The sequence below is a fragment of the Bombina bombina genome, chromosome 3, assembly GCF_027579735.1.
Source record: "Bombina bombina isolate aBomBom1 chromosome 3, aBomBom1.pri, whole genome shotgun sequence".
NCBI classification, from domain to species: domain Eukaryota; kingdom Metazoa; phylum Chordata; class Amphibia; order Anura; family Bombinatoridae; genus Bombina; species Bombina bombina.
In genome coordinates, this window is record NC_069501.1 from 279,760,709 (window position 1) to 280,049,066 (window position 288,358).

Sequence of the window (288,358 nt, forward strand, 5' to 3'; positions counted from 1 at the left end):
AGGGGGAGGGAGAGAGAGCAAAAGAGAGGGGGTATAGAGAGCACAATAAAGGGTGAGAGAGAGCAAAAGAGAGGGGGGAGGGAGAGAGCAAAAGAGAGGGTGGAGAGAGAGCAAAATAGGGGAGAGAGAGCAAAAGAGGGGAAGAGAGAGCAAAGAGAGGGGGGAGAGAGAGCAAAATAGATGAAGAGAGAGAGCAAAAGAGAGGGGGGAGAGAGAGCAAAAGAGGGGGAGAGAGAGCAAAAAAGAAGGGGGATAGAGAGCAAAAGAGGGGGCGAGAGAGAGCAAAAGAGAGGGGGGAGAGAGAGCAAAAGAGAGGGAGGAGAGAGAGCAAAATTGGGAGAGAGAGAGCAAAAGAGGGGGAAGAGAGAGCAAAGAGAGGGGGGAGAGAGAGCAAAAGAGAGAGGGAGAGAGAGCAAAAGAGGGGGGAGAGAGAGCAAAAGAGAGAGGGAGAGAAAGCAAAAGAGGGGGGAGTGAGAGCAAAATAGAGGTGGGAGAGAGAGCAAAAGAGAGGGGGGAGACAGAGCAAAAGAGAGTAAAAGAGAGGGGGAGGGAGAGAGAGCAAAAGAGAGGGGGAGAGAGAGCAAAAGAGAGGGGAGAGAGAGAGTAAAAGAGAGGAGGAGAGAGAGAGAGCAAAAGAGAGGGGGGAGAAAGAGCAAAAGAAGGTGAGAGAGAGCAAAAGAGAGGGGGGAGAGAGAGCAAAAGAGAGGGGGAAGAGATAGCAAAAGAGAGATGGAGAGAGCAAAAGAGAGGGGGAGGGAGAGAGAGCAAAAGAGAGGGGGAGGGAGAGAGAGCAAAAGAGAGGGGGAGAGAGAGCAAAAGAGAGGTGGGAGAGGGAGAGTAAAAGAGAAGGGGAGAGAGCAAAAGAGAGGGGGAGAGAGAGCAAAAGAGAGGGGAGAGAGAGCAAAAGAGAGGGGGGAGAGAGCAAAAGAGAGGAGAGAGAGAGCAAACAGAGGAGGAGAGAAAGCAAAAGAGAGGGGTAGAGAGAGAGCAAAAGAGAGGGGGAGAGAGAGCGCAAAATAGAGGGGGAGAGAGCAAAAGAGAGGGGGGAGAGAGAGAGCAAAAGAGAGGGGGGATAGAGAGCAAAAGAGAGGGGGAGTAAGAGTTAAAGAGAGGGGGAGAGAAAGCAAAACGGGGTAGAGAGCAAAAGAGAGTGGGGGAGAGAGAGAGCAAAAGAGAGGTGAGAGAGAGAGCAAAAGAGAGGGGGGAGAGAGAGCAAAAGAGAGGGGTGAGAGAGCAAACAAGATGGGGGTTGTGGGGAAGAGTGAAAGAGAGGAGGGAGAGAGAGCAAAAGAGAGGGGGAGAGAGAACAAAAGAGGGGGAAGAGAGAGCAAAAGAGAGGGGGAGAGAGAGAAAAAAAGGGTGAGAGAGAGCAAAAGAGAGGGGGGAGAGAGAGCAAAAAGAGAGCGGGAGAGAGCAAAAGACAGGAGAGAGAGGGGAGAGAGAGCAAAAGAGAGGGGAGAGAGAGAGTAAAAGAGAGGGGGAGGGAGAGAGAGCAAAAGAGAGGGTGAGGCAGAGAGAGCAAAAGAGAGGGGATAGAGAGCAAAAGAGAGGGCAAGAGAGAGCAAAAGAGAGGGGGAATAGAGAGAGAGTGGAAAAGAGAGGGAGAGAGAGAGAGCAAAAGAGAGGGGGAGAGAGAGAGCAAAAGAGAGGGGGAGAGAGAGCAAAAGAGAGGGGGAGAGAGCAAAAGAGAGGGGAGAGAGAGCAAAAAAGAGGGGGGAAAGAAAGCAAAAGAAGGGGGGGGAGAGAGCAAAAGAGAGGTGGGAGAAATTTATGTATTTCCTTTCATTTTTATCTTTTAACTGCACCGCCGATAAGCGCAGCTCTCCCCTCCGCCATACTGTCTAATTGATTGACAGATGACGATGCTTCAAACAACTAATCATGGTTTCCCCCAGGCCGTGACGTTTATGCAAAGGGGCTGAACGCCCAGGGGGGGAAACCATGATTAGTTGTTTGAAGAATCGTCATCTGTCAATCAATTAGACAGTATGGTGAAGGGGAGAGCTGCGCTTATCGGCGGTGCAGTTAAAAGATAAAAATAAAAGGAAAAAAACATAAATTTAAACAATTTCATGAATTAAGCTTATGCTAATTTTGAAAAGTCTATAGAATTCCATTTTCACGGATTGTTAAGTTTACATTCACTTTCATTTAAGAGCCTCCTTAAAAAACATCTAGGTTTCATAATGTTATAATGATGTCAGTGCTGCAACATGGCATTTAGCGGCAGAGAGTGGCAGGACAAACACAATACAGACAGAACTGACAGACAGAGGCCCTGATAATCAAAGATTCTCCAGCTTGTAGAAAAATTATATTGCAAACTTTGCAGGGGCTAAACTCACTGAATTCTCTAAAAAAATGGGCAGTACCTGTAATTCTCAGAGAATTTAGAGATGCCTACCATAAAGCTCTCCGCTTAGATGAGACGATCTAAAGTGATCCTCGAGCACGGTGAGATCTCTCACAAGATTCTAGACAGGCACATTTTGCTATACTCTAAGGGGTATTCCCTGCATTTCTAAATGTGAAGGAGAGACAAGCCCAGTGACATGAGAATTTTGTTATATTTACAATTTGGGCTAGATTACGAGAAGAGGGGTAGTTTGCGCTCCCTTTCTCGTGTTAACTCTGCTAGACTTTGACTTTTTGCATGCACCAGGTTGCATAAGTATTACAAGTTAAAAGTAAAAAGAGTTTGCTCATGCGCTAACCCAAAGAGGGCAAAAAGCCGAACTTCGAATATTGTGACCATTTTAACGTATTCCCCCATCAGACTTTAATGGAGAGCAAAAAGTGGAATAAAAACTAACAACCTTGCTTGCGCACAAACCCGATCGCATTTTCTCAAGTTCCCTAACCCGACATGAAATATGAATATTTCACATTCCAATGTTCTTCACATAGCAAAATATTTTCTATTTATTCTTAAATACATCATTCTATTTATATCTGATATTTTTTTTTGGTAAACTTTATATATATATATATATATATATATATATATATATATATACACACACAATATATATATATATATATATATATATATATATATATATATATATATATATATATATATATATATATATATATATATGTGTGTGTGTGTGTGTGTCTTTAGTACCCTATGGCATTAACATTGTATAACAAAGCTACAAATAATGTTGCAAAACACTGCTGCCATACAGTACTAAAGACGTGCACACTTTTGAGCTCTTATGAGCCTACCAAGTTTTATTCTTCAATGAAAAGATACCAAGAGAATGAAGCAAATTTGATAACAGAAGTAAATTGTATTTGTTCTACTTTGACAATTTAATTTACTACTGCACTTCCATTTAAAAGTTATACCTTGTGCCAACAATCTAATATTTTGTACAGGACAATTATCTGAGTATGGCTGCATTGCCCCATATTTTTATGCCTTCTTTTTACTTTTCCCTGCCAGTGGGGTAATCTTTATGATAGTGAAAGAAGAAAGCTTATTTTCTCTTCAGACCGTATGTACGCACCTGTTTTCCTGATGCAGCTGGCACTCAGAAGAGGTATGTTCCACCGTGTCCCAACTCTGCTGTGCCCTTATCTGCCAGACATGTGATGTGGTGCTGCAATTTCACTAGAAGTCTTGGGGAGGGTGAATAAGGAAAGAACAATGTGAGAGGAGGGTATGAAATGCCTCAACACCATAACTACCTAAACTACAGGTATTTTATTTATTTTATACTTCTTCACTAGGAGTAAATTACGATACACTGATTTCTAAAGGGACAACAAACAATTTTTCTGCAGTCTTTAAATAAACTAACATACTGGGTGAGTTTAAAAATGTTTGGAATGCATTACCACCTTGTTTGCTACTAAATGCTATTTTTTTTTTTTTTTTTTTAAAGTATTTTTATTGAGGTTACTACAATACATAAAGGAAAGATAAAAAGCATGATTTTACAACATCAAAACCATAGCAACACAAAAATGTAATCGTTATGAACATAATTGGTGTTTTAGCATGTATGGGGTCATATGGTGCAATTAAATTCGGCTTCTTGTAAAGCGGAGTTCCAAAGCTATATGCTAAACACTTAGGGGCATATTTATCAAGCTCCGTATGGAGCTTGAAGCCCCAAAACACGTTATGAATCAGCGGTCCAAAGACCGCTGCTCCATAACCTGTCCGCCTGCTCTGAGGCGGCGGACAGACATCGCCGGAAATCAACACGATCCAATACGATTCGGTTGATTGACATCCCCTACTGGCGGCCGATTGGCAGCGAATCTGCAGGGGGCGGTGTTGCACAAGCAGTTCACCAGAACTGCTGGTGCAATGATAAATGCTGACAGCGTATGCTGTTGGCATTTATCGATGTGCGGCGGACATGATCCACAATACCGGATCATGTCAGCTTGCACATTAATAAATAGGCCCCTTGGTATCATCAATGTCTCATAAATTACCTTCTGACAACGTTTTGTATCATGGGATGACTCCTGGTGGCCCACAGCCCTTGGTCACCCCCCTACCCCAACCGACCACGCACAAAATCTAGGCTTCATCCTGGACTCATCACTCTCCATGAACTGACAAATCAATGCCATCACCTCAACATGCTTCCACATCCTCCACCTGCTACGAAAATTCTTCAAGTGGATCCCTACCGAAACCAGGAAAAGTCACCCACGCCCTTGTCAGCAGCCGGTTGGACTACGGCAATGCACTCTATGCCGGCTCCACCATCAAACTCCAAAAGAGACTCCAACGTATCCAGAACGCCTCAGCCAGACTCATCCTCGACATCCCTATCCAATACCACATCACCGAACACCTATGGAACCTTCACTGGCTCCCCATCAACAAGAGAATCACCTTCAAGCTCCTTACCCACGCGTTCAAGGCCCTACACAACATCGGACCCGAATACATCAGCCACCTCCTAAATTTCTACACCCCTGTCAGACAACTCCGATTAGTCGACCAAGCACTCGCAGTCATCCACCACATTAGCAAATCCACAGCCGGTGGAAGATCCTTCTCCCACATGGCAGCAAAGACATGGAACACCCTCCCGCTGCACCTCAGACAATCCACCTCCCTTACAAAGTTCAGAAAGGACCTCAAAACCTGGCTCTTTGACTGAATGCCCATCCCCTCCCCCCTCCTATCTGCTTTCCCTTAGCGCCTTGAGACCCTCACAGGTGATTAGTTTGCGCTCTATAAGTACCCAATAGATAGATAGATAGATAACATATACAGCTATCATATATGTAATTTCAGGTACACAAACTTAGACTATGTCCTAATTTATGATTTAACCTAGGTAGCATCCTCAGGGCCGGATTTGCCATTAGGCACAGTAGGCATGTGCCTACAGGCGCATTGCAGCAGGGGCGCCACTAGAGTCAGTATATTTTTTTAAAACTTTTTTTTTTTTTTATGATTTTGCTGTGAGTGTTACTGTTGCTGACTGTAGATATTTGAAACAGATTCGTAGTACTGACTGACTGTACAGACAGTTTCAGAGTCGGAGACCAGGACAGTACACACTGTTCTGTGTAGCAGTGTAGTGTTTGTTGTACAGTAGTTAGTTTACAGCCATATTACGAGTTTTGAGTGCTATAGGGAAATTAACGACCGCAACATTTTCGGCGTTATTTCACCTCCCTATAGCACTGCTATTACAGGTTTACAAAAAAGCAGGCTTGTGCGGGCAATATGGTTGTGTTGAGCTCCATACCGCACCGAAATCAAGCGCTGCTTTGACGTGCTTGTGCATGATTCCCCATAGACATCAATGGGGAGAGCTGGCAAAAAAAAAGCCTAACACCTGCGATCACGGAAACTCCGTAACCCAGCCCTATTGATGTCTATGGGGAAAAGAAAAAGTAAAGTTAAAACCTAACACCCTAACATAAACCCCACGTCTAAACCCCCCTAATCTGCCGCCCCTAACATTGCCGCCACCTACATTACAGTTATTAACCCCTAATCTGCTGCCCCTAACATCGCCGCCACCTACATTACAGTTATTAACCACTAATCTGCCGCCCTTAACATCGCCGCCACCTACATTACAGTTATTAACCCCTAATCTGCCACCCCTAACATCGCCGCCACCTACATTACAGTTATTAACCCCTAACCTGCCGCCCCTAACATCGCCGCCACCTACCTACACTTATAAACCCCTAATCTGCCGCCCCCAATGTCGCCGCCACTATACTAAATAGAATGAGAGCTCAATCCTATTGGCTGATTGAATCAGCTAATAGGATGAAAGCTCAATCTTATTGGCTGATTGCAACAGCCAATAGGATTTTTCCCCCTTCGATTCCTATTGGCTGATAGAAATCTTTCAGCCAATAGGAATGTAAGGGACGCCATCTTGGATGACATCACTTAAAGGGAACCTTCAGTTTACGGCGACGACCGCAAGAAGAGGTTGCTCCACGCTGGATGTCTTGAAGATGGACCCGCTCCGCGCCGGATGGATGAAGATAGAAGATGCCGTCTGGATGAAGATTTCTTGCTTGGATGAGGACTTCGCCGGCTGGATGAGGATGGATGTCGGGACGTCGATAACTGTAAGTGGATTGTCGGGGGTTACTGTTTGGTTTTTTAAGGGTTTTTTCGGTGTTTTTTTTTTTAGGTTAGGGTTTGGGGCAATTTGTAAAAGAGCTAAATGCCGTTTTAAGGGCAATGCCCATCCAAATGCCCCTTTCAGGGCAATGTTTATCTTAGGTTTATTTAGATAGGTTTTTATTTGGGGGTTTGGTTGGGTGGGTGGTGGGTTTTATTGTTGGGGGGTTGTTTGTATTTTTATTGCAATGTAAAAGAGCTGGTATCTTTTGAGGGCCATTGGCAGTTTAGTGTAGGCTAGGGTTTTTTTTTTATTTTGGGGGGGTATTTTGATAGGGCTATTAGATTAGGATTAATTTGTTATTTTTGATAATTTTGTTTTTTTATTTTTTGTAATTTAGTGTTTATTTATTTTTTGTAAATTAGTAAATTGTTTTTTATTAATTTAATTTATTTCATTTTATTGTAATGTTAGGTTATAGTGTAAGGCAGGTTAGGTTTTATTTTACAGGTAACTTTGTATTTATTTTAACTAGGTAGCTAGTAAATAGTTAATAACTATTTACTAACTAGTCTACATAGTTAAAATAAATACAAACTTACCTGTGAAATAAAAATAAAACCTAAAATAGCTACAATATAACTATTAGTTATTTTGTAGCTAGCTTACACCTAGATTTAGAGTTTTGCAGCCAGGGGTGCGTTAGCTACGCGTCTTTTTTTTCTAGCGCTGCTACTAAACAACGCTGGTATTTAGAGTTCTCTGAAGGGCTGCGTTAGGCTTCAAAAAGGGAGCATACAGGCATATTTACCGCCACTTCAACGCTCAATACCAGCGTTGCTTACGGTAGCGGCTAGCTGGAAAAACGTGCTCGTGCACGATTCCCCCATAGGAAAAAATGGGGCAGTTTGGGCTGAAAAAAAACCTAACACCTGCAAAAAAGCAGCGTTAAGCTCCTAACGCAGCCTCATTGTTTCCTATGGGGAAACAGTTTCTAAGTCTGCACCTAACACTCTAACATGTACCCCGAGTCTAAACACCCCTAACCTTACACTTATTAACCCCTAATCTGCCGCCCCCGCTATTGTTGACCCCTGCATTACTAATCTTCCGCTCCGGACACCGCCGCAACCTACATTATACCTATGTACCCCTAATTTGCTGCCCCTAACATCGCCGACACCTACATAATATTTATTAACCCCTAATCTGCCCCCACAATGTCGCCGCTACCTTACCTACACTTATTAACCCCTAATCTGCCGACCGGACCTCACCGCCACTCTAATAAATGTATTAACCCCCTAAATTAAATATAATTTTATTCTAACGAAATAAATTAACTCTTATTAAATAAAGTATTCCTATTTAAAGCTAAATACTTACCTGTAAAATAAACCCTAATATAGCTACAATATAACGAATAATTATATTGTAGCTATTTTAGGATTTATATTTATTTTACAGGCAACTTTGTATTTATTTTAACTAGGTACAATAGCTATTAAATAGTTATTTACTATTTAATAGCTACCTAGTTAAAATAATTACAAAATTACCTGTAAAATAAATCCTAACCTAAGTTACAATTAAACCTAAAACTACGCTATCAATAAATTAATTAAATAAATTAACTACAATTACATACAATTAAATAAACTAAACTAAATTACCAAAAAAAAAACCACTAAATTACAAAAAATAAAAAAAGATTACAAGAATTTTAAGCTAATTACACCTACTCTAAGCCCCCTAATAAAATAACAAAGCCCCCCAAAATAAAAAAAAATCCCTACCCTAATTTAAATTAAAAAAGTTAACAGCTCTATTACCTTACCAGCCCTTAAAAGGGCTTTTTGCGGGGCATGCCCCAAAGAGCATCCATCCGACGACCCGCTCCTCGTCGGATGGATGAAGATAGAAGATGCCGCTTGGATGAAGATGTCTGCCGGTCCGGATGTCCTCTTCTGCCCGGATAGGATGTCTTCTTTTGGTCCATCGGTGCCCGGCTGGGTGAACACGGCTCAAGGTAGGGAGATCTTCAGGGGGGTAGTGTTAGGTTTATTTAAGGGGGGTTTGGGTTAGAGTAGGGGTATGTGGGTGGTGGGTTGTAATGTTGGGGGGTGGCATTGTGTTTTTTTTACAGGCAAAAGAGCTGATTTCTTTGGGGCATGCCCCACAAAAAGCCCTTTTAAGGGCTGGTAAGGTAATAGAGCTGTTAACCTTTTTAATTTAGATTAGGGTAGGGAATTTCTTTTATTTTGGGGGGCTTTGTTATTTTATTAGGGGGCTTAGAGTAGGTGTAATTATCTTAAAATTCTTGTAATCTTTTTTATTTTTTGTAATTTAGTGTTTGTTTTTGGTAATTTAGTTTAGTTTATTTAATTGTATTTAATTGTAGTTAATTTATTTAATTAAATTATTGATAGTGTAGTGTTAGGTTTAATTGTAACTTAGGTTAGGATTTATTTTACAGGTAATTTTGTAATTATTTTAACTAGGTAGCTATTAAATAGTAAATAACTATTTAATAGCTATTGTACCTAGTTAAAATAAAAACAAAGTTGCCTGTAAAATAAATATAAATTCTAAAATAGCTGCAATATAATTATTCGTTATATTGTAGCTATATTAGGGTTTATTTTACAGGTAAGTATTTAGCTTTAAATAGGAATACTTTATTTAATAAGAGTTAATTTATTTAGTTAGAATAAAATTATATTTAAGTTAGGGGGGTGTTAGGGTTAGGGTTAGACTTAGCTTTAGGGGTTAATACATTTATTAGAGTAGTGGCGAGGTCCGGTCGGCAGTTTAGGGGTTAATACTTGAAGTTAGGTGTCTGCGATGTTAGGGAGGGCAGATTAGGGGTTAATACTATTTATTATAGGGTTTGCGAGGCGGGAGTGCGGCGGTTTAGGGGTTAATACATTTATTAGAGTGGCGGAGAGGTCCGGTCGGCAGATTAGGGGTTAATAAGTGTAGGTAAGGTAGCGGCGACATTGGGGGGGCAGATTAGGGGTTAATAAATATTATGTAGGTGTCGGCGATGTTAGGGGCAGCAGATTAGGGGTTCATAGGGATAATGTAGGTGGCGGCGATGTGCGGTCGGCAGATTAGGGGTTAAAATGTTTTATTAAAGTGGCGGCAATGTGGGGGGCCTCGGTTTAGGGGTTATAGGTAGTTTATGGGTGTTAGTGTACTTTAGATCACAGTAGTTAAGAGCCCTATGAACCGGCGTTAGCCCAGAAAGCTCTTAACTACTGACTTTTTTCTGCGGCTGGAGTCTTGTCGGTAGAGGGTCTAATGTTCACTTCAGCCAAGACTCTAAATACCGGCGTTAGGAAGATCCCATTGAAAAGATAGGATACGCAATTGGCGTAAGGGGATCTGCGGTATGGAAAAGTTGCAGCTTGAAAGTGAGCGTTAGACCCTTTCCTGGCTGACTCTAAATACCAGCGGGCGGTAAAAAGCAGCGTTAGGACCCCTTAACGCTGCTTTTGACGGCTGTTAGGAATTGTTAGCATAACTAGCGCTATCTTGTTCTTCGCCGCCATTTTGTCTTAGGCATCCATCTTGTCTAATGAATCTTTTATTATAGTGGTTTATTATGTAGTGAGAAATATGGCTATCGCAGAACTCTAAATCTAGGCGTTAGTTTTTTTTTACAGGTAAGTATGTATTTAGTTTTAAATAGGAATTATTTAAATTATATTTAAGTTAGGGGGTGTTTGGCTTAGGGTTAGGGTTACGTAGGGTTAGGATTAGGGGCTAATATACAGTATTTATGTAGTTAGTGATGTGGGAGATCAGAGATTTAGGGGTTAATAATCTATTTTAGTTTATTTCGTTGTGGGGGGTTTGCGGTTTAGTGGTTAATAGGTTTATTATAGCGGCGGTGTGGGCGGACGGCAGATTAGGGGTTAATAATATTTAAATAGTGTTTGCGATGCGGGAGGGCGGCGGTTTAGGGGTTAATAGGTTTATTATAGTGGCGACGATGTCGGGGAGTGGCAGATTAGGGGTTAATAAATGTATTATAGTGTTTGCGATGCAGAAGGGCCTCGGTTTAGGGGTTAATAGGTAGCTCATGGGTGTTAGTGTACTTTTTAACACTTTAGTTATGAGTTTTATGCTACAGATTTGTAACGTATGGATCTATGGGAGTCCCATTGAAAAAGGACTTTTTTAAAAGTGCGGTACTGATGTTGTGTGACAGGCTAAAAGGTGTGCGGTACACCGATACCGACAAGACTTGTAATACCGGCGTTAGGGAAAAAGCAGCGTTATGAGCCATAACAATGCTATTTGACTCATAACGCAAAACTCGTAATCTAACTGTTAGTTAGTAAATTACGTTGCTCTGGGCGGGCCAGCAGCTGCTGCTTAGCAACTTACTTTATCAAGCAGAAGTTGAACTAATAGCAGCAAGTAGTAAGAAGAGTCGTCTCGTCCTAGGCTGTCCCTCGCACCCTAACTCCACCCTCTCCAGTCAGTCCAGACTGTCCAGTCACTCTCTAGTCTCAACTCCGTCTGACTCTGAGGTCTCAGACTCCAGTCAGTGAGTGCCATCGCGACTGATTGTGGGTTGAAGTGAAGTCAAGTGATCTGACATAGTGCTCATTGCTGGCTAACTGGCTGGCTTGAAGTTGCTGTGCCTGCTGTGCTGTCGGAGCCTGTCGCCTTCCCCTGAGTTGCCTGTCTGCAGCCTGAGTGAGTAGTGACTCGTCGTGAGTGACCTGACCAAGCGCTGTGTCTGACAGTGACTCTGTTGTAGCTGCTTAGTGAGTTGTTAGTTCTGTACGTGCTGTAGACTACAGACAGTCAGTAACTAACAGTAAAAATCTGTAACGCAGCAAACCTAGTACCAACTACTAGTCTACAGCAAGCACAGTGACACACAGAACTAGTTTACTAAAATTACTAACTGTAACAAGTTACAGTTACAGTCGAGAGTGAATCAGATAGGCTGTGAAATGGATGATCATGTTTCCCGACCTGAGACCAGACAGACCCTAATTTTTTTTTATTTAATTACCCTCTGGATTGGGAACAGCCAGAGAAAGGGCCAGGCTGGCTGTTTGGTTTGCTGCATCACAGACAGTCAGATAGCTTTTACTGGTGTTAGTTACTGACTGTCTGTAGTACTAGTCTACAGCACAGAAATAGTTTACTAACTGTAAGTTACAGTTACAGAGAGAGTCAGACAGGCTGTGAAATGGGTGATCATGTTTGTTCCACACCTGAGACCAGACCCTATTTTTTATTTAATTACCCTCTGGATTGGGAACAGCCAGAGAAAGGGGCAGGCAGGCTGTTTGGCGCTGAGATGTAAATCTGGCCCTGAGCGTCCTTTATGAGATGTGTCACTATGAACTATAGCGCTAAGGGAAATCTAAAAAGTATGCTGTATGAAATGTAGTAACCTCATTTTTCTCTTTTATAAAGATGTAGTCAACTATAGTTACCCACTATTTCCAATTTACAAGGTTAATAATGAGGGAAACCCCATAAGAAAAACAGTGGTCACTCTTGAACCTTTATCATAAATAAGCGCTAGGAAGGGGTATGGAATGGGGTATATGTTAGGTATTGTTAGGACATGAGTAGGATATATTTTCCTGCGTTTACTATGTAAACTCAGTGGCGTAGCGTGGGTTGTCAGCGCCCGGGGCAAGGCAAGTATTGTGCCCCCTAACCCGTTAGCACTGACGGAGTCTCTTCCACCAGTATAGTGATGCATTTGTGAGTGCGCACAGTAGCGCATAGGGTTGCCACCTTTTGCCCAGAATATTCCTGGACACTTTTTAAAAGGGGGTGTAGAGGGTGTGTCTCAGGGTTTGGCTTGGGGCCGTGGCTTCTCGCAGCCTCAAATTCAATATGAAATCAAATTTTATATATATATATATATATATATATATATATATATATATATATTATAAATATATATATATTACTATATTATATATATATATTACTATATTATATATATATATATATATATATATATATATATATATTATAAACAATATGTATATATATATAAAATATGTATATACAGTATAATATATATATATATATATATATATATATATATATATATTTTATAGAGCAGGCAGGCAGGTGAGTAATTCTCAAAGCAGGTAACACAGAGGAAACTTTTTTTTATAAAACAAATTTAAAAAAAATATATTTTACCTAGAAAAAACTGCAGATCATATCATTAGGAAGAAGTTGAACAGTACCCAAACAGGAGGGTCACGACCTGGCCACCTCTGTCGGACTTGTCGTACTACCAGCTCGCAGCAAACACCGCACCCGCACACCAACGAGATCACATGACTGGCCGGGACTTGGGTCTGTGGGAGGCGAGCTGAGAGGAGGACTGGTTGGATATCGACCATGGTCCGTGACCTCATCATGATGCACTTCAGGCTGCAGTCAGGGCCTCTTCCTCACTTCCCTTGATGATAAGTGTGACTGACTCATGCACGGTCTTCAACCCCCCCCCCCCTAATTATTAATACCGGGGCAAGTGGCAATCCTAGTAGTGCACCTTATGAATTGGCAGACGGCTCCCTCACAAGCAACCCCCACGGCCCTGCCGCCTGCAATGTTTATAACGAATTAACAAATTAAATTCCTTAGGGGCACAAATTTCTTTTGAAATTTTGCGCCCCTAAGAATTTTGCGCCCGGGGCCAACCGCCCCTGTGGCCCCCCCCCACGCTACGCCACTGTGTAAACTGTTAGTGGGAGGAATAGAGCTAGCAGTAGTATAGGAGGATCTCTGTACCATATGAACAATTAGACATTTTGATGAGGAATGCAACATATATACAGGTAGCCCTCAGTTTACGCCAGGGTTAGGTTCCAGAAGGAATGGTTGTAAATCAAAACCGTTGTAAATTGAAACCCAGTTTTATAATGTAGTCAATGGGAAGTAAGGGAGATAGGTTCCAGGCCCCTCTCAAAATTGTCCTAAGTAACACCTAATACATTATTTTAAAAGCTTTTAAAATGAAGACTTTAAATGCTAGACAGCATTATAAACCTAATAAAATAATCACACAACAAAGAATATATAATTAAAGTAAGTTAAATGAACAAAAACATTTGCTAAACAGCATTATAAACCTAATAAAATAATCACACAACACAGACTTTACTTGCATTTTTCTGCAAACAGTTCGTTCTATGCATTCCAATCTGGACTGAGTTATAGACAGGAAAATCTTGTTCCTTTGAAATCTGCTCGATAGCTCAGGTCTGGTTAACTGATTAAATTCAGCTTGCTTGGCTTTGCTGCAACACAATGCGGACAGCTCCACCTACTGGCTATTTTAATAAATGCACTGCTTCTCAGTTGCTTTTCAATAGCAGTCACATGACTGGAAAAAAAGGTTGTTATTCTGAAACGGTGTAAATTGAACCGTTGTAAAACGAGGGCCACCTGTATAAGGTAATATCGCTAGATGGTCTCAAAGGGACACTTCACCCAAATTTTATCTTTCATGATTCAGATAGAGCAAGCAATTTTAAGCAACTTTCTAATTTACTCCTATTATCAATTTTTCTTCATTTTTTTGCTATCTTTATTTTAAAAGCAAGAATTTAAGTTTAGAAGCCGTACCATTTTTGGTTCTCAACCTGGGTTGTCCTTGCTGATTGGTGGATAAATGCGGTCCAGGGTCTGAACCAAAAATTGGCTGGCTCCTTAGCTTAGATGCCTTCTTTTTCAAATAAAGATAGCAAGAGAACAAAGAAAAAATTATAATCGGAGTTAATTAGAAAGTTGCTTAAAATTGCATGCTGTATCTGAATCATGAAAGATTTTTTTGGGGTTTAGTATCCCTTTAATGGACTGATAACTATCTCTTCTCCTGTTATGGGCATCTGGAGTCCAGTGTAGCAGCGCTGGCCTAGCCAAAGCCTAAGAGATTTTACTTTTCTTTCTATAAGATAGTTAGTACATATCTAACAAACTTCTATGTGAAGGCTTGAGGTGTAGTTACTAAGGAGGTTGGAATAAAAGGTATACAGGTACAGATTCTCTGTGGCTATTAAGAAGAGTATCAAAACAACTTTGCATTATAATCTAATATATAACTTAAAATACCCTTTAGTTTTAGATTATCATTGGAATCCACAGTGTAAGTTATATGTGGGAAATTTAACCTCGTAAATATAAATGCATAGACTCAGGTAACTATAAGTATATATAGCATTCCTAGCTAGAAGAGCTGTGAAAGTTATATATGTAAAAACAACTTAACCAATTCTGTACTATTAAACATTAAACTATATCCAAAAGAAGCAAAGGCTAAAACTGTAAATACTAACAACTGGACTATTACAATAGTCAAATCTATAGGGAACCCTATAGTATACTAGGTCTCACAAATCAAAACATGAAACATGAAAATACATACTAAACAGAAACTTAGGTTTGTGACCTTCATAGAGTTTAGTATCTTAGTGAACATATGATTAATATCTATAAAAATGTTGTGAAGCGAGAGGACTGTAGTGATCAGTTCTGGGCATAGAGGAAGGTCCATATAGCAGGGAACATATTGGCTTACATTGGTTTACCCCACCTTAGTTCCACACAAAACTTATTGGATAAGAAACTGTCCCAAATCTGAAGCTGAATCACTAACTTCACAGTAAGGCCTGCCATACCGCTAGTAGTTATATGCTGTGTAGTACTTATCCCACACCAGATGGCCAAGGTAGATGGCTTCTAAGAATAGCTTCATATAAACTCGCCAGATATTGTTCCAGGGTAATGCCTCTGTCACTGTCTTAAGATGTCTCTTGGTCATATGTTTTCCTGTGATCAGGCTTTTCCCTTGTGCGGTGTAGGTTACCCCATGTGGAGTTTGACAGGCATTGAACAAGATGGTTAGACTCTTTGCCTTACCCGTTGTTCCAGCATCAGTCCTGATAGTTTGACCTTACTGCTTCCGTGGGATCTGTTTTTTTGTCCTTTCATGAGTCGTGAGAGGTAGGTGGTAGACGCTGGGGCCCCAAAGCGTCACCACTTTTATACCTCATCTATGGAGGCAGAAATGTAAGTATCTTGCTCTACTGGGTCTGTTTCAGCTGATAGGAATGCCAATCTTCAGCGCATGTTCAAACTTATCTCTATAATCCTCTAGGAGGTTTGCTACAATTTTTTTTTGTTAATTAGCCAAACTTTACCCATCACTTGCCCTTGTTTGGAAAAGCCAATCTGAAGTAGGCACAGCTAGTTATGAACATTATGGGCTAGATTACAAGCGGAGCACAAACTTTTGCTTACTCAAGCGCAATATTAGCACTCCTCTCATTAATACTAGCGCACGCAAATGTGCACTTGGTTACTACAAGTAAATAGCAATGCGAATGCGATTGCATGGAATTGTTGCGCTCAGGAGACCGCACTTCCATAGGCTCCAATGGGAGCCTTGTTCTATACTGATAGTCATGGTAGAGAACCTAGCGCAGCGAAGGGGGGTAAGTCGCGCAGCAAAGTTTAAAATATATATGTATATGGTTATTAGAAATGTATTTATGTGTTTATAGGTGTAATATACACATATTAACACACATATATATATATATATATATATATATATACACAAAATACATAATTTTCGGATCGCTAATTGCTACCGTGAATTTGCCCATTTTATGGCGCACAATAAATTAGCGCTCCACTTGTAATCTAGCCCTATGTTAGCAGACTACCCCCTTGTTTTACAGTTCTTGTGAAATCATTGTTGCCAATTAGGAGCATATATGCAGCAGGGTTTAGACTTGTGGAGCTTGCCATGTGCTCTATCTGTTCTTACAATTGGAAAACTCTTATTATGTATTTAAAGCAAAAATTAGCCAATATAATAATATGCAGATGCATTTTATTTATATTTGTTTATTTAAAAAACTGAATAATAAGTGTAAAGCTTTGCATTTAGTTATATCTGAGTAAGAAGCTGGATTAGTTAAAAAAACTAATGTCATCTTTAAGAACTAATGAAGCATTTAATACAAATTAATTTGAATTCACCAAATTTTTGGAAGAAAACTTTAGCTTCTCTTTACTATTTATCTGGACAGCCCAGACTTAAAGGGACATTAAACACTAGCTATATGCTTCATGGAATGATGCATTTAAAGAAAATGTCAGTATGAGAATAACATGTAGATCTATTTTAATTGAAATATTTTTTATTGATTTTCAAGAAAAAAAAAAACCAAAGTAAAATACAAGTCATAAACATTGTGTAGAGGTAGGTTTACAATATACACATATCTCGTTCCTACATTGCCTATACAGTAGGCCAGTGAGGTGAGAAATGAACACATATCAGTTGTCTCATCCTGTGTAGCGACTTGCAATTACATTACATACATTATGAACTTACAGATTTAAATCCCTTCCCCCCCCCCCCCCCACCAGATGTTTCCAAGCTTCTCAATGTTTTACCAGTTTATAATAGAGTCTAATATCATATCCTTACTGAATATATTACGTGTGTCTGGGCAATTAAGTCAGGCCCTAGTGGATGTCTCTTTCCTCCTCCCCACTTTCTCACTGTCCTGATCTCTCTCTCTCGTCTCTCCCCTGGTTAGTGTGTGGTCTCGTGTGACCCTTCAAAATCCAAATAAAACCATATTTTCTGAAACTGAACAGTATTTCCTTGAAGCCCATGCCGTCAATTCTAACATTATGTAAGTGTTGTTTATTTTATCTCGGACTTCTGCCCACCCTGGTGCTCCTATCTTCCAGTGTCTGGCTATAACATATTACGTACACAGGTGCACAGTATCCTAACAAAAGTGTTGATTGCTGAGTTTAAACGGCCTAACCCTTTCATGTAGAAAGTGCCTGAGTTATTGTTAGATCAATCTCTTCTTCCAGTGTGTCACTAAGTAACTCGATAGTGCCTGCCACACCGGCTGTACTTTTGGGCAGTCCCACCACATGTGCCTATATGTCCCTCTCTCCCACATCCTCTATAACATGCTGCTTATTCAAGGAGGAGGTATGAGCTGTCCTTTCCGGCGTTAAGGTACCATCTGAAGGCCACCTTCAAACGTTCTCCCTCATGTCAGCACTTAGCATGCTCTTCCCTATTCTGAGAAAGTCTGTTCCATATAACCTTTTCTCTTACTTCTCCTGTATCCTTCTCCCATCGCTCCATGAGAGGATACTTATGTGTGGACTTCTTCCTTGCAATGCTAAGTATATCTGAGAGATCACATGTTTTCCCTCTGGTTGTGTGCTGCATAACCTTTCTACTAGGGTCAAGGGTTGACTTATTCTACTAGCTATATATGTAGAGATAGCAGATGATATCTGTAAGTAAAGAAACCAATTTAACGTATATGGGTGGATTTTGTCTCTAACCTGATTAAAGGTAAGTATCGCCGCTGTATCTAGGAAGTCTGCACTCTATATAAACCCTTGTTATCCCATTTCCCTACTAGTTTTCCTAAGTTCCGAAGGCAACAAGAACTTTCACGGGTAGTAATAGTGAGTAGGGAGTGAGTAGCCCCTTTTTTTTTTGTAACCGTATGCCAGTTGTGTAAAGTATCTGTGTTACATGTGATATATATGAGAACCGTTTTGTATTTCCTGAGGGATCCCACAAGATATCTGCCGGATTCTCTCTACCTGCAATATCTGCTTCTATTTTTGGCCAGATCACTCCCTGAAAAATTTTTCTCCATTATGACTGTTTGTGCTAGCCTGGATGCTTGGTAGTAGTCTACCATATTTGGGACTCGATCCCCCCCATCTGTCTGTGGTTGTTGCAAAGTTGATACTGCGATGCTATTCTCGCCTTCCATCTCCCCTCAAAAATTGCAGCAGGTCAGATTGCAGGGTATTTAAGTCTGCCAGGGGAACCCAATCGGCAAGGCTCTAAAAAGATATAGGATCCTAGGAAGAACGTTCATTTTAATAGCCGATAGGTGTCCATACCATGAAAATCTACCTCTTTTCCAGTTGTTTAAATCCTTCCTAATGGCTTTATAGATGGGTAAATAATTTAATCTATACAGTTCTGAAAAAGTGTTGGTAATCTTAATTCCCAAGTAAGTGATATGAGATTTAGCCCATGTAAGATCAAAGTTTAGTTCAATCGTCTTTTTAGTATGGAGTGGGAGACAGATCGATAGAGCCTCGCTTTTGTCCAAATTAACCTTAAAGCCCGAGATCCCTGAAAATTTCTCTAAAATGTCGTATAGGTTAGGTAAAGAGATCAGAGGTCTGGTCAGTGTCAAGAGCACATCGTCCGCAAATAGTGTCAATTTATATTCTTCATTAGCCACTTGCACCCCCGACACATCCTTCGATTGTCTGATGAGTGCTGCCAGTGGCTCAATGCTAATGGCAAATAGCAGCGGCGAGAGCGGGCACCCCTGGCGGGTCCCACCTAAAATATCTATGGGCCTCGACAGGTATCCCCGCCGCTCCCACCACCGCCGTCGGTCTTGAGTATATAGCTGTCAGCGCCTTTTAAAAGCTCCTTAAAGCCATTTTGTCTAATACTTTAAACATATAGGTCCAATCTACCCTATCAAACGCTTTTTCCGCGTCGAGTGATAGAAGTAGTGATGGTGTCTGGTTTGTGTTAAATAATCTACTAAAGTCAAGATTCTCCTTACATTGTCCGGGGCCTCCCTATCCATAATAAATCCACCTGGTCTTTGTGAATCAGTGATGCAGTATCAATTTAAGTCTGTTGGCTATTATTTTTGTAAAATTTTAAGATCCGTATTGATCAGTGAAATCTGGCCTATATTTTGACAGTACTTCGGGGTTTTTCCCTCCCTTTAGGTATCACCACTATTTTAGCTTGTAACAATATCCTGAGGCAATTCCTTCCCGCCAAAATACTGTTGCAGAAAGTAATAAGTGGGGCATCAACTCTTTCGTAAATTAAATTATAATATTCCCCTGTCAGGTCCCGTCTGGGCCCGGTGCCTTCCCCGACTTTAAGTCTTTAATTACTGTTAATATTTCCTTGGGTGAAATGTCTGCGTTTAATGCTGTAAGGTCTGAGTCCTGTATTAATTGTAAGTCGATCTGACCCAATAGGTCCCCTGTCTGTTCTAGTAAGGTCTCCCGGGGCCACCTTTTTCCCATCATAGAGATGCCTCATAAAACTGAGCAAAAGTCTCAGTATTTCCTGCGGGTTTGAGGTCAAAGCCCGCCCCCTGTCTGTGAATGGAGGGGGATTGCGAAAAGCTTTTGTTCTCTCCCCTCAATTTGTATGCCAAATACTTATCTGGCTTATTCGCATACACATAGTTAATGTGCTTTCAGCCTCAAAGCGCACGAACAGAGTTTTCATTCAAGATAGTGGATAGTTCCGTACGTTTGGATTGGAGGGACCTATAGACCCTCTGTGACATAGTACGTTTATGTTCCTTCTCAAGTGTCTCAACCTCCCTCTGAAGTGTGTTCGTTCTTTGTGTAGCTTGTTTTATCACTATGGCCTTTTCTTTAATAAGCAGACCTCTCAAAACTGGTTTGTGCGCTGCCCAAGTTATCAACGGGTTATCTGTTGTCCCCTCATTTAGTTGCCAATATTCTTTCATTGCTTTTGTTATCCTATCGTATATTTCTGGTTTCCTAAGTAATGTTGGGTTATATGTCCAAGATCTTGGCCGCAAGAAATTTAGTATGCCCGCTATTTCTAGGATTACTAATGAGTGATCTGACCAAACGCATGTTTGTGTGTAAGATGTAACTAAGTTAGTTGTCAGTATTTGACTCACAAAGATATAATCTAAGGTTGAGTATGAGTTGTGTGCCGGTGAATAGTAAGTATAATCATGTTTGGAGTTACCAACCGCTTCCCAGGAATCTATAAGATTGTGTGCTCCAAGGGAATCCCTGATTGACCTAACTATCGCGTTATGGCGATGTTGCTTGCTTGATTGACTTCTGGTTCCTTCCCCCGAAAATGAGGACATGGGAACATTAAAATCCCCCGCTAGAATTACCCTATCTTGTGACCACTGAGTAAGATGCTGTGAAATGATGTCAAAGAAGGAATTCTGCGTCTCATTGGGTGCTACACATTACAGAGAGTGACTTTGGTATTTTGTATTGTGCCTCTACTATCACAAACCTACCTTCCTTATCACTCAGTACATTATTCAATATAAAATCTAGCGATTTGTGTATTAGTATTGTCACCCCCTCTTTTCTTAGTATCTGTCGTTGAATGATAGTTATGGGGAAACTGTTGCGTCCAGTACTTTGGGATGTCTGGGATATAAAGTGCGTTCTTGGAGAAATATAATGTTAGCGTTTAATTTCAAATAGTGTGTCATTGCGTCCTCCTTTTAGTGTCTGAATTTAATCCCCTAACGTTATGGGAATTAGTTTTATATTATGTGTCATCTTTGACTTCCACCATCCCCCCTTTCTCCACGTTCTTTCCATTCCATCTTAGGAAAGCCTGAGTAGTCCCCACAAAACCCTCCTGCCAACATTTATCCATGATACCTGATTCTCTCTAGATCTTCGTGCCATCTCATCCCCTCACCTCTATTACTGGTAGGAAACATTGGTATAAAAAAACAAAATTTAAATAAAAGCAAAGTGAAACATAAAAACATAAACTTAGAAAAACCTACTAAGTTCCTACTCATTGGATATCTAAGTGCAGTTAGTTACGTCATTTGAATATTATGGCCTATCTTTTATCTTGAACTCAAGTGAGACATAGTAGATAAGAAAAAAGAAGAAAAAGAGAAAGAGAAGAGAACAAAAGGCTTCATAGTTGTCAACATTTCTGGTTAGTAAGATATGTTAAGCCTAAAAATACTTTTATAACAAGAAAAACTTTGTGGGAAAGCCCAATACTAGATGGTAAAACATTTGATAACATTATATACTTATCTGACCCCTGGGTTTAAGTTGCTACAGTTCAAAAGAGTTCAGCACTAAACTTTTAATTTTGTCCGTAGTGCTTTCACAAAAGGGAACATTTTCCCTTATTCAAGGATATCTTCTAATGTCTTGATCGTTGTCATGTCTTGCGCTTCTTTTCGGGTATCTTGGACCATTGTTTCTGACGGTGTCTGCCCTCCATGTTGGTTTGAGCTGTTGTAGCATCTTGTTGTAGCATAGGTGGGAGATCCATACCTCATCCTACGGCAAGTTTCTGGAATCTCCTGAGATCTTTTATAAGAAAATGTCTTGTTTTCCCACGTTATGTGGAGAGCGAAAGGGAAGCCACCCAACGGTATAGAATTTGACTTTTCCTCAGCATGGAAGTGAGTGGTCGTAATGAGCTTCTTCTTTGTAAAGTCCTCCAGGCAGAGATCCTGATAAAAACTGTATAATAGTCCCTTGGTACTTAAAAGTGGGGTCTTCCTCGCTGCAGCGAGAATCTCCTCCTTCTCTTGAAAGCGCAACATCTTAATAATCACATCTCTGGGAGGGTCTTCACCCTTAGGTTTAGGCCTCAGAGCTCTGTGTGCCCTTTCCATTTGAAACCTGTCTTCTCCCTTTGTGCCAGTAATACCCAGAAAAAGGTTAAGCAGATATGTATTCAACTCGCCTGGGCCCACTGACTCTGGGACTCCTTTCAGTCGTAGATTGGATCTGCGACTACGATTCTCCAGGTCTTCTAGTTTATCATAGACATCCTCTAATTCTGATTGTTGGGAGGTGACTTTGTCTTTTACTGCATATATATCTTCAACCATTGTATCTCCACTCTCCTCCAGAGAGTTCACTCTCATGCCCAGATCTACAATCTCTTGTTTAAGGTCTTTTATGCTATTGGTCACAGAGTTTTGTAGAGTTTCCATTTTTTCAAGCATTTTTTCAAAGTTTGCATTAATGTCCTGTTTGGAAACTAAGTGATCTAGATCTGCTCTTGTAATTGGCCTTAGGTCTTCCGTTGCACCTCTAGATCCTTCATCCCCCTCTCTCTCCTCATCTGATTGTTGCATTTGTAGGTCTGAGGATTTATCTCCTCTGATAGATTTAAAAAATAAGGTAGTTGAGGGCTGCTTGTTTAGTGATGATGTTTTAGAGTTTTTTTTGGCCGCCGCCATCTTTCTCTGTCTTTGTTGCAATGTTCGATGGAATTCCCAACTTTACTGCGCCTACAGGGCCAGATCAGTTAAAGATATCTACAGTGCCCCAATCTTGGTTTTTAGTGAGATGTGATCTAATTTTCTCTAGGCACTTTTCAGCAAATGTTAAACACCCCAAGACTAAGGTGTCTTTAAAGTCTCATCATGTATATAAAAGGTCTTGACTGCAGGTCAAGAAAGCATAATAAACCTTGAACATGTTAGTTATAACTTATATGCATATAAGACAATCTCCCAAAGTATCTTCAATTATTTTCAGTAGGCATATTGTTTGTGGAGCTGTTTCCGCGTGTATTTATAATAGCAGCATCACCTCCCAATTAAATCATTCTTCTAACTTTTAAGTGCTGCAATTTTCCCTGTTGGTCACAGCAAATACATTTTTGTACTTATCCCTCAGATCATTAAGGTTATGAGTAACCCTGCTGCTTAAATGTAATTTTTGAATGAAAAGAGAGCAAAGTGTGGTGTCTTTGACACTGAAAAAGTTAATTTCCTTGCATCTGTGGGGCCTGTGTTATAGCTGCGCCCTCTATCCAATAAAGAGCCTCTGGGTATATACTTCTTCCCACTTTACAAGTCCCTTCTCTTCAGTCACATCTTTGTCTTATGTTCATTCTCCCCCCCTCCTCATTATTGTCTGCCCGGTAACAGCCCCCTGTTTATTTAATAACCTTGTTCCGGTCGTCCCTGCGTACCTCCAGTTCCGTAGCTTAGGAGCTGCAAAAGCCGATCACTCCTTTTACCTCTTCTTCCTCCTGTTATTCTCTTGCTTCCCCGCCGGGTAATAGTTAGCTTGCTATTGTTTCCCAAGTCAGCCGGTCGGTTAAGCGCTCTCCTGGGGATTGAAAGTAACTCCACGTGTGTAGAAAAGATGGCGTCTGATGCGCCAGTGTGCAGGGTCTTGTCACACAGATCTTCTTAATAGTAGCGCCTTTCCCCTCTCAAGTCTCCTTAGCCCTCCGATGAGTGTTCTTATATTACTAATATCTGTTGGTACTTAAGTTTTAGCCTCTCTCATCAATTTCATGCCATTTTAGCAGCAAGTCTGCACGGAGCTTCTCCTCTAGGCTGCCATTCCTCAGCCCTTCCAGGCTCCGCCTCATGTAGATCTATTTTAAAAGGTTCATTAGCTGTTTAAATATTGACAAAATAAGTGTAACGTTTTAGTGTCTATAAAACAATGGGAGCTGTCATGTTGTAACTTAGGTTACCTTCTCTGCTGTGGCCAATTAGGGACAGTTATGAATAGGTCACTAGAATGTGCAGCCAATGGCTGTGTGGAATATAACAGTGTTCTGCACTTCCATTTCTAACAGGAACTGAAGAGCTTACAATTTCAGAATGGAATTACAGGAAAAGGGTACAAAATAAATAATGAAAGCATATTGCAAAGTTTTTTCTATATATATTTTATATTACTCAAAAAACTAACTATAAGAAAAGAAACCGGAAACATCATAATAAATGGTCCTTTGAAAGAATAAAGCACTCTTTTTAAAACTTTAAATGTCTGAATTTTAATACATGCCTGTAAATCTAGACACCAAACAGATAAAGCATCAACTCACATCATCCAATAAGTGATCTACATATAAAGTGCAAGTAGTGTTGAGCAAGAAAATACAAATACAAACATACAAAAATAAGCTTAGTCCCATGACTAGCAAGGGTCCATATATATTTGATATATATCATGCACTGGAGGAGCTAATTGAAAGCCTGAGATTCAGTCTGGCTACCACGGATAAGTGAAGAAAGATACGTTTTGCTGTTCCCACCTTGATGGGGATTTTGGGTCATGAATGTGGCACTTTAATTACAGACTGTGATTCTTTATTGGCTCTCGTATTCCGCATTGTGGAGGGTTACATATTGCTTGAATTGACCTTAATACGATGAGGACTGTATATACAGCTTGAATGCTCTGCCAGCAACTAACAGTATGTATGCTTAAGTATTAATGCTTGATGTTCTCTAAGCTTGCTTATGCTCTTGGCACTAACTGCATGATCACTCTGCCTCTATCCTGTATTAGCATCTGTGTATTTTAGTTAGGATAGCACATTCCACTTAGATCCCTATTTGAGTACCTGCCCAGGTCTTTCCTCCCTGGTCTTTACCAAGGGGGTTCTGTGTGCAGCTGAGGTATAGTGGCTTCATTGTATCCTTCTATATAACTTGATTCCGATGTACATGATATATATGAAACAACTTCTGCAACTCACTTCCTCTTTCGGTTTGTCACAATGGACTGATTCTCCCACTCACAAAGATGGTCACTACCTTGACCTGATCTTTAGCTATCGATGCACTCTCTCAAACTTCACAAACTCCCCCTTTCCTCTTTCTGACCACCATCTCCTTACTTGCAGCATATCATCCTCCCTACAACTCGCCCTCCTTCTGCTCCTCACACCAAAACTTCACAGAAGCATTATTCATTAGATCAACAACAGCTTTCTAATTCCCTCAAACCTCTCCTCTCATCCTTCTCTTCTTTTCTGCCCTGACCAATCTATCTGCCTTTATAATTCCACCCTTACAACCGTCCTTGACAATCTTGCCCCTCTTACCATAGCTCGGAAATCAAACACTCATCTCAGCCCTGGCATACTCCTCTGACACGATACCTACGCAGATGTTCCCGTACTGCTGAGCGGCACTGGAGAAAATCTAGGAGTTCAGCTGATTTTCAACATTACAAATTTATCTTGAACTCCTACTACTCTGCCCTTAATTTCCATAAGCAACACTACTTCTCTACTCTTATCTCTAATCTTTCTTCAAACCCAAAACGTTTGTTCTCTACTTTCAATACTCTTCTCCGCCCTCCCCACCTCCTAATACAACTTCTCTGTCAACTCAAGACTTTGCCAAACCACTTCACTAACAAAATCGACTCCATCAGAAATAAAAACAGCTCTCAACATAATTCCAATTCTCTCACCCCTCAAATGCTCTCAATCAACCACAACCCACATAACCTTAAACTTAGCTCATTCCTCCCCTGGTTACTGAGGAAGAAGTTTCAGCACTTATACTGTGCTCTCACTCACTACCTGTCCCTTGACTCTATCCCCTCACAGTTACTCCCCTCCATCTCTGCCACCCTTACCCCTATACTCACACACACTTTCACCTCTCCCTCAGCACCGGTTATATTTCCCTCATCGCTGAAACATGCACTGGTCACACCTATCCTCAAAAACCTTCCCTTGATCCTACCTCCCCATCCAACTACCGCCTATTTCCCTCCTCCTCTTGCATCAAAGCTTCTCAAAAACTAGCTATGCACCCCTATCCCATTTCCTTACAATAAACTCCCTCCTTGACCCATTGCAATCTGGATTTCGTCCCATCACTCCACAGAGACAGCAATTGTTAAGGTTACCAATGATCCTACTTACAGCAAAATCAAAAGGACACTTCTCTCTGCTTTTCCTCCTTGATCTGTCTGCAGCCTTTGACATTGTTGACCACCCTCTTTTGTTCCAAACCCTCCAATCCTTCGGCATCTGTGACACAGCCCTCTCGTGGCTCTCTTCTACCTGTCAAACCGTACCTTTAGTGTAGCCTTCTCTGGGGCCTCCTCTGCCTCGTCACCACTTTCTGTCAGAGTACCGCAAGGCTCTGTCCTCGGTCCCCTTCTCTTCTCAAATCTACACGTCATCACTAGGTTCCCTAATAAAGTCCCACAGTTTACAATATCATTTGTATGCCGACGACACCAAATCTACTTCTCTGCACCAGACCTATCTCCTTCCTTGCTAACCCGTGTCACTAACTGTCTCTCTCACATCTCTAACTGGATGTCCTCTCACTACCTCAAGCTAAATCTCTCCAAAACTGAGCTCCTTATTTCCCCCCCTTCTTCTAAACTCTCCCCCCCCAATCTCTCTATAACTGTCGACAACTCCATCATTACCCCTACCCCGCATGCCCGATGTTTCGGGGTCACATTTGACTCAGATCTTTCTTTCACTCCTTACATTCAGTCATTGCCTAAAGCCTGCCGCTCCCACCTTAAAAACATCTCTAAAATTAGACACTTCCTTACACAAGACACAACTAAGATTTTAATCCACTCTCTCATTCTTTCCAGCCTTGATTACTGCAACTCTGTCCTCTCTGGTCTCCCCACCTGCCGCCTAGCTCCTTTACAATCCATAATGAATGCCTCTGCCAGACTCATCTTCCTTACACGTCGCTCTTCATCTGCTGCACCTCTCTGCCAATCCCTTCACTGGCTTCCTCTTGCCTCTAGGATCAAACAACAAAATTCTCATTCTGACATACAAAGCCCTCAACTGCACTGCTCCCCCCTATATCTCAGACCTTGTCTCCAGATACTCTCCCTCCCGTTCCCTTCGCTCTGCTCACGACCTCCTCCTCTCCTCCTCTCTTGTCACCTCATCACACTCCCGTTTGCAGGACTTCTCCAGACTGGCTCCCATCTTGTGGAACTCTCTGCCTCGCTCCACAAGACTCTCTTCTAGTTTTAAAAGCTTCAAGTGCTCCCTAAAGACTCTACTGTTCAGGGATGCATACAACCTACGCTAACCTTTCTTTATACCAGTTCCTCTCCTCCATTGCTATCCCCTGAACCCCCTTAGCATGTAAGCCTAAGAGTCCAGCTGTTTGTAGATCACCTTCTTAAGAGCTGACTACAACAGTACAACTCTTGGCAGGGCCCTCTACCCATTTGATCCCTATAATTGTTTTGTTGTACTCTGCCTTTGTTTATAGCGCTGCAGAATCTGTTGGCGCTCTACAAATAACCGATAATAATAATGAACCCTTGCTACTCACGTGACTAAGCTTATTTTTGTATGTTTGTATTTGTATTTGCTTGCTCAACACTACTTGCACTTTATATGTAGATCACTTGTTTGATGATGTGAGTTCCAGACATCCCAACCTGCAAAAACTAATTTCAGGGAGGTGGGTTCACCCCCCCCCCCTCCCAGTTATATATTGGACACCTTGAAACCCTAAGTAAGATACAGACTTATCATTAAAGTAGCTTCCCACTAAAGTCACATTTAAAAAAGTAGCTTTATTGCACAACCACATACAACAAACCTATTTTCCAGTGATCGTACGCTTGTTGAATTCTTAAATATTTTAGAATACGAAGTTTAATTAGATGCAGTAAATAAGGTAGTATTTGTTTATTTATTTTATTAGAATAAGTGGGGGCTTTTTGGTTATTGGTGCATGCTTTGAGGGTTCTATATCGTCCCAGCAACTAAAGGCATTCTTTAAAGAAACACTTTTCCGGATTTGGGCCACATTGGATCATGGTACTTGGAGTTTCGCCGTGTTTCTGGCAAGCCTTCAGACTTGCTAGAAACACTAGTTATGAAGCAGCGGTCTAAAGACCGCTGCTCCATAACCTGTCCGCCTGCTCTGAGGAGGCGGACAGACGTCGCTGCAATTCAACCCAATTGAATACGATCGGGTTGATTGACACCCCCCAGGCGGCATTGCACCAGCAGTTCACAAGAGCTGCTGGTGCAATGCTGAATGCGGAGAGCGTATTGCTCTCCGCATTCAGCGATGTCTGTCGGACATGATCCGCTGAACAGATCATGTTGGACAGACACATAATAAATAGGCCCCATAATCTTGTTATCCATTTCTGAAGGAACAGCATTGCACTACTGGCAGCTAGCTGAACTCATCTAGTTAGCCAATCACAAGAGACAAATGTGTGCAGGCACCAATCAACAGCTAGCTCCCACTAGTGTAGGATATATGCATATTTGTTTTCAACAAGGGATACCAAGAGAACAAAGCAATTTTGAAAATAGAATTAAATTTAAAAGTGTCTTAAAATTACATGCTCTATCTAAATCATGCAAGTTTAATTTTGACTTTCCTATCCCTTTAATCCAGCTGTCTTATAAAGTAACATTTTAAAAAAAAAAATAAAAATGGATATTTAACCTCTTACTGCCAGCATCAAGTGTTTAACATTGTAACAAAGTTCCGATGTAAACAGTTGCTGGAAAAATTAAATTGCACGATCGTCGATGCGATCATGTGATTTCAAGGCTGGAATCGAATCATGGGGGACTGCCTACCCTGCTAAGCACACCCCCATCTGATTTTTTATTTCCTGAATGGAGGAGGCTGTAGGACGAGATATAAGGCAGGATGTTCTATGACATCCTAATGGTGTTAAAGCCCAGCGCTGTTAGGACGTCCTAATGGTGCAAAGTGGTTAAATGTCTTATTTTTATGTTTGGGGGTTCTCCAGATTTCCCTGTGGTACCTCTCATTAACCCAATTCACAGAAATTCTCTTTCTGCTGGCAGCATCAGGGGCCAGCATTCTAGCATGTCACATGATTCAGACATCCCAACCTGCAAAAAACTCATTTCAGGGAGATGGCTTCACCCGCTACTGCGCTGCCACCGCCCCTCTCAGTTATATATTAGACACCCTGAAACCCTAAATAAGATAGAGACTTATCATTAAAGTAGCTTCCCACTAAAGTCACATTCAAAAAAGTAGCTTTATTGCACAACCACATACAACAAACCTATTTTCCAATGATCGTACGCTTGTTGAATGCTTAAATATTTTAGAATACGAAGTTTAATTACGTGCAGTAAATAAGGTAGTATTTGTGTATTTATTTTATTAGAATAAGTGGGGGCTTTTTGGTTACTCATGCATGCTTTAAGGGTTCTATAACGCCCCAGCAACTAAAGGCTTTCCTTAAAGAAACACTTTTCCATATTTGGGCCACATTGGATCATGGTACTTGGAGTTTCAGGGAGATTTGGGATGTCTGCATGATTACTAGTGGATTCGCTTTCACATTGATGGCAGCTCACCGTGAGTGAGGCAATATACCCCTGTGTAAGGAGGACCAGTCCAGCGAGAGCAGCAGCCAGTAATGTCTGGAACTCGGAAAACAGAGAGAATTTAAAAGGTTTATTATCATTAAGAAAGTTTATACAATAAAAAAAAACTTCCAACGTTCTTCTCTTATCAGATGTACCATTTTCTCTTTATATTGTTTGTTAAAACTTTGCTTTTTTAGATATATAACACATATATATTTGTTAACAAAATGTGTATATATAGTTTTTCTCCATTATCTTCTATGGGGGTACACGCCGTTAACATGAGAGCGATATTCTAATTTAGGCTTTTTATGTGTGTTGTGTTAGCGACTTCTTACTTTCAACTTTTAATACGAGCACAACCCGACGTAAGCAAAAGGCTTACTTCTAGCGGAGTTAATGCTCAAGCGGATGTGTTAAATAGCACTCCACTTGTAATCTGGCCTATAATAAGTAAAACACCAGGCACTTGTTTTTATATATAAAACACTAGGATTTACCATTTCATGAATGTCCTGCAGATACACATCTGAACATAAAGACTGTACACAGTAAAAGCTATGACTGAAGCAGGGAAAACTTGAACAAGATGTAACTTTCCTAGAATTGTACTACAAAAATATGTTTACTTAAAATATAATTTCCCTCATATGCATTGCATGTTTTTTTTTTGTTTAACAATAATTGCTGCATTCAGTATTTTAGGCTTTTCATGTAACTTTCTCTTGTATATCTGAGTATTGCAATGGCTTATACTGAGATATTCTGCAGATTGTCCCCTTATTGTCATCTAAGAAAATGCACATTATTGTTAATCATTCAGTTCATAAAGTCTGGGTTAGCCTTGTAAAATCACCAATGTAACACCACTGCATAGACAGCAATAAAGGAGGTGATTAGATTACTTTTAAAAAGGTCCATATGGTATTCAATACATAAACTTTCAACCTCAGGCTTCCAGGAAGTTGCTAATCAAATCAATCAACTACTACAGCAAGTGTGCTTTGCTAACTGATTGGCTCTGGTAACTGTCAGTCATAGCAGGAAGCTACTGGTTTCTTAATACCTCCCAGTGCCCACTCAGTAAGTATGTGAGCAGACTCTCAGGTTTGTAGAATTAATATTACATATAGTTTTGGTAAGGTCATTTTCTGCTAAAAGCTCTTCAGCATGTTTGCTACTGTTTACATACTTGTCTGAAAAGCACTTTAAAGCTTTCTGCATGCTGTGTATATGCACTTAAAACTGAATTTGAGCATGCAGTACTGTATTCAAAATAATTTGAAGAATGTTTGCAAAAATGTCACATTTAGTATAAACTTTTTGTGCATGAGATGCCCTGAGTAATGCATATATATGTATGCTGCATGCAAAGACCAGTAGGTGCTAGTCATGTATGCAGGTGGCAGAAGCTAATCTATCACAAATGCTGTGATCATTTTTAAAGGTTGCTTTTTTGTAAAAATGAATCTTAACCTTTTGTCTCCTTAGAGTGCAATTTCCTATATTTAAACCTTTTCAAAAGAAATGATAGATTAAAACATTTTACTAACTAATGTATTAAAGGGATATTTCAGCCAAAATTAGAGACCACATGGATGCATTTCAGTTTTGAATAGAAGCATTTTTGTAATATACATGTATTAGCAAAAATTCTTCTAATAAAAGCTATGGCAGTTTCAAATGTGTATTTAAGTATGCACCGTGCATCAGCATTTTAAACACAGCACTTGCTCAGAGAGTCTAAGGTGCTTGTACCATCTGATAATGACTCAATTTGTTAATTGCTGACATGATACAAGCCCCACTGATGATATGCACAGCTGCATTATTTACATTGTGGGTGCAGTGACAATATCTATGCTTCACGTGCAGAGAATAATGTTAACACTAAAACAGTGATAACTTTTACTAGAAGGACTTTTGCCTATACATGTATATTGCAAATATGTCTATTCGAAGATGTAATAAATCTATGTACATTTCAATTTTGACTGGAATGCCTCTTTAAACACATAGCCAAAATCATGCACCTGCCACTCCCTCCTGCCCCTTCAGATGGGAACACAGCCAGTAATTGGAGGATACGATCATTCAGACATTAATCTATTGGAAAACGACAGAAAATATGTAATTATAAGATGTTTACTGTCGGTTTATCCTTTTAATGCCGTTATGCCGTTGTATTCTGTCACAACGGCACTGGGCTTTAAAGCCGTTATGACGGAATACGTCATCGCAAACGGCTGTCCTGAAGCCTGCTAGGCTTGCAGGATTTGATCGCGGTCTGGAGGGCGTTCCTAGCGTTTTAGGGACGCCCCCCCAGACCCAATCCCATAATTGAAATCTCACAATCTTTTGCACGATCGCGTGATTTCAATTTGTCTACATCGGTTTTAGCCCGGTCATAAAAGGGTTAACTGATGAAGTTTTTCTGCTAGAATTTCCCTTTATTTTGTTTCAATCTGTCCAAAAAAAATAAAAACTTTACTTCTTGCCCAGAGCTGTTATGTTTCATAAAAGACCGCAGTTTTGTTTTGTTGTCACTAAAATGCTAGTAATAAAAAATGAATTTCATGGACATGTAAGTCCTGACATTAGCACTTTTATATTGAAAATACAAGACATTTTGTGTTAAAAAGCAAAGTACTCCATTTAAAAGAATAAAATATCTATTATACATTTGTGTAGCGCTATTATGTACAGACTTTTGCCATTATCAATGCACAAATATATGAAAAACAGCACACTTTATAAAAATAGTTTCTGCAGTGTGTACGTTGCACAAGGGTTTTTGCATAATTAGAGCATGCCATTTTCAGACTAGTGACCCTGCAATGCTATGTGTTTAACCCCAAAAAAGGGGTTTAACACACAGTAGAAGCATCACCCTGGACAAGCAGAGCACTGCTGGTCCCAAGAGAAAACTGCTGCTGATCCAATTGACAATGGTAATTGCACAACTCAACTGTGTGACTAGCGCTGCTGATTGGATCAGCGTCAGTTTACACACCGTACCAGCAGTGCTCTGTGGGTGCTGGGCAGTACTTCTACCAGAGGCGTAACTAGAAACCAGAGGGCCCAGGTGCAAGAATCTAAGAAGGGGCCCCTCCCCCCTCCAAAAAAGGGTGAATTTAATAATTTTTTTTTTTTATTTTTTTTTACATTTTACACAGAAAAAAAAATGTGAATCAGATTACATGTCTGCAAAAGGAGGTACCCTGTGCCCACAGTCTGTGAGATGGTCTGACCTCCTATTACTGTGTATATGTGTATATATATATATATATATATATATATATATATAGTGTGTGTGTATATATATATATAGTGACACTATTTAACCCCCAGTACTGTATATAGTAAGTTAGTGACACAGTCTGTAATCTGCCGGGGAGATGGCTGGCCTGACCCTACCCGCCCAGTACTTTATAAAGTGACCACAGTAGTCAGTGACCTGGTCCACCCTCCCCCATACTGTATATAGTGGTACTGTATAGTGACACTGTTTACCCCCTGCCCCCCCCATGCTATAGTAACAAGGTCTGTAATTTGCTGGTTCTACAAACATACACACATACATACATGCATAAATACATACACAGTCACATACATACACACACATAAACACCAATGGGTAAAACAGAAACACTAACCCCGGTAGTCATGCATACTCACATGATATCAGTGCAGGCAGTGGTAGGTTAACGTTTTTTATGATGGAATTTATTTAATTTTACGTTGTGGAGTCAGAAAATACAAATGATTGGGAATTTTAGATATGATACTAATTACCGGACTATACCACAAATACATTAGCACTGCATAATCAACTAATGCATAATAAAAATACAATGCAATTACATGATTTAAAACTCGCCAGCATGTAGAGAAATCACTCAAATTCTTATTTATTTTTTTAGCATTATATTGCAATGTTTTTTTCTCTCCTTTAAATTCAGAACCTGCATAAGAAGATAAACAGATCTCAAGCTAAAATTGTTTGAGGGACGTTACAGTACTGATGCTACTTATTAGATAATCTAGCCAGAGAACTATAGATCATCAGGTCTTTAGTCTGAATTGTAATGCATTGTGTGCTACATGACATATTCCATCGCTTTCCTCTGTGATTACCTTGCATCTAAGCCTCTGCAGACTGTGCCCTTATTTCAGTTCTTTTTACAGACTTGCATTTTAGCCAATCAGTGCTTACTCATAAACAACTGCACAGGAGTGAGCACAATGTTATGTATATGGCACACATGAGCTAGCACTGTCTAGGTGGGAAAAACTGTCAATATGCACTGAGATAAGAGGCGGCCTTCAAGGGCTTATAAATTAGCATATGAGCCGACCTAGGTTAAGCTTTCAACAAAGAATACCAAGAGAACAAAGTTATTTAAATTTGCATGCCCTATCTGAATTATAAAAGTTAAATTTTGACTAGACTCTCCCTTTAAGGGCAGTGAAAATGCATGTAAGTGCACTTTATGATTTTTGTTTTTTAATTCACTGGTCTGTGAAAACAGTATCCAGAGATTACTATTTTATTTAAAGGAACATTAAACTCATATCCTTTATTCTGCATTGAACAATAAATGTTTTCCAATTGCTTAAAACACTGTCATTTTCTTTGCACAATTTACATGGTTTTGCAAATCAAGTGCAGTTCAAGGATATACCTCTTGAAAAGCTTAGTATAATTTTTTTGTTTCCTGTTTTCTTTGTTGTGGCCATTTACAGATATAAATGAGCTTGTGCTCTGCTTACCAATCACTGTGTAGAATGTTGCACCCTCTGGGAGTAGTGGAACTAAAGCAATATGTCATAAGGCAGAGGCAAGTGATTTGATTGGTTTGTTTCAGCAGGAGCGCTGTGAGACTGCAGTTTGTGATTAGTGGAGTTCTCTAACCAGTGGAAGAGAAACAGCAATGGAGATGCCCAAGTGTCAAGAAATGGGAAATGGTATCAGCAGCCATACATCTGTTCTGCCAGCCCCTCAGGTACTTGTTGGAGGGTTTGCTAAGGAGTCATGGATCTCCCATAGTCCTTCAGCTATCATCACATGACCTTATCATCTTCCTGTATTCAGGGCAGTAACGGTACATGTTGGTGGTTTATTTTACAAAATACAGTTCCCATTTCCAAAGCCAGTTTACATAATGCATCTACAAATATGTCTTTTATTCGAGTTTATATTTTCATTTAACCAGAAAACACATTTTTTTCCCATTGTTTGACAGCTTCCAACTGTCTGCATTTCAGAGGAAGGTGCATAATATTTAACCCATTACTTATAGTCCAGAGACTGTAAACTAAGTTTATCCAACCTAAGATTAAGGTAACACAATGCACCCACTCAAAGCATTTTATATGTCCCTTCAATTCTCCACACTAATTTATGTCTTTTTTACCCAGAGTGGAATTATCAGTTCTTTGCCCTTATGCTCCCAATATTTCTCTTTAGCATATTTTTAGACAGATATCTGCAGTAGTGCATGCAAATACACTATATTATATTCCTATTGGTAGTATTTCCTTACGTGAAAAGACTAGACTCCGCTATACACTATTCCAGAATGTTTTTTTTTTTTTTACGTGCTGTTAGAATTCTCTATGTTATGAGTACAGTTATTTAAAATGTGTCCTGCTGCAAACTGTTGTAAAAATAATGTGATGTTTGTATTTACTTATTTTGTATTTATAACAAGATAATTAACATAAATTTAAAGGGTGTTAAGGTTACACAAATAGTAGGGGAAGCAGAGTTATGTTAGGTAGGTAATTCTATTAACAAACATTTTTTTCCTCTGTGATAAGATGTAAATTATATAGTCAAAATATTTGTAGTGATAAGAATTGAACCTGTCGCAGATGCCCCAACTGAGAACAAATAACAACTAGAACCTAATTGTAAAAAAGTATACAATTTAGTGAAAAAGAGCTAGGCTCTACGAAAATAATTATTAGTAAACTCTGCAAAACTGATATAAATTAGAAAGGATATTATTCCATACCATTCATACTAATAATCTTTATTAAAATAACTAGGAATAATCATTCATACATCAGCATAAGCTGAATTAAAAACACTTCAACCAAGGGTTAATAAAGATGTTAAAGTAGTATACTAATATAGTCAGCCAGCAAATTATTATAAAAGGTAAACCAAGCCCTTACAATCCGAGGGCTTTTTTAGAATTACTCCTATATTTTGTAGCTGCTAGGCTGAGACTAACATAAATGAGTAACAGATCCTGATTTTACATGACCTCGGTAAGTAAGTTAAAAGAAACAAGGAGAGACAGAGCTACTCCTAGGACCCCTGACGCGCGTTTCACAAAACCCCCTCTGAGGAAGCGTTTAAAGGGTATCTTGATGAGGCGAAGAAAAATCTTTAGTACATTTTCATGTGTTATGGCTGTTAATTGTTAATTGAAAACAAATTATACTATTTACATATGCTATTTTTTATTAAAGTCATACAGGTTTACTCAGTTATTTTATCTGATATTTTATTTCAAATTAAAGGGACACTGAACCCACATTTTTTATTTCTTGATTCAGATAGAGCATGCAATTTGAAGCAACTTTCTAATTTACTTCTATTATCATTTTTTCTTTGTTCTCTTGCTGTCTTTATTTGAAAAAGAAGGCATCTAAGCTATCTTTGGTCCAGTATGCTGGACAGCAGTTGTTTATTTATCCACCAATCAGCAAGAACAACCCAGGTTGTTCACCAAAAAGGGGCCAGCATCTAAACTTACATTCTTGCTTTTCAAATAAATAAAGATACCAAGCAAATTAAGAAAATTTGATAATAGAAGTAAATTAGAAAGTTGTTTAAAATGACATGCTCTATCTGAATCATGAAATAAATGTTTTCGGGTTTATGTCCCTTTAATTCACTGTGAAGACGTAAAACTGGGCATATGGGCGTAACTACTATAAAGTATAATCATATTCTCTAAACAAGGCATGATACTAAACTTATACATCCTCACACACATTGTTCTTGCCGCTCTAACATTTGTCACATTCTTTTGTTTTCTAAAAATAAAGGACAGTTGCTATAAAGAAGTACAACAAATAAATACATGCTCTTTTTCTGCTTACATTTGCTGTCAATTGCAAAAATTATAATTCTCAAAACTTGCACCACCTATATTTTATCACTAGGTTATAGTAATTTATAGCCAGTACTAGATATGTATCCTAATAATCACAGACTGCACAGCTGCATGACAGTGACATGTGCCACCATAGGCAAAGAATGACACAGATCGGCCTAATCGAAATTCAACTTCCATAGGAAATGCCTTGCATTTTATTGGGAACATGATGTGAAGTTGCACCTCCCTGTTTAGCACCACTGCACGTTTAAATGTTGCACTACTGTTATATAAGTGAGGCCGTACAAAGACAGTGGCATGGAACAGAACAGCATGGTAGAGAGAGACCAGGGCCCTTGTTCCAAAGGAGGAGGTTAATTTGTGATACTGCCATAAATGACTGAAAGTGGCATTTAACAGGGGAGAGAAACTTAGGGCATAGTTAGGAGCAGTATTAAAAGTAGATTAGCTCTGAGGCTGCATAGTGCCAGGGATGTCTAATTATAAGGGCAGGAGACTGGGAAATATAGTTAATTATTGTGCTTAATATATATATGTTATGCTTTTAAATGAGATTTTCAGTATAATGTAAAAGCCCTCCAAAAAGGACCTGATTGTAATATTTTTTTTAATAGCTGTTCTGCCCAGTACACATTGTTTTTGGTGTCTAGTTAAATTGAGAACATCTGTTCCAAGTACATTGGGAACCCCGTTAAAGGGACATACAAAGTCACATCTGGGGGTCGATCCGATAAAAATCGTCGCCCGCAAAATCCGGCGACGCCAAGAATTGCGCGGATTTGGTATCCTATATACGGCGTAAGCTAGAAGTTACGCGCGTAGATTTCTGGCGTCGCCCGTAGTTTTTTGGCCCATAGACTGACATATAAAACACGCGCAATTTGCTATCCTATATACGGCGTAAGGACTTACGCGCGCAGATTTTTCTAAATCTACGCCATTCTCAGCTCGCCACAAATTGAAGGCGCAGGTACCCTTGCACTGACTTAGAAACCAACGTAACTCTCAGAAGGCCTAACAAGTGCATGCCTAACAATATACATAGCAGCAGCTTGTTCACAAATAGTTAACCTATTAAAAGCATTTATTATTCCTGCCCCTGCAAGTGTGTCAAACCAATCACAAACAGCACAACCCCTCACCTGCAACCTTAAAACACCTGCAAATGCACACCCTCATTAGCCACCATGTTTCCCTTGCAGTATATAGCATTTAGAGTGAGACAGCGTCGTGGGGCACAAGGGGTGCTGGAACCCCTACAAGCCCCAGTTTTGGATGGTATCCCTGCTGCTGAGGTCCCTGGTCATGGTGCTGTAGCTGTCCCTGCTCCAGCTGCTGCTGCTGCCCTCCCTGATCCTCCTGCTGTTGTCCCTGTTCCTGGTGCTCCCCATGCTGCTGTTGCTGCAGCTGCCCATAGGCCAGCAGGGCCTATAAGACGAAGGCATCAGCAGAGGGGAAGAGCACCAAGGGTACACAGGGTTAGGGTCACCCTGTTTGGGATGACAGAAGTGGAGGTCAGGGAAAAATATCGCTTGACATCTGCAAGCCTCATTAACCTATATGAGGTGTTGAAGGATGAAATTGACCCTCAAGCGTATAGGAACCGAGCTATGACTGGTATGCAGAAGCTGTTGTGTGTTGTACACTTCCTGGCAACTGGCTCATACCAGTCAACAGAGGGGCTTGTGTCTGGCCTAGCGCAGTCTACCTTCTCCAGGATTCTAGGGGAGGTTCTGACTGCTCTAGATAACCAGACACAACGATACATTCATTTCCCCCATACCCCCCAGGAATGGAACCGTCTTAAACAAGGCTTCTATCGACTGGGGGGTATTCCTAATGTCATGGGGGCAATTGATTGCACACATGTGCGTATTGTGGCCCCACATGAGGAGACAATCCTCTATATTAACAGGAAAGGGTTTCACTCATTGAATTGCCAGATGGTCTGCGATACCAATCTGAAATTCTTACATGTGTATGCAGGCTTCCCAGGGAGTGCACATGATTCCTACATCCTGCGCCAGACCTCCTTATTCAATATGTTTGAAAATGGAACACTTTCGGGAGGATGGCTGCTTGGTGAGTACCTTCATTCTGTCTGTATATTTCTAATAAAGGGACACTAAACACATATTGTCATCTCATGTGTCAGATAGAGAATACAATGTTAAACAGCATTATAATTCACTACTCTTATATCATTTTATTCATTCTTTAAATATATTTATTTTATAAATTATAATTCACATATATGAGCCAATCATATGAGGCTTCAATGTGCAGCCACCAATCAGCGGCAATTGAGCATATCTAATATGCTTGTCATCACGAGTTATCTATAGAATGGAGAAAATGATCTAATAAAAGTTAATTATCAAGCTGCTCACAATTGCAGGTTCTTAATAAATGGACAGTCTAGTATAAATCTCTCTTCCATTATTCAGATAGGCCTTTTAATTTTAATTAACTATCCTGATTACTTCCATTAATATTTTGCTGAAATGTATCTTTTATCTGTGATTCATGTTGTGACCCTTTTTAAAGCACATGATGTACCTGTAGTAATCCAAACACATATGTTACATGACAGGTGACGCAGGGTACGGCTGCAGACCATGGCTATTAACCCCCTTGGTGCACCCCATTACAGAGCCACAACTCAGGTACCAGGAGGCACACATAAGAACAAGGAATGTCATTGAAAGGAGCTTTGGCCTATTAAAAACCAGGTTCAGGTGTCTGGATGTTACAGGCGGAGCACTACAGTATAACCCCAACAAAGTGTGTTCCATTGTCAATGCTTGCTGTATTCTACACAACATTGCTGTGGACACACGTTTGTTGGGGGACATTGACCCAGAGCAGCAGCAGCAGCTGGTTCCTGTACTTGAGGATGTGGACAGGGGGACACTGAGGGGGAATGAAGTGAGGGATTATGTCATCCGGGAATACTTCACCTGTAAGTAACTTATTCATAATTACAGTAAACCGTAACATTCACATGTATTATGATGTTTGACAGTACCTCACCAACCATTGCATGTGTATATATCATGTCTTGCAGAATGTAAAGGTTTGGATTTCCACTGCATGTAAGTGAAAGTACTACATCCCAAACCCCTTCCCTTAAAGGGACACTATACCCAAACATATTGTTTCATGATTAAGGATAGAGAAGATAAATTATAACAAACCTTATAATTGACATCAATTACCTATTTTCATTATTAATTTAGATATACGTTAATGAAGACATAGAAATGCACACAGTGAAGAAATTGCAGGAGGCATCTATATACAGCTACTAATCATCAGCTACCAAACACATATTGATATTATTTACAGCAAACAATATCAATAGAATGAAGCTACAGAAATAATAGAATGAAAATATAGTATAATTTAGAAATTATCTTCACCTTCAAAATCATGAAGTCAGAAAATTTGCTTTAATGTCCCTTTAACAACCCTAATTACTGTATATTTATAATTTGGTTAATTCATGTTTAGTTCACTATCATTAAGAATGAGGATAATGGATATTTATACCTTATGTTCACACATTCTTTAAATATATTATTAGTTATATATACCAACATGTAAATTTATATTGGATGTGAGAAACCTTGATGTACATCTTAGAAGTTAATATTACTATATGTACCGTTGAGACACAACCATGTCATGTTGTTTATTGAGCATGAATATGTCATAAACATTATAATAATACCTTTTTGGTCCATTTCAACACAGGTATTATTATATGTTTTAACAATATTACTGTACTAAAACACAACTCACATGGATGTGGATGACAATTAGATATTAAATAACAGAGGACAAGATTTTCAAAGAAATTGAATATATTTTTTTTTTTTTAGGCCTCTTAGATGAGGGGCCTGGTGTGGGTCTTCTGCCTCTCCTGGGTTGTGTGGATACACTAGGAGTGCTGGTCACAGAGGAGATACTTGATGCCATGTCCTGCTGTTGGGTGAAATGCTCCACCAAAGACCCCAACAGTTGATTCTGTTCCCTCCATCTTTGGTCACTTTGGATTTGCATGTCCGAGATTACACGTAGCATTTGGTTCTGATTTTGGACCATAGCTGATAGCGATGCTGCCATGTCCCTCTGCAGCTCATTCGACCTCTGTTGCAAACGGTGTTGTTTTCTATGGAACCTGTGTTGTTCCCTCTGCATATTCTGACATGCTTCTGTTAGAGTCTCACAGGTCACAGTTTGCCTCCTCTGTAGTGAGATATATTCATCACCCATGGCAGATGTCAAATTATCCATGGGCTCTTCATCAGCAGGGACAATATGCTCTCTTTCAATGACGTGTTCCTCAGCTGGAGGTGCCGGAACATTAACCTCAGCTGGAGGTGCAGCAACTATAACCTCTGATGGAGGTGCAGCAACTATAACCTCTGATGGAGGTGCCGGAACTATAACCTCTGATGGAGGTGCAGCAACTATAACCTCTGATGGAGGTGCCGGAACTATAACCTCTGATGGAGGTGCAGCAACTATAACCTCTGATGGAGGTGCAGCAACTATAACCTCTGATGGAGGTGCCGGAACATAAACAGCAGCTGGACGTGCAGGAAGAGATATCTCAGCAGGAGGTGCAGCAACAGGGATATGAGGTGGAGGTGCAGGGCGATGTATTCCAGTTGGTGGAGCCCTTCCAGCTGAAGATGATGGTCCAGATGTGGGGATGGACCGATAGTCCCAATGTCCGCTGGTGTGCATCCACTCAGCCTGCTGGTATACTCCTGTGGTTCCCTGATATGCTTGGGGGGGGGAAAATACATCTACCCTTTGGGGCTGGTGGGGCTCCCCCTCCAAGCCATAGGAATATTCCTCCTGCCACGGGTCCTGCCAGGTATCCTCCTCTAATGCAGGTGGCATGATATGGGGATGTTCAATGGACGCAGTCCAAGACATCTCATGCCTGGCATACTCCTGCTGTTGTCTCTGTACCGGTGGTTGTGGTGGACATATATTTATAACCGGTGTTGGGGGATTCATGGGCATAGGCACCCTGGTGACTGGAGGTTCTGTGAAGGAGTCAAATGATGAGAGTGATTAGTACAGTCACATATCTATCCATGTGGGCAGACAATTTACATGCTAGGGCCTATCCACATTCTCATGTCTAACTCTATAACATGCTTGTGCACATTGAGATTTATGATATGAGGGTTTGTAATATGCTAATTATACATGTATGTGTTTCATACAATAGTTCTGTGTACATGTCAGTGATGGAGAAAATGTGTTCTTTAAGTGACACTATGGTTGTGATGACTATGGTGTCCATTTACTGAAAGGTCTACATGTGGCTTGTGGCCTGTGTTACTCTGAGACATGTTAGTATTTCACTATTCTACCTCAGATCATGAATTTCAATGTGTTAAGTCACATTAAATGGACATGCAAAACATATTGATTATTTAATGATTCAGCTAGACAAGCATGGAATTCAAAAAATATTGTAATTTACCTCCAGTAGCTAATATGCTTCATTATCTTGATATTCTTAGATGATATGCATTTATTGATAGGCTCAGAAGCTGCTGATTGGTGGTTGTACATCAATGCCTCGTGTGATTGCCTCACACAGGTGCATTGATATTTAATAAACTAAGATGTTCAAAATAATAATTAAATATAGATAATGGAAGTAAATATGGATGTTGTTTAAAAGTATATTCTCTATCTGAATAATGAAATAAGATCTTTGTGTTTCATGTCCCTTTAATGTTAAATATCATTGTATATTTAGTTGTTAGTAATCAAAATACCATGATCCTCATTGTGTACATGAATGTGTGACAATATAGGATGTTATAACACAAATACATATAATACTAGTGTGTGGGATGTTACTCACCAGCATGCTGTGCTGATGTTGCAGTCCCTGAGTCACGAGCCCCTGGAAGGCCACGGACTGCTGTGAGGCTCAGGGACCGACGAATGAGCTCCTGCCACTCATTGTATTCTGCCTCATAGTGAGGCCCACCTCCAGTTGCCCTCTGGGAGATTGCTTCCTGGCCCATCCTCTCCTTGACCCTCCTCTTGCAATCATTCCATCGCTTCTTAAGCCCGTCAACATTCCTCCTCTGTTGGGACACTCCGTTGACGGCATCCACCACCTTCTGCCAAGCATCCTTACGCCTCCGGGCAACTCCTTTGCCCTTCTCTTGTCCAAAGAGGGCATTATGGTTCTCCAGGACAGCCTGGACGAGAGCGAGGTTTTCTGCAAAACTGAAATTGGGACACCTCATACGCTCCTCGTCCTGGGCTGCCTGGCTCCCTCCCTGGGATGTCCCTGGTGTGGGTTCCTCCCTATCCTCTCCCTCCTCCCCCCTTCTATCCCCATGTGCACCCTCTATCCCTCTTCTCAGTGTGCCTGGCCTTTGGGCAACCCCACTCCCATCCTCCCTTCTGGCTCTCCCTCTCCCCACTCCGCTCACTCCCTGACGGGGACCCTGCTGCTCCTCCTGTACATAATCCTCTCCCTGCGACTCCCCTTCCCTCCTCCCCCCAGCCCTATCTCTCCCTGACATCCTCACACTACACACACTCACACACTCACACTCACTCCCACTTCAATCACACACAATCACAACCAGACACTCAGCCTTTCAAACTGTAAAAGATAAATAAAGAGTGTTGGGTGTTATCAAAAAAAAGTGTTGTGTATTTTGTATATGTGTGTATGCAAAATGTGTGCAATATGAAAAAAAGTGTAAGTAAATGTACTGGCTTAACAATCCAACCAACAATCCGACCTAACTAACTTTTGATGATGCTCCTTTCTCACTGCTCTTACCACTAATCTCTCTACTCGCTGTAGTGTGCTGTAGCTCCAAGAACCAACCAAACACACTAAAGAAATGGCGGCTGCGCAGGGGTTTAAGTATGATTTTTGAATCTCGTCATTACGTGGCGCATCTCTTAGAACTGGCGTAATTTTTTACGAGTCGTAGGGAAATTTGCATAAAACTACACTTTATTGAGACTTTACGTGAACAAAAAACAGGCGCAAGTACTTGCGACGACTAAAAGGTGTATTTGCGCACATTTTGGCTGCTCGTCGGTTTTCATGACTTACGCCAGTTTAGCATCTGACGGCGGTGAATATTGGATAGCTCGAGTTGCGAGCTGAAACTGCGGGCGACGCGGGTTACCTCGCTTGCGCCGAAAACTACGACCTATATTGGATCGCGCCCCTGAAATGCTTCTAGTCAAATGTGCCCTACAAAACACTTAAACCAATAACATTACAAAATACCTTGCACAGCATATTCCTGTTTATTAGCCAGCATTTCAGCCCACCTTATAGACCTTTGCTAACAACTTCAACCAAACCTTGCTTAAAGGGACTGGAAACTTATTTTTTGTTCTTTCATGATTCAGATAGACCATACCATTTTAAACAACTTTCCAATTTACTTTTATTATCTAATTTGGTTAATTATTTAGGCATCCTTTGTTGAAAAGCATAGCTAGGCATGCTTAGCACCTGTGTGCTATTTGCTAATTGGAGGCTGAACATATAAAATATGCAGCCGCCAACAATTAGCAGCTCCTGAGCCTACCTAGGTATCCTCTGTAACAAAGGATAGCAAGAGAACAAAGCAAATTAGATACTAGAAGTAAATTGGAAAGTTGTTTAAAATCATATGCTTTGTCTGAATCATGAAAGAAAGCAATTAGGTTTCATGTCCCTTTACACACTTCAATGATGTTTAATAATGCAACAGATAACCACTGCTATAATTCTCTGGGGGGGGGGGGGTACGCAGTTCAGGGGTTAAGACAGAGATTCTGTCTCTTACCTAGGCAGCAATGAGAGAACAATGCTGCATTTGAAACATTCACTGAGCACCTTACAATGAATGTGAACAATAACATCACTAGGTCCTCTGTTACTGCTAACAGTTATTGTTAAGTGGGATCTTACAGACTCTCCTGATGTAGCCAGCAGAGCTTTAATATAGAGCATGTGCTAATATTTCTATTGCATCAGCAGTAGGTTATGTGCACTTTAAAAATTATCACTGAAGCATGTTTTTAATGAAAATTAAATGAATTGAATTTGAAAAGCACTGCAATATAGTGCATTTATAATTCAACCTTTATATCCTTTTAAAGGTGTATGATGATATTAGTCTAGTAAAATGACTGCAATGTTATTTAATTAACCTACTGTATTACTTCTGATATAGTTGCACACCAACTAAATAATTTATTTAAATTAACCAACCAAACTTTATTTTTTGTAAGGTAGCTTTAATAGAAACTTGAAAAGTTCTCAAAGTTCTGTATATTGTTCAAATTTGCAGCTGCATGTCAAATTTCAGGGGATGCTGTGAATTGTAGTTCATGCAATACTTGTTGCTAGTTAAACTTCACTTTAGATAAAGGTGAAGGCGCTAATAATTTTCTTATTCATTACTCTCTCTCTCTCTCTAGTCAGCATATCAGCAATTAGCAAAGCATATGAAAGATGTGTCTGGTGATCGAGGGGTTCTGAAGGAAGTAATCCGATCTGGACATGGAGAGAACGTACCCTGCAATTCTACAGTCATTGGTATTTATGTATCCTTTCTTTTTTTTTTTTTTTAAATGTTTTTTAATATAATTATTTTTGTTTGTTATTATCACTGCTTTTACTGAATTAGATATAAATAGTCCCTTAAATAGGGTGTTCAATAACCCATTTACTTTTCTAGCTGTGAAAAAAACTCCCATAGATTATGGATGGGTGATTCAGTTTAGTTTTGTAGATTGTTGTTTTAGGGAATAATTCATTTGTACTAAAAATAAATTTTAAATTAAATTTAAAACACATTGGGCTAGATTACTTTTGCTGGAGCGTGATAAATGATCAGCCATTACAAGTGGCTGGTTATTGCTACCGCAAGCTTGCTCAGATCTCTGGTTAATTTTATAAATGTGCCCCCAAATGCCCCCAAAATACAGTGTAGTATATTTTATTAAAAAATAAAAATTGTGGGGGCGGAGCTTGGCCGCACAGGAATATGGCTGCGTGAAGACATAGCTCCGGAGACCTAAGTTCATTTGCCGATTATAATGGGCAACTAATATAACAGATCAATCCAAACTCAGCCGTAGCAGCCAGGGGAAACCCTCCACCACCCCTTGCAAAACATTTTGGGAAGTGTAAATAAGAGTAATCATGCTACGAGAGCAGCCATACAAACGCTATAACTGCGCCACTGGGCCTGACAGCACAAAGACGCCGGAACTAAACTAACTCGCCGGTCGCATCACAGGCTTAAGCAGCGATCACTAAAAAAAGGAGGTGGTAGGACGAAGGGGACAACAAGAGCTGCAACTTGTTATAGGAAGCACCTAGCACCTGATTGAGCCCTGAACCGCCACCAACACACGCCCGCAATCAGAGAGAGCTCCCGGTGCACACAGCAGACACGCAGGCAAAACCGGACTCAATGTCTTGAGGAGATATAAATTAAAGGTGAGCCTTTCTTAGTAAATAAAGGGGCACTCACTTAAAAAGAAAACATAGACAGTAGTAGATACTGTCCAAGTCAGGGCATAGTTATAAAACCGGAAATTACCCTTACTATCAAGCAGAGGAAGAACAGTTTCATAAGCGCATGTATGCTGGAGGGGTGAATAAGAAAGAGAGTCTTGTATGAAATTGGGGACACGTAGAACACTAAGCATAACAGTGTAAACACCAACACTGAAACTGACAGAATAGAGCTGAGCTATAAACATAGACAGGGAGTGGAAACCCAGGTATCTATGTGGAACTCAGACACAACACAGCATGTTACCAAGAGTGATCTTAAATATTTTGCCTCTAAAGAGGATATCAGAGAGGCTATGCAGGAAGTAAAAGATATGTTTAGTGAAATTAAGAAAGACATCACAGTACTAGAACACAGAGTCTCAAAAATTGAAGAAAAACAAGAATCCCAACAGTCAGAGATGCGTGTACAATCAGATAACACACAAATGCACGCTGACATGCTACAAAACCTAATGGAGAGAATAGAGGACTTAGAAAATAGGAGCTGCAGGAACAACCTGCGGATCCGGGGAATCCCTGAATCCATCTCTCCTGATGCCTTGCAAGGGCACCTGCAGAGCCTCTTCCGGATAGCAAAAGACACCCCATCAGCCCCAGAAATCCCTATTGAAAGGGCCCATCGTGCTCTACGCCCGAGACCACCAGCCAAAGCACCGCCAAGAGACGTGATAGTGAAACTACTATCCTTTAGGGATAAGGAAGAAATACTCAAGGGAGCAAGAAATAAAACACCCCTCACGCATGCAAGGATAGAGGTGCAGGTATACTCAGATATATGTCCAGCTACTCTACAAAAAAGAAAGGACCTGAAATTTATCACTGTGGTACTGAGAGAGAATAATATACCCTACAGATGGGGCTTTCCAACGAGCATCGTAGCCACGAAAAATAACACCACCACAGTGTTTCGCTCTTTAGATGACCTACCATCATTCAACAAGAATTTGGGCCTGTCAATCAAACTTCCTCCAATGCTGGAGCACTTACCAAACACTACAATTGTAGCAGAAGATTCAACAACACATGCCCCAATGTGATTGGAAAAATTTACACACTTAGAGGAATAGCGGCTCCATCATGATTGATAGATGGAGATGCCTTGGTCCCACAGACTTGCTTGATTCAGAGTTACACTAAACTCATCAGGGGTGACTATTATTGTTTGGACACGTTCCTTGGCTCCCAGGGGATCTGAGATGAACACCTCCCTCACTATCCAGATAAGTGGAGTGACTGTTGGTTAATTGTTTTATGTTGTACTGTTTATAACTTACTTACCTATAAAGTTACTGATGTTACTGAAAGCCATGACTCAACATTTCCACCACACTCAATACTGCAATCCACATCCCAACACCTAGGGAATCAGTGGAGGAGAGAGGTGCGTGCAAATATAGACCCCATTTCATCATACCAGGCTAGAACAACTGACACACCTCATACACTACACTTACCCATACTTACACTATACAAATTGCTACGGCTGCACTCCTACACATACACACCCACTAAATCTATATCCTTACACAAAGATAAAACCTCATAGGCAATGAACTAGGGTCACTACCCCTAGTGAACTTACTGTTTGTTGTTATATTATTTATTTTTGAATTGATATATTAGTTTGACGTCTTTGTTTTCCAGTCTTACAAGGATTTACCCCCCAATAGGTTTGGCTGCTGCGGGCGGAGATAAGACCCCCCCATTCCCTCACTGAACTAGTCAGTAGATACCACTTCATAGCATTACCGATATACTGCAAAATATAACCCTGCCAGACCCTATCCACCCTAACACCCAATACCAATTACACACTCTCTTCCTGTCAAGTGTCTGTATCTAACACAATGAAAGCACGCAAAAAATACTCCCAATCCTACGGGTTAAAACTGATCACATTTAATGTAAAGGGAATGAACAGCCCAAGTAAAAGATCAGTAGTACTCCATGACCTACAAAAAATGAGAGGAGACATTGTCTTCCTCCAAGACACACACTTCAGAAAGGGACATGAACCTAAATGGTTCCAAAAACACTACACTCAGGCTTACTTTGCGTCGGGCCCGGCTAAAAAAGGAGGAGTAGGAGTTATGTTTCACAGGAAGATCCCCTTCAATCTCACACAGATTGAAAAAGATCCTGAAGGCCGCTATATCATGGTATTAGGCCTCTTACATAACAGGCCAGTAACACTCGTCAACATATATGTCCCAAACACGGCACAAGCTGCCTTCCTCAAACGCATAACACAAAAAATCCTGGAATTCCAGAAAGGAATCCTCTTCCTTGGAGGGGACTTCAATGTTCCCATAGACCCTCACCTTGATACCTCAGACGGCTCCTCCAGCGTTGTACCCAAGACCTTTAAAATGGTATCACAATCTCTGAGAGATGTGGTGGTATATGATGTCTGGCGAATAACGCATCCAAACACTTCACTTTTATTCCCATCCACATAATAAATACACCAGGATAGATTACATATACTCAGACACAACGGGCCTTACTACTATTTCGGATTGCACTATACAAAATATCACATGCCCCAGTCTCCTGTACGATTCATTGGCCAGAATTCCCAATTCCCCCCTTTGTGTGGAAACTAGATGACACACTGTTGGACAACCCCACTATAGTTGCAGGGCTCACTGAAACACTCCTAGAATACGTCCAACTAAACCTGACGGACACACTCCCACTAACTACCACCTGGGAAGCGCATAAATGCATAATACGAGGGGAATTCATAAAGATAAGAGCTAGACAAAATAGAATCAAAAGAGAAAGACTCCACTCTTTGCTGACCTCGATCTCCTGCTTAGAACAACAGCATAATACCAGCCCCACAAACACAACCCTCCTAGCAGAACTAACACAAACTAGAATAGCACTGAAGACACACCTGGGTGAAGAATACCAAAAAAAGGCACTCCTTATGAAACAAGTATTTTACGAACAGGGAGATAGGGCAGGCAAATTGCTGGCTAGGGCTTTGGCACGCAGAAAACTTAAAACATATATCCATGAGATTAGGGACCCCAGAAATACCACACATTATGATGCGAAAAGCATAGCAGACACCTTTAGAAAATACTATAAGACCCTCTATAACATAGCCCTGACCCAAAGTGGATCGGCTAACCTGCAGAACTATGAGGATGACCTACCTCAAACACAAGCCTATTTCCCGAGGGTTGTGTTACCATCTCTTTCAGATGAAGAAAAGGACTCACTAGATGAACCCTTTAAACTTACCGAAATTCTACAAATTATGAAAGACCTTCCAACGGGTAAGAGCCCAGGCCCAGACTGCCTAAGTTCCAAATATTATAAAAAATTTGCTCACATACTTGCCCCCCATCTGCTTGGAATATTTAACGCTATTTTAGGCACAGCCTCCCTCCCAAGCTCCAAGGCTAGAGGCACACATAGTGGTACTGCCCAAACCCGGTAAACCCCCCTTAAAACCGGAAAATTTCCGCCCAATTTCCCTGTTAAACTCCGATATTAGAATCCTAGCTAAGTTAATCGCGAATAGAATTAATAAATTCCTCCCACAACTAATCTCAACCGACCAAACAGGCTTCATCCCGCACAGAGAAGCAAGGGATAATACAATTAAAGTCATACAACTGATTTCACATCCCACTCACCCTCCTTTCGACAGACGCGGAGAAGGCGTTTGACCGGGTCAACTGGTCATTCATGCTTTCTACCCTTAAGAGAATGAATTTTGGTCCGGGCCTTGTGAAGTGGATCTTGTCGCTATACTCCACACCAAATGCAAGAATATATGTGAATGGAGTCCTGTCAGATTCCTTTCCAATTACGAACGGAACGAGGCAGGGTTGTCCCCTCTCCCCTGTTCTTTTCGCTATATCAATAGAACCCCTAGCTGCTAGCAGAATAAGAGCGAACCCCTCTATCACAGGTCTTAAAGTACACAACACAGAATATAAACTTGCCATGTACGCAGACAACATTTTACTTACACTCACAAACACTTTGCACTCTTTACCAGAAGTACTGAAGGAAATGGAGTTGTACGGTACTGTATCCAATTTCCACTTGAATCTCAATAAATCTGAGCTCCTCAATATCAATGAATCAGATGAAAACTTCAACCTTATAGCCAGCACCTGTCCACTTAGAGTTGTACACAAAGAACTCCTATATTTGGGAATCATTATCAGACCGACCCTGTTGGAAACTATAGAATCCAACTATAAAACAATTAAAGTTGAAATAATCACAGACCTTTCTGGTTGGCGGAAAAAATCCTTCTCGTGGATAGGTAGGATTAGCATAATTAAAATTAACATTCTACCTCGCATCTTATACATCCTACAAACTATCCCAATGACATCAGCCACTCCACACATTCATAATATTCAAAAAGCGATGGAGGACTATGTATGGCAGGGAATTAAACCTAGAATAAACAAAAATACCTTATACAGATCCCGTTCAATTGGGGGCACAGGCCTCCCCAACCTACATACATATAGTCAGGCTATCTCATTACAGCGCATAATAGAGTGGAGCCAAAATCTAGCGCATAAGGCGTAGATAGGGCTGGACTTTGATATCCTCCAATGTTATAACGTTGGATCCTTAGCGTGGATTCCTCAGAAACATCGCCCTATACACTTACAATCATACCCACTTCTCAAGGAGACCATGTTGACATGGGACCATATAGCAGCTACCCAGGCCCATATCTCGTCACCTATCTCTCCTCTCACCCCGATTTAGAGGCAACCCAGCCCCACACATCCAAATACCCACAGAGCAACTTAAGCGCACCTTACCCTTAAGCAAATTATCGATATACAATGCTCTTTCTAACAATAAGCTCAAAACGCAACAAGAACTCAGAGAATGGGACCAGGACCTTTTCACATCCTGGTTCCGCTGTGCCCAACTCTCACACTATGTAACAACACACAGACACAAAACATCTATTCTTAGACCACTCACATCTTTCGAGAATCTCTGCACCATGGCCATCCCAGCAAAACACCTGATTTCACGACTTTACGAACTATTACATTGTCGCGGCCTCCACAATCTCCCTACATACGTGCAGGGATAGCACGGGGAGTTAGGACAGGAATATGACCCCAAATCATGGCACAAAGTCTTCGACATAGCAAAAAAAATGCTCAATTTCGGCTAGAACTCAAGAAACCTAATATAAATTTCTAAGCAGATGGTATATGACCCCCCACAGAATTAAAAGGATATACCCCAACGCGTCAGGGAGGTGCTGGAGGGGCTGCGGGGAGGAGGGCACTATGCTGCATGTATGGTGGAACTGTCACAAGATAAAAGACTTCTGGGGAGGGGTGTTTGCTGAGATTAACAAAAAGCTTCAACTTTCCATCCACCCGACCGCATCAATCTTACTCTGTTTAGACCTCCCGAAATTCAACAGCCAACACAACATGACCCTATTTATCATAATGCTAAATAGCGCTAAGGCCCTGATTACTAAAAACTGGAAAACAGAGACCGTACCTTCCCTACTAGATTGGGAAAATCTGGTAACCACACAACTACAACTCGAGAGATACCACTACACCAAGATAGGGAGACTAGACCTATACGAATATATGTCCCTAACATGGAGAGATACCCCTCCCTAACTATACCCTCCCGCACTCAGTATATTCCGCCCGCTACTGCTAATGAGATCATTAGCCTCTTACACTGACCTTCCCCCTCCCCTCCGCCTGCGGCAGCTCATGTCCTTTATCAGAGCCCTTTCCTTACACCGATCTCCCCTTCCCTTCTTACCACCCCCCCCTCCCTACCCCTTTCCAACAAGATGAAACCCTACCCCTCCCCCCCTGCTTCCACCCCCCCTCCACCCTTATCATAGAAATATAGACTGCGAAAGATGTGGATTGAATTTATTAAATTTGATAATCCAAAGTTTACTGTTCAAATATTGAAAGGAAAAGAAAAGTTAAAACTATTGCAAAATGGACATAAGCTACATTGGCCTTGATAATTGACTCAGAGACAGTTTCTGCCTTCGGGCAGATGAGGACACTATTTCACCACAAGAGGCTTCTGTGGTCCTCTGGCCTTATGGAACCTCACGAGATACCAAAGACTCTCATGTTTTTGGCCTATGTAATGTTATATTTTTTCTTCAAAAAAAGCTTTGCAAAAAAAAAAAAAAATTGTAGCATTTTTATTTTTTAATAAAATAACTGTACTAGGCAGTATTTTGGGGGTAAAGTTGCTGGGAGTGGGGTGATATTACTCAGTGGAGGGCAAATATCGCTTTCACAAAAGCTGTATTTAGCGCTCCACTTGTAATCTGGCCCATTAACTGTTGTTTCATAGGAAAGGGCTGCTCTCTTTATTGCAAACTGAGTCATATGATTGGTCCTAGCATTGATATGTTTAGGGAACTTACAATGTGTGCATGTCATCCGTTACAATCTATATCCGTTATCTATTTTGTCTGCTATTGCTTTATTTATCTTGGCAAATTGTGCTTTCTTTCCTATGGCATGGAGAGTCCACAAATTCATTCCAATTACTAGTGGGATATATTCAACTCAAACCAGCAGGAGGAGGCAAAGATCACCCCAGCAGAGCTGTTAAGTGTCACTTCCCTTACCCATAATCTCCAGTCATTCTCTTTGCCTCTAGCGCGGGAGGATGTGCAAAGATGGTGTCTGAAGATTTTTAATCCTTTAAAGCAGTGTTTTTCAACCAGTGTGCCGTGGCAGATCCTCAGGTGTGCCACGGCAGACTGACAACAGTGTGACATATTTTTTAAACTTTGCTTGTTTTTTTACTCCCAGTGCAGGGGTAGTTTGTAGGAGGTATGGCATAACAGCACAATACATACAGTATGTGTGTGTATGTGTATATATATATGCTGTATTAGGCTACAATGTGTGCCACAGGATTTTTTAATGTAAAAAAGTGTGCCACGGCAAAAAAAAGGTTAAAAATCACTGCTTTAAAGGGTACTTTTCCCTGCAATCAAGGATTGGGGCTATTCTGTGTCCATCAATCTCTTTAGTAAGAGTAATGGTGGCTTTTAGCAGTTAGAAGATGGCAAGTTGGTCCTTGTTTCAGGGGATAATTTGGGACAGTTACACGCAGGCTTTGGTCCTGTTGGGCACATAGGCTCTTTTTCTTTTAAAAGTCCGCCAAAGGCTGAATGTGTGCTTAAGCTGTGGTCTGCACACAATAATTTCTTTTTAAAGACATAATGAGTCCACGGATTTCATCCTTGTGGGACTACGCCTCCTGGTCAGCAGGAGGAGGCAAAGAGCACCACAGCAGAGCTGGATATATAGCTCCTCCCTTCCCTCCCACTCCAGTCATTCTCTTTGCCTGTGTTAGTGATAGGAAGAGGTAAAGTGTGATGTTAGTTTAGATTCTTCAATCAAGAGTTTATTATTTTTAAAATGGTACCAGTGAGTGCTATTTTACTATAGGGTGTAGCCATATTCCTTGTCAGCCTCTAGAGTAGAGCTACAGGTGGCTTTAAAGCAATGGGAACTGGTGGGACTTAATCCTCACTGCACCTCCCATATTAGTGCTGCCCTTCTGGTGATGATGGTCTTAGCAGATATTAACTAAGGCCTTTCTGTGTCCACAGAACTACAGGAGGGAGAAGACCTCTTGATCCTGTGAGACGTGTCATGCTGTCGCTCAGCATAGAGGTAAGTGCAGTCTTTATTTTCTGGGCCACTTGCTATCTCAGAAATGGCTGTACTTTTATCTGTTGGGGAAAACATAGGCTTTCTGGGAAGGGCTTTCCTGGTAACAGAGTGTGGGATTGTCATGTGGCATGTCAATAAACACTATAGTTTAATATTTTCACATGTACCGTCAAGTCTGAACTTTATATGATGGATTCTTACTGTGAGGGCTCCCTACAGGTCACTACCTAAGATGTACTGGGGACAGACGCTGGGGACATGTTACCGGAGTCTCCGGTTTCATGGCTGGGTGTTTTTTTGTGGCACTTTATCAGACTTTTTAGTTGCGACAAACACGTCTGTTACGGCTGGCTAAAACTATGCAGGGCTATGGCGTTCTTTCAAGGACGGCTTAGGTGACGCCCACGAAGGGCGGGGCTTCCTTTGGCACGCTGGGGCCTGGAAAATAGCCGTGCAGCGTACATTTACTTCCGGAAAGCCCGACTGTCTGTTAGAGCTATCGCTAGTGATGCCACGACTGCATGGTTGGAGGTAAGCAGGCGGTCTTGGGCGTTGTAGGATCGATCCGGACTTGTGCCTAAGAGTGGTCGGTGGACCGTGGGGGCGGGTAGGCGCCTCAGCAGAGCTGTTGAGGCGAGGTGCTGCTTGATTACATGTTAGAAATCGTCTAGCTTATTTGCACTAAAAACAAAACAGATTGTTTGACGGTTCATTTATTAAAGGCACAGTATTTTGTCAGGATCATATCTACTGACAAGTATTTAGTTTGTACTGTTCTGCACTGTACATTTTAGCCATAAATTGTGAAACTTTATAATTTAAAGGGACAAGACCTATTTTTTACTTGCTTTTCTGTTATGGATTCAGATGATATTCAGACTGTAACATGTTCCATGTGTTTGGATGTCACTGTGGAACCTCCTGTTCCTTTTTGCCCTTCATGCATTGAGAGGGCTTTACACTATAGAGACCAATTTTTTTTTTGACAAATCTTTGCCTAAGGCGGATGCTTCTCAAGAGTCTACAGACGAGATGCAGAGTATGCCGCAGCTTTCTCACCAAGCCTGCTCAAGCGGGACCATGTATTTTGCCAGTTTCTGCTGCATTTACGTTAAAGGACATAGCTGCAGTGATGTCCGCTACTCTTTCTGATGCGTTATCTACCCTTCCCATATCGCATGGCAAGCGTACAAGAAGGGACAATTATGTGGGCAATGCAGCCTCTGATACTAGTATGGCGATTGCGGAAGTTCCCGGGGTTCGGAGTTGGAGGGTACGGAGGTCCTATGCGAAGGTGAACTTTCTGACTCAGGAAGTGCTTTGCCCCTGACTGATTCTGAAGTGGTTTCTTTCAGGTTTAAGCTTGAACACCTCCGCTTATTACTGAGGGAGGTGTTGGTTACTCTGGATGATTGAGATTCAATAGTGGTTCCTCCAGAAATTGAGTAAATTGGATAGATACTTGGAAGTTCTGTCTTATTCAGATGTCTTTCCAGTTCCAAAAAGGACTTCGGAGATTATTGCAAAAGAGTGGGAGAGACAAGGCATTCCTTTCTCTCCTTCTCCCGTTTTTAAAAAGATGTATACTGTAGCTGACGCTATTAGGGATTCTTGGCAGATGGTCCCTAAAGTAGAGGGAGCTATCTCTACCCTGGCCAAAAGAACTACTATTCCTATCGAGCATAGTAGTGCTTTCAAGGACCCTATGGATAAGAAGTTAGAGGGTCTCCTTAAGAAGATTTACGTGCACCAGGGATTCCTATTGCAACCAGGGGCTTGCATTGTTACAGTCACCAGTGCGGCTGCTTATTGGTTTGATGCTCTGGAAGAGTCTCTTAAGACTGAGACTCCTTTGGAAGAGATACAGGATAGGATTAAAGCTCTTAAGTTAGCTAACCTGTTTATAACGGATGCTTCTCTGAAGATTACTTAATTGGCGGCTTTGCCATCTTAGCACGTAGGTCCTTATGGCTGAAGTCTTGGTCTGCGGATGTGTCATCCAAGTCTAAGCTTTTGGCTATTCTTTACAAGGGGAAGACCCTGTTCGGGCCTGACTTGAAGGAAATCATTTCTGACATCACAGGAGGCAAGGGTCATCTCCTCCCTCAGGATAAAAAGTCCAAACAGAGAGGTCTACAGAGTAATTTTTGTTCCTTTCGAAATTTCAAGGGAGTTCCCCCTTCCTCTAAACAGGAAGGGAACTATTCACAAACCAAGTCCACTTGGAGACCCAACCAGTCTTGGAACAAGGATAAATAATCCAAGAAGCCTACTGCTGATTCCAAGTCAGCATGAAGGGTTGGCCCCGATCCGGGATCGAATCTGGTAGGGGGCAGTCTCTCTCTCTCTCTCTCTCTCTCTCTTTCTCTCTTTCTCTCTCTTTTTTTCTCTCTTTTTTTCTCTCTCTTTTTTTCTCTCTCTTTTTTTCTCTCTCTTTTTTTCTCTCTCTTTTTTTCTCTCTCTTTCTCTCTCTCTCTTTTTCTCTCTCTCTTTTTCTCTCTTTTTCTCTCTTTCTCTCTTTCTCTCTTTCTCTCTTTTTCTCTCTCTCTCTCTCTCTTTTTCTCTTTTTCTCTCTTTCTCTCTCTCTTTTTCTCTCTTTTTCTCTCTCTCTTTTTCTTTTTCTCTCTCTTTTTCTTTTTCTCTTTTTCTTTTTCTCTCTCTTTTTCTTTTTCTCTCTCTTTTTCTTTTTCTCTCTCTTTTTCTTTTTCTCTCTCTTTTTCTTTTTCTCTCTCTTTTTCTTTTTCTCTCTCTTTTTCTTTTTCTTTTTCTCTCTCGTCGTCCAGGCTTGGATAAGAGATGTTCAGGACCCCTGGACACTAGAAATTGTGTCTCAGGGATATCAGTTGGAGTACAGAAACTCTTCCCCCAGAGGAAGGTTTCTTCTTTCTCGATTATCTGCAGACCAGATAAAAAGAGAGGCGTTCTTACGCTGTGTCGGAGACCTCTCTTCCATGGGAGTAATATGTCCCATTCCAATACAGGGACAGGGGTTTTATTCAAATCTCTTAGTAGTTCCCAAAAAAAGAGGGAACGTTACGACCTATTTTAGACTTCAAAAGTCTAAACAAGTTTCTCAGAGTTCTATCCTTCAAAATGGAAACTCTTCGTACCATTCTTCTATTGATCCAGGAGGGTCAATTTATGACTACCGTGGATCTAAAGGATGCATATCTTCATTTTCCTATCCACAGAGAACATCACAAGTTCCTGAGGTTTGCCTTTCTGGACAAACATTTTCAGTTCGTGGCTCTTCCTTTCAGTCTGGCCACGGCACCCAGAATTTTCACAAAGGTTCTGGGGTCTCTGCTGGCGGTCCTAAGACCGCAGGGCATTGCAGTGGCGCCTTATTTGGATGATATTCTGATCTAGGCATCGTCTTATCAGCTAGCAAAGTCTCATACCGACATTGTTCTCTCCTTCCTGAGGACTCATGGGTGGAAGGTAAATCTGGAAAAGAGTTCGCTAGTTCCACAGACAAGGGTTCATTTCTTGGGAATTCTAATAGACTCCCTATCCATGAAAATCTTTTTGACAGAGGTCAGAAAATTAAAGATTTTGAACACATGCCGAGCCCTTCAGACCAATCCTCGGCTGTCAGTGGCTCAGTGCATGGAGGTAATTGGATTGCTGGTAGCGGCAATGGACATCATTATGTTTGCTCGGTTTCATCTCAGACCTCTGCAACTGAGCATGCTCAGACAGTGGAATGGAGATTATACAAATTTGTCTCCTCAAATAAATCTAGATCAGGAGACAAGGGACTCTCTTCTATGGTAGTTGTCGCTGGATCATCTATCCCAGGGGACATGTTTCCGCAGACCCTCATGGGTGATAGTGACAACGGACGCCAGCCTGATAGGATGGGGAGCAGTCTGGAACTACCTGAGGGCTCAGGGTGTATGGACTTGGGCAGAGTCTCTACTTCCCATCAATATCCTAGAGTTGAGAGCAATATTCAATGCGCTCCGGGCTTGGCCTCAGTTGGCTTCGGCCCAATTCATCAGATTCCAGTCGGACAACATTACGACTGTAGCTTACATCAATCATCAGGGAGGAACAAGGAGTTCCTTAGCGATAACAGAAGTAGCCAAGATAATACAGTGGGCGGAGTCTCACTCTTGTTATCTGTTGGCGATTCACATCCCAGGAGTGGAAAACTGGGAAGCGGATTTTCTGAGCAGACAGACATTTCATCCGGGAGAATGGGAACTCCATCCGGAGGTATTTTCCAACCTGATTCTCAAATCGGGCAGGCCGGAGTTGGAACTCATGTCGTCTCGTCAGAATGCCAAGCTTCCGAGATATGGGTCCAGGTCCAGGGATCCCCAGGCCGAGTTGATAGATGCCTTGGCAGTGCCTTGGTCTTTCAGCCTAGCTTATGTGTTCCCTCCATTTGCTTTCCTTCCCCGGGTGATTGCTCGAGTCAAACAGGAGAGGGCATCAGTGATCCTCATCGCTCCTACATGGCATCGCAGGATTTGGTGTGCCGATCTGGTGGGCATGTCATCTCAGTCACCGTGGAAGCTTCCATTGAGGAAAGACCTTCTCATTCAGGGACCCTTCCATCATCCGAATCTAGTTTCTCTGCAGCTGACTGCTTGGAGATTGAACGCTTAATTTTATCTAAGCAAGGGTTTTCTGATTCGGTCATAGATACTTTGATTCAGGCACGTAAGCCTGTTACTAGGAAAATTTACCATAAGTATGGCTTAACTATCTTTATTGGTGTGAATCCAAGGGCTACTCATGGAGTAGGGTTAGGATTCCCAGGATTTTGTCTTTTCTCCAAGAAGGATTGGAGAAAGGGTTGTCAGCAAGTTCCTGAAAAGGACAGATTTCTGCTTTGTCTATTTTGTTACACAAGCATCTGGCTGATGTTCCAGATGTCCAATCGTTTTGTCAGGCTCTGACTAGAATCAGGCCTGTATTTAGACCAATTGCTCCTCCTTGGAGTTTGAATTTAGTTCTTAAAGTTCTTCAAGGGGTTCTGTTTGAACCTATGCATTCCATAGATATTAAGTTATTATCTTGGAAAGTTTTATTTTTGGTTGCTATTTCTTCTGCTCGAAGAGTATCTGAGCTTTCGGCATTACAATGTGATTCTCCTTATCTTATTTTCCATTTGGATAAGGTGGTGTTACGAACCAAACCTGGTTTTCTTCCTAAGGTTGTTTCAAATAAAAATATTAATCAGGAAAGTTGTTCCTTCCTTGTTTCCTAATCCTTCTTCTAAGAAGGAGCGTCTGTTACATAATTTGGACGTGGTCCGTGCTTTGAAGTTTTACTTACAGGCAACTAAGGATTTTCGTCAATCGTCTTCCTTGTTCGTTGTTTTTTTCTGGGAAACGTAGGGGCCAAAAAGCTATGGCTACCTCTCTTTCTTTTTGGCTGAAGAGTATCATCCGTTTTGCATATGAGACTGCTGGACAGCAGTCCTAATCGAATTACGGCTCATTCCACTAGGGCTGTGGCTTCCTCATGGGCATTCAAAAATGATGCTTCTGTTGAACAGATTTGCAAAGCTGCAATTTGGTCTTCTCTTCACACATTTTCCAAATTTGATACTTTTGCCTCGTCTGAGGCTGTTTTTGGGAGGAAAGTTCTTCAAGCAGCGGTGTCTTCCGTTTAATTTCCCTGTCTTGTCCCTCCCTTTCATCCGTGTACTATAGCTTTGGTATTGTATCCCACAAGTAAGGATGAAATCTGTGGACTCATTGTATCTTTTAAAAGAAAAGTAAATTTATTCTTACCTGATAAATTTGTTTCTTTTAAGATACGATGAGTCCATGGCCCACCCTGTTTTATGAGACGGCTCTTTGTTTTTGTTAAACTTCAGTCACCTCTGCACCTTGGCTTTTCCTTTCTCTTCCTAACTTCGGTCCAATGACTGGAGTGGGAGGGAAGGTAGGAGCTATATATACAGCTCTGCTGTGGTGCTCTTTGCCTCCTCCTGCTGACCAGGAGGCGATATCCCACAAGTAAGGATGAAATCCGTGGACTCATTGTATCTTAAAACAAACAAATTTATCGGGTAAGAATAAATTTCCTTTTTCATAGCTACGGAGCCACATATAGAACGAGCCTAGTGTGAACCTCAAAGCCGTCACTGCAGAGCTATTTAAAAGTAAGATAAAGCTCATTGTGAGGCGCTGCATAAAACTGGGGTTATATCTCCCGGCGGTTTAATAGCTGACTGGCAGAGATCTTATAGATTTTCTTTTATTCTGTTAAGCTGTGCTCTAGACTTAAAGCTCAGGGTGAAGCAGGACATAGTACTTGCATTCTTATCTTCCGGCGGTTTAAGTATAGCCGACCGGGAGCTCTCATATTGACATATTTGATGCTTGCCCTTTTACGTTGAGCTATATTTCAAAGATGAGCTCAGTGTAAGGTAACGCATGGGACTTATTTTCTTTTCTCCCGGGGCTTTAATAATGGCCGACCGGGAGATCTATTGTGACCATGCTTATGGGTTTTGTTTGTGCGGCTCAGTGTAGGTGAATCCGCATTAATTTATTTCCTTTCGGACTAGACTGTTCAGTCCGTTTCTATTCCCCCTAAGGCCTTTTTGATAAGTAAATGACGACCAGGAGAGGATTTTTAAAACGCCCACGATGGGCGGAGTTATGTTTAGCGCCATTTTAGTTGCGCACCTCTGTGTTTTGATCTTCCTGATATCGGAAGAATGGTTCTCTCTTTAGGGTGATGATATTGCACAGGACAGTTTTCAAAAGACTTAGTCCGGATTATTTAAATTTAAAGAGAGTATTACAGTGACAGCTGTTTATTTGCTTTTTTCATCCCAGTGTTTTAGGATGTAACAAGAGCATATATATAATAAAATTTCCTTTTAAGGTTTAAAGTGACAGTAACGCTTTTTAAGTGTTACCTTTCTTTAAGGATGTCAGCTGTTTATTTGCTTATTTCATCCCTGTGTTTTAGGATGTCACAAGAGCATATGTATGATGAAGTTTCCTTTTAAGACTTAAAGTGACAGTAACGTCTTTTAGGTGTTACCTTTATTAAGGAATTTCAGCGATTTCTTTGCTTCTTTCATCCTTGTGTTTTAGGATGGAACAAGAGCACACATAAAATAAGGTTACCTTTTAAGTATTAAAGCGACAGTCACATTTTTTAGGTGTTAGCTTTATTAAGGAATTTCAGCTGTTTAATTGCTTATTTCATCCTTGCGTTTTCGGATGGAACAAGAGCACTCTTAAATAATAGCGACCCCATCGTGTTGGTTGTCCTTCCAAGGTCTAGCTAATTAGTCAGACATTATGGGGTTCCTCACTTTACAGGAGGATGTTTCTTTAGTTGATTCAGTTAAAGAGGTTTGACCAACTGTTCCTAGGGTAGAAGGAGCTGTTTTCAACCTTGGCTCAGAGAACTACTATCCCTATAGAGGATAGTTGTGCTTAAAGATCCGATGGATGATCAATTAGAGGATTTTCTTAAGAAAATCATCCTTTCCAGGTATACAGTGGCAACCGACAGTATGTATATTTACCGTCACGTGTGCGGCAGCCTACTGGTTTGATATTCGGACTGATGCCATCAAGCAAGAATCTACCTTGGATGAGATCCAGGACAGGGGGATCATCACAAGCTTATCGGATCTTAAGTTGGATAAGGCATTTATCTCGGATGCCACCCTTCGAGTTTTTAAGCTGGGGGCCAAAATTTCAATTTTCTATATTTTGGCTCGCAGGGCCTTATGATTGAAAGCTTGGTCTGTGGACGTTTTCATCTAAGTCATACCTTCTAGCTGTCCCTTACAGGGGGAAGACCCTGTTTGGTCCTGAACTGCAAGAGATTATTTCTGTCATTTCGGGAGGTGAGTGTCACCTCCCTCAGGATAAAACTAGACTAAGCTAATTTGAGACCCGCTCAATCTTGGTATGAGGATAAACAACCCAAGGAGGCGGTCAATGATTCTGAGACATGAAGGGTTTGCCCCCGATCCGGGACCGGATCTGGTAGGGGGCAGACTTCCTTTTCATTCAGGCTTGGGTGCGAAGGATCCCTGGGTTATAGAAATAGTGTCTCGGGGATACAAACTGGAGTTTAGAAATTCTTCCCCCCGAGGAAGATTTCTTCGTTCAAGATTATCTGCAGACCAGATAAGAAGAGAGGCGTTCTTAAATAAGAGACCTCTCTTCCATGGGAGTGATTTGTCCCGTTCCGATACAGGAACAGGGTTTTTATTCAAATCTGTTTGTAGTTCCCAAAAAGGAGGGAACCTTCAGACCTATCTTAGACCTCAAGAATCTAAACAAGTTTCTCAGAGTTCCATCTTTCAAGACGGAAACTATTCGTGCAATTCTCCCATTGATCCAGGAGGGGCAATTTATGACGACAGTAGATCTAAAGGATGCATATCTTCATGTACCTATCCACAGAGATCATCACAAGTTCCTGAGGTTTGCCTTTCTGGACAAACATTTTCAATTTGTGGTTCTCCCTTTTGATCTTGCCAAGGCACCCAAAATTTTCACAAAGGTTCTGGGGTCTCTACTGGCAGTTCTGAGACCGCGGGGCATTGCAGTGGCGCCTTATCTAGACGACATTCTAATCCAGGAGTCCTCTTATCAGCTAACAAGGTCCCATACCGACATTGTGCTATCCTTCCTGAGAACTCACGGGTGGAGTGTAAATCTGGAAAAGAGTTTGTTCATTCCGCAGATGAGGGTACCCTTCCTGGGGACTCTTATTGACTCTATATCCATTATAAAAAAAAAAAAATTCTGACAGAGGTCAGAGTCAAAGATTTTAAATACAGATTTGTCTACTCGAATAACCCTAGATCAGGAGACGAGGGACTCTCTTCAATGGTGGTTGTCTCTGGATCATCTATCCCAGGGGACATGCTTTCGCAGACCTTCATGGGTGATTGTGACAATGGATGCCAGCCTTTTTAGGATGGGGAGCAGTCTGGGGCTCTTTAAAGGCTCAGGGAGTATGGACTCAGGCAGAGTCTCTCTTTCCCATCAACATTCTAGAGCTGAGGGCGATCATCAATACGCTTCGGGCCTGGCCTGAGTTAGCTTCGGCCCAATTCATCAGATTCCAGTCAGACAACATAACGACGGTGGCTTACATCATTCATCAGGGAGGAACAAGGAGTTCCTTAGCGATGACCGAAGTAGCAAAGATAATCCAGTGGGCGGAGGCCCATTCTTGCCATCTATCGGCGATCCACATCCCAGGGGTGGACAGCTGGGAGGCGGATTTCCTAAGCAGGCAGACTTTTCATCCAGGAGAGTGGGAACTCCAATCGGAAATATTCTCCATCCTGATTTTCAGATGGGGTCGGCCGGAGTTGGATCTCATGGCGTCTCGTCAGAATGCCAAGCTTCCGAGATACAGGTCCAGAGACCCCCAGGCCGAGCTGATAGATGCCTTGGCAGTTCCTTGGTCTTTCAGCCTAAAATATCTCTTTCCCCCCCCCCCCCGTTTGCGCTCCTATTTCGGATTATTGCTCGAATCAAACAGGAGAGGGCATCAGTGATCCTCATTGCTCCTGCGTGGCCTCGCAGGATTTGGTATGCCGATCTGGTGGACATGTCCTCTCTGCCACCTTGGAAGCTTCCATTAAGGAAGGACCTTTTCGTTCAGGGTCCCTTCCGTCACCCAAATCTTGTTTCTCTGCAGCTGACTGCTTGGAGATTGAACGCTTAATCTTATCCAAGCGAGGGTTCTCTGATTCGGTCATAGATACCTTAATTCAGGCGCGTAATCCAGTAACTAGGAAAATTTACCATTAGATATGGCGCAAATATCTTTATTGGTGTGATTCCAAGGGCTACTCATGGAGTAGGGTTAGGGTTCCCAGGATTTTGTCTTTTCTCCAAGAAGGATTGGAAAAGGTGTTATCAGCGAGTTCCATAAGGGGTCAGATCTCTGTCTTATCTGTTTTGTTGCACAAGCGTCTGGCATATGTACCAGATATTCAATCTTTTTGTCAGGCGTTGATTAGAATCAGCAAATTATGACATTTGGGGAAATCTCCCTAAGTGTGATGCGGGAATCCATACGTGGACCCGTTGCTCAGTGTGCCTAGAGGGATATGGCTGCACCTCACTGACGAGGCCCACAATAGGCCGAAACGTACGTCTTGGGTTTTTGCCGTTTCGTTCAGAGAGGGATTGCCTGGTATTTCGGGGCTGGACTGCACTGTTAAGTCAGGATCAGACTGATATGCTACAGGAAAGTTCTTCTCTGTGAAAGGCACATATTGAGCAAAAAGAGTCTGCTTCTAGGGTGGTAACTAGCCATAGAACAAGCTATTATGCTATTGTTCGTTCCCAGGTTGAGCGCTTCTCTCTTTTTATTTATGTTGATTAGAATCAGGCCTGTGTTTAAACCAATTGCTCCTCCATGGAGTTTGAATTTAGTTCTTAAAGTTCTTCAAGGGGCTCCGTTTGAACCTATGCATTCCATAGATATTAGTTATTGTCTTGGAAAGTTTTGTTTCTTGTTGCCATTTCTTCTGCTCGGAGAGTGTCTGAGCTTTCGGCATTACAATATAATTCTCCTTACCTTATTTTTCATTCGGATAAGGTGGTTTTACGTACTAAACTTGGTTTTCTTCCTAAAGTTGTTTCAGACAAGAACATTAATCAGGAAATTGTTGTTCCTTCCTTGTGTCCTAATCCTCCTTCTCAGAAGGAACGACTGCTACACAATTTGGATGTAGTCCGTGCTTTAAAATTTTACTTACAAGCGACTAAGGACTTTCGTCATTTGTCTTCTCTATTTGTCATTTTTTCGGGAAAACGTAAGGGTCAGAAAGCTATGACTGCGTCTTTCTTTTTGGCTGAAGAGTATCATCCGTTTTGCATATGAGACTTCTGGACAGCAGCTTACTGAAAAAATTACGGCTCATTCCACTAGGGCTGTTGCTTCCTCATGGACATTCAAAAATGATGCTTCTGTTGAACAGATTTGCAAGGCTGCAACTTGGTCCTCTTTTCACACTTTTTCTAAATTTTACAAATTTGATACTTTTGCCTCGGCTGAGGCTGTTTTTGGGAGAAAGGTCCTTCAAGCAGTGGTGCCTACGTTTGGGTTCCCTGTCTTGTCCCTCCCTTTTCATCCGTGTACTATAGCTTTGGTATTGTATCCCACAAGTAAGGATGAAATCCGTGGACTCATCGTGTCTTTAAAAAGAAAAGAAAATGTATGCTTACCTGATAAATTTGTTTCTTTTTAGACACGATGAGTCCATGGCCCGCCCTGTTCTACGAGACAGGTTATTATTTTTTGTTAAACTTCAGACACCTCTGCACCTTGGCTTTTCCTTTCTCTTCCTAACTTCGGTCGAATGACTGGAGTGGGAGGGAAGGGAGGAGCTATATATACAGCTCTGCTGTGGTGCTCTTTGCCTCCTCCTGCTGACCAGGAGGCGTAATCCCACAAGGATGAAATCCGTGGACTCATCGTGTCTAAAAAGAAACAAATTTATCAGGTAAGCATAAATGTTCTTTTTGTAATCTAAATTGGATTGTTGGTCCGATCATTTTAGTATGACACTCATGAGATATCTGCTCAGATAGTATGATCTAAAGCCTTTTCGCGCCTTTTAGACAATGGCGCTCTTCTCCTCAGTTTCTCCAACATTGGTGTGTCCGGTCCACGGCGTCATCCTTACTTGTGGGATATTCTCTTCCCCAACAGGAAATGGCAAAGAGTCCCAGCAAAGCTGGTCACATGATCCCTCCTAGGCTCCGCCCACCCCAGTCATTCTCTTTGCCGTTGCACAGGCAACATCTCCACGGAGATGGTTAAGAGTTTTTTGGTGTTTAAATGTAGTTTTTATTCTTCTATCAAGTGTTTGTTATTTTAAAATAGTGCTGGTATGTACTATTTACTCTGAAACAGAAAAGGATGAAGATTTCTGTTTGTAAGAGGAAGATGATTTTAGCAGACAGTAACTAAAATCGATTGCTGTTTCCACACAGGACTGTTGAGATGAAGTAACTTCAGTTGGGGGAAACAGTTAGCAGACCTTGCTGCTTAAGGTATGACTAGCCATATTTCTAACAAGACCATGTAATGCTGGAAGGCTGTCATTTCCCCTCATGGGGACCGGTAAGCCATTTTCTTAGTCAAATATAAAAGAATAAAGGGCTTAAAAAAGGGCTTAAAAACTGGTAGACATTTTTATGGGCTAAAACGATTGCTTTATTGGGGCATATTATGCAGATTGTAGCTAATAATTGGCATTATAATCTTGGGGAACGTTTAAAAAACGGCAGGCACTGTGTTGGACACCTTTTTTAGTCTGGGGGCCTTTCTAGTTATAGACTCAGCCTCATTTTCGCGCCATTACTGCACAGTTGTTTTTGGAGAGCAAGGCATGCAGATGCATGTGTGAGGATCTAAGAATTACTAAAAAAGCTTCTAGAAGGCGTCATTTGGTATCGTATTCCCCTCTGGGCTTGGTTGGGTCTCAGTAAAGCATATAGCTGGGACTGTATAGAGGTTAAATTTGAAAACGGCTCCGGTTCCATTAAATTAAAGGGTTAAAGCTCTGAAATTTGGTGTGCAATACTTTTAATGCTTTAAGACACTGTGGTGAAATTTTGGTGAATTTTGAACAATTCCTTCATACTTTTTCACATATTCAGTAATAAAGTGTTTTCAGTTTGAAATTTAAAGTGACAGTAACGGTTTTATTTTAAAACGTTTTTTGTGCTTTGTTGACAAGTTTAAGCCTGTTTAACATGTCTGTACCATCAGATAAGCTATGTTCTATATGTATGAAAGCCAATGTGTCTCCCCATTTAAATTTATGTGATAATTGTGCCAGAGTGTCCAAACAAAGTAAGGACAGTAATGCCACAGATAATGATATTGCCCAAGATGATTCCTCAAATGAGGGGAGTAAACATGATACTACATCATCCCCTACTGTGTCTACACCAGTTATGCCCACACAGGAGGCCCCTAGTACATCTAGTGCGCCAATACTTATTACCATGCAACAATTAACGGCTGTAATGGATAACTCCATAGCAAATCTTTTATCCAAAATGCCTACTTATCAGAGAAAGCGCGATTGCTCTGTTTTAAACACTGAAGAGCAAGAGGACGCTGATGATAACTGTTCTGACATACCCTCACACCAATCTCAAGGGGCCATGAGGGAGGTTTTGTCTGATGGAGAAATCTCAGATTCAGGAAAAATTTCTCATCAAGCTGAACCTGATGTAAATTTAAATTAGAACATCTCCGCGCACTGCTTAAGGAGGTGTTATCTACTCTGGATGATTGTGACAATTTGGTCATTCCAGAGAAATTATGTAAGATGGACAAGTTCCTAGAGGTTCCGGTGCCCCCCGACGCTTTCCTATACCCAAGCGGGTGGCGGACATAGTAAATAAAGAGTGGGAAAGGCCCGGCATACCTTTTGTTCCCCCCCCTATATTTAAGAAATTATTTCCTATAGTCGACCCCAGAAAGGACTTATGGCAGACAGTCCCCAAGGTCGAGGGGGCGGTTTCTACTCTAAACAAACGCACTACTATTCCTATCGAAGATAGTTGTGCTTTCAAAGATCCTATGGATAAGAAATTAGAGGGTTTGCTTAAAAAGATTTTTGTACAGCAAGGTTACCTTCTACAACCAATTTCATGCATTGTTCCTGTCACTAAGGCAGCGTGTTTCTGGTTCGAGGAACTAGAAAAGTCGCTCAGTAAAGAATCTTCGTATGAGGAGGTTATGGACAGAGTTCAAGCACTTAAATTGGCTAACTCTTTTGTTTTAGATGCCGCTTTGCAATTAGCTAGATTAGCGGCGAAAAATTCAGGGTTTGCTATCGTGGCGGGCAGAGCGCTTTGGCTAAAGTCTTGGTCAGCGGATGTGTCTTCCAAGACAAAATTGCTTAACATTCCTTTCAAAGGTAAAACATTATTTGGACCTGATTTGAAAGAGATTATTTCAGACATCACTGGGGGAAGGGGCCACGCCCTCCCACAGGATAGGTCTTTTAAGGCTAAAAATAAACCTAATTTTCGTCCCTTTCGCAGAAACGGACCAGCCTCTAATTCTGTATCCTCTAAGCAAGAGGGTAATACTTCACAACCCAAACCAGCCTGGAAACCAATGCAAGGCTGGAACAAGGGTAAGCAGGCCAAGAAGCCTACCACTGCTACCAAAACAGCATGAAGGGATAGCCCCCGATCCGGGACCGGATCTAGTGGGGGGCAGACTTTCTCTCTTTGCTCAGGCTTGGGCAAGAGATGTTCAGGATCCTTGGGCGCTAGAAATAGTTTCTCAAGGTTATCTCCTGGAATTCAAGGAACTACCCCCAAGGGGAAGGTTCCACAGGTCTCAATTATCTTCAAACCAAATAAAGAGACAGGCATTCTTACATTGTGTAGAAGACCTGTTAAAGATGGGAGTGATACATCCAGTTCCAATAAGAGAACAAGGAATGGGATTTTATTCCAATCTGTTCATAGTTCCCAAAAAAGAGGGAACATTCAGACCAATTTTGGATCTAAAGATCCTAAACAAATTTCTCAGGGTACCATCGTTCAAAATGGAAACTATTCGAACGATCCTACCTACTATCCAGGAAAATCAATTTATGACTACCGTGGATTTAAAGGATGCGTACCTACATATTCCTATCCACAAGGAACACCATCAGTTCCTAAGGTTCGCTTTTCTGGACAAGCATTACCAGTTTGTGGCACTTCCATTCGGATTAGCCACTGCTCCAAGGATTTTCACAAAGGTACTAGGGTCCCTTCTAGCGGTTCTAAGACCAAGGGGCATTGCAGTAGTACCTTACTTGGACGACATCCTAATTCAAGCGTCGTCCCTGTCAAAAGCAAAGGCTCATACGAACATCGTCCTAGCCTTTCTCAGATCTCACGGATGGAAGGTGAACAAAGAAAAAAGTTCTCTGTCCCCGTCAACAAGAGTTCCCTTCTTGGGAACAATAATAGATTCCTTAGAAATGAGGATTTTTCTGACAGAGGTCAGAAAATCAAAACTTCTAAGCTCTTGTCAAGTACTTCATTCTGTTCCTCGTCCTTCCATAGCGCAGTGCATGGAAGTAATAGGATTGATGGTTGCAACAATGGACATAGTTCCTTTTGCACAAATTCATCTAAGACCATTACAACTGTGCATGCTCAGACAGTGGAATGGGGATTATACAGACTTGTCTCCGACGACTCAAGTAGATCAAAAGACCAGAGATTCACTCCGTTGGTGGCTGACCCTAGTCAATCTGTCACAGGGAATGAGCTTCCGCAGACCAGAGTGGGTCATTGTCACGACCGACGCCAGCCTAGTGGGCTGGGGCGCGGTCTGGGAATCCCTGAAAGCTCAGGGTCTATGGTCTCGGGAAGAGTCTCGTCTCCCGATAAACATTCTGGAACTGAGAGCGATATTCAATGCTCTCAGAGCTTGGCCTCAACTAGCAAAGGCCAAATTCATAAGGTTTCAGTCAGACAACATGACGACCGTTGCATATATCAATCATCAGGGGGGAACAAGGAGTTCCCTAGCGATGAAAGAAGTGACTAAGATAATTCAATGGGCGGAGGATCACTCCTGCCACTTGTCTGCGATCCACATCCCAGGAGTGGAAAATTGGGAAGCGGATTTTCTGAGTCGTCAGACATTCCATCCGGGGGAGTGGGAACTCCATCCGGAAATCTTTGCCCAAATAACTCAATTATGGGGCATTCCAGACATGGATCTGATGGCGTCTCGTCAGAACTTCAAGGTTCCTTGCTACGGGTCCAGATCCAGGGATCCCAAGGTGACTCTAGTAGATGCACTAGTAGCACCTTGGACCTTCAACCTAGCTTATGTATTCCCACCGTTTCCTCTCATCCCCAGGCTGGTAGCCAGGATCAATCAGGAGAGGGCCTCGGTGATCTTGATAGCTCCTGCGTGGCCACGCAGGACTTGGTATGCAGACCTGGTGAATATGTCATCGGCTCCACCATGGAAGCTACCTTTGAGACAGGACCTTCTTGTCCATTCGAACATCCGAATCTGGTTTCCCTCCAACTGACGGCTTGGAGATTGAACGCTTGATTTTATCAAAGCGTGGGTTTTCAGATTCTGTAATAGATACTCTGATTCAGGCTAGAAAGCCTGTAACTAGAAAAATTTACCATAAAATATGGAAAAAATATATCTGTTGGTGTGAATCTAAAGGATTCCCATGGAACAAGATAAGAATTCCTAAGATTCTATCCTTTCTACAAGAAGGTTTGGAGAAAGGATTATCTGCAAGTTCTCTAAAGGGACAGATCTCTGCTTTATCTGTTTTACTTCACAAAAGACTGGCAGCCGTGCCAGATGTTCAAGCATTTGTTCAGGCTCTGGTTAGGATCAAGCCTGTTTACAGACCTTTGACTCCTCCCTGGAGTCTAAATCTAGTTCTTTCAGTTCTTCAAGGGGTTCCGTTTGAACCCTTACATTCCGTAGATATTAAGTTACTATCTTGGAAAGTTTTGTTTTTGGTTGCAATTTCTTCTGCTAGAAGAGTTTCAGAGTTATCTGCTCTGCAGTGTTCTCCGCCCTATCTGGTGTTCCATGCAGATAAGGTGGTTTTGCGTACTAAGCCTGGTTTTCTTCCGAAAGTTGTTTCCAACAAAAATATTAACCAGGAGATAGTTGTACCTTCTTTGTGTCCGAATCCAGTTTCAAAGAAGGAACGTTTGTTACACAATTTGGACGTAGTCCGTGCTCTAAAATTCTATTTAGAGGCTACTAAAGATTTCAGACAAACATCTTCCTTGTTTGTTGTTTATTCTGGTAAAAGGAGAGGTCAAAAATCGACTTCTACCTCTCTTTCCTTTTGGCTTAAAAGCATTATCCGATTGGCTTATGAGACTGCCGGACGGCAGCCTCCTGAAAGAATCACAGCTCACTCCACTAGGGCTGTGGCTTCCACATGGGCCTTCAAGAACGAGGCTTCTGTTGACCAGATATGTAAGGCAGCGACTTGGTCTTCACTGCACACTTTTGCCAAATTTTACAAATTTGATACTTTTGCTTCTTCGGAGGCTATTTTTGGGAGAAAGGTTTTGCAAGCCGTGGTGCCTTCCATCTAGGTGACCTGATTTGCTCCCTCCCTTCATCCGTGTCCTAAAGCTTTGGTATTGGTTCCCACAAGTAAGGATGATGCCGTGGACCGGACACACCAATGTTGGAGAAAACAGAATTTATGCTTACCTGATAAATTACTTTCTCCAACGGTGTGTCCGGTCCACGGCCCGCCCTGGTTTTTTTAATCAGGTCTGATGAATTATTTTCTCTAACTACAGTCACCACGGTATCATATGGTTTCTCCTATATATATTTCCTCCTGTCCGTTGGTCGAATGACTGGGGTGGGCGGAGCCTAGGAGGGATCATGTGACCAGCTTTGCTGGGACTCTTTGCCATTTCCTGTTGGGGAAGAGAATATCCCACAAGTAAGGATGACGCCGTGGACCGGACACACCGTTGGAGAAAGTAATTTATCAGGTAAGCATAAATTCTGTTTTCTGTCCTGGTAAGGTAAGGACATGGGGTTCCCTTATTGTGTTAGCTGAGAGCAATAATCGTATTTAGGGGAGTGCCTATAATTAATTTTGCTGACTTGCCAACATTGTGATAACCTAAGCGGTCACACTTGAGGTGCTGCGGTTGTGATTACCCGACATTGTCAAGAGCATTAGGTACTGGTCCGTGTTTGCAGCGTCTACAAGAGAGGCGGTTATCTCTCCCCCCGCATATCTGTTAGAGAGATCGGCAGTAAGCGGTAAGGGGTTAATTCTTTTGTATGGAATCAAGTACTACTGTGTTTTACTTTCTGCTAGTTTGTGGTTGCAATAAGGTAATCATTGAGGTGCCGCGGTTGTGACTGGCGGAATTGGCTAGATAATTAGGTACTGGTCCGTGTCTGCAGCGTCTTCAAGCGAGGCTGTTATTTCTACCCCTGTATATCTGTCTGTGAGATCAACAGTAAGCGGTAGGGGGTTATTTATCATGTTTGGGATCAGGCCCTACTGTGTTGTACTCTCTGCCAGTTTTCTCAGCAGATCCGGGCTCTCTCATGGGAGCGGTCCCTTTGCCGTAGGTAATACTCAAGGTGTGTGGAACGCTCCATAATAACTTTTAGAGTTTTGCCTATGCATATATATGCTAAGACTGTATGGGGATTGTTATGTTATGTGCCCCCTTTTTTTCTGTGTAGCGGTAGTGTGACACACTCTTGTATAGTGTTTAGCCGTTATTGGTTTTAGAAGTCTTTCAGGCCTCGTTAACCTCTTTATTATCGGAGATATCACCTGAGCGCCTTTCTTCTGCTCCCTGTATTCAGATGGCGCATATCTCCCTATTAAACCCCTTTTTCTTTGTGCCGTTTAAGTGTGTGCAATGGCGGTCCATAAATTCCTTGTTTACTGAATTTTTCAAGGAGTTCTTTATTATAAGGTAACATATATGCTAAGACTGTATGGGGTGCCTGCCTTGTTCTCCCTCCCTTTCATTCTGTGTCCTCTAGCTTGGTTATTAGTTCCCACTAGTAATTGGAATGCATTTGTGGACTCTCCATGCCATAGGAAAGAAAACAAAATGTATGCTTACCTGATACATTTCTTTCTTTCCGGGCTTGGAAGTCCACGACCCGCCCTTATTTACATTTTAAGACGGCTTATTTTTTGGTATAAACCTCAGGCACCTCTATACCTTTGTGTTATCTTCTTTTTCTGTTTTCCTTCGGTCGAATGACTGGGGATTATGGGTAAGGGAAGTGACACTTAACAGCTCTGCTGGGGGTGCTCTTTGCCTCCTCCTGCTGGCACTAGTAATTGTAATGAATTTGTGGACTCTCCATGCCCAGAAAATAAGAAATGTATCAGGTAAGCATACATTTTGTTTTTCCCAGAACACACTAGAGGGACTTGTGTCGTGTGAATACTACAGTTCTCTTACTTCAGTGTATGTTCAAGCTATGCAAAACAATAAATAGTTACCTTGCACTTGCAGAATGAGGCAAATAAGCTAAGATCAGTCAGGGCCAACACATGGGGGCCACAGGTCAATATTTTTAAAGCCTTAAAGGGATTTTCATGATTCAGTTAGAGCATGCAATTTTAAGCAATTTTCTAATTTACTCCTATTAAATTAGAAAGTTGCTTAAAAATGCATGCTCTATCTGAATCATGAAAGAAAAAAATTAGGTTCAGTGTCCCTTTAAGGGTTGCATATAAAGTTATGACTATTAAACAACTAAATAAATATACTTCCTAAAAATGTCCAGTGGCACAGAGGATATAGGTAAGTATGCAGATTTTTGCCATCCACAGGGGTCCCCAAAGCACACATAGTGTTGCTCTTTCCAGGGGCCTCAAAAACTATAGCACACATTGGGCCATATTACAAGTGGACCACTAATTAATGGTTGAGCGTTAACTACGTTAGAAGTAAGCTTTTTGCACGCGTATCATGAGTTGAAAGTAAAGTGTTAATTATGCAGCCTTATGTATTCCTACTCCCTAATGGTCTAAAGCTCTCTGGGCTTGTCAGATTTTCTAAAAAATCTCACCAGTACTATGAAGTCCCTGTCCTAATTTTTAAAGGCAATTTTATATAACAGGGTGTCTCAAAAAGGGGCAATTGCTTTTTTAAGTACATGATGGTGATATTACAATAGGTCTCACAAAAGATCATAATTTAAAAATCGTATGAAACAAATAAATTGAATACTGAAATTAAAATTAGTATTGTTTAATTGCATTAGAAATAGTAAAACAAAATTCAAATTTGTTTCCTTATTGTAAAATGAGTTTCCCCATCTCTGCCAGAGGGCTGAACATGGTCATTCCATGGATGTAGCTGAAATTTTTCTGCCCAGTCTGGTGTACTTTCAGAACATTCTCCCTCTTTTGCTGTTTTTTTCTCTTGCACACTGAAAGGTAACAAGATTGTGTTAAAATACGCAAAATACTTATTACCAGGGGCAAAACTACAGGGGGTGCAGATGTCGCAACTGCGACTGGGCCCCTGAGGGTGGGGGCCCAGCTTTAAAAAAAAAAAATATATATATATTTTGTTTTTCCCCACAACAAAAAACTGTCTCCACTGATATCATGTGAGTGTGACATGATGCCTCACTAGTGTCTCTAACTACAGGGGTTAGTGTTTCTGTTTTACCCATTGGTGTTTATGTGTGTGTTTATGTATGTATGTGACTGTGTGTGACTGTGTATTTATGCATGTATGTGTGTGTGTGTATGTGACTGTGTGTGTATTTATGCATCAAGAAAAAATGTGGCAAAGTCCCAGTTGTAGATAAATAAAAACAGAATTTTATTAGAATAGGGTTAAAACATGAAAAAATAGTTGTTGTAAAAGCATAGAAAGGTGTAACGCGTTTCGGCTAGCTCTTGCCATAATCATAGACCATGTCTAATGTATGTTTTACAGAGTGTGTGTGTGTGCTTGTGTGTATGTGTGTGTGTATATATGTGTGTGCGTATATATGTGTATGTGACTGTGTGTGTATTTATGCATGTGTATGTGACTGTGTGTGTATTTATGCATGTATGTGTATTTGTGTATGTGACTGTGTGTGTATTTATGCATGTATGTGTGTATGTGACTGTGTGTGTATTTCTGCATGCATGTGTGTGTTTGTGGAACCAGCAAATTACAGACCTTGTTACTACAGCATGGGGGGGCTAAACAGTTTCACTATACAGTACCACTATATACAGTATGGGGGGCTGGACCATGTCACAGACTACTGTGGTCACTCTATAAAGTACTGGGGCGGGTAGGGTCAGTCCAGCCATCTCACCGGCAGATTACATACTGTGTCACTAACTCACTATATACAGGACTGGTGGGTTAAACAGTGTCACTTTATACAGTAATAGGGGTTAGACCATCTCACAGACTGTGGGCACAGGGTACCTCCTTTTGCAGAAATGTAATCTGATTCACATTTTTTTCTGTTAAATGTAAAAAAAAAAAAAAAAGATGTATCAAATTCACCTTTTTTTGGGGGGGAGGCCCTTCTTAGATTCTTGCACCTGGGCCCTGTGGTTTCTAGTTACGCCTCTGCCTATTACCATAATAAATAGAAACATACATATGAAAATAGAGGTGGTTGTAATATACTATACACTGAAAGCAGAGTAATCTGATTTGTGTAGGCTGCAGGATTTAATTTATAAAGCTCACTGCTAACTTCACTCTCCCTAGCAAAGTTTCTCTTTCCAGCGAGCTCCATTACTTTCTATGAGAGACAACTTGCAGGGACAGCCCCTTTTTTTTAGATAATTTCCGGGTTTGGGCCCTAATGTGTTTAACAACATCTTAATATATTACTAAAAATAAATAAAGTTTTTTTTAAATCTACACAGGTATTTCTACTTGTTTGTGTTGTGCTAAAAATCTTTATTCAGATACACCCTAATGGGAATATAAATCACAAGTCTGCTTATTATTCTTTTTCTTCTTGTTAAAAACAAACAAACAAACAAGTTAAAAAGTATTGTGTGCTAATTCTAAATTATTTAAAGCTCACATTTTTCTTTAACCCCTTAATGACCACAGCACTTTTCCATTTTCTGTCCGTTTGGGACCAAGGCTATTTTTACATTTCTGCTGTGTTTAGCTGTAATTTTCCTCATACTCAATTACTGTACCCATGCATATTATATACCGTTTTTCTCGCCATTAAATGGGCTTTCTAAAGATACCATTATTTTCATCATATCTTATAATTTACTATAAAAAAAATTATAAAATATGAGGAAAAAATGGAAAAAAACGCAGTTTTTCTAACTTTGACCCCCAAAATCTGTTACACATCTACAACCACCAAAAAACACCCATGCTAAATAGTTTCTAAATTTTGTCCTAAGTTTAGAAATACCCAATGTCTACATGTTCTTTGCTTTTTTTGCAAGTTATAGGGCAATAAATACAAGTAGCACTTTGCTATTTCCAAACCACTTTTTTTCAAAATTAGCGCTAGTTACATTGGGACACTGATATCTTTCAGGAATCCCTGAATATCCCTTGACATGTATATATATTTTTTTAGAAGACATCCCAAAGTATTGATCTAGGCCCATTTTGGTATATTTCATGCCACCATTTCACTACAAAATGCGATCAAATAAAAAAAAATGTTCACTTTTTCACAAATGTTTTCACAAACTTTAGGTTTCTCATTGAAATTATTTACAAACAACTTGTGCAATTATGGCATACATGGTTGTAAATGTTTCTCTGGGATCCCCTTTGTCAAAAAATAGCAGACATATATATGGCTTTGGCATCGCTTTTTGGTATTTAGAAGGCTGCTAAATGCCGCTGCGCACCACACGTGTATTATGCCTAGCAGTGAAGGGGTTAATTAGGGAGCATGTAGGGAGCTTGTAGTTTTAATTTTAGCTTTAGTGTAGTGTAGTAGTCAACCCAAAGTATTGATCTAGGCCCATTTTGGTATATTTCATGCTACCATTTCACCGCCAAATGCGAACAAATAAAAATAAAACGTAAAATTTTCCCAATTTTAGGTTTCTCACTAAAATTATTTACAAACAGCTTGTGCAATTATGGCATAAATGGTTGTAAAAGCTTCTCTGGGATCCCCTTTGTTCAGAAATAGCAGACATATATGGCTTTGGCTTTGCTTTTTGGTAATTAGAAGGCAGCTAAATGCCGCTGTGCACCATACGTGTATAATGCCCAGCAGTGAAGGGGTTAATTAGGGAGCTTTTAGGGAGCTTGCAGGGTTAATTTTAGCTTTAGTGTAGGTATCAACCTCCCACATGACACATCACACCCCCAGATCCCTCCCAAACAGCTCTCTTCCCTCCCCCACCCCACAATTGTCCCCGCCATCTTAAGTACTGGCAGTAAGTCTGCCAGTACTAAAATAAGAGTTTTTTTTTTTTTTTGGGGGGGGGGTTTAAATAATAATTCTGTTCTGTAGTATCCTCCCTTAGCCCCCAACCTCCCTGATCCCCCCCCAAACAGCTCTCTAACCCCCCTCTCTCTGCCTTATTGCGCCATATTGGGTACTCGCAGCTGTCTGCCAGTGCCCAGTTTGAAATCAAATATGGTTATTTTTATTTATTTTTTAAAAAAATACTATTTTCTGTAGTGTAGCTGCCCTCCCTCAACCCCCAACCCCTGCCAGATCGCTAAATATTTTTTAAATGCCCACCCTCACTCCCACCGAGTACCACCATTGTTCCATAGTGTAGGGTTCCTGCACGCGCGCGCACCCGCTCTCGTGCACGCGCGCGCACCCGCACTCGATCCCGCCCCCCTTCCCACCGATGGCCGCCCACCCGCCTCCCTGGGTAAGCTCCCACCCACCAACGAACATGGCCATCAATGGCCGATGCAGAGAGGGCCACAGGGTGGCTCTCTCTGCATCGGACGGCTAAAAACAGTTATTGCAGGATGCCTCAATATTGAGGCATCACTGCTATAACATGAAAGCAGTTGGAAGTGATCAGGATCGCTTCCACTGCTTTCAAAGACCAACGACGTACAGGGTACGTCCTTGGTCATTAACTGCATTTTTTTGCAGGACGTACCCCATACGTCGTTGGTCGTTAAGGGGTTAATGATTCAAATAGAGTGTACAATTTAAATATCAAGTTTACTTTATCTTACTTGATATCCTTTTGTTAAAAAGCATGGGCGCAGTCACATAATTGGCGACGGGCGGAAAAGCCGGTGTCGTCAATTTTTAGTCGAATCGAGCGATCATATATACGGCGCAGCAGACAAGTTTTTACTCCCATAAACTAACATAGAACTGGCGTCGCGAGCTGCGATGTGGGGGGATGGCTGATTAGGGGTTAATAGGTTTAAATAGTAGTTTGCGTTGTGGGGGGATTGCGGTTTTGAATGCCGTTTTGATGTGTCGGTTTAATCTTTTTTGCGCCGCAAGATGGTATACTGGCGTAAGTTACTGTCGACGCCAGAAATGTTTATTTGCGTAAATTTCTGAACCTCACCAGGTTATCTGACTAACACCAGTATATCATCTGGGGGCGCGGGTTATGTGATTCACCCGATGTGCTAGGTGAACTTACAGGCGACGTGAGTTTCAGTAGTTGCGCTGAAAAATACTCAACACATGTAATCTCGCCCCATATAGGTAACCCGAGGAGCATGCACATGCCTGGGGCACTATATGGCAGAAGTTTTGCAAGAAAGCTTTAAAAAACATTGTGCAAGCACTGCTCCCATCTAGTACTCAAAACATGCTTGCAAAATTGTTACCGTATAGCACATTTAAAACTTTTTATAAATTGTAGGCGCTGTCGGAATCCTGAAATAAAAAATTTGGGTTGCATGTCCCTTTAACTCTGAAAAGAACAATATATGACTGTGGATATATTTCTAAGAAATAACTGTAGTATTCATTAATATCTAGATAGTGTAACCATACTTTTTGTTGTATTCCCCCCATGCATTCTTACTGAGAATACTTTATAGCTTATTTGTAATATGATTCCCAGAAGCTGGTGTGTTGGAAATGAATAAACATGGCTGTTTGTATCTCTGCAGTGAAGTACTCTGGTTATCTTGAACATGCTGACAAACCTTTTGACACTAACTGTTTTCACCGCCACCTGAAGCTGATGAAGTTGGGTGAAGGTAAGTACAGAAGTGTATACAAGATAGCATTTGTAGATGTTGTTCGACTATAAAAGGTGTCTTAAGGATTTTTGCCTTGGCCTCTCTAAGGCATCCAAGTTAAAAACCTCTTTGGTGCAGCAAACGTCTGGAGCTGTGCTCCAAAGCATGTTGTGTGTGTTTGAAGCATATCTACCAATCATCCGCCACACTGTCCAATACGTTTAGCTCCTGTGCTGGCAACCTAAAGTGAATGAATTTGCCGTTACACACCTGCAATGTAACATCATGTGCGAAGGGAAAATGTCCAAAAAGGCACATTCTAAATGCTTTGCATAACGGTATGCTCCGCATAATCTCAGCCATTACAGCATTATGTGTTAGTCTGTTTGAAAGAAAAAGTGACTGTAAAGTTTAATCAACTAAAGCCCAGTATGAAATAATAATCTTAAAAACAGGGGAACTTTAATACATTAAAGTTTACAAAGACGCTTATTTTTTAAAATACTTACCTTTGCGTTATAGTAAGCATAATGCAGATCCTCCACCTGCAGGACCTGCTGTATTTAGCGTATGGATAACGAATCCGGCTTCCTCCAATTGTTGCGTGCCCCACGAGCTGGATGCCAAAGGTGGCATGCAACGATTGTAGGAAGCCGGATTTGTCATCCATATGCTAAATACAGCAGGAGTTGCAGTCTGAGGATTGGAGTTATGTTTACCATAAAGCAATGGTAAGTATTTTAAAAAGTAAGCGTCTTTGTAAACGTAAACTTTAGTGAATTAAAGTGCCCCTGTTTTTTTGATCATTAAAGTTTACAATCACTTTAACCCTTTAAGGACACAGCTTTCAGTTTGCTCAATTGTTTTATGACGGAAAAATTTCGTCATATGTCCTTAAGAGGTTAATCTGCACTTTCCAACAAGATGTCATGTATTCTTCTATGGTGCAAATGTTGCTTGTATTAAAGGCACCTGATGTTTTACTAGGCCCCAGAGTTTTTGGTAAGAGGGATACACTGGCAACTGCATTTAGAAAAGAATAATTTTGAATATAAGATATACAGTATACAATGGATGGGATACTCCTTGGGAGTTAAAACACAAAGGGCTAGATTACAAGTAGAGCGCTAATTTATCACCTGCGCGTAAGCAAGCTTGCGGTAGTAATTAGCGCTCAGAAAATTAACCGGAGCTCAGACCGATGGTTAATTTTCTAAATGTCCCCCATTTGCCCCCAAAATACAGTGTAGTAATCTTTATTAGAAAATAAAAATGTTAGCATCTTTATTTCTTAATAAAGCAACTGCACGAAGCAGTTATAAGGGGCTAAAGTTGGCGGGTGTGGGGTGTTTTTAAAATTGCTGCGCAATTTACCTCCTTTGCTGCGCTACGCTCTCATTCCGTGTCTGATGGCATGAGAATAAGGCTCCATTGGAGTCTATGGAAGCATGCTCTCGTGAGCACAATGGTTACGTGCAATGCGAACCCGAGGTTGTGTTCGCATTGCACCTCACTTGTAACACCAGCGCACATTTGCATGTGCTGGCATTACTAAGTTGAGCTCAAATATTGCTTTTGCAGAAGCGATATTTTGCGCTCAACTTGTAATCTAGCCCAAAATATCAGCTATTTGTACCCTCACCTAGATCCCCATTTATTTGGATTTCTGCAAAATGCAATTTGCTCAGAAAAATAAACAAATATGAGCCTTTTCACCACCAACAAAACAAACAGTTTGCAATTGTTGCAAGAAGATAATGGTCTCCATGAGGATCACTTAACTAACTTGAATGGTGGGACAAAGCCCCTTAAATGTTTTATTAGGGTACATTTGTTTGGTTAGGACATTATAAGAGTTTTATATGCTGGATGCCTGACATAGCATGTACTTGTGAATATTATTGCAATCACTTAGCAGCTTGGCAGACACAGGACCTCTCATTTCAAAGGGTTTTATTTAAACCAACGTCCCTCTCATCGCTCTATGTATTGTGTTGAGAAGAAATAGGCCACCCCTCCTGATCTTGTTCTATAACTATATGGTTTTATTTGAATTAAAGTAATAAGCTCATACACCAAAAATACATTTGTCCTGTTTTGGGACAATACAACCACACAATAGTTTTATTATATATCCCTTTATCTGCTTTAGTTGACCTCTACCTGTTCAACAGATATCACTCTTGCTGGTATGGAGATTGCTTTACTCACAATGCAGAGGGGAGAATTGTCACGATTCCTCTTCTCACCAAGCTATGCATATGGCAAGATGGGTTGTCCTCCACTTATCCCGCGCTTATCCACTGTCCTATTTGAAATGGAACTGCTGGACTTCTTAGACACTGCTCAATCGGATCATTTTTGTAACCTTACAAAGGTAAGTGGATGGTTGTGTGTTTGGCTAATTTACAGATAGGTTTTGCTGGCATGTTTGAAGGATCCGCTCACTATCTTGCAGGCGCAGCAGGCCACGTTTCCTCTTGACACTGTTCTCAGGATTGCAAGCACAGAAAGGGAGTTTGGAAATTACCTTTTCAAGAGAAACAGGTTTTATGATGCTAAAGATAGATATAAAAGGGTAAGTTGGCATCCAGCAAAGTAGATCAGTTTGTCCTGTAGTCTCTCTTTGTATGTAATGGGGGATTTTGTTTGCAAAAGTTAGTATTTTTTTAATAGGTTTTTGCTTTCTTATGTGATCTGACTTAATCCACATTAAACTATAATGTTTATAATGTGATATATACACATTAAAGTGAATGTCAATGTTCAGCAATGAGTGCGCGGTTTTTAAAAATACTTTTAAAAACAGGGGCACTTTCATTGATGAAATACTTACCTTTTACTTCTCCAAAACCGAATCGCCGATCCCCCGCATTCTTCTTCCTGCTGTACAAACACAGCAATGACGAAACCAGCTTCCTCCAATCACAGCCGGGCATCACGAGATGGACGCTCTGGGAAGAAGCCATGATTGGAGAAAGACGGTTTTGTCATTTCTGACGTCAGTACAGAGGAACTGAGGCTGTAATCGGCAATCCGGTTTTGGAGAAGTAAAAGGTAAGTATTTCTACAAATGCGGTGCAATGTAAACGTTCATCAATGAAAGTGCCCCTGTTTTTAAAAGTGTTGAAAATGTACATTCACTTTAATGACTGGGTAAAGAAAGAAAACATGATTATCAGAATTAGAAACAGGAACATATCAAAATAAATATTATTATTGCAAAGTTGTTTACTACACATTATTAAACTTTTTAAATTAAAAAATATTAATATGCCCCTTCAATTGCAATCAGAAATGAATATTTTGATGTCTGTATTTAAATTGCGTGCACATTCCATAGTTTAAAAGTGTTATTCAGGCAGTATTTCCATTTATTTTTGTTATTTAACTAGGAAATTATATCATTTATTAAAATGTGAACTGAACATGTAGAAAAACGTTATCTTTAAAGATGCTTGAAAAGGGTTTTCTGATGAACTGCGATACCCCTGTGAAGTATTAAAGTGATGGTAAATCCGAGCGTTTAACAAACACTAGGATTTACCATAACTAAAAATAAAGTGGAGTTTAAGTGATCAGTTATTAAAAAAAGGTGCTAAACTCGCCCTTTCTGTGCCGCTGCACATCTCTAAACTCAGCGTCTCAGGCCACCCACAGCACAACGCTCTTCTACCAATGAGGCGATATTTGTACCTCTAAACCAATAGCAGTGCTAGCATTTAGAATACTGTTAGCTGACTTGCACGACTATTGGTTTAGAGGTGCAAATGTCACCTCCATTGAAGGAGAGCACTGTGCCTTGGGTGGCCGGAGCCACTGAGTTTAAACAATGTGCAGATTTTAAAAAAATGGTCACTTAAACTCCACTTTATTTTTAGCTATGGTAAATCCTAGTGTTTGTTAAACGCTCAGATTCAATATCACTTTAATGAAGCTAAAATGTTGCAAAGTTCTGGTTGCATAGTATTTCTCCTACATTGGTGTGTCCGGCTTCATCCTTACTTGTGGGAATATTCTCTTCCCCAACAGGAAATGGCAAAGAGAGCACAGCAAAAGCTGTCCATATAGCTCCCCCTCTGGCTCTGCCCCCCAGTCATTCTCTTTGCCGCTCTGAACAAGTAGCATCTCCACGGGGATGGTAAAGAGTATGTGGTGTTAGTTGTAGTTTTTTATTTCTTCTATCAAGAGTTTGTTATTTTAAAATAGTGCCGGTTTGTACTATTTACTCTACAACAGAAAGTGATGAAGAGTTCTGTTTAAAGAGGAGTATGATTTTAGCAGCAGTAACTAAAATCCATTGCTGTTCCCACGCAGGACTGTTGAGCCCAGAGAACTTCAGTTGGGGGGAACAGTTTGCAGACTTTTCTGCTCAAGGTATGACTAGTCTCTTTTCTAACAAGACATAGTAATGCTAAAAGACTGGCATTTCCCTTAGGGGATCGGTAAGCCATTTTCTTAGACTCATAACAGAATGAAGGCTTATAAATGGGCTATATACTGGTTGACACTATTGTGGGCTAATCGATTGATTTATATAATATTTATATGTCTTTTGGAGTGTTTTGGAACTAGGAAACACTTTTGGGAACGTTTTTATTACGCCTGGCAGTTGTTTAGACACCTAATCTAGTCAGGAAGGCCCCTTCACTCTGGTATGCAGAGGGAGGAGGCCTCATTTTCGCGCCTTAGTTGCGCAGTTACTTCTGGAAGCAGTGCATGCAGCTTCATGTGAGAGGATCCTGTGGCCATAAAAACGATTCTAGAAGGCTTATTTCTGTGGTGAATAACCCCCAAGGAAAGGTAAAGCCGCAGCAAAGGCTGTGGCAGGGACTGTAGTGGGTTTAAACTGGTAAATTGAACAATTAGCTCCGGTTTGCTCATTTAAGGGGTTACAGACTTGAAATTTGGTGTGTAATACTTTCAAAGCATTAAGACACTAGGGTGCAAATTTTGTAAAGATCGGATATTTCTTTCATAGTTTTGCAAACATTCAGAAATAAAGTGTACTCTTTTTATTATTTAAAGAGACAGTAACGGTTTTGTTTAAAAACGGTTTTATTGCATTAATAGCCTGCCAAAGTCTGTCTAACATGTCTGTACCTTCAGATAAAATATGTTCTGTGTGTATGGAGGCCAAGGTGGTTCCCCCTTTAAATGTATGTGAAAATTGTGCCACGGCGTCCAAACAAAGTAAGGACAGTACTGTCACATTTAATAAGGTTGCCCAAGATGATTCTTCAAGTGAAGGTAGTGGGGATAGTTCATCATCCTCTCCTTCTGTGTCAACACCAGTTATGCCCGCGCAGGCGACACCTAGTACATCTAGCGCGCCGATGCTTGTTACTATGCAGCAATTAACGGCAGTAATGGATAATTCTATAGCTAATCTTTTATCCAAAATGCCAGCATTTCCCAGAAAGCGTGATTGCTCAGTTTTAAATACAGAGGATGAGCAAGTGTGCGCTGACGATAATTTATCTGTTATACCCTCACACCAGTCTGAATTGGCAGTGAGGGAGGGGCTGTCTGAGGGAGAAATTTCTGATTCAGGAAAAGTTTCTCAGCAGGCAGAACCTGATATCGTGACGTTTAAATTTAAGTTAGAACATCTCCGCGCCCTGCTTAAGGAGGTGCTAACTACTCTTGACGATTGCGACTCTTTGGTGATTCCAGAGAAATTGTGCAAAATGGACAAATTCCTTGAGGTCCCTGTGCACGCTGATGCCTTTCCGATACCCAAGAGGGTGGCGGACATAGTGAACAAGGAGTGGGAGAAGCCAGGTATACCTTTTGTCCCACCTCCGATATTTAAGAAAATGTTCCCCATTGTCGACCCCAGAAGGGACGCATGGCAAACAGTCCCTAAGGTTGAGGGGGCAGTTTCTACGTTGGCTAAGCGCACGACTATTCCCATTGAGGACAGTTGTGCTTTCAAAGATCCTATGGATTAAAAGTTGGAAGGATTGCTAATTTCGTGCATTATTCCTGTCACAACAGCGGCGTCTTTTTGGTTCGAGGAACTAGAAAATTCGCTCAATAAGGAGACTCCATATGAGGAAGTCATGGACAGAATTCACGCACTAAAGTTGGCTAATTCCTTTATTTTAGATGCCGCTTTGCAATTGGCAAAATTAGCAGCGAAAAATTCAGGTTTTGCAATTGTGGCGCACAGAGCGCTTTGGCTAAAATCTTGGTCGGCGGATGTGTCGTCCAAGACAAAACTGCTTAATATTCCTTTCAAGGGTAAGACCCTTTTTGGGCCAGAATTGAAGGAGATTATTTCAGACATCACTGGGGGAAAGGGCCATGCCCTCCCACAGGATAGGCCTTTCAAGGCTAAGAACAAATCTAATTTTCGTTCCTTTCGCAATTTCAGGAACGGACCGTCTCCTAACTCTGCAGCCTCTAGACAAGAGGGTAAGGCTTCCCAGTCTAAACCAGCATGGAAACAAATGCAAGGCTGGAACAAGGGTAAACAGGCCAAGAAGCCTGCTGCTGCTACCAAGACAGCATGAAGGGGTAGCCCCCGATCCGGGACCGGATCTTGTAGGGGGCAGACTTTCTCTCTTTGCTCAGGCTTGGGCAAGAGATGTTCAGGATCCCTGGGCACTAGAAACAGTCTCTCAGGGTTATCTTCTGGAGTTCAAGGAACTTCCTCCAAGGGGAAGGTTCCACATGTCTCGCTTATCTTCAGACCAGATAAAGAGACAGGCATTCTTACATTGCGTAAGAGTCCTATTAAAGATGGGAGTGATACACCCAGTTCCGACAGCGGAACAAGGTCTGGGGTTTTACTCAAACCTGTTTGTAGTTCCCAAAAAAGAGGGAACTTTCAGGCCAATTCTGGATTTAAAAATTCTAAACAAATTCCTCAGAGTTCCATCATTCAAAATGGAAACCATTCGAACGATTTTACCAACAATCCAGGAGGGTCAATTCATGACTACCGTGGACTTAAAGGATGCGTACCTACATATTCCTATCCACAAAGATCATCATCAGTTCCTAAGGTTCGCCTTTCTGGACAAACATTACCAGTTCGTGGCTCTTCCGTTCGGTTTAGCCACTGCTCCCAGAATTTTCACAAAGGTGCTAGGGTCCCTACTAGCGGTTCTAAGACCGAGGGGCATTGCGGTAGCACCTTACTTGGACGACATCCTAATCCAAGCGTCGTCCCTTTCCAGATCAAGGGCTCATACAGACATTGTATTAGCCTTTCTCAGGTCTCACGGGTGGAAGGTGAACGTAGAAAAGAGTTCCCTGTCCCCGTCTACAAGGGTTCCCTTTCTGGGAACAATAATAGATTCTGTAGAAATGAAGATCTTTCTGACAGAGGTCAGAAAATTAAAACTTCTAAACGCTTGTCAAGTTCTTCATTCTATTCCTCAGCCTTCCATAGCTCAGTGCATGGAGGTAATAGGACTAATGGTTGCAGCAATGGACGTGGTTCCCTTTGCTCAAATTCATCTAAGACCATTACAACTGTGCATGCTCAAACAGTGGAATGGGGATTATGCCGACTTGTCTCCTCAGATTCAAGTAGACCAATTAACCAGAGACTAACTCCGTTGGTGGTTGACTCAAGATCACCTGTCTCAGGGAATGAGTTTCCGCAGACCAGAGTGGGTCATTGTCATGACCGACGCCAGTCTTTTAGGCTGGGGTGCGGTCTGGGACTCCCTGAAAGCTCAGGGTCTATGGTCTCGGGAAGAGTCTCTTCTCCCGATAAAAATTCTGGAACTGAGAGCGATATTCAATACGCTCCAGGCTTGGCCTCAACTAGCGAAGGCCAGATTCATAAGATTTCAGTCGGACAACATGACGACTGTAGCGTACATCAATCATCAGGGGGGAACAAAGAGTTCCTTGGCGATGAGAGAGGTATCCAAGATCATCAAATGGGCGGAGGATCACTCCTGCCATCTATCTGCAATTCACATCCCAGGAGTAGATAACTGGGAGGCGGATTATTTGAGTCTTCAGACTTTCCATCCGGGGGAGTGGGAAATCCACCCGGAGGTCTTTGCCCAGTTAACTCAACTATGGGGCACTCCAGACAAGGATCTGATGGCGTCTCGTCAGAACTTCAAGGTTCCTCGCTACGGGTCCAGATCCAGGGATCCCAAGGCGACACTAGTGGATGCATTGGTGGCGCCTTGGTCGTTCAACCTAGCTTATGTGTTTCCACCGTTTCCTCTCCTTCCCAGGCTTGTAGCCAGGATCAAACAGGAGAAGGCCTCTGTGATTCTGATAGCTCCTGCGTGGCCACGCAGGACTTGGTATGCAGACCTGGTGAATATGTCATTGGCTCCACTATGGAAGCTACCTTTGAGACAGGATCTTCTAGTACAAGGTCCATTCGAACATCCAAATCTAGTCTCTCTGCAACTGACTGCTTGGAAATTGAACGCTTGATTTTATCTAAGCGTGGGTTTTCAGATTCAGTTATAGACACTCTGGTCCAAGCCAGAAAATCTGTGACTAGGAAAATTTACCATAAGATATGGAAAAAATATATCTGTTGGTGCGAATCCAAGGGATTCTCTTGGAGTAAAATTAAAATTCCTAGGATACTCTCCTTTCTCCAAGAGGGTTTGGATAAAGGGTTGTCAGCGAGTTCTCTAAAAGGACAGATATCTGCTCTGTCTGTTTTGTTGCACAAACGTCTGGCAGCAGTGCCAGATGTACAGGCATTTGTACAGGCCTTAGTCAGAATCAGTTCTTCAAGGGGTTTCGTTTGAACCTTTACATTCCATAGATATTAAGTTACTATCTTGGAAAGTTCTGTTTTTGGTTGCTATTTCTTCTGCTAGAAGAGTTTCTGAATTGTCTGCTTTGCAGTGTTCTTCACCCTATCTGATATTCCATACAGATAAGGTTGTTTTGCGTACCAAACCTGGTTTTCTTCCTAAAGTGGTTTCCAACAGGAATATTAACCAGGAAATAGTTGTTCCCTCTCTGTGTCCGAATCCAGTTTCAAAGAAGGAACGTTTGTTACACAATTTAGATGTGGTCCGTGCTTTAAAATTCTATTTAGAAGCAACAAAGGATTTCAGACAGACTTCATCTTTGTTTGTAGTTTATTCTGGTAAGAGGAGAGGGCAGAAAGCTACTGCTACCTCTCTTTCTTTTTGGCTGAAAAGCATCATCCGATTGGCTTATGAGACTGCCGGACGGCAGCCTCCTGAACGAATTACAGCTCACTCTACTAGAGCTGTGTCCACATGGGCCTTCAAGAACGAGGCTTCTGTTGATCAGATCTGTAAGGCAGCGACTTGGTCTTCTCTGCATACTTTTGCCAAATTTTACAAATTCAATACTTATGCTTCTTCGGAGGCTATTTTTGGGAGAAAGGTTTTGCAAGCCGTGGTGCCTTCCGTTTACGTAACCTGACTTGTTCCCTCCCTTCATCCGTGTCCTAAAGCTTTGGTATTGGTTCCCACAAGTAAGGATGAAGCCGTGGACCGGACACACCAATGTAGGAGAAAACAGAATTTATGCTTACCTGATAAATTTCTTTCTCCTACGGTGTGTCCGGTCCACGGCCCGCCCTGGCATTTTTAGTCAGGTTTCAAATTTTTTATTTCTGTACACTACAGTCACCACGGCACCCTATGGTTTCTCCTTTTTCTCCTAACCGTCGGTCGAATGACTGGGGGGCGGAGCCAGAGGGGGAGCTATATGGACAGCTTTTGCTGTGCTCTCTTTGCCATTTCCTGTTGGGGAAGAGAATATTCCCACAAGTAAGGATGAAGCCATGGACCGGACACACCGTAGGAGAAAGAAATTTATCAGGTAAGCATAAATTCTGTTTTTATTACAATTTATTAAACACGTCTTTATATCTGTTTTGTTTCTAGCTGTACTAATTTACAGTCCTTGTCCCCACCCCTTTGTAGTGCTAGGACATAATTAACCAGTATAGTTTGTAATAAAGCCACATTTAGTAGCCAAGTAAACCCAGTGATTCAGATGCCATAATAAGAGTATTACAGTAAGAAGAAATACATTTTTATTACTCTATAAGAGTAGGGGGCGCCCTAAATTGCAATAATATAACAATGATAAGATATAATTATATTATATACAGATTTCTAGCAATCAGATCAGAACAATCAAATGTGAGAAAAAATGAATAATGAATAATAAAATAAAATACCATAAAATATAATGTAACAATTTATGCAACAAGTGTGAGACACTTAATAATAGTTGTGACAGTTCAGATTACTTAATAAAAAGTCACTGAGAGGAGGACAGAGATTATAGAGTCAGCAATCTGTAGAGAATCCGGCCGGGATCCTAAGAAGATGATCTAAAAAACATAAGAGAGACAGATGCGCCACATGGCCCAATATTGTTTGTTCAGCGGGGTAGATATATTCTAGTGGTACCAATATTAACTCACAATCTAGGAAGCACTCCAGTTAGTGCAGCAGGAGCAGTCTGGGATTAGTCACAGTCACCCAGCAGACCGACCTCTAGGACAGAGTGGTGTGTTTCTGTGATGGAAATACAAGCAAACACAAAGGTGCCTATATGGCCTAGTACAGTTTTGAACCAGAAGATGATGTTGTGTATATTTGAAAATATACTCACAATTGGTAAAGCATCTTCATTGATGCTAATCAGGCAGGAAGGGGTCAATGCAGTCACCCAACAGACTATGGCAGGTTCTCACAGCAGGCAGAACAGCAGGAGATCCAAGGGATCAGATAAGGTCCAAATGATACACAATAGCAAGTGTTTAGATAAAAAGTTGATACTTTACTTGGTAAAACAATAAAAACAAGCGACGCGTTTCTCAGCACACAGGCTGTTTCCTCAGGCTTATAAAATGTAACCAAAACACTTGCTATTTATAACCCACAATTGTAACAACCTAATTAGGCACACATGTTAGGGGAGTGACAGAAAACAAATCCCTATGGTAACATCCTATCACAATTCACTATGATGAGTGGTAAATACAATACAGTAAATAACTAACTAAGCATAACCTTCTAATACATGATAGATTCTCAAAGATCGTAAATATTTTGTCTCCTATGAATATATCAAACACACACAAATTGAGAGATCCTATTGGGCACCACCTAACCCAGTGGCGATTTTATAATTCCCTATGTGGTTTTGATAATGTTACTTGTATAAGTTCTTTTTGTTAGGCCGTGTAAGCTGAGAGAATTTGTGTTTACCAATGGGATATATTACCTTGATCTTGTATAAATACCGATGTTTATTTGTATTTTGATCCATTTCGGCGTTCCCTAATGGAGACTGCGAATGCGTGTGCGCTCCTCTGTCGATCATTGCATGACAGGAGCGCATGCGTGTAATCGAGTCAAACACATTGGGTATAGCCAATGAGAAAGATTCCAACCGCGGGCCAATCAAATGGTAGATATCCCATCATGTGATATGCCCGATTCAATCCTTTAGAATATATATTATAGATCGGAGCAGCGGATAGCAGGTCCAATCATAGACGATATAAGCGGAACTATTAAAAACAGTCAAGGACTAATTAACACTAAAGTCCGCACATTCATATAGGGCCAAGATGTACAGCTCAGTGAGATATATAATTTGTGATCGTCAGTTACTACTATACTTATCGAGTCACTGATCACATGACCAACTCATAATACCAGCCAGTCAGCGATGGGTATTGTAGCCTATCAGATTGATAAATGACAAAGGTGTGTCAGTAGGGTACATGGTCTATAGAAATGAGTCAAATGTTATGTGTATGAATGTTAGAGAGCGACACACGCACTCCGAGAGACCCCAGATTGCTAAGCTTGATACAATGATAAATTGAGGTGTTTATTCCTAGCCTTCAAACCAACAACAACATTGGTTACAATATCAGTTCTTGAAGTCAGAGTGCCATTAAATAAACCTGTCAGTAGAACTAAAATGTGGACCTAGAAGTGACATGAGATAATAAGATTGATCTGTGTTATATAATAAATGTTTATAAAAAGTGAAGATTGTATCACAAATGACAATTCCTAAGAGAGTGCAAATCGTGCAAGAATTACCTAATAACATGCTATTAGATGATAAATATGGTGAGCAGCATCTTTAAAGATTATAGAATACATGTTGGAAAAGAGTTATTTAAATAACAGGTGTAAACATATTATAAAAAATGGATTAATCGGGCATATCACATGATGGGATATCTACCATTTGATTGGCCCGCGGTTGGAATCTTTCTCATTGGCTATACCCAATGTGTTTGACTCCATTACACGCATGCGCTCCTGTCATGCAATGATCGACAGAGGAGCGCACACGCATGCGCAGTCTCCATTAGGGAACGCCGAAATGGATCAAAATACAAATAAACATCGGTATTTATACAAGATCAAGGTAATATATCCCATTGGTAAACACAAATTCTCTCAGCTTACACAGCCTAACAAAAAGAACTTATACAAGTAACATTATCAAAACCACATAGGGAATTATAAAATCGCCACTGGGTTAGGTGGTGCCCAATAGGATCTCTCAATTTGTGTGTGTTTGATATATTCATAGGAGACAAAATATGTACGATCTTTGAGAATCTATCATGTATTAGAAGGTTATGCTTAGTTAGTTATTTACTGTATTGTATTTACCACTCATCATAGTGAATTGTGATAGGATGTTACCATAGGGATTTGTTTTCTGTCACTCCCCTAACATGTGTGCCTAATTAGGTTGTTACAATTGTGGGTTATAAATAGCAAGTGTTTTGGTTACATTTTATAAGCCTGAGGAAACAGCCTGTGTGCTGAGAAACGCGTCGCTTGTTTTTATTGTTTTACCAAGTAAAGTATCAACTTTTTATCTAAACACTTGCTATTGTGTATCATTTGGACCTTATCTGATCCCTTGGATCTCCTGCTGTTCTGCCTGCTGTGAGAACCTGCCATAGTCTGTTGGGTGACTGCATTGACCCCTTCCTGCCTGATTAGCATCAATGAAGATGCTTTACCAATTGTGAGTATATTTTCAAATATACACAACATCATCTTCTGGTTCAAAACTGTACTAGGCCATATAGGCACCTTTGTGTTTGCTTGTATTTCCATCACAGAAACACACCACTCTGTCCTAGAGGTCGGTCTGCTGGGTGACTGTGACTAATCCCAGACTGCTCCTGCTGCACTAACTGGAGTGCTTCCTAGATTGTGAGTTAATATTGGTACCACTAGAATATATCTACCCCGCTGAACAAACAATATTGGGCCATGTGGCGCATCTGTCTCTCTTACATTTTTATTACTAATATTGCATATTAAACAGTAGTTTCCTCTCATCACAGAATCATAGATCCATATGATGGATTTTACAAATTATAAGTTAAACCACATACAAGTGTTAAAAGGAGAACATGTGATATTGATGAGAGTGCAGAGAGAGGAAGGTGTTGTACTGTCTCTAGAACATGACATACGTGAAATGCAATTCTTTACGTTTTTTAATTTTTTTTAAAGACCTTGTCTGCTTCCTGTTTGTAACAATTATCTATTATCAGTGGCAAATTGAAGGGAGCATCCATTTTAAGAAGAGCTGATCCTGGTGATCATCTATCCTCAACGACAGTCTGTGGAGGGCGCCTTTGTTTTTTGTTACCATCATTTGGATGGCTACAATTTGGTGATATATATATATATATATATATATATATGTATATATATATATATATATATATATATATATATATATATATATATATATATATATATATATATGTGTATATATAAAGGGACAGGAAACTCCCAACATTTTCTTTCATGATTCGTGTAGAACGTACCATTTTAAACAACTTTACAGTTTAGTTCTATTATCAAATTTGCTTAATTGTCTTGTTATTCTTTCTTGAAGGGACAGCATTGCACTACTGGCAGCTAGCTGACCACATCTAGTTAGCCAATCACAAGAGACAAATGTGTGCAGCTAGCTCCCACTAGTGTAGGATATGTGCATATTCTTTTTCAACAAGGGATGCCAAGAGAGCGAAGCACATTTGAAAATAGAAGTGAATTTAAAAGTGTCTTAAAGGGACATTAAACTAAATAAATGCTAGATAGAATGATACATTCAAAGAAAATATTTCAATGAGAATAACATGTAGATGTATTTTTTAAAGTTTCATTAGCTGTTTAAATATTGACAAAATAAGTGTAAAGTTTTAGTGTCTATAAAACAATAGGGGCTGCCATGTTGTAACTTAGGTTACCCTCTCTGCTGTGGCCAATTAGAGACATTTATAAATAGGTCACTATTGTGTGCAGCCAATGGCTGTGTGGAAAATAAGGGTTCTGCACTGCCTTTTCTAACGGCAACTGAAATGCACAACATTTCATAATGGGATTACAGGGAAAGGGGACAAAATAAATAATGAAAGTTTATTGCAGAGTTTTTTATTTATTTATACGATTTATAATTTTATATGACCAGCTCGACGTGTTTAATGCCCCTTTAAAATTACATGCTGTATCTGAATCCTGCAAGTTTAATTGTGACTTTCCTATCCCTTTAACAGGGGTTTCAGAGCCATGGGACTGACTTTATAATTGACAGGAGGATGCTATCAATATAATCTGATCTGTGTTTAAAAGTGGGACTAAAGCTGACAGAAGTTGCAAGGCCACAATATCTAATCACAATAATATATAAAGTAAACATTCCCTACTCCTGCACAGAGATCCATATAGAATTAAATATATTCTGATATAAGCTGTTCTTTGTTCTTGTAATTTACATTCATGTCTCCTAACTATAAGCACTGATCAAAATTAAAGTAATCAAAATAAGTTCTATAATAATCAACTGGTGCACTTATTTTTCCCTCTAGGCTTCATCTGTTCTGTCTCGTCAAACATCATCTGATGAGGAATTAAAGCAATTGGATGCCGCTCGCCTCCTAGTGGCCTTGAATTTATCACTCACGTACCTGAGGCTGGATCATCCTTCTCGAGCTCTGACGTGGGGGCAGAAGGCCCTTACCATAGATAACAAAAACCCTAAAGCACTCTTCCGCTGTGGCCGGGTAAGGAGATGACAAGTGTACATTGTGTTTAAAGGACGTAAAACAATTTGATAATATAACATTTTTAATTAATATTTTAAATTTGTTTCGCCATTTTTTTTCTAGTAATTAAATTCAGCAAATTCAGGATTTTCCAATTCTGAGAACTGGAAGTGCCTAATACTAATGCATATTTGTTGCTAATTGGCTTCAGCTGATGATACCTCCCTGTAGGGGAATACATGGTAGGATATTGACTGTGCTTCTCTTGGGAGTTCTGTGTAATGCATGTTTCTGTGTCTGCCGGACTTCTGACAAGATTGCTCAGCCTCTTGCTGCAGGTGGTAATCCTTACAGGGCCAGCAAGTTGGGTAATAGTAACTATTATTTTCAGCTTGCGTTATTTTAAGTCCAAGGTTGTGTGCAAAAATTCTTTGAGACCCCTTGGGTAAAGGATTACTTTATACATGTTCTAAAAATATCATTAAATGAAAGCTATCAGTGCTGATTAGAGCAATTAGGCCAGATTACAAGTGGAGCGTTATCGGCACTAACTGAGCTCAAAGTAAACTTTTAACACGGCCCTTAGTGCACATTTTACAAGTTGTAAGTAAAAAGCGTGTGAGCGAAACCCGATGTGCACTAACTTCAGGACTTGGGATATCACGGCCACATTAATGTCTTCTACCCATTGATTTCAGTGGAGCCCACTGTTAAAAAAGAAAAAAAAAGGTAACACTTATTGCTTGTTCGCTAACCCGACACTCATTAGACTAACTGCACTAAACCTGAAGGTCGTTATGCGTATTTTACATTCCACTGTTCTTCACTTAGAAGAAAATGTTCTTTTTAACACCTTAATGACCAGACCATTTTTCAATTTTCTTACCCTTAAGGACAAGGGCTATTTTTACATTTCTGCAGTGTTTGTGTTTAGCTGTAATTTTCCTCTTACTCATTTACTGTACCCACACATTATATAACGTTTTTGTCGCCATTAAATGGACTTTCTAAAGATACCATTATTTTCATCATGTCTTATAATTTACTATAAAAAATTATAAAATATGAGGGAAAAAATGGAAAAAAACACACTTTTTCTAACTTTGACCCCCAAAATTTGTTAAACATCTACAACCACCAAAAAACACCCATGCTAAATAGTTTCTAAATTTTGTCCTGAGTTTAGAAATAACCAATGTTTACATGTTCTTTGCATTTTTTTGCAAGTTATAGGGCAATAAATACAAGTAGCACTTTGCTATTTCCAAACCACTTTTTTTCAAAATTAGCGATAGTTACATTGGAACACTGATATCTGTCAGAAATCCCTGAATATCCCTTGACATGTATATATTTTGTTTTAGAAGACAACCCAAAGTATTGATCTATGCCCATTATGGTATATTTTATGCCACCATTTCACTGCCAAATGCGATCAAATAAAAAAAAATCGTTCACTTTTTCACAAATTTTGTTACAAACTTTAGGTTTCTCACTGAAATTATTTACAAATAGCTTGTGCAATTATGGCACAAATGGTTATAAATGCTTCTCTGGGATCCCCTTTGTTCAGAAATAGCAGACTTATATGGCTTTGGGGTTGCTTTTTGGTAATTAGAAGGCCGCTAAATGCCGCTGCGCACCACACGTTTATTATGCCCAGCAGTGAAGGGGTTAATTAGGGAGCTTGTAGGGTTAATTTTAGCTGTAGTGTAGTAGACAACCCCAAGTATTGATCTAGGCCCATTCTGTTATATTTCATGCCACCATTTCACCGCCAAATGCTATCAAATAAAAAAAAAAAGTTACATTTTTCACAATTTTAGGTTTCTCACTGAAATTATTTACAAACAGCTTGTGCAATTATGGCATAAATGGTTGTAAATGCTTCTCTGGGATCCCTTTGTTCAGCAGCCATTTATGGCTTTGGCATTGCTTTTTGGCAATTAGAAGGCCGCTAAATGCCGCTATGCACCACACTTGTATTATGCCCAGCAGTGAAGGGGTTGATTAGGGAGCTTGTAGGGTTAATTTTAGCTTTAGTGTACTGTAGTAGACAACCCAAAGTATTGATCCAGGCCCATTTTGGTATATTTCATGCCACCATTTCACCGCCAAAATTTTACAAATTTTTTCACAAACTGTAGGTTTCTCACTTAAATTATTTACAAACAGCTTGTGCAATTATGGCACAAATGGTTGTAAATGCTTCTCTGGGATCCCCTTTGTTCAGAAATAGCAGACTTATATGGCTTTGGGGTTGCTTTTTGGTAATTAGAAGGCCGCTAAATGCCGCTGCGCACCACACGTTTATTATGCCCAGCAGTGAAGGGGTTAATTAGGGAGCTTGTAGGGTTAATTTTATCTGTAGTGTAGTAGACAACCCCAAGTATTGATCTAGGCCCATTCTGTGATATTTCATGCCACCATTTCACCGCCAAATGCTATCAAATAAAAAAAAAAAGTTACATTTTTCACAATTTTAGGTTTCTCACTGAAATTATTTATAAACAGCTTGTGCAATTATGGCATAAATGGTTGTAAATGCTTCTCTGGGATCCCTTTGTTCAGCAGACATTTATGGCTTTGGCATTGCTTTTTGGCAATTAGAAGGCCGCTAAATGCCGCTGCGCACCACACTTGTGTTATGCCCAGCAGTGAAGAGGTTAATTAGGTAGCTTGTAGGGAGCTTGCAGGGTTAATTTTAGCTTTAGTGTAGAGATCAGCCTCCCACCTGACACATTCCACCCCCTGATCCCTCCCAAACAGCTCTCTTCCCTCCCCCACCCCACAATTGTCCCCGCCATCTTAAGTACTGGCAGAAAGTCTGCCAGTACTAAAATAAAAGGTGTTTTTAAAAAAAAAAATATTTATTCAGCTGTGATGGACCCCCCTTAGCCCCAACCTCCCTGATCCCTCCCAAACAGCTCTCTAACCCTCCCCCTGCTACCTATTTGCCGCCATCTTGGGTACTGGCAGCTGTCTGCCAGTACCCAGTTTGCCCCCCAAAACGTTTTTTTTTCTTTCTCTTTTTTTTTTAATAAAATATAGCTTTTTCTGTAATGTAGCTGCCCCCTCCCTCTCACCTGCAATTCAGGGATCATTGGTGGTAGTGGTTGCTGCGCGTGCACACACGCACGTGTTCCCTGCAGGCCCCCCCTACACTCCCGACGTGCACATAGCACTTACAGGAACCGGATGCCGTGTAGCAATGGGCCGCCCACCCGCCTCCCTGCTTAGCTCCCACCCACCAACGATCGGCATTATCGCTACCAGTGCAGAGAGTGCCACAAAGTGGCTCTGTCTGCATCGGATGCTTGAAAAAGGGTATTGCACCATGCCTCAATATCGAGGCATCACTGCAATACCCAGAGAGCTACTGGAAGCGATCGCAATCGCTTCCAGCACTCAATTAGAACAAGGACTTGTATGTCCATTGTCACTAACTGACAGTTTTTGCAGGACGTACCTGGTATGTCCTTGGTCGTTAAGGGGTTAGTTTTACATTTTTATATCTATACCTATATATCTATAGAAATAGGTGTGTGTGTGTGTATATATATATATATATATATATATATATATATATATATATAATAAGGGTTCCAGTGAACAGAGGCACTCTCCGGTTTAGTGAGAAAATAGGTGCTTTTTATTCTTATCACATCAGAATAAACGTTTTTGGGCGGTGATGCCCATCTTGGTATATTTCATGCCACCATTTTACCGCCAAATGCGATCAAATAAAAAAAAAGTTAAATTTTTCACGATTTTAGGTTTCTTACTGAAATTATTTACAAACAACTTGTGCAATTATGGCATAAATGGTTGTAAATGATTCTCTGGGATCCCCTTTGTTCAGAAATAGCAGACATATATGGCTTTGGCGTTGCTTTTTGGTAATTAGAAGGGCGCTAAATGCGCCCTTCTAATTACCAAAATGCAACGCCAAAGCCATATATGTCTGCTATTTCTGAACAAAGGAGATCCCAGAGAAGCATTTACAACCATTTATGCCATAATTGCACAAGTTGTTTGTAAATAATTTCAGTAAGAAACCTAAAATCGTGAAAAATTTAACTTTTTTTTTTATTTGATCGCATTCGGCGGTGAAATGGTGGCATGAAATATACCAAGATGGGCCTAGATCAATACTTGGGGTTGTCTACTACACTACACTAAAGCTAACCCTTAAAATTAACCCTAGGAGCTCCCTACATGCTCCCTAATTACCAAAAAGCAATGCCAAAGCCATATATGTCTGCTATTTCTGAGCAAAGGGGATCACAGAGAAGCATTTACAACCATTTATGCCATAATTGCACAAGTTGTTTGTAAATAATTTCAGTGGGAAACCTAAAGTTTGTGAAAAAGTGAACGATTTTATTTATTTGATCGCATTTGGCAGTGAAATGGTGGCATGAAATATACCAAAATGGGCCTTGATCAATACTTTGGGATGTCTTCTAAAAAAAAATATATACATGTCAAGGGATATTTAGGGATTGCTGAAATATATCAGTGTACCAATGTAACTAGCGCTAATTTTGAAAAAAAGTGGTTTGGAAATAGCAAAGTGCTACTTGTATTTATTGCCCTATAACTTGCAAAAAAAAGCAAAGAACATGTAAACATTGGGTATTTCTAAACTCAGGACAAAAATTAGAAACTATTTAGCATGGGTGTTTTTTGGTGGTTGTAGATGTGTAACAGATTTTGGGGGTCAAAGTTAGAAAAAGCTAGTTTCTCTTACATGGTGTATCCAGTCCACGGATTCATCCTTACTTGTGGGATATTCTCAATCCCTACAGGAAGTGGCAAAGAGAGCACACAGCAAAGCTGTCCATATAGCTCCCCTCAGGCTCCGCCCCCCCAGTCATTCTCTTTGCCGCTCTAACAAGTAGCATCTCCACGGGAGGGTAAAGAGTATGTGGTGTTAGATTTGTAGTTTTTTATTCTTCAATCAAGAGTTTGTTATTTTAAAATAGTGCCGGTTTGTACTATTTACTCTGAGGCAGAAAGTGATGAAGATTTCTGCTGAGAGGAAAAAGATTTTAGCATGTTGTAACTAAAATCCATTGCTGTTCCCACGCAGGACTGTTGAGTACCGGAGAACATCAGTTGGGGGGAACAGTTTCCAGGCTTAACTGCTTAAGGTATGCTCAGTCATTTTTTTCTAACAAGACCTGGTAATGCTAGAAGACTGATAGAAATCCCCATGTGGGAAGGTAAGCCATTTTCTGAGACGCAGTATAGAAGGATGGCTTCTGTGAAGGGCTTAAATACTGGTAGACACTGTGATGGGCTAAATCGATTACTTTAGTAGTGTAATCTTACATTTATTCAAGTGTTTTAGACGTTGAGAACACTTTTGGGGTTTTTATTTTGCCTGGCATATTGTAAGACACCTAATCTGACTCAGGAAGGCCCCATAACTCCGGAATGAAGAGGGAGGGGGCCTCATTTTCGCGCCTCAGTTGCGCAGTTGTTTTGCAAGGCAGCTTCACGTGTAGAGTCCTGAGAGTACAGGAGGACTTCAGGGAGGCTTATTTTCTAATACAAATAACCCAAAAGGAAGGTAGGGCCACAGCAAAGACTGTGGCACCGTGCTGTATTGTGTTAAACCGGTAGTTTACTTAAATTTGCTCCGGTTTGGGCAATAAGGGGTTAATTGATTTAAAAATTTGTGTGCAATCATTTCAAAGCATTGGGATCATGTGGTAAAAATTTCATAAAGATCGAATGTTTTTTGGTGATTTGGTAAAAAAGTGTGTGCTTTTTATTATTTAAAGGCACAGTAACGTTTTTTCAAAAAGTGACTTTTACTGTATTGTAGTGCTGTCTAAGTCTGTCAAACATGTCTGAGTCTTCAGATAGACCTTGTTCTTTATGTTTAAAAGCCATGGCGGTACCCCCATTGCATTTGTGTTTAAAGTGTACTAAAACATCTAAGCATTTTAAAGACCATGCAGTGACACTTAAAAATGTAGCCCAAGATGATTCTTTAACGGAAAGTAATGAGGATAGTCCTTCTTCCTCTCCCCATGTGTCAACACCAGTTACGCCTGCGCAAGCGATGCCTAGTACCTCTAGCGCATTGCCCCCTATTACTTTACAACAATTAGCAGCAGTAATGGATAATTCCCTTGCAGCATTTTTATCCAAACTGCCAGTTTTTCCAAAAAAGCGCGATAGCTCAGTTTTAAATACAGAGGATGAGCAATCAGAAGCTTTGGATGATTTATCTGTAGTACCCTCACAACACTCAGAAGTAGCAGTGAAGGAAGGTCTGTCTGAGGGAGAAATTTCTGACACAGGAAAAGTTTCTCAGCGGGCAGAGTCAGATTCCTTAGCGTTTAAATTTAAGCTGGAACACCTCCGCGTCCTGCTTAATGAGGTTTTAGCTACGCTGGATGATTGTGACCCCATGGTGGTCCCAGAAAAACTGTGTAAAATGGACAGGTTTTTAGAGGTCCCTGTATACACTGAGGCATTTCCGATCCCAAAGAGGGTGGCGGATATTGTGACTAGGGAGTGGGAGAGACCAGGTGTACCATTTGTTCCCCCCCCCTATCTTTAAGAAAATGTTCCCCATAAACGACCCCAGGCGGGACGCGTGGCAGATGGTCCCTAAGGTAGAGGGAGCTGTTTCAACACTTGCTAAGCGTACAACTATACCAATAGAGGACAGTTGTGCTTTCAAAGATCCTATGGATAAAAAATTGGAAGTATTGCTGAAGAAAATATTTGTTCAGCAAGGTTTTCTTCTTCAACCAATTGCCTGCATTATTCCGGTAACTACTGCAGCGGCATTTTGGTTTGAGGCTCTGGAGGAGTCGCTCCAGAGGGAGACTTCATACGACGAGGTCATGGATAGAATTCATGCTCTAAACTGGCTAATTCTTTTATCACTGATGCCGCTTTACAATTAGCTAAGTTAGGGGCGAAAAACTCAGGTTTTGCCATCATGTCGCGAAGAGCGCTTTGGCTCAAATCTTGGTCGGCGGATGTGTCGTCCAAAACGAAACTGTTAAATATTCCTTTCAAGGGGAAAACCCTATTTGGCCCAGAGCTGAAAGAAATTATTTCGTATATCACTGGGGGAAGTTTAAGGCCAAAAACAAGGCTAATTTTCGCTCCTTTCGCAACTTCAGGAGCGGACCTGCTGCAACCTCTGCTGCCGCAAAGCAAGATAACGCTTCACAGCCCAAAGCAACCTGGAAACCCTTGCAGGGCTGGAATAAGGGTAAACAGGCCAAGAAGCCTTCTCCTGCTACCAAGACAGCATGAAGGGGTAGCCCCCGATCCGGGATCGGATCTAGTAGGGGGCAGACTTTCTCTCTTTGCTCATGCTTGGGCAAGAGATGTTCCAGATCCTTGGGCATTATAAATTGTTGCTCAGGGGTACCTTCTAGAATTCAAGGATTCTCCCCCAAGGGGAAGGTTCCACATTTCTCGTTTGTCTTCAGACCAAACAAAGAAACAGGCGTTCTTACGCTGTGTAGAAGATCTACTAAAAATGGGAGTGATACACCCAGTTCCAATTGCAGAACAAGGACTGGGCTTTTACTCAAACCTGTTCGTAGTTCCCAAAAAGGAAGGAACTTTCAGGCCAATCCTGGATCCAAAAATTCGAAACAAATTCTTCAGAGTTCCGTCTTTCAAGATGGAAACCATTTGGACAATCTTGCCGATGATCCAGGAAGGTCAATATATGACTACCGTGGATCTAAAGGATGCGTACCTACATATCCCTATCCACAAAGATCACCATCAGTTCCTAAGGTTCGCCTTTCTGGACAAACATTACCAGTTCGTGGCCCTTCCTTTCGGGTTGGCCACCGCTCCCAGAATTTTCACAAAGGTGCTAGGGTCCCTTCTAGCGGTACTAAGACCGCGGGGCATTGCAGTAGCACCTTACCTAGACGACATCTTAATACAGGCGTCGTCTTTTCACAGAGCCAAGGCTCATACGGACATTGTTCTGGCCTTTCTAAGGTCTCACAGGTGGAAGGTGAACGTAGAAAAGAGTTCTCTGTCCCCGTTCACAAGGGTTCCCTTCCTGGGAACACTAATAGACTCGGTAGAAATGAAAATCTTTCTGACAGAGGTCAGGAAGTCAAAACTGTTGAATTCTTGCCGAGTTCTTCATTCCATTCCTCAGCCTTCTGTGGCTCAGTGCATGGAGGTAATTGGTTTAATGATTGCGGCAATGGACGTAGTCCCTTTTGCCCGAATTCATCTCAGACCACTGCAACTGTGCATGCTCAAACAGTGGAATGGGGATTATGCAGATTTGTCTCCTCAAATACAAATGGACCAAAAAACCAGAGACTCTCTTCTCTGGTGGTTGTCTCAGGATCACCTGGCTCAGGGAATGAGTTTCCGCAGACCGGAGTGGATCATTGTCACGACCGATGCCAGTCTGTTAGGCTGGGGTGCGGTCTGGGACTCCCTGAAAGCTCAGGGTCTATGGTCTCAGGAAGAATCTCTTCTCCCGATAAACATTTTGGAGCTGAGAGAGATATTCAATACGCTCCAGGCGTGGCCTCAACTAGCGGAGGCCAAATTCATCAGATTTCAGTCGGACAACATCACGACTGTAGCGTACATCAATCATCAGGGAGGAACAAAGAGTTCCCTAGCGATGGAGGAAGTATCCAAGATCATCAAATGGGCGGAGGATCACTCCTGCCATCTATATGCAATTCACATCCCAGGAGTAGACAACTGGGAGGCGGATTTTCTAAGTCGTCAGACTTTCCATCCGGGGGAGTGGGAACTCCACCCGGAGGTTTTTGCTCAGCTGATTCAGCTATGGGGCACTCCAGAATTGGATTTGATGGCGTCCCGTCAGAACGCCAAACTTCCCCTTTACGGATCCAGATCCAGGGATCCCAAGGCGGCATTGATAGATGCATTAATAGCGCCTTGGTCATTCAGTCTAGCTTATGTCTTTCCACCGTTTCCTCTTCTCCCTCGGCTAGTAGCCAGAATCAAACAGGAGATGGCTTCAGTAATTTTGATAGCACCTGCGTGGCCACGCAGGACTTGGTATGCAGACCTAGTGGACATGTCATCGGTCCCACCATGGAAACTGCCATCGAGGCAGGATCTTCTAATTCAAGGTCCTTTCAAGAATCCAAATCTAGTTTCTCTGCAACTGACTGCTTGGAGATTGAACGCTTAATCCTAGCTAAGCGTGGTTTTTCTGAATCAGTTATAGATACTCTGATACAGGCCAGAAATCCTGTCACCAGGAAAATTTACCATAAGATATGGCGGAAATATCTTTGTTGGTGTGAATCCAGAGGTTACTCGTGGAATAAGGTTAGGATTCCAAGGATATTGTCTTTTCTCCAAGAAGGTTTGGAGAAAGGTCTGTCAGCTAGTTCCTTAAAGGGACAGATATCTGCTCTGTCTATCCTGTTACACAAGCATCTGGCAGCTGTACCAGACGTTCAGGCGTTTACACAGGCCCTAGTTAGAATCAAGCCTGTCTGCAGACCTGTGGCTCCTCCATGGAGTCTAAATTTAGTTCTTTCAGTTCTTCAAGGGGTTCCGTTTGAACCTTTGCATTCCATAGATATTAAGTTATTATCTTGGAAAGTTTTGTTTTTAGTAGCTATTTCTTCTGCTCGAAGAGTTTCTGAATTGTCTGCTTTGCAGTGTAATTCACCCTATCTGGTGTTCCATGCAGATAAGGTTGTTTTGCGTACCAAACCTGGTTTCCTTCCAAAAGTGGTTTCTAATAAGAATATTAACCAGGAAATCATTGTTCCTTCTCTGTGCCCTAATCCAGTTTCTAAGACAGAACGACTGTTGCACAATCTTGATGTGGTTCGTGCTTTAAAATTCTATTTAAAAGCAACTAAAGATTTCAGACAAACATCATCCTTGTTTGTTGTGTATTCTGGTAAGAGGAGAGGTCAGAAAGCGACTGCTACCTCTCTTTACTTCTGGCTGAAAAGCATCATCCGATTGGCTTATGAGACTGCTGGACAGCTGCCTCCTGAACGAATTACAGCTCATTCCACCAGAGCTGTGGCTTCCACATGGGCTTTCAAGAATGAGGCTTCTGTTGAACAGATTTGTAAGGCAGCGACTTGGTCTTCACTGCATACATTTGCCAAATTTTACAAATTAGATACTTTTGCTTCTTCGGAGGCTATTTTTGGGAGAAAGGTTTTGCAAGCAGTGGTGCCTTCTGTTTAGGTTACCTGACTTGTTCCCTCCCTTCATCCGTGTCCTAAAGCTTTGGTATTGGTATCCCACAAGTAAGGATGAATCCGTGGACTGGATACACCATGTAAGAGAAAACAGAATTTATGCTTACCTGATAAATTACTTTCTCTTACGGTGTATCCAGTCCACGGCCCGCCCTGGCAATTAAGTCAGGTTCAAATTTATTTTAGTAAACTACAGTCACCACTGCACCCTATAGTTTCTCCTTTTTCTCCTAACTGTCGGTCGAATGACTGGGGGGGCGGAGCCTGAGGGGAGCTATATGGACAGCTTTGCTGTGTGCTCTCTTTGCCACTTCCTGTAGGGATTGAGAATATCCCACAAGTAAGGATAAATCCGTGGACTGGATACACCGTAAGAGAAAGTAATTTATCAGGTAAGCATAAATTCTGTTTGTTTTTTTTTCCATTTTTTCCCTCATATTTTTTATTTGTTTTTGTAAATTATAAGATATGATGAAAATAATGGTATATTTAGAAAGTCTGTTTAATGGCGAGAAAAACGGTATATAATATGTGTGGGTACAGTAAATGAGTAAGAGGAAAATTACAGTTAAACACAAACACAGCAGAAATGTAAAAATAGCCTTGGTCCTTAAGGGAAAGAAATTGAAAAATGGCCTTGCCCTTAAGGGGTTAACAATCAGCGCTTTACATTCATATTTTATATATATATATATATAACACGGAAGGGGACTGCACTCTCAGACTATAGTGGGTACACATCCCATGACCCTACAACATGCTCAGCCCTGGGTGCTCACTGGCACTCACAGGAAGCTGTGCTGTCAGAACCATAGGGAAAATTACAAAACAAATTAATACAAAACTCAGAAAGTCCAGCACTCACTTACAAGCTCTCAGCTAAGATTAAAAGCAAAAATGGAAGGGTTAGTTACCGCAACCTGGGACCCTAAAACAGCCACACAATGCAAACTCTCTATTCAACAAACTGGGAACAAGTGAAGGGTGCACAGGCTTATGTAATCACCCCAGACATATACAAAACACGGAAGGGAACTGCACTCTCAGACTGGACTGGGTACACATCCCATGACCCTGCAACATGTTCAGCCCTGGGTGCTCACTGGCACTCACAGGAAGCTGTGCTGTCCCTAGAGTCACAGGCAGTTAATACCAGACATGTCTGGGTGCAAGAACCATAGGGAAAATTACAAAACAATTTAATACAACACAAAGAGAAAGTTGTTTTAGGGTCCCAGGTTTTGGAAGTGACCTTGACATGGTACCTGGGCTTGTCCCATTTGGCCAGATGCGATAACTAACACTTCCATTTGTGCTTTTAATCTTAGCTGAGAGAGAGTGGAAATTAGCACATCTAGGCAAGTATCCCCGCTTGCTTTTCCCCAGAAATTCTTAATATGCAATGTTACCAATGCACAAGAGAATTGTGGGTAAGATATGCAAATTAGATATGCAAATTCTTGAACTTGCATATCTAATTTGCATATCTTACTCACAATTCTCTTGTGCATTGGTAACATTGTATATTAAGAATTTCATATACCGTATATATATATAAACACATACATAATAGCCCTTTTCCAGTCAAGTGCCTCAGCCTTGAAACTACCTAACCTTTTTGGTTTTTTGTTTTATTTTTATCGGCTACAGACTTTATTCTAACAACAGTATTGCAATTTACACATTTGTGGCTGCATATGTTCATTATTGTGGTGACATAAGTTACATTTTTTGCCATTAAGAGGTTAATTGTAAATGTATTGTGAGGGATGTTAATTGCATAGGGTATGTAAAGAAAGTGATATAATAATTTATATATGCCTAGCCATGAGTAATAGCATAAAACTCATCAGATCCATCTTGTTCACTGCTATTTATATATTATTGATCCTCCTGAGTGCAACTGCTTATTTTTTAATATTATTGTAGCAGTTGGTTTCCTGCTGCGGTTTGCACCCTGTTTGTAGTATAGAGGAGCAAGGGCCTACTAAAAAGTAGTTGGAAGTCTTAAAGCAGTAGAATTGTGATTATCTAGTTGTTAACCTTGTCTAACTCTCACTTTAGCAAATGTGTAAGTTAGTTTATTCACAGCACATGTGCCAAAATATGCCAGTGTTGCAGATGGAATTTGTGATTAGAATTAGGTTTAGAGAGGGTTATTGTGGCAACCAAATGTAGTCAAGTTGACAGCTTGCTAGTTATAAAGATGGCATGAGTGCCAGCGCCAGGACTGAATCAGCAGAAGGTGAGTATAGAGTTGTGATTGAGATGTTTTCAGAACTAATTTTGTGGGAAACTTACACAAAAGTAATTTGCAGTGGGATTGGATGACAGGGTTCATAGAGGGCAGAGAAGATTGTAGGAAACATAGACTTGGTCTTCGGAGTTAGAGCATAAGTAGAGAAGTAGCTTTGTGTGTATATATTATGGCCATATGTATAAGAGCTTAGGATGAATTTATAATGAAGAAAGTTGCCTTTAATGTGTTTTTTACCTCCAGAAGCTCAACCGTATGAGCATTTTTGGGTGAGACGGTAGGTTTGTGTGTTTCAAACTGCATAGGTTTGCAGGGGAAAGAAGTACGTAGCTATAGTGAATAGTGGCTCAAAAAGGGGCAGCGTAAAAGGAAAACTCATGAATGAAGGAGCTGGATAAGGCCCAAAAATTGTTGAAGGTCTCAGACTTGGATGTTTCCCCAGATGCTTGGGGAGAAGGTGTTTAGAAGTGTTGATACGACTGCAGAGTTTTAGACTGTGGCCTAAATGAGGAAAAAAGAAAATTGGATAATTGAGAGTATAGAAAGCGAACAAGACTAAATCAACGGTGTGGCCATTACAGTGAGTTGGAGAAGTAGTCCATTGACTGAGGCTAGGAGGGTTGGTTAGAGACAGAATTTTGGCAGCATGGTTTGGGACTATTGTCTGTCTGTTATATTGAATATAGACAGTTCTGCTCTTACCCAGTCTGTTTCACTGGTTTGGCACACAGATATAATGTTACCCTTTGTTTGTCAGTTGATAAGAGACATATGCTCAATTAGTAAAACCATATCTAAAGTCAATCATAGTGAAATTATAGGGGCTGCCAACCAAAGAAATAGTACATATATTAGACTTAAAACAAATGTGAAATAAGGCAAACATGATCTGTAACTTATGTTTAAGGGTATCCATAAAAAGCACTGTAACAATTAAATAAAATCAAACCCGGGGTTTTTTGTGTAAAATCTGTATACTATAGGCTGCATGTCTTCTACTAACTATAGCTCATTATTAAAGTTGTCCCCACAGAAAACTAGGTCACTTTTGCTGATTGTGAAGAAAAATGAATAGGTTACAAACCTGTCAGGTACTTATCTAAATGCGCTCCAGTGATGGGATCCTGCTTCTGCAGTATCTACTGCTTTCATTAGGTTTGTGCAGCTGGTACTGAGTTAATTTAAAGGGAGCATAACTAATTTTAGCAACTCCCACCTAAATGGCTACAGATGTGGGAGTTCCTATATAAATCCACTCAGCCCATCACTCTGGGATGAGTTATTGAACAGTGTACCATATTCTTACCTGCTTTAGCTCTCCCTGTGTTGCAACAGCATTGTACTTACCTTGTTTCTTGAAAACACTTACCTGAATCCTGCTGTACCTGCTGGGTTTCCTGTACCTGCTTAGCCTCCTGTACTTGCTGTACCAGTGTCAGCTTACCTGAATCCTGCTGTGCCAGTTGCACTTAGCTGATCTCACTGTACCTGATCTTCCTTTGCTCCTGCTTTACCTCTTCGTACCTTGTTGCTGGGCTGATCTCATGGTGCCCGGCCTTTTGCCTGTCCTTGGACTCTGCTTCTGTTAATCCCTTGGTACCAAATTGCTGTACTGATCACCTGGTACCTGACCTTTGGCCAGTTCTCACTTTCTCTTGTTTTATTAAAGCCCTTTGATTTACTTTTTGTTTCCTGTGTATCTGTCCCTGCATTTGAGTTCCACTCACCTAACTCCTCACAGAATAACTCAGTCAAAAAGATGGAGCTTGCAGGAATGTCAAAGCCATCACCACCTTGACCTAACAACTTATTGTGATAACCCAATCAGCAAGAAAATCAAAATAGATTGGAGCAGCGACTTCAAGGTCCTTCACAAAATCTTGGTCCCATGGTCAATTTATGAATGCATCTGCCAGAAGCAGCACATTTGAACCACAAGTTGCTCTACCTGAAAAATGTAATGGAGATAGGTTTCAATTTTGGACTTTTATTAGCTCCTGTTGGATTTTGTTCTCTTTACAACCCAGAACTTACCATAGACTTCATACAAATTTGCACAGTCATGTACTGGGGAACCACAATCTCATCAACTTTTAGTCCCTCATAGCCCTATTCTGTAGTCATGGGATCAATTATTGCAAATTCTTGTTTGGAGTCACAATATGAAGACCCCTGTAAGGCCTCCACAACCCAAACCAAGATACTCTCAAACAGGGCAGGATGGATGTGGAAGAGTACGTTACCGGTTTCCATCACCTTGCCACTTTATATTACATGGAACAAAGCAGCTCTCTTAGATCAGTTTAGGTCTGGCCTTTCTAAAGCCTTGAAATATGAGCTTGCATGTGGGTGTTCCTGCCACCTCAGAAAGCCTAATGTCTTTTATTAATTAAAATTGATCGCAATCTCAGAGAAAGACAGGTGGAAAGGGCAACTGCTCATAGTACTCTTTGCAGATGGCCTGTCTTCCATCTGCCTACAACCCCAGCTGTTAATCCCACAGAAGAACCTATGCAACTTTGAAGTCTCTGAGGTCCTCTCTCTGACTTCGAGAAACAACGGAGGTCTTTTGAATTTATGTCTCTACTGCGGAAACCCTGGATTTATAGCTTGAGTATGTACAGCCAAGCCCGTTTCCTAGAGGTAAGCTGTCTCTTCCTCTCTTGTCTATTGAACAAATGACCAGATATTGAAAACCACACCTGTCCATACCCATCTTGTTGCAGTGGGATAAGAATCCAATCAGTTTGCCTGCGATGATTTACTCTGGAGCCAGCGGGGGCTTCTTGAAAACACAACTAGCCTAAAGTTCACAATTCAGCTTATAGATGGATCACCACTAAAAACTAGACTCATCATAGAGGAGACTGATTATTTACTGGCCACTGTGGGGACAGGTTATCAAGATATTATTACCTTTTGATTTGGTGTCTTCACCTGTATTTCCTCTGGTACTTGGTTTCCCCAGGTTACAGATGCATAATCCACTTATTTTTTTATTTTTATTTTTTTTAAAATGATTTTTATTGAGGTTTATAATGTTATGACATACAACCATGGGAAACCTAACTTCACATTGTGAATAAAGCTGTAACAAAACACATAATAAATTCAATTTCAAAGCAACAATAATCGTTGGTATGTCATATTTAGAGTCCCAAGTCAAGAGAAGACCTCACTGTTTTTTCTTTTTTGTTTTGTTTGTTGTACAATGCTTCTTCAGTAGTTAGTCACCATTGAAGTCTTGTATTAACATGCACATCAAAATATACAATGATAATAAACCTTTAAAGAAAGATAAAGATAAACAAATCCAGCACACTTATTTCATATATAAAGCTTTTACAAGTTTTGAAAGGATGATGTATGGTAGATGATGCATGATAAATGATAATGATCTGAGCTTGTTGGTGACCAACTAATGAGAGTCAATCCAGTACTGGATTTATGTTTCTAAAGCAATAAAATGTTTCAAAATATTGGGGGTAGTTAGCAATTAAATATAACCTTGTCTTTATGTACAGAAGAAAGAAAAAAAAAAAGGGGGAGAAGGGGGGACACACAGGCTTTATTCACACACAGATACATATCTCAATTAACTCCAGGTCTATATGTCCGCAGGAGACCCACTAATAACTTTCAATCCCGCCTTCCAAGCACTGCCGCCAAGTTTCCCAACACATACAGTGTATTGTGATATTATTATTGGCTGCAAACACCGCACATTCCATTGTTCAAGATGTACCATAGTGGACCTAACCTGACTCCATCTTGGGCCCTTAGATTGGAGCCAAGCCCTAGCAATACTTAATTTAACAGCCATGAAAATATGCATAAGAATTTTAAATGTCTGGGAATCTGATTAGAGAATAAATGGAACAGTGCTGCAGCTGGGCGGTTAGCTTCCGTCATTCCTATTTTAGTGCAATAGTATAGTGCCCTATTCCAGTCTTCGGATCTTTGGACACTCCCACCACATATGAATGGGAGAGCCCACATAATTCACTTATTGATTGAGAAACCGGTACAGTCAAATTCAGATCCCAGCTTTGTCTTCACCATTATTTGGTTCCTAACATCCATTCCACTTTTCTTTTTTTTTTTTTGATTTCCTGGGCATCTTATAGATTTTTTATTAGATTTTTTTTTATTTTTTTTTTTTATTTTTTTTATTAAGATTCATTAAGGGTACATACAACATATATGTCAATACAAGTTATACAAGAAAGAAAATAAAGAACAAAGTGATTGTAATGGTTTCAATTTTCCCAGAACATGAGCACAAGATATCTGTGAATTTAATATGCACACTGTATACCCACGTAACTATCCGCCTCCTAAAAATGAACCCTTTAAGGTCACTCTTGGACCTCATATTACCATAATAGAAAATGTTACAATATAGGAGGCTACTATAATCCGTAAGGGACCGCTCTTGAATCCCAGATTATGAATCTGTATTTTCTTATTTTGTGTAATATAGAACAGGCTCCTATAACCTCATTGCAATATACAAGATGGTGGGAGCATAATGTGGACTATTCAGGCTCTCTAACTAGCCTTAGCCATATTTTGAAAGATATATGCATGCAGACAAGTAGGTTTAACTTATTTCACCATATAAATCTATGTAATGAGCAATAGTTTGCATGGATTTCCACAAATTCCCCCATGTTCTAATGTAGTACTATAGGAGAAGATAAAATGACTAAATAAAATGACTAAGTAAATAATAAGTGGCCACAGAAAAGAGGTGAAAAAGGAGCATAACAAAAGGATCTGCCAGTTCTTCTCTTACATTAATACCTGGGGCGCGATCCGATATAGATCGCAGTTTGCGGCGCAAGCGAGGGAACCCACGTCGCCCGCAGTTTCAGCTCGCAACTCGAGCCATCCAATATGCGGCGCCGTCACTTGCTAAAGTGCCGCAAGTCTCAAAAACCAGTGATGTCCAGAAATCTGCGTAAGTACAGATTTTTGGAGTCGCCAGTGACTTGCGCCACGTTAGAAACTGCCGGCGCCTACAAAACCTGACTAAAGTCTAAATCACCGCACTATCTAACACGCCTCCTAAACATAGCCCGACACGTCTAACACGCCTCCCTAACATAGCCCGACACGTCTAACCCTCTATCCGCTATCCCCCCTCACTATCCTAACAATAAAAAAGCTATTAACCCCTAAACCGCCGCTCCCGTACCCCGCCGCAACCTAATAAAGTTATTAACCCCTAAACCGTCGCTCCCGTACCCCGCCGCCAGCTATATTATATCTATAACCCCCTAAAGTGAGCCCCTAACACCGCCGCCATCTATATTAAAATTATTAACCCCTAATGTAAGCCCCTTACACCGCCGCCATCTCTATTAAAATGATTAACCCCTAATTTAATCTACCTACCCCGCCGCCAGCTATATTATCTATATTAACCCTAAGTATATTATAGTTAATATAGGTATTACATTATATATATTAACTATATTAACCCTAATTATATTAGGGTTAATATAGTTACTATAGTATTTATATTAACTATATTAACTCTATCTAACCCTAACACCCCTGACTAAATTTATATTAAATTAATCTAATTCATTTATAAACTAAAATATTCCTATTTAAATCTAAATACTTACCTATAAAATAAACCCTAAGATAGCTACAATATAATTAATAATTACATTGTAGCTATGTTAGGGTTAATATTTATTTTACAGGTAAATTGTTAATTATTTTAACTAGGTATATATAATATATATATAATATCTACCTAATTAAAATAATTACCCAATTACCTGTAAAATAAATCCTAACCTAAGTTACAAATACACCTACACTATCAATAAATTAAATAAACTACAAACATCTATCTAAAAATACAATTAAATTAACTAAACTAAATTACAAAAACAAACAAACACTAAATTACAAAAAATAAAAAAAAGATTACAAGATTTTTAAGCTAATTACACCTATTCTAAGCCCCCTAATAAAATAATAAACCCCCAAAATAAAAAAAATTCCCTGCCCTATTCTAAATTAAACAAATTTCAAAGCTCTTTACCTTACCAGCCCTTAAAAGGGCCTTTTGTGGGGCATGCCCCAAAGAATTCAGCTCTTTTGCATACAAATACAATACCCCCCCCCCCCATTACAACCCACCACCCACATACCCCTATTCTAAAACCACCCAAACCCCCCTTAAAAAAGCCTAACACTACCCCCCTGAAGATCTCCCTACCTTGTCTTCACCACACCGGGCCGAACTCCTGATCCGATCCGGGCGATGTCTTCCTTCAAGCGGCAAAGAAGAATTCTTCCTCCGGCGATGTCTTCCTCCAAGCGGCAAAGAAGAATTCTTCCTCCGGCGACGTCTTCCTCCAAGCGGCAGCAAAGTCTTCATTCTTCCGGCGGCATCTTCAATCTTCTTTCTTCGCTCCGCCACCGCGGAGCATCCATCCCGGACGACTACTGAACTACGAATGAGGTACCTTTAAATGACGTCATCCAAGATGGCGTCCGCCGAATTCCGATTGGCTGATAGGATTCTATCAGCCAATCGGAATTAAGTTAGAAAAATCTGATTGGCTGATTGAATCAGCCAATCAGATTCAAGTTCAATCCGATTGGCTGATCCAATCAGCCAATCAGATTGAGCTCGCATTCTATTGGCTGTTCCGATCCGGGATGGATGCTCCGCGGCGGCGGAACGAAGAAATAAGATTGAAGATGCCGCCGGAAGAATGAAGACTTTGCTGCCGCTTTGAGGAAGACGTCGCCGGAGGAAGAATTCTTCTTTGCCGCTTGGAGGAAGACATCGCCGGAGGAAGAATTCTTCTTTGCCGCTTGGAGGAAGACATTGCCCGGATCGGATCAGGAGTTCGGCCCGGTGTGGTGAAGACAAGGTAGGGAGATCTTCAGGGGGGTATTGTATTTGTATGCAAAAGAGCTGAATTCTTTGGGGCATGCCCCACAAAAGGCCCTTTTAAGGGCTGGTAAGGTAAAGAGCTTTGAAATTTGTTTAATTTAGAATAGGGCAGGGAATTTTTTTTATTTTGGGGGTTTATTATTTTATTAGGGGGCTTAGAATAGGTGTAATTAGCTTAAAAATCTTGTAATCTTTTTTTTTATTTTTTGTAATTTAGTGTTTGTTTTTTTTTGTAATTTAGTTTAGTTAATTTAATTGTATTTTTAGATAGAGGTTAGGATTTATTTTACAGGTAATTGGGTAATTATTTTAATTAGGTAGATATTAAATAGTTAATAACTATTTAATAGCTATTATACCTAGTTAAAATAATTAACAATTTACCTGTAAAATAAATATTAACCCTAACATAGCTACAATGTAATTATTAATTATATTGTAGCTATCTTAGGGTTTATTTTATAGGTAAGTATTTAGATTTAAATAGGAATATTTTAGTCTATAAATGAATTAGATTAATTTAATATAAATTTAGTTAGGGGTGTTAGGGTTAGATAGAGTTAATATAGTTAATATAAATACTATAGTAACTATATTAACTATATTAACCCTAATATAATTAGGGTTAATATAGTTAATATATATAATGTAATACCTATATTAACTATAATATACTTAGGGTTAATATAGATAATATAGCTGGCGGCGGGGTAGGTAGATTAAATTAGGGGTTAATCATTTTAATAGAGATGGCGGCGGTGTAAGGGGCTTACATTAGGGGTTAATAATATTAATATAGCTGGCGGCGGTATAGGGGGATTAGATTAGGGGTTAATAATTTTTATATAGGTGGCGGCGGTGTAAGGGGTCAGATTAGGGGATAGATAAGGTAGATGACAGCGGTGTAAGGGGTTCTAATTAGGGGATAGATAAGGTAGATGGCGGCGGTTTTAGGGGCTCACAGTAGGGGGTTAGTTTATGTAGATGGCGGCGGGGTCCGGGAGCGGCGGTTTAGGGGTTAATAACTTTATTAGGGATTTCGGGGGGGGGATCGTTGTTGACAGGTAGATAGACATTGCGCATGCGTTAGGTGTTAGGTTTATTTTAGAAGATCGCGGTTGACAGGGAGATAGACATTGCGCATGCGTTAGGTGTTAGGTTTATTTTAGCAGCCAGTTTAGGGAGTTACGGGGCTCCAATAGTCAGCGTAAGGCTTCTTACGGTTGCTTTTTGTGGCGAGGTGAAAATGGAGTAAGTTTTCTCCATTTTCGCCACGTAAGTCCTTACGCTGCATATTGGATACCAAACTGCACTGGTTTGGTATACCTGCCTATAGCCCAAAAAACTACGGGCGACGGCAGAAATATACGCGTGTAACTTCTAGGTTACGCCGTATATGTGATACCAAACCCGCGCAAATATTGGCGTCGCCGGCTTTTGCGGGTGACGATTTTTATCGGATGGACCCCCAAATGAGCACAGAATCATAAATAGGACTTATCTGGATTTTGACCTGCAATAGGTGCGAGATATAGTAAACTAATGACATGGTAATGGGGACAGATGTAATCAGTACATAGGCAGGAACATGCCGTATACACCATTATATCTAAGCAGAAAAAATAACCCCCATAACAAGTAATAACCTAGGCTATAAAATATCAGGCTCAGTCGCCGTCATTAGGGCAGAAATGTACTAGCCTGGAAGCAATTAAGCGTGACTTGATTGTCTTTAGAGGGCATAATATGATCATAGCAGTTATAAGTAGCATAGTTGGTAATAGAGTCTTATATCCATGCATGTCTATTTTCATAGTGTCTCTATACCGTTTATGCTGCTGACATCCGCATACTACCTTAACCCTTTATCCGATTCCGGCTTTAGACATAGCCGTAGTAGAGAGTCTCTGCAATCCTATTTCTGCTTCTTCTAACGACGGCATAGCAGTCATTGCTGGGTAACCATGTGCTGAGAACAAAGAATCCCATATTCTGCTAAAAGTTATCTGTACAGCCGCGTTCCAGTGCACTATCGGCATGTTAAGCCCTGTTGTTATCTGTACAGTCGCATACCAGTGCACTATCGGCATGTTAAGCCCTGTTGTTACGGATCTTCCATTGGAATAGACACTGTTTTTGCCTTTCAAAGCACTTTCCTTCCCAAAGATGTAACATTGGGACTCATCTACTGCATTGTTTTCAGTTTGAGGAAGGCTTGGTAAAGCGGGCTTTGCTTGCAGGCTCTCTGCTTGATACGAGTAACACGTAACTCTCCGGTCCCTAGCAGAGGATCTGTGCTCCGATCTTGGGGTGGGTAAATTGTTTGGCTTCAACTGCCATAGCTGGTCTTGGGTCGATATACGCAATATTGTTTGCATGCTCCGTTTTAGTTCCCAGAATTGTTGATCCATAAGGAGTTGTAATCGTTGCTCCCATGCGTCTATCACTGCCATATTAGTAATGTTATGCAATCGTATGCTTCTGCTTTCCAAATAAAGTAGTGGCCACAAATTAAATGTCCAGCGATTCAAAAGCACAATTTTCAGCTCAACTGGCAGGAACATGCCGTATACACCATTATATCTAAGCAGAAAAAATAACCCCCATAACAAGTAATAACCTAGGCTATAAAATATCAGGCTCAGTCGCCGTCATTAGGGCAGAAATGTACTAGCCTGGAAGCAATTAAGCGTGACTTGATTGTCTTTAGAGGGCATAATATGATCATAGCAGTTATAAGTAGCATAGTTGGTAATAGAGTCTTATATCCATGCATGTCTATTTTCATAGTGTCTCTATACCGTTTATGCTGCTGACATCCGCATACTACCTTAACCCTTTATCCGATTCCGGCTTTAGACATAGCCGTAGTAGAGAGTCTCTGCAATCCTATTTCTGCTTCTTCTAACGACGGCATAGCAGTCATTGCTGGGTAACCATGTGCTGAGAACAAAGAATCCCATATTCTGCTAAAAGTTATCTGTACAGCCGCGTTCCAGTGCACTATCGGCATGTTAAGCCCTGTTGTTATCTGTACAGTCGCATACCAGTGCACTATCGGCATGTTAAGCCCTGTTGTTACGGATCTTCCATTGGAATAGACACTGTTTTTGCCTTTCAAAGCACTTTCCTTCCCAAAGATGTAACATTGGGACTCATCTACTGCATTGTTTTCAGTTTGAGGAAGGCTTGGTAAAGCGGGCTTTGCTTGCAGGCTCTCTGCTTGATACGAGTAACACGTAACTCTCCGGTCCCTAGCAGAGGATCTGTGCTCCGATCTTGGGGTGGGTAAATTGTTTGGCTTCAACTGCCATAGCTGGTCTTGGGTCGATATACGCAATATTGTTTGCATGCTCCGTTTTAGTTCCCAGAATTGTTGATCCATAAGGAGTTGTAATCGTTGCTCCCATGCGTCTATCACTGCCATATTAGTAATGTTATGCAATCGTATGCTTCTGCTTTCCAAATAAAGTAGTGGCCACAAATTAAATGTCCAGCGATTCAAAAGCACAATTTTCAGCTCAACTGGCTGCGTATTCTGTACTATCAGAATAATAGGGGGGGTAGAGAGAGGTCCAGGCCGTAGTAAGACCTCTGCTGCGCACCTCTTCTAATCCGGTCTGCCTGTGCAAGTTAACGTGAATTAAACACATAGAATTGTTCTAGAGATATAGCTTTTCACTTATCCCTTGAATATAAATAGGATTTGCTGATTTGAAGGGGGATAAACAGCAGGTTTATCAGCTCCAATGTTCCCCTGAATTAAAAGGCAGCCATCTTGGTCGCTGGTCGGACACGCCCCCCCCCCCCATTCCACTTTTTAAGCAGAATCACAATCCAGTACTAAACTACAGCTTCTTGAGATGTACCAAGATTTCCAAGATGTCTTTGAAAAGAAAGGAGCTGATACTAATTTGATTGTCTAATTGATCTCCTACTTGGGGCACCAATTCTCATTGGCCATATCTTTTTTTTTGTCTGAGCAAGGACTACAAGTATAAAAAAGTATATATTGATGAGAACCTGCAGAAAGACTTCATTTGACCCTACAAGTCACCTGCCAGAGCAGGAATATTGTTTGTTGGAAAGAAAGAGGACTGTATAGATTACAGAGCCCTTAATACCCTCACTGTAAAAAATAAATATCTACTACCTCTTATCCCAGAACTGATGGATTGACTCCGATCAGCTGTCATCTTCAATAAAATAGATTTACAGGGTACCTACAATCTCGTAAGGGTCTGCAAAGGAGATGAGTGGAAAACACCCTTTTGTTCTCACTACTATGGGCAGTAGTGCCCTTCGGCTATATAATGCCGCAGCAACCTTCCAAAGGTTTGTAAATGACAACTTTTGGGGCATCTTGTACATCTATGTAGTGGCTTATTTAGATTACATCCTTATCTATTCTTGGAATTTTGTTGGGTTTGCAAATTTCTATAGAAGAGTCATAAAAAAATGTATCTCGTATTATTGAGTCCATCACAGCCCTCACTAATAAAGCAACTCATTTTCAATGATCTGATAAGCACAAAAAGCATTTAATACACTCAAACAACTGTTTACCTCTGCACCCATTCAGATCCTAGATTCAATGTTTTCTTACAGCGCTGAAAGTGTGGACCTATAGCTCCTGTCTATAGTGGGTCCCCAGGTGCCCACTTTTAGAAAATATGTGTCAAAACGTGGTTTAGAAAGGAGCGCCAAATCTTGGCGAGGTCTGGTGCGGTATAGGTGTGAAAATATGGTATTCTGTCTGAGAAATTGTATAGCGCTATAGCTCAGCTACAATTATGGTAGTTGTGCTGTATAGATGTGTAGGTTTTGATATCTAGATATAAGATCTAAGAGTGGCACAGTTGATACATAAAAGCATTTAATACATATTAAACATATAAAACAAGGGTGTCGTTTAAAATATATTTTAACAGAACGGCAAGAAATAATGTGTAAAAACACATAAACACATAAATATCTATAAAAACACGCGTGTTTTGCTTTTTAGCTGTATGTATAATGTCTCATAAAATTCGTCTCATATATAGTTGTGTTGGCATAAATCTGAAAATAATAAACAATAAAAAATAATAAAAAACAATGAAAAGTAAATAATGTCCAATAATCCCTTCTCAAAGTTAAGAGATATATAAAAAAAGGTTAAGTAGTGTCCAAAAATCCCTTCTCAAAGTTAAGAGATATAGATTTTCACATGTGTATCCAAAAAATAAACTGTCCAAATTTAAGTGTTGTCCAAAAACGTGGTATAAATGAATAGTGCAAATCCAGCAGATTCAAAAGTTCTATTAAAAAAGCTTTGCAAAAAACATTTCAAAGAAACATTTAAAAAACATCAAAATGAAGGTAGAAAAAAAGGTCTATCAAAATATGGTGACAAAGAATAATCCGTGAAGTCAATCCAAAATAGTGATAAAAATAAGTCCAAAAAAGATGTAAAATATCCAAAAGATAAAAAACAAAAAATAAATGATTAGTATGTGCACAAACTAGTGAGAGTGATCCCAAAAAGGGGGCTTATGTGGAGGGGTTATGTTTCCATGTAGAAAAATTATTTGCTGTATAAAAATAAAAAATAAAAATAAGCAAAAATACAAAAATATAAATAAAAATAATCCTAGGGAATCTTCAAACCCTGAAAATAAAAGATAATAACAATAGTGTAATACTGTATTATAATTCAACAATCAAGGAATAAATAGCTCACCATAGCTCTGTCAACGCGTTTCGGCCCTCAAGAGAGGCCTTTATCAAGACTATAGTATGGTGTGGGTGAGCTGAAGACTTTATACCTTTCTCTAACCAATCAAATTGCATTGAAATTGCGCCAAATTTTTTTTGCCAAAATTTCGCGCCAAAAATGTGGTACCGGAAGTGTTGAGCCGGAAGTGCTCATCTGTATATAAAAAAAAAAAAAAAAAAAAAAAAAAAAAAGTTCACATTTGTCTCTGTATCATTTAGATAAGGCTTTTATTTAGAATTTGTCTATGTCTATGTTTATTAAACATTGTCTATGTTGTTCCTAATGTGTTTATTCGTGTTATGTGCCTTAGTAGTTAGCTGTGGGGTCAAATGTTATGGTTTGCCGGTGTTTTTTTAACCGGAAATGGCCGCTGAGATGTAAACATCCGGTTAAGCTATATCGGATGTTATGGGTGAGGCTGAAGTGGTATTTACTCTGTACCAATCAGATCCGGAGGGGCAGAAAGCAGTTATCCCACATGTAGAGCCAGTTTTACAACTTGGCATGAAATATATGACAAAATACCGGTACGTTTCTGAACCGGAAGTAGCCGGAAAAAGTAAGATACTTTAACATCCGGTAAGATTGAGCCGGATGTTGCACCTTACCGGTCATGGTTAAACCGGAAGTGGTGTGTATCCTAGCCTATTCAAATTCAAAGGGACAAAAAGTGTTAACCTTGGTATTTGTCTAGTGAACAAAATCAATGTAGGGATCACGGTACAGAGAGTGTATATTGTAAAATACACAGTTTATATATATTGGAAAATATATATATATATCGAAAAATACATAATCTAATAAATAGAGATCTAAAAACCTTAAAGGAACTTTTGGAAACTTTCTAAAAAACTTTTTAGGATAAAAATATAAAAGATATGTAGTATAAAGAAAAACTTTTTTACAATGCATCTATGATTGGTTAGAAAATCTATAGAAGGAGTACATTTGTATCAACCTGTATTCTCTTTTTGTCATGTGCAATATTGGGTATTGGAAGTCTTATTTTCTATCTAAATGTGCCTGGTATAAAAATTAGTTAACCGTGTGCGCACTATGATAGGAGTTTTTTGAAATCTGATGTGGATATGAAGGAAACTTGTCTCATACAAGTATATTAATGTATTTATGTAGATTGTGAGATCAATGGGTACTTTTATCGATCTAATTGATTAGTTGTCTTTTGGGGAATTGTGAATTTAAATTTGTTATGAGGTGTAATCATGTTGTTGGTATTGGGATTATGTTACCTCTATACATATTTTAAATTGTGTTTATATTCTTATGAAGAGTCAGGCTTCGGTTACTTTCTAACTTATTCTGTTAGATATTTCCCAGATGGAGAGGTTGCTAAGTCAAGTGTCTCTTATGCTGTTGACATATTATGGGATCATATCTTGTTAATATTATTGGCATCTCATATGCTGTTGACATATTAGGGGATCATATCTTGTTAATGTTATTGGCATCTATATAGTCTCTCTGTTTGTGTAATAAGGTTTGTTGGAACTCATCTTATGGCTATTTGAGTAGAGCAATAAAAATAAAGATGTTTAGATTTTTTTTATATACAGATGAGCACTTCCGGCTCAACACTTCCGGTACCACATTTTTGGCGCGAAATTTTGGCGCAAAAATTTGGCGCAATTTCAATGTAATTTGATTGGTTAGAGAAAGGTATAAAGTCTTCAGCTCACCCACACCATACTATAGTCTTGATAAAGGCCTCTCTTGAGGGCCGAAACGCGTTGACAGAGCTATGGTGAGCTATTTATTCCTTGATTGTTGAATTATAATACAGTATTACACTATTGTTATTATCTTTTATTTTCAGGGTTTGAAGATTCCCTAGGATTATTTTTATTTATATTTTTGTATTTTTGCTTATTTTTATTTTTTATTTTTTCTTTTTATACAGCAAATAATTTTTCTACATGGAAACATAACCCCTCCACATAAGCCCCCTTTTTGGGATCACTCTCACTAGTTTGTGCACATACTAATCATTTATTTTTTGTTTTTTATCTTTTGGATATTTTACATCTTTTTTGGACTTATTTTTATCACTATTTTGGATTGACTTCACGGATTATTCTTTGTCACCATATTTTGATAGACCTTTTTTTCTACCTTCATTTTGATGTTTTTTAAATGTTTCTTTGAAATGTTTTTTGCAAAGCTTTTTTAATAGAACTTTTGAATCTGCTGGATTTGCACTATTCATTTATACCACGTTTTTGGACAACACTTAAATTTGGACAGTTTATTTTTTGGATACACATGTGAAAATCTATTTATATCTCTTAACTTTGAGAAGGGATTTTTGGACACTACTTAACTTTTTTTATATATCTCTTAACTTTGAGAAGGGATTATTGGACATTATTTACTTTTCATTGTTTTTTATTATTTTTTATTGTTTATTATTTTCAGATTTATGCCAACACAACTATATATGAGACGAATTTTATGAGACATTATACATACAGCTAAAAAGCAAAACACGCGTGTTTTTATAGATATTTATGTGTTTATGTGTTTTTACACATTATTTCTTGCCGTTCTGTTAAAATATATTTTAAACGACACCCTTGTTTTATATGTTTAATATGTATTAAATGCTTTTATGTATCAACTGTGCCACTCTTAGATCTTATATCTAGATATCAAAACCTACACATCTATACAGCACAACTACCATAATTGTAGCTGAGCTATAGCGCTATACAATTTCTCAGACAGAATACCATATTTCTCCAACATAGGTGTGTCCGGTCCACGGCGTCATCCTTACTTGTGGGATATTCTCTTCCCCAACAGGAAATGGCAAAGAGCCCAGCAAAGCTGGTCACATGATCCCTCCTAGGCTCCGCCTACCCCAGTCATTCTCTTTGCCGTTGTACAGGCAACATCTCCACGGAGATGGCTTAGAGTTTTTTAGTGTTTAACTGTAGTTTTTATTATTCAATCAAGAGTTTGTTATTTTGAAATAGTGCTGGTATGTACTATTTACTCAGAAACAGAAAAGAGATGAAGATTTCTGTTTGTATGAGGAAAATGATTTTAGCAACCGTAACTAAAATCCATGGCTGTTCCACACAGGACTGTTGAGAGCAATTAACTTCAGTTGGGGGAACAGTGTGCAGTCTCTTGCTGCTTGAGGTATGACACATTCTAACAAGACGATGTAATGCTGGAAGCTGTCATTTTCCCTATGGGATCCGGTAAGCCATGTTTATTACGATCATAAATAAGGGCTTCACAAGGGCTTATTAAGACTGTAGACTGTTTCTGGGCTAAATCGATTCATTATTAACACATATTTAGCCTTGAGGAATCATTTTATCTGGGTATTTTGATATAATAATATCGGCAGGCACTGTATTAGACACCTTATTCCTTAGGGGCTTTCCCAAAGCTTAAGCAGAGCCTCATTTTCGCGCCGGTGTGGCGCACTTGTTTTTGAGAGGCATGGCATGCAGTCGCATGTGAGAGGAGCTCTGATACTTAGAAAAGACTTTCTGAAGGCGTCATTTGGTATCGTATTCCCCTTTGGGCTTGGTTGGGTCTCAGCAAAGCAGATACCAGGGACTGTAAAGGGGTTAAAGTTTAAAACGGCTCCGGTTCCGTTATTTTAAGGGTTAAAGCTTCCAAATTTGGTGTGCAATACTTTTAAGGCTTTAAGACACTGTGGTGAAAATTTGGTGAATTTTGAACAATTCCTTCATGTTTTTTCGCAATTGCAGTAATAAAGTGTGTTCAGTTTAAAATTTAAAGTGACAGTAACGGTTTTATTTTAAAACGTTTTTGTACTTTGTTATCAAGTTTATGCCTGTTTAACATGTCTGAACTACCAGATAGACTGTGTTCTGAATGTGGGGAAGCCAGAATTCCTATTCATTTAAATAAATGTGATTTATGTGATAATGACAATGATGCCCAAGATGATTCCTCAAGTGAGGGGAGTAAGCATGGTACTGCATCATTCCCTCCTTCGTCTACACGAGTCTTGCCCACTCAGGAGGCCCCTAGTACATCTAGCGCGCCAATACTCCTTACTATGCAACAATTAACGGCTGTAATGGATAATTCTGTCAAAAACATTTTAGCCAAAATGAACCCTTGTCAGCGTAAGCGTGGCTGCTCTGTTTTAGATACTGAAGAGCATGACGACGCTGATATTAATATCTCTGAAGGGCCCCTAACCCAGTCTGATGGGGCCAGGGAGGTTTTGTCTGAGGGAGAAATTACTGATTCAGGGAACATTTCTCAACAGGCTGAACCTGATGTGATTGCATTTAAATTTAAGTTGGAACATCTCCGCATTCTGCTTAAGGAGGTATTATCCACTCTGGATGATTGTGAAAAGTTGGTCATCCCAGAGAAACTATGTAAAATGGACAAGTTCCTAGAGGTGCCGGGGCTCCCAGAAGCTTTTCCTATACCCAAGCGGGTGGCGGACATTGTTAATAAAGAATGGGAAAGGCCCGGTATTCCTTTCGTCCCTCCCCCCATATTTAAAAAATTGTTTCCTATGGTCGACCCCAGAAAGGACTTATGGCAGACAGTCCCCAAGGTCGAGGGAGCGGTTTCCACTTTAAACAAACGCACCACTATACCCATAGAGGATAGTTGTGCTTTCAAAGATCCTATGGATAAAAAATTAGAAGGTTTGCTTAAAAAGATGTTTGTTCAGCAGGGTTACCTTCTACAACCAATTTCATGCATTGTCCCTGTCGCTACAGCCGCATGTTTCTGGTTCGATGAGCTGATAAAGACGCTCGATAGTGATTCTCCTCCTTATGAAAAATTATTTGCTGTATAAAAATAAAAAATAAAAAATAAAAATAAGCAAAAATACAAAAATATAAATAAAAATAATCCTAGGGAATCTTCAAACCCTGAAAATAAAAGATAATAACAATAGTGTAATACTGTATTATAATTCAACAATCAAGGAATAAATAGCTCACCATAGCTCTGTCAACGCGTTTCGGCCCTCAAGAGAGGCCTTTATCAAGACTATAGTATGGTGTGGGTGAGCTGAAGACTTTATACCTTTCTCTAACCAATCAAATTGCATTGAAATTGCGCCAAATTTTTTTTGCCAAAATTTCGCGCCAAAAATGTGGTACCGGAAGTGTTGAGCCGGAAGTGTTGAGCCGGAAGTGCTCATCTGTATATAAAAAAAAAAAAAAAAAAAAAAAAAAAAAGTTCACATTTGTCTCTGTATCATTTAGATAAGGCTTTTATTTAGAATTTGTCTATGTCTATGTTTATTAAACATTGTCTATGTTGTTCCTAATGTGTTTATTCGTGTTATGTGCCTTAGTAGTTAGCTGTGGGGTCAAATGTTATGGTTTGCCGGTGTTTTTTTAACCGGAAATGGCCGCTGAGATGTAAACATCCGGTTAAGCTATATCGGATGTTATGGGTGAGGCTGAAGTGGTATTTACTCTGTACCAATCAGATCCGGAGGGGCAGAAAGCAGTTATCCCACATGTAGAGCCAGTTTTACAACTTGGCATGAAATATATGACAAAATACCGGTACGTTTCTGAACCGGAAGTAGCCGGAAAAAGTAAGATACTTTAACATCCGGTAAGATTGAGCCGGATGTTGCACCTTACCGGTCATGGTTAAACCGGAAGTGGTGTGTATCCTAGCCTATTCAAATTCAAAGGGACAAAAAGTGTTAACCTTGGTATTTGTCTAGTGAACAAAATCAATGTAGGGATCACGGTACAGAGAGTGTATATTGTAAAATACACAGTTTATATATATTGGAAAATATATATATATATCGAAAAATACATAATCTAATAAATAGAGATCTAAAAACCTTAAAGGAACTTTTGGAAACTTTCTAAAAAACTTTTTAGGATAAAAATATAAAAGATATGTAGTATAAAGAAAAACTTTTTTACAATGCATCTATGATTGGTTAGAAAATCTATAGAAGGAGTACATTTGTATCAACCTGTATTCTCTTTTTGTCATGTGCAATATTGGGTATTGGAAGTCTTATTTTCTATCTAAATGTGCCTGGTATAAAAATTAGTTAACCGTGTGCGCACTATGATAGGAGTTTTTTGAAATCTGATGTGGATATGAAGGAAACTTGTCTCATACAAGTATATTAATGTATTTATGTAGATTGTGAGATCAATGGGTACTTTTATCGATCTAATTGATTAGTTGTCTTTTGGGGAATTGTGAATTTAAATTTGTTATGAGGTGTAATCATGTTGTTGGTATTGGGATTATGTTACCTCTATACATATTTTAAATTGTGTTTATATTCTTATGAAGAGTCAGGCTTCGGTTACTTTCTAACTTATTCTGTTAGATATTTCCCAGATGGAGAGGTTGCTAAGTCAAGTGTCTCTTATGCTGTTGACATATTATGGGATCATATCTTGTTAATATTATTGGCATCTCATATGCTGTTGACATATTAGGGGATCATATCTTGTTAATGTTATTGGCATCTATATAGTCTCTCTGTTTGTGTAATAAGGTTTGTTGGAACTCATCTTATGGCTATTTGAGTAGAGCAATAAAAATAAAGATGTTTAGATTTTTTTTATATACAGATGAGCACTTCCGGCTCAACACTTCCGGTACCACATTTTTGGCGCGAAATTTTGGCGCAAAAATTTGGCGCAATTTCAATGTAATTTGATTGGTTAGAGAAAGGTATAAAGTCTTCAGCTCACCCACACCATACTATAGTCTTGATAAAGGCCTCTCTTGAGGGCCGAAACGCGTTGACAGAGCTATGGTGAGCTATTTATTCCTTGATTGTTGAATTATAATACAGTATTACACTATTGTTATTATCTTTTATTTTCAGGGTTTGAAGATTCCCTAGGATTATTTTTATTTATATTTTTGTATTTTTGCTTATTTTTATTTTTTATTTTTTCTTTTTATACAGCAAATAATTTTTCTACATGGAAACATAACCCCTCCACATAAGCCCCCTTTTTGGGATCACTCTCACTAGTTTGTGCACATACTAATCATTTATTTTTTGTTTTTTATCTTTTGGATATTTTACATCTTTTTTGGACTTATTTTTATCACTATTTTGGATTGACTTCACGGATTATTCTTTGTCACCATATTTTGATAGACCTTTTTTTCTACCTTCATTTTGATGTTTTTTAAATGTTTCTTTGAAATGTTTTTTGCAAAGCTTTTTTAATAGAACTTTTGAATCTGCTGGATTTGCACTATTCATTTATACCACGTTTTTGGACAACACTTAAATTTGGACAGTTTATTTTTTGGATACACATGTGAAAATCTATTTATATCTCTTAACTTTGAGAAGGGATTTTTGGACACTACTTAACTTTTTTTATATATCTCTTAACTTTGAGAAGGGATTATTGGACATTATTTACTTTTCATTGTTTTTTATTATTTTTTATTGTTTATTATTTTCAGATTTATGCCAACACAACTATATATGAGACGAATTTTATGAGACATTATACATACAGCTAAAAAGCAAAACACGCGTGTTTTTATAGATATTTATGTGTTTATGTGTTTTTACACATTATTTCTTGCCGTTCTGTTAAAATATATTTTAAACGACACCCTTGTTTTATATGTTTAATATGTATTAAATGCTTTTATGTATCAACTGTGCCACTCTTAGATCTTATATCTAGATATCAAAACCTACACATCTATACAGCACAACTACCATAATTGTAGCTGAGCTATAGCGCTATACAATTTCTCAGACAGAATACCATATTTCTCCAACATAGGTGTGTCCGGTCCACGGCGTCATCCTTACTTGTGGGATATTCTCTTCCCCAACAGGAAATGGCAAAGAGCCCAGCAAAGCTGGTCACATGATCCCTCCTAGGCTCCGCCTACCCCAGTCATTCTCTTTGCCGTTGTACAGGCAACATCTCCACGGAGATGGCTTAGAGTTTTTTAGTGTTTAACTGTAGTTTTTATTATTCAATCAAGAGTTTGTTATTTTGAAATAGTGCTGGTATGTACTATTTACTCAGAAACAGAAAAGAGATGAAGATTTCTGTTTGTATGAGGAAAATGATTTTAGCAACCGTAACTAAAATCCATGGCTGTTCCACACAGGACTGTTGAGAGCAATTAACTTCAGTTGGGGGAACAGTGTGCAGTCTCTTGCTGCTTGAGGTATGACACATTCTAACAAGACGATGTAATGCTGGAAGCTGTCATTTTCCCTATGGGATCCGGTAAGCCATGTTTATTACGATCATAAATAAGGGCTTCACAAGGGCTTATTAAGACTGTAGACTGTTTCTGGGCTAAATCGATTCATTATTAACACATATTTAGCCTTGAGGAATCATTTTATCTGGGTATTTTGATATAATAATATCGGCAGGCACTGTATTAGACACCTTATTCCTTAGGGGCTTTCCCAAAGCTTAAGCAGAGCCTCATTTTCGCGCCGGTGTGGCGCACTTGTTTTTGAGAGGCATGGCATGCAGTCGCATGTGAGAGGAGCTCTGATACTTAGAAAAGACTTTCTGAAGGCGTCATTTGGTATCGTATTCCCCTTTGGGCTTGGTTGGGTCTCAGCAAAGCAGATACCAGGGACTGTAAAGGGGTTAAAGTTTAAAACGGCTCCGGTTCCGTTATTTTAAGGGTTAAAGCTTCCAAATTTGGTGTGCAATACTTTTAAGGCTTTAAGACACTGTGGTGAAAATTTGGTGAATTTTGAACAATTCCTTCATGTTTTTTCGCAATTGCAGTAATAAAGTGTGTTCAGTTTAAAATTTAAAGTGACAGTAACGGTTTTATTTTAAAACGTTTTTGTACTTTGTTATCAAGTTTATGCCTGTTTAACATGTCTGAACTACCAGATAGACTGTGTTCTGAATGTGGGGAAGCCAGAATTCCTATTCATTTAAATAAATGTGATTTATGTGATAATGACAATGATGCCCAAGATGATTCCTCAAGTGAGGGGAGTAAGCATGGTACTGCATCATTCCCTCCTTCGTCTACACGAGTCTTGCCCACTCAGGAGGCCCCTAGTACATCTAGCGCGCCAATACTCCTTACTATGCAACAATTAACGGCTGTAATGGATAATTCTGTCAAAAACATTTTAGCCAAAATGAACCCTTGTCAGCGTAAGCGTGGCTGCTCTGTTTTAGATACTGAAGAGCATGACGACGCTGATATTAATATCTCTGAAGGGCCCCTAACCCAGTCTGATGGGGCCAGGGAGGTTTTGTCTGAGGGAGAAATTACTGATTCAGGGAACATTTCTCAACAGGCTGAACCTGATGTGATTGCATTTAAATTTAAGTTGGAACATCTCCGCATTCTGCTTAAGGAGGTATTATCCACTCTGGATGATTGTGAAAAGTTGGTCATCCCAGAGAAACTATGTAAAATGGACAAGTTCCTAGAGGTGCCGGGGCTCCCAGAAGCTTTTCCTATACCCAAGCGGGTGGCGGACATTGTTAATAAAGAATGGGAAAGGCCCGGTATTCCTTTCGTCCCTCCCCCCATATTTAAAAAATTGTTTCCTATGGTCGACCCCAGAAAGGACTTATGGCAGACAGTCCCCAAGGTCGAGGGAGCGGTTTCCACTTTAAACAAACGCACCACTATACCCATAGAGGATAGTTGTGCTTTCAAAGATCCTATGGATAAAAAATTAGAAGGTTTGCTTAAAAAGATGTTTGTTCAGCAGGGTTACCTTCTACAACCAATTTCATGCATTGTCCCTGTCGCTACAGCCGCATGTTTCTGGTTCGATGAGCTGATAAAGACGCTCGATAGTGATTCTCCTCCTTATGAGGAGATTATGGACAGAATCAATGCTCTCAAATTGGCTAATTCTTTCACCCTAGACGCCACTTTGCAATTGGCTAGGTTAGCGGCTAAGAATTCTGGGTTTGCTATTGTGGCGCGCAGAGCGCTTTGGTTGAAATCTTGGTCGGCTGATGCGTCTTCCAAGAACAAGCTACTAAACATTCCTTTCAAGGGGAAAACGCTGTTTGGCCCTGACTTGAAAGAGATTATCTCTGATATCACTGGGGGTAAGGGCCACGCCCTTCCTCAGGATCGGCCTTTCAAGGCAAAAAATAGACCTAATTTTCGTCCCTTTCGTAAAAACGGACCAGCCCAAAGTGCTACGTCCTCTAAGCAAGAGGGTAATACTTCTCAAGCCAAGCCAGCTTGGAGACCAATGCAAGGCTGGAACAAGGGAAAGCAGGCCAAGAAACCTGCCACTGCTACCAAGACAGCATGAAATGTTGGCCCCCGATCCGGGACCGGATCTGGTGGGGGGCAGACTCTCTCTCTTCGCTCAGGCTTGGGCAAGAGATGTTCTGGATCCTTGGGCGCTAGAAATAGTCTCCCAAGGCTATCTTCTGGAATTCAAGGGACTTCCCCCAAGGGGGAGGTTCCACAGGTCTCAGTTGTCTTCAGACCACATAAAAAGACAGGCGTTCTTACATTGTGTAGAAGACCTGTTAAAAATGGGAGTGATTCATCCAGTTCCATTAAGAGAACAAGGGATGGGGTTCTACTCCAATCTGTTCATAGTTCCCAAAAAAGAGGGAACGTTCAGACCAATCTTAGATCTCAAGATCTTAAACAAGTTTCTCAAGGTTCCATCGTTCAAGATGGAAACCATTCGAACTATTCTTCCTTCCATCCAGGAAGGTCAATTCATGACCACGGTGGATTTAAAGGATGCGTATCTACATATTCCTATCCACAAGGAACATCATCGGTTCCTAAGGTTCGCATTCCTGGACAAACATTACCAGTTCGTGGCGCTTCCTTTCGGATTAGCCACTGCTCCAAGGATTTTCACAAAGGTACTAGGGTCCCTTCTAGCTGTGCTACGACCAAGGGGCGTTGCGGTAGTACCTTACTTGGACGACATTCTGATTCAAGCGTCGTCCCTTCCTCAAGCAAAGGCTCACACGGACATCGTCCTGGCCTTTCTCAGATCTCACGGATGGAAAGTGAACGTGGAAAAGAGTTCTCTATCCCCGTCAACAAGGGTTCCCTTCTTGGGAACAATTATAGACTCCTTAGAAATGAGGATTTTTCTGACAGAGGTCAGAAAAACAAAACTTCTAGACTCTTGTCGGATACTTCATTCCGTTCCTCTTCCTTCCATAGCTCAGTGCATGGAAGTGATCGGGTTGATGGTAGCGGCAATGGACATAGTTCCTTTTGCGCGCATTCATCTAAGACCATTACAACTGTGCATGCTCAGTCAGTGGAATGGGGACTATACAGACTTGTCTCCGAAGATACAAGTAAATCAGAGGACCAGAGACTCACTCCGTTGGTGGCTGTCCCTGGACAACCTGTCACAAGGGATGACATTCCGCAGACCAGAGTGGGTCATTGTCACGACCGACGCCAGTCTGATGGGCTGGGGCGCGGTCTGGGGATCCCTGAAAGCTCAGGGTCTTTGGTCTCGGGAAGAATCTCTTCTACCGATAAATATTCTGGAACTGAGAGCGATATTCAATGCTCTCAAGGCTTGGCCTCAGCTAGCGAGGACCAAGTTCATACGTTTTCAATCAGACAACATGACAACTGTTGCGTACATCAACCATCAGGGGGGAACAAGGAGTTCCCTAGCGATGGAAGAAGTGACCAAAATCATTCTATGGGCGGAGTCTCACTCCTGCCACCTGTCTGCTATCCACATCCCAGGAGTGGAAAATTGGGAAGCGGATTTTCTGAGTCGTCAGACATTGCATCCGGGGGAGTGGGAACTCCATCCGGAAATCTTTGCCCAAGTCACTCACCTGTGGGGCATTCCAGACATGGATCTGATGGCCTCTCGTCAGAACTTCAAAGTTCCTTGCTACGGGGCCAGATCCAGGGATCCCAAGGCGGCTCTAGTGGATGCACTAGTAGCACCTTGGACCTTCAAACTAGCTTATGTGTTCCCGCCATTTCCTCTCATCCCCAGGCTGGTAGCCAGGATCAATCAGGAGAGGGCGTCGGTGATCTTGATAGCTCCTGCGTGGCCACGCAGGACTTGGTATGCAGATCTGGTGAATATGTCATCGGCTCCACCTTGGAAGCTACCTTTGAGACGAGACCTTCTTGTTCAGGGTCCGTTCGAACATCCGAATCTGGTTTCACTCCAGCTGACTGCTTGGAGATTGAACGCTTGATTTTATCGAAGCGAGGATTCTCAGATTCTGTTATCGATACTCTTGTTCAGGCCAGAAAGCCTGTCACTAGAAAGATTTACCACAAAATTTGGAAAAAATATATCTGTTGGTGTGAATCTAAAGGATTCCCTTGGGACAAGGTTAAGATTCCTAGGATTCTATCCTTCCTTCAAGAAGGATTGGAAAAAGGATTATCTGCAAGTTCCCTGAAGGGACAGATTTCTGCCTTGTCGGTGTTACTTCACAAAAAGCTGGCAGCTGTGCCAGATGTTCAAGCCTTTGTTCAGGCTCTGGTTAGAATCAAGCCTGTTTACAAACCTTTGACTCCTCCTTGGAGTCTCAATTTAGTTCTTTCAGTTCTTCAGGGGGTTCCGTTTGAACCCTTACATTCCGTTGATATTAAGTTATTATCTTGGAAAGTTTTGTTTTTAGTTGCAATTTCTTCTGCTAGAAGAGTTTCAGAATTATCTGCTCTGCAGTGTTCTCCTCCTTATCTGGTGTTCCATGCAGATAAGGTGGTTTTACGTACTAAACCTGGTTTTCTTCCAAAAGTTGTTTCTAACAAAAACATTAACCAGGAGATTATCGTACCTTCTCTGTGTCCGAAACCAGTTTCGAAGAAGGAACGTTTGTTGCACAATTTGGATGTTGTTCGCGCTCTAAAATTCTATTTAGATGCTACAAAGGATTTTAGACAAACATCTTCCTTGTTTGTTGTTTATTCAGGTAAAAGGAGAGGTCAAAAAGCAACTTCTACCTCTCTCTCTTTTTGGATTAAAAGCATCATCAGATTGGCTTACGAGACTGCCGGACGGCAGCCTCCCGAAAGAATCACAGCTCATTCCACTAGGGCTGTGGCTTCCACATGGGCCTTCAAGAACGAGGCTTCTGTTGATCAGATATGTAGGGCAGCGACTTGGTCTTCACTGCACACTTTTACCAAATTTTACAAGTTTGATACTTTTGCTTCTTCTGAGGCTATTTTTGGGAGAAAGGTTTTGCAAGCCGTGGTGCCTTCCATTTAGGTGACCTGATTTGCTCCCTCCCTTCATCCGTGTCCTAAAGCTTTGGTATTGGTTCCCACAAGTAAGGATGACGCCGTGGACCGGACACACCTATGTTGGAGAAAACAGAATTTATGTTTACCTGATAAATTTCTTTCTCCAACGGTGTGTCCGGTCCACGGCCCGCCCTGGTTTTTTAATCAGGTCTGATAATTTATTTTCTTTAACTACAGTCACCACGGTACCATATGGTTTCTCCTATGCAAATATTCCTCCTTAACGTCGGTCGAATGACTGGGGTAGGCGGAGCCTAGGAGGGATCATGTGACCAGCTTTGCTGGGCTCTTTGCCATTTCCTGTTGGGGAAGAGAATATCCCACAAGTAAGGATGACGCCGTGGACCGGACACACCGTTGGAGAAAGAAATTTATCAGGTAAACATAAATTCTGTTTTTCACACCTATACCGCACCAGACCTCGCCAAGATTTGGCGCTCCTTTCTAAACCACGTTTTGACCCATTCAGATCCTCCCAGATCCATGAAAAACCACTCTTTGCAGAAGTGGAGGCATCTGAAATAGAAATTGGCATTTGCTAGAAAGGACTGACCATCCCATTATTGTTTTTACTGATCACAGGAACTTAGAATATCTATGTTTAGCTCACACACTTAAAGCTAGACAGGACATAAGGGCTCTTTTTTTCAGCCATTTAAGTTCCCCATCACGTATCGTCCTAGAGCGAAAAATGTCAAAGCAGACCCTTGCTTATAATAATCAAATTCATAGATCTACCTCCATGTCTCCATTCATGAGCACATATGGATTCCACCTGACCAAGATACCTGGCTCACCAGTTAAAAGCTATGTTCCTGTCACTGATCAACTTCTCCTGGAAGCTCTCAGCACCTTCTCTATGCTAAAGAGACAATTACTTAATATTCAACAACAGTACAAACATTTTGCTGATAAGAAAATACGTCCTCCTATATATCAAGACAAGGTATTCTAATGTCAAGTTTGAGTAAATTATCCTTCTTAAAAATTGGGTCCCTGCTTTATTGGACCCTTCACAATAGAGAAAATAATCTCTCCTGTTGTCATTGTCCCCCAGTTACCATCATCCTATCATATTCATCCAGTCTTCCATGTCTATCTCCTTAAATCTGCAATACCTGAACCTTTTTCTATCTTAGAAGCCACTTTCCCCAGGTTCCATTGTGATAGATGGGTCTGAAGCAGATGTGGTGAAAGAAACCCTGAATGCTAGAATTTGTTGAGTTACGCTGGAGAATCTCATCCATTGGAAGGGATATGGTCCTGAAGAAAAGTGTTGGGTTCAAGCCTCTGAAGTGCATGCACTTGCACAGGTCAGAGATTTTAAGAAGAAGCATCCCAATCACCCCATTTTCAGCCATCCTCAAAGGTTATGCCATAGGAAGAGGTCTCCTGCTTTGGCGTTTCTCCACATGGAACGCTGAAGCCTCTCTTCTGAAATGGGTGCTGCTTTCCTTAGGTATGCATGGCCATGCCCAGGGTTAATTTAAAGGGATGACCATACCTATTTTTAGTAGGGATAGACTGATATTGTTTTTTTAAGGGCCAATACCTAATACCAGAAACGTGGAACAGCGATGGGGGCAAAATTTGCCCCATCATACGCCAACCTGTTCATAGTTTGGTGGGAGCTGTTTCACATTTATGGACAACAAAATTCTTTTCGAAATCATATTAAATGTTATCATCAATATATAGACGATCTTTTTATTTGGACAGGCTCGGCTAAGGAGGCAGATGATTTTGTTGCATTTCTCAACTTCAACAAGTGTGGTTTAGAATTCACAAACTCCTATGAACCATCCAGAGTACCTTATCTGGACTTAACATTAGAAGGTAATGCATGCAACAAAAGCATTGAGACTGAACTTTATTGCAAGCCAATTAAATCCAATACCCTTCTCCATGCAAAAAGCCTACATCCAAAATGTACAGGCTTTGGCATAATTAAATGAGCATTTATAAGATTGAAAAGAAACTGCACTAGTCTTGACACTTTTCTATCGGAAAGTGCACATTTACAACACAAATTCCTCGCAAGAGGATATAGCACCTCTGTGATTGATAAGGCCCTGTTACAGGTACAATGTTTAGATAGATCTTCCTTGTTGAAGGATAAAATGAAAACAAAAAATGGTATTGCCAAGGAGGATAAAATAATTTTTAGTACCAAGTTCAGCAGGCAATATGATGAGATAGTTAAGATTGTCAAGAATAATCTTCCAATACTCATGGGAGATGAACTACTAAATCCCATAGTGAAACGGGGTTTCCGTTTTGTCTCGAGACGTAACCAGACACTAGGAAATCGATTATCCCCCAGTATGATCTGTAGTTCACACACACAAAGTAGCTGGTTGACAGCAAAAAATCACTTCAGATGTGGTAAACAAAACCGCAAAGCATGCGGTCACACAACAGTATCTAAGTATTTCCAGTCTAGGGTTACCCAGAGAACTTATAATATAGATAATTGCTCAAATTGCAGATCTAAATATGTGATCTATCTGGTTAAATGTCAGGCTTGTAACCTTCAATATGTAGGTGTGACCACCAGGGAAGCCAGAGTTAGGATCAGGGAGCATCTCAATGACATAACTTCCATCACCCCATGTTCAGCTTTGGCAGAACATTTTATATTGAAACATGACTGTGATCTCCAAAACTTCAAGTGGCTTGTCATAGACCATATCCGGAAACCTCATAGAGGGGGTAATCTGGATGCTCTCCTGTCCAGGAGAGAGGCTTTTTGGATTTTTACCCTGAAAACAAGGGTGCCCCTTAGTTTTAACATAGACTCTGACCTTATCAATGTTTGAAGCTAAAGATTCATTAGAGATCTAATTAAAAACGTCAATAAATGAATATGTCACACTTATTCCTGATCAGCCCTTTCCCAGCCTTCAAGAAAGTATCACTCTGCCTTGTCTTACCATTTTTTTGGTTTCAACAAGAAATATTCACCTCCTGTCTAGAGTCCTTCACATGGGTTTTTCATTTAGTCACCCCTCCCTTTTTTGCACAGTTAAAGGGACACTAAACCCAAATTTCTTCTTTCGTAATTCAGATAGAGCATGCAATTTTAAGCAATTTTCTAATTTACTCCTATTATAAATTTTTCTTCGTTCTCTGGCTATCTTTATTTGAACAAGAAGGCATCTAAGCTTTTTTATTGGTTCTGACCTCTGGACAGCACTTTTTTATTGGTGGATGAATTTATCCACCAATCAGCAAGAGCAACCCAGGTTGTTCACCAAAACTGGGCCGGCATCTAAACTTACATTCTTGCATTTCAAATAAAGATACCAAGAGACTGAAGAAAATTTGATAATAGGAGTAAATTAGAAAGTTGCTTAAAATTTCATGCTCTATCTGAATCGCAAAAGAAAAAAATTGGGTTCAGTGTCCCTTTATCATTAAACACATATAGTGTTCACAAAATTGTGTATTATGTTGATGTTATATTGTTGCCCATATGTTTATTGTTTGAGTGTTTTTCTCATGTTTATGCATATGTTATGTTTTTTGTTTACTTTGTTTCCCTTGTTGCAAATGGGCAGATCGGCAAGTGTTAAACAAAAGGGGAGGTTTCTTACTTGATTGATTACCCAATCAGATGCTGCCTGAGGGTAAATACATGTTCAGTTACATTATGTTTTCAGGTCACAGATGAAGGCGTGAGCCAAAACGCGTCTGACCCTACTCTACTTGTAGCATTTTTTATACTACCTTTTATCTTCCTTGATTTAATAATAAAAAAAAATTCCTTGCTCTTACCCGTGATCCTTTTTTTTTTTTGTCCTTTTTCCTGATACCTACTATCGGCCGCCTTTCAGGCCGATAACCGATATCAGGGGCCGAAATTCTGTATATTTAAAATTTTGAAAAATCAACACAATTTCTACACAAATATGGTATAAACTGAAAATGTTTATTACAATTTTAAACATTAAAAGCAAACAACTGTAAAAAATAAAGTGCTTGAAAAATAAATTATTAAATGGCTTCCTAAAACATAGAAAAATTGCATAAATAACCTTTTAAAGTGCACAGTCAGACCGGAGATACCGGAATTCACAGCCGGAACACTTCTGGTCCAGGTCGTAGATGCTATCAGCGTGCCAGTAAGAACGTGGAGTCACCAGACACTATGACTGACACATCTTTGGGGGACTCGGAACAAGGAAGCACATCAGGAGAGGGGGGAAACTACACCGGAAAGGAAAAGGCTGCCAACAAACGGCAGAAACCAGACTCCGGCAAAGACAGCAGAAACGTTTTTGGTAAATATATCCCTGCAAACAGATGAAATTGAGACACTTGATAAAGATCTATAATTTTGCCTGAAGTCTGATTGCTATTTATTTTTGTTACAACAAGAACTATACCGATTTTTCAGGACTTTAAAACTAAAATCTTTTTTCTCTGATATAGAACTACAGCAGTCAGATAGAATTGTAAAACCGAAAGAAAAGGTTCATGGTAATCTGTCTTTGAAAAAGTTTGGGTTAAAAAACAAAAGTTATTTCACACCTAATAAATATAAAGCTAGCATTGATTATATGTATTCAGTAAAATGGTTTTGAATTATATTGAATTACTACTCAAAAATAGAGAATCTGCTAGGGACATGAGACAATCTAACTTTACCAAACAGAGGAGATTATCTGTTAATGAACTTAAAAACAACAAAATGATTATGCTGAAGGAGGCTGACAAGGGAGGGGCTGTTGTAATCTTGGTCAGGGATTACTATATTAAGGAAATTAAACGACAATTGTCTGATAAGAATATATATTTGGCAGTAAATAGTGATCAACTGTCCAAGATTCAACAGGAGATCAAAGCTTGCATACACAATGCAAACAAATTGGATATGAAACCGTTAAGAAGCTTATAACTTCATCAGGAATAATATCAAAAGACACCTATTTTTTATACATTACCCAAGGTGCATAAATATAAAAAAAGAACCCTCCCGGAAGCCCCATTGTGTCAGGGGTGGGGTTTGTTTTTTCAAATATCTCTATTTACCTAGACAAAATCCTGAGGCCGTTTGTGGAGAAATCCAATTCTTTCATAAATGATACTGGAGATTTTCTGGGTAAATTGGGTGATTTAATTATTCCCACTAATAAGTATATCCTATATAGTTTGCCCGTAGCAAGTTTATATACCTCTATTCCACACACCAGGGGATTAGGAGGTATCAATAAGGTGCTAACTGAATCCAAGCTCTATGGTCAACAAGAATGTGATTTTATCCAACAGTTATTGGAAATTATTTTGTACCATAATTATTTTCTCTTCCAAGACCAATTTTACCTGCAGTTACAGGGAGCTGCTATGGGTTCCAATGTCGCTCCAACCTATGCTAATATTTGTATGAATTCCTTTGAAGAACTTTTTGTTTGTGAAAATGAACTATTTACTCAATGTGGCGCCACCTGGTGGCGCTACATTTATGATATTTTTGGAATCTGGTTGGGCGACGTTGGAACCCTTATGGAGTTTGTTTCTCAATTGAATGAGGCCACTGACCATATTAAGTTTACCTTGGAATACAGTGAGGAAAGAATTAATTTCCTTGACACAAGGATATATAAAGATGAGGAGTTAGATTGATGTATATAAGAAAAACAATTTGCTGCAATATGACACACCCAAACCCCTTAAAGGATTCTTTACCACGCAGTCAGTTTCTACGAGTAAGTAGAAATATTTTTTCAAGGTTAAATTCCTAACACATTTATGGGCATCAATAAATGTGTTAAACTTGTCTATTGATTGTGTGGGTGCAAAAGATAATCCTTTGCTGAGTACTTGAATTTGTGAGTCATCTAACTGTATTTTACTAAGATTATAGATCCCTTTTTGTGTGTTAACTACTTCTTTCTTTTAATCTCTTGAAATTGTGCTCTCTGGGGATACTGTTGGTCTCTTAGGTCCCTTTGGTTTACCTCCTCTATTTCCTCTCTCTGAGTGTCGTCTTTTTCTTCTCCCTGAGTGGGAGCTGTGGCCTAACTCTAAAAAATCATGTGGTTTGGAAGATGTAGTTTGTGATCTATTCTTATTATTTGTAATATTACCATCATCTCTATTCTTTTCATGATAATCAGATCTTTGATATGTTTCAGAATTTTCTAGACTTGAGAACCTATTATATGAGCTAGAGAGCCTATTATGTGGACTTGAATATTCCTTTGTCCTCCTATCGGTAGCTCTGTGAGCTATTTTCTCTATTATAGTTAAAGAAAGGTTTATTTTGTATATTTTGTGCGGTATGGTAGGTTCTTATATTGTTGTTTATTGTATGCCTGATACTGATTACTGGTATCTTTTGATTTTCTATAGTCCACCTTTTGCCAAGATGGCCTAAGGTTATAGTTATTGTGATGGCTCTTTTCTACTTGCCTAATAAATGGACTTTGAAAATGTATTCTTTGTTCTTTCTTTGTGTGATTTTCTACATTAACTTCAGATTTTTCTATTTTATTGCCTCTCCATTTATGGCTTATATAGTCATCTCCATTAGGGTTTTTTTTTCAAAAGCTAAATAGTCTGTTTCGTCTCTTTCAAATTTTTAAAATTTATTATCTACCAGCGCTTATTTAGTTTTAATCAACAGTTGCTTAATCTCTTCATTTAATTCTTTAAATTCACTTATTTTTATTTCTAATTCATTTATCTTGTTTCCCAATATTAATAGTTGCTCCTCTCTATTTTCTTTGATTAGGTTCATTAGTTTAAATGAAGTTTCTTCTAATATTTCTCTCCATTTGATCTTAAAGTTGGAGTCTATGTTTTTAAATGAACACTCTTTTTTTGATTCTTAGTCCTCTTGGGACTCTCTTAGTGGTTAAATATTCATTTAGAAATATACATTCTGTTTTGTGTCTCATTTCAAGAATGAGCTTTGTTTCTAAATTAGTGAGATATTCCCTCGTTTTTTCTATAGCTTTGTTTTTGGGTTCTATTTTCTGTCTTCCTTCTTCAAAGATATTATGTATGTGTCAGGGTGCCAGGAATCAGACTGGGACGAGAAGTGCAAAAATAATCACATCTTTATTAATAGCAAAAAATAATAAAAAGTCCTCAAGTCAAATAACAAGCCAGGAATCAAAACCAGAGCTGGTAGTCAGACGAGCCGAGTCAGGAGCCAAAGCAAATAGTCAGACGAGCCAAAATCAGGAACAAGGAAAACAGCAGAGTCAGGAACAAGCCAGGGATCAGGAACCAGGAAGGACGTCAGGCAGCCAGGTAATACACAGGAACTCTCACAAACAGGTCTGAGACAACGCAAAGGCAAAGCATACTGAACAGAGGCCCTTTAAATAATAAGTGATGACATCACAATTCTGAGACTGCATCCTGTCTCACATGGATGATGCACACCAGTCTGGCCATAAAAGGAAGTGCAGGGAATGAGCAGCATCTCCCACAATGCACCATAGTCAGGAAGAGAGGTGAGTAAAATGGCTGCCAGCAGCACATGGCAAACACAACAGGGAAAAAACCCTGACAGTACCCTCCCCTCAACGACCCGTCCCCCGTGGGAGGACAAAAGGCTTATTGGGGAAACGGGCATGGAAGGCACAGGAGCATGAACATCAGAGGAGGGAACCCAAGAACGCTCCTCCGGACTGTAGCCCCTCCAGTGAACCAAATACTGTACACGGCCCCTGGACATACGAGAGTCAATAATGCTGCTGACCTCATACTCCTCCTGGTTGTCAACAAAGATAGGACGGGGACGAGGCAACACAGTGGTAAACCGATTACAAACCAATGGTTTCAAGAGGGAGACATGAAAAACATTGGAGATGCGCATAGCAGGAGGAAGGTCACAAGCATAGGTCACAGGATTAAACCGTCGGAGTATTCGAAAAGGACCAACATAACGGGGAGCCAATTTATTGGAAGGCACATGAAGGTTCAAGTTGCGGGAGGACAGCCAAACTCTCTCACCAACCTGGTAGGTGAGCCTGGAACTTTTGGCGCTGCATAGAATGATGAAGGCAATCCTGAATCGGCACCCACGTGGAACGGAGTTGCCGGAGATGCTCCTCCAAAGCCGGAATACCCTGAGACATGAATGAATCGGGCAACAAGGATGGATGAAACCCATAATTCACCATGAACGGGGATAACTTGGAGGAAGCATTAATAGAACTATTACGAGCAAACTCTGCCCAAGGTAACAGTTCAGACCAATTATTGTGGTGATCTGAGACATAGCAACGGAGGAACTGTTCCAGAGCTTGATTAGATCGTTCCGCAGCCCCATTGGATTGAGGGTGATATGCCGAGGAGAAGGAAAGCTGGATCCCCATGTGAGCACAAAAGGAACGCCAAAATCTGGAGACAAACTGGCTACCCCGGTCCGACACTATCTCCTTGGGCAACCCATGTAAACGGAAGACCTTCCGGGCAAAAATTGAAGCAAGCTCCTGAGTGGTAGACGGCTTCATCAAGGGAATGCAATGTGACATTTTAGAAAAACAGTCAACCACCATAAGGATAACAGTATTGCCATTGGAAACAGGGAGCTCGACAATGAAGTCCATGGAAAGATGTGTCCAAGGACGCTCACCATTAGCAATAAGTTGAATAAGACCCACAGGAAGACGTCGAGGAGTCTTATTCTGTGCACAAACTGAGCAGGAGGCAACATATGCAGCAACATCAGAACGAAGACCTGGCCACCAGAATTGTCGAGTGACAGACCAAATCATTTGGTTCTTGCCTGGGTGACCTAAGGCTTTAGGATAGTGGAAAGTGTGCAAAAGTTTAGTTCGAAGATTCTCAGGAACAAAACACTTACCACTACAGGGAGTGCAGAATTATTAGGCAAGTTGTATTTTTGAGGATTAATTTTATTATTGAACAACAACCATGTTCTCAATGAACCCAAAAAACTCATTAATATCAAAGCTGAATAGTTTTGGAAGTAGTTTTTAGTTTGTTTTTAGTTATAGCTATTTTAGGGGGATATCTGTGTGTGCAGGTGACTATTACTGTGCATAATTATTAGGCAACTTAACAAAAAACAAATATATACCTATTTCAATTATTTATTTTTACCAGTGAAACCAATATAACATCTCAACATTCACAAATATACATTTCTGACATTCAAAAAGAAAACAAAAACAAATCAGTGACCAATATAGCCACCTTTCTTTGCAAGGACACTCAAAAGCCTGCCATCCATGGATTCTGTCAGTGTTTTGATCTGTTCACCATCAACATTGCGTGCAGCAGCAACCACAGCCTCTCAGACACTGTTCAGAGAGGTGTACTGTTTTCCCTCCTTGTAAATCTCACATTTGATGATGGACCACAGGTTCTCAATGGGGTTCAGATCAGGTGAACAAGGAGGCCATGTCATTAGATTTTCTTCTTTTATACCCTTTCTTGCCAGCCACGCTGTGGAGTACTTGGACGCGTGTGATGGAGCATTGTCCTGCATGAAAATCATGTTTTTCTTGAAGGATGCAGACTTCTTCCTGTACCACTGCTTGAAGAAGGTGTCTTCCAGAAACTGGCAGTAGGACTGGGAGTTGAGCTTGACTCCATCCTCAACCCGAAAAGGCCCCACAAGCTCATCTTTGATGATACCAGCCCAAACCAGTACTCCACCTCCACCTTGCTGGCGTAGGACTGGAGCTCTCTGCCCTTTACCAATCCAGCCACGGGCCCATCCATCAGGCCCATCAAGACTCACTCTCATTTCATCAGTCCATAAAACCTTAGAAAAATCAGTCTTGAGATATTTCTTGGCCCAGTCTTGACGTTTCAGCTTGTGTGTCTTGTTCAGTGGTGGTCGTCTTTCAGCCTTTCTTACCTTGGCCATGTCTCTGAGTATTGCACACCTTGTGCTTTTGGGCACTCCAGTGATGTTGCAGCTCTGAAATATGGCCAAACTGGTGGCAAGTGGCATCTTGGCAGCTGCACGCTTGACTTTTCTCAGTTCATGGGCAGTTATTTTGCGCCTTGGTTTTTCCACACGCTTCTTGCGACCCTGTTGACTATTTTGAATGAAACGCTTGATTGTTCGATGATCACGCTTCAGAAGCTTTGCAATTTTAAGAGTGCTGCATCCCTCTGCAAGATATCTCACTATTTTTTACTTTTCTGAGCCTGTCAAGTCCTTCTTTTGACCCATTTTGCCAAAGGAAAGGAAGTTGCCTAATAATTATGCACACCTAATATAGGGTGTTGATGTCATTAGACCACACCCCTTCTCATTACAGAGATGCACATCACCTAATATGCTTAATTGGTAGTAGGCTTTCGAGCCTATACAGCTTGGAGTAAGACAACATGCATAAAGAGGATGATGTGGTCAAAATACTCATTTGCCTAATAATTCTGCACTCCCTGTAGGTTTCTCAGGAGGTGCATTGGTTTGTGCAGCCAGGATCTCCTCCCCCAAGGGAGAAGTCAAATTAGTACGTATGGTAGCCAAAATATGGTCAAGAGGTATAACAGGAGTAGGTACAGACTCCTCCTTGGACAGAGACGAAAATTGTCGAGAGAGGGCATCAGCCCTAACATTCTTACTACCAGGCAAGTAGGAGACCACATAATTAAACCGAGACAAAAATAGCGCCTATCTGGCCTATCTGGCGACAAACGTTTTGCTTCAGATAGATAAGTTAAATTCTTGTGGTCAGTAAGAATAAGCATTGGCACGCTAGTACCCTCGAGAAGATGCCTCCATTCCTTGAGTGCCAAAATTATTGCCAGTAATTCCCTGTCGCCAATTTCATAATTGCACTCCGCTGGAGACAATTTCTTAGAGAAGAAACCACATGGATACAAGGAACCGTCAGGCGTAGGACGTTAAGACAAGAGGGCACCTACTCCAGTCTCAGATGCATCGACCTCAAGAACAAAAGGCAGGACAGGGTTAGGATGAGCCAGAACTGGAGCGGCAGCAAAGGCAGTCTTAAGACTATCAAAGGCCTTAATGGCAGTAGGTGACCAATGGAGTGGATCATTCTCTTTACGGGTCATGTCTGTGATAGGTTTGACCCAGGAAGAAAAGTTTTTAATAAAATTTCTATAGTAATTAGTGAACCCCAAAAAACGTTGAATAGACCGAAGACCAACTGGGCGAGGCCACTGCAGAACTGCAGATAACTTGTCAGGATCCATGGAGAACCCTGCAACGGAGATAACATAACCTAGGAAGTCTGATGGAACTCACATTTCTCCAACATTGGTGTGTCCGGTCCACGGCGTCATCCTTACTTGTGGGAATATCTCTTCCCCAACAGGAAATGGCAAAGAGTCCCAGCAAAGCTGGCCATATAGTCCCTCCTAGGCTCCGCCCACCCCAGTCATTCTCTTTGCCGTTGCACAGGCAACATCTCCACGGAGATGGTTAAGAGTATGTGGTGTTTAATTGTAGTTTTTTATTCTACTATCAAGAGTTTGTTATTTTAAAATAGTGCTGGTATGTACTATTTACTCTGAAATAGAAAAAGATGAAGAATTCTGTTTGTGAGAGGAAGATGATTTTAGCAGACAGTAACTAAAATCCTTTGCTGTTTCCACATAGGACTGTTGAGATGAAGTAACTTCAGTTTGGGGAAACAGCAGACTTTTCTGCTTAAGGTATGACTAGCCATATTTCTAACAAGACTGTGTAATGCTGGAAGGCTGTCTTTTCCCCTCATGGGGACCGGTAAGCCATTTTCTTAGTCTCAAGCAGAATAAAGGGCTTAATATGGGCTATAAAACTGGTAGACTCTTTTATGGGCAAAATCGATTGCTTTATTTGGACATTTTATACATGTTTATGCTGGTTATAAACTTGGGGAACGTTTTTTAACGTCAGGCACTATGTTAGACACCTTTTCCAGTCAGGAAGGGCCTTCCCAGTTGTAGGCTGAGCCTCATTTTCGCGCCATTACTGCGCAGTTGTTTTTGAGAGCAAGACATGCAGATGCATGTGTGGGGACCTGAAGATAGTTGGAAAAGTTCCTAGAAGGCGTCATTTGGTATCTTATTCCCCTCTGGGCTTGGTAAAGTCGCAGCAAAGGCTGTAGCTGGGACTGTAGAGGGGTTAAAACTGTAACCGGCTCCGTTTTCGTTATTTTAAGGGTTAAAGCTCTGAAAATTGGTGTGCAATACTTTTAATGCTTTAAGACACTGTGGTGAAATTTTGGTAAATTTTGAACAATTCCTTCATATTTTTTCACATATTCAGTAATAAAGTGTGCTCTGTTTAAAATTTAAAGAGACAGTAACGGTTTTGTTTTAAAACGGTTTTTGTGTTTTACTGACAAGTTTAAGCCTGTTTAACATGTCTGTGCCTTCAGATAAGCTATGTTCTATATGTATGAAAGTCAATGTGTCTCCCCCTTCTAAATTATGTGATAATTGTGCCAAAGCGTCCAAACAAAGTATGGACAGTACTGTCACAGATAATGAAGTTGCCCAAGATGATTCATCAGATGAAGGGAGTAGACATGGTTCTACATCATCTCCTTCTGTGTCTACACCAGTTTTGCCCATGCAGGAGGCCCCTAGTACTTCTAGCGCGCCAATGCTTATTACCATGCAACAATTGACGGCTGTAATGGATAACTCCATAGCAAATATTTTATCCAAAATGCCTGCATATCAGAGAAAGCGCGATTGCTCTGTTTTAAACACTGAAGAGCAGGAGGGCGCTGATGATAATTGTTCTGTCATACCCTCACACCAATCTGAAGGGGCCATGAGGGAGGTTTTGTCAGATGGGGAAATTTCAGATTCAGAAAAAATTTCCCAACAGGCTGAACCTGATGTTGTGACAATTAAATTTAAATTTGAACATCTCTGCGCACTGCTTAAGGAGATGTTATCTACTCTGGATGATTGTGACAACCTGGTCATTCCAGAAAAATTATGCAAGATGGACAAGTTCCTAGAGGTTCCGGTGCACCTAGACGCTTTTCCTATACCCAAGCGGGTGGCGGACATAGTGAATAAGGAATGGGAGAAGCCCGGCATACCTTTTGTTCCCCCTCCTATATTTAAGAAATTATTTCCTATGGTCGACCCCAGAAAGGACTTATGGCAGACAGTCCCTAAGGGCGAGGGGGCAGTTTCTACTCTAAACAAGCGCACTACTATTCCTATCGAGGATAATTGTGCTTTCAAAGATCCTATGGATAAAAAATTGGAGGGTTTGCTTAAAAAGATTTTTGTACAGCAAGGTTACCTTCTTCAACCCATTTCGTGCATTGTTCCTGTCACTACAGCAGCGTGGTTCTGGTTCGAGGAACTAGAAAAGTCGCTCAGTAGAGAGACTCCATATGAGGAGGTTATGGACAGAGTTCACGCACTTAAGTTGGCTAACTATTTTATTTTAGATGCCGCTTTGCAAATAGCTAGATTAGCGGCGAAAAATTCTGGGTTTGCAATTGTGGCGTGCAGAGCGCTTTGGCTAAAGTCTTGGTCAGCGGATGTATCATCCAAGACAAAATTGCTTAATATCCCCATCAAGGGTAAAACTCTCTTTGGGCCAGAATTGAAAGAGATTATCTCAGACATCACTGGGGGAAAGGGCCACGCCCTCCCACAAGATAGGCCTTTCAAAGCCAAGAATAAGTCTAATTTTCGTTCCTTTCGTAATTTCAGGAACGGACCGGGCTCTAATTCTGCATCCTCTAAGCAAGAGGGTAATACCTCACAGACCAAACCAGCCTGGAAACCGATGCAAGGCTGGAACAAGGGTAAGCAGGCCAAGAAGCCTGCCGCTGCTAACAAAACAGCATGAAGGAGTAGCCCCCAATCCGGGACCGGATCTAGTGGGGGGCAGACTCTCTCTCTTTGCTCAGGCTTGGGCAAGAGATGTTCAGGATCCCTGGACGCTAGAAATAGTTTCTCAGGGTTATCTACTGGAATTCAAGGAACTACCCCCAAGGGGAAGGTTCCACATGTCTCACTTATCCTCAAACCAAATAAAGAGACGGGCATTCTTACATTGTGTAGAAGACCTGTTAAAAATGGGAGTGATACACCCAGTTCCAACGGCGGAACAAGGAATGGGTTTTTACTCAAACTGTTTGTAGTTCCCAAAAAAGAGGGAACTTTCAGACCAATCCTGGATTTAAAGATCCTAAACAAATTTCTCAGAGTACCATCGTTCAAGATGGAAACCATTCGAACGATTCTGCCCACAATCCAGGAAGGTCAATTTATGACTACCGTGGATCTAAAGGATGCGTATCTATATATCCCTATCCACAAAGAACATCATCAGTTCCTAAGGTTCGCCTTTCTGGACAAACATTACCAGTTTGTGGCCCTCCCATTCGGGTTAGCCACTGCTCCAAGGATTTTCACAAAGGTACTCGGATCCCTTCTAGCGGTTCTAAGACCAAGGGGCATTGCAGTAGTACCGTACTTGGACGACATTCTAATACAAGCGTCGTCTCTTTCAAAGGCAAAGGCTCACTCAGACATCGTTCTGGCCTTTCTCAGATCTCACGGATGGAAGGTGAACATAGAAAAAAGTTCCCTGTCTCCGTCGACAAGAGTTCCCTTCTTGGGAACAATAATAGATTCCTTAGAAATGAGGATTTTCTTGACAGAAGTCAGAAAGTCAAAACTTCTAAACGCTTGTCAAGTTCTTCATTCTATTCCTCGTCCTTCCGTAGCTCAGTGCATGGAAGTAGTAGGATTGATGGTTGCAGCAATGGACATAGTTCCTTTTGCGCGAATTCATCTAAGACCATTACAACTCTGCATGCTGAAACAGTGGAATGGGGACTATACAGACTTGTCTCCAGTGATTCAAGTAGATCAGAAGACCAGAGACTCACTCCGTTGGTGGCTAACCCAGGATCACCTGTCCCAGGGAATGAGCTTCCGCAGACCAGAGTGGGTCATCGTCACGACCGACGCCAGCCTAGTGGGCTGGGGCGCGGTCTGGGAATCCCTGAAAGCTCAGGGACTATGGTCTCGGGAAGAGTCTCTTCTCCCGATAAACATTCTGGAACTAAGAGCGATATTCAATGCTCTCAGGGCTTGGCCTCAGCTTGCAAAGGCCAGATTCATAAGATTCCAATCAGACAACATGACGGCTGTTGCGTATATCAATCATCAGGGGGGAACAAGGAGTTCCCTGGCGATGAAAGAAGTGACCAAAATAATACAATGGGCGGAGAATCACTCCTGCCACCTATCTGCGATCCACATTCCAGGTGTGGAAAACTGGGAAGTGGATTATTTGAGTCGTCAGACATTCCATCCGGGGGAGTGGGAACTCCACCCGGAGATTTTTGCCCAGTTGACGCAACTATGGGGCATTCCAGATATGGATCTGATGGCGTCTCGTCAGAACTTCAAGGTTCCTTGCTATGGGTCCAGATCCAGGGATCCCAAGGCGACTCTAGTGGATGCACTAGTAGCGCCTTGGACCTTCAACCTAGCTTATGTGTTTCCACCGTTTCCTCTCATTCCCAGGCTGGTAGCCAGGATCAAACAGGAGAGGGCCTCGGTGATCTTGATAGCTCCTGCGTGGCCACGCAAGACTTGGTATGCAGACCTGGTGAATATGTCATCGGTTCCACCATGGAAGCTACCTTTGAGACAGGACCTTCTTGTTCAGGGTCCATTCGAACAGCCAAATCTGGTCTCCCTCCAGCTGACGGCTTGGAGATTGAACGTTTGATTCTATCAAAGCGTGGGTTTTCAGATTCTGTGATAGATACTCTGGTTCAAGCCAGAAAACCGGTAACTAGAAAGATTTACCATAAAATATGGAAAAGATATATCTGCTGGTGTGAATCCAAGGGATTCCCATGGAATAGGATAAAAATTCCTAGGATTCTTTCCTTTCTACAAGAAGGTTTAGATAAAGGATTATCTGCGAGTTCTCTAAAGGGACAGATTTCTGCTTTATCTGTCTTACTACACAAACGACTGGCAGTTGTGCCAGATGTTTAAGCATTTGTTCAGGCTTTGGTTAGGATCAAGCCTGTTTACAGACCTTTGACTCCTCCCTGGAGTTTAAATCTAGTTCTTTCAGTTCTTCAAGGGGTTCCGTTTGAACCTTTACCTTCCATAGATATTAAGTTGTTATCTTGTAAAGTTTTGTTTTTGGTTGCTATTTCTTCTGCTAGAAGAGTTTCTGAGTTATCTGCTCTACAGTGTACTCCGCCCTATCTGGTGTTCCATTCAGATAAGGTTGTTTTGCGTACTAAGCCTGGTTTTCTACCAAAGGTTGTTTCCAACAAAAATATTAATCAGGAGATAGTTGTACCTTCTTTGTGTCCGAATCCAGTTTCAAAGAAGGAACGTTTGCTACACAATTTAGATGTAGTCCGTGCTCTAAAATTCTACTTTGAAGCTACAAAAGAGTTCAGACAAACTTCTTCTCTGTTTGTCGTCTATTCTGGTAAAAGGAGAGGTCAAAAAGCAACTTCTACCTCTCTTTCCTTTTGGCTTAAAAGCATCATCCGATTGGCTTACGAGACTGCCGGACGGCAGCCTCCTGAAAGAATCACAGCTCACTCCACTAGGGCTGTAGCTTCCACATGGGCCTTCAAGAACGAGGCTTCTGTTGATCAGATATGTAAGGCAGCGACTTGGTCTTCACTGCACACTTTTGCCAAATTTTACAAATTTGATACTTTTGCTTCTTCGGAGGCTATTTTTGGGAGAAAGGTTTTGCAAGCCGTGGTGCCTTCCGTTTAGGTAACCTGATTTGCTCCCTCCCTTCATCCGTGTCCTAAAGCTTTGGTATTGGTTCCCACAAGTAAGGATGACGCCGTGGACCGGACACACCAATGTTGGAGAAAACAGAATTTATGCTTACCTGATAAATTACTTTCTCCAACGGTGTGTCCGGTCCACGGCCCGCCCTGGTTTTTTAATCAGGTCTGATGAATTATTTTCTCTAACTACAGTCACCACGACACCCTATGGTTTCTCCTATTTTTTCCTCCTGTCCGTCGGTCGAATGACTGGGGTGGGCGGAGCCTAGGAGGGACTATATGGCCAGCTTTGCTGGGACTCTTTGCCATTTCCTGTTGGGGAAGAGATATTCCCACAAGTAAGGATGACGCCGTGGACCGGACACACCGTTGGAGAAAGTAATTTATCAGGTAAGCATAAATTCTGTTTTCTCGAGTTTACAAAACAGGCCGTTCTCACGTAGTCTCTAAAGAACCCGTGTAACATCAGAAAGATGAGCCTCAAGTGTGGGTGAGTGTATGAGGATGTTGTCTAAGTACACCACAACACACTGTTGCAACATATCTCGTAGGACATCATTAATAAATTCCTGAAAAACAGCAGGAGCATTACATAGGCCAAAGGGCATTACAAGATACTCATAATGCCAACTCCTGCTGTTAAATGCTGTTTTCCATTCGTGACCCTCCTTGATCCTAACGAGATTGTACGCTCCTCTCAAATCAAGTTTAGTAAAGACCGTAGCTCCCTTGAGGCGGTCAAAGAGTTCCGTAATGAGCGAAATAGGGTAAGCATTCTTAATGGTAAGACGATTAAGACCCCTATAATCCATACATGGTCTTAACGCGCCACCCTTTTTCTTCACAAAGAAGAAGCCAGCCCCTGCAGGAGAGTAGGATTTGCGGATGATCCCCCGCGAAAGAGCATCGGCAACATACTCCTCCATAGCACAATTCTCTGCAACAGACAGAGGGTACACCCGGCCCCGAGGAGGAATGGCTCTGGGTTGCAGGTCTATGGCACAATCGTAAGACCGGTGAGGAGGCAATGTACCGGCACGCACCTTGTCAAACACGTCTAGGAACTCTCAGTACTCCTCTGGCAATTGAGATACCGAAGAAGTACACAAGACTTTAACTGGTTTCCGAAGACAAGTGGAAATACATTGCAGGGACCACGACAAAATTTCGGACCTGCGCCAGTCGAGACTGGGATTGTGCTTTTGGAGCCAGGGATAGCCCAGAACAACTGGAAAATGCGGAGAGTTTATCACCTGGAACTGGAGGGTTTCAAAATGGAGAGCCCCAACAGCCATAGACAATGGAGCAGTTTCGTGAGTAACGAGTGCGGGCTGAAGGGGCCTGCCATCAATGGCCTCAATAGCAAGCGGAACGGACCGAGGCAAAACAGGAATGGAGTGCTTTGATACAAACGCACTGTCAATGAAATAGCCCGCAGCACCGGAGTCAACAAGAGCCTGAGTGACTATGGAGGAGTCCACCTAGGAAAGGACAACCGTGACCAAAGGTTTCTCCTTAAGCGGTTCCGGGGACAAGGATAAACCACCCAAGGTCTGCCCCCGACAGGACCTTAGGTGTGAGCATTTCCCAGCCGTGTAGGACAAGACTTCAAAAGGTGGCCCTGTAACCCACAATAGAGGCAGAGCCCCTCCCTCCTCCTAAAGGCCCTCTCCGCCGCGGAGAGGCACGTGAATCCCAACTGCATCGGCTCAGCAGTACCTGGTGACTCGGGACCAGGAGGCATGGGAGGAAAGGGAGGCATGGGTGGGAATGAACACGTAGGAGACAACGGAACAGGAGGCTTCCGCAAGCGCTCCTTGAAAGAGGGCCTCTCTCTGAGTCTGATGTCAATTAGGATCAAAAAAAGACACCAATGCCTCAAGATCCTCTGGTAAATCTCTGGCAGCAACTTCGTCTTTAATCGCATCAGAGAGCCCATGACAGAAGGCAGCAACAAGGGCTTCATTGTTCCAACCTACCTCTGCGGCAAGCGTACGGAACTCAATAGCATACTGAGCAACTGATCTTGTACCTTGCTGAATGGACAGGAGTCGTTCAGCAGCAGAGGAGGAGCGAGCCAGAACATCAAATACCCTTCGAAAGGAGGCCACAAATTCAGGGTAATTTGAAATCACAGGTTTATTAGTCTCCCACAAGGGATTAGCCCAGGCAAGAGCTGTGTCAGAGAGTAACGAGATGAGAAATCCCACCTTAGCTCTGTCAGAGGGAAACGCCTGAGGTAACATCTCAAAGTAAATGCCCACCTGCTTCAAAAACCCTCTGCACAGAATAGGATCGCCTCCATTTTGCTGAGGTAGAGGTGCAGCACTGGACATTTTCCTGGTAGGACTAGGTGCAGCAGCGGAAACAGGAGCAGCCATAACTTGCGGGACACTTTGGTCCAAATGTGCAGTGCGAGTCAGCAGGGTTTGCAAGCGGTGATCCTGTACATCTATCCTGGAAATGATGGCAGGTAAAGGTGGATAATTAGCAGCATCAGGATTCATGGCCTTTGCGTAATGTCAGGGTGCCAGGAATCAGACTGAGACGAGAAGTGCAAAAATAATCATACCTTTATTAATAACAAAAAATAATAAAAAGTCCACAAGTCAAATAACAAGCCAGAAATCAAAACCCGAGCTGGAAGTCAGGAGCCAAAGCGAATAGTCAGACGAGCCAGAATCAGGAACAAGGAAAACAGCAGAGCCAGGAACAAGCCAGGGATCAGGAACCAGGAAGGACGTCAGGCAGCCAGGTAATACACAGGAACTCTCACAAACAGGTCTGAGACAACGCAAAGGCAAAGCATACTGAACAGAGGCCCTTTAAATAATAAGTGATGACATCACAATTCTGAGACTGCATCCTGTCTCACATGGATGATGCACACCAGTCTGGCCATAAAAGGAAGTGCAGGGAATGAGCAGCATCTCCCACAATGCACCATAGTCAGGAAGAGAGGTGAGTAAAATGGCTGCCAGCAGCACATGGCAAACACAACAGGGAAAACCCCCTGACAGTATGTTGTCATAAATTTGTGATCTTAAATCAAAAATATTATCATTTGTGTGGGAGTTGCTTTTTGATTTACTTTTTATATGTTCTCTAATAAGAGGTTCGTTGTTTGCATATAATAGGTTCTCAAGTCTAAAAAATTCTGTAACATATCAAAGATCTGATTATCATGAAAAGAATAGAGATGATGGTAATATTACAAATAATAAGAATAAATCACAAACTACATCTTCCAAACCACATGATTTTTTTAGAGTTAGGCCACAGCTCCCACTCAGGGAGAAGAAAAAGATGACACTCAGAAAGAGAGGAAATAGAGGAGGTAAACCAAAGGGACCTAAGAGACCAACAGTATCCCCAGAGAGCACAATTTCAAGAAATGAAAAGAAAGAAGTAGTTAACACACAAAAAGGATCTATAATCTTAGTAAAATACAGTTAGATGACTCACAAATTCAAGTACTCAGCAAAGGATTATCTTTTGCACCCACACAATCAATTGAAAAGTTTAACATATTTATCGATACCCATAAATTTGTTAGGAATTTAACCTTGAAAAAATGTTTCATAAAGAATCCGGTTGAAAAACAACTAACAGATGATATAGCCTCTACATCTAATACAGATAATAACACTGCAATTAAAGTTGAAACTAAAACTTTCTTTAAAGATGAAAGGGGTTACATCCACACAGATTTAAAAAGAAAGTCCAACTTTTATCCCAAAAATTAAAAAGGTAAAATACATAGATCTTGAAAAATTAATTACGGCTGATATAACTAATCTCAAACAAAATAAAAACATGAAACAAAACCTGACTAGAAAACAGAGATCACTTATCTCTGAACTAGAAAAGAACAACGAAGTAATTATCAAACCGGCGGATAAGGGAGGGGGAATAGTCATCCTAGATAAATTACAATATGATAACATGGTATTTAAACTCTTAGATGACACGGATACGTACAAACGGATGACTTCAAATCCTACTAAAGTCTATCAGATTTTTTTGAAACACCACCTGACAAAAGCTAAGACAGTGGGAAAAATTACAGATAAGGAATACGATTTTCTATAATCAAATTTCCCTAGAATCCCTATCATATACGCACTCCCAAAAATACACAAATCCATAGCCAACCCTCCTGGCCGTCTCGGGATTATCTCGGGTATAAATTTTCTTACATCAAATATATTGGCTTACATTGACAAATTCTTACAACAACACGTCAAAAGCCTCGATTCTTACTTGAGAGACTCTACTAGTTTACTTATGATACTCAAGGACATTAAGTGGCAATCTGACTATCTATTAGTCACTTGCGACATGTCCTCATTATACACTTGCATCAAGCATATAGACGGTATAAATTCAGTCAAACATTTTTTAACTAAAGAAGGGGATATGCCATCAAACCAGATTGATTTCATTCTGGAAGGCATTAACTTTATTCTCGCTCACAATTATTTTTTGTATAATGAAACATTCTATGAACAGGTTTGCGGAACTGCGATGGGAACCAAATTTGCCCCTAGTTACGCAAACCTGTTCATGGGACTATGGGAGAACAACTTTCTAACCCAAAGTGAATATAAAGACAACTTTCTAGTATATATAAGGTATATAGATGATTTATTTTTTATCTGGAAAGGTAACGAAGTAGACCTTATACAATGCATCCAAAGCATGAATAACAATGACAAGAATTTAACGTTCACCCATACTTATAATAAAAAAAAAATACATTATTTAGACTTGGAAATTTCTACTGAAGGAGATAAGATCAACACAAAAACATACTTTAAAGGGACACTGTACCCAAAAAAATTCTTTCATGATTCAGTTATGATAAATCTAAAATTGAAGAAGCTATAGAACAGGTAAAAAATATAGAAATAAATGATATTCTAAACTATAATACAAAGAGTAGAATAGTACACGAGAACAAAGTAAATGAAAAACTAAACATCCCTTTTATTACCCAATATGGGGAAGATAAATCTACTATAGAAAAAAATAATTAAAAAGCTTTGGAATATTTTAAGTTATGACCCAGATATAGGTCCTTATCTACCAAGCAAACCAAAATTTGTCTATAGAAGAGCAAAAACGCTTAAGAGCAGGCTAGCCCCTTCTATGAAAAACACTGGAAATAGAGGAGTGGAAAAAGTGATATTAGGCTCTGATCTTAAAGGATTTTGTCCTTGTCATATATGCAAGGCCTGCAGACATTCTAAAAAAAACACATACTTTCATTTCCAACACTACCAAACAGGAATATAAGATTAAAAACACTATCAGGTGTATGGTAAACACGTCATCTATCTTATAGAATGCAAAAAATTTAACATTCAATATACAGGAGAAACAGAAAGGACGATAAGAGAAAGGATAAGAGAGCATATTCTCTCAATTGAAAATTCAGAAGATAAAAAGAATTTGGAGCTCCCAGTCCCAAAGCACTTCAGATGATAGAGTTTTATCATCTGAAGTGCTTTGTAGTGTAAAACTCATAACTACTGACTTTAAAATGCGTTACGAATCTTGACGGGGTAGGGTGTACCGCTCACTTTTTGGCCTCCCAGGACAAGCTCGTAATACCGGCGCTATGGAAGTCCCATAGAAAAAAAGACTATATGCAAACTGCGTAAATTGATTTGCGGTAAGGCCAAAAATGTGTGCGGTGCCCCTAAATCTTCAAGACTCGTAATACCAGCGGGAGTAAAAAAGCAGCGTTATGAGGCTTAACGCTGCTTTTTTGCTCATAACGCAAGACTCGGAATCTAGCCGTTAGTTTTTAATTTGACATAAGAGAAAATACCCTACTGTAAAACTTAGAAGTAATGCAGTTACTGTTAGGTGATACAATTTTGAATCATTTGACATTTAAGTTATATTGCACTGGGGTCTGTGTGTGTATGTATATATATATATATATATATATATATATATTATTTATATATAATAAATATAATGATCAATTCTTCAGCTTGCCATGCCACTCAAAACCTAAATATTTAAGCCTCTAGCCACACAACCATATACTCCGGTCCACAGGGAGTGAGTGTGAGAGCCCCAAACTAGGCAGTGAGATCTTTTACCAAATGCACTGCACTGAAAACATCAAATAAATAAATAATGCATATAATCCGTGTATATTTAACCTTTTAGCTGTGACCGGGCGTGCAGAGGTACTACATGTCTTACCTCTACCAATGTGAGCTCCGCCTGCGGAGTTCGTAGGGGTGACGTCATGACGTGGTGCGGCGGCGCAGCTCCTCCATGAATGCTATCCGCAGGAGCAGATTGTAAGACACAGTGCTGCGCATTGACATATTGGGGATATCAGTGAGTTTGGAGCCGATACCGATAGAAATTAGGGTAATTGGCCCAAACAATCGGCAGCCCCGATTATCGGTCGACCCCTAATTTTTAGAAACCCCACCTAAATTGCCACAGGTGTGGAAGTTCCTATATAAATCCAATCAGCCCATCACTCTGGAAGAAGTTATTGAACAGTGTACCTTGTTCTTACCTGCTTCAGCTCTCCCTGTACAACAACCTTGTCCTTATTTTGTTTCCTGCTAGAACTTCCCCGAATCTTGCTGTACCTGCTGTGTTTCCCGTACCTGCTGAGCCTCCTGTTCTTGCTGTACCAGTGGCACCTTAGCTGAATCCTGGTGTACTAGCTGCACCTACCTGGTATCCAGTGTCAGCCTCACTAACTGTACCTGCTGAGTCTCCTGTAATTGCTGAATTCTGCTGTATCCGCTGCACCTATCTGGTATCCTATACCAGTCTGACCAACTGTACCTGCTGGGTTTTCTGTGCCTGCTGAGACTCTTGTACTTGATGTACCATCTGTACCTATCTGGTATCCTGTACCAGCCTCACCACCTGTACCTGCTGAACTGATCTCATGGTACCTGATCTTTGGCCTTTCCTTGGGCTCTTGTTGCTGGACTGATCTCCTGGTACCTGACCTTTGGCCTGTCCTTGGGCTCTTGTTGCTGGACTGATCTCCTGGTACCTGACCTTTGGCCTGTCCTTGGGCTCTTGTTGCTGGACTGATCTCCTGGTACCTGACCTTTGGCCAATTCTCAGTTTAAGTTTCTCTTGTTTTATTAAAGCCCTTTTAATTGACTTTTTGATTCCTGTGCATTTGAGTTCAACTAATTTATACCCTCACAAAATACATCGTGCAGATAACGACAATGTGTCGTCATACTCACTTAATGTCCTTTTAATCAAGTTTTACAGAGGTTGAAGGGAGCAGAAACCCCCCACAATTTTCATAGGTAAATAGCAGGACAAACACACAAATATATAACTAATGTATGCTGCATATTTTCTATGCTTAAAGGGACAGTCTAGTCAAAAATAAACGTACATGATTCAGATAGGGCATGTTATTTTAAACAACTTTCCAATTTACTTTTATAATCAAAGTTGCTTTGCTTTCTTGGTATTCTTAGTTAAAAACTAAACCTAGGTAGACTCATGTGCTAATTTCTAGGCCCTTGAAGGTCGCCTCTTATCTAAATGCATTTGACAGTTTTTCACAGCTAGAGGGCATTAGTTAATGTGTGCATTATGGATAACATTGTGCTCACACCTATGGAGTTACTTATGACAGTCTGTCAAAAGAACTAAAATAAGGGGGCAGTCTGCAGAGGCTTAGATACAAGGTAATCACAGAGGTAAAAAGTATATTAATATAACCATGTTGGTTATGCAAAACTTGGGAATGGATAATAAAGGGGTTATCTATCTTTTTAAACTAACAATTCTGTAGTAGACTGTCCCTTTAAAGGGACATGAAGCCACTAATTTTTATTTCATGACTCTGATAGAGCATACAATTTTAAAAACTTTATATCAAATGTTATTTGTTCTCTTGATATCTTTTGTTGAAAAGCAGGGACATAAGCTCAGGAGCAAGCACTATATGGCAGCAGTTTGCTAGAATGTTATCCATTTGTAAGAGCATTCAAAGGCAGCACTATTTCCTGCCTCATAGTGATCCAGACACCTACCTCGGTATCTCTTCAACGAAGAATTACTTGGGAACGAAGCAAATTTGACAATAGAAGTCATTTGGAAACTTTTTTAAAATTGTATGCTTTGTCTGAATCACAAAATAAATTTTTTTGGGTTTCATATCCCTTTAATTAAATATTTTAGTGGTGATTTTACTTTAAATCAGATATTAGACTAAGAATAGTAGTATAATGAATTCAAAGTATCTGAAGTCATTTATTTTGTATTCTCTTGTTAAAGGCCTGTTTGGAACTGAGAGAGTACGAGGCCTCGCGTGATTTCCTGGTTAAAGTTCAGAAGCTGGAACCGTTTAATCTGGAAATAAACAGTGAGCTGAAAAGGCTGGAAAGGTGAGTCCTAGTTATTTTAATGTTTTTCTCTACAATTCATTATCTAATAACATAGCTCACCAATGAAAAGATTCAAGAAACAAAGGGCGCGATCCGATATAGATCGCAGTTTGCGGCGCAAGCGAGGGAACCCGCGTCGCCCGCAGTTTCAGCTCGCAACTCGAGCTATCCCATATATGGCGCCGTCAGATGCTAACGTGCCGTAAGTCTGACAAACCAGCGATGTCCAGAAATCTGCGCAAGTACAAATTTCTGGCATCGCCAGTGACTTGCGGCACGTTAGAAACTGCCGGCGCCTACAAAACCTGACTAAAGTCTAAATCACCCGCACTGTCTAACACGCCTCCCTAACATAGCCCGACACGTCTAACACGCCTCCCTAACATAGCCCGACACGTCTAACCCTCTATCCGCTATCCCCCCTCACTAGCCTAACAATAAAATATGTATTAACCCCTTAACCGCCGCTACCTAATAAAGTTATTAACCCCTAAACCGGCGCCAGCTATATTAAATCTATAACCCCCTAAAGTGAGCCCCTAACACCGCCGCCATCTACCTTACCTACCCCCTAAAGTGAGCCCCTACCCCGCCGCTATCTATTTTAAAATTATTAACCCCTAATCTAATCCCCCTACCCCGCCGCCATCTATATTAAATTATTCAACCCCTAAAATACTAAACTATCCCTACCACTAAACCTAAGTCTAACCCTACAAATAGCCCTGAAAAGGGCTTTTTGCGTGGCATTGCCCCAAAGTAACAGCTCTTTTGCCAGCCCTTAAAAGGGCTTTTTGCGGGGCATGCCCCAAAGTAACAGCTCTTTTGCCAGCCCTTAAAAGGGCTTTTGGCGGGGCTTTGTCACAAAGTAAACTGCTCTTTTGCCTACAATCTACATCCCCCTACACCGCGGCCACCTATAATAAATGCATTAACCCCTAATCTAATCCCCCTACACCGCCGCCAGCTATATTAACTATATTAACCCTAATTATATTAGGGTTAATATAGTTAATATAGTTATTATATTATATATATTAACTATATTAACCCTAATTATATTAGGGTTCATATAGTTAATATCGTTATTATATTATATATATATTAAGTATAATAACCCTATCTAACAATAACATCCTAACTAAACTCTTATTAAAATAAATCTAATATTAATATTATTAATTAAAATATTCCTATTTAAATCTAAATACTTACCTATAAAATAAACCCTAAGATAGCTACAATATAATTAATAATTACATTATAGCTATGTTAGGGTTTATATTTATTTTACAGGTAAATTGTTAATTATTTTAACTAGGTATAATAGCTATTAAATAGTTATTACCTATTTAATAGCTACCTAGTTAAAATAATTACCCAATTACCTGTAAAATAAATCCTAACCTAAGTTACAAATACACCTACACTATCAATAAATTAAATAAACTACAAATATCTATCTAAAAATACAATTAAATAAACTAAACTAAATTACAAAAAAAAAAAAAACACTAAATTACAAAAAATAAAAAAAAGATTACAAGATTTTTAAGCTAATTACACCTATTCTAAGCCCCCTAATAAAATAATAAAGCCCCCCAAAATAAAAAAAATTCCCTGCCCTATTCTAAATTAAAAAACGTTCAAAGCTCTTTACCTTACCAGCCCTTAAAAGGGCCTTTTGTGGGGCATGCCCCAAAGAATTCAGCTCTTTTGCATTTAAAAACATATACAATACCCCCCCCCCATTACAACCCACCACCCACATACCCCTATTCTAAACCCACCCAAACCCCCCTTAAAAAAGCCTAACACTACCCCCCTGAATATCTCCCTACCTTGTCTTCACCACACCGGGCCGAACTCCTCATCTGATCCGGGCGATGTCTTGCTCCAAGCGGCAAAGAAGAATTCTTCCTCCGGCGACGTCTTCCTCCAAGCGGCAGCAAAGTCTTCTTCCTTCCGGCAGCATCTTCCATGAAGCGGCATCTTCAATCTTCTTTCGCTCCGCCACCGCGGAGCATCCATCCCGGCCGACGACTGAACGACGAATGAGGTACCTTTAAATGACGTCATCCAAGATGGCGTCCGCCGAATTACGATTGGCTGATAGGATTCTATCAGCCAATCGGAATTAAGTTAGAAAAATCTGATTGGCTGATTGAATCAGCCAATCAGATTCAAGTTCAATCCGATTGGAAGATTGAAGATGCCGCTTCATGGAAGATGCTGCCGGAAGGAAGAAGACTTTGCTGCCGCTTGGAGGAAGACGTCGCCGGAGGAAGAATTCTTCTTTGCCGCTTGGAGGAAGACGTCGCCGGAGGAAGAATTCTTCTTTGCCGCTTGGAGCAAGACATCGCCCGGATCGGATGAGGAGTTCGGTCCGGTGTGGTGAAGACAAGGTAGGGAGATCTTCAGGGGGGTAGTGTTAGGCTTTTTTAAGGGGGGTTTGGGTGGGTTTAAAATAGGGGTATGTGGGTGGTGGGTTGTAATGGGGGGGGGGGTATTGTATATGTTTTTAAATTCAAAAGAGCTGAATTCTTTGGGGCATGCCCCACAAAAGGCCCTTTTAAGGGCTGGTAAGGTAAAGAGCTTTGAACTTTTTTTAATTTAGAATAGGGCAGGGAATTTTTTTTATTTTGGGGGGCTTTATTATTTTATTAGGGGGCTTAGAATAGGTGTAATTAGCTTAAAAATCTTGTAATCTTTTTTTTATTTTTTGTAATTTATTGTTTGTTTTTTTTGTAATTTAGTTTAGTTAATTTAATTGTATTTTTAGATAGATATTTGTAGTTTATTTAATTTATTGATAGTGTAGGTGTATTTGTAACTTAGGTTAGGATTTATTTTACAGGTAATTGGGTAATTATTTTAACTAGGTAGATATTAAATAGTTAATAACTATTTAATAGCTATTATACCTAGTTAAAATAATTAACAATTTACCTGTAAAATAAGTATAAACCCTAACATAGCTACAATGTAATTATTAATTATATTGTAGCTATCTTAGGGTTTATTTTATAGGTAAGTATTTAGATTTAAATAGGAATATTTTAGTTTATAAATGAATTAGATTAATTTAATAAGAATTTAGTTAGGGGTGTTAGGGTTAGATAGTTAATATAGTTAATATAAATACTATAGTAACTATATTAACGATATTAACCCTAATATAATTAGGGTTAATATAGTTAATATATATAATGTAATACCTATATTAACTATAATATACTTAGGGTTAATATAGATAATATAGCTGGCGGCGGGGTAGGTAGATTAAATTAGGGGTTAATAATTTTAATATAGATGGCGGCGGTGTAAGGGGCTTACATTAGGGGTTAATAATATTAATATAGCTGGCGGCGGTATAGGGGGATTAGATTAGTGGTTAATAATTTTTATATAGGTGGCCGCGGTGTAAGGGGTCAGATTAGGGGATAGATAAGGTAGATGGCGGCGGTTTTAGGGGTTCACATTAGGCGATAGATAAAGAAGTTTGGGCCGTTTTTAGGGGCTCACAGTAGGCGGTTAGTTTATGTAGATGGCGGCGGGGTCCGGGAGCGGCGGTTTAGGGGTTAATAACTTTATTAGGGATTTCGGGGGGGGGGGGGATCGCGGTTGACAGGTAGCTAGACATTGCGCATGCGTTAGGTGTTAGGTTTTATTTAGCAGATCGCGGTTGACAGGTAGATAGACATTGCGCATGCGTTAGGTGTTAGGTTTCTTTTCTAGTTAGTTTAGGGAGTTACGGGGCTCCAATAGTCAGCGTAAGGCTTCTTACGGCTGCTTTTTGTGGCGAGGTGAAAATGGAGTAAGATTTCTCCATTTTCGCCACGTAAGTCCTTACGCTGCATATTGGATACCAAACTGCGCTGGTTTGGTATACCTGCCTATGGCCCAAAAAACTACGGGCGACGGCAGAAATATACGGGCGTAACTTCTAGGTTACGCCGTATATGTGATACCAAACCAGCGTAAATATTGGCGTCGCCGGCTTTTGCGGGCGACGATTTTTATCGGATCGACCCCTAGATCTGTAATACAACTTTACATTACCATAGGGGAAATAAGTGGTGCTACACGGATAATATAATTAATTCTATCAAATTGCAAGGGGAAGTTACTTGGAAAGTGGTATTACCAGTCCCATGTCCACCGAATAAACTGTGTCTGCAAACATCTCCTTAAAGATGAGATAGTAATATAAGATAATAAATCGTATATATATATAAAAAAAACTCTGCAATATACTTTCACTATTTATTTTGAGGTTTGGGAAACTTTGCCTCCTCCTACTAGGAATGTATATCCCATTAGTAACAGCTTGTGGACTCTTGCCACCATGAAATAAATGAATTTATCAGGTAAGTTCTTACATAAATTATGTTTTTCATTTGGGTATACGACTTATAGGTTTGGTATTTCAATGCATGTAAAGGTCTTCCATCCTTTAAAGGGACATTAAACACGTTGAGATAGTAATATAAATTGATAAATCACACACACACACACACATATATATATATATATATATATATATATATATATATATATATATATATATAGGGTCTGCAAAATACTCTCATTACTTATTTTGTCCCTTTTTTCTGCAATTTCATTCTGAAATTATCAGCTTTTCACTTCCTGTTAGAAATGGATGTGCAGGACACTGTTATATTCCACACAGCCATTGGCTGCACACTCTAGGGACCTATCTATAACTGTCTCTTATTGGCCACAGCAGAGAGGGCAACCTAAGTTACAACATGGCAGCTCCCATTGTTTTATAGACACTAAAACTTTACACTTATTTTATCACTATTTAAATAACTAATTAAATAAATCTACATGTTATTCTCAGACCAATCTTTTCTTTGAATGTATCATTCTATCTAGCATTTATTTAATGTTTAATGTCCCTTTAATGCAAAGTTCCAGTAGTAAAAAGTCAGTAACAAGGAACTCAGGGCTTCATTATACACTGCTCTCGATCAGTGACGGAAAACCTGCAATGCTGCGGTTCGCAGGTAAGAGGGGCCCACTGCCTTACAGCTTTTCAGGACCGCTGTAGCATCGCATCACCTGCTGGGGACCAGTGGCAGGGAGCATACCACAACAGTGTATGATAGCTTTAAAGGCTACAGTTATATATTTTTTTTTAATTTTTTTGGAAAAATATTTTTTTATTGAGGTTAAATGTAGTAATACAAATAAATAAAGGCACCCATAAACAAAGATTCCAATAAATCATACAAGATTAATATAAAGGCACAATAGAAGTATGAGTCTATTACAGTTCTAGACATAAATTCTGTGGATCTTTGGGGTAGCGTGGACATTCTGCTTACAGGGCTTATGATGTAGTCTGCTGTCCCACCATCCAGTGATAGGAGAAGCCAGTCTACCTTACAGGGCTAGTGGAAAGGAATGATAGTCTAAAATAAGCTAACTTAGAATGTCCAAGCGGATGTTATGTAGGGTGATATGAAACCTCTTTTTTATAATCTGAAGAAAGTAAAAATGGTCCCCGTTTTGCGTTGGGAATTATGAACTAGTTTAACTAGGAGAGAGATAGGAAATAGAGGCAAAAGGGGGAGTTGGTAATATAGATAATGGGGTAAGGGTATTTCAGCGGACAAGAGCCGCTCTAGGTGGGATAAGGGGAGGGAAGGGGGGGCGGAGCCAAAGGTGATATTAAGGGGAGGGGGTGATTCAAGGCTACAGTTGTTGTGAATAGCACTGAATTTAAACTTTAAGATAGCATAGTAAGAGATGTTTATAGGTAGATACCACATACTATACCAGTGCTATCACTGTTAAAGTACCCATAGAATAATAGTAATCTGAGGCATTGTGTACAGGTGGGAACAGAGTAATTTCATACTATGCAGCCCTCTAGTGGATGTATAAGTAGGTATGGAAAGGGGAAGCTAGACAGATAATTGTCTGAGATACAGATGGCTAGATAACTCTATATTTCTAAACATATAGTCACATAATAAACAGGTAGACTCAGTATTTTAGTTCAGCCATAAAGCACAATGATGTATAATCAGTAACATGCTATAATAAAATAATTGTGAGCATAATAACCTGTACTGACTCTCTGCATCTATTCTGTTAGAGGACTGTAGTTTGTGAGTTCCCAACACCACTAAGGATAGCAATACTTTTCTGTTAGTGTGTAAATAAGGGGCACATCTGAAACTAAGGGGGTGTTAATAAGGTATGGAGAGGGATAGTAAACCATGTATAGAAAATCCTGTATGACTGGATAGAACTTAAACTGCTAATCACAAGTCACAAATGTTCCCTAAACTTTTTTTTAAAAAAAAGATAAATAAATATATTATTTGAGTGTTCAATTGCTATTAATTTATATGCGGTCTTTAAACCTTCAAAAATATTTATCTGCCCCCTCAGTATATTAAAAAGCTGGTCATTGTCAAGGGTCCCTCAGACTTTGTCACCCCTTTGGACAAGCAAGGCAAATAGGGCATAATGGATCTTATTTATCTTCAGATGACATACCTTACTTAACAATAGGGAAATGAGTGCTTTAAAATCTGTGAGCTTTACTAGATGGAGTGATGTGGCAACAAATAAACATGCATATAGGATTACCATATAAATGGCTTCTGGCACAAAATAATTAAACCATAACACAAGAGAAACTGACAGGGTAGATTTCTGATAGGGAATAAAAACTACAATAAACTGTTAAACTTAGAAATAATAGAAAGCATGGCAAACAGAAAGTGCATGGATAATTGAGTCTTTTAACCGACTCCGAAAAAAGACAAGTCTTGTGAAATAGTATGCCTCAAGGTACCATGCATTAGAAGCTATCTATTATTAATTTGGATGGCTAATAAATAGATATACACTAGCGGAAGTTAACATCTACATTACCACTCAATACAAATAACATATTTAGATATGATCTCAAGCTAATAATTGAGTATGTATAAACTTGTGTGTTTAACACTAGAATAGAAGCCATTAAACATAAATCAGTCTGCGAGAGTCCTGTGCGCAAGGGAAATGGAACAGTGAAATTCCCCTGTTTGCCCTGTGAAGTCTAAAACATCAGACAATAATATCTTCATAACGGACTTTATCCGTTGACTTCCAAGCTGCATAGCTATAAATGTCAGGCCAGCTGTGAGAGGACTCAAAAAGAGCGGGTGTGAGGATGACCCATCAACAGCGGTGTAAAATGCTGCTTTACCCCACTCCAGCTCTGATAGTAGGCAAAGGAATAAGCTGTGTGAGCGAGGATGATGTGTCTGTGTAAGACCGGATCCATCTGGGGCCATAGTAGCAGAGCTTCTCAATAAATCTCGGGTGCCCGCCACACTTAGCGCCAACCTCTCTTTGCAACCTGCTGTAGTAATTTGTGAGATTCTCGGGACAACCGGAATTGTGCTGGGAGGCATGTCGGGAACCTCCGATCAGAGTAGATGACATCGCAGCTTGGGGAGAGAACCTGCCGCTCATCAGCAGTCCTCCCCACTTCTGAGTTATCTTCCGGCTCGCCAGTGAGTTACGGTCCTCAGCCTCCGCCTGTATCTGTGTGGAGTGTAAGGAGTGCAATTGACGGCTCTTCAGAGAAGTCATCTGGTCGTCCTTAGTCTCTTGTATAATTCCAATTTCCATGGCATCATGGCTCTGAGGGTTCAAGGGGCAAGTTACTGGCAATAGATCGTGCGATAGAGGGATCAGTAGTGTAGCCAGGCTCTCCCTGAGGCTCTGGTAATAAACATCGAGAAGCCCCTGGGTTCGGATTTCCCATGCTTCCACCGCTTCCATGTTGAGTTTAGCCCCTCAGAGCAAATCACTTCCACCTCACCAGTATAGATTAGGGCAGTCCAGGGACCCAAAAAAGAGTATATCGAGGATAGCTTTTCCCTCAGTTTCTGACAACGGCCCAAATTAGAGAGCCTAGTGGGAGATACAGCATGGTGCACCGCATGGCATGATTGGGAAGCCGTAATCTTACATGTCTCCGTTGCAGATGGCTTTTTCTTTCTCCTGTCTTCCACACAAAATGTATAGCTGGGTTCATGTAGGAGATTATGCACATATCTGAGGCTCAAATGTTAAGTTATTTTCCATTTTTCTAAAGTATGAGCTTGGAGCTCTATACATGGACGTCTATCAGCATCGGCAGTTGGCTCCGCCTCCCAGTTATATTTTTATAGTCATATATACACCACTGATTTCCTTAAATTATTTGAATATCATTTCGAGTAGCTTTTTCCAACTGTTAAGTGCACCTGGAATGCTCCCAGGCATAGCACAGCTTGTGGTGAAATAGTGCTTTGGGTCTGGTGGCGGATTTTTGTTATAGTTCCTGGTTGTACATTGTCTTGCTTTTCTTGTTTCCTTCACAATTTATATTACTATTTCCAAAGAAGTATAGACTGTCCACAGCTCCAATTTCTCTCATAAAACCAATCCTTTTTTAGATCATCTTAAAATACAAACATGGGACATTCCCGGTGCGTTCGCCCATAATCATGCAATGCACATTACCACTACTGTGTTTTTTTATACCATAAATTACAGGCTTCTTTTCAACTTCTGGTATAAAAAATCCACAGTTGCATGTTTATATTTTAAGATGATCTAATAAAGGATTGGTTTTATGAGGGAAATTGGTGCTGTAGACACATTCTGTACTAATTTGGATGATTTGAGGAGGTGAGCAGAGACCACTGTCTACAACTGCACCTTAAAGTCCTATTGGCTGCTGAGTGACACTTATGGTTGACTCTATATTACTATTTCCCTAGGTCTAATATAGCTAAAATATTTAAATATGTTGTGTAACCTATAGTGGTATGTGTGCTGTTTTACGTACTCATTGTTACTTTGAATCTCTAAACCATGATAGCCTTAACTTAATTACTAACTGCATTTTCATATAATTTTTTTCCACATGGAAATGTTTTTTATTTTTTCTCAGTATTCAATACATAATTGTATTGCTTTCCCACTTAGTTGTTATCAGGAATACATGGACAAGCAAAGAGACATGTGCTGCCGTATGTTTCTCTCTACAGCCAGAAGACATTAATGGTAATATCATTATCTGTATTAATATAATCATTTTTAATATTCTTTATTATCAATAGAAACAGTTGTATTGTTTTTTTGTAATACACTTTATCAATATATAACCTTCATATGCACATTCTGTTATTGGTGTTTTATTTGAGTTGAATTTAAGAATTGAGCAGATTGACATTTAAAACATCAAACTGTAAAATGCACTTAATGTACATCAAAAAAATTGTAGTTCTTACAAAAGCAGCTGGGCTCACATCCTATAGTACGTTAGTTCTCTTAGGTAAGACTTGCTGTACACTGCATAAGTGGAACTCACTCAAATAATATTTAGAATTAAATGTTATTTCCCTGTTGCTGTATGACAAAAATGTGCATTATCATAAATATAGTGTATGTATGCTGTATATGTATATATATATATATATATATATATATATATATATATATATATGTGTGTGTGTGTCTGTGTGTGAGATGGTTTTTAGTACCATCTACACTATTGTTGTTTTTATTTGCTTTTAGGTTTAATTTATTATTTAAAAAAAAAAATCTTTTTTTGGATTGGAGTTTCTCCCAACCACCAAAGGTTCTCACCATCAGGAACAGGAACACTAGCCCATTAATTGGGTTTGACCTAAAAGACCGTTGACTTTATTCTCACCATCAGGAACCTCAGACGGACTCTCACCACTAGGAAAATAAGGTTTCCTGTTCTACACATTATTAGCTTTTGACTTTTATTTGGATCTTCACATTTAGCCTTTTTTAGGATTTTGTTTCTTGGATTACAATCACTGACTTTGTTCTTATTTTTCTTTTTTTTTCTTTTTTTTGATCACTGACTTCATTTTTTGAGCAGCATTTTTTCATTTTTTTTCCTTTGTAATTTTTTCAAATTTTCACATCATTTTTTTCACTTTTGAATAAGCAAGTAGACACTGTCTGTTTTCTTTATATTTGCAATCACTAAGGATAATTTTTCACTCCTTTTTTTATACACATTATCACCACCAACACTGGTACACATCTCTTACGGTATCCTCCTCCTAGTCGATATCAGCAATCCATACATTTGATTTACTGCATTTTTTAATCCACACATTGGATTGATTTCTTTCAGACATTGTTTGGAATATTAACTTTCTCATATTTTTATTGGGGCTACTATTATTATTGCCTCTGCATCATTTTATAGTCAGTGTTTTCTCCTACATTGCTGTATCCGGTCCACGGCTTCATCCATAGTTGTGGGATATTCTCAATCCCTACAGGAAGTGGCAAAGAGAGCACACAGCAAAGCTGTCCATATAGCTCCCCTCAGGCTCCGCCCCCCCAGTCATTCTCTTTGCCGCTCTAACTAGTAGCATCTCCCCGGGGGTGGTAAAGAGTATGTGGTGTTAGTTGTAGTTTTTTATTTCTTCTATCAAGAGTTTGTTATTTTAAAATAGTGCCGGCTTGTACTATTTACTCTGCAGCAGAAAGTGAAGAAGATTTCTGCTAAGAGGACTATGATTTTAGCACCAGTAACTAAAATCCATTGCTGTTCCCACGCAGGACTGTTGAAACCAGATAACATCAGTTGGGGGGAAGAGTTTGCAGGCTTAACTGCTTCAGGTATGATCAGTCATTTTTCTAACAAGACCCAGTAATGCTAGAAGACTGTCAGAAATTCCCTCAGGGATAGGTAAGCCATTGTTATTAGATTCAGCAATAAAAGGATGGCTTATTTTAAGGGCTTATGCTGGTTGACACTATTGTGGGCTAATCGATTGCTTTTTAGCAAGTTTTCAACTTAAATAGGTGTTTTTTATCAACTTAAAACACTTTTGGGGATTAATTTGCGCCTGGCACTTAGTTGGACACCTAATCTAGTCAGAAAGGCCCCTCCACTCCTTCCTCCTGCAGAGGAAGGAAGCCTCATTTTCGCGCCTCAATTGTGCACTTGTTTTGACTAGCCAGTTCATGCAGCTTCATGTGGGGAGTCCGGAGGCATCAGGAAGGGCTCCAGGGAGGCTTATATTCTTACCAAAATAACCCTAAGGAAGGTAAAAGCCACAGGGCAAGCTGTGGCAGAGTACTGTAGTGTGTTAACCGGTTAACTGCTGTTTCTCCTGTTAAGTGTAGTCAGTCCACGGGTCATCCATTACTTATGGAATATATCTCTTCCTAACAGGAAACTGCAAGAGAATTACCCAGCAGAGCTGCTATATAGCTCCTCCCCTCACATATCATACTCAGTCATTCTCTTGCAGCCTAACTAAAAAGGAAGCTGTGAGAGATCTGTGGTGTTTTTTAACTTAGTTTATTTCTACAATCAAAAGTTTGTTATTTTTAAATGGCACCGGAGTGTGCTGTTTATTCTCAGGCAGCATTAGAAGAAGAATCTGCCTGGTTTTTTTTCTATGGTCTTAGCAGACGTAACTAAGATCCACTGGCTGTTTCTCATCTGAGGAGTGAGGTAACTTCAGAGAAGGGGAATAGCATGCAGGGCTCCCCTGCAACAAATGAGGTATGTGCAGTAATTTATTTTCTGAGGAATGGAATTGACTGAGAAAGTACTGCTGATACCATTGTAAAGTAAGTTCAGCCTTAAATGCAGTGATAGCGACTGGTATCAGGCTGATGTGTGTGTGTGTGTACACTGAATGTATTTTTCTAAGGAATGGAATTGACTCTGAAAATACTGTTAATACTGAAATAATGTATGAGCCTTAACTGCAGTAAAAACGGCTGGTAGCAGGCTTATTAATAATAATACATAACTTTCAAATGTATGTTTAAAACGTTTACTGGCTTGTTAATCGTTTTTGTGAGGTACTTGGTGATAAAACTTATTAGGGCATGATTTTTACCACATGGCCATTTTTGTTTTCTGCATAGAAACAGTTTCTGAGCTTCCCCACTGTTGTAATATGAGTGGGAGGGGCCTATTTTAGCGCTTTTTTGCGCAGTAAAAATTCAGTCACAATCTGTCTACTTCATCCTCCATGATCCAGATCGTCTCTAGAGAGCTCAGGGGTCTTCAAAATCCATTTTGAGGGAGGTAATCAGGCACAGCAGTCCTGTGACAGTGTATTTGACTGTGAGAAAAACGTTAATTATATAATTGTTATCCGTTTTTGGGTACTAAGGGGTTAATCATCCATTTGCTGGTGGGTGCAATCCTTTGCTAACTTAATACATTTACTGTGAAAATTTGGTTGCTATAACTATTTTGGTCATTGTTATTTCAACTGTGTCAGTTTTTCTGTGCTTCTTAAAGGGACAGTCTACACCAAAAATTTTATTGTTTTAAAAGATAGATAATCCCTTTATTACCCATTCCCCAGTTTTGCATAACCAACACAGTTATAATAATATACTTTTAACCTCTGTGATTATCTTGTATCCAAGCCTCTGCAAACTTCCCCTTTTTTCAGTTCTTTTGACAGACTTGCAGTCTAGCCAATCAGTGCCTGCTCCCAGATAACTTCTCGTGCACGAGCACAGTGTTATCTATATGAAATATGTGAACTAACACCCTCTAGTGGTGAAAAACTGTTAAAATGCAATCTGAAAGAGGTGGGCTTCAAGGTCTAAGAAATTAGCATATGAACCTCCTAGGTTAAGCTTTCAACTAAGAATACCAAGAGAACAAAGTAAAATTGGTGATAAAAGTAAATTGGAAAATTGATTAAAATTACATGCTCTATCTGATTCATGAAAGTTTATTTTGGCCTAGACTGTCCCTTTAAAGGCACAGTAACGTTTTTTATATTGCTTGTAAATTAATTTTGAAAAGTATTTCCAAGTTTGCTAGTCTCATTGCTAGTTTGTTTAAACATGTCTGACTCAGATGAATCTCTTTGTTCACTATGTTTAAAGGCCAATGTGGAGCCCAATAGAAATTTGTGTACTAATTGCATTGATGCTACTTTAAATAAAAGTCAATCTTTACATGTAAAGAAATTATCACCAGACGACGAGGGGGAAGTTATGCCGACTAACTCTCCTCACGTGTCAGTACCTTCGCCTCCCGCTCAGGAGGTGCGTGATTTTGTGGCGCCAAGTACATCAGGGAGGCCCTTACAAATCACTTTGCAAGACATGGCTATTGTTATGACAGAAGTATTATCTAAGTTGCCAGAATTAAGAGGCAAGCGCGATAGCTCTGGGTTAAGGATAGAGCGCGCGGATGAGATGAGAGCCATGTCAGATACTGCGTCACAGTTTGCAGAACGTGAGGACGGAGAGCTTCATTCTGTGGGTGACGGATCTGATCCAGGGAGACTGGATTCAGAGATTTCCAATTTTAAATTTAAGCTAACCTCCGCACATTGCTAGGGGAGGTATTAGCGGCTCTGAATGATTGTAACACGGTTGAAATTCCAGAGAAATTATGTAGGTTGGATAGATACTATGCGGTACCGGTGTGTACTGACGTATTTCCTATACCAAAAAGGCTTACAGAGATTATTAGCAAGGAGTGGGATAGACCGGGTGTGCCTTTTACCCCTCCTCCCATGTTTAGGAAAATGTTTCCTATTGACGCCACCACACGAGACTTATGGCAGACGGTCCCTAAGGTGGAGGGAGCAGTTTCTACTTTAGCTAAGCGTACCACTATCCCGGTGGAGGATAGTTGTGCCTTTTCAGATCCAATGGATAAAAAATTAGAGGGTTACTTTAAGAAAATGTTTGTTCAACAAGGTTTTATTTTACAGCCCCTCGCATGCATTGCGCCTGTCACTGCTGCGGCAGCATTCTGGTTTGAGTCTCTGGAAGAGGCCATTCGCTCAGCTCCATTGGATGAAATAATCAACAAGCTTAAGACACTTAAGCTAGCTAACGCATTTGTTTCTGATGCCGTTGTGCATTTAACCAAACTTACGGCTAAGAACTCCGGATTCGCCATCCAAGCTCGCAGAGCGCTATGGCTTAAATCCTGGTCAGCTGACGTGACTTCTAAATCTAAATTGCTTAATATTCCTTTCAAAGGGCAGACCTTATTCGGGCCCGGCTTGAAAGAAATTATTGCTGACATTACGGGAGGTAAGGGCCATGCTCTACCTCAGGACAGGGCCAAATCAAAGGCCAAACAGTCTAATTTTCGTGCCTTTCATAACTTCAAGGCAGGAGCAGCATCAACTTCCTCCGCTCCAAAACAGGAAGGAGCTGTTGCTCGTTACAGACAGGGCTGGAAAGTTAACCAGTCCTGGAACAGGGGCAAGCAGGCCAAGAAACCTGCTGCTGCCCCCAAAACAGCATGAAGAGAGGGCCCCCTATCCGGAAACGGATCTAGTGGGGGGCAGACTTTCTCTCTTCGCCCAGGCTTGGGCAAGAGATGTCCAGGATCCCTGGGCGTTGGAGATCATATCTCAGGGATATCTCCTGGACTTCAAAACTTCTCCACGGGGGAGATTTCATCTTTCAAGGTTATCAGCAAACCAAATAAAGAAAGAGGCGTTTCTACGCTGTGTACAAGACCTCTTACTAATGGGGGTAATCCACCCAGTTCCGCGGACGGAACACGGGCAGGGATTCTATTCAAACCTATTTGTGGTTCCCAAGAAAGAGGGAACCTTCAGGCCAATCTTGGACTTAAAAATCCTAAACAAATTTCTAAGAGTTACATCATTCAAAATGGAAACTATTCGAACCATCCTTCCCATGATCCAAGAGGGTCAGTACATGACCACAGTGGATCTAAAGGATGCCTACCTTCACATACCGATTCACAAGGACCATTACCGGTATCTGAGATTTGCCTTCCTAGACAGGCATTACCAGTTTGTAGCTCTTCCCTTCGGATTAGCTACGGCTCCAAGAATCTTTACAAAAATTCTAGGATCACTTCTGGCGGTACTAAGACCGCGAGGCATAGCGGTGACTCCGTACCTAGACGACATTCTGATACAAGCGTCAAGTTTTCAAACTGCCAAGTCTCATACAGAGATAGTTCTGGCATTTCTGAGGTCGCATGGGTGGAAGGTGAACGTGGAAAAGAGTTCTCTATTACCACTTACAAGAGTTCCCTTTCTAGGGACTCTTATAGATTCTGTAGAGATGAAAATTTACCTGACAGAGGCCAGGTTATTAAAACTTCTAAATGCTTGCCGTGCCCTTCACTCCATTCCACACCCGTCAGTAGCTCAGTGCATGGAAGTAATCGGCTTAATGGTAGCGGCAATGGACATAGTACCATTTGCGCGCCTGCATCTCAGACCGCTGCAATTGTGCATGCTAAGTCAGTGGAACGGGGATTACTCAGACTTGTCCCCCCTACTAAATCTGGATCAAGAGACCAGAGATTCTCTTCTATGGTGGCTTTCTCAGCCACATCTGTCCAAGGGGATGACCTTTTGCAGGCCAGATTGGACGATTGTAACAACAGACGCCAGCCTTCTAGGCTGGGGAGCAGTCTGGAATTCCCTGAAAGCTCAGGGATTATGGACTCAGGAGGAGAAACTCCTCCCAATAAATATTCTGGAGTTAAGAGCAATATTCACTGCTCTCCTAGCTTGGCCTCAGTTAGCAACTCTGAGGTTCATCAGATTTCAGTCGGACAACATCACGACTGTGGCTTACATCAACCATCAAGGGGGAACCAGAAGTTCCCTAGCGATGTTGGAAGTCTCAAAGATAATTCGCTGGGCAGAGTCTCACTCTTGCCACCTGTCAGCAATCTACATCCCAGGCATGGAGAACTGGTTGCCAGACTTTTCATCCGGGGGAGTGGGAACTTCATCCGGAGGTCTTTGCTCAACTGATTTGTCGTTGGGGCAAACCAGATCTGGATCTCATGGCGTCTCGTCAGAACGCCAAGCTTCCTTGTTACGGATCCAGGTCCAGGGACCCGGGAGCGGTGCTGATAGATGCTCTGACAGCCCCTTGGGTCTTCAACATGGCTTATGTGTTTCCACCATTCCCGATGCTTCCTCGTTTGATTGCCAAGATCAAACAGGAGAAAGCTTCGGTGATTCTGATAGCGCCTGCGTGGCCACGCAGGACCTGGTATGCAGACCTAGTGGACATGTCGTCCTGTCCACCGTGGTCTCTGCCTCTGAGACAGGACCTTCTAATTCAGGGTCCTTTCAACCATCCAAATCTAATTTCTCTGAGGCTGACTGCATGGAGATTGAACGCTTGATTCTATCAAAGCGTGGCTTCTCGGAGTCGGTTATTGATACCTTAATACAGGCTAGGAAGCCTGTTACCAGAAAAATTTACCATAAGATATGGCGTAAATATTTACATTGGTGCGAATCCAAGAGTTACTCATGGAGTAAGGTTAGGATTCCTAGGATATTGTCCTTTCTACAAGAGGGTTTAGAAAAGGGCTTATCTACTAGTTCGTTAAAGGGACAGATTTCTGCTCTGTCTATTCTTCTACACAAACGTCTGGCTGAAGTTCCAGACGTTCAGGCTTTCTGTCAGGCTTTAACTAGGATTAAGCCTGTGTTTAAGTCTGTTGCTCCGCCGTGGAGCTTAAACTTAGTTCTTAATGTTCTTCAAGGCGTTCCATTTGAACCCCTTCATTCCATTGATATCAAGCTGTTATCTTGGAAAGTTCTGTTTTTGATGGCTATTTCCTCGGCTCGAAGAGTCTCTGAGTTATCTGCCTTACATTGTGATTCTCCTTATCTGATTTTTCATTCAGACAAGGTAGTCCTGCGTACTAAACCTGGGTTCTTACCTAAGGTAGTTACTAAAAGGAATATCAATCAAGAGATTGTTGTTCCATCTCTGTGTCCTAACCCTTCTTCAAAGAAGGAACGACTTTTGCATAATCTGGACGTAGTCCGTGCCCTGAAATTCTATTTGCAGGCAACTAAGGATTTTCGTCAAACTTCTTCCCTGTTTGTCGTTTACTCTGGACAGAGGAGAGGTCAAAAGGCTTCGGCTACCTCTCTCTCTTTTTGGCTTTGTAGCATAATACGCTTAGCCTATGAGACTGCTGGACAGCAGCCTCCTGAAAGGATTACAGCTCATTCTACTAGAGCTGTGGCTTCCACCTGGGCCTTTAAAAATGAGGCCTCTGTTGAACAGATTTGCAAGGCTGCGACTTGGTCTTCGCTTCACACTTTTTCAAAATTTTACAGATTTGACACTTTTGCTTCGTCGGAGGCTATTTTTGGGAGAAAGGTACTTCAGCCAGTGGTTCCTTCTGTTTAATGTTCCTGCCTTGTCCCTCCCTTCATCCGTGTACTTTAGCTTTGGTATTGGTATTCCATAAGTAATGGATGACCCGTGGACTGACTACACTTAACAGGAGAAAACATAATTTATGCTTACCTGATAAATTCCTTTCTCCTGTAGTGTAGTCAGTCCACGGCCCGCCCTGTTTTTACGGCAGGTCTAAAATTGTTTTTTTTTTTTCCAACAAGCTTTATTGATAGAGAAAAAAAAAATTTGACAACATACTTAGAAGACAATTGCGCAACAAAGGGAAAATAATAACATTGTGGACAATTCTCATGGACCCTAATCTTCATGTCCGCTTCAAGAGAAGCCATAAGTCGTAATGTCCAATGAAAGAGCAAAAGTCCTTTTGCAAAGTCCAAAGCTTGTGTCCTTTTTTTTTTTTTTTTTTTTTTTTTCTTAACAACAATTAAATAACAACAACAAAAAAGAAAAACATGTTATGTAATTCGTATGCAGATAATAATACTTTACAAGATTGAAATTTCAGTATGGGAAACTATAAAAGTCGTAAAGTCGTTAAAGATAATGTCATAGAAAGACCCACAACCATAACAGTATAGAGCGTATTCTTGAGTGTTGCCCAATTATCCACATATCTCCCTAAACTCAGCCCCTAATGGGTGGTTATAGTAGTGTTAGTTAATTGTGGGGTGACCTCCTCGGCTATGTAGCTATAGGTTTCCCAGTAAAAAGACATTGCACAATAGAAGTCAAGTCTGTTAGTCTGAGTATAGTGGTATTTCTCAAGGGATAAAAGGAATGAGACATTCTGTGACCAGTCTTTCATAGTCGGGACAGTTCTTTGTTTCCATAGCCTCGGGATTAGCTGCTTTGCGCTGCTAAGCATTATATAAAGTAGTGTAGATTTATATTTACATTTTAGTCGTGGGGGTTTATTAAGTAGTAATGTCAAGGGGTCATACGGAATCTCATGTGTAAGGGCTTTTTGAATCTTGATATGTATGCACTTCCAGAAGGATTGGAGAACTGGACAGTCCCACCATATATGGTATAGAGAGCCGACTTGTCCACATCCTCTCCAACAGAGAGGGTCTGAGAGTCCATGAATCTTGGCAAGCCTGCTTGGGTAAAGATACCATCTACACAATAATTTCATATTTGTCTCTGTGATGCTCATTGAAGATGGTGCTTTCCCCATGTGTTGGAAAATAACATCCCAAGTCTCAGGAGGGACTGTAAAGCCCAGCTCTGAATCCCAGACTCGAGTGTATGGCGGGAGGTCTCTAGAGTGTATGGCTATTAAGATTTTATATGACATTGAGAGAGCACCTCTTGTTGATTGCGTGGACCAGCAAAGCGTTTCAAAAGGGTTTAGGCTCCTGACTATATTAGCTCTGTCTGTGTGATGTGAGATAAAATGTGACATTTGGAGATATTCGAACCACTTATTGAAATATGGAATGTTTCTTTCTACCAAGGAGGATCTAGGTGAAATGCTACCTCCCTCCAACACAGAAAAACATGGAAACCCTGCTGCAATGCCGTATGACCCGTCCGCCTGTGTCTGTTGACCAGGAGGGAAGTTCTTGTTATGAAGTAATGGGGTTAATGGGGAAGGTACCGTAGACACACCCTTTAAGGGTCTGGTGAGGCAATCCCATGTTGAAAATGTGTCCTTTATAAGAGAGGTGGACGATATCAGCGCACTCCTGTCTTGCTTATACAACCAACATTGCGCCCCTAGGCTCTTTGAGCCAACTAGGTCGTGCTCAAGTTTCACCCATTCCTTGTCCTGCACATTTTTACACCAATCTATTATTCTATTAAGACTCGCCGCTTGTTGGTAGAGCATGAGATTGGGTACCCCGAGCCCCCCTTTATTACGGGGTCTATACAGTGTAGCTTTTGCTATCCTGGGGCGCTTGTGTGCCCATACAAAGGAATTAACTAAAGTTTGTGTATCGCTAATGTACTGCTTGGGGAGACAAATAGGGACCGTCTGAAATAGATATAAAAAGCGAGGCAGGATACTCATCTTAAATGCTTGCACCCTGCCGAGCCAAGACAGACATTTGTTCTGCCAACCCTTCAGTTCTGTTCTCACAGATTCTAATAGGGTCTGATAGTTCAGCCGATATAGGGAGTCTCGTGTGCTTTGGATTTGAATCCCTAAATATTTGATAGAGGTGTGTTGTCGCCTAAACTGGTATTGTTCTGTAATTCGGTTGGTCATGCGGTCTGAGAGTCCTACACTTAAAAATTCTGACTTTGCCATGTTAATCTTGAAGTTGGCTAGGGAGCTATATGTCTCTATTGCAGGCATTAGTGAAGAGAGTGATTGTAAAGGTGAAGTGACTGTGAAGAGGACGTCGTCAGCATACAACGTTGTTTTATACTGGGTGTCGCCTACCTGAATCCCCTGTATACCCGAGTTTTCCCTGACGTTAGCAGCTAGGACTTCCATGGCTAGGACGAACAATAAAGGAGAGAGAGGGCATCCCTGCCTGGTACCATTAACCCCTTAATGACCACAGCACTTTTCCATTTTCTGTCCATTTGGGACCAAGGCTATTTTTACATTTTTGCGGTGTTTGTGTTTAGCTGTAATTTTCCTCTTACTCATTTACTGTACCCACATATATTATATACCGTTTTTCTCGCCATTAAATGGACTTTCCAAAGATACCATTATTTTCATCATATCTTATAATTTACTTTAAAAAAAATTATAAAATATGAGAAAAAAATGGAAAAAAACACACTTTTTCTAAATTTGACCCCCAAAATCTGTTATACATCTGCAACCACCAAAAAACACCCATGCTAAATAGTTTCTAAATTTTGTCCTGAGTTTAGAAATACCCAATGTTTACATGTTCTTTGCTTTTTTTGTAAGTTATAGGGCCATAAATACAAGTAGCACTTTGCTATTTCCAAACCATTTTTTTTTCAAGATTAGCGCTAGTTACATTAGAACACTAATATCTTTCAGGAATCCCTGAATATCTATTGACATGTATATATTTTTTTTTAGTAAACATCCCAAAGTATTGATCTAGGCCAATTTTGGTATATTTCATGCCACCATTTCACCGCCAAATGCGATCAAATACAAAAAATCGTTCACTTTTTCACAAATTTTTTCACAAACTTTTGGTTTCTCACTGAAATTATTTACAAACAGCTTGTGCAATTATGGCATAAATGATTGTAAATTTTTCTTTGGGATCCCCTTTGTTCAGAAATAGCAGACATATATGGCTTTGGTGTTGCTTTTTGGTAATTAGAAGGATGCTAAATGCCACTGTGCACCACACGTGTATTATGCCCAGCAGTAAAGGGGTTAATTAGGGAGCATGTAGGGAGCTTTTTGGGGTAATTTTAGCTTTAGTGTAGTAGACAACCCCAAGTAATGATCTAGGCCCATTTTGGTATATTTCATGCCACCATTTCACCGCCAATTGCGATCAAATTAAAAAAAAAGTTAAATTTTTCACAATTTTAGGTTTCTCACTGAAATCATTTACAAACAGCTTGTGCAATTATGGCACAAATTGTTCTAAATGCTTCTCTGGGATCCCCTTTGTTCAGAAATAGCAGACATATATGGCTTTGGCGTTGCTTTTTGGTACTTAGAAGGCCGCTAAATGCCGCTGCGCATCACACGTGTATTATAGCTAGCAGTGAAGGGGTTAATTAGGAAGTTTGTAGGGAGCTTGCAGGGTTAATTTTAGCTTTAGTGTAGAGATCAGCCTCCCACCTGACACATCAGACCCCCTGATCCCTCCCAAACAGCTCCCTTCCCTCCCCCACCCCACAATTGTCCCCGCCATCTTAAGTACTGGCAGCAACTCTGCCAGTACTAAAATAAAATATATATTTAGGCTTTTTTTTTTTTTTTTTTAAAGCATATTTACATATGCTGCTGTGTAGGAGCCCCCCTTAGCCCCCAACCTGGCTGATCCCCCACCAAACAGCTGTCTAACCCTCCCCCTCTGCCTTAATGGCCGCCATCTTGGGTACTGGCAGCTGTCTGCCAGTACCCAGTTTATAAAAAAAAACAGTTGCTTTTTCATTTTTTCCCCATTTTCTGTAGTGTAGCTCCCCTACCCACCAAAGAACAAACCCCCACCCCCTCCTAGATACCTTTACTGTTGTTTTGTTTTTTTTTAATAAAAAGCTGTACCTGAAACTTTTCTGTAGTGTAGCGGTTCCCACCCGCTCCCGCCCCGTGCACGCGCCCGCCCGCCACCCGGCGTGCACGCGCGCGCGTGCCTGTGCGCGCCCCCATCGCCCCCGCACCCGATCCCGCCCCCCTCTACATTACCCGGCCCATCGATGGCCGCCCACCTGCCTCCCAAGTCAGCTCCCACCCACCAACGTTACCGGCCACCGATGTCCGGTGCAGAGAGGGCCACAGAGTGGCTCTCTCTGCACCGGATGGCCATTTAAGGTTATTGCAGGATGCCTCCATATCGAGGCATCACTGCAATAACCGGAAAGCAGCTGGAAGCGAGCAGGATCGCTTCCAGCTGCTTTCCACACCGAGGACGTGCAGGGTACGTTCTCAGGCATTAACTGCCTTTTTTCTGAGGACGTACCCTGCACGTCCTCGGTCGTTAAGGGGTTAAGGACGGGAAAGGGATCTGAAATAGAATCATTCAATTTAATTCGGGCTTTCGGGGTATGATATAAAGCAAAGATTTTTCCTATGAGTTTGTCTCCTATTCCGAATCGTGCTAATGTAAGTTTTAAAAATAGCCAATCTAGACGATCAAACGCCTTTTCGGCATCGATGGCCAGGAAAATAGAGGGAATGGTATGGGTTTGGGCAAATTCAAGTAAATTTAGTATCTTGGTGGTATTATCTCTTGCCTCTCTGCGAGGCACGAAACCTACTTGGTTTAAGTGGATTAATTGGGGTAGCAATTTGTTGATTCTTAAGGCTATGAGTTTAGCGTACAGCTTTATATCTACATTTAAAAGCGAAATAGGGCGGAAATTTGCAGGAGAGTTGGTAGGTTTGCCCGGTTTAGGGATTACGGTGATATGGGCCTCTAGCATGGATGAGAGGAAGGGGTGTTCTTGATCGGCCGTATTAAAAAGTGTACTGAGGTATGGGAGCAGGAAGGGTGCAAATTTTTTATAATAAGAGACCGTGAACCCGTCAGGCCCTGGGCTCTTTCCCGCTGGTAATTGTTTCAGGGCCGCCGCAACTTCTGCGACTGAAAAGGGTGTCTCTAGGTCAGCTGCCTGTTCATCTGTTAACTTAGGTAGGGGGGTGTCTGTGAGGTATGCCTTTATGGTGTTCTCGTTGCCAACCAGAGGGTTGGGTCTCGGGAGGTTGTACAGTTTAGAATAGTACGCTAAGAACTGGGAAAGTATTTCTGGAGTCGTGTTAACCGTTTTGTTTGCTGGTGTTTTTAATTCATGGACAAAGGTTTTCAATTTTTTAAGTTTCAGAGAGCGTGCAAGGAGTTTTCCCGCTCTATTGCTCTCAAAATAAAATTTTTGCTTTGTCTTCAAAGCCAATGTATTTGCTTCCTGTAGCAACTGGTCTTGTACCGTTTTCCTAGCTTTATCTAAATCCTCTAGGATTATAGTGTCTGTGGGGTTCAGTTTGTGTTTGTGTTCTAGTCTGGCTAGGAGATCAGTTGATGTTTTAAACAGCAACCGTGCTTTTTGTCTGACATGTGCCTTATATTTAATGAATTCCCCCCTGATATAACACTTGTGGGCCTCCCAGACTATAAAGGGGTCGGTCTCGGGTATAGAGTTAAATTGGAAGTATTCCGGCAATAATTTCTCTATCTTATTTTTAAAGTCGGGGAAATTTAGTAGATTGTCCTCTAATTTCCACTGGAAAGTATTCTTAGGCGCTGAGGGCCAAACTAATTGGGAGAGCACCGCAGAATGGTCTGACCAAACTGTGTGGGAAAGCTTGGAAGTGAGAACATTAGACAAGCCTTTTTAATTTGTCAGGAGGTAATCTATTCTACTGTATGAGCGATGTGGGGAGGAAAAGAAAGTATAATCACGTCTAGTTGGGTGTTTAAGTCTCCAAATGTCAAATATCGTCTGTTCGTACATGAGTTTCCATAGTTGCCTAAGTGTGTGTTTAGATGTGGAGGGTTTAGGGTTTGTAGTGTCCATGTCTGGGTGGATGGGTACCTTAAAATCCCCCCCAATATAGAGTGCCCCTATAGTATGGTCTAGAATTTGGGCAAAGTATTTTTTAAAAAAAGGGAGTTGTTTGTTATTTGGGGCATATAAATTCACTAGCGTGACAGGTGAACCAAACATTAAACCAGTCACACACAGAAACCTTCCCTCCATGTCCGAGTGTGTGTGGATCGGAGTAAAGGAGATGCGCCTGCTTATGAGGATGCTCACACCATTTCTTTTATGGTCGAAAGAGCTATGGAACTGTTGTGCATAATAGCCCCCGAAGTATTTAGGCTCTTTAGATTTTAGGAAGTGCGTCTCTTGTAGGAAAAGAATATCACCTCCCTTCCTACGTAGATCTAGCATAGCAATGGATCGCTTCTGGGCGGAGTTAAGGCCTCTCACATTCTGGCTTATCAGTGTAATGCTTTTGCTGTCAGAAGTCATGTTTCGTCAGTGGGGGGAAATCTGTCATCTTGTGCAAAAGTCTAAACAATGGTTCCGGACTGATGATCTGTGAGTGCATGTCTAATCTCAATTGTAACCCAATTACTGCATTTCTTGTACACAACATTAACATAATAAACAAATAATAACATGAAAACAGATAACATAATTTATGTCTTAACAAAAAGTATCTTAGAGAAAGTAATGTCATATAACGTTTATTAGTTGGGAGGAGATGATAGCCAGCTCCACCTTATGCTATATACAATTAGATCTAACAATTACCCATAAGTCACGTTAACTTGACATCAATAAAGAAGAACCTGCAAGTCTAAAACCTTATGGAAAGAGTTCAAACTACATTAAAGTGGTCAATATGAGGACCCAAGTAGCCACAGCTTTAAGGTAAATACTCAGCAAAAAACAGCAGAACAGGAGCAGGAAAAGTTCAAAAAGAGAATAAAAGAAAATAAAAGAAATTTGGGTTAAAGTGTTCCCCAAAATGCTACTTTCTAGGCATACTTTACCAAGTTACCGTCCTCCTTGTTTCAGGCCCCAATAAATGGTTCAGTAATAAATGGTTCAGTTCCGCTGAAAAAGGTCTCTTGTGTGCATATTAGGGAGAGGAACTTGGAGACCTGTCTAAAGGGCGAGCCCTCTGCTTGGGGGCAACTTTTTGCCACAATCGTGGATCTGTCTGAGTTGGCCTTTTCTTCGGAGGTTCTTGAGATTCTTCTGTAGGCAGTCCATTAGGGACCTCGATCTCTAAGGCAGTGCAAAAGTCTCCGACGTCTTCTGTAGATTTGCAGGTTAATTTCCGATTTCCATGAAGGACGTATAGATGGAATGGGAAACCCCATCTATATAGAATCCTCTTTTGACGTAAGAGTGCAGTTAAAGGGGCTAGTTCCCTTCTTCTCTGCAAAGTTCTTTGTGAAAGGTCCTGAAAAAATTGTAAAACGACCCCTCGAAACTTGACCGGTTGATTCTTACGGGAGAGGTTTAGGAGTTCCTCCTTTTCTCTGAAGTCCTTAAACTTCATGAAGATATCTCTTGGTGGCGCTGAGTCCGGAGGTTTGGGCCTGAGGGCTCTATGGGCTCTGACCCAAGGGATATCTGTAGTCGGTAAGGAGCTCTTAAGGTGAGCAAAGAGGGCTGGAAAATAGGTTGGGAAGTCTTTCGGGAGCACCGACTCAGGAATGCCACGGATCCTAAGATTTTTCCTACGGCTCCGATTTTCAAGGTCCTCTATTTTGTCATGTAGATCAGATAGCAATGTGGTGTGGTGGTTTGTGACATCCTGAGTTGTATTAATTTCCTTCTGCAGGTGGTCTGTGAATTCCTCCAGTGCTTCCACTCTATTTCCCACAGAGTGCAAGTCCTGTTTTATTTCTGCTATTTCCTCACGGATGCATGAGCGGATAATATCCGCAATATCCTGTTTGGACGCCAGTGTGGAAAGGATAGCATTTGGCACAGAGGTGCTCTCTTCAGGGGCCTCCACACTATGCTGTGTTGTCTCCACTCTTTTCATAGGCGATCTGGTAGCTTCTATATGCATTGCTGCTTTAGTTCCCGTAGGGGAGAAAAAATGGTCTACCACACTGTCCCTTTGGTTAGTTATTTTCTGTGGCTTGTTTAATTTTGCAGAGCATTTAGGATTCATGATAATAATTTATGAAGAGCTCTATGAACACACAGGGAATATTCTCATAAATTCTGCTGCAGAAATGGGGTGAAAATGATGGGTGACTATCCCAGGATGGTTTTATGTTAAAGATTGAAGCTATATAGAGAAGCAATAGCCTGGGCAAAGGATATCCAGGGGAGAATACAGTGATAAAAGCTCAGTCCAATGTTCAAAATGTGGGACATTGAATTGATAACGCAATGATAGAACTGTAACACATAATTGTAGAAGGAGAGGATGCACTTAGAATGTCTTTATGTTTTATACTGAATTTTCAACTTCAGCTGAACCTTTCTCCAGCAATCCTCCCTCTTTTCCTTCTGGTCACCCCCCGGTACTCAGCCGTTTGCCAAGTGTGTCACTCTGGTTAGATATATGCTGCAGCAGCAGCGTTAAACTGTTTAAAGTTCCCCCTTACCACGTGGGTAATATGGCTGCCTGTGATGAGAGGACAAGAGAGTCCGGTGGCGTGTGGGTGAGATATCAGTCGTGGGGAAGATGCGGGAGGGTGCTCCCTCTGTTATTGCAGATTACCTGTGGTTTTCTTTTCCGGCAAGTTGCGCATCAGCTTTATCCCCTTTCGCTGCTGGAATCCTCTGTAGTCTGTAGCGCTGCGGCGCTCCGGGGAGTACAGAGTGCGGCACGGGCCGTGAGGTTAATACCGGCTCCGTAGCTTAGATGGGTGAGCTATGAGCTCGAACTCTGCTCCCAGCCTTCTTATGTGGGTAACTACCGAGCCCCCATGAAATAGACTGCAAGCCAACAGGAATATGAACTTATGGGGTTATTTTATTGGAGCTGGATTCCGGAGCTATGGTGTTAAGCAGCCATCTTGGCTGCGGCCAGCTCCGCCTCTGGCAGGTCTAAATTTTAATTAAACTCCAGTCACCACTGTACCCTATGGTTCCTCCTTTCTCGTCTGCTTTGGTCGAATGACTGAGTATGATATGTGAGGGGAGGAGCTATATAGCAGCTCTGCTGGGTAATTCTCTTGCAGTTTCCTGTTAGGAAGAGATATATTCCATAAGTAATGGATGACCCGTGGACTGACTACACTACAGGAGAAAGGAATTTTTCAGGTAAGCATAAATTATGTTTTTTAGCTCCGGTTTGGGCATTAAGGGGTTAATTGGTCTGAAAATTTGTGTGCAACCTTTTCAAAGCATTATGACACTGTGGTGAAAATTTCATAAAAATCGGATGTGTTTTTGATGGTTTTTTGATGTTTCAGTAATAAAGTGTGCACTTTTATTATTTAAAGAGACAGTAACGTTTTTGTCAAAAATTAATTTTATTGCATTGAAGTTACTTTTAAGTCTGTTAAACATGTCTGAACCTTCAGATAGCCTATGTTCTCTATGTTCAAAGGCCAAGGTGGTTCCCCCATTAAATTTATGTGTGAAATGTGCTATAGCGTCCAAACAGCTTAAGGACCGTATAATTACACTTAAAGATATAGCTCAAGATGATTCTTTAGCTGAAGGGTGTGAATATAGCTCGCTATCCTCCCCTTCTGTGTCAACACCAGCTATGCCCGCGCAAGCGATGCCCAGTACATCTAACGCACCAATTGCGATGACTATGCAACAGTTAGCGGCAGTAATGGATAATTCTCTCTCAGCATTTTTATCCAAACTGCCAGCTTTTCCTAGGAAGCGTGATTGCTCAGTTTTAAACACAGAAAATGAGCAAGCTGACACAGAGGATAATTTATCTGTAGTGCCCTCACATCAATCTGACTTGGCGGTGAGGGAGGGCCTGTCTGAGGGAGAAATTTCTGACACAGGGAAAGTTTCTCAGCAGGCAGAGCCTGATGCCATAGCATTTAAATTTAAGCTAGAACACCTCCGCGCCCTACTTAAGAAGGTCCTAGCTACACTTGATGATTGTGATCCTTTGGTGATCCCTGAAAAATTGTGTAAAATGGACAAATTCTTAGAGGTCCCAGTACACACTGATGCATTTCCGATACCTAAGAGGGTGGCGGATATCGTGACTAAGGAGTGGGAGAAGCCAGGTGTACCCTTTGTTCCCCCTCCTATATTTAAGAAAATGTTCCCAATTGTTGACCCTAGAAGGGACGCATGGCAGACGGTCCCTAAGGTAGAGGGGGCAGTTTCAACGCTAGCTAAGCGCACGACTATACCAATAGAAGACAGTTGCGCTTTCAAAGATCCTATGGATAAAAAATTAGAAGGTTTACTTAAGAAAATCTTTGTTCAACAGGGTTTTCTTCTTCAACCAATTTCTTGCATTATTCCTGTAACCACTGCAGCAGCTTTTTGGTTTGAGGAACTAGAAAACTCGCTCCAAAAGGAGACTTCTTATGATGAAGTCATGGACAGAATTCATGCCCTGAAGTTGGCTAATTCTTTCATTACAGACGCCGCTTTCCAGTTAGCTAAATTAGCGGCGAAATATTCTGGTTTTGCAATTGTGGCGCGCAGAGCGCTTTGGTTAAAGTCTTGGTCGGCGGATGTGTCGTCCAAAACAAAATTACTTAATATTCCTTTCAAGTGTAAGACCCTATTTTGGCCAGAGTTGAAGAAAATTATTTCAGATATCACTGGGGGAAAGGGCCATGCCCTTCCACAGGATAGACCTTTCAAGGCTAAAAATTAGTCTAATTTTCGTTCCTTTCGCAATTTCAGGAACGGACCGACTTCCACCTCTACAGCCACTAGGCAAGAGGGTAACGCATCCCAGCCCAAACCAGCATGGAAGCCATTGCAAGGCTGGAACAAGGGCAAACAGGCCAAGAAGCCTGCTGCTGCTACCAAGACAGCATGAAGGGGTAGCCCCCGATCCGGGACCGGATCTAGTAGGGGGCAGACTTTCTCTCTTTGCTCAGGCTTGGGCAAGAGATGTTCCGGACCCCTGGGCACTAGAAATTGTTTCTCAGGGGTATCTTCTAGAGTTCAAGGACCTTCCTCCAAGGGGAAGGTTCCACATGTCTCGCTTATCTTTAGACCAGATAAAGAGACAGGCATTCTTACGTTGCGTAGAAGACCTATTAAAGATGGGAGTGATACACCCAGTTCCAACAGCGGAACAAGGACTGGGTTTTTACTCAAACCTGTTTGTAGTTCCCAAAAAAGAAGGAACTTTCAGGCCAATTCTGGACTTAAAAATTCTAAACAAATTCCTCAGAGTTCCATCATTAAAAATGGAAACCATTCGGACAATTTTACCAACGATCCAGGAGGGTCAATACATGACTACCGTGGACTTAAAGGATGCGTACCTGCATATTCCTATCCACAAAGATCACCATCAGTTCCTGAGGTTCGCCTTTCTGGACAAACATTACCAGTTCGTGGCTCTTCCGTTCGGTTTAGCCACTGCTCCCAGAATTTTCACAAAGGTGCTAGGGTCCCTTCTAGCGGTGCTAAGGCCGAGGGGCATTGCAGTAGCACCTTACCTAGACGACATTCTAATACAAGCGTCGTCCCTTCCCAAAGCAAGGGCTCATACAGACATTGTTTTAGCCTTTCTCAGATCTCACGGGTGGAAGGTGAACATAGAAAAAAGTTCCCTGTCCCCGTCCACAAGGGTTCCCTTTCTGGGAACAATAATAGACTCCGTAGAAATGAAGATCTTTCTGACAGAGGTCAGGAAGTTAAAGCTTCTGAACGCTTGTCGAGTTCTTCAATCCATTCCTCAGCCCTCCATAGCTCAGTGCATGGAGGTAATAGGACTAATGGTTGCGGCAATGGACGTGGTTCCTTTTGCTCGAATTCATTTAAGACCATTGCAACTGTGCATGCTCAAACAGTGGAATGGGGATTATGCAGACTTGTCTCCCCAGATTCAAATGGACCAGAAAACCAGAGACTCACTCCTCTGGTGGCTGTCTCTAGATCACCTGTCTCAGGGAATGAGTTTCCGCAAACCGGAGTGGATCATCGTCACGACCGACGCCAGTCTTTTGGGCTGGGGCGCGGTCTGGGAATCCCTGAAGGCTCAGGGTCTATGGTCTCGGGAAGAATCTCTTCTCCCGATAAACATATTGGAATTGAGAACGATATTCAATGCTCTCCAGGCATGGCCTCAACTAGCGGAGGCCAGATTCATCAGATTTCAGTCGGACAACATGACGACTGTAGCGTACATCAATCATCAGGGGGGAACGAAGAGTTCCCTGGCGATGAGAGAGGTATCCAAGATCATCAAATGGGCAGAGGATCGCTCCTGCCATCTATCAGCAATTCACATCCCAGGAGTGGACAACTGGGAAGCGGATTATCTGAGTCGTCAGACTTTCCATCCGGGGGAGTGGGAACTTCACCCGGAGGTTTTTGCCCAGTTAACTCAACTATGGGGCATTCCGGATCTGGATCTGATGGCGTCACGTCAGAACTCAAAAGTTCCATGTTACGGGTCCGGGTCCAGGGATCCCAAGGCGACACTGGTAGATGCCTTAGCAGCGCCTTGGTCGTTCAATCTAGCTTATGTCTTTCCACCGTTTCCTCTTCTCCCACGGCTAGTAGCCAGGATCAAACAGGAGAAGGCTTCAGTAATTCTGATAGCTCCTGTGTGGCCACGCAGGACCTGGTATGCAGACCTGGTGAATATGTCATCGGTTCCACCATGGAAGCTACCTTTGAGGCAGGACCTTCTAATTCAAGGTCCATTCGTACATCCAAACCTAGTCTCTCTGCAACTGACTGCTTGGAGATTGAACGCTTGATTCTAGCTAAGCGTGGGTTTTCGGATTCAGTTATAGATACCCTGATTCAGGCTAGAAAGCCTGTCACTAGGAAAATTTACCATAAGATATGGCGGAAATATCTTTGTTGGTGCGAATCCAAGGGTTACTCATGGAGTAAGATTAGGATTCCAAGGATTTTAGCTTTTCTCCAAGAAGGATTGGAGAAAGGTTTGTCAGCTAGTACCTTAAAAGGACAGATATCAGCTCTGTCTGTTTTGTTGCACAAACGTCTGGCAGCAATGCCAGATGTTCAGGAGTTGTGCAGGCTTAAGTCAGAATCAAGCCTGTCTACAGACCTGTGGCTCCTCCATGGAGTCTAAATCTAGTTCTTTCAGTTCTTCAGGGGGTTCCGTTTGAACCTCTACATTCCATAGATATTAAGTTACTATCTTGGAAAGTTTTGTTTTTGGTTGCTATCTCTTTCGCTAGAAGAGTTTCTGAATTGTCTGCTTTGCAGTGTAATTCACCCTATCTGGTGTTTCATACAGATAAGGTCGTTTTACGTACCAAACCTGGTTTTCTTCCAAAAGTGGTTTCCAATAAGAATATTAACCAGGAAATAGATGTTCCTTCTCTGTGTCCTAACCCAGCTTCTAACAAGGAACGTCTGTTACACAATCTCGATGTGGTTCGTGCTTTGAAGTTTTACCTAAAAGCAGCTAAAGATTTCAGACAAACTTCGTCCTTGTTTGTCGTCTATTCTGGTAAGAGGAGAGGTCAAAAGGCGACTGCGACCTCTCTGTCTTTCTGGCTGAAAAGTATCATCCGGTTGGCTTATGAGACTGCTGGAAGGCAGCCTCCTGAACGAATTACAGCTCACTCTACTAGAGCTGTGGCTTCCACTTGGGCTTTCAAGAATGTGGCTTCTGTTGAACAGATCTGTAAGGCAGCGACTTGGTCTTCACTGCATACATTTGCCAAATTTTACAAATTCGATACTTTTGCTTCTTCGGAGGCTATTTTTGGGAGAAAGGTTTTGCAAGCAGTGGTGCCTTCCGTTTAGGTTACCTGACTTGTTCCCTCCCTCCATCCGTGTCCTAAAGCTTTGGTATTGGTTCCCACAAGTAAGGATGAAGCCGTGGACCGGATACACCAATGTAGGAGAAAACAGAATTTATGTTTACCTGATAAATTTCTTTCTCCTACGGTGTATCCGGTCCACGGCCCACCCTGGCATTTTAGTCAGGTTTAAATTTATTTTTATAAACTACAGTCACCACTGCACCCTATGGTTCTCCTTTTTCTCCTAACCGTCGATCGAATGACTGGGGGGGGGCGGAGCCTGAGGGGAGCTATATGGACAGCTTTGCTGTGTGCTCTCTTTGCCACTTCCTGTAGGGATTGAGAATATCCCACAAGTAAGGATGAAGCCGTGGACCGGATACACCGTAGGAGAAAGAAATTTATCAGGTAAACATAAATTCTGTTTTTATATAGATATATTCAATATTTAATTTGTACAAGAGTGGATCCACATCTTATTGTTTTTATTGTCATTTATTACCACTGTACCCACCGTGGCATGTTTTATTCTTGTGTAAAGTACTAGCTTTACAATTAAAAAATATTTCTAAATACAAACTCTACACATTGTACAACACCTAGCCCATTTGAGGCGCTCTGAATACATTTATTTCTCTTACTTGGTGTATTCAGTCCACGGCTTCATCCTTACTTGTGGGATATTCTCAATTCCTACAGGAGGTGGCAAAGAGAGCACACAGCAAAGCTGTCCATATAGCTCCCCTCAGGCTCCGCCCCCCCCCAGTCATTCTCTTTGCCGCTCTAACAAGTAGCATCTCCACGGGAGGGTAAAGAGTTTGTGGTGTTAGATTTGTAGTTTTATTTCTTCAATCAAGAGTTTGTTATTTTAAAATAGTGCCGGTTTGTACTATTTACTCTGAGGCAGAAAGTGATGAAGATTTCTGCTGAGAGGAAAAAGATTTTAGCATGTTGTAACTAAAATCCATTACTGTTCCCACACAGGACTGTTGAGTACCGGAGAACTTCAGTTGGGGGGAACAGTTTGCAGGCTTAACTGCTTAAGGTATGCTCAGTCATTTATTTCTAACAAGACCTGGTAATGCTAGAAGACTGACAGTAATCCCCAGGAGGGAAGGTAAGCCATTTTCTGAGACGCAGTATAGAAGGATGGCTTCTGTGAAGGGCTTAAATACTGGTAGACACTGTGATGGGCTAAATCGATTATTTTATTAATAGAATCTTCTATTTATTTAAGTGTTTGAAACGTTGTAAACACTTTTTGGGGTTTTTATTTCGCCTGGCATATTATCAGACGCCTAGTCTGACTCAGGAAGGCCCCATAACTCTGGACTGAAGAGGGAGGGGGCCTCATTTTTGCGCCTCAGTTGCGCAGTTGATTTTCAAGACAGCTCATGCTGCTTCATGTGTAGAGTCCTGAGAGTGCAGGAGGACATCAAGGAGGCTTATATTTCTGCTACAAATAACCCTAAGGGAAGGTAGGGCCGCAGCAAAGACTGTGGCACCGTTCTGTAGTGTGTTAAACCTGTTGTTTACTGCAATTTGCTCCGGTTTGGTCAATAAGGGGTTAATTGATTTGAAAATTTGTGTGCAACCATTTCATTAGGATCATGTGGTGAAATTTTCATAAAGATCGGATGTTTTTTGGTGATTTGGAAAAAAAAGTGTGTGCTTTTTATTATTTAAAGACACAGTAACGTTTTTTCAAAAAGTGATTTTTTTTCTGTATTGTAGTGCTGTATAAGTTTGTCAAACATGTCTGAGACTTCAGATAGACGTTGTTCTTTATGTTTAAAAGCCATGGCGGTACCCCCATTGCATTTATGTGTAAAGTGTGCTAAAACATCTAAGCATTTTATAGACCATCCAGTGACACTTAAAAATGTATCCCAAGATGATTCTTTAACAGAGGATAATGAGGATAGTCCTTCTTCCTCTCCCCATGTGTCGACACCAGTTACGCCCGCACAAGCGATGCCTAGTACCTCTAGCGCATTGGCCCCTATTACTTTACAACAATTAGCAGCAGTAATGGATAATTCCCTTGCAGCATTTTTATCCAAACTGCCAGTTTTTCCAAGAAAGCGCGATAGCTCAGTTTTAAATACAGAGGATGAGCAATCAGACGCTTTGGATAATTTATCTGTAGTACCCTCACAAAACTCAGAAGTAGCAGTGAGGGAAGGTCTGTCTGAGGGAGAAATTTCTGATACAGGAAAAGTTTCTCAGCGGACAGATTCAGATTCCTTAGCGTTTAAATTTAAGCTGGAACACCTCCGCGTACTGCTTAAGGAGGTTTTAGCTACGCTGGATGATTGTGACCCCATGGTGGTCCCAGAAAAATTGTGTAAGATGGACAGGTTTTTAGAGGTCCCTGTTTAAACTGAGGCATTTCCGATCCCAAAGAGGGTGGCGGATATTGTGACTAGGGAGTGGGAGAGACCAGGTGTACCCTTTGTTCCCCCCTATCTTTAAGAAAATGTTCCCCATAAAGACCCCAGGCGGGACGAGTGGCAGACGGTCCCTAAGGTAGAGGGGGCTGTTTCAGCACTTGCTAAGTGTACAACTGTACCAATAGAGGACAGTTGTGCTTTCAAAGATCCTATGGATAAAAAATTGGAAGGATTGCTGAAGAAAATTTTTGTTCAGCAAGGTTTTCTACTTCAACCAGTTGCCTGCATTATTCCTGTAACTACTGCAGCAGCTTTTTGGTTCGAGGCCCTGGAGGAGTCGCTCCAGAGGGAGACTTCATATGATGAGGTCATGGATAGAATTCATGCTCTAAAGCTGGCTAATTCTTTTATCACTGATGCCGCTTTCCAGTTAGCTAAGCTAGCGGCGAAAAACTCAGGTTTTGCCATCATGACTCGAAGAGCGCTTTGGCTCAAATCATGGTCGGCGGATGTGTCGTACAAAACAAAACTGTTAAATATTCCCTTCAAGGGGAAGACCCTTTTCGGCCCAGAGCTGAAAGAAATTATTTTAGATATCACTGGGGCAAGGGTCATGCCCTTCCACAAGATAGGCCGTTTAAGGCCAAAAACAAGGCTAATTTTTGCTCCTTTCACAACTTCAGGAGCGGATCTGCTGCAACCTCTGCTGTCGCAAAGCAAGATAACGCTTCCCAGCCCAAAGCAACCTGGAAACCCTTGCAGGGCTGGAATAAGGGTAAACAGGCCAAGAAGCCTGCTCCTGCTACCAAGACAGCATGAAGGGGTAGCCCCCGATCTTGGGCTTGGGCTTGGGCAAGAGACGTTCCGGATCCCTGGGCATTAGAAATAGTTGCTCAGGGGTACCTTCTAGAATGAAAGGATTCTCCCCCAAGGGGAAGGTTCCACAGTTCTCGTTTGTCTTCAGACCAAACAAAGAAACAGGCGTTCTTAAACTGTGTAGAAGATCTCCTAAAAATGGGAGTAATACACCCAGTTCCAATTGCAGAACAAGGACTGGGCTTTTACTCAAAACTGTTCGTAGTTCCCAAAAAAGAGGGAACTTTCAGGCCAATCCTGGATCTAAAGATTCTAAACAAATTCCTCAGAGTTCCGTCTTTCAAGATGGAAACCATTCGGATAATCTTGCCGATGATCCAGGAAGGTCAATATATGACTACCGTGGATCTAAAGGATGCATACCTACATATTCCTATCCACAAAGATCACCATCAGTTCCTAAGGTTCGCCTTTCTGGACAAACATTACCAGTTCGTGGCTCTTCCTTTCGGGTTGGCCACCGCTCCCAGAATTTTCACAAAGGTGCTAGGGTCCCTTCTGGCAGTGCTAAGACCGCGGGGCATTGCAGTAGCACCTTACCTAGACAACATATTAATACAGGCGTCGTCTTTCCACAGAGCCAAGGCTCATACGGACATTGTTCTGGCCTTTCTAAGGTCTCACAGGTGGAAGGTGAACGTAGAAAAAAGTTCTCTGTCCCCGCTTACCAGGGTTCCCTTCCTGGGAACACTAATAGACTCGGTAGAAATGAAAATCTTTCTGACAGAGGTCAGGAAGTCCAAACTGTTGAACACCTGCCGAGCTCTTCATTCCATTCCTTGGCCTTCTGTGGCTCAGTGCATGGAGGCAATTGGTTTAATGGTGGCGGCAATGGACGTAGTCCCTTTTGCCCGAATTCATCTCAGACCACTGCAACTGTACATGCTCAAGCAGTGGAATGGGGATTACGCAGATTTATCTCCTCAAATACAAATGGACCAGAAAACCAGAGACTCTCTTCTCTGGTGGTTGTCTCAAGATCACCTGTCTCAGGGAATGAGTTTCCGCAGACCGGAGTGGATCATTGTCACGACCGATGCCAGTCTGTTAGGCTGGGGTGCGGTCTGGAACTCCCTGAAGGTTCAGGGTCTATGGTATCGGGAAGAATCTCTCCTCCCAATAAACATTTTGGAGCTGAGAGCGATATTCAATACGCTCCAGGCATGGCCTCAACTAGCGGAGGTCAAATTCATCAGATTTCAGTCGGACAACATCACGACTGTAGCGTACATCAATCATCAGGGAGGAACAAGGAGTTCCCTAGCGATGAAGGAAGTATCCAAGATCATCAAATGGGCGGAGGATCACTCCTGCCATCTATCTGCAATTCACATCCCAGTGGTAGACAACTGGGAGGCGGATTTTCTAAGTCGTCAGACTTTTCATCCGGGGGAGTGGGCACTCCACCCGGAGGTTTTTGTTCAGCTGACCCAGCTATGGGGCATTCCAGATTTGGATCTGATGGCTTCGCGTCAGAACACCAAACTTCCCCTTTACGGATCCAGATCCAGAGATCCCAAGGCGGCATTGATAGATGCTTTAACAGCGCCTTGGTCATTCAGTCTAGCTTATGTCTTTCCACCGTTTCCTCTTCTCCCTCGGCTAATAGCCAGAATCAAACAGGAGTAGGCTTCGGTAATTCTGATAGCGCCTGTGTGGCCACGCAGGACTTGGTATGCAGACCTAGTGGACATGTCATCGGTCCCACCATGGAAACTGCCATCGAGGCAGGATCTTCTAATTCAAGGTCCTTTCAAGCATCCAAATCTAGTTTCTCTGCAACTGACTGCTTGGAGATTGAACGCTTAATTCTAGCTAAGCGTGGTTTCTCTGAATCAGTTATAGACACTCTGATACAGGCCAGAAAGCCTGTCACCAGGAAAATTTACCATAAGATATGGCGGAAATATCTTGGTTGGTGTGAATCCAAGGGTTACTCGTGGAGTAAGGTTAGGATTCCAAGGATACTAGCTTTTCTCCAAGAAGGATTGGAGAAAGGTCTGTCAGCGAGTTCCTTAAAGGGACAGATTTCTGCTCTGTCTATTCTGTTACATAAGCGCCTGGCAGCTGTACCAGACGTTCAGGTGTTTGCACAGGCTCTAGTCAGAATCAAGCCTGTTTACAAGCCTGTGGCTCCTCCTTGGAGTCTAAATCTAGTTCTTTCAGTTCTTCAAGGCGTTCCGTTTTGAACCTTTACATTCCATAGATATTAAGTTATTATCTTGGAAAGTTTTGTTTTTAGTAGCCATTTCTTCTGCTCGAAGAGTTTCTGAATTGTCTGCTTTGCAGTGTGATTCACCCTATCTGGTGTTCCATGCAGATAAGGTTGTTTTGCGTACCAAACCTGGTTTTCTTCCAAAGGTGGTTTCTAATAAGAATATCAACCAGGAAATAATTGTTCCTTCTCTGTGTCCTAATCCAGTTTCTAGGAAGGAACGACTTTTACACAATTTTGACGTGGTTCATGCTTTAAAATTCTATTTAAAAGCAACTAAAGATTTCAGACAAACATCATCCTTGTTTGTCGTCTATTCTGGTAAGAGGAGAGGTCAGAAAGCGACTGCTACCTCTCTTTCCTTTTGGCTGAAAAGCATCATCCGATTGGCTTATGAGACTGCTGGACAGCAGCCTCCCGAACGAATTACAGCTCATTCTACCAGAGCTGTGGCTTCCACATGGGCTTTCAAGAATGAGGCTTCTGTTGAACAGATTTGTAAGGCAGCGACTTGGTCTTCACTGCATACATTCGCCAAATTTTACAAATTCGATACTTTTGCTTCTTCTGAGCTATTTTTGGGAGAAAGGTTTTGCAAGCAGTGGTGCCTTCCGTTTAGGTTACCTGACTTGTTCCCTCCCTTCATCCGTGTCCTATTGCTTTGGTATTGGTATCCCACAAGTAAGGATGAAGCTGTGGACTGAATACACCAAGTAAGAGAAAACAGAATTTATATATATATAAATTACTTTCTCTTACGGTGTATTCAGTCCACGGCCCGCACTGGCATTTAAGTCAGGTTCAAATTTAATTTAAAATAACTACAGTCACCACTGCACCCTATGGTTTCTCCTAACCGTCGGTCGAATGACTGGGGGGGGGGGGGAGCCCGAGGGGAGCTATATGGATCTCTTTGCCACTTCCTGTAGGGATTGAGAATATCCCACAAGTAAGGATGAAGCCGTGGACTGAATACACTGTAAGAGAAAGTAATTTATCAGGTAAGCATAAATTCTGTTTTTCTGTGAGAAACAAACATATACTTGACATATCTATAGTATGTTACAAGGAGACATCTTTTTTGATGTCATAAAAAAAAGACAGAACGTTCATCTAGTATGCCCAAATTTCTATGCAAAGTGTAGGCTTAATCCTCAGGAAAGCCTTCTAAATATCCCATCAGTTCCTGAATTGTTTTACTGTATTTGCCCATACCGCATGCAATGGATGACTGTTCCACCAATCACCCTTTTTGTAAAGAAGTGTTTATGCAAATTACTTAAACCTAGTACCCTCCCACTTCAGATTATGACCTCTTCACCTGTAATCTATACATAGTAAGATTGTCTCAGACTTGAATTTACTGCTCCACCATTATTAGTCAGTATCTATGCCTTAACCTCCTGCCCCTTAAAGGGACAGTGTAAACCAAATTTCATGTAAGTGCATGAAATATACACTACTATAAAGAATATGCACAGATGCTGATATAAAAATCCAGTATAAAACCTTTTTAAAACTTACTTAAGCTCCCAGTCAGTAGCGGACCTACTCAATAGAGTGCCCTGGTGCAAGATTTTTTTTGGGCCCCCCAAAAGTAACTCAGTAGAAAGCAAAAGTATTAATATACATTCTGCTCTGTATAATAATTTTTAGGATAGATAGATAGACAAACAAACAGATAGATCAATAGACACATGGACCTACAACCTGCATTAATAAAAGGCTCCCCTGCATTAGGATTGTAAACATTCTGCACAAACCTATGTATAGACAGGCTGTTAGGGGCCCCCTCCAGGGGATAGTTCCGCCCCTGCTCCCAGTTTATAACTGTTGATGAGGTTAGGCTGGGACACCCAGTGAAAGGGGCTGGGAAAGCAGAAAGAGCAGACACTCCCCCCTCCCTGCAAATGAAAATACAGATTACTATTATTTTTTTTATTTTTTTAAAAAGCAAAACTGTACATTGTTACAAAAACACTCCCAGATCCACTGTCTAAATGGATCATCCCCAAAACATTTATGCAAAGAAAAATCTAGTGTACAATGTCCCTTTAATATCTCAGGATGGTTGTAACATTTTAGGATCATCAATATTTGTTCTTATTGTTTTATTCTTTGTTCAGTTCCCAAGAATACCCCATTATCTGTAGTTTGCATAAATATATACAGTGCTGGAAATTTCCACTGCTCTGTGACTTATGGATGCACACACCAATAAATACAGGAATTACATAGCTAAATCAGGCAACAGTATCCTAACAATCTGAGACATAGGTGTACTGAAAGGTTTTTTATTGTTTGGAGTTGGTATAATTGTTGCAGTGTCAGTTCTAATATTTAGCAAAACAGTGATATTGCATGTGTAGAATAGAGAGTTAAAGGGACAGTCTACACCAGAATTTTTATTGTTTGAAAAGATAGATAATCCCTTTATTACCCATTTCCCAGTTTTGCATAACCAACACAATTATAATAATATACTTTTAACCTCTCTGATTATCTAAGCCTCTGCAAACTGCCCCTTTTTTCAGTTCTTTTGACAGACTTGCAGTCTAGCAAATCAGTGCCTGCTCCCAGATTACTTCACGTGCCCGAGCACAGTGTTATCTATATGAAATATGTGAACTAACACCCTCTAGTGGTGAAAAACTGTTAAAATGCACTCTGAAAGAGGTGGGCTTCAAGGTCTAAGAAATTAGCATATGAACCTCCTAGGTTAAGCTTTCAACTAAGAATACCAAGAGAACAAAGCAAAATTGGTGATAAAAGTAAATTGGAAAATTGTTTAAAATTACATGCTCTATCTGAATCATGAAAGTTTATTTTGGCCTAGACTGTCCCTTTAATAGAGAGAAACTAAATAGTACAAAAAAATGACTCATTCTACAAGTCCCAAGGACAAAGGAAAAAAACAGAGTTCATTGTGTTCCCTATGAAGGTCGTAGTAAGCATGCAGTATTAACCGTAATGTTTGTATATGATCAGCCAGGTAGTATGTAGTAGTTGTCAAATAAAACAATTTGTAGACATTAAATTAATATTTATATTCAGATATTTGTACAAAAATAAAATGTCCTATTTAAAATTAGAATGTTGCTTAGCAACTCATTTATATTATTTTTTATTAATTCTTTGAAGAAAAGTATGTTTCTATTGTATCTTTTACTGTCTAAATTTCCTTTTTCTTTTTTAGATCCACCATTGGTCCTAACATTTCAAGAAACACATTTTGTGACTTATGGTAGAAGTATCTTGGCCCAACTTCATAAAGATATGAAACAATAATCCTTAAAATAAAATGATTTTGTCTTCCAACAGCTCATCACACATTTTTTTCAGTTTACTATACATTCTTACATAAACATTATAGGTGATAGTTTCTCAATGTTTGATTTTACATCAGAGCCGTAGAACCACATAATAGCTGAAAATCCAAGGCTTTCTGTGTCTTCCAAGACGTAATTGAAATTTGTGTGGTATTCTTGTCAAAGTAATGATTGTTTTTTTTTTTTATTTACGTTTAATGTTTGTGTCCAGTTGTCCAATACCTTGAAATCTTAATGTGATAAGTTTCTGTTTCTTTGGTTGTAGAGACTGGAAAGTTTTCAACAGTTTGTCGGTTTCTGATCTTACAAATAAAAAATTAAACCACCACATGAAACCAACATTTTTTTCTTTCATGATTTAAAAAGAGCAGCAATTTTCCATATTATTTTTTATTAACCAACAGAGGGTGATATTATACAGTGATACAAATTTGGTTCATAACAATATTTAAGGAGAAGAAAAACAAAAACACTTGTCCTCATCTTGAGGTTCAGATAATTTCAGCAGAAGAAAACAAAGGCAAGCTATGAAAAATAATATTTGAGCCACAGTTTCTCCCACCTATAAGAAAACGAGTGTTATCTTCTTTCAAGTCTAAGACTGAAAACAAAACCTTATTCCCTTAAGTCGCCCTGTGTTGGGATTTTCTGTTTTTTGACCGAAAAAAATAAAAAATAAAATAAATAACCAAGATCCTATCTAAAAAAAAAAAAAAAAAAAAGAAAGGAAAAAAAGAAGGGAAAGGAAGAGGAAGAGAAAAAAAAAAAAGGGGGAAGAATACCCCTTAGAAAAGAAAATAATCCCCTTCCCTGCTGCTCCCTCTACCAAATACCTAGCAGGATCATTTCTGAATTTTGAAAAGGAAAGATCATATATTCTCTATCATTTTCAGGTAATGATTTAATATATGTTGCCCATTTATTAAAGAATTTCCTAATGTCCTCTTCATTGTTAATGTCTGTATCTTTCTGTTCTAGTAAACATTGTTTCTTGAGGCAATTTTGAATTTCCAGCACACTTGGTACCGAGCGCATTTTCCATTTTTTGCATATCAAATATCTGGTGGCTAATATAGAAATAGATATCAATTTGTCATTAGGGTGATGCTTATTTAAATTGTCAATGCATAATATAATCTGAAATAAGGTAAAGGATATATGTGGAATTTTCAATACCCTATTCAGCCAGTATTCAAGTTTGCGCCAAGTATTTCTCACTTTTGGGCAAGACCAGAACATGTGCTCTATATTAGCTGCTGGGAGAGAGCATTTCAGGCATTTGTTAAAACCCAAGTTGTGCACCTTGAAGCCCATCTCCGGAGTAAAATATGCTCTGTGGAGCAGTTTAATATGTGCTTCGCGCCATGTGGCAGATAAAGTTATTTTAGCCACTTTTCCTAGAGTGTTGCAGAATTTTTGAATCGACCCTATTCTGTGGTAGAAATAAAGTCCATGTTTCGGCGATCCTTGACAGATTATAGTTACCCTTACTGCCAACCAATAACTGGTAGGCCACAGAGATAGACATATAATCAGCCTTCATGAGTATAAGCCAGTTTTCTACCTTGCCTAATTTCCAACCCCAACCCTCTTCTCTGACTATTTCAGCCAGGAAATGCCTTACCTGTAAATAGGCAAAGAAGTCTTTGTTAGGTAAACTAAATTCTCTTTTCAGTGCTTCAAATGTTTTAATAATTTTCCTATCACCATCTATCAGCAAAATCATTCTATTTAGCCCTTTCCTATGCCATCTATTAAAAACCTCAGAATGTAATCCAGGTTGGAATTTTGGATTCCCTATCAGGGGAAGGTAGTACGAAGCCTTAAAGTTAATTGAAAGAATTTTTGCAATTTTCCACCATGCCCTGATAGGGTTATAAATAACTTTTAATTTTTTAATTTCTGGGGGCAACTCTTTGGGGGGGGGGAGTGTATAAGTGATAAAGGATGGTATGGGTCACAGATTAGTTTCTAACTGGTTATTTAGGATATAATCTTTAGACAGGATCCAGCTAGCCACTATTCTCGCTAAAAAGCTAAGATTATATGCTCTAATGTCTGGGAGTGCTAAGCCCCCATAATCACGTGGAAGGGAGAGTTTATTAAGGGATATTCGTGCTCTTTTCCCTTGCCAAAGAAATTGTCTAATTAGGCCATTAATCGTACGTATATCTTTTTAAAAAAGGATTACTGGAACATTCTGCAATATATATAGCAGTTTCGGGAGGAGGATCATTTTAACCAATGCTATCCTTCCTGAAATTGAAAGTGGCAAACTTTGCCAAGTTCTAAGTTTTTCCTTAAATTGCCTAATAATTGGGGGAATGTTAAGCTCATATGTCAAATCTGAATTTGCAGGGATAATTATTCCTAAGTATTTAAATGAGTCTGTTACTCTTTTAAATGGGTTCTCCAGACATGAATCCTTATTCCTGCAGATCCAGAGAATTTCTGATTTAGATGCATTTATTTTATACCCTGAAAAGGTGCCGAATTGATCAATTATCTGCAGCAGTTTTGGAATATTGACCTCAGTATTTGATAGATACAGCAAGACATCATCTGCATATAAGCCTATTTTCATCTCATGATTTAGGATCTTTATTCCCTCTAAGCTTTGCCTTATCATAATAGCTAAGGGCTCGATGGCAATGTTAAACAAAAGCGGGGAGAGAGGGCAACCCTGGCGCGTTCCTCTTTCAAGAGTTATTGATGGAGATATCATACCGTTAATTATCAAACTTGTAGCTGAACTTTTATAGAGACTCTCTACAAATTGAGGGAATTTGCCCTTGATTCCAAATTTCAACAAAGATGTGTTAAGATGTTTGAATGTGACAGAACCAAACGCTTTTTCTGCGTCAATGGATAAAATAGCCACGTCTGATGCCCCAGGGTCTTCCTCTCTCCCCGCCAAGATCTTTTCGTAATATTCCAAAGTGACCAATACCTCCCTAATTTTGGCCGAGGAGTTTCGTCCGTTCATAAAGCCAGCTTGATCCGGATGAACCACTTTTGGCAAAATTAACTGTAGTCTAGATGCTAAGATGGACATTAAGATCTTGTAATCTGAGTTGAGTAGGGCTATTGGTCTATATGATTCCTTAAGCCTAGGGTCTTTTCCTGCTTTAGGGATTAAGGTTGTGTGGGAAAAAGAGAATGAAGCTGAAACTGGTTTGCCTTTGGTATAGTATTCGTTATATAAATTTGTTAGATATGGGGCAGTTTCTTCCACTAGTATTTTATAAAATTCGCCAGGTAGTCCATCCGGACCAGCCGCCTTATTAATCGGTAGTTTAGAGATTGCCACCTTTACTTCTTGAACTGATATAGGAGCATTAAGTTTGACAATGCAATCATCAGTTAATGAGGGACTAACAATCTTGTTCCAAAACTCTGCAGATTTATCTTGATCATAACCCTTATCGGAATATACATTTTGATAATATTCCGCCAATACAGTTGCAATCTTATCAGGATCTAAAATTCGCTTTCCTTTATCTAAAAGTTCTTCAATATAAGGTTGTTTTTTTTTTCATTATTAACCAATCTAGACAACATCTTTCCAGATTTATTCCCAAATCTGTAGAATTTAGCCTGAGTTTTTAGTTCTTTCTGCACTTGTTGGGTTAGAGTAAATGTGCCCCTAGTTTCTTTAGCTTGCACATACTTAGCCCAATTTAGGGCATTTTTATGCAGTAAGAATTTATTATATGAGTTAGATAGTGCCTTATTTATTTCTTTTTCTCTTGTCTTTAATTTTTTAGTTAGAGCGATGTTATAAGTTAGTATTTCTCCTCTGAGAACCGCCTTAGCGGTGTCCCAGAGCACTTCTGGGCGTTCAATATATTCATAATTGAACTGTATAAATTCCTCAAATTTCGACCTGAGATGGGTTTTAAATTTCATATCCGTTACTAAGTAATGGGGGGGGGAAAACGCAGAGATTTAATTTGCGGCCGTTTCAACTGAATATCCAAAGAAATGGGGGCATGATCTGATATTGATATGGGAAAGATTCTTGCTTGCACCGTTATGGGCCCTATACGCTCGTCTATAAGGAATAGATCTATTTGTGAAAGAGTTTTGTGTGCTTTTGAAAGACAGGTAAATTCCTGTGTATCCGGGTTTTGAATACGCCATATATCCCGTAGTGCTAAATTTTGTTTTATTTTCTTAATCATTTTAAATTCTAGATTATCCTTTTTCTGTTTTTTCTGTTTCGTAGTTTCTCGAAGCCTGTCTAATGGACATTGCGGCGCCATATTAAAATCCCCACCAATAATGAGGTGTCCCTCCCTGACTATACAGTAATAATTTAGATTGTATTCTATTCCAAAATTCTGTGTCAAAAGTATTAGGGCCATATATATTGCATAGTGTATAGATATCCTGGGCGAGTTTTATTTTTAACAGAACAAATCTTCCCTCCGGATCGGGCTTGCAGTGCACAACCTCAATTTGGGTTTTTTTCCCTATTAAGATAGCTACTCCCCTTTTTTTACCAATACTTGGTGAGAAGAACACTTCTTTAACCCATGAGGTTTTAAGTTTAGAGGATTCCTCTGAATTAAGATGTGTTTCTTGGATTAACCCTATATCCTTCTGGGACTTCATTAATTGTGTCAGTATAACTTTTCGCTTAATAGGGGTAGATATCCCTCCCACGTTCCAAGATACAATCCTAAATTTTTCTATTTTCTTTTTAAAACTACTCTGGGATGAAACAGCAGGGAGGGGGAGGAAAAAGATATAAAAAAGCTGGGGAAGGAGAAAAAAAAACAAACAAAAAAAAAAACCTTGAGACCCCCGCAAGGGGGGGGGGGGACTCAGGCAATTTCCCTAAGTGCCCCATCTATCTCTGAGTGACGGGATTAAACCCACGATTAGACCTACTCTGCCGAAACTGACCCTTTCAGTGCTGGTGGGTCCAGAGTTGTAAAGAATTTCTCAGCCGAAACAGCCTCCACAAAAAAATATGTAACATCCTTCACTGTTACTTTAAGCTTAGCAGGAAAAATTATGGTGGCATCCAGGCCATGTTTTATAAATTTAGTGCACATTGGTGCCAAATCTCTCCTTTTTAAGGCTGTCTCTGCTGAGAAATCCTGAAAGATTAAAATTTTAGCACCATCGATAATAAGTGGCTGGGTTTTACGAAATTGTTGTAAAAATTTAAGTTTGTCTTGATAATTAAGTAATTTGGCAATTATAGGTCTAGGTCTGGTAGGGTTATTGTTAGATGTACGAGGTGGACCAAGCCTGTGTGCCCTCTCTACCAAGACTTGGCGGTATGTTGACGGAAATTTAAGTGCTTTAGTGAGAGTGTCTGAAATAAAGAGGACCAAGTCCTCATACTGGCTCTCTTCTGGGAGTCCTATTATTCTAATGTTATTCCTTCTACTGCGATTTTCTAGGTCTTCCAGCCTAGATAAAGTTTTTTGAATACTTATACTCATGTTTTCAAATTTAGAGCCATACGAGGTAGTGAGGTCCTCTAAGTCAGACACTCTTTGCTCAGCCTCCTGTAGCCTTGCTGAAAATTGCCTGATTTCTTGTGTTAAAACTGTTATATCTTGTTTGATTTCCGCTTTTAAAGCATCAAACTTGGGGGAGAGGGCTTCTGAAATGCTGGCAACCAGAGTTTGAATATTTAGTGCTTCAGGTGTAGCTATGTTTATCATGGTAGATTGGGCATCGACAACTGGATCTTGCGTGCCCTTGGGCTTTCTGTCCCTATGTCTTACTGCCATAGTTGGAGAAGGTGTTTTGGCCGAGATGCCAAGAAACTTATCCATGTACCAGGTGTGGTTAAGTGGTGAAGAAAGGGTGATTCAGGAGTGAGAAAGATAATTTTTAGAGATCTAGTACGTAGCCGTGTAAGAAGAGCAAGAAAAATTAATTTTAAATTAGGGCCTCTAAGTGTTTACTTTACACTTGGGCTTTGTGAGTGTGTTTTAGTGTACAGCTAAACTCAAGTAAGTGAGATTTACCGGAGTAGTGTTACATTAATCTAATTTAGATTTAAAAAAAAAAAAAGGGTGAGCCAAAACTTTGGCAGGATGTTTTTCAGGACATTATACAACTAGGTAAAATATCAATTTTTTTTTTTTTTTTTCTTTTGCCAGTGTGTGAGGGTTTTCCTATAGCAATCACTAAGCTCACTGAGGAAAATGGGAGACCTAGATACCTGAAATAGCAGAAGGGTTTCAAGCCTGGTCCAGAGGAGCTTTAGTATAGGCTGCTATCTCGGGCAGTATTTAGAGAGCAGTGAAATAAGACAACTCACCCCCTTAAGTCAATTAATCCTGCAAATGGGATACCTTGCAAGAGGGTGTTTAAAATTTAGGGCGATCTTAGAAAAAATATATATCAGTTAATCTACTCAGATAACACTTTATAAGCCTAATCTTATCATCACTTAGCCACTATGAAAAAATAGAAGAAATACAAAACCAAATATAGTTTCCTATGGTTCAGCTTAGATAATTCAAAACTTATTTCAACTATATCTAAACAATCAGTGTTCTTTCAAAAAGTATTTATATGATTCGATAAGCTATTTGAAGCTTATAATATAGTAGCATAATCAATTATATTTTAAGTCAATACTAGAAAATTTACTTTTAACCTTTTAGTATATGCAATTTGAAATAACCTAGAAACCTGTTGTATGACCAATCCTCATTCCGAGGAGCAAAGCATAGATAAAAGCAACAATCATTAGTTATGAATTTCAGATAAGAAAAAAAAAAAAAAGACAAACAGTAGTCCAAAGAAATGGAAATTTCATATGATATAGTCAATGTTATTTTCAATGTAGCTTCAATATGCTTTAGACCATTAGTACACAAGGTAGATTAGTGTGTCAGGGTGTACTTGTAATCCCATAGCCTTCTGCCGCTGTTTTTATCAAATATGGGGAAGGGAAATCTCTCGGTTGATGTTGTGGCCTCCCTTTTACAGCTGGTCTTTAAGTCAGGTTAGCTTCGCTAGTAACCCCTGCAGTAATTTACAATGTGTCCCAAGATCTTCTTAAATCTCATACTCAAGAGCCTTCCTTAGTAGGGTGTTTCAAATTTTTAAACCCTGATGGCCTCCTCCATATTCCTTCACTTCCCCCCTCTAAAAAGTTCTCGTGTGACGGTGCCGTTGTTAGTGTCAGAGATAATATACTGTGGATGAGACTCACCCCTTCGTAGGCTGACCACTGGTTCCGCTGCTCACCTCTGTGTTGTACCCTTCGGCGCAGAGGAGATTGTTACCTCCGTTTTCCAGCACCTCTGTGAAGTGCGGCTTCCGTAGTCGGCTCTCCTCACGCAACGTCGGTGGGAGGAGAGAGACCGACGCCCCACCGGGCGCCGCCGCCAGCCAGGAAGGAGCAGCCTCCCCACCGACAATCCGCTCCGGGGCCAGAGCCACCTCCCTCTCACGCAGCACCGGTGGGGGAGGGAGAAGAAGAACAAAGAGGCCGGTCAGCAACCCAGCAGGTAAGACCGCCGGTCAGCAGCAAATCTGGTCAGAGTGGCACAGGGGATCCAAATTCGTCAGCCAGAGTCCGCTGGAGATCAGAGGGGGGAAGGGAGCTTTACCTTATCCGAAAAGAGTTCCGTAGAGCAGGCAGAAGGGGACCCAGGTCCCAGTACGGAACTGGAGGGGTAAATAAAAAGTCCAGATTAAGCTGAAAGTGACAGGCAGGTATTGCCTATATAAAAAGTCCAGATAGATAGGGACAAATGCCAGTGGAATGATAGGCCACTGGAAAAGGTTCCGGAGCAAATCTTTTTAGCTGGCCTAAGGATAATAGCTCACTAGCCAGGAGCAAGGCGCGGGGATCCACCGCCAAAATCTGTGGGCCTGGAGCTGCAATCTGAGCTACACCTGCGTAGCACACCTGTGCAGCCACACCTGTGTAGCTCCACCTCCACCGCAAAGAGCAGCAATTTTAAACAACTTTCTAATTTACTTCCATTATCTAACGTGCTTCATTCTCTTGATATCCTTTGCTGAAAAGCATATCTAGATAGGCTCAGTAGCTGTTGATTGGTAGCAGCACATAGATACCTCATGTGATTAGCTCGCCCATGTGCATTGCTATTTCTTCAAGAAAGGATATCTAAAGAATTAAGCAAATTAGATAATAGAAGTAAATTTTAATGTTGTTTAAAATTGTATTATCTATCTGAATCATGATGCAGAAGAGAAAATAGCACAATCTGTAAAAAACGGTGACAAAACCTTCTTTAGATATATCATTGAAAAGAGAAAAACTAACAAAGGGATAGTTAGACTCAAGAATGAGGATAGAGTAGTGGAAGAAGATAAACAAATAGCAAACTGTTTAAATGATTACTTTTGTTCAGTCTTAACAACAGATGGTAAAATTAGTGAGATTCTATTAAGGGATGTTACTGTAAATAATAATGTGAGTAGTACTTTTCTTTTTACAGAGGAAGAGGTTTCAAGGGCTTTATCAAAAATAAAAAGTTAATAAGTCTGTGGGTCCAGATAATATTCATCCAAGGGTTCTAAGAGAACTTTGATCCGTAATAGCTACTCCATTAGCCTATTTATTTAATCAGTCACTTACAGGAGTTGTTCCAAAAGACTGGAAAATTGGCAATGTAGTCCCTCTTCATAAAAAAGGGTAGTAGGGAAGATTCTGCTAACTATAGGCCAGTTAGTTTGACCTCAATTGCAGGGAAATTAATGGAAACTCTTTTAAAGGAAAGACTTGTATCTTTCATTCAGACAAACAACTTAGAAGACAAACGACAGCATGGTTTCACTGCTGGAAGATCATGCCTGACTAATCTAATTGATTTCTTTGACCGTGTAACTAAAATAATAGACCAGGGAGGAGCCGTAGATGTTGCATATCTAGACTTTAGCAAAGCATTTGACACCGTCCCACACAACAAACCTATTCACAAAATGTATTGCCTTGGAATAGATGCTAAGATTGTTAAGTGGGTAGAATGCTGGCTTAAAGATAGACGACAGAGGGTTTCAATTAATGGAGTAAATTCAAATGAGGCATCAGTTACTAGTGGTGTTCCCCAAGGGTCAGTTCTTGGGCCTGTTTTGTTTAACATGTTCATAAGTGATATTGAAAGTGGGCTTAAGGGGAAGGTTTGCTTGTTTGCTGATGATACAAAACTTTGTAACAGGGTAGATGTTCCAGGAGGAGTTGATCAAATGAACTGTGATATTAATAAACTAGAGGACTGGTCAAATAAATGGGATCTGAAATTTAATATTACCAAGAGCAAAATTATGCATATAGGATCCAAAAACCCAAAGGCCAATTATAGTCTCAATGGAACATTACTGACTGTAATTAAAGAAGAAAGGGATTTGGGAATTATTATTTCAGATGATTTAAAATTTGGTACACAATGCCGCAGTGCAGCCAGCAAGGCCAGTCAAATGCTTGGTTGCATTGGAAGAGGTTTTAGTAGCAGAAATAGCAAGGTTCTTATGCCACTTTACAGATCATTAGTTAGACCAAATCTGGAATACTGTGTACGGTTCTGGAGACCATATCTTCAGAAAGATATAAATAAACTAGAAGCTACCCAAAGGAGGGCTACTAAAATGGTACATGGTGTAAAATATAAAACGTACAAAGAAAGACTCTGTGATCTAAATATGTATAGTTTAGAGGATAGAAGGGAAAGAGGTGACATGATAGAAACCTTCAAATATATGAAGGGACTTAATAAAATAGAAGCTGAAAGCATTTTTCACAAAAAAAAATAAATGCCAAAACAAGGGGTCACAATCTAAAGTTAGAGGGTAGTAGATTCAGGAGAAATTTGAGGAAGCATTTTTTTTTAGAGAAAGGGTGGTGGATTCATGGAATAAACTTTAAAAATGCCTGGGACATGCATAAGGCTATCCTAAGGAAAAAGTAACATGTAATATGGGTAGACTTAATGGGCCCTTTTGGTTCTTATCTACCGTCAAATTCTATGTTTCTATGAAAGAAAATTGTTGGGTTTAGTGTCCCTTTAACATTTAATTTGTGAAACATTTGACTTTTATTCATATTGCATAAAGAAGTAGAATGTATTATTAATGTCTAAAAAATGTATTTTTAAAAAATAGATTTAGTTGTTTAATTGCATAATCCTCAAGTGCATGATAAAAATAAAATGCAATAGCACTTACTCTGAACTTTAAATAAGAAGTAGATTTTTTTTCTGACAAATGTAAAAATGTACTTAAATTTGCGGGCCCCTGTATCATGTGACAGCCATCAGCCAGTCACAGACTCATATATACTCATATACACTGAACTCTTGCACATGCTCTGTAGGACCTGGTGCCTCAGAAAGTGTTGGTATAAAAAGACTGCATAATTTGAAAATGGAAGTAAATTGGAAACTGCATGCTCTGTCTGAATCATGAAAGTTTAATTTTTACTTTTTAATTTCCCTTCAATAACTATAAAGTAGCTAATTGTTGTAGAGGGGATAGGGACCTCTCTTGGGCTGCAACTTAAAATGGAAGTTAATGAGGTACATACTGTGTCCTGGCCATTTTGTGTAAGCATGTGAATTCTTAGCTTCTCATGAGGTCACATGACCCCATATACTAATTCTTCCTGTTAGTCAATATGTGTGGTGAAGAGTGGCGTGCTGCCCATGGCACTCAGAATTCTACTGCCCACACACACACACCATAATATTTTTGGGCCGGGGTGTAACATATTTGTTTTATTTTTCATGGCATTTCCAAAAGTAAATAAATTGCAAACCTACAATAAATAAAAGTTTACAAGTCATTTTGGGTAAAAAAAAAATATTTATATAATACTCAGGGCTCTTTCCTTAAAAAAATAACCGATTAGCAAATAAATTATTTGAGATACCATCTGCTATCTCAAAGACTCATATTAAATGGTAACAAATATTTGGACCGCAATGGATAATAACCCTGAACAAATTAGTGTCATCCATAAAAATACATCAGAATAATAAGAACATTGAAAATAATCTTAAAACTGAATAGTTTACAAAACAAAGGTTTTTTTGTGTTTTTTTAAAAAATGTTTATTAATAAATAAAACAGCTGTTTGTACAGATATTTTCTTTACAATAACAACTTGCATCATAGCTAGCCATTGTCAGCCAAAATATGGTTCTATTAAATGAATTAGTTTTAGTCGTAGGACATAATTATTCTGAAGCAGATACAGACTTCACAGGCAGCCAGTAATGAAAGGGACATTCAACACCAAAAAATGTATTGTCTAAAAAGATAAATAACGCCTTTACTACCCATTCCCTAGCTTTGCACAACTGACATTGTTATAATAATATACTTTATAACATTAAAACCTCTAAATTTCTGCCTGTTTCTAAGCCACTACAGACAGCCTTTTATCACATGCTTTTTATTAGCTTTTCACAACAGGAGACTGCTAATTTATCTGTGCCATATAGATAACATTGTGCTCATGCCCGTGAAGTTGTGCACAACACAGCACTAATTGGCTAAAATGCAAGTCAATAGTTTATAAATAAAAAGTCATGTGATCGGGGGCTGTCAGAAGATGCTTAGATACAAGTTAATCACAGAGATAAAAAGTGTATTAATATAACCATGTTAGCTGTGCAAAACTGGGAAATGGGTAATAAAGGGATTATCTATTTTTGTAAACAATAAAAATGTTGGAGTTCACTGTCCCTTTAAGGGTATGCTTGCATCCTATGCAGCACTGGGTCCTTGCAGTGTTCATTTCTACAAGTGGACTTAGTGTACTGGGGCCACCTTTAGTTCAGGCCAAACCTGAACACTCTTGTGCTGCGCAAAAGAGAGCAAAAATAACACTCATCTGTATGAAATACTTATTATGGCAAATTAAGTAACACAGTGTAAAACCTGAAATGTACAGTATATTCATCCATGCAGCTATTTTACTATTTATATATGCCAGTCTTAGATTTCACACTAGAGCACTGGTTTTAAAACCTGTCCTCAGGCCACCCCAACGGTCCAGGTTTTCTGGATTACCTTGGGTGAGAGCAGAAAAATAACCATGGTTACCAATCTGCTCATTGTTTCACCTGTGCTCCAGATCAGATACACTCAAAACGTGGCCTGTTAGGGAGGCCTGAGAACAGGTTTGAAAACCAGTGCACTAGATGAAGGGTGCAATCAGTCCTCATTTTATATTCATGTAATTAAAAGGAATCACATTGCTCACAGTATGAAAGTGCACCCTTTAATTACCTGGTCCCCTTGGTGTCTGTATCTGTGTTGGGATGCAGTGCTGCACACCATTTTTTTGTACTATTTAGCTCCTGTAAAAATGTTACTTGAGGTTCAGTTCTGTTGATGTTGTGTGTAGATCCCTTCATGCATGGGCCCCCATATGCAGATACTAATATTGAGGCAATTAAACTTCATTCTCGCTCCTCAGGCCGCAGCATGATGGAAAATGTACCTCATAGGCGTGGCCTAGAGGAGATGTATGGACTGCCCAGTGCGTCACAATGAAAATGAACACAGCAGTAAAGCAGCAGTAAAAGGCTGATAAATCCAGGGGCCCTCAATGCAGAATATCGTGCAATTACATTTGAGCTGCGACTCCTCACAATCCCCTTGAAACGGACACACACAAATGCAAATCCCTACCCAAGCTCTATTGTCTGGAAGGGGAAGATGGCGCTAATGTCTATCAGCCCCGTGCTTAGATAGCATCTATAGGGTGTAAGAGTGCCGCAGCCCCCCCATATACCCCAACTCTGCTGCCCTAGGACTTGATAGACTAGGCCATAATACACCCCTGGTGGTGACATTTGTTGTTTGTAATATGAATCCACTCATTGTGTCTCCTAAAGATAAACCAAAGCAAGAAGTTACAGTCTCAGTCATATTCACTGTGCATGAATAGAATAAAGGGACAGTCTACTCTAGAATTGTTATTGTTTAAAAAGATAGGTAATCCCTTTATTACCCTTTCCCTAGTTTTGTACAACCAACACGGTTATATTAATATACATTTTACCTCTGTGATTACCTTGGGCGAGATTACATATGCGGCGTTGCCCACAAAAGGTGGCGATGCCGGTTTTTAGTCCTGTATTGCTATCACATATATGGTGCCGCATATAAATGTAGCGCATATATTTCAACCGTCGCCCGCTAATTTTAGTCCCATAAACTAACATAGAACCATGTTGCAAGTTGGTATCCCATATTCAGTGCAAGGACATACGAGGCAAAAATTTAGAAATCTTACTCCATTTTCACCAAGCCACACATAGGCAGGCGCAGCAAGCCTTGCACTAAAAATATGAGCACCGCAACTCCCTGAAAGTTTTAACAAATACCTAACGCATGCGCAATATCTACCTGTCAACCGCCATCTCCCCCACTGCAATAACTATTAAAATATATTAACCCCTAAACCGCCACCCCGACCAACACAAATATACCTATTTAAACTATTAACCCCTAATCCGCCATCCCCCACATCACAATCTACCTATTAAAACTATTACCCCCTAATCCCCCATCCCCCCAAATTGCAATCTACCTATTAAAACTATTAACCCCTAATCCGCCATCCCCACAACGCATTAAACCTAATTAACATATTAACTCCTAAACTGCCATCCCGCCACAACGCATTAAAAAAATAAAGCAAATTATTAAAAATTAAAAAAATCAAACTTAATCCCTATGAAAATAAAAACGCCCCCCCAAAAGAAAAACACCCCCTAATCTAAACTACCAATAGCCCTTAAAAGGGCCTTTTGTAGGGCATTGCCCTAAGTTAAACAGCTCTTTTACATTTAAGTCCCCCTAACAGTAAAAAGCCCCCCACCCACCAAACCCCCAAAATAAAAAAAACTAACACTAAATATGGGGGGTTGGCGGTTTAGGGGTTAATAGATTAATTAGGTTTATTGCGATGTGAGGGGTTGGCAGTTTAGGAGTTAATAGGTTAATTAGGTTTATTGCGATGTGGGGAGTTGGCGGTTTAGGGGTTAATAGGTTAATTAGGTTTAATGCGCTGTGGGGGGATGGAAGTTTAGGGGTTTATAGTTTTTATAGGTGAATTGCGATGTGGGGGGGATGGCGGATTAGGGGTTAATAGATTTATTAGGTAGATTGCGATGTTGGTGAATGGCGGATTAGGGGTTAATAGTTTAGGTATATTACGTTGTGGGGGGTTGGCATTTTAGGGGTTAATACTTTTATTATTAGTTGCGATGTGGGGGGATTGTGGATACAAGGGTTTTGACGTGTCAGGTTTATTTTTGGGAGGCGGGTTTGACTTTTATGGGAGATTTAATTTTTTTTTTTAGTTTTCTTAGGCGCTGGCAGTTTCTAAACTGCCGTAAGTCACTGGCGACTCCAGAAATGTGTATTTCCGCACATTTCTGGACATTGCTAGTTTATCCGACTTAAGGCAGTTTATGAACTGCCGGCGGGGTTTATGTGATTCCTTGATGTGAAGGGTGAAATTACGGGCGATGCAAGGTTTCAGCAGTTGCGTTGAAGCGTGTGCCATATATGTAATCTAGCCCCTTGTATCTAAAACTCTCGAGACTGTCCTCTTATCTCAGTTCTTTTGACAGACTTGCATTTTAGGCAATCAGTGCAGTGAGCACAATGTTATCTATATGACACTGTAAACTGTAAAAAACTGTCAAGATGCACTGAGATAAGAGGCAGTTCAACAACTTACAAATTAGCATATGAGCCTACCTAGGTTTAGCTTTCAACAAAGAATACCAAGAGAACAAAGCAAATTTGATGATAAAAAATTAATTATAAAGTTGTTTAAAATTGCATGTCCTATCTGAATCATGAAAGTTTAATTTTGACTTGACTGTTCCTTTAAGAATTTAGGCCCTTTTAACATAAGACAACATACCTTTAAATATGACAGTATTTAAATGCAGGGGTGTATCTTAGATTAGGGAAGCAGGATTTAGTGTGGGCAGCAGATTTTGAGAGATTGTTCTACAGCATGATACATTCATTAATAGGCGTTTTATTTATTAATTATAAAACAATGGCCCCTGGTTTTCTAGTGGGGGTGCCTGGCATCTGTTTGTGTCTCTGGCCTCCTGTTGTGAGATGTACAAGGGAAATATGAGATAAAATTGGATGGGTAGTAGGCAGTTGGAAATTGCTAACTGCCTAACAAGGAACACCTATTTCTAGCTGGTTTCTACCTGGTTTCTACTTATTGAATTGTTTTATATTTATACTTATAATGGGCTAGATTACAAGGCGCGCACTATCAGTGCAGGTTGCGATAACTAAGTCATATCTTGCGTGCATAGTACAAGCTGAAAGTAAATTGTTTCCCTCAAGAGCAAACTAAATTTGTGCTTGTTAGGTTAGCCGACTGTAGACCTCGCATAAAGGTTATGACTTAAAAAAAGAAAGTTGCAACAAACACTAAATAAATGCATTAAAATAAAGTGTTACACTAATATATACACTGTCAGATAAAAATGATTCATATAAATATTTTAATACAAGGTATATGGTATATGGTCAGGTATTTGAACGCAAGGGGCTATAATGTGTGTGTGTATGTATATATATATATATATATATATATATATATATACAGTATATATATAAAACTATTGTTGCCATGCGCTCACTACCATCATTGCTAAAGGCCCAGGTGCATTTCCTCTCTGTGTGCATCCAATCTTCATAAAATATGAGGGCACTCACAAGACTTAAAATCATTTTCTTTATTCAATGTCCATTAAAAGCATGTGACAGATGGATATTGAATAAAGACAATTTTTTTTAAAGGGACAGTATACACCATTTTTCATATAACTGCATGTAATAGACACTACTATAAAGAATAATATGCACAGATACTGATCCAAAAATTAAGTATAAAACCTTTTAAAAACTTACTTAGAAACTCCAAGTTTAGCACTGTTGATTAGATAAGCAGGAACACCCAGGGAAAGTGGCTAATTTGCATTCATTCCCCCCTTCCCTGCATATGAAAAGACAGATTATACAAACAGAAGCCAGCAGTAGACTGGAAAAGCGCGTCTACTTCTGACACTGAGGGGCTTGGTTAGGAGTCTGAAAATCTGCACAATGTTATTAAAAAATAAGCAAAACTACACATTGTTACAAAAACACTCCCAGGTGGGCTATATAAATGGATCATCTACAAAATATTTATGCAAAGAAAAATTTGGTGTAAAATGGCCCTTTAAGTCCTGTGGGTGCCCTCATTATTAATGAAGATTATATGTGTATATATGTACAGTGGGGCAAAAAAGTATTTAGTCAGCCACCAATTGTGCAAGTTCTCCCACTTAAGAAGATGAGAGAGGCCTGTAATTTTCATCATAGGTATACCTCAACTATGAGAGACAAAATGTGGAAACAAATCCAGACAATCACATTGTCTGATTTGGAAAGAATTTATTTGCATATTATGGTGGAAAATAAGTATTTGGTCACCTACAAACAAGCAAGATTTCTGGCTCTCACAGACCTGTATCTTCTTCTTTAAGAGGCTTCTCTATCCTCCACTCATTACCTTTATTAATGGCACCTGTTTGAACTTGTTATCAGTATAAAAGACACCTGTCCACAACCTCAAACAGTCACACTCCAAACTCCACTATGGTGAAGACCAAAGAGCTGTCGAAGGACACCAGAAACAAAATTGTAGACCTGCACCAGGCTGGGAAGACTGAATCTGCAATAGGCAAGCAGCTTGGTGTGCAGAAATCAACTGTGGGAGCAATAATTAGAAAATGGAAGACATACAAGACCACTGATAATCTGCCTCGATCTGGGGCTTCACGCAAGATCTCACCCCGTGGGGTCAAAATGATCACAAGAACGGTGAGCAAACATCCCAGAACCACATGGGGGGACCTAGTGAATGACCTGCAGAGAGCTGGGACCAACGTAACAAATGCTACCATCAGTAACACACTACGCCGCCAGGGACTCAGATCCTGCAGTGCCAGACATGTCCCCCTGCTTAAGCCAGTACATGTCTGGTCCCGTCTGAAGTATGCTAGAGAGATTTTGGATGATCCAGAAGAGGATTGGGAGAATGTCATATGGTCAGATGAAACCAAAGTAGAACTGTTTGGTAGAAACACAACTTGTCGTGTTTGGAGGAGAGAGAATGCTGAGTTGCAACCAAAGAACACCATACCTACTGTGAAGCATGGGGGTGGCAACATCATGCTTTGGGGTTGTTTCTCTGCAAAGGGAACAGGACGACTGATCTGTGTACATGAAAGAATGAATCGTGAGATTTTGAGTGCAAACCTCCTTCCATCAGCAAGGGCATTGAAGATGAAACGTGGCTGGTTCTTTCAGCATGACAATGATCCCAAACACACCGCCCGGGCAACGAAGGAGTGGCTTCATAAGAAGAATTTCAAGGTCCTAGAGTGGCCTAGCCAGTCTCCAGATCTCAACCCCATAGAAAACCTTTGGAGGGAGTTGAAAGTCCATGTTGCCCAGCGACAGCCCCAAAACATCACTGCTCTAGAGGAGATCTGCATGCAGGAATGGGCCAACATACCAGCAACAGTGTGTGACAACCTTGTGAAGACTTACAGAAAACGTTTGACCTCTGTCATTGCCAACAAAGGATATATAACAAAGTATTGAGATGAACTTTGGATATTGACCAAATACTTATTTTTCACTATAATTTGCAAATAAATTCTTTCCAAATCAGACAATGTGATTGTCTGGATTTGTTTCCACATTTTGTCTCTCATAGTTGAGGTATACCTATGATGAAAATTACAGGCCTCTCTCATCTTCTTAAGTGGGAGAACTTGCACAATTGGTGGCTGACTAAATACTTTTTTGCCCCACTGTATATACATGTGTATTTATGTATATTATGTATATGTTTATACACAAATATACTGTAAACATTTTTGAGCCCTTTCCACTCAAATACCTTAAAACATGAAAAACATCATTTATGTAAGAACTTACCTGATAAATTAATTTCTTTCATATTGGCAAGAGTCCATGAGCTAGTGACGTATGGGATATACATTCCTACCAGGAGGGGGCAAAGTTTCCCAAACCTCAAATGCCTATAAATTCACCTCCCACCACACCCACAACTCAGTTTAACGAATAGCCAAGAAGTGAGGTAATAACACAAATGAGTAACAAAGCATACAAAAACAGGAACTGGAAATATAATTGTGCTTTTATACAAAAAAAAACATAACCACCATAAAAAGGGTGGGCCTCATGGACTCTTGCCAATATGAAAGAAATTAATTTAGCAGGTAAGTTCTAACATAAATTATGTTTTCTTTCATGTAATTGGCAAGAGTCCATGAGCTAGCGACGTATGGGATAGAAATTCCCAAGATGTGGAAGTCCACAGAAGAGTCACTAGAGAGGGAGGGATAAAATAACAACAGCTATTTCCACTGAGATATGAAATCCACACAATAATTAAGTTTTTCTCAAAAAAACTTAAATCAAAAGCAGTAGAATCAAACTGAAACAGCTGCCTGAAGAACTTTTTCTACCAAAGACTGCTTCAGAAGAAGCAAATACATAAAAATGGTAAAAACAATAAAAGTATGCAAATAAGACCAAATTACTGATTTGCAAATTTTATCAACTTAAGCTTCATTCTGAAAAAGCCCAAGAAATGGCGACTGAACTTAGTAGAATGTGCTGTAAATCTCTGAGGCGGAGCCTGCCCTGCCTCCAAATAAGCCTTGAAAAACAAAAGCTATAATCAGGATGCCAAAGAAATGGCAGAGGCTTCCTAACCTTTTCTGGAACCAGAAAAACAGCAAATAGACGAGAAGTCTTCTGAAATCCTAGTAACCTCGATATAGAATTATAAAGCTCTTACCACATCCAAAGGATTTAAAGAACTCTCAAAGAATTATTTAGGATTAGGACACAAAGAAAGAACAACAATTTCTCTACTGTATAAATTCACAACCTTAGGAAAAAAATAAGTCACAGAACAACTTATCTAGATGAAAAAAATCAGATAAGGAGACACACAAGAGAGAGCTGATAAATCAGAAACTATTGTAGCAGAAGAGATAGTCAAAAGAAACAACACTTTCCAAGAAAGTAGATAATCTTCAAAGAAAATATAGGCTCAAAAGAAAAGAGCCTGAAAAATCTTTAAACCAAATAAAACTCCAAAAAGAAGAAATTAATAAATGAACAGGCTTGATGCCAACCAAAGCCTGAACAAAACAGTGAATATCAGGAAGTTTAAACAAGCTTTCTAGAAAACAAAACAGAAAGAACAGAGATTTGTCCCTTCAAAAAAATTGCAGACAAACTTATCCAAACCATCCTGAAAAACTGTAAAATCTTAGGAATTCGAAAAGAATACCAAGAGAATTTATGAGAAGAACACTATAAAATATAGGTTTTCCAAACCTGAGAATACATGTTCCTTGAAACAGACTTATAAGCCTGCAACATAGTGATAAAAACTGAGTCAGAGAAACCTCTATGACTAAACACTAATCAATTTCCATACCCACAAATTAGTAATTTGAGATCCCAATGGAAAAATAGCCCCTAAAACAAGAGGGCTGGCCAAAGAGAAAGTGGCAAAGGATGGCAACTGGACATCCGAACAAGATCCACATACCAAACCTGTGAGGCCATGCTGATGCTATCAGAAACACATGACACTGTTCCAATATGATCTTGGAAATCACCTTTGGAAGAAAAAAACAGGCGGAAAGATGTAGTCAGGTTGCAAAACCAAGACGCTGCTAATGCATCCACCATCTCCACCTGAGGATCCCTGGACCTGAAAAGGTACCCGGAAAATTGAGAAAACACATCTGTATAGAGACACCACTCTCCCGGATGTAAAGACTAACGGTTGAGATAATCCACCTCCCAAATGTCTAAAATCATAGAAAATAGACAGGAGATTAATTCCATCTAAGAACGTATTCAAGATACTTCTTAATTGCTAAGGAACTACGAGTCCCTATTTTCTCTTGTAAGGTGTATCCAGTCCACGGATTCATCCATTACTTGTGGGATATTCTCCTTCCCAACAGGAAGCTGCAAGAGGACACCCACAGCAGAGTTGTCTATATAGCTCCTCCCCTAACTGCCACTCCTAGTCATTCTCTTGCAGCTCTCGACAAGAAAGGAAGTATCAAGAGATATGTGGTGAATTAGTGTAGTTTATCTTCAATCAAAAGTTTGTTATTTTTAAACAGTGCCGGCGTTGTACTGTTTTTACCACAGGCAGAAATTAGAAGAAGAGTTCTGCCTGAGGTTTTTGATGATCTTAGCAGGTTGTAACTAAGGTCCACTGCTGTTCTCACACATAACTGAAGAGTATGGGAAAACTTCAGCTGGGGGAATGGCCTGCAGAATTATCTGCTCTGAGGTATGTTCAGTATATTTTTTTCTAGAGAGATGATAAGGTCTAGAAAATGCTGACAGTGCCTGATATATTTAAGGTAAGCCTGATTACAGTGATTTAACAAACGACTGGGATCATGCTTGCAGTAAAGGGTAATATTCATGTTTATTGCTCTTATTACTTAGTATGTAAAACGTTTGCATGAGATATAAAAAACGTTTTTTACTGAAGGTGATAAATCTTTATTTGGGGCCTAGTTTTCCACATGGCTGATTAGATTTCTCCTAGGAGTAGTTATTTATGGCCCTTTCACTTTGAGTGCATGGTGGGAGGGGCCTATTTTCACGCTTTAATTGAACAGTAGTTTTTGCAGTCTGAGACATCCAGCTTCCCTGAAGGAGTCCCCTGACATATAGGACCTCTGTAAAGGGTTTTTGTTGCTACAAAAGTCGTTTTAAGGGCAGGTAGGAGCCACAGTAGAGCTGTGGCAGTTTGCTTGTGACTGTTTATAACGGTTTTACCGTTTTTCTGCTTCGTTTTTGAGCCTGAGGGGTTAATCATCCATTTGCAAGTGGGTGCAATGCTATTTTAGTCTATTATACACACTGTAAAAATTTCGTAGAGTTTACTGCTTTTTTTCACTGTTTTGCAGTTTATGTGTTTGTTTTTTTCCCTTAAAGGCACAGTACCGTTTTTTATATTCTGCTTTTTCACATTTATTAAAGTGTTTTTTAAGCTTGCTGGTCTCATTACTAGTCTGTTAGAAGCCATTGTGGAACCCCCTCTTAGAATGTGTACCAAATGCACTGATCTTACTATAAATTATAAAGCCCATATTCTGGCTTTAAAAGATTTATCACCAGAGGAAATTGACAAGGGGGAAGTTATGCCGACTAACTCTCCCCACGTGTCAGAACCTATAACTCCCGCTCAAGGGACGCCAAGTACATCTAGCACGCCCATTGCGTATACCTTACAAGACATGGCGGCAGTTATGAATCATACCCTTACAGAGGTATTGTCCAAACTGCCAGGGTTACAAGGTAAGCGAGACAGCTCTGGGGCTAGAACAAATACAGATCTCTCTGACGCTTTAGTAGCTATGTCTGATATACCCTCACAATGTGCAGAAGCCGAAGCAGGAGAGCTTCTATCTGTGGGTGATTTTTCTGATTCAGGGAAGACACTTCAACCTGATTCTGATATGTCTACATTTAAATTTAAGCTTGAACACCTCCGCGTGTTGCTCAGGGAGGTTTTAGCAACTCTGGATGACTGTGACGCCATTGTAGTCCCAGAGAAATTGTGTAAATTGGATAAATACTATGCAGTGCCTGTTTACACTGATGTTTTTCCAATCCCTAAGAGGTTTTCAGAAATTATTACTAAGGAATGGGATAGACCAGGTGTACCGTTCTCTCCCCCACCTGTTTTTAAAAAGATGTTTCCTATAGATGCCGCTACACGGGACTTGTGGCAAACGGTCCCTAAGGTGGAGGGAGCAGTCTCTACCCTAGCGAAGCGTACAACTATCCCGGTCGAGGACAGTTGTGCTTTTCTAGATCCAATGGACAAAAAATTAGAGGGTTACCTTAAGAAAATTTTTATTCAACAAGGTTTTATTCTCCAGCCCCTTGCATGCATTGCCCCAGTCACAGCTGCTGTGGCCTTCTGGTTTGAGTCTCTAGAAGAGGCTCTACAGGTAGAAACCGCGTTGGATGATATCCTTGACAAGCTTAAAGCTCTTAAGCTAGCCAATTCATTTGTTTCTGATGCCGTTGTTCATTTAACCAAGCTAACGGCTAAAAATTCAAGTTTTGCTATTCAGGCGCGTAGGGCGCTATGGCTTAAATCCTGACGTTACTTCAAAGTCTAAGCTTCTCAACATTCCCTTCAAGGGGCAGACCATATTCGGGCCTGGTCTGAAGGAGATCATTTCTGATATTACTGGAGGAAAAGGTCACGCCCTTCCTCAGGATAAGTTACAGATAACAAATTAAGGACCAAACAGACTAATTTTCGTTCCTTTCGAAACTTCAAGAGTGGCGCAGCTTCAACTTCCTCTAATACAAAACAAGAGGGAAATTTTGCCCAGTCTAAGCCGGTCTGGAGACCTAACCAGGCTTGGAACAAGGGAAAGCAGGCCAAAAAACCTGCTGCTGCTGCCTCTAAGACAGCATGAAGGATCAGCCCCCAATCCGGAAACGGATCTAGTAGGGGGCAGATTTTCTCTCTTCGCCCAGGCTTGGGCAAGAGATGTCCAGGATCCGTGGGCGTTGGAAATTGTGTCCCAGGGATATCTTCTGGATTTCAAAACTTCTTCCCCAAAAGGGAGATTTCATCTCTCACAATTATCTGCAAACCAGATAAAGAGAGAGGCATTCTTACATTGTGTTCAAGACCTCCTAGTTATGGGAGTGATTCACCCAGTTCCAAAGGAGGAACAGAGGCAAGGCTTCTATTCTAATCTGTTTGTAGTTCCCAAGAAAGAGGGAACATTCAGACCAATCTTAGATCTCAAGATCTTAAACAAATTTCTCAGGGTTCCATCCTTCAAGATGGAGACTATTCGAACCATCCTACCTATGATCCAGGAGGGTCAATATATGACTACCATGGACTTAAAGGATGCTTATCTTCACATTCCGATACACAGAGATCATCATCGGTTTCTCAGGTTCGCCTTCCTAGACAGGCATTACCAGTTTGTGACTCTTCCCTTTGGGTTAGCCACGGCACCAAAAATCTTTACGAAGGTTCTAGGGTCACTCCTAGCGGTCCTAAGACCGCGGGGTATAGCAGTAGCCCCTTACCTAGACGACATTCTGATACAGGCGTCGAACTTTTAAATCGCCAGGTCCCATACGGACATTGTTCTGGCATTCCTGAGGTTGCATGGGTGGAAGGTGAACGAAGAAAAGAGTTCTCTATCCCCTCTCACAAGAGTTTCCTTCCTAGGAACTCTGATAGATTCTGTAGAAATGAAGATTTATCTGACAGAGACCAGGTTGTCAAAACTTCTAAATTCCTGCAGTGTTCTTTATTCCACTTCTCACCCTTCAGTGGCTCAGTGTATGGAATCTCGGGTCCATCTGTCCAAGGGTATGACCTTCCGCAGGCCAGATTGGACAATAGTAACGACAGATGCCAGCCTTCTGGGCTGGGGTGCAGTCTGGAACTCCCTGAAGGCTCAGGGCTCGTGGACTCAGGAGGAGGCACTCCTTCCGATAAACATTCTGGAACTAAGAGCGATATTCAATGCTCTTCAGGCTTGGCCTCAGCTGGCTGCGGTCAGGTTCATCAGATTTCAGTCGGACAATATCACGACTGTAGCCTACATCAACCATCAAGGGGGAACAAGGAGTTCCCTAGCAATGTTGGAGGTTTCAAAAATAATTCTATGGGCAGAGGTTCACTCTTGCCATCTATCAGCTATCCATATCCCAGGAGTAGAGAACTGGGAGGTGGATTTTCTAAGTCGGCAGACTTTTCATCCGGGGGAGTGGGAACTCCATCCGGAGGTATTTGCACAGTTGATTCAAATTTGGGGCAAAACAGAACTGGATCTCATGGCGTCTCGTCAGAACGCCAAGCTTCCTTGTTATGGATCCAGGTCCAGGGATCCCAAGGCAGCGCTGATAGATGCTCTAGCAGTGCCTTGGTCCTTCAACCTGGCTTATGTGTTTCCATCCCTTCCACCATGGACTCTGCCGCTGAGGCAGGACCTTCTACTTCAGGGTCCTTTCAACCATCCAAATCTAATTTCTCTGCATCTGACTGCTTGGAGATTGAACGCTTGATTTTATCAAAGCGTGGTTTCTCTGAGTCGGTCATTGACACCTTAATTCAGGCTCGAAAGCCGATCACTAGGAAAATCTATCATAAGATATGGTGTAGATATCTTCATTGGTGTGAATCCAAAGGTTACTCATGGAGTAAGGTCAGGATTTTTCGGATATTATCTTTTCTCCAAGAAGGATTGGAGAAGGGATTGTCAGCTAGTTCCTTAAAGGGACAGATTTCTGCTCTGTCTATTCTTTTGCACAAGCGTCTGGCTGATACTCCAGATGTTCAGGCGTTTTGTCAGGCTTTAGTTAGAATCAAGCCTGTGTTTAAACCTGTTGCTCCACCATGGAGTTTAAATTTAGTTCTTAAGGTTCTACAAGGGGTTCCGTTGAAACCTTTGCATTCCATAGATATTAAGCTTTTATCTTGGAAAGTTCTGTTTTTAGTAGCTACCTCCTCAGCTCGAAGAGTTTCGGAGTTATCTGCTTTACAATGTGATTCCCCTTATCTCATTTTCCATGCAGATAAGGTAGTGTTATGTACCAAACCTGGTTTTCTTCCTAAGGAGGTATCTAATAAAAATATCAATCAGGAGATTGTTGTTCCTTCACTATGTCCTAATCCTTCTTCAAAGAAGGAACGTCTATTACACAATCTTGATGTGGTTCATGCTTTAAAATTTTATTTACAAGCTACGAAGGATTTTTGTCAAACATCTGCTTTGTTTGTGGTCTACTCTGGACAGAGGAGAGGCCAAAAGGCTTCAGCAACTTCTCTTTCTTTTTGGCTAAGAAGTATAATCCGCTTAGCTTATGAGACTGCTGGCCAGCAGCCTCCTCAAAGAATTACAGCTCATTCCACTAGAGCGGTAGCTTCCACATGGGCTTTTAAGAATGAGGCTTCTGTTGAACAGATTTGTAAGGCGGCGACTTGGTCTTCGCTTCATACTTTATCTAAATTCTACAAATTTGATACTTTTGCTTCTTCTGAGGCTATTTTTGGGAGAAAGGTCTTACAGGCAGTGGTGCCTTCCGTTTAAGCGCCTGCCTTGTCCCTCCCTTCAGCCGTGTCCTATAGCTTTGGTATTGGTATCCCACAAGTAATGGATGAATCCGTGGACTGGATACACCTTACAAGAGAAAACAAAATTTATGCTTACCTGATAAATTTATTTCTCTTGTGGTGTATCCAGTCCACGGCCCGCCCTGTCATTTTAAGGCAGGTGTTTTTTATTTTTAAACTACAGTCACCACTGCACCCTATAGTTTCTCCTTTCTTTTGCTTGTCTTCGGTCGAATGACTGGGAGTGGCAGTTAGGGGAGGAGCTATATAGACAGCTCTGCTGTGGGTGTCCTCTTGCAGCTTCCTGTTGGGAAGGAGAATATCCCACAAGTAATGGATGAATCCGTGGACTGGATACACCACAAGAGAAATACATTTATCAGGTAAGCATAAAGTTTGTTGTTGATTGACATATGCCACAGTTGTGATATTGTCTGTTTGAAAGCAAAAAATGAAAAAGTTCTCTCCTAAAAGAGGCCAAGCCTGAAAGAGCTCTGAAAAATAGCACAAAGTTCTAAAATATTGATTGAAAACCTTGCCTCTTGAAGTTTCCAAACCCCTTGTGCTGTCAAAAGACCCTCAGACAGCTCCCCAACCTGTAAGACTTGCATCTATCCAAGAAGGACGAACAAAAGGAGGCCCCCTGAATAAAACGATGATAGACTAATCACCAAAACAGAGAGAGTAGTGTTAGGATTTAAAAATATCAACTGTGATATCTAAAAACAATCCCTGTATCTTTGATTCAGTATGCAAAGCAAAAAGAGATCTCAGAGAAAAACGAGCAAAGGGAACTACGCCCGATGCTGCATTTATGAGACCTAAAACTTCTATGCATTTAGCCACTGAAAGAAATGTTCTAGACTGTAAGTTAGACAGGCTAACTCCAATTACAATTGACTTTTGTCCAATAAAGACAAAGACATGAACACAGAATCCATCTAGAAACCCAAAAAGAAGTGACCCTTGTCTGAGGAATCACAAATCTCATTGGTAAATTAAATCCTCTAACCATGTCTTGAAGAAACAAAACTTAGTTGATTCATGAGGGATTCCACAAAAAGAAAAGTACATATATTTGAATACTGCTCTTGCATATGTATGTATTGGGTACTTGTAAAGCGCGTCTAATCACCCATAAGGGACTCAAGACACTGCTCATTTAATCGACCTCGGAAAGATGAAAGGCACCTCGCCGGGCTGCTATAATAAAAGAAAAGTTTAAGCTAATACCAAGATACCATCCAAATAAGGAAGCACCACAATACGCTACTGACTGAAGACAGAAATAAGGGCTGTCACTAAACCAAATGGAAGAGCGACAAATTGGTAAAGCTTAAAAAGAAAATCTCAGAATCCACAAGTGGTCTGAATGAAATAAAATATGAGGATAAACATCCTGAAAAATGGAGTGGACATGAAATTACCTTAACAAAAAGGCATAATAGTCCTTATAAATGCCAACTTAGAAGTTGAGACTCTAACAAAACAATATAAAAGTCTTTAGATCCAAGAATGGACTGAATAAACCTTTCTTCTTAGGGACAAAGAATAGAATTGAATAGAAACCCAAATCCTGTTCCTGCAAAAAGAACTGGCATAATCACTCCTGAAAAAAAATTCACAGAGTGTACTGAGAAAGAAAGATTCTTTCCATAGGAGGTCTCATTCTAAAAATCTATTTAAACCCATAAGAATAATATAGAATTTGGACTGAGTTCATCCAAAAACTATTTAATCTGCCCCCCACCAGAAGGACTGGTTTGAGAACCGCACCTTCATGCAGTCTAATAACTAGTAATTATATAGCGTTTTTCTCCCAGAAGGATACAAAAAAATGCTTCTTCAGTGCTTACACTCAGAGTTAACCAAATTAGCATCTGATAAAAACAGTAGTTATTATTTCCCAAATAAATGGTACACAATAAATTGACCTCAAATGCCAAAGGGCTGTATTAACCCTGCCCGTAAATTAATCTATGACCCTTGGATCTAGAACAAGCGTTTGTAGTCCGGACATTCACCAACTGATTTACATCACCGGACTAAAAGTAGGGCAGAAAAAAACTCTAAACCTCCAGAAATAGTGGAGATAATAGAAATCAAACAAATTATTATCCTAACAAGAGAGAGATAATAAAATATATTTGAAATCATAATAATATATATAGTAAACATAATTAAATGAATACATCTAAAGTAAATAAACAGAGTTAAATACTTGAGAATCTGAAACTGCTTATGCTAACAGTTCAACAAAGGATAAGAGAACAGTAATGTCAGCCACGGATAAAGCTGAGCTAAAAATATAAATAGTATGTGAATATGCTCTACTAAGGTTATATTCAAATTCTAAAGAATCCTGAAAACAAGTACCAATTTCCATAGAAATAGTAGTACAGTCCCAATAGGGAATCAGAATAACCATTCTCTAGCATATAATACAGATAGTATATCGAATAGGAAAAAAACTCGAAAGCAAAAATGTTAAAATCCAGATATGAAAAGGATTATTAACATACAGCTAGATTACGAGTTTTACGTTATGAGTATAACGCTGCTTTTTCCCTAACGCCGCTATTACAAGTCTTGCAGGTATAGGTGTACCGCACAGTTTTTTGGCCGTCATGCAATGTCAGTACCGGACTTTTAAAAAAGTCCTTTTTCAATGGGACTTCCATAGTACCGGTATTACGAGTTTTACCTGGGAGGCAAAAAAAGTGAGCGGTACACCCTATAACCACAAGATTCGTACCGCCATCTGAAAGTCAGTAGTTATGAGTTTTATGCTACAAAGCTGTAGCATAAAACTCATAACTAAAGTGTTAAAAAGTACACTAACGCCCATAAACTACCTATTAACCCCTAAACCGAGGCCCTCCCGCATCGCAAATAATAAAATAAAATTATTAACCCCTAATTTGTCGCTCCGGACATCACTGCCATTTAAAAAATGTATTAACCCCTATTCTGCCACTCCCCGACATTGTCGCCGCTATAATAAAATTATTAACCCCTAAACCGCCGCCCTCCCGCATCGCAAACTCTATTTAAATATTATTAACCCCTAATCTGCCGTCCGCCCACACCGCCGCTATAATAAACATATTAGCCCCTAAACCTAACGTAACCCTAACACCCCCTAACTTAAATATAATTAAAATAAATCTAAATAAAACCTACTATTAATAACTAACTAATTCCTATTTAAAACTAAATACTTACCTGTAAAATAAACCATAAGCTAGCTACAATATAACTAATAGTTACATTGTAGTTAGCTTAGGTGTTATTTTTATTTCACAGTTAAGTTTGTATTTATTTTAACTAGGTAAACTAGTTAGTAAATAGTTATTAACTATTTACTAGCTACCTAGTTAAAATAAATACAGTTACACCTAACATTACAATAAAATTAAATAAATTAACAAAATACATTTATCTAAATTACAAAAAATAATAAACACTAAATTACACAAAATAAAAAAAGAAATTATCAAAAATAAAAACGAATTACTCCTAATCTAATAGCCCTATCAAAATAAAAAAGCCCACCCAAAATAAAAATAAAAACCCTAGCCTACACTAAACTGCCAATGGCCCTTAAAAGGGTCTTTTGTGGTGCATTGCCCCAAAGAAATCAGCTCTTTTACCTGTAAAAAAAATACAAACAACCCCCCAAAAGTAAAACCCACCACCCACACAACCAAACCCCCCAAATAAAATCCTATCTAAATAAATCTAAGCTCCCCATTGCCCTGAAAAGGGCATTTGGAAGGGCATTGCCCTTAAAAAGGCATTTGGCTTTTTTACATTGCCCAAAACCCTAAGCTAAAAATAAAACCCACCCAATAAACCCTTAAAAAAACCTAACACTAACCACCGACTATCCACTTATAGTTTTTGAAGACCGGACATCCATCCTCATCCAGGCGGCAGAAGTCTTCATCCAAGCGGGCAGAAGTCCTCTTTGAAGCCGGCAGAAGTCTTCATCCAAGCGGGTAGAAATCCTCATCGAAGCCGGCAGAAGTCTTCATCCAGACGGCATCTTCTATCTTCATCCATCCGGCGTGGAGCGGGTCCATCTTCAAGACATCCGGCGTGGAGCATCCTCTTCTTCCGATGGCTTTCGAAGAATGAAGTTTCCCTTTAAATGACGTCATCCAAGATGGCGTCCCTTACATTCCGATTTGCTGATAGAATTCTATCAGCCATTAGGAATTAAGGGGGAAAAATCCTATTGGCTGTTGCAATCAGCCAATAGGATTGAGCTTTCATCCTATTGGCTGATCCAATCAGCCAATAGGATTGAGCTCACATTCTATTGGCTATTTGAATCAGCAAATAGAATGCGAGCTCAATCCTATTGGCTGATTGGATCAGCCAATAGGATGAAAGCTCAATCCTATTGGCTGATTGCAACAGGCAATAGGATTTTTCCCCCTTAATTCCTATTGGCTGATAAGCGCGGAGCATCCTCTTCTTCCGATGGCTTTTAAAGAATGAAGTTTCCCTTTAAATTACGTTATCTAAGATGGCGTCCCTTACATTCCAATTAGCTGATAGAATTCTATCAGCCATTAGGAATTAAGGGGGGAAAATCCTATTGGCTGTTGCAATCAGCCAATAAAATTGAGCTTTCTTTTTTTTTTTTTTTTTTGAAAAATATTTTTTTATTGAGGTTAAAGTAAAGGGTAACAAACAGTGAGCCAACAGCACAGGTTAAGTACAAAATACAAAATAGTATTAGAGCTTAATGCAGAAGACAGACATTATGCAATCCATATACTTATGGTGAATATTGAGGAAAAGGCGATGAAATTTACAATAGCCAACCTGTGCAGGGGTAGGAATGACCTCTAAATTCATAGACCAACCACTACCAAAGATAACAAGGTATATTATAACATAAGTATATATATTTAGGAATCCTAATGATAAGGCAGATAACGTATAAGGGAATAGAGAATTATGAAAAGTTGACCATCCCTTAATATAGGGAACCCATAGGTTCAATTATTCAACAAAGAAACTCATCATTATTCACCGGTAGTGGTATGGTTTAAGGGGGGGGGAGATCAGTGGGCCAAAGCCACTTTAAGTTTGGAGGGGGGATTTTAAGGGGGCGGGCCATAGTAAGTATAGGGAAAGTGTAGACAACTTAGGGACTAGGAAACTTATAAGGGTCCAATAGTGAGGTTACTTAATCAAAAGCTCACTTACACCAGTAGATATAATATGGGTGAGTCTAGAAGCTAAACAGTGCTAGGAACAGGAAATATTGTGTCTGGTACAATGCAATGTACAAGTGATCCATCCCTAGCTCTAGTTTTTGGGCTTGTGGATAGAGAAAAAATACCCAAGTCATGATTCCAAGCATATATGGCTAATATAAAGGCAGAGTGGTGGCTTGTTACTTACAGCCTATATATCAGGATGGTACATAAATAAATTGCATGCAGCTTGGGGGAGTCACATGTTTAAAGACTATAAATATAATATTTTGTGGGTATGGGGAGGCTGCCGTATAGGCTAGAGGGTGAAGAGAGTTAATCATGCAATATGGTTATAGCCTCACTATGGTGTAGCGCACCATATAAACTGAATCTAAACTTTGTAGTTGTGTGCATAGGATTCGTAAGGAATCAGGTATCAGCTGACAGGGGTCATTTCTAGAAGAAAATAGCGACATCAACCATCACTTAGACAAATCTTTAACACTTAGGAGCTATTTAAATACTTAAGTGAAAGTCCCCTATAATGTAATATGAAGAGGAAATAATAAAAAGAAAGGAAAAAAATAGTCCTAGCAGACATTATTGAAACCACATCCTACTAAATAAGATAAACACACACAATATAACTTAACGGTGTAGATGCCTGTAAGAGATTAGTAGCATACCATAGTAAGGGAACAGGGCCGTTTAAACTGGGAGATAATTAATGTCCAGAGCACTACTTAGGAGTGAAGATGAGGTTATAAGGTCGTTTAGCCAATACCAGATTTTAAGTCCTCTAAACCAGATCGATGAAGTTTACACCTGCGACTCAAAAATCTCTTGAGGGAGGGGAGTATGCGGCTCAATCGTGGTTGCGGGTGTGTGGAGCATGCCTTGTGGCCGCTATCAGGTATTGTCCCGGCATCTAGGAGCTCAGTGTGGGGCGGCTTACCCATAAACTCTGAGGAGCTCTGGTCAGTGGGCGCTTCATCCTCTTTTGGGATCTGTATGCTGGTAATCTGAAGGGGAGTCTCCAGGCTTCCGTGTTGTAGGGTTGTCTGCGGGGCTTGTGGTAGATGTCTCGCTAGTTCCACTACCGCCAGCAAGCTCTGTCGGAGTTCAGCAAAATGATCGTCCAAACGCTGGAACAACATGATCTTTCTCTCTTCACTGCGTTCCATGTCCTTGTTGAGATATGAGGGGCACGTAGTTTCAGCCCTGAATATACGGTGCAAAACTTCAGTAATAAAGAAGGCGGCAAGACAGGCACAGCAGGAGCGAAGAGAGGAGTAGTCCGGTTGCAGGTCCAGATTTCCTCCTACTAGTCAGTCCACCCGTAGCCCGTCCTGCAGCTCTATATGAAGATATTCCGCTGTCCTGCGTTGCATAGAGAGGCCTAAGATGGCGTCTTCTGAGAGTCTTAGAGCCGATGCATGTAGGAGCTTTGTGTCGAAGCTATGCCCTCAGTATATCTATCTTGTGGGTTGGAGTAGATTCACAGTAGATTCATCTTGCAGTAGAGCAGAGGTTGGTCATTTTCTGAGTGGGAGAAACAGCTTTTTTGGTCATTTAATACAGTGCTTGGCTCAGGAGCTCTGCATAAAAGCGTCTACTCCATGCGGCAGTTGGCTCCGCCCCCCAGAATTGAGCTTTCATCCTATTGGCTGATACAATCAGCCAATAGGATTGAGCTTGCATTCTATTGGCTATTCCAATCAGCCAATAGTAGCTCAATCCTATTGGCTGATTGGATCAGCCAATAGGATGAAAGCTCAATCCTATTGGCTGATTGCAACAGCCAATAGGATTTTTTTCCCCCTTAATTCCTATCAGCCAATCGGAATGTAAGGAACGCCATCTTGGATGACATCATTTAAAGGGAAACTTCATTCTTCGAAAGTCATCGGAAGAAGAGGATGCTCCGTGCCGGATGTCTTGAAGATGGACCCGCTCTGCGCCGGATGGATGAAGATAAAAGATGCCGTCTGGATAAGACTTCTGCCCGCTTGGATGAAGACTTCTGCCGGCTTCGATGAGGACTTCTACCCGCTTGGATGAAGACTTCTGCCGCCTGGAAGAGGATGGATGTCCGGTCTTAAAAACTGTAAGTGGATCGTCGGTGGTTAGTGTTATGTTTTTTTAAGGGTTTATTGGGTGGGTTTTATTTTTAGCTTAGGGTTTTGGGCAATGTAAAAGAGCTAAATGCCCTTTTAAGGACAATGCCCATTCAAATGCCCTTTTCAGGCCAATGGGGAGCTTAGGTTTATTTAGATAAGATTTTATTTGGGAGGTTTGGTTGTGTTGGTGGTGGGTTTTACTGCTGGGGGGTTGTTTGTATTTTTTATTACAGGTGTAAAAGCTGATTTATTTGGGGCAACGCCCCACAGAAGACCCTTTTAAGGGCCATTGGCAGTTTAGTGTAGGCTAGGTTTTTTTTATTTTGGGTGGGCTTTTTTATTTTTATAGGGCTATTAGATTAGGAGTAATTCATTTTTATTTTTGATCATTTCTTTTTTTATTTTGTGTAATTTAGTGTTTATTTTTTGTAATTTAGATAAATGTATTTTGTTAATTTAATTTATTTAATTTTATTGTAATGTTAGGTGTTAGTGTAACACAGGTTAGGTTTTATTTTACAAGTAACTTTGTATTTATTTTAACTAGGTAGCTAGTAAATAGGTACTAACTAGTCTACCTAGTTAAAATAAATACAAATTTACCTGTGAAATAAAAATAAAATCTAAGATAGATACAATGTAACTATTAGTTATATTGTAGCTAGCTTAGTGTTTATGTTACAGGTAAGTATTTAGTTTTAAATAGGAATGAGTTAGTTATTAATAGTAAGTTTTGTTTAGAATTATTTTAATTATATTAAAGTTAGGGGGTTTTAGGGTTAGGATTAGATTTAGGGTTATGTTAGGGGTTCATATATTTATTTAGTGTTAGTGATGTGGGAGGCCAGAGGTATAGGGGTTAATAACTTTAGTATAGTGGCGGTGGCGACATTGGGGGCTGCAGATTAGGGGTTAATAAATTTATGTAGGTGGCGGCGGCATTCGGGGCGGCAGATTAGGGGTTAATAAGTGTAATGTAAGTGTCGGCGATGTTGGGGGCAGCAGATTAGGGTTTAATAAGTGTAATCTAGGTGGCGGCGACATAGGGGGCAGCAGATTAGGGGTTAATAGGTTAGGTAGGTGGCGGCGATGTTAGGGGCGGCAGATTAGGGGTGTTAGGGTGTTAGGTTTAAACATACATTTTTTCCCCATAGACATCAATGGGGCTGCGTTACGGAGGTTTACGCTCCGCGATTGCAGGCGTTAGGCTTTTTTTTAGCCGGCTCTCCCCATTGATGTCTATGGGGAAATCGTGCACGAGTACGTCAAAACACCGCTTGTATTTGGGTGAAGCTTGGAGCTCAACGCAACCATATCGCCCGCACAAGCCATTTTTTTGCAAACCTGTAATAGCAGCGCTATTAAAGTTGAGCGGTGGAAATAACTTGCAAGTAATTAGCGAGCCAGCCATAATGCAAAACTCGTATTCTGGCTAACAGTTAATAGGAGGACTAGACTCCTAAAAGCTATAAATAGAAACATTTCCTTAACAAAGAACAAAAAATGTTCAAATGAAAAATGAGAATTTTTAACAAACTGTCTGATACAGGATCCTTTGAGCCAAAGAAACCTTCATCAGTAGAATAAACTTAAGTATGCTGTCGGTCAGAACAAAATTAATTAAATCTTAACAATTTTGAAAAGACCTCATAAGTTTACTTAAAGGCATAATAGCAGTCAATCATCAATCAAGTACATGAACTGAATATGTAAAAATAGTAAATGTTATTGTACATGTAGAAACATTGCTAGCATAAAACATGATAAATAAATGCCACATAATTGAGCTGAAGGAATAACAACAGCTTAAAAAAAGAAAAGAACACACTTAGCTTTGTAGAATTGTGTTCCAGGGCATCATAGTTTCTACAGTAACATCAGAGTCAGGACCAGAATGAGACATCTCGCAAAATGTAACAGAAAAAGAAAAATAACATTAGACAAAACATTCAATTTACACAATATAACAGCTTCAGTAGAGAAAAACAAAAGCAGGCATAATAGCTTTCAAAGTTCATGAAAACAGCGAGCAATAGAGGGAGAGGGGTAAAATAACTCAAATTTGGCACCAAGAATGACGCATTACGCAAAAAGAAGTTAATTTTTTTTGGCACAAAACTAACACCAGGAAATGATACAACTTGCGTCATTACAAACGCATTTCACGCCAAAACAACTAGCTTCAACAAAGGCTTGATAAAACCCAGAGAAGGGCGAAACGCGTCAACCTCTTGGCATTGTGAGACCTCTACTATACATCACCACACCAACTGAGTACTCAGGACTTTGCATTATAACCCGGGTTTAACTGAAATAAAAACATCTTTTTTTCAGCATAACTGACCACTACCAGCTAGAAGGCTGCTTTCTAATACCTTACAAGTTTTCTCCTGCGTGCAATAAGCACTAAGTGCAGGTGACCATCAATCATTATATTGGATATCATTTATCACATGGAGAAAAGAATACCCGTATGCTACATCTAAACAGAGCTGTGACGTCAGACACTGCCGGTCACGCATCATTCATCACACAAGCTACTTTGTGAAGGAGCGAAGGCGCTCTACCTGGCGGAACACCCGCCACAGAAACAGGGGTAAAGTATTCTCCCACATCATAACGGAAACCACGGAAAATCAGGTACCAACTCTGACTTTTAACTTTGAGCGGTATATGTCTGCTTATAAGCCGCATCTATTGGTGTAACACTTTTCAGAAGACACTGTTATAGAGGAAAGTTTGCTTCTAGCACTGTCGTATACCGGAACTATTACAAGTAACCAATTCCTCTTGTGACATTTGTTTGCTAACGATATTGGACACTTTGTTGCTGGCTAATATTTGCTATAAAAAAAATTTTCTCTCAGATTCACATGTCTCTCCTATAGTAAAGGCTTTATATACCAATTATTTTTTAACATATTCACAAGGTTTGAAATGTAGACATTTTTATCCGATGCTGAGATTTATATATTACTAGCAAGGTTTATCCCTCATTTGTTTTTAACATACTCTTTGGGGAGACATCCCTTTTATATGAACCTATTTTTTATAATCTGCATGTTTTAATAAATATTTGTTTATAAACTATTTTTGAAAGCGTTGATATTTTCAGCCGTAGGCACCCTCTCTTACCCCACTCCCACTCCTAGTGTTATTTGTTTAGACAATTTTTAGGGATATTGTCTTTAGAGAGGAGTGTAATATTTTAGGATCCTAGCGCAGACCATACCTCAAATATCTGACTAATACATTTATTAGGTAGGGGGCCCGCGGTTTACGCTGGTTCAATTTGCGCCGTTTCAGAATAACAACCTTTTTTTTCAGTCATGTGACTGCTATTGAAAAGCTTTAGAAAGCAAAGTGCACTAATTAAAATAGCCAGTAGGTGGAGCTGTCCACTTGTTTTGCAGCAAAGTTATGCAACTTAACAGCCTGAAATTGATCTGTGTACACAGAGCAGACATTAGCTATCGAGCAACAAGTTTTAGCAGCCACTTCCCTATTATCTGCCTGTCCAGCAGCTTGAGGTGAGGGTGCCTAACTGCTTATTAATCACTGCAGATTGAAATGCACAGAATAGGTGCAGACCCAATATTATCTAACATGCTAACAATGCAGAGAACTGTTTGCAGAAAAATGCAAGTAAAAAAAAAAACAGCCAATAAAATGCGAGCTCAATCCTATTGGCTGATTGGATCAGCCAATAGTATTGAACTGCAATCCTATTGGCTGATTGCATCAGCCAATACGATTTTTTCTACCTTAATTCCGATTGGCTGATAGAATTCTATCAGCCAATCTGAATCGAAGGGACGCCATCTTGGATGACGTCACTTAAAGGTACCTTCATTCGTCGTTAGTCCGTCGGCAGAAAAGGATGCTCCGCGTTGGATGTCTTGAAGATGGACCCGCTCCGCGCCGGATGGATGAAGATAGAAGATGCCGTCTGGATGAAGACTTCTGCCCGTCTGGAGGACCACTTCGCCCGGCTTGGATGAAGACTTCTCCTGGCTTCGTTGAGGACTTCGGCCCAGCTTGGATGAAGACTTCTCCTGGTAAGTCAATCTTCAGGGGGTTAGTGTTAGGTTTTTTTAAGGGTGTATTGGATGGGTTTTATTTTTAGGTTAGGGACTTTGGGCTGCAAAAGAGCTAACTGCCCTTTTAAGGGCAATGCCCAACCAAATGACCTTTTCAGGGCAATGGGGAGCTTAGGTTTTTTAGATAGTATTTTATTTGGGGGGTTGGTTGTGTGGGTGGTGGGTTTTACTGTTGGGGGGGTTGTTTGTATTTTTTTTTTACAGGTAAAAGAGCTGATTACTTTGGGGCAATGCCCTGCAAAAGGCCCTTTTAAGGGCTATTGGTAGTTAAGTTTAGGCTAGGGTTTTTATTTTTATTTTGGGGGGGCTTTTTTATTTTACTAGGGCTATTAGATTAGGTGTAATTCGTTTAAATATCTGCAATTAGTTAATTATTTTCTGTAATTTAGTGTTTGTTTGTTTTTGTACTTTAGCTAATTTAATTTAGGTAATTGTATTTAATTTAGTTAATTTATTTAATTATATTGTAGTGTTAGGTGTTAGTGTAACTTAGGTTAGGTTTTATTTTACAGGTAAATTTGTCTTTATTTTAACTAGGTAGTTATTAAATAGTTAATAACTATTTAATAACTATTCTACCTAGTTAAAATAAATGCAAACTTGCCTGTAAAATAAAAAATAAACCCTAAGATAGCTACAATGTAACTACTAATTATATTGTAGCTAGCTTAGGGTTTATTTTATAGGTAAGTATTTAGTTTTAAATAGGAATAATTTAGTTAATGATAGGAATATTTATTTAGATTTATTTAAATTATATTTAAGTTAGTGGGTGTTAGGTTTAGGGTTAGACTTAGGTTTAGGGGTTAATAACTTTAATATAGTGGCGGCGACGTTGGGGGCGGCAGATTAGGGGTTAATAAATGTAGGTAGGTGGCAGCGATGTTAGGGACGGCAGATTAGGGGTTAATAATATTTAACTAATGTTTGCGAGGCGGGAGTGCAGCGGTTTAGAGGTTAATATGTTTATTATAGTAGCGGCGACGTTGGGGGTGGCAGATTAGCGGTTAAAAAGTGTAGGTAGGTTGCGGCTACATTGGGGGTGCCGGTTTAGGGGTTAATAAATATAATGTAGGTGTTAGCGATGTTAGGGGCAGCAGATTAAGGGTTATTAACTATAATGTAGGTGGCGGTGGTGTCCGGAGCGACAGATTAGGGGTTAATAATATAATGCAGGTGTCTGCAATGTCGGAAGCAGCAGATTAGGGGTTAATAAGTGTAAGATTAGGGGTGTTTAGACTCGGGGTTCATGTTAGGGTGTTAGGTGTAGACATAACTTTTATTTCCCCATAGGAATCAATGGGGCTGCGTTACTGAGTTTTACACTGCTTTTTTGGAGGTGTTAGACTTTTTTTCAGCCGGCTCTCCCCGTTGATTCCTATGGGGAAATCGTGCATGAGCACGTACGACCAGCTCACCGCTGACTTAAAGGGACAGTCAAGTCCAAAAAAAACTTTCATTTTTCAAATAGGGCATGTAATTTTAAACAACTTTCCAATTTACTTTTATCAACAATTTTGCTTTGTTCTCTTGGTATTCTAGTTGAAAGCAAACCTAGGAAGGTACATATGATAATTTCTAAGCCCTTGAAGGCCGCCTCTATTTTATTTACTTTTCACAGCAGGGGAGAGCAAGCTCATGTAGGCCATATAGATAGCATTGTGATCACACCCGTGGCTAGTGGCAGACACTGCACTAATTGGCTAAAATGCAAGTCAATAGATAATAACTAAAAGTCATGTCATTAGGGGCGATCAGAAGATGCTTAGATACAAGTTAGTCACAGAAGTAAAAAGTGTATTAATATAACAGTGTTGGTTATGCAAAACTGGGGAATGGGTAATAAAGGGATTATCTATCTTTTTAAACAACAACAATTCTGGTGTTGACTGTCCCTTTAAGCAGCGCTTGTATTGGAGTGCGGTAATGAGCAAAATTTTGCTCAACGCTCACTTCTTGTCTTTTAACGACGGGTTTCTGAAAACTCATAATACCAGCGCTGCATGTAAGTGAGCGGTGAGGGAAAACTGCTTGTTAGGACCTCATAGCTTCTAACGCAAAACTCGTAATCTAGGTGACAGTTAAGGTTCATTATGTTCAGAGGTCAAGGTTGGTCAAAGGGAACTCAAAATATAGAGAAAAATCATTAGTGGCTTATATTAAAATGAATAGTTTGTCACTATATATCCTGACCAGGTTGGTGATATTTAGTGAACATGTTGCCATGAAAACAGCTTGATTATGATCTAGTCCTAAGTTTTAAGCCTCTACGTACCATTTGTGGCTATTAGAAGGAAACCTTTGAATACATTTTGCGGTAGCGTATTAAAATAGTATAGCATTTATTTACTTACACCACTAGGTAGCAGTGTTGGCTTCATCCAAGTGCTTATTGGCTGCATAAGCTTACAAATAAGTGAGTTAAAGGGACATAAGAGACTAAAAGAAAGTGCCACACTGTATATAAAAGTGGATTTGTTTTTCAAATATGCACTTTATAAGTATTTCACAACTTTTCTTACATTAAAAAATGCCTGTTTTACAGGAACTAAGAATGTCCCCCGTGTACTTTTAAAAAATTAAGCACTTTAGTGCCTTAAAATATAAATAACTTAAGATATGTTCTATATTCTGTGAGACTACATTATTAATAAGCAATTAAATCTTCAGTAACATATTAAGTAAAGGCCATAAACTATCAAAGGGCCGTGTAACACCAGAGCCAAAACAGGGGAACTCTGGGAGTAGAAACGGAATTATTTGAAGTAAAGTCCCTGTATACAGGGTGTCACCTATTTTGCTAACCCACATGCAGATAGGGTTGTCAGGTATTTTAGAAGGCTGTCCGGTAAATGTTCACAAAAATACTGGGCACTTAAATGTCCAGTTTTTTTAAAGTCTCTAAGTGTTAAATTTAAAAGGCCTCCTATGTCTCAACACATTACAGACATGGAGCAGAAAGAAGTGAGGGCAGTCAAGGGGGGTCAAATCACTTCTGTTTACATGTGTTACTGTCAGCCAAAGAGGAAACATTATTTATTTGTATGTTACTGGCAGCCAAAGGGTAAAATGACTGTGTAGGTGACAAAAATAAAATATACATGGTGGGATCAAGAGTGGAGGCTAAGGCAGAGCTTTTAGGAGGGGACATTGTGTGACCCACTTACTATTCTTTGTGTATGCATTTGCATTATGTTGAGGACAGCTTGCAACCCTACATGCAGAAGAGAGTATTTTATGTCCCTTTAAAAGGACATAATAGTCAAAATTGAATAAACATTATCCACAAGTGAAAATAGAGATGTTTAGAGCGAGCTCCTATTAATTATTTTAATACATTTTCACTATAATTTGTCATAAAGGATTTTCAATTTACACCAAAAGAGCCTAGATTGCATATTTTGACTATATTTTACTTTTTACTTTTAAGGGACGTTTAAGGGATTTTTAAATGTATGCATTAGACATTAATCACTGCATTCAAATAATATGCATGCAAAATGTATGTTTTACAAGCATTTATATTAGAAAAATATGCATTGTTTTGCAAGGCCAGAAAACACCCCTTTAAAAGCCTTTTGAAGGTTGCTTATCTTGCTTTCTTCACTGTGGCCAATTAGGAAGAGCTGTAAACAAGCTCCTGTACGTAACAGCCAATCACTATGCAGCATGTAGGAGTTTCATTGTTCTACATTCCACCAAATATACTGGAATCTCAAGGGAAAGAGAAACACTACAGTTTTCAGAGTTAAATTACAGTGAAAGCAGGCAAGATAAATAGAGAAAGCGCATGCATTAAATATTTTATGAGAAAATTTTAGTTAAATTCCTCTTTACTGTGAAATGTGGTAGTTGATCATCTAATTATCTTATTCTAGTGAGATATGCATATGATTAATTGACTACCTTACAATATTGATGAATCATCATTTGTTTTAACCAATAGTGTTCTGAGAGGACTCTGTAAATGTCTATGTGAGGTCACGCTAAATCTATGAGCATGGCTGGGTGCTGAAATGTGTTAGACGCAGTGCGGTCACGTTTTATACTGTATATGACAAGCCATGCTTAAACATTTGCTTTAACCAACACATTAAAAGTTATTTCATTATCTGGTGTAACAGGCTGATTTTTCTCTTTTTCTCTACATTCTAATACTATCGGCTAGATTACAAGTTTTGTCGGTAAAAACTTGCGGAGCTAACGCTCCTTTTTTTTCCAGCGCTCACTTTAAACAACGCTGGTATTAAAAGTTTTCTGAATGGCTGCGTTAGCCTCAGAAAAGTGAGCATTGAGCAAATTTAGCGCCACTTCTACCTGTAATACCAGCGTTGCTTACAGTAGCGGTAAGCTGGAAAAACGTGCTCGTGCACGATTTCCCCATAGAATACAATGGGGCTCAGCTGGCTGAAAAAAACCTAACACCTGCAAAAAAGCAGCGTTCAGCTCTTAACGCAGTCTCATTGTTTCCTATGGGAAAACACTTTCTAAGTCTACACCTAACACCCTAACATGAACCCCGAGTGTAAACACCCCTAACCTTATACTTATTAACCTCTAATCTGCCGCCCCCAACATCGTCGCCACCTGCATTATACTATTAACCCTTAATCTGCCGCTCCAGACACCGCCGCCACCTACATTATCCCTATGAACCCCTAATCTGCTGCTCCTAACATCGCCGACACCTATATTATATTTATTAACCCCTAATCTGCCGCCCGCAACATCGTCGCCACCTACCTACAATTATTAACCCCTAATCTGCCACCCCCAACGTCGCCGCTACTATATTAAATGTATTAACCCCTAAACCTAAGTCTACCCCTAACACCCCCTAACAAATCTATTTTTAATAAATCTAAATAAAATTTCTATAATTAAATAAATTAATCCTATTTAAAACTAAATACTTACCTATAAAATAAACCCTAATATAGCTACAATATAACTAATAGTTACATTGTAGCTATTTTAGGATTTATATTTATTTTACAGGCAACTTTGTATTTATTTTAACTAGGTACAATAGCTATTAAATAGTTAATAACTATTTAATAGCTACCTAGTTAAAATAATTACAAAATTACCTGTAAAATAAATCCTATCCTAAATTACAAATACACCTAACACTACAATATCAATAAATTAACTACAATTATCTAAAATAAAATACAATTAAATAAACTAAACTATATTACAAAAAAACAAATACTAAATTTCAAAAAATAAAAAAAATATTACAAGAAGTTTAATCTAATTACACCTAATCTAAGCCCCCTAATAAAATAAAAAAGCCCCCCAAAATAATAAAATTCCCTATCCTAAACTAAATTACAAAGTAACCAGCTCTTTTACCAGCCCTTAAAAGGGCTTTTTACCGGGCATTGCCCCAAAGTAATCAGCTCTTTTACCTGTAAAAAAAAAGAAATACAATACCCCCCCAACATTAAAATCCACCACCCACACACCCCTACTCTAAAACCCACCCGATCCCCCCTTAAAAAAAACTAACACTAGCCCATTAAAGATCACCCTACCTTGAGCCATGTTCACCCAGCCGGGCACCGATGGGGCAGAAGAGGACATCTGGACCGACAGACATCTTCATCCAGGCGGCATCTTCTATCTTCATCCTTCCGGAGCGGAGCAGAGCCATCTTCTATCCAGCTGACGCAGAGCCATCCTCTTCAATCGAAGTCCTAACGCAGAATAGGATTCTATCAGCCAATCGGAATTAAGATAGGAAAAATCCGATTGGTTGATTTAATCAGCCAATCGGATTGAAGTTCAATCCGATTGGCTGATTGGATCAGCCAATAGAATTGACCTGGCATTCTATTGGATTAAATCAACCAATCAGATTTTTCCTACATTAATTCCGATTGGCTGATAGAATCCTATCAGCCAATCGAAATTCGAGGGACGCCATCTTGGATGACGTTATTTAAAGGAACCTTCATTCTGAGTTAGGACTTCGATTGAAGAGGATGGCTCTGCGTCGGCTGGATAGAAGATGGCTCCGCTCCGCTCTGGAAGGATGAAGATAGAAGATGCCGCCTGGATGAAGATGTCTGCCGGTCCAGATGTCCTCTTCTGCCCCATCGGTGCCCGGCTGGGTGAACACGGCTCAAGGTAGGGTGATCTTCAATGGGGTAGTGTTAGGTTTTTTAAGGGGGGATCGGGTGGGTTTTAGAGTAGGGGTGTGTGGGTGGTGGGTTGTAATGTTGGGGGGGGTATTGTATTTCTTTTTTTTACAGGTAAAAGAGCTGATTACTTTGGGGCAATGCCCCGCAAAAAGCCCTTTTAAGGGCTGGTAAAAGAGCTGATTACTTTGTAATTTAGTTTAGGATAGGGAATTTTATTATTTTGGGGAGCTTTTTTATTTTATTAGGGGGCTTAGATTAGGTGTAATGAGATTAAACTTCTTGTAATATTTTTGTATTTTTTGTAATTTAGTGTTTGTTTGTGTTTGTAATATAGTTTAGTTTATTTAATTATATTTTATTTTAGATAATTGTAGTTAATTTATTTAATTAATTTATTGATAGTGTAGTGTTAGGTGTATTTATTTTACAGGTAATTTTGTATTTATTTTAACTAGGTAGCTATTAAATAGTTATTAACTATTTAATAGCTATTGTACCTAGTTAAAATAAATACAAAGTTGCCTGTAAAATAAATATAAATCCTAAAATAGCTACAATGTAACTATTAGTTATATTGTAGCTATATTAGGGTTTATTTTATAGGTAAGTGTTCAGTTTTAAATAGGATTAAGTTATTTAATTATAGTAATTTTATTTAGATTTATTTAAATTATATTTAACTTAGGGGGGTGTTAGGGCTAGGGTTAGACTTAGGTTTAGGGGTTAATAACTTTATTATAGTAGCGGCGACGTTGGGGGTGGGAGATTAGGGGTTAATTATTGTAGGTAGGTGGAGGCGATGTTAGGGACGGCAGATTAGGGGTTAATAAATTTATTATAGTGTTTGCGAGGTGGGAGTTTGGCGGTTTAGGGGTTAATACATTTATTATAGTGGCGGCGATGTCCGGTTGGGGTTAATAAGTGAAGGTAGGTGGCGGCGACGTTGGGGGGCAGATTAGGGGTTAATAAATATAATGTAGGTGCCGGCAATGTTAGGGGCAGCAGATTAGGGGTTCATAGGTATAATGTAGGTAGCAGCGATGTCCGGTCGGCAGATTAGGGGTTACATTTTTTTATTTAAGTGTTTGCGATGTGGGGGGGGCCTCGTTTTAGGGGTTAATAGGTAGTTTATGGGTGTTAGTGTACTTTGTAGCACTTTAGTTAAGAGCTTTATGTTCCGGCGTTAGCCCATAAAACTCTTAACTACTGACTTTTATATGCGGTAGGAGTCTTGGAGGTAGAGGCTGTACCGCTCACTTCTTCCAAGACTTGTAATACCAGCGTTATGAAAATCCCATTAAAAAGATAGGATATGCAATTGACGTAAGGGGATTTGCGGTATGGAAAAGTTGCGGAAAAAAAGTGAGCGGTACACCTGTACCTGCCAAACTCGTAATACCAGCGGGCATTAAAAAGCAGCATTAGGATCCTTAACGCTGCTTTTTAAAGCTAACGCAGAACTCGTAATCTAGGCGTATGTTTGCTTAGAGAGCTAGCACTGGTTTGTATGATGCAAATCTGGCATTACTAATAGTATATGTGCTTATTATGCCCCTTAGTTTTTGCTATTAAGTCCCTTTAATCTTGAACCCTTGAAGTGCAATTCATGACACTTTTCATTAGGAATTGCTATAGTATTGTAAAAGTCAACAAATTCATAATACTCTATGTAAAGCCAGGGAAACCACACTGAACTATTCCTACAGGAGCAACACAAGCTGTAAAAGCATGTGCATGTATGTAAAACTGAATGTGAAGTATTCTCAATATATTGCAATTAAATTATATTATAGGGTTTTACAACCTGGGCCCTGATCCTGTATCGGCTCCCGATAATGAGGTTTCATTTTTGGACACTATAGGAAGCGTTTTTTTAGTTGACCACAATTGAAAATTTAATTTGGCTGCTAAAACCTCACAGCTGTGAATACGTTTTCACTCAAAGTTCCAGAAAACTTTTATCAAAACTGGGAATTCAATCTAAACTGACATATACAATGGTCTTTCACACCTCTTCAGTTTACATTACAGTTGTTTTCAATGAATCCCCTTGTACAGTGTGTAAGGGAAACCATAATTTTCATGTGTGAGATTAACCGATTGTAATCCTGATAACTGGTAAACAGTCTTATGTGATTTTGTACATTGTCATGATGGGTATACTGGGAATGCTTGCAAACTAATTATATTGACAATTTTAATATCTATAAAGTTTTTTTTTTTCCATTATTTCCAGTCAATGATTGAGAAAGCACTATTTTCTGGTTTGGTGAAATTTGCATCTGAGGAAAAAAGTTGCTATTAGAAGAAAGGGGACACAATATATCTCATCTTCTAAAACATGATTTTAATGGATCTCCCACTGTAGGTTGTGGAACCGCTAAGTGACAAGATTTACTCAGTTGCAGTAATGTAGCTGCAAAAATATCTCCAAAACTGAAAACCTCACTGCAGAGAACAAGGTTTGTCCATGCACAATTTCTATTACTTTATGTAAAAGGCGACACAAGGTTCTGAATATTGTAAACCATGATTATTAAAAACACAATTTTTGGGACTTCTGATTTTTTTTCAATCCTATGCAAAAGATTTTGGTAAATAGGCCTGGACATTTTCAAGGCATAGCAGCCCACTTCCCCCCCCCCCCCCCCCCCCCGCCTTTGTTATGTATCCATACCCCAATAATGACATGTATAATGTATTATTTTGATTTATAAATACATTTCAAGTTTGTAACACGTCTGCCACTGTATTTTGTAAATTGGTTGCCATTAAATAGTAAAAAGGTGAAATATAAAAAAAAATCTGAAGCTATTGAAGTTCACATTTAAATAAAGAATAACTGCTTATTGTTGGTCAGCCTGTGTAGTCACTTAATAGGTATCTGAGTGTATGCACACACAAATGCCCCCCAGACATCCACAATAATACATATATAGGCACCCACAGACATCAATTCATGAATTCATGACTGAAGGGGCGGTTCTTATATGTGCGGGTCTGAGACCCCTGCTGTTATGCCTCTCCCAAGGAGCAGGACACTCGTAAACTCCACATTACAGTTTATAGACAAGGTGATAACACATAGAAAGCAATATATACTAGAGGTCAAACAGGCAGACACTAGGTGATGATCGCAAGAACAGTGCCATTTTGGTATGAGACGCATAGTCCTTACCTACAGAGGTGTGCAGCTGGCTGAAGCTGTCACAGGTGGCGAAACAGACCATGAGCTGGATCATAAACACAGCAAGGCAGTGAGAGGCATGCAGGGGGTCATGCATCATGCAAAAATAATGCTGGTGACTGGGCATGGCTAATGCAACCAGCCCAGACCTGCAACTAACTGAACTCACCAGGGAAATACCCTGTAGGCCCTATACTTAGTCCGGGCCTGTTCATATTCCATGTAAATGCCCAAATGAGACTTAATCTCAGATGCCCATTAGACCTTCTGTATACCCTAGAGAAACTTCATATGAGATACATGGACCATGCAGCCCCTTTCATGCAGCTAATGTGGAGGAGTTCAACAAAGTGGAGGAGGGACATTTATTCTATACACTAAACACTTTTGGATTTAGGGGATCCTTCCCTTAGTTGCCAGGTTATATCAGAGGACTAGAGTGACTCCTATAGTTTAGTTATAGTTTATGGCCACCTCCCCCCTACATTCCTTCTGAAGAGGGGAATGAGAGATGGATGGCTGTACTCTGTGCCCTCTCCTATTCAATCTAGTGATCTAGCGATTGAGCCTCTGGCTCACCAGCTATGTGGAGAGATGGAGGCTATTATACTTAATATATATACTTAATGACAGTGAGATGTATATATATGCAGATGACTTGCTCTTATTTATTAAGAACCATCATATAAACATATCCCTTATTTTAAACCTAATAGAAAACTTTGGGAGTATTCCGATTAAGATCTTTTGGAACCCTCTGGTACAGTTTGAATATCACTTAACTTATCAAAAGAAACCTTCACATGATGTGTTTTCTGTCACTGGCAAGTCGAAAAGGACTTAGCAGTTTCACCGGTGGACGACATAGCGCCTTACAAGTGTAGGACAGCTGCAAGATAGATAGATAGTTTACTCACTTTTGCGCACTTGGAGAAACGTTTGACATACCAAAACAAACTGCTTTGCCTACCTACAGGCTCACCAATATGTTGACAGATTTGCTTCAGTCAACTCAACGTTTTAAGATAAATCTTACAGTGGCATGATATGCTCATTCTATAGATAGGGGTATTGCTCCATCTCCTACATATATGATTTATTTGTCAAGTGTCATGCTGCCACCCTAGCAATACAAGTTGACCCACAGAGCATACATTATACCCCATGAACAGGCTAAGGGGCCTATGTATCAAAGGTCTTGCGGACCTTATCCAACAGTGCGGATCAGGTCCGCAAGACCTCGCTGAATGCGGAGAGCAATACGCTCTCCATATTCCACATTGCACTAGCAGCTCACAAGAGCTGCTGGTGCAACGCCACCCCCTGCAGACTCGCGGCCAATGGGCCGCCAGCAGGGAGGTGTCAATTAACCCAATCATCTCGATCAGGTTGAATTGTGGCAATTCCTGTCCGCCTGCTCAGAGCAGGCGGACAGGTTATGAAGCAGCAGTCTTTAGACCGCTGCTTCATAACTGCTGTTTCTGGCGAGTCTGAAGACTTGCCAGAAACACGGGCCCACAAGCTCCATGCGGAGCTTGATAAATGGGCCTCTAAGTGGGCAACAACAGAAGAGGATGAATAATAAAATGATTGAAACCTAACCTTTCTGTGACTCACCTGTTGTGGGGATGACTAAAAGTCAAAAAGTTTTGGAAGATGATGGAGAATTTGTTAAAGGGTCATTATAGTAAACAAAGCACATGCTCGCGTCTATATGTCATTTTATCACTATCGACCCTACAATGCTATGTTTAACCTCTGCGAAGGGAAATGTAGGGAAGTGCCATAAATTAATCAGAGCTGTTATCTTGTTAGAGAGAAAACTGATATTGGTGCACTAGTTAGATACATCATTTCCAGCTTTGAGAGAGTTATAAATTAGTGTAAGCAGAACTAAAGATTCTGATATAAAAGGTAATATACATTTTTGTGCTAAAGTTTTTTATTTCATGATTCAGATAGAGAATACAATTTTAAACACCTTTCTAATTTACTTCTATTATCTAATTTGCTTCATTCTCTTGGTATCATTTGTTGAAGGAGCAGCAATGCACTACAGGTTTCTAACTGAACACACGGTTGAGACAATGACAATCAGCATATATATATGCAGCCACCAATCGGCAGCTAGAACCTAGGATCTTTGCTGCTCCTGAGCTTGCCAAGATAAACCTTTCAGCAAAGGAAAATAAGAGAAGGATGCAAATTAAATAATAGAAGTAAATTAGAAAGTTGTTTAAAATTGTATTCTCTATCTGAATCATGAAAGAACAAATTTAGGTTTCATGTCCCTTTAAGTAGAATTATTCCCAGAACTCAAAAACAATAGATTTTGGTTCCTTTTCAAGAGTAACTAAGGTGAAAGTTGTGCTTTAATCACTCAGTTTGATCTCACCTGGTTTCAACTAAACACAAGGGTTCCACCATTGCTCTGTAAATCACACCCACCATAAGTAAGTCACCTATTTAATAAAAATAGATAAAAGAGTTGCACACTGAGTGTGAAAATTCAGAGATATACTTTTATTGTAACAGGTTAAAAAACACACTTCTGGGGCAATAGCAATAATAACTTTTAGCAATGGCTAGGGCTGATGTACTAGCCGACAAACGCCTAAGGCTGGATAATGGCACACATGTGCCCTGGTTCACAGGCTGCATTATAGAGAAAGTCTGAAGGGTTGGAGCAGAGGGTAGTGTTGCACCTGAAGCTCAGTATAGCCTGAATAATATTGGGACACTCAGATTAAGATGATGCCCTGGCAGATACTCTAATTGGTATTTTAGGAAAGCAGTTCACATATTTGGGCCATTTAAAGCTTCCATAGTATTTTAAAAAGATATATGACGCATTAAAAAGGTCCTTAATTAAAACCCAGAACTTTATTTATTTATCCATTCAAAAGTTCTAAGAATTTTGTTTCAAAACAGCATTCTATTTAACTTACAATCACTCAGAACACAGTATTCATGTGCCAATTTAGTATAACAGCTCAATATTCCACATCCTTAGAAGAGTGTTAATAGAAAAAGAAAAAATCTCCAAATCTAAGCCAAAATGTTTAGCTATTATTATAAAGTGTCACATGAATACTGTGTCTGTGATAACTGGATTGAAGTCATTGTTTTGTCATCAGATTAATTTATGAACCAGTTGAGTCATAATTAGTTATTAGTTCTTTGAACATATTTCAGAGTATTTATGTTTAAAACAATGATGCAAGGTCAATTATTAATACTTATGTTGCCAGTCTTAATATAGGCCTAGAATCCAGTCTTTTTAACAAATACCAATTAAATATCAAAAGGTGCCGCAAGTGTTCTTTTTTTATCCAATATTCTAATCAGTCAAAATTCCAATAGATCTCTGGACCTGCTGAAGCAATTTGAAAAAATAAATTATGAGTTACATTATGAAATCTCCAGGTTTCTATAATTTATTCTACAGAGTAAGTCCTAGTTTCCGTCGAGGTGGAAAAGTTTGGTCACTGGCGGTAAGGTAACATAAAAAAATCTCCACAAAGGACTAGTTTCCTTTTGAGGTGGTAACTGGTGATAAAAATATTTATCTCGATTAAAGTCTATGGAGAATTTTTATGTTGCCACCAGTTTCCAAACTTTACCACCTCAAATGAAACTAGGCCAAATTCTCCATAGACTTTAATGGAGATAAATGTTTTTGCCACCAGTTTCTAAATGTTACCACCTCAATGGAAACTAGGCCTAAGTAAACACAGGAAAAACAAATTATAACATGTAAAAACCAAGGCGATGTTTCCATTGAGGTGGTAAAGTTTGGAAACTGGTGGTATCATACAGGCCCAGACTGGCCAAAGGGTACTCTGCGGAAATTCCGGGTGGGCCGGGCTCTTATGTGGCCTTGCTGCTATATAGAAGCCCCAACCTCTCTTAAAATGGTTATAATAGGAAAGCTGTTACAGTCTGCCTATTATGCAGAGGTTGATGCAGGCCCTAGTCAAAAAGGATGATCTTCCTAAAGTCATTTTGAAGTAATTGATGACTCCAGACTAGTCATTAGAAGCCATCCTGGTTATCAGGCTGGGAGGGTCCTGCAATGGGGGAATTAGGCGGTAGCACGCCAGGCTGGGGCTGAGACCATAGAGATGAGTGGCTACTGTGTTAGGAGATCAGATGTTGAGAGGAGACATGAGTGTGCAATCGAAAGGGAGCCAGTCAGATTTAATTCTCCCAGGTGTGTGGGCCCCGGTAGGGGGCAGGATATTGTGATGGGCCTGAACAGGGGCAATTCGGCTCAGGTGCCTATGGGTGTGAATGGCAGTAGGGAGCAGGAGAATGGCAATAGGGGCGCAACTCAAGATGTAAGGAGGCATAGCAGTCTGAATGCAAGAGTGAATGAGGAGGTGATCAGGAGGGCTGTGTCTGTGGTGATGGGTTTGTGTGCGTCTGGGGGACAGGGTGCAATGCAGGGGGAGGCCCCGCTGGGGGTCATTCCTTCGCCCAGAGTACTTCCCAGAATGTTTTGTTTCCGCAGGGCAGCGCTGTGGATTCATCTGGAGCTTTGATGGTCGCTGGGCCAAGCAGAGAAGCGGTTAGAGAGGTGGCGGAGGTCACGCAGGCATCTTCGGCCGGAGTCATGGACCAGGCAGTCCCTGTCGGTGAGTGCAATCACACCAACATCACACATTCTGACACGGGTTCATTCTCTAGCGACTCAGGGTCTGTAAGTGGTGAGGAGTTAGTGCTAGTGTGTAAAGGTCAGCAGCAGATGTTTAGGTGGATCAAAAAGATGGTGGCGGCACAATCCAAGGCTAAGGCGGCTAGTAAGGAGCCATTAAGGGGGCTTGTCTGGTGCATTCTCTTTATGGCCACCTTAAGTGTAAGATGATAAAAAAGATTCACGAGGGCCGGTACGTGAACATATTTCAGTTGTCTTTAGACGCCTTTAGGGATAAGGAAAGGGCGGCCGGCGGCACCGGACCTAAAAAGGTCAGAAGGCTGGAGATGTACGAGGAATGGCAGAAATGCTTTAGAGTATTGGCCTCGTGCTGCGTGGACAAATGGCCGATGCAGGGGTACAATATGTTCAAGTATCAAGATACAAATTAAGAACATTCACACCAGATTCAAGGAAGGGGCATGGCGTGAGTATGACATGGCCTTCCATAGGAAGATGGTGGGGAACCCGCTGTTACACTTTGGCACTCAAGACATGCATTTGTGGTCGAAGTTGGGGTTGGAGGGCGCGGCATCGCAGCAGGCAAGTGTGCGGCGGCAAAGCAAAAGAAGCGCGGGAGAGAGTGCTGGAAATACCAGGATAAGCAGTGTGATAGAGGCACTGCATGTTCCTTTTAGCACATCTGCAAATTCTGCAGTAGGCCACACCATGGGATCAAGTTTAGCAAGAGAAGTTTAGCGACTCAGGGTCTGTAAGTGGTGAGGAGTTAGTGCTAGTGTGTAAAGGTCAGCAGCAGATGTTTAGGTGGATCAAAAAGATGGTGGCGGCACAATCCAAGGCTAAGGCGGCTAGTAAGGAGCCATTAAGGGGGCTTTAGGGCCACAAATGCAGGGGTTCCCAGTCCTGGGGCAGGGACAGGTGGTAGCTAGGAAAGTGGCGGCTCAAGGAGACACCTACCCTTGTCTGGTGCATTCTCTTTATGGCCACCTTAAGTGTAAGATGATAAATAAGATTCACGAGGGCCGGTACGTGAACATATTTCAGTTGTCTTTAGACGCCTTTAGGGATAAGGAAAGGGCGGCCGGTGGCACCGGACCTAAAAAGGTCCGAAGGCTGGAGACGTACGAGGAATGGCAGAAATGCTTTAGAGTATTGGCCTCGTGCTGCGTGGACAAATGGCCGATGCAGGGGCACAATATGTTCAAGTATCAAGATACAAATTAAGGACATTCACACCAGATTCAAGGAAGGGGCATGGCGTGAGTATGACATGGCTTTCCATAGGAAGATGGTGGGGAACCCGCTGTTACACTTTGGCACTCAAGACATGCATTTGTGGTCGAAGTTGGGGTTGGAGGGCGCGGCATCGCAGCAGGCAAGTGTGCGGCGGCAAAGCAAAAGAAGCGCGGGAGAGAGTGCTGGAAATACCAGGATAAGCAGTGTGATAGAGGCACTGCGTGTTTCTTTTGGCACATCTGCAAATTCTGCAGTAGGCCACACCTTGGGATCAAGTTTAGCAAGAGAAGGGAGCAGAAAAGGCTGGTCCCAGGGGGCCCACTGGGGGCAAGTGCCCCAACCATGGCACTTGGCTGGCACATTACACTGATAGGGAAGCTTCTGAGCTACTTAGATCAGCGTTGCAAATGGGTTTTAGGATTCCCGTGGTGGGGACGGTATTGGGGTCTTCAATACACCGCAATTTAAAGTTGGCGTATGAATTCCCATGGGTGGTCAAGGACAAATTGGGGAAGGAAAGGGACCTGGGCAGAGTTTCCGGCCTGTTTCCAATCCCTCCTTTGCCGGACCTGGTGGTCTCTCCTTTGGGGGTGATCCCTAAGAAGGAGTCGGAAAGCATAGGCTAATACATCATTTGTTATACCCCAAAGGGGGATCAGTAAATGATGCTATTGATCCGGACCTTAGCTCAGTGCATTGCCAATCATTTGACGACGCGTTGGCAATAGGGCGAAGCAGGGGTCATGGAGCATTGATGGCAAAACTAGACATTGAGTCTGCATTCTGGCTCCTTCCCCTCCATCCTTCTGCCTTTCGGTTGATATGCATGAAGTTTGAGGGGGAGTACTACGTGGATAAATGTTTACCTATGGGGTGTTCTTTATCATGCTCTCTGTTTGAATGTTTTAGTTCATTCCTTCATTGGGTGGTGCAGAAGGCGTTGGGTGGGGGGGCATTGGCCCACTACCTGGAAAACTTCTTGCTGGTAGGGAAAGCAGGCTCCACTGAATGTGCTGAGCTAATGACGGTTATGCAGTGCATGATGGCAGAGTTTGGGGTGCTGCTGGCTGAGGACAAAACGCAAGGGCCATGTACATGTCTCATATTCTTGGGGATAGAGATTGACACAGGCCAGGCGGTGTGCAGGTTGCCGCAGGACAAGGTCGACTGCCTCTTAGAGGTGGTAAAAGTGGTTTAAAGGGCTAAGGTGATCTCCTTAAAAGAACTGCAGTCTTTGTTGGGCCTGCTTAACTTTGCGGCAAGGGCGATCCCAGTGGGGAAAGTCTTTAACCGCCGTTTGGAGAGCCAGTTAAAAGGCCTTGAGGGTCAGCGCAAGAGCGTTAAAGTTACTGCGGACATGAGGGAGGACCTAGGAGTGTGGGAACGTTTTCTGTTTTCCTTTAATGGGGTCTGTATTTGGAGGGCTGTCCTAATATCAAGCCAGCTGTTGCACCTATTCACGGACGCAGCAGGCGGGTTTGGGTATGGGGCGTACCTGAACGGTGGTTCACTGCAGGTTTCATTAAGAACCTGACGCTGCTGGAACGGTTTCCAATAGTCGTGGCCATTGAAATTTGGGGGCATGTGCTAGAGGACAGAGAGGTTGTTTTATGGACGGACAATATGAGTGTGGTTTATGCCATAAACAGATTGTCCGCATTATCTCATGTAGTGGTGGCGTACCTGAGACAGTTGGTGTTGCGCTGCCCCCAGCGTAACATTTGCTTCACGGCTAGACATGTGCCAGGGTTGCAAAACGGGGTGGTGGATCTCGTTTTAATTGGGGTCAGTTTAGGAAGCTTGCACCCAGGGCGGTGGAAAAAGGACTAAAGTGCCCCTCCTTTCTTTCTTTTTGGCAGTTGGCACAAAATGGGAAGCAGTTCTCCCAATGATTCAGGCTTCCTTGGCACTGAAAACGTGGAAGGTTTACCGCAAACATTGGGAAGAATGGGTGATATTCTGCCAGCAGAAGGAGTGCGAGCCACACAGAGCATCTCAGGTATTGGTCCTCGATTGGTTGGCATGCTTGAGACAGGAGGGGGTATACAGACTGGGGGTTGGTAGTAGGCTGTCAGCGGTAGCATTTTTTAACAAAGCCCTGGGAAACGCGGATCATGGGAAGTCATTCTAGGTCCAGCAGGTATTGAAGGGCTGGGGTAGATTGGACCCTCCTTCTAAGGACCAGAGGGAGCCTATTACCCCACTTCGCCTGAGGCAACTGGTGTTGGCCTTGAGGGAGGTGTGTTCCTCTGCGTACAAAGCTTTACTGTTTCACACACCATTTTCCTTTTGCAGGAGCTTTGCGTTTAGGGGAGCTTGTATCTTCCTCCAGAGTGAAGGTCTCTGGGGGAATACAGGTGGGTCATATCAGGGCGCTGGCTGTTGCTGTTAGTCCCCCGGTCTAAGACGGATCAGGAGGGAAAAGGGGCATGGTTGCCATTAGGCAAGCATGAATTTCCCTGAATGCTGCCCAGTAATAAGTGTCAGAGAATTTGAGCAGGTTAGACCGGCGGGTGGGCAACAATTCCTCGTGCATGAGGACGGTAGTGCATTGTCGCTATTCCAATTCAGGAAGGTCCTTGTGAGTGCAGCGGGTGCCGCGGGGTTGAACCGAGGGAAAATTGCACCCCATTCATTTAGGATAGGGGCTGCCACGTGCGCAGTGGCTAAGGGGTCTTTCACGGTGGAGATAAAGCGCATAGGATGCTGGAAGTTGGGAACGTACAAAGCTTATATTAGACCTTTAACCTAAAAAAAAATTCCTTGGGTTTTTTTTTCTTCAGGTTTACATTGACTGGGGGGCATGGCAGTGGGTTATGCCACGGGGGGTATGGTGAATTCCGAGTGGGGCCTGAGTTTCGTGTAATGTTGTTCACTCATGTTTCACCAGGTATTTTAGCTGAGAACTCCCCTTCAGTTCGGGTGTGGATAATTGGACATTCCTTTATCTACTGGGCGTCCATCAGGGCGCTCCGTTCCCCAGAAGGTCATCAACTTGGATTTGCAATGTCCAGGGCCAACTTCAGATGGTTAGGTTGAAGGGGCTTGACTTGGGAAGAACTGCCAGTTCTCCTACAGGAAGCACACAGGAGATGGGGACAACCTCAGATTATTGTGTTGCACTTAGGGGGCAACGATATGGGGTCAGTACCGGCTCTGGACCTCATTAGGAGAATGGTGGCCAACATTAGATGGGTGCATGTGTGGCTTCACAATGTGAAGATAGGGTGGTCAAATGTGGTTGCTCGACTGCATTGGCGCTACATCACAACCCAAAGGGTGGCCTATAATATCCGGGAAAAGGTGGGTAGAGCGGTCACGGGCCTGGGTGGCTTTGTTATCTGGCACAATCTTATCACGGCCAAAAAGGACATTTATCGCCCTGATGGTGTACACCTGACGGATGGTGGGTTGGACTTATTCTTGAAGGACATCAGGAAGGCACTTTTAGAGGTATTTTTTAAAAAAAAAAGAAAAGAAAAAAAAATGCTGTTTGCCGTCAAAGTTTAATAGTTGACATTGACTGTTATAACAAATAAAAAATTGGTGGGCGGAGTTAACCGCAGAGCAGAATGGCAGCATATGTGGCGAGCTCTCTCTAACTCAGAGATTTAAAAGTAATATTTGACAGCTTAAACATTCTAGAAAAAGAGAAAATCTGTCACCTAAAGCAGGCAGAAATACCCTAGAACCGAGCTGTGAAAAATTGAGCAGGAGTAAAAATTTGCTGGCTCTTTTTCCAACCCGGCGGAGTGTAACTAGCTGCCAGACTGCAAGGAATCTACCGCAGCTCAACAGCCTTAGCCCTTAAAACCCCGGAGGGTCGGGGCTCCGCTCCGGGGCATTTTGAGAGACCCTTTGACACCTTCTGGGTTCGGGTGCCCACTCTAAGGACGATTACCAACCTGCCGCAAGCTCATATACAGCCATGGATGCGGCGTTGGGTCTGAAATACAGCCTAAGGCCCTAAAACTACCCTACGGATACCACACAACTGACGGCACAGTTGTAACTTAGTCCGGAACACCTGAATTCTCTGGCCGCTGGGTCAGCTGAAGTGCATCTTACCTTGCTCCTGCTATCTAGAGGGTCGGGGCCCTGCTCCGGAACAGGCCGCAGCCAACTTCTTACTCCGACAGGAGGCACCGGGTGACTACCCAGGTTGGAAGAGCATACTCTGGATATGTCCTCCCTTCCGGCCAGTCACTTACCTGGATCTGTAGCCCGGAATTACCGCTGGCCTTCTGTGAGGACCCAGCGTGGATCTACAAACTCAAAGTGCGCCATAACTTTTTGGGTGCGAATCTCCGCCATCTTGCGGCCTGCCTCCCTGGCTTTACTAGAGACCCCTGTCAGCAGAACAAGAACGAACAGAGGAACCAGGTAAGAGTGCCTTGCACACACAGGGACACCCTTTCTGTTTGAACCCCGCTATCCCTCTAGTCGAATATATTGAGGCTGGACTTAAATTAACTGAAACACGGTGCTTACAGCCAGCCCTAGTACACAGTATAGCACTAGTCCTTGCATAACGGACATATAGCTTGTCATTTCTTGTCAGGCCATTAGTTTGGGATCCTACACTCGTCCTGGGCTATATATTACCACGTTTGCCCACAACAAAGATCTCTTATCAATCACCAGTTCACATATTACTTGCAACACAACCATCTGTACACACTTCTCAAGAAAGAGCTTTGTTTGTTATATTTACTCACAAGCTCAGTACAGCTGTCCCTGCAAGCTTTACCCACTGGGCTATCATTCAGCGTGGAACTTTTAGACATTCTCCAATTCTCAGCAGTACTGTTGGGACAGCCTGAGAGTCATTGAACTGTACATCTAGAGGGCTGTACCATTGCTCTATTCTTTGCATGTTTGCATTGTTTTATAACATATACTGTACCTGTCTTATATATAGATACCTTGTTGCTTTTAAACTGTATATATGCTTAATGAGGTAAGGGGCTAACTCAACTTCCTACAGTACTAGTTCCCTAGCACTATAGACACCCTCACACACCTATATCCCTCATTTAGGATCTCAGAATTTATAAAGCCCTGCAAGACATTATCTGCCTCTTCTGTGATGCCCAATAGGTTTTGGTACTCAACTACTCAGGCCCAAACTTCCACCCACACCATAGCATTTAATCCAATCCTCACCCCATACTATTAGGTAAATCAATACCTCTTTTCTAAACTCCAGGTCATATTCTGATATTACCCTCTACTTATAAAATCTAGAGGAAACCTTTGGTTTTTTGTATATTGCTACCAACTAGGATCTAGACCTGTCCTTACGCCATTATACTGCTTTCCTGCACACCCTAATAGTGAGGCTAGTATCTACATTAATTCAGTGCCTTTCAGACCCAAACAGGTTCTAGAAGATCCCCTTGTGCTTCCTCCTTTCCGGTCCAGCTAGTCTGGACTGGTCGCTTCCTCTTTCCTTTTCCCCTTCTGAACAGTCGTATCCCACATACCTGAGGTGCGAGGGGGTCCACAATTTAAGTCTATCTCCTGTCGTTGAGATTTGTAACTCTTGTGTCTTTTGAAAGATGATTTAACAAATATGCCTTAGTTCTTATAGGGTGACAACCAACCCTGCTCCGCAGCTTGAAAAAATGTAAGATGAGTTAGTAAACTTTACCTCTAAGTGTCTTACTCTTTAAGGTTAACTTTCTGTTTTCTACTTGCAACTAACCTTTGATTTACAGCTTAACCTTATAATCTCTCCACCATGCCTCACGGATCCAGGAGACAAGGGAAGACCCCCACTATCACCAAAAAGACTGTATATGACCATTTTACTCAATCCGGTAAAGAACCTAATTTAGTCCCCAATGAGGAGTTAAGCGACCCTGAATCGCTTGATGCTGAATCTCACTTGAGTATGCACTTGGAAGCGCCATCACACCATTATATTACAAAGTCAAATCTGCAACAGATGTTGGCCAACCAGACACGCTCTATTACTCAGGAAATCCAACACTACTCTGCGGAACTGAAAAAGGAAATCTCAGAGATTGGTGAAAGAGTTGAAGCACTTGGGCGAAAACAAGATGATCTTGTAGTAGATCAGACGAACCTACTAACCTACTCTGAAACCCTAGCAGACCAGATGACTCAACTTGAATTTAAAATGGCGGACATTGAAGATAGATCCCGCAGAAATAACATTCGGTTTAGAGGCATTACGGAGACTGTAGAGACCGATGACTTACAGTCTTTCCTGAGGGAGCTATTTGCAGAACTCGTGGGTTCCCCGGAAGGGTTAACTGATACAATGGAAAGAGCCCACAGAGCTTTAAGATCGCGATCTGTTCCTGCCGAAAAACCACGGGATGTAATTGTCTGCTTCCACAGTTATATTTATAAAGATAAACTGATGCAAGCCGCTTTCAAAAGACCGAACTTGCCAGAGAAATTCAAAAACATACAATTTCTGCCTGACCTATCGGCTCATACACTACAGTACCGCAAAACTTTTCAACCAATCAACTTAGCTCTCAGGAAAGCTAATATCAAATATCGATGGGGACACCCCACAAACCTGGTGGTTACAAGAAATAATCAAAGCCATATAATATCCACCATCCCTCAGGGCATGGCTCTTCTCATCACCTGGGGTCTCCACTCAGACCAACCTCCAGCACTGCAACCTACCTTCAGCTCCCGAATGGTCCATCAAGGAGAAAAGAGCAAAGAGACCTAAAAATATCCCACCTTAAACGAAGATTAGGTTAAAGCTTAAAATTTTGTAAGTAACCTGAAAGTTATATTGTATGTGTGCTCACCACTTTCAATATTAATTCTTTGGTACATGTTTTACACAGTTGTAGTAACAATTTAGGTTAAGTTATTACCTGCGGAGCAGGGTTAGTCCTGCTGACTTCTGTTTCTGTTCACTGTTCTCTCCCCCATAGGTAGCCCACGCTAGGGCTCCCTTTATCTACTACCTAGCTTCCTCTATCACCTACCCTTTCCTACCCAATCCTTCTTAACTGACTTGGACTATCCCTTACAGTCTCCTATGCCCCCCCTTAAAATTTTGACCCATAATGTCAGAGGTTTAAATTCCCTGCATAACCCTGATGTAGCTTTCCTTCAGGAGACACATTGGTCTCTAGACAATCCCCCATACTCAATATCTAAGGATTACACTGTTCTTGAATATACCTCCTTCCTAAAGAAGGCCAGAGGTACAGCAATCCTAATCCATAAAAGAATAGCTTATGAACAAATTCAAGTCCTAAAAGACCCTCATTCTAGATGTCTAATCCTAACATGCAAACTGGACCATATAGACCACACTCTAGTCTCTATTTACCTTCCTAACTCACATCAACCCAGATACCTTAAACAAGTTCTACTCACAGTGAACCAGGTGAAAATAGGTAGAGTCCTGTTGGTGGGAGATTTCAATATGACCTGGGACCCAACATTAGATAGGAAAAAAACTACCCACGCAAAACCACACTCCGCACAACTCTCCCATAAATTTAGACAAATTATCGCCCAATTTCACTATTATGATATATGGAGATTACTTTACCTTAGAAATAGGGATTACACCCATTTCTCACACCCTCATAAAACCTACTCTAGACTTGACTATGTCTTTTGCTCAGCAGAAACCCTTGACCAAGTAAAACACTCTAATATTTCCCTATGCCCATGGTCTGACCATGACCTAGTTACAGTGACTTTTTGTTCAATAGAACAAAATAACACAAGACCCTCCTGGCACCTTCCACACCACGTCCTTCAAGACGCTTCTTTTAAAGAAACTATCAGAAAAGATATCATATTCTATTCCTAATCTAATGACAACGGACAGGTTAGGGATGATACTCTCTGGGGCGCAGCAAAAGCCACTTTTAGGGGCCTTATAATTAAGTGGCAAGGTCATCTAAAAAAACTCTCGGGCCTTCCCCTCTCTAGGTCTCATATTGAGCTACGCAGACTAGAACTCCTTAATAGAAACACACCCTCGGACATTACCATAGACCAAATAACAAAGATCTAAAACCATATTAATCAGTTGGAATTGAAGCGTACCCAAGCCAACCTATTTAAGTTAAAACAGATCTCCTACCACAAGAGTAATAAAGCTGACACACTTTTAGCTAATAAGATTAAAAACAGAGCGAGCTCATCCAGAATCCACCATATTCAATCTGGAAATCAGATTTATCGAAAACCCTCGGAGATAGGCGCATGCTTCGAAAATTTTTACGCAAAACTATACAATAGAAAACACCCCAGGCCATTCACTAGCCTCTACCACTAATATTCGTTCTTTCTTAGACAGCTTAAATCTCCCTACACTGTCATTAGATGACCAAGAAGCACTCTCATCCCCTTTTACACTTAAAGAAATCAAACATGTAATAACACATATGAAAACCATAAACAAACTACTCCTTAAATGTTTTAATCAGGCTAGAGAAGAAGGGAATTTTACTAGAGAATTCTTAGAAGCCATGGTAATAACTATCCCCAAACCACAAAAAGACCCATCTCTTTGTTCCAATTACAGACCAATATCTTTGATAAACTTGGATGTTAAAATCTACGCTAAATTGTTCGCTATTCGTATATCTAAATTACTACCGCAACTCATAAACTTAGACCAAGTCGGGTTCATCCCAAACCGCGAGGGACCTGACAACACTAGACAACTGTTAAACATTTGCACTGAGTCTGCTAGACTTAACAAGCCATTCTCTGTAATCTCGTTAGATGCAGAGAAGGCTTTTGACCGCGTAAGGTGGTCTTACTTATGGGAGGTCCTCAGGACCTTTGGTTTTCCGGACCAAATCGTTAAGGCGATCCAGGCACTTTATTCTGCTCCCTCGGCGATGGTTAAGGGACTGGGATTCCTTTCCCTCCCCTTTCCAATCTCCAACGGCACTAGACAGGGGTGTCCTCTTTCACCCCTGCTCTTTGCCCTTGCGATTGAACCGCTAGCTGAACAAATCAGGCAAGACAAGAAAGTAGACGGCGTTCGCTTACATAGCACTATTCATATAATAGCACTATTTGCCGACGATATAACAATATTCTCTTCAGACCCCCTATCCTCATTCCCGAGACTGAAGGAAATCCTAGAATCTTTTGGCCACATGTTCCTATATAAATTAAACTTGGAAAAAACTGAAATCTTCACCTGGGGATTCCCCCAAGACACAGCTAATACCCTTAAAGCCCAGTATAGAGTCCACTGTACCAATAAAAACTATCTACCGTTGCTATCTGAGCTGCACACTCTAAAAGATAAATGGGATTACACTTACATATCATGGATAGGCAGACTAACGGCCCTCAAAATGTCATTCTTGCCCAAAATTACTTATCTTTTCAGGTGCCTCCCTTTTAGAATCCCAGGGTATATCCTATACCAATTCCAGAGCGAATTCACGAAATACATATGGCAACATAAACCCCCTAGAGTAGCACATAAAATCCTTCAAAGCCCACTCCACAAGGGAGGGATTATTTCCCCTTCGATCCTACGTTACTATGAAGGAGCGATGCTCACGCATATACCACAATGGGGTGCAAAGAAGTCCCCTAGTAAATGGAAAACTATAGAACAAGCCTCACTACCGAACTACATATATTTATCAGACTTGATCTGGATCCCTCCCCATGTACGGCGAACCTCGGACATTAGTAACCCTATAATACGAGAATGTCTCGCTATGTGGGACAAATTAAGACATTACCCGCATGTTGCCCCACACCCCTCACCTATTACTCCTCTGACGGATCTTCTTCGAGGCCTACCTGACTCTCACCCGCATGGTTGGGTCCAAGTAGGAATCCAGACAGTTTCAGACCTCTGGGTTACTTCCCCAACCCCGCGCTTCTTAACACTTACAGAACTACAGACCGAACTTGCTCTTCCCAGACATATGACTTACGAATATACAAGGTTGAGGAGCTTTCTCCTAAGCTGGGGATTCAAACCCGAAGAACATCAACCTCGAACATTTTGGGAAATAACTTGGCAACAAGGTGACAGGTTACACAGATCCCTCTCAATTCATTATTCTCTAATAGGAAACTCAGATTCCGAGAATAAGCTCCCTCACCTACTAAAGTGGGAATCATCCCTGAACATGACCATATCCCCACAGACATGGCAACACGTATTATCCCTTACCAAGAAAGCCCTACACTGCGTCACCCTCTTTGAAACGTATTACAAACTCCTAACGCACTGGTACCTTATCCCCACTAGACTTAACAAAATGTATGGATCTTCTTCACCTTTGTGTTGACGTAATTGTGGGAAAAAAGGAGATTCCTTACACGTATGGTGGGACTGCCCTGCGTTAAGACCCTTATGGAATATTTGCTTTCGAACACTAGCCGGTTTGGACATAATGCTCCCCAAAATCCCCTCAAATGCTCTTCTTCACATTGGTATCCGCGACCTACCCAAACACCAAGCATATCTATGTATTTATTTACTAACAGCTACTAAAGCGGCAATAGCCAAATCTTGGAAAACCACGACTCCCCCAAAATGGTCCTATATTTTAAACTATATGGCATATATCTATAACATGGAGAAAAATGTCTTTTACACTATAAACAACTCAGACCTGTTTGAACTAGTGTGGGCAGATTGGCAAACGCGTTATGAAACTACTTGGTCCCCGAACATTGTGACAAACGTAAGTTAGATATTCTTACATAGCTTACTCCTAAGACGGAAATCTTCTTTCTATCTCCTACAATCCACTTTACCTCCCCCCCTTTCCTTCCCCCCTCTCCCTCACCACTATACTAATTTTAAAGAGTACTATATTATGTTTACTTTACATAATTTACATAAATATCAACCTCAAATGTTTGTAATGTTTAGATTGTCTATTTACGTGTTATATAGGAGCCTGCGTGCTCCAAGCACAATTTCTATTCCATTTTTAGTCTATATTAAGGTACCTGTTGGCTAGGTGGTGGCAAGAGTAATTTATTGTATTTCCTCTTGTGGCGGTCGGGAAAGGCTCTAGGAGCGGGCATTGAGAGAGAAGAGTGACGGTCTGGAAAAAAGGGAGGGGTTACGCCCACTAAGTGCTGGCCTAGGGGTCCTCTCCCTTCCGATTCGCAGGCCGAAGATCTCTTTACATCACAGCTCTCTCTCATGCCATGGAGCGGGAACAGCCAGGTGTCCTGCTGCCAAACACGAAGGGGCCTTGCCCGTCTGTCAGTAGGGGTTAGCTTTAGGGTTAGATGCCGCCACTGTATAGTTACAAACTTGTTACAAGTTCTAGTTATGTATATATATATTTGAATTAAAAAGTGCCTAATATTGGATAATATTAGCCCAGTAGTTAAATCGTTTATTGAATAAATGTGACCGCGACCGGTCTTTTCTCCCACAGAAAGTTGTTGTGTGTTATTTCTTAAAGGTGTTAAGTTAATTTAGAGAACGTATGACGAAATAGGTGGTTTGTCTCTTATTTGCTTTTTGGCCTCTCTATGGAGACTGTGACAAGCAAGAGGTATGTTTTTAACCATTGATATTAATTCATAACATATGCACATTTAATCATTTTATATCTTTATATTTTATTTTTACAATTAGTATTTTTAAACCTCAAACCATTTTATTGCAGTTTGTTCCTTAAACATGTGATTTTTACTATATTTTTTAGTTTTAATTAAATAATAATATTAAAAAGATGATTTTAATTTCTGAACAGAACATGTGTAAGTTTTTTAACTTGGAAAAAAGCCATGCAGTCACTCAATGCCACTCAGAACAGGTAAAAATGTGTTTTCAACAAGGTGTAGAATTTGAAAAGTTCACAGATCCTTTGAGAAACTGCCAAAGCAAGTTTTATGACAGTTTAACATAGTGGTGTGAATTGTTCCCAGACATGGCATAGAGAGTGTTTACATATGATTCAAATGCATAAAAAAAAAAAAGTAGATATATGCATTATCATGGCGTTAAAGAATGAATTTGAATGCGTTTGGATTTGAAAATCCCATGATAACCTATATATGTGCATTGCAATTCAGGTCTTAAAGTTCTATGTCTACGTATTTGTCTATGTATTTTTTATCTGATGTGTTTTATCATGTTTGTGTGCTCTAATGATGATAAAATTGTTTTTCATTTTTAAAGTTTTCAAACATAACACAACAGCTGAAGCGGAGGTGCAAAGATCAAACTCTGTTTTTATCAATGGGGGGATCTTACTGTTTGAAACAATTCTATAGAAAATACTTCTAAAATGGACATACAAGTACAAAAAGAAAGTACTGTAATTTGTTTATGCATTTTATGATTAACACATAGTTAAAATAAGCTACAATGCACTACTGGAAACTAGCTGAACATATCTGGTGAGCGAATGACAAGACGCACATGTGTATAACATGCCAGTCACTAACTTGCTCCTAGTAGTGCATTGTTGATCTTGAGGCTATCTAGGTTTGCTTTTCATCAAATGATAGAAAGAGAACAAAATACATTTTATAGTAATGGTCAATTGAAAAGTCTCTTAAAATTGCTTTTTTTATCGGAGCAATGAAAGTTGAATTTTAGTTATTGTGTCCCTTTAATCTTTTAACGCCGTTATGCTTTTCTATTCCATCACAATTACACTGAGTTTTAGTGCCGTTCTGACTAAATAGAACGTCATAACCAGAAGTGTGATTTCATCACTTATTATTTAAAGGGCCTCTGTTCAGCGAGTAGTCAGACGAGCTGGAATCAGGAACAAGGAGAACAGCAGAGTCGGGAACAAGCCAGGCATCAGGAACCAGGAGGGACGTCAGACAGCCAGGTAATACACAGGATGCAGTCAGTCAATAGGATTGAACTGGCATTCTATTGGCTGATTGGAACAGCCAATAGTATGCCAGCTCAATCCTACCGGCTGATTGGATCAGCCAATAGGATTGAAGTTCAATCCTATTGGCTGATTGCATCAGCCAATAGGATTTTTTCTACCTTAATTCTGATTGGCTGATAGAATTCTATCAGCCAATCGGAATTGAAGGGACACCATCTTGGATGATGTCATTTAAAGGAACCTTCATTCAGTCGTCGGACGAAGAAAGAAGAGGATGCTCCGCGTCGGATGTCTTGAAGATGAACCTGCTCCGCGCCGGATGGATGAAGATAGAAGATGCCATCTGGATGAAGACTTCTGCCGTCTGGAGGACCTCTTCTGCCCGGCTTGGATGAAGACTTCTACCCGTCTGGAGGACCACTTCGCCCGGCTTCGTTGAGGACTTCGGCCCGGTTGGGTGAAGACGTCTCAAGGTAGGGTGATCTTCAAGAGGTTAGTGTTATGTTTTTTTAAGGGGGGATTGGGTGGGTTTTAGAGTAGGGTTGGTTGTGTGGGTGGTGGGTTTTAATGTTGGGGGGGTATTTGTACTTTTTTTTTCCAGTTAAAAGAGCTGATTACTTTGGGGCAATGCCCCGCAAAAGGCCCTTTAAAGGGCTATTTGTAATTTAGTGTAAAGTAGGGCTTTTTTTTATTTTGGGGGGCTTTTTTATTTTGTTAGGGGGATTAGAGTAGGTGTAATTAGTTTAAAAATCTTGTAATTATTTTATTATTTTCTGTAATTTAGTGGGGGGGTTTTTGTACTTTAGATAAAAAAAAATTAATTGTAATTAATTGTATTTAGTTTAGTTAATTTATTTAATTATAGTGTAGTGTTAGGTGTAATTGTAACTTAGGTTAGGTTTTATTTTACAGGTACTTTTGTCTTTATTTTAACTAGGAAGTTATTAAATAGTTAATAACTATTTAATAACTATTGTACCTAGTTAAAATAAATACAAACTTGCCTGTAAAATAAGAATAAACCCTAAGATAGCTACAATGTAGCTATTAGTTATATTGTAGCTAGCTTAGGGTTTATTTTATAGGTAAGTATTTAGTTTTAAATAGGAATAATTTAGTTAATTATAGTAATTTTATTTAGATTTATTTAAATTATATTTCAATTAGGGGGGTTAGGGTTAGACTTAGGTTTAGGGGTTAATATGTTTATTATAGTGGTGGCGACGTTGTGGGCGGCAGATTAGGGGTTAATAAATGTAGTTAGGTTGCGGCGACATTGGGGGCGGCAGATTAGGGGTTAATAAATATAATGTAGGGTTTGGCGATGTTGGGGGCAGCAGATTAGGGGTTCATACATATAATGTAGGTGGCGGCGGTGTCCGGAGCGGCAGATTAGGGGTTAATAATATAATGTAGGTGTCGGCGATGTCGGGGGCGGCAGATTAGGGGTTAATAAGTGTAATATTAGGGGTGTTTAGACTTGGGGTTCATGTTAGGGTGTTAGGTGTAGACATAAATGTATTTCCCCATAGGAATCAATGGGGCTGCGTTAGAAGCTGAACGCTGCTTTTTTGCAGGTGTTAGGTTTTTTCAGCTGGCTCTCCCCCATTGATTCCTATTGGGAAATCGTGCACGAGCACGTTTTAGCAACTCATCGCTAACGTAAGCAGCGCTGGTATTGAGGTGAGATGTGGAGCAAAATGTTGCTCTTCGCTCACTTTTTTTGCGGCTAACGCCGGGTTTGTAAAATCCCGTAATACCAGCGCTGTCTGTAGGAGAGCAGTGAGCATAAATTGCTCGTTAGCACCTCACCCCTGTTAACGCAAAACTCATAATCTAGGTGTATATATATATATATATATATATATATGGAGTATAATGTGGAACCGATAGGAAGAGGCTAGGGTCTGGTCCCTGTGACACTTGTGGCAGGCCTGCGACTAACTCCCACAGAGTGTTCTTGTGTCACTACCCATAATCCAACAACATCCCTTTATCCAGACTGTAGCTCTCTGACGAGAAAACAGGACCTTAAATCGGTCTGAGAACCCTTCTCATAAACCCCTGGAGCAGCTTCCTTCTTCGCCTTCCTCCAGCGAAGGCAAAGACAAAACTAGTTTCCAGAAAGGTGGTAGGGGTTTTAAGGGCACTTGGATCGTTGCCTCCTCCTTGTGGGCAGTAGTATAGTGGACTTTCACCACCTTTATAAAAGAAAATACATTTTTAAGAAGTCATTGAAACACCCATATTATTAGATGAGACGCAAAATCTCTTGGGTGAGAAAGAAGAGGTTTATTTTCATGAAGAACAATGAAGGTCAAGGAATGTGAGCTATACGGACCGAATGTTAATGCCGTAGAGATATGTTGTTAAATTATTGAAAGGTTTAGTGTTTATTTCAATTATATTGTACATAGCTTTGTATGTAGCTGTAATTGCAGACATCTTTTGTCATTAACCTTATATAGCTATTTAAATGGAAATGTTTATAATCCCTTGTCGGATACTTTTATCAGGATTGTGTAAGTGTGTATGTGTGTTTAGCTTAAGTCATTATGACTAATGCCACATTTTTTGATTCATGGTGTGAATTCAGATTTATACAGCAATGGTGCTAGTAGATAAAAGAATATTTCTCATTCCTTCACTTAGCCTAGAAGCTCCAGCGGTTCTAGCATCATGTACAACCTTATTTGCTGGCATTAAAACAATCTGGTTCAGACATGTTTATTGGGCTATGTAGTTATAGAACTTTATGAATGTGCTGTTAAGGAGTTATTGAATGCAGTATGCTATGTGACATAAAACTATATGAGACTGTGTGCCTAAAATGGATAACACTGCAACAAAATTGGTATTACATCTTTTCTTCTGTCCTTTACATTTACCCATACAATGTAAAACCAGAGTAGATATAGCAGACTCCTCTTCATGCTTTTTTTAATTAAAATTACCATATTTTTAGATACAGAACTCGTATTCCTTACACTACATTTATGATAAACATTATGTAAACAGGATTAGAAGACTGTACCATATATGATGAATTAAAGGTGTTGGGTCAATAACTGACCTTTATCTGTTACAAGAGAAATATATAAGACACTTTGGGCTAGATTACAAGTGGATCGCTAACTACCGCTTGCACTAGAGTGATAATTGCGCTAACGGTAAGCCTTTTGCACTTGACGGGTTGCACTTGTATTAGAAGTTACATTTTTAGCACAAGCGGTTACCCGACTAGAGCAAAAATACCATATTGCATGCACTTTGACTTAGTCCCCTATAGAAGTCAATGGAGCCAAAAAAAGTTGAAAAAAAAACTAACACCCGATTCTCTCGCACAAACACCATGACGTATTCTCATTCTCGCTAACCCGACATGAAAATATGAATATTTAATATTCCAATGTTGTTTTCGTAACAGAATATTTTCGATTTATTCATAAATAAATATTTATTTATATATCTGATGGTTTTTAAACAAATATATACGGTATTTATAGCTATATATCTATATGATTATATATACAGGGAGTGCAGAATTATTAGGCAAGTTGTATTTTTGAGGATTAATTTTATTATTGAACAACAACCATGTTCTCAATGAACCCAAAAAACTAATTAATATCAAAGCTGAATAGTTTTGGAAGTAGTTTTTAGTTTGTTTTTAGTTATAGCTATTTTAGGGGGATATCTGTGTGTGCAGGTGACTATTACTGTGCATAATTATTAGGCAACTTAACAAAAAACAAATTTATACCCATTTCAATTATTTATTTTTACCAGTGAAACCAATATAACATCTCAACATTCACAAATATACATTTCTGACATTCAAAAACACAACAAAAACAAATCAGTGACCAATATAGCCACCTTTCTTTGCAAGGACACTCAAAAGCCTGCTATCCATGGATTCTGTCAGTGTTTTGATCTGTTCACCATCAACATTGCGTGCAGCAGCAACCACAGCCTCCCAGACACTGTTCAGAGAGGTGTACTGTTTTCCCTCCTTGTAAATCTCACATTTGATGATGGACCACAGGTTCTCAATGGGGTTCAGATCAGGTGACCAAGGAGGCCATGTCATTAGATTTTCTTCTTTTATACCCTTTCTTGCCAGCCACGCTGTGGAGTACTTGGACGCGTGTGATGGAGCATTGTCCTGCATGAAAATCATGTTTTTCTTGAAGGATGCAGACTTCTTCCTGTACCACTGTTTGAAGAAGGTGTCTTCCAGAAACTGGCAGTAGGACTGGGAGTTGAGCTTGACTCCATCCTCAACCCGAAAAGGCCCCACAAGCTCATCTTTGATGATACCAGCCCAAACCAGTACTCCACCTCCACCTTGCTGGCGTCTGAGTCGGACTGGAGCTCTCTGCCCTTTACCAATCCAGCCACGGGCCCATCCATCTGGCCCATCAAGACTCACTCTCATTTCATCAGTCCATAAAACCTTAGAAAAATCAGTCTTGAGATATTTCTTGGCCCAGTCTTGACGTTTCAGCTTGTGTGTCTTGTTCAGTGGTGGTCGTCTTTCAGCCTTTCTTACCTTGGCCATGTCTCTGAGTATTGAACACCTTGTGCTTTTGGGCACTCCAGTGATGTTGCAGCTCTGAAATATGGCCAAACTGGTGGCAAGTGGCATCTTGGCAGCTGCACGCTTGACTTTTCTCAGTTCATGGGCAGTTATTTTGCACCTTGGTTTTTCCGCACGCTTCTTGCGACCCTGTTGACTATTTTGAATGAAACGCTTGATTGTTCGATGATCACGCTTCAGAAGCTTTGCAATTTTAAGAGTGCTGCATCCCTCTGCAAGATATCTCACTATTTTTGACTTTTCTGAGCCTGTCAAGTCCTTCTTTTGACCCATTTTGCCAAAGGAAAGGAAGTTGCCTAATAATTATGCACACCTGATATAGGGTGTTGATGTCATTAGACCACACCCCTTCTCATTACAGAGATGCACATAACCTAATATGCTTAATTGGTAGTAGGCTTTCGAGCCTATACAGCTTGGAGTAAGACAACATGCATAAAGAGGATGATGTGGTCAAAATACTCATTTGCCTAATAATTCTGCACTCCCTGTATGTATAGATATATACAGATATATATCGGAATATCTATTTATAAATACTTAGAACATATTGTGCTATGTGCATAACATTGCAATGTGAAATATTTTTAGTATATACATAGTTAAACATATCTACAGTATATGCATACAAATACATCATTAGACATGTATCTGTATGTATCTCTAAGTTAGAGCCATTTTGCTGCTTTTTTTTTTCTAACACCTGAAATCTCATATGTTTGATCCCTTATAACTTTTGTGTGCAATATTTTTTTTTAAATGTTTTTAGCCAGTTTTAATATGAGTGTAACTGTACTTTGTAATGTATTTTTGTTGTGTTTTGTGCAGCTTTTTATTTTTTCGGAAACCAGTTAACCACAGCTCTGAGATTGTGGTAAGGATTCTCGCGTAAATCAAGATTGCGCAAGCGAAATCGTGTTTTCGCCACACTTGTAATATTAGCGCAATGAAAAATGCTTGCGGAAACACGATAAATATAGCCCTTTATTTTTAAAAGCTGAGGACACTTTTATTAATGAATCGCTAGTATTAGAGGGAATCAGTTTTGTTGTACTTTTATTACATACTAAGCGATAAGCCCAGAGGGCAGTCTATGTTTAAAAAAATACAAACCCCTGTGGCAAACCTAGCCACTTCTGGACTATAATGTAAGAAAAGTTGTCTATAGGCTGTATTGTGTGCTATGTAGATGTGACAGACCCTTCTGTCAGTACTGAAGGAGTTAACTGTGTTCAGCTTTAAGAAGCTATTGTGTACTGTCATTAAAGTTAGTGATAAACAGTCCATTGTTTAATCACCCTCAGAGAGCAGACGCCTAGGTGATAAGAAAAGCCAAATGTGTCTTGTGTTTAAGTTGTTATCTGCCTAAGTAAAGTAATGTGATTCTATTGTGGCCTGTCCAAGGGTGTGATCCCTCCATCGAATGTACAACATTCTTTCAACCCCCCATCTGGGCGGTCAGACCTGCATAAATACTAGGCATAGCCTTTTAATAAATATCATTCTGTTTTAAACCTGAAAACTGGCTGGGTCGTGAGTTATTGACTCCCAAACTGTGTTTCGTCCGGTTATTGTGAGTATTTTAATATTGCTCTCCGCTACAATTGGTGGCAAGAGTTGGGATCCGACCTTACAGCTGAAAAGCGCAATTCGTGCAATTGTAACTGCCGAATAAGAAAAGGGAATGGCAAGCAGAATACAGCGAAAGAACCGACTACCGAAGTGAATGGAGACGGATTATTCTAAGCTAAAGAGACAAACGTTAAAGGAACTGCTAGAAGCCAGGGGAAAGATAGCCAGCAGCAAACCCAAGGCTATATTAATTTCCGAGCTGATGGAGGGAGACAGAGCTCGCAGCACTATGCCTCCAGCAGCCATGGAGGAGACCCTATACCAGAGGGAAATGAGGACCAGGCTGGAATTTTTACCCCAACCTGTACCACAGGACATGCTATCCGTGGTAATGGCAGATGTGCAGGAGTACATGATGGCACACAGTCCGCGGAATGCATCCTCCCGAGCAGAATCCATTTCGGAAGCACTCAGTAACCCAGTAAGACCCAAAATCCCATACCATGCCTTTAAAATGTTTTGTGAGGAGAAGGATGAGATCGATGGGTATTTACAGGATTTTGAGAGACTGTGCGAGTTACATGATTTGGAGCAGTCCGTATGGGTGCTGGTGCTAACAGGCAAGCTAGCCGGTAGGGCAGCGGAAGCGTATCGCGCTGTACCCAGGGAGGACAGCAAGGATTACGCTAAAGTGAAGAGAGCAATCTTGGAAAGATATGCCATTACCCCAGAGGCATACCGGCGCAAGTTTAGAGGCCTGCGCAAGCCAGAAAGAGATTCCCATGCAGAGTGGGCCCACAAGCTGGATCAAGCATCTCAGGGGTGGATACAGGCCAGCCAAGCTACCACCATGGAAGAATTGCGACAACTGATGCTGTTGGAGCAATTCTTTAACGGCTTGTCCCCAGAAGCCCAAGAATGGGTGAGAGATCGAAAACCATTCACCTTAACCGAAGCAGCCAGATTAGCAGACCAGCATTTTGATGCCAGGAGGCACCATGGACTACTACCTAAGATGTACGCTCGACCCACGGAACAACCCAGTCCTCTACAGCCTAACAACCCCACAGCGGCACCGTTTCGCCCAGCCCCAGGGAATCCACCACCCCCCTCACAATACAATGGACGGGCGAATATACAATGCCACACCTGCAAGCAGTGGGGACATATGGCACGTGAGTGCACCCAAAATCGGAGCAGACAAGCTTGGAACCAGGTCAGACAGAACCTGGCCCCAAGGGCGGCTGCTCACCATTACCAAACGGAGCCAGCCGCTCATGAGGTGTTGAACACCCCAGCCGGGGAACCCCTGGGAATTCTGCATGAGGTGATGTCGGTCCGGGCCACCGATAACCGGCAACATCACCGTCAGCTGGTGACCGTGGAGGGGAAGGAGGTCCAGAGACTTCGGGATTCGGGAGCTACTTTAACCCTGATAGCTCCCCATTTGGTGCCAGATACAGCACACACTGGTGGATCCGTGGCAGTACGAGTGGCAGGGGGAGCAGTATACCGATTGCCCACTGCTAAGATTCATTTGGATTGGGGTGCGGGGGAGGGCATGGTAGAGGTGGGCTTAATGCAAAACCTACCAGCGGATGTTGTACTGGGGAATGACCTCTGCTTTTGTACCTCAGGCTCCACATCAGGAGGTCCACCCAGTAACCACCCGGCAGCAGGCACGCACCACGGCCCCACCAGCTCACAACAAGGCTCAGGTAAGAGACCATGACACCCCCTTGACACGTATGACCTGGGATACCCCCACCCAATTTGAGGCAGAGGTGAAAGCTGACCCCACGCTGCAGGTATACTGGGATAAAGGGAACACCGATCAGGCTGGGTTAGAGGGGGAGCGGTACATCTGGGAGAAAGGGTTATTGTACTGCATAGCCGAATGGGGGGTAGGCAGAGCAGTCACCATGACCACTAAGCAACTGGTAGTACCCCAGAAGTATAGGCAGGAGCTGCTCAGGATAGCTCATGACATTCCCCTGTCAGGCCACCTGGGAATGACCCGCACCCGCTACAGATTGACCCACGCCTTTTTCTGGCCTGGGATCTCTAAAGATGTACGGCAATATTGCACCTCCTGTGACGTGTGCCATCGAGTAGGCAAACGAGGTGACCGCCATAAGGCTAAATTATGCCCGTTACCCATTATTGAGGAACCCTTTAGCAGGGTAGCAGTAGATATCGTAGGGCCTCTACCCAAGCCCAGTCCCTCCGGGAAGAGGTACATTTTAACCGTAGTGGACTATGCCACTAGGTACCCCGAGGCCATTGCTCTCTCCAACATCCATGCAGAGACGGTAGCTAAAGCCTTAATAAAAATATTTTCCCGGGTAGGGTTCCCCCAGGAGATAATATCAGATAGGGGCACCCAGTTTACCGCAGAGGTAACACAACAACTTTGGAGGGTATGTGGTGTTAAACCCATAATTAACTCAGCCTACCATCCCCAGTCCAATGAGTTATGTGAGAGATTTAATGGGACGCCAAAACAGATGCTCCGTACATTTGGCGAGACTCATAAGGACTGGGAGCGCTACCTACCCCATCTGCTTTTCGCATATAGGGAGGTACCCCAAGAGTCGACAGGTTTTTCCCCCTTCGAATTGCTATTTGGGAGAAGGGTGCGGGGGCCATTAAACCTCATTAGGGAGCATTGGGAGGGAGAGAGTAGCCCCGATGGTAACCCCATTGTATCTTACGTGCTGGAGTTCAGGGACCGACTGGAGGCATTAACCCAGGCTGTACGCACCAACCTCCAGGCGGCTCAACAACGCCAGCGCCGCTGGTACGATAGGGGAGCCAGGGACCGCAGCTTTCAAGTGGGGCAGAAAGTTTTAATTTTAAAACCTGTACGCACCGACAAGCTGCAGGCCGTCTGGCAAGGCCCATACCAGGTAGTAGAGCAGCGATGCGACACTACCTATGTGATTGGCCCCTGCTCAGGGGTAGGGAAGCGACGCATGCTTCATGTGAACATGCTCAAACCCTACCATGAGAGGATAGAGGACGTGGCGGCAATATGCGCCTCGGCCTCTGAGGATCAGGAGAATCTGCCTCTACCTGACCTATTAGAATCAGAGGACCAGATAGAGCCCTCCAAGGGCGTTCAGCTGGGGGAGCGGCTAAGCCCTTCGGAGCGTGCCCAAGTACAGGAGTTGATAGTAGCTAAAGGGGCTATCTTCTCCCATTTACCTGGGTACACTCCGCTGGCCACTCACCGAGTTGAAACCCCAGGACAGCTACCTATGGGGCAGACCCCGTATCGTGTCCCTGAAGCAGTCAAGGCACATATGAAGGCAGAAATTGACGAGATGTTGCAACTAGGGGTTATCGAACCTTCAGACAGCCCCTGGGCATCGCCAGTAGTGTTGGTACCCAAGAAAGACGGCACCACACGCTTCTGCGTCGACTACCGGAGGCTAAATGACAAAACGGTGTCTGATGCCTATCCGATGCCCCGGATAGACGAGTTGCTTGATAAAATGGCTAGGGGGCAGTATCTTACGACCATAGACTTATGCAAGGGATACTGGCAAATTCCGCTAGCCGATGACGCCATCCCCAAGTCGGCGTTTGTCACCCAGTTTGGCCTGTACCAATTTCGGGTCATGCCTTTCGGGATGAAGAACGCTCCGGCGACCTTTCAAAGGATGGTAGATCGGCTACTGGACGGGTTCCAGGAGTATGCCTGTGCATACCTGGACGATATTGCCATATATAGCCAGAACTGGGCAGAACACCTACAGCATATAGGAGCGGTTATTGACCGTATAGGGGAGGCAGGGCTGACCCTGAAACCTAGTAAGTGCCATATCGGGATGGCAGAGGTGCAGTATTTAGGTCACCGGGTGGGGAGCGGGCACCAGAAACCCGAACCGGCCAAAATTGAAGCTGTATCCAAGTGGCCCACCCCTAGGACCAAGACCCAAGTACTGGCATTTCTAGGTACGGCGGGGTACTACAGAAAGTTCGTGTCCAATTATAGTGCCCTAGCCAAACCCCTGACTGACTTGACACGTAAGAACCTTCCCCGACAGGTTACTTGGGCCCCAGAGTGTGAGCAGGCATTCCAACAACTAAAGACGGCTCTAACTAATGCACCTGTACTTGCTGCACCCGATCCAACTGAAAGATTTCTTGTTCACACAGACGCTTCGATGTTTGGAGTGGGGGAAGTGCTGAGCCAAGTTGGAGCAGATGGCGGAGAACACCCCGTAGCTTACTTGAGCCGAAAGTTGTTGCCCCGTGAAGTAAGCTACGCCGCCATCGAAAAAGAATGCCTGGCCGTGGTGTGGGCCCTCAAAAAGTTGCAGCCGTACCTGTATGGACAACCTTTTTCCTTACTCACAGATCACAACCCGTTGCTGTGGCTGAACCGTGTGGCCGGGGACAATGCCAGGCTGCTGCGCTGGAGTTTGGCACTGCAGCCCTTCGACTTTACCATCCATTACCGCCCAGGGAAACAAAACGGTAACGCTGACGGGTTGTCCAGACAAACTGAACTTGAAAAGTGATCTGTGAGTACTTCCCCGGACATCCCCAAGCCGATCCGTTGGGATCAGACTGTGTATGCCGGCTTGGTTCTGGGGGAGCATTGTGGCAAACCTAGCCACTTCTGGACTATAATGTAAGAAAGGTTGTCTATAGGCTGTATTGTGTGCTATGTAGATGTGACAGACCCTTCTGTCAGTACTGAAGGAGTTAACTGTGTTCAGCTTTAAGAAGCTATTGTGTACTGTCATTAAAGTTAGTGATAAACAGTCCATTGTTTAATCACCCTCAGAGAGCAGACGCCTAGGTGATAAGAAAAGCCAAATGTGTCTTGTGTTTAAGTTGTTATCTGCCTAAGTAAAGTAATGTGATTCTATTGTGGCCTGTTCAAGGGTGTGGTCCCTCCATCTAATGTACAACATTCTTTCAACCCCCCATCTGGGGAGTCAGACCTGCATAAATACTAGGCATAGCCTTTTAATAAATATCATTCTGTTTTAAACCTGAAAACTGGCTGGGTCGTGAGTTATTGACTCCCAAACTGTGTTTCGTCCGGTTATTGGGAGTATTTTAATATTGCTCTCCGCTACACCCCCAAGCTAATTTTACTAAAAATAAAAAATTACAGAAAAAAATAAACAAAGGTATCCAAAATAAAAAAATAAACCTAAACTAATACCCCTATAAAAATAAAAAATCCCCCAAAATAAAAACACCCCCTAATCTAATACTAAACTACCAATAGCCCTTAAAAGGGCCTTTTGTAGGGCATTGCAAAATAACCCCCCCGAAATAAAAAAACTAACACTAGAAAACCTAAACTATCCATTGCCCCTAACAGGGCATTTGTATGGGCATTGCCCTTAAATGGACATTCAGCTCTTTTACTGCCCTTAAAAGGGCAATCAGCTCCTTTACAGCTTATTAAATCCATAATCTTAAAAATAAAAAAATCCCCAAAAATAAAAAAAAATCCTAAAACTAAGCCCCAAATAGGCACTCACCGTTCCTGAAGTCCAGCAGAGAAGGTCTTTTTACAGGTGGCTCGATCATCTTCTATCTTCATCCTGTGCGAAGGCAGCATGGAGTGGAGGTGTGGAGCAGTCTTCTCCGATGTGCGGATCAGGAGTGGCGGTCCTCAGCGGCGGTGATCCTCAGCGGCGTGGAGGCTCCTCTTCATCCGATCCCCGGCGTACATTAAAAATTGAATGGAAGGGGGGGCATGTCCGGACCAGTGCTGAAGATGGCCGCAAAATTTAGAGCTCTGCTCAACAGGTTCTCAATTAATCATGAAATCCATCACAATTTGTCTCATCCAGCATAGATATTTACCTCAATGCACAGAGGAGACCACATAACACCTGGCGTTATCTTTGTTATGACTTATGGGCCCTACCAGACTGAACCGCTAGAATTTTTCCTTTGGTGGCCCTACAGGGGAGAAAAATAAGAAAAAGAAATAAGCTCAGTACCCCCCAGCAAACCGGGTATATAGAGAATTCTTATTTCTCCATATTAGCCCTCTTCTGAAATAAAGGAAGCATAGGTCGACGCTCCATATTCCATAATGGATATTCAAGATTTCTACTCGACACTTGCAACTCTCCTAAATGAGTTTGAGATCAAAATGGAGGATCAGTTTAAGAGCCTTAGCCGATCGATGAAGCCGTGTGACATTGCGAGAGGAGAAACTGTATCTACATATCTACCTACAGAGGAACAGCAAGTTGATGCTCCTCTAAGTTCTGCCCCACCACCCTTACCCTTGTCACTGACACCCCATGGAGAACCCCAACGAGACCCAGAGGAGTCGGTACATATTGATTTGACCTACCGCGTGGTTCGCGGCGAGTGGCTTGTTTTTGAAGAGCCCTGAGGATACACGTGAGGAGACCTCCTCCACAAGATGGCCCTCGGTAACTACAGCTTCGATCAGCATGATTCTGAGCTGCTCCCCAAATGAGACCAATTCGGTCTGGCTCCCGGGTCCTGAGAGAGGAGGTGCAGCTGACTCCCTAGCGCATAGTCTTAACCCAGGGCAGCCAGAACAATGGGCTCACAAGATTACCGGAACGGACTGCTCTCCGTGCACAGAGACTCACCATAAATATATGCAATGGAGACAGCCTGGCCTGAACCTCCTGTTGACTGGGGGTCCCTTCTCAGCTAGTGAAGAACGGATCGAGCAACCTTCAGCCATTTATCCCAGGAGAGAGCCAAACCGGAATGTCTATGCTTTTGTCAGTACAGGTGTGGGGTAAATAGCATAGACACTCAGGGGAGGACTGATGCAAAGAAAATGTTCATACTTTGGCTAACTCTCTATGCATGAATCCTTTGCTTAACTAATTTTAATTATAAATGTACACAACTAGCTCTCATTTTGCCTATTACGTTTAGAAGAGACTGACTCCAGATGTCTCTATAGTTCTTTTATTTCTCTGTGATAGATCTCACAGTATAGTTACTTGAAAGTTACGCAGGAGTTAATGTCTGACTACTTGATAACTGGGGTATGTTACCTTTCCATAATTCCTGTCATGGATTCAGCACTCCTGAGAACTCAAGAGCTAGCAATTTCATGCTGACAGTATGTTGAGTGATATTGTATATTGAGCTCCTATTTAATTTCTCCTGCTGCGATGTTACATAGCTTTTTATTGTTGATGTTGGAGACTTGTACTATATAATTGTATACATTGACTGACTATGATTCAGTTAGCATATGCTGCCTACTACCTATTAGTTAAGATGTGTTGACATTTTTTTTTTTTTTTTGCTGTTCTCCTGATACTTTCATCTTATATAGCAGAGGGGCGCTAGGACTAGTATACAGTTAGTTCATAAAGACTACATACACAGATGTAGCTAATGTCCTTATAACAGATTAACACAAATGCAGCTTGTGATCTCCCTAGACAATTGCTATATGTATTTAGTTTATCACATATGTACATTATCATAGTATACGGGTAGGGACAGATAATCTAGCCAATGCAGTGGAATCAGAACCCACTCTATGTTAATTGCTATCTAGATGTATATGTTTTCCTCACTGTGTATAAGGGTTGAATGGTGCTTCTACTCAGCGCTTAGATATTGGCCCTGTAATCTTCTCAGGAACCTTAGTAATCTACTGCTATCCTAATTAATATCACTGATGTCCAGCGGTCAGCTTAGCCCAGCATTCTTACTCTACTCAACAGTAATAGCCAAGTCTTTGGTACATATACTAAATTAGTCCCTAACTAGAAGGAATGAGATTATTTCTCTTCTCTATACATATATACAGACTCACCCTAGAGAAAGCCATATATCCTCTATATGACCATATGTCTGGCATGTAAGAGGCCCACTAGGAGCCTATTCCCTATACCCTAGGCACATACTTAAAAGATATCAATACATGGTTTATTAGCTATACTAATGCATCCTTTAGGACTTTGTGTCATTCTGAGAATGTGCTGTTGATCGTGGGTGTACTGGTATCTCTCTTTGTTCAACTTCCCCAATTGTTACACTGCATTAGTTGCTATAACAACTTACTTATCCTAATATGTAAGCATCTAATTTATTTCTGCATATCTAAACTGCACATGATTCCAAAATTATAGTTAGATACCTTTCTAAATATCCATACATGTGTGAATATGTTTATGTATATGAATGTATATGTCGGTTGAGGCCCGAGAAACTATTCTGTATAATATTTATATTTCTAGATAATTGTTCTCTCTAGGCTGCAGATATTATTAAGACAAGTTGCCTATTTCCGTTGGACCCCTCTCCTCCCTTTCCCACTGGTACTTATTGCCTGCGGGTCATACTCCTACTCCTTTTACCCACATCGCCTATAGCTGGCATTTCCCCAGGAGAGGGGCTCATTCAACTTATGTCCTCTTCTTTTTATTTATAACATAGTCTCATAAGAACTGCCATCTTATAGTGCCATTATTATATCCAAAAATTCTAAGGTCCGTGAGTATTTGTTTATAGTATATTTTCGCAGACACTGCCCTCCCATCCCCTATTATCAAACCTAGGCCTAGGCCTGGGCTCTTATTGTTGCATTTATATCTTATTGCTAATGCCCCCCCCCCCTATATAGGTTATTGCGCATGTGAAATCCTATTACAAGAGATAAAGCCCTAATCTCATTCTCCTCTTCAAGGAGCACCCAAACGTTTGAGATGAAGGTGTCAAGAATTTATGGCTTGCCTTGTCTATTAGAACAATGTTATTATAGTACTGTATATATTTTATTTCTGCTTCATTCTAAAATATATCACTGTAAATGTATATTTTCTGTGGTTATCATTCTCAGTACCCTACTGTTTCCTATATCAGTTGGCTCACGGGTAGCCATCGAATTAACCACTGTTAAATGCTATTCAAAATGTTATAAAATGAGATTCTCAAGTTATTGATAACTAAGTACTGTACAATTATCACTTGTTGTTATAGGTGACTCAACGGTCAATTATGTATCCACTACGTGGTAACAGCTTTCCTTGTTCATGTATAGTACCTGTTATGTTATTTTGCTGACTTTTATGTCTCAAGAATCTCAATTAAAAAATTATTTAAAAAAAAAAAAAAAATTGAATGGAAGGTACCACAATCAATTTGGGGTACCTTGCATTCCTATTGGCTGAAATTTTTAAATCAGCCAATAGGATTAGAGCTACTCAAATCCTATTGGCTGTTCAAATCAGCCAATAAGATTTCAGTAGCTCTCATCCTATTGGCTGATTTCAAAATTTTAGCCAATAGGAATGCAAGGTACCCCAATAAATATGGGGTATCTTGCATTCAATCGCCGCCGCTGAGTATCCGTGCATCGGGGAAACCAACTCCGCACCTCCGCTCCGTGCCGCCTTTGATCTGGATGAAGTAGAAGATGATGGAGCCGCCTGGAAGAAGACCTTCTCCGCTGGACTTCAGGAATGGTGAGTACCTATTTGGGGCATATTTTTAGGATTTTTTTTTTTTTTTTTTAAGATTAGGGATTTAATGGGCTGTAAAAAAAGTTGAGTTAAGGGCAGTAAAAGAGCTGAATGCCATTTTAAGGGCAATGCCTATACAAATGCCCCTTTAGGGGCAATGGGTAGTTTAGGTTTTTTTAGTGTTAGGTTTTTTTATTTTGGGGGTTTGGTGGGTTTTTACTGTTAGGGGGGAATTAGTATTTTTTAAATGTAAAAGAGCTGTTTAACTTAGGACAATGCCCTACAAAAGGCCCTTCAAAGGGCTATTGGTAGTTTAGTTTAGATTAGGAGGTGTTTTTATTTTGAGGGGGGGGGGTTATTTTCATAGGGATTAGGTTTATTTTTTTTTTAATTTTATTTTTTTTTTTCTGTAATTTTAGATTTTTTTATTTTTTGTAATTTTAGATTATTTATTTTTGTAATTTAATGTTAGGTTTTATTATTTTAAGTGTAACTTAGTATTGGGGTTAATTTAGGGGGTGTTAGGTTAGGGGCTTAATAAGTAAATTAGTTATTTGCGTTGTGGGGGGTTGGCGGTTTAGGAGTTAATAGGTTAATTAAGTTTATTGCAATGTGGGTGTTTGGTGGTTTTGGGGTTAATAGGTTAATTAGGTTTATTGCGATGTGGGGGGTTGGTGGTTTATGGGGTTAATATTTTAATTATGTTATTTGCGGATTAGGGGTTAATTACTTTATTATTTTGCGATGTGGGGGTTGACGATTTTGTTGTTTTTTAATACTTCGTGCAGGAGGTTAGTTTTTTTTTGTTATACTTCGTGATGGCGGTTAGGTTTTTTTTTATTTCTTGCGGGCGGTTACGTGTTTTTTTTTATGTTTCATGTGGGCGAGTGCGTGTTTTTTTTTAAGTCTTCGTTTGCCTATGCTGCATCCAGGTGGTTTCCGAAAATGGCAGGGTGGTGACTCTGCCATTTTTTAAATTAAACTGGGATGCAGCTTCGCTGCATCAAGGTGGATTCTTTTGGCTGCGCGCGCAGCCAACATTCTTTTGGCTGCCTGCCGCAGCCAACATTCCTTTGAGGATGCGTGCGCAACTGGCGATGGCGACAGAAGCGCTACAAACACGATTATAGTATAGATGGGCTGTGTTCTAGATCAAGGTTCTTTAAACTTTATTTCTGAAGACCCAGTGCCATGGTACCACATACCTTCGCGACCCTATATTTATGCTTGGTCTGACAAGGTATTATATAAGAAAATAGCTGCAATATTTGGCAAATTGACTAAAATGTGCATACTTTTCCCCTGATTTTAGCCAAATTTTAAAGTTTTGTAGAAGGTGATAGCACATACACACTCAACACAGAAACACAAAACACACACACTCTCATACAACACACACACCCTCATACAACACACACACTTTCAGACAGCACACATACCACACACACTCTCATACAACACACACACCCTCATACAACACACACACTTTCATACAGCACACACACCACACACTCTCATACAACACACACACTCTCATACAACACACACACCCTCATACAGCACACACACACTTTCATACAACACACACTATCATACAACACACACACTTGCATACAACACACACACCACACACACTTTCATACAACACACACACCACACACACTTTCATACAACACACACACCCACTGTCATACACACACTCAACACAGAAACACAAAATACACACACTCTCATACAACACACACACTCTCATACAACACACACCACACACACTCTCCTACAACACACACACAAGCCATGACCCGGTAAACCTGGTGTTGCAACCCAGTAATGGGTCCCCGACCCGTAGTTTGAAGAACCCTGTTCTAGATGTCTGACAAAGTTAACAGATTCAATACTACAAATCCTACAAAGAAGTTGTTACATGGGTAAGAGCATCAATAAAAGCAAAACAAAACATTTATTTTAAATTACTATATCTTCCAAAAGGGAAAGAAGATCCAGTAATAATACAGACTTTATTTCTATAGTGATATTATTATGTCTAAACTGGTCTAATCCATAAATTACACGTTGTGGCAATAAAAGAAAAACAGCTGCCTGGCAACTTCTCAAGAAACCAGCTGTTGATAGGTAGGCAGAGGCTATGATTTTAGCACAATACATAACTCCTTTCTATATTTGGTGGGGGTTATTATGCTACAAACATAGATTAGCAGTAGCCATCTTCTGTAATCTTATATGAATGTGTCACAAAGTCATAAGTAGCAGGGCCACTTACTGATTGAATAGCAAATCATTCCTCTATGTGTGCATATAAACATCACTAGTCAGGAGCTAAAAGTTACTAGTCCACTTCATTTTAATGACAGGGAAAAAGTCTAACCTGCTGCAATTTCTTACTCATCCAGGACTAGTGGAGAAGTTTAAATTTAAATCCCTGTATGTAAATATAATCCCCCTGGAGATGCCTATTCAGATTAGAACCTTTTGGATCTAACTATATTTTCCCGATGAAGTGTAAGCTTAAAGGGACGTGAAACCCAATTTTTTTTCTTTCATGATTCAGATAGAGAATACAATTTTAAACAACTTTCCAATTTACTTACATTAGCTAATTTGCTTAATTCAGTAAGTATCCTTTGTTGAAGGAGCAGCTATGCTCTACTGGGAGCCAATAACATGAGGCATATATGTTCAGCCACCAATCAGCAGCTCCTGATCCTACCTAGGTATTATTTTCAACAAAGGATACCAATAGCACAAAACAAATTAGATGATAGAAGTAAATTGGAAAGCTATTTAAAATCACATACTCACATACTCATACATTTTTGAACGTCCTTACACCACTTCTATTGGAAGTTTTGTTCCATGAATCAACCACTATTCCTATAAAGAAGTGATTCTACAAATAACCCCAGAACCTCCTACCCTCCAGCTTTAGATCATGGCACTTGTTCTGGTGCGTATATTTTCTGTGAAAACTATTCTTTCATCCTTAGTTTTATTATATCACCTCTTTTTTATTAGAAAAGTAAGTATTTCCTAGTAAGTTATATATTTTGATGATGTACCATTTTAGTAAGTAGCCCATATGGCTTGTGAATACTCAGTTAATCTGGGAACTATTTGATATTACATTCCTTCTAATACTTAAATGATTACTCTCTCCACAATAATTCATTTTACTTTTGGAATCAGCTACTCCAAGTTCAGAACAAGTTTCCTGTACTGTCGGCTACTTGGTACCTCTTTGCTTGCCAAACACTAAAAGTTTCTGCTTAGGCAGGTAGTTAAATTCAGCGTTCAGACTCCCTTCCCTTGTCTCCTACATCCCTCTTTGCCAGCTGCTGGAAGTCTGCTTACTAGCCCAGGTTAAAAACATCAACACCCCCCTCCTATCTCTCAAGGCACAGATTGTCGGTACTTCTGATTCCTGGCGCCTGTGGGAAGAGGGAGCTGTGAAATTCTAGCACCTCCACCCCTCCTGCTTCCTTCCCTCACCCCCTGGTTTGTGTTGGCAGGTAACCTCAGGCCTATGATTTTACTGGCTCACAGACTGTGGCCCATGCGATGAAAAGCTTTTCTGTCCCAGCTCTAGCAAAAAGCCACAGGCTGGCCTGTGAACACAGTCTGCTCTTCTTTTGCATCCTGAATGAAACTTTTCAGAGAGGTCGATTTATAGCCCTGATAATGCAATGCCTAATGGAAAAGGGCACAAGGGCAAAGCCATAGAATAAACACTAATTCCTTGTTATTGGCAGTCATTGAAACAACATTAATAGACAGTCATGCAATTAGTAAATGAACACCGAGAACATAGGTCATATAAACTAACTTCATTTTTTATTATCTGATTAGTAGTAAATTAGTCATTGTGAGTTGTTGTTTTTTTACTTATTATCTTTGGACTGGCTCCCTCTGCTTCTTGTATTTCTTTTTGTCTGTTTTATGTATCTCTATTTCTTTTTTGTTTTATCATAAATCAGTATCATTATTTACCCTTACTCAATTTACAAATAAATATGAATAATTATGACAGTGAGATATAAAACTGCATTTTAAATGGGTAATGTGAGTTGTTTTCAGTTAAAATCTATTTGCTAAATGTGCAACAGATTTATGTTTACAGATGTGGCACAATTCTGGTTAGAAAATTAGTTCTAGGCATTAAAAATTATATTAATAATACAAAATATCAGCCAATAGGATTTTTCCTACCTTAATTCCGATTGGCTGATAGAATTCTATCAGCCAATCGGAATTAAAGGGATGCCATCTTGGATGACGTCATTTAAAGGAATATTCATTCGTCGGGTAGTCGTCGGCCTGAAAGGATGCTCCGCGTCGGATGTCTTGAAGATGGACCCGCTCCACTTCAGATGGATGAAGATAGAAGATGCCACCTGGATGAAGACTTCTGCCCGTCTGGAGGGCCACTTCTGCTCAGCTTCGTTGAGGACTTTGGCCCGGTTGGGTGAAGACGTCTCAAGGTAGGGTGATCTTCAAGGGGTTAATGTTAGGTTTTTTTAAGGGGGTATTTGGTGGGTTTTAGAGTAGGGTTGGGTGTGTGGGTGGTGGGTTTTAATGTTGGGGGGGTATTGTACTTTTTTTTCAGGTAATAGAGCTGATTACTTTGGGGCAATGCCCCACAAAAAGCCCTTTTAAAGGCAATTTGTAATTTAGTATAGGGTAGGGATTTTTATTATTTTGGGGGGCTTTTTTATTTTATTAGGGGGATTAGATTAGGTGTAATTAGTTTAAAATTCTTGTAATAATTGTTTTATTTTCTGTAATTTAGTGTTTGTTTTTTCGTAATTTAGTTTATTTAATTTAATTGTAGTTAATTGTAGTTAGTTTAGGTAATTTATTTAATGATAGTGTAGTGTTAGGTGTAATTGTAACTTAGGTTAGGTTTTATTTTACAGGTACTTTTGTATTTATTTTAGCTAGGCTGTTATTAAATAGTTAATAACTATTTAATAACTATTCTACCTAGTTAAAATAAATACAAACTTGCCTGTAAAATAAAAATAAACCCTAAGCTAGATACAATGTTACTATTAGTTATATTGTAGCTAGCTTAGGGTTTATTTTACAGGTAAGTATTTATTTTTAAATAGGAATAATTTAGTTAATGATAGGAATATTTATTTAGATTTATTTAAATTATATTTAAGTTAGTGGGTGTTAGGTTTAGGGTTAGACTTAGGTTTAGGGGTTAATATGTTTATTATAGTGGCGGCGGTGTAGGCGTGGGCAGATTAGGGGTTAATAAATATAATGTAGGTGGCGGTGGGCTCCGGGAGCGGCAGTTTAGGGGGTTAAAAAAATTATTTTGTTGCGGCGGGGTCCGGGAGCGGCAGGATAGGGGTTAATAACTTTATGTAGGTGGTGGCGGTATAGGGGGCGGCAGATTAGGGGTAGTGATGTCGCAAACTGAAAATTTTCCGTTCGCAAACAGCGAACGCAAACGTCCGCAACTGTTTGCGAACGGGCGAACCGCCATTGACTTCAATAGGCAGGCAAATTTTAAAACCCACAGGGACTCTTTCTGGCCACAATAGTGATGGAAAAGTTGTTTCAAGGGGACTAACACCTGGACTGTGGCATGCCGGAGGGGGATCCATGGCAAAACTCCCACGGAAAATTACATAGTTGATGCAGAGTCTGGTTTTAATCCATAAAGGGCAAAAATCACCTAACATTCCTAAATTGTTTGGAATAACGTGCTTTAAAACATCAGGTATGATGTTGTATCGATCAGGTAGTGTAAGGGTTACGCCCGCTTCACAGTGACAGACCAAACTCCCAGTTTAACGCACCGCAAACAACCGCAAACAGCCCATTTGCACAACCACGAGATAGATAGATTTGATAGATAGATAGATACATAGATTAGATAGATAGATCAATAGATGCAATATACATTTGATAGATACAATAGATAGATATATAGATAGATTTGATAGATAAATAGATAGATTTGATAGATATATAATTTCCCAGACAGAGAATTACAAGACGTGAGGGCTGGGACCCATGGTAAGGTTCCCAGAGGCAGTTTCGGCGCCAGGGGACGTGTATATGGCATGGATTTTAGGAACCGGGAGATGGAAAAAGATGCTTGGTCGGACCTCCTACTTCAAATTTGGGGCACTGCGCGTGCAATCTACTGTGCCACCAGATATGAGTGGTGTGTTCAGTAGTACTATTCTGATCAGTTTAATACCTGTTACTCCCCCTATCGGGGGACGTGCATATGGCATGGATTTTAGGAACCGGGAGATGGAAAAAGATGCTTGGTCGGTCCTCCTACTTCAAATTTGGGGCACTGCGCGTGCAATCGTGGCCGGACTTTTAGCCGACGGACATTTGGCCGACGGACATTTGGCCGAAACACAAGTGGCTGTCACAAAACAGTCCGGCTACGAGATAGATAGATTTGATAGATAGATACATAGATTAGATAGATAGATCAATAGATGCAATATACATTTGATAGATACAATAGATAGATAGATAGATAGATAGATACGATAGATACGATAGATAGATTTGATAGATAAATAGATAGATTTGATAGATAGATAATTTCCCAGACAGAGAAAAACAAGACGTGCGGTCTGGGACCCATGGTAAGGTTCCCAGAGGCCATTGCGGCACCAGGGGACGTGTATATAGCATGGATTTTAGGAACCGGGAGATGGAAAAAGATGCTTGGTCGGTCCTCCTACTTCAAATTTGGGGCACTGCGTGTGCAATCTACTGTGCCACCAGATATGAGTGGTGTTTTCAGTAGTACTATTCTGATCAGTTTAATACCTGTTACTCCCCCTATCGGGGGACGTGTATATGACATGGATTTTAGGAACCGGGAGATGGAAAAAGATGCTTGGTCGGTCCTCCTACTTCAAATTTGGGGCACTGCGCGTGCAATCATGGCCGGACTTTTAGCCAACGGACATTTGGCCGACAGACATTTGTCCGACGGACATTTGGCCGAAACACAAGTGGCTGTCACAAAACAGTCCGGCCACGAGATAGATTTGATAGATAGATAGATACATAGATTAGATAGATAGATCAATAGATGCAATATACATTTGATAGATACGATAGATAGATAGATAGATTTGATAGATAAATAGATTTGATAGATATATAATTTCCCAGACAGAGAATTACAAGACGTGCGGGCTGGGACCCATGGTAAGGTTCCCAGAGGCAGTTGCGGGGCCAGGGGACGTGTATATGGCATGGATTTTAGGAACCGGGAGATGGAAAAAGATGCTTGGTTGGTCCTCCTACTTCAAATTTGGGGCACTGCGCGTGCAATCTACTGTGCCACCAGATATGAGTGGTGTGTTCAGTAGTACTATTCTGATCAGTTTAATACCTGTTACTCCCCCTATCGGGGGACGTGTATATGGCATGGATTTTAGGAACCGGGAGATGGAAAAAGATGCTTGGTCAGTCCTCCTACTTCAAATTTGGGGCACTGAGCGTGCAATCGTGGCCAGACTTTTAGCCGACAGACATTTGGCCGACGGACATTTGGCCGACGGACATTTGGCCGACAGACATTTGGCCGAAACACAAGTGGCTGTCACAAAACAGTCCGGCCACGAGATAGATAGATTTGATAGATAGATAGATAGATACATAGATTAGATAGATAGATCAATAGATGCAATATACATTTGATAGATACAATAGATAGATAGATAGATTTGATAGATAAATAGATAGATTTGATAGATAGATAATTTCCCAGACAGAGAATTACAAGACATGCGGTCTGGGACCCATGGTAAGGTTCCCAGAGGCAGTTGCGGCGCCAGGGGACGTGTATATGGCATGGATTTTAGGAACTGGGAGATGGAAAAAGATGCTTGGTCGGTCCTCCTACTTCAAATTTGGGGCACTGCGCGTGCAATCTACTGTGCCACCAGATATGAGTGGTGTGTTCAGTAGTACTATTCTGATCAGTTTAATACCTGTTACTCCCCCTATCGGGGGACATGTATATGGCATGGATTTTAGGAACCGGGAGATGGAAAAAGATGCTTGGTCGGTCCTCCTACTTCAAATTTGGGGCACTGCGCGTGCAATCGTGGCCGGACATTTAGCCGACAGACATTTGGCCGACAGACATTTGTCCGATGGACATTTGGCCGAAACACAAGTGGCTGTCACAAAACAGTCCGGCCACGAGATAGATTTGATAGATAGATGGATACATAGATTAGATAGATAGATCAATAGATGCAATATACATTTGATAGATACGATAGATAGATTTGATAGATAAATAGATAGATTTGATAGATATATAATTTCCCAGACAGAGAATTACAAGACGTGCGGGCTGCGACCCATGGTAAGGTTCCCAGAGGCAGTTGCGGCGCCAGACGTGTATATGGCATGGATTTTAGGAACCGGGAGATGGAAAAAGATGCTTGGTCGGTCCTCCTACTTCAAATTTGGGGCACTGCGCGTGCAATCTACTGTGCCACCAGATATGAGTGGTGTGTTCAGTAGTACTATTCTGATCAGTTTAATACCTGTTATTCCCCCTATCGGGGGACGTGTATATGGCATGGATTTTAGGAACCGGGAGATGGAAAAAGATGCTTGGTCAGTCCTCCTACTTCAAATTTGGGGCACTGCGCATGCAATCGTGGCTGGACTTTTAGCCGACGGACATTTGGCCGACGGACATTTGGCCGACAGACATTTGGCCGAAACACAAGTGGCTGTCACAAAACAGTCCGGCCACGAGATAGATAGATTTGATAGATAGATACATAGATTAGATAGATAGATCAATAGATGCAATATACATTTGATAGATACGATAGATAGATAGATTTGATAGATAAATAGATAGATTTGATAGATAGATCATTTCCCAGACAGAGAATTACAAGACGTGCGGGCTGCGACCCATGGTAAGGTTCCCAGAGGCAGTTGCGGCGCCAGACGTGTATATGGCATGGATTTTAGGAACCGGGAGATGGAAAAAGATGCTTGGTCGGTCCTCCTACTTCAAATTTGGGGCACTGCGCGTGCAATCTACTGTGCCACCAGATATGAGTGGTGTGTTCAGTAGTACTATTCTGATCAGTTTAATACCTGTTATTCCCCCTATCGGGGGACGTGTATATGGCATGGATTTTAGGAACCGGGAGATGGAAAAAGATGCTTGGTCAGTCCTCCTACTTCAAATTTGGGGCACTGCGCATGCAATCGTGGCTGGACTTTTAGCCGACGGACATTTGGCCGACGGACATTTGGCCGACAGACATTTGGCCGAAACACAAGTGGCTGTCACAAAACAGTCCGGCCACGAGATAGATAGATTTGATAGATAGATACATAGATTAGATAGATAGATCAATAGATGCAATATACATTTGATAGATACGATAGATAGATAGATTTGATAGATAAATAGATAGATTTGATAGATAGATCATTTCCCAGACAGAGAATTACAAGACGTGCGGTCTGGGACCCATGGTAAGGTTCCCAGAGGCAGTTGCGGCGCCAGGGGACGTGTATATGGCATGGATTTTAGGAACCGGGAGATGGAAAAAGATGCTTGGTCGGTCCTCCTACTTCAAATTTGGGGCACTGCGCGTGCAATCTACTGTGCCACCAGATATGAGTGGTGTGTTCAGTAGTACTATTCTGATCAGTTTAATACCTGTTACTCCCCCTATCGGGGGACGTGTATATGGCATGGATTTTAGGAACCGGGAGATGGAAAAAGATGCTTGGTCGGTCCTCCTACTTCAAATTTGGGGCACTGCGCGTGCAATCGTGGCCGGACTTTTAGCCGACAGACATTTGGCCGACAGACATTTGGCCGAAACACAAGTGGCTGTCACAAACAGTCCGGCCACGAGATAGATTTGATAGATAGATGGATACATAGATTAGATAGATAGATCAATAGATGAAATATACATTTGATAGATACGATAGATAGATAGATTTGATAGATAAATAGATAGATTTGATAGATATATAATTTCCCAGACAGAGAATTACAAGACGTGCGGGCTGCGACCCATGGTAAGGTTCCCAGAGGCAGTTGCAGGGCCAGGGGACGTGTATATGGCATGGATTTTAGGAACCGGGAGATGGAAAAAGATGCTTCGTTGGTCCTCCTACTTCAAATTTGGGGCACTGCGCATGCAATCTACTGTGCCACCAGATATGAGTGGTGTGTTCAGTAGTACTATTCTGATCAGTTTAATACCTGTTACTCCCCCTATCGGGGGACGTGTATATGGCATGGATTTTAGGAACCGGGAGATGGAAAAAGATGCTTGGTCAGTCCTCCTACTTCAAATTTGGGGTACTGCGCGTGCAATCGTGGCCGGACTTTTAGCCGACGGACATTTGTCCGAAACACAAGTGGCTGTCACAAAACAGTCCAGCCATGAGATAGATTTCATAGATAGATAGATACATAGATTAGATAGATAGATCAATAGATGCAATATACATTTGATAGATACGATAGATAGATTTGATAGATAAATAGATAGATTTGATAGATAGATAATTTCCCAGACAAAGAATTACAAGACATGCGGTCTGTGACCCATGGTAAGGTTCCCAGAGGCAGTTGCGGCGCCAGGGGATGTGTATATGGCATGGATTTTAGGAACCGGGAGATGGAAAAAGATGCTTGGTCGGTCCTCCTACTTCAAATTTGGGGCACTGCGCGTGCAATCTACTGTGCCA

At 40.8% G+C, this 288,358-nt stretch overlaps 1 protein-coding gene across 1 annotated transcript; it reads left to right on the forward strand.

Annotated features, from left to right (window-relative positions):
* The first annotated feature begins 34,417 nt into the window (after positions 1–34,417).
* Positions 34,418–197,575, forward strand: FKBP6 (FKBP prolyl isomerase family member 6 (inactive)). Its single transcript, XM_053706316.1, has 9 exons — positions 34,418–34,553; positions 45,171–45,288; positions 78,545–78,634; positions 80,791–80,993; positions 81,075–81,194; positions 93,477–93,671; positions 157,084–157,193; positions 166,206–166,283; positions 197,115–197,575. Exons 1-8 carry the CDS (start codon positions 34,482–34,484, stop codon positions 166,279–166,281), a joined length of 984 nt encoding a protein of 327 aa, XP_053562291.1. The 5' UTR covers positions 34,418–34,481; the 3' UTR covers positions 166,282–166,283; positions 197,115–197,575.
* The last annotated feature ends 90,783 nt before the right edge of the window (positions 197,576–288,358 follow it).

Bases quoted from the DNA above. Each gene is read 5' to 3' on its own strand.
- FKBP6 (XM_053706316.1), top strand. From the start codon at position 34,482: ATGGAGATGCCCAAGTGTCAAGAAATGGGAAATGGTATCAGCAGCCAT. The intron at 93,672-157,083 runs GTAAGGAGATGA...CTCTTGTTAAAG, and splicing joins CACTCTTCCGCTGTGGCCGG to GCCTGTTTGGAACTGAGAGA. The intron at 157,194-166,205 runs GTGAGTCCTAGT...TTTCCCACTTAG, and splicing joins GAGCTGAAAAGGCTGGAAAG to TTGTTATCAGGAATACATGG.